Genomic DNA, 243,793 nt, shown 5'->3' on the forward strand with positions numbered 1-243,793 from the left:
AATGAGAACAATGCAACAAAGAGTAGCCCCCGCTCTCTGCAACTAGAGAAAGCCCATGTGCAGCAAAGACCCAACACAGCCAATAAATATAAATAAATACATTTATTTAAAAAAAAAAATCTGAGGTTCACTGAAGAAGAAAGCATAAGGAAACTTCACCTCTAGCCAAGTCACAGTTAAAATGCAATAGCTATGGATTATTGTTTAGATGTAAAGAATACAGCCGTGGTGCGCTTCAGATGAAATGTTAATCAGCTGTTAAGCTCCTTCATGGCACAGTACTTTGAACATTGTAAGTACTCAATACATATATGAATTGAGTTAAAACTGTATAGTCACTTGTTTTAATTTTTCTGGCCTGAAAACCCTTGCTGAGTCTATACAATTACTGCCAGTTAGAGAGAGGAAGATGCTGGTATAAAAGACTACTTTAGTATGGAAAGCTGGGAATTCCCTGGCGATCCAGTGATTAGGACTCAGTGCTTTCATTGCCACGGGCCTGAGTTCAATCCCTGGTTGGGGAACTAAGATCCCACAAACCATACGGTGTGGCCAAAAATAAAAAATAAATTAATGATAATATGGAAAGCAGTTTTACCATTTGTTAAAATTTGTTTATATTTTTGCTACTGTTACAAACCAAAAGATTTCATGTGAACTATCAGCACATTATTTTATAGGACTGACTGACTTGTATCCCTGTATCATACACTCAACTGCTACACGAAAGAGAAGAAAAAAAGGAAGAGGGCAGTAGAATGTTCCCAAATGTGACTGCCACCAGTGTCTGTGTCCCCAGGGTGAGCTGCAGCTGCCCCCCACATATCCAGGGTCTCCAAAACCAGCAGGGCACTAACCCACCTATGAATGCTGAAGGGTTTCCAGATGGATTCAGGGTTTCCAGATGGATTCAAGCTTTCCAGATATCCTGACATCAGCTGTGTCACTTGGACCTTCTTCATGTCTAAGATCAATGGAAACACCAACTAAAACAATTATATGAATTTTATATATCACATAACATAAAAGCGAAATGTTCTAAGATGAAAGGGAAAACAGATCATCACAAGTCTTCATTAGCAGAGAGAAAAAAATGAATTGAAATTCTGAGGGGGAAGTACACCTAAATTTGGAGAAAAAAGATGAAAAAAATTTTTGTTTTAAAATGAAAAAGGAAGGGATGGGGGGAAAAGATTACCTTTTATAAAGCCAGACTTAAGTTTTTCATCACCATCTAATTTATATCTCTCTCTGACATCACCACCTTGACAGAATTAAGGACTAAAGGTTTTCACAATTTTACTTGCCTTCAGCCTACATTGAAATCACAGTAGAGAGGAAAAGAAGCAGTGGATTCAGAACAGGAAGCCTTGTGCAGAACTCAAAGGAACTCAAGCAAAGAGAATGTAATTTCATAGTGAAATCAAAAACATTATTGATTTGCAAGCCTTTAACTATATGCAAAGAAAAGAAATTTTTTATAACAAAGATAAGATAGAATTTTTCTTTGTTTCTACCAGAAAGTACACCCAATCCACCCAGTTGCAATTTATTGACATTTTGCTAGGGTATAGATTAAATGATAATTTAGGGAAAAGGTAGCATCTACGTGATTTGCTATGCATCTAGATGTGTATTCCTGGATTTGGAGAATTCTTCAAGTTCTTATTCAGCATAGCTTATATCATAGGCTGGAAACTCATGGCCCTAACTTGCAGCACCCTCCTCATGAGAAGGGCAAATGTTGCTTTTACTATTCATTAAATGTTACTAATGTTAAGTAAAACTTCAAATGTTCATAATCTTTATTAATTACATTTTTATTGGGCATTAGACTCTGGGAACAATTGCAATTTAAGAGGAAAAGACATTGCCTACCTTTGTAGTTGGAAACAAATGTTTAAGATTAAAGTTCATGCAATTGTTCAATATCTAGAAGTTCAAAATGATCCACATCAAGTTAATTACATTTGGAGCATTTTTTTTTTTTAATTTAAGCTACACCGGGGTCTTAGTTGCCACATGCATGTCGGATCTAGTTCCCTGATCAGGGATCAAACCCAGGCCCCCTGCATTGAGAGTGCAGAGTCTTACTGACTGGATCACGAGAGAAGTCCTGTTTGAGGCATTTGCAAATTCGTTTCCCTTGTGTATGTCACACAAGGGATAGAGACTTTGAAAAGGGCAACTCTACTTTCAGCAAGTACGCTAGCCAAGACATACGTTTTAAGACATAAAATATTAATGAAGTATTTAGTGTATTTGACATGGACATATACTAGATTGGTTGATTTGTCTTTTTTGTTTTCCCTTGTCTATTTCCCATGTTCTTAAGTAGTGTGTAAATACATAGTCCATTTGCAGTGCTCTCTTACAATAGTAAGACAGTAATTGTCATGAGACTGCAATGAATTGTACCACCACCCCATGCTACCCATTTGCAATCTATAAAAGTGCACATTCCTAGAATGACTCTTGGCATTGTCAGCTCAATTCTGAATTGCTTGTCTAGGTGAGGTCTCTGAGAAGCCAGTGTGCCCCCTGAGAATGGTAGGTTATCATTTCAGTCACCAAGATTACAAGTTCATAAAGGAAATGAGACCACCAGGAGATTGACTTCAAGCAGACAGGAGAGGAAACTACTTTTTCCAGCCCTTATTCCCTGGGGTTTGAACTTTGAATTGCTTGTGAGTACTCCAAGAAGAGAAAGGTGACTTCTGTCATGTAGAGGCTCGCTTAGAGTATTCCTTCTTGGAACCCAAGCCGCATGGAGAAGCTGTGTGGAGAACAATCAAGGCCTTCAGTCAATAGCCCCAGCTGAGTTCCCAGCCAACAAACAGCAACGACTGCCCACCATAAAAGCGTGCCATGGTGGATATTCCAGCCGGGTCTAGCCTTCAGAAGACAGCAGCTCTGCCACACGGTGTAGAATTGCGCTGTTGGGTCCAATTAACCCACATAGAAATTGTAAGAGGTTATAAATACTTGTTGATTTAAGCCACTGAATTTTGGGCTTGTTTGTTACATAGCAATAGATAGAAAACTAAAATATCAGGTAAAACAGATTATTTAGCTTTGGATTACTCTCCCTAACCATGTTAACTTTTGTTGGTCCAAAGTATAAACTTTAAAAAATATCCAGCCTGGTCACAGCTATGCTATAATTTTAGAGTCCCCATAACTGGGCCTGTATGTTAAAGAAGGTGGTAGCAGTGGTACATGCCAGAGAGCCACAAGGTAAAGGGGTATTTCGTGTGATCACATTTGAGGTTATAAAGTTCACAAGAAATTTTCCAGGGAGATTTTCTCTTTGTTGCTAACTGAGAAGACTCATGTTTAATTTGATTAAAGAAAGTACCCATTTCCTGGGCGGAAGACCTAAATAGACATTTCTCCAAAGAAGACATACAGATAGCCAACAAACACATGAAACAATGCTCAACATCACTCATCCTCAGAGAAATGCAAGTCAAAGCCACAATGAGGTATCACCTCACACCAGTCAGGATGGCCATCATCAAAACATCTAGAAACAATAAGTGCTGGAGAGGGTGTGGAGACAAGGGAACTCTCCTGCACTGTTGGTGGGAATGTAAGTTGGTACAGCCACTATGGAAAACAGTTTGGAGGTTCCTTAAAAAACTACAAATAGAACTACCATATGATCCAGTAATCCCACTACTGGGCCTATACCCAGAGAAAACCATAATCCAAAAAGAAACATGTACCATAACGTTCATTGCAGCACTATTTACAATAGCCAAGACATGGAAGCAATCTAAATGCCCATCAACAAATGAATGGATAAAGAAGATGTGGCATATATATACAATGGAATATTTCTCAGCTATAAAAAGGGATGAGATGGAGCTATATATAATGAGGTGGATAGGCCTAGAGTCTGCCACACAGAGTGAAGTAAGCGAGAAAGAAAAAAACAAATATTGTATGCTAACTTATATGTACGGAATCTAAAAAAAAAAAATAGTACTGATGAACCCAGTGACAGGGCAAGAATAAGGATGCAGATGCAGAGAATGGACTGGAGGACACGGGGTTGGGGGTGCAGGGGGCGAAGGGGAAACTGGGGCGAAGTGAGAGAGTAGCACAGACATATAAATATTACCAACTGTAAAACAGCTAGTGGGAAGTTGCTGTATAACAAAGGGAGATCCACTTGATAATGGGTGATGCCTTAGAGGGCCAGGACAGGGAGGGTGGGGGGGAGTCGCGGGAGGGAGGGGATATGGGGATACATGTATAAATACAGCTGATTCACTTTGGTGTACCTCATAAGCTGGTACGAGAGTGTAAAGCAATTATATTCCAATAAAGAGCTAAAAAAAAAAAGTAGTTTGTATGTGCTGCTATATTTAAAATAGATAACCAGCAGGGACCTACTGTGTAGCACTGGGAACTCTGCTCATACTCTGTGATAACCCAAGTGGGAAAGGAATTTGAAAGGGAGTAGATACATGTATATGTATGGCTGTATCACTTTGCTGTGCACCTGAAACTAACACAACATTGTTAATCAACTATATTCCAATATAAAATAAAGATTAAAAAAATTTTTTAAGTAAAAAAAAGTACCCATTTCCTTACAGACACTCCACATTATTTTCTCTGCTGAGAAATGTTACAGCCACCATGGGTAACCATAACTATATTCAAAATACAGGAATAACATGTTCAATTCTGCTAACAATCAAAGAAATGTAAGTTAAAATAGTATTGAGATAACGTGTTTTACCTCTCATTGCAAATATTTATAGTACTCAATGTTGGCAAAGGAGAAATGTACATTCATTAATATTTACTGCAAATAAACATAAATATTTACTGCTCTTCCACTCTTAAGAATATATCCTAAGTATAACCAGGTAGCTCAGAGGCAGAGTTAAACTCATATTCATTTTAGTATTATTTATAATTTCAAAAACTTAGAACCAATTTTCATATCTAACACACACCAAAAAAAGAAGTTGGTTTGATAAACTATGGTTCTTCCATGCAGTGGGATTCTTTGAAGCCATTAAAAATGGCATTGGAGATAAATAGTTAATGGACATACAAAATTTTCATGATATCGTAAGTCAAGGGACTTTTTGAAACATGTACCACTGATGATGTGGTACCAAATAAGACCAAAAAATATTAGGAAATTCACTGATTAATTCAAATCATTCCAAACATATTTATTATTACTATATATTAAGCACTGCATTAGACATTTAGGTTAGAAAAGAAAAATCTAGTCCCCACTTTGAGAACTCATAGTCTAGTCATTGAGAAAGACATCACAATGCAGTATAGTAAGCCTATAAAAACCTAACAGAGAGACTATCAAGAAAAGACGATACTAGTGCTGAGTATTAAAGAGTAAATAAAACGAGCCAGATGAAAAAATCAGGGAAGGTAATTCCCTGATATGAAAAATTTCCAGAGGGTATGGAGAAAAGGGAACCCTCCTACACTGTTGCTAGAAATGTAAATTAGTCTGGCCACTGGAAAACAGTATGGAGGTTCCTTAAAACACTAAAAATAGAGTTAACCATATGAGCCAGCAATCCTACTCCTGGGCATATATCCAGAAAAGATAAAAACTGTCTTGCAAAAAGATGCATGCACCCCAATGTTCATAGCAGCACTATTTACAATAGCCAAGACATGGAAACAACCTAAATGTCCATCAACAGGTGAATGGATAAAGAAGATGTGTTACATGGGCTTCCCTGGTGGCACAGTGGTTAAGAATCTGCCTGCCAATGCAGAGGACACGGGTTTGAGCCGTGGTCCGGGAAGATCCCACATGCTGCGAGCAACCAAGATCTGGTACTCCACAACGAGAGTAACTACTGCAATGAGAAACCCATGCATCACAACAAGGAGTAGCCCCCACAAGCTGCAACTAGAGAAAGCCTGCTCGCAGCAACGAAAACCCAATGCAGCCCATAAATAAATAAATGAAAAATTATTTTAAGAAATACATATATTGAAAAGCACATCCTATCATCCCAATTTGGATCACACCCTCTTTACAGATACTCTTTTTTTTTTTTTTTTTATTGGCTTGTTGGGTCTTCATTGCTGCACACGGGCTTTCTCTAGCTGTGGCAAGTGGGGGCTACTCTTCATTGTGGTGTGCGGGCCCCTCACTGCAGTGGCTTCTCCTGTTGCAGTGCACAGGCTCTAGGTGCGGGGGCTTCAGTACTTGTGGCACATGGGCTCAATTGTTGTGGCTCGCAGGCGCTAGAGCGCAGACCCAGTAGTTGCGGCACATGGGCTTAGTGGCTCCACAGCATGTGGGACCTTCCTGGACCAGGGATCGAACCCATGTCCCCTGCATTTGCAGGCAGATTCTTAACCACTGCGCCACCAGGGAAGCCCCTTTATTTTTTTTAATAAATTTATTTATTTATTTATTGGCTGTGTTGGGTCTTTGTTGCTGTGTGCGGACCTTCTCTAGTTGTGAGAGGGTGCACGTTGTGGTGCACGGACTTCTCACTGCGGTGGCCTCTCTTGCTGCAGAGCACAGGCTCTAGGCACACAGGCTTCAGTAGCTGCGGCACAGGGGCTCAGTAGTTGTGGCCTGTGGGCTCTGGAGTGCAGGCTCACTAGTTGTGGCCCATGGGCTTAGTTGCTCCATGGCATGTGGGATCTTCCCAGAGCAAGGAGCAAACCTGAGCCCCCTGCATCAGCAGGCGGATTCTTAACCACTGTGCCACCAGGTAAGTCCCCAGATATTCTTTTTTTTTTTTTTTAATTTTATTCATTTATTTATTTATTGGCTGCATTGGGTCTTCATTGCTGCACACGGGCTTTCTCTAGTTGCCGTGAGCAGGGGCTACTCTTCATTGTGGTGCGTGGGCTCCTCATTGTGGTGGCTTCTCTCCTTGCAGAGCACAGGCTTTAGGTGAGTGGGCTTCAGTAGTTGCAGCACATGGGCTCAATAGTTGTGGCTCAGGGCTCTAGAGCGCAGGCTCAATAGTTGTGTTGCATGGGCTTAGTTGCTCTGCAGCATGTGGGATCTTCCTGGAGCAGGGATAGAACCCATGTCCCCTGCATTGGCAGGCAGATTCTTAACCAGTGCGCCACCTCGGAAGTCCCCCCAGATACTCTTTAAATATGAGGAACTAAGTGTGGGAAATTCTCATCCCATTAAGTTAAATAGTATTGGGATTGTTTAAAAAATCATTATAGTTTTTATTACCCTGCACAAAGAGGGAAGTGGAATTGAAACTATACTTACACAATAGGCTGCAGAAGGGAAAATGAACAGATTATGCTCCATTCCTGGCTTTATTATGAATGAAAATTATGTTAGCATAACCAAGACCCCATACGTAAATTATAATTGTTACATGAAAATGATGAGTGTGGGACAGCAGGCAGATTGTTAATGGGAAGTTGACTAAAAATGAAACTGCAGAGACAAAAGGGACCACAGTAGGCCAGGCTAAGAATTGGATTTTACCCTGAAGGCAACCTGCTGCCTTCAGAGGATTTCAAAATATAAAGTGATAGGATTTCACTAGCCTCTTAAGAAAATCGCTAGCAGCTACCCCATCCCAATACATATTTGGGTGGAATCATCCATTTTATAGTATTGATGGAATGCAGTGTTTATAATACTTTACAATAATTTGCATTTATAAAGGTGCACAATTGTGTGGAATAATGGGATGATTAACATATTCATTGTAGGAGGGTGCTTAGTTTTAGGCCATTTCCTCAAAATACTGAGAAACTGAAGATAAAGTAAAAATGTCTTATCCCCCATAGGTAGATGTCACACTGTCTTTAGTGAGGGGCTCTGAAGTTTATAAATATTTTTTAGCTATAGATCATCAGGAAAATGCAAATCGAAACTGCATTGAGATATCATCTCACACTTGTCAAAATGGGCTATCAAGAAGACAATAGATTACAAGTGCTGGCAATGGTGTGGAGGAAAGGGAATGCGTGCTGTTGGTGGGAATGTAATTCGTTCAGCCCCTATGGAAAACTGTATAGAGAGGCTCCTTAAAATATTAAAACTAGAACTAGCATATGATCCAGCAGTTCTACTTCTGAGTATGTATCCAAAGGAAATGAAAGCAGGATATTGAAAATATATCTGCACTCCCATATTTATAGCAGCATTATTCACAATGGCCAAGATACAGAAACAACCTAGGTGTCCATCAGTGGATGAATGGCTAAAGAAGATGTGGTCTACATACAGTGGAATATTAACCAACAGAAAGAAGGAAATCCTGCCATTTGTAATAATATGTATGGACCATAAGGGGATTATGCTAAGTGAGATAAATCAGAGAAAGACAAATACTATATGATATCATATCACTTATACGTGGAATTTAAAAAAAAAAAAAAAACCAAAACTCATAAAAACAGAGTAGAATGGTGATTACCAGAGGCTGGGTGGTGGGAGAATCTGGGAGATGCTGTTTGAGGGTACAGGCAACTGGTACAAAAATAAGTCCTGGAGATCTAATGAACAGCATAGTAATTACAGTCAACAATGCTGTATTATGAACTTTAAAACTGCTAAGAAAAAAGAACTTAATTGTTCCCACCACAAAAAAGAAATAATCCGAGGGAGGGTGGGGGGGGGGTTGAGGGAGGGAGGGAATATGGGGATATGTGTACAAAAACGGATGATTGGACTTGGTGTACCCCCAAAAAAATAATTTAAAAAAGAGAAATAATAATTATGTGATGTGATAAAAGTGTTAGTTAACACTAACAGTGGTAATCACATTGCAATATATAAATTACCAAATCAACACATTGTAAATCTTAAACTTACATGATGTTATATAGCAATTATATCTCAATTTAAAAAAAAAAATCATCCTAGAGAAGGGAATGCCTTGAGTCTACAAGGATAAAGAAGATAGTGTAACTTGAGAAAAGGAGGAAACGGTGTTCAAACCAAAATAGCAAAGTGTGTCAAGACCTATATATGAGAAACATCATAGGTTCCAGGCCCCATGGGACCACACAGGGGCGATGTCCAGTGAATAGTTTGCTCCTGGAGTTGGAGATAGAAATGTGACAACTTCCACCAAGATGAGAACGATCATCAGGAAGTGTGTGTAAAATGAAGACAAAAACAGCTACAGACTATGGGGGCTTGTGGTAGACAACAGAGTGTCCCATGAAAATGTTCACATCCTAATCCCCAGAACCATGTGGATATATTCATTCACATGGAAAAAGAACTTTACAGATAATTAAAGATCTTGAGATGGGAGATTATCCTGCATTAAATAGCTCGGCCCAATGTAATAACAAGGGTCCCTGTAAGTGAAAGAGAGAGGCAGAAAGGATAGTCAGTGAGAGATTTGAAGATGCTACACTGATGGTTTTGAAGATAGAAGAGGAGGCCACAGGCCAAGGAATTCAGGCAACCTCTAGAAGCTAGAAAAGGTAACAAAACAGATTTTCACCTGCAGTCCCTGGAAGGAATGCAACCCTGCCAATGTCTTGATTTTAGCCCAGTGAAACCAGTTTTGGAATTCTGACCTTAAAAAAGGAAAATACATTGCCACCTTTTTCATACATGCAATTAGCCTCAAATATAGAAAATGACATCGTGAAACCATAATTGCCTAATTCTGTGGGTCTTAATATTGGCCATTCTCTAGAATCACCTGGAACCTTTTATAAATCCCAATGCCCAGACCAATTAAATCAGAATCTTGAGTAGGACCCAGGCAACAATATTTTTTAAAGCTTCCCAGATAATTACAATGTAGGGCCTAGGTTTACAACCACTGAACAAGTTTTTATTTGATTTCATAATACCCCTTTGAGTATTACTGTTAACTAAAAATAACAAATAAGATTTTACTGTCACTTAGATTATTGGAAGCAACCTAGAATGTCCCTAAATCTAGACAATTTGGACAATATTTCTATTCCAAAAGCAACAGTCTTCTAACTCGGAAGGGAGAACAATCCAGAGTTCTGTGTAAAAAGAAACAAAATAACAGACAGTTGCTAGATTTCATGTTAAAGGCAAGACGGAAGTAGTGTCAAGTTCAAAATAGTTGATTTCTAAAGCAAAATGTAGTAAGAAATTAGTATTTAGGAAAATTCATTCAGTACTTCAATTTCCAGGACCTAAATGAGATTACTGAAAGTTTTGTGATCAACAACTACGGAAGAAATAACTGGGGAAAATTGTTTTATGTTGTAAAGTAAAATTAGAACGTCCTTATTCCTCTGCTAAATCCAATTTCTTTGAATGGGAAATTGTTAGTTTAACGTTTGTGTCTTTAAGCTTCAGAAAAACGAAATGTATTTTGCTTATGTCATTTTAACCAGTTGAGAAAAATCTCATACAGAAAGTAACACAAAGCAGTACTGAGCTAGTTCTAGTTCCATGAGTCATAGTCAAAGAAGCTTAAAAGGCCAGAAAAAAAAAAAAAACAACTATTGAATTGAAGTCCTGGAAAAATGAGGTAAGATGAACTTAAGCGGAAACAAGTATGGTAAGCCACCCCCAGATTATAATACACATTTATGTCAGCCTTCTGTTTTGTTCTTTACAGATGGATGAGAATTAAGAATAGAATATAATTTTCCTTTTTTTTAATTCTCCCTCAACCGTTGTTAACCAAGGTGGCAGAGTACAAAGTGAGCAGAACAACTGAGCAAATAAATTTTGTTGTTTTTTCCCTTGGGTTACAAAATATTTGACTGCTAAGAAACCAAAGTGAATTCACTTTTTTTTTTTTTTTTGGTACTATTCAACTAATTCTGAATTGTGATAATTCAGTCCAACTAGGTAAATTTTACCTTTTCAATAGGAAGAATGAAAGAAGACCAGAGCCACATCTTCTGAGTTATCAATAATTCCAAATCCAGAGATCATTAGTACAACTGGCTGTGTGTGAAGAATGTATGGTGGCCAAGAGTAAAAGCAAAGAGACCACTTAGGATAACACTTAAATAGCCTATGCAAGATGGAGGCAGAAAGGGGAAAGGAAAGGATTCAAGATATATTTTGAAAATAGAACCAACAGGATTTGCTGATGTACTGGATGTGTGTGGGCAAAGATGAGAAAAGGGAGCAATGAAAGATGGCTTCTACTTTTTGATGATATTGACTGAGGTGGGGGTGACGAGTTCGGCTGGGGGAAGACATGGCAGTGAAATCAAGCACTTGCTTCACTCACTGACATTGCTCCTGAAGACATTTTAATTTTTTTGTTTTCTTTTTACTCTGAGTAGATGGTGAAGAGGAGACCCAAGGTTAAGGCTCGGGCTCTTCGAAATGTAAAGGGAGGTGAGGAGAAGAGAAGGAACTGGCAAAAAGATTGAGAAAGGGGAGGCCTATGAGGTAGATGGAAAATAGTAGTGGCGGGCGGTCACGGAAGCCAAGGGAGAGAAGTGATTCAAGAAGGAGGAAAATGATCAGGGTATGATTGTGCTTATTCATGATCCAGGTTAATATGGTATCAGCTAACGGAAAATTATGAGACATATCTGTACTGGTGGCTGCACCTGTGAAAGAATGTGCATTTGTGTCACAGCTACATCCATATGTTCACTTCTTCCCACCCTTGCTCCCCACAAAATTTCATTATCTGTCACAAAACTGATGATGGTACATTTGTTATTCCCCTCACTATATTTCTCTCTTCTACTTTAAATAACACTGAAGGGTCTTACATACTTAAAAAAGTAATGCATTTGCAGAAAAGAGAAAAAAAAGAGAGAAAAAACAGAAAACAAAAGTAATGCATGCTAATTGAAGAAACTTTGGAAAATGTAGAAAATTTCAAAAAAAACACAAAAACTACACCTATAATTGCAACACCCATACATCTTTGACACTTGGTGTATATATGTAGTCCCATAAATAAACGGTTATTACAAACTTGAGATGGATGAAACTTACTGTTTGTAACCTGCTTTCTTTCACTTAGAAATATATCATTAACACTTTCTGTGTAGCTAATCTTTTAAACATGACCTTAAAAATAATTGTATATTATTACATTATTAACTAGACCATAGTTTAACCAATCTTCTATTGTTTAAATTCAAATTGTTTCCAGTGTTTTGCTATTACAAACATTGTAAAACTGTGCACTAGTTAAGAGCATAGGCTTTGACACTGAACACATCTGACTAAAAGTCTTCTCCCATGACTTATTGGCTGTGTGCTCTTGAGAAATTATTGAACAAATTATTTAGTTTCAGTTTCCTGATCTATAAAAGGACTATAATAGTAGTATCCATTGTAAGGATTACAGAAAAAGTACTTAGCATGGTACCCTACAAGTAATTACTGCTCAATAAATGTAAGTCACTATAACAACAATTAAAGCATATGTTGTTAAATGGCTGCATTTTTGATTTTTTGAAAAAAAAATTATAAACACTTTTCTGATCAATATAGCTATTTACTGTTCTGTTTACCAGCTAGTCTGATTGGCACTGGGGCCCTGTGTGTAACCTTTGATTCAGTCACAAATTTCATTAGTTTCTTGGACCAAAAGAGGTAACTCTTTTCTTTTCTTTTTTCTTTTTTTCGTTCTTTATTGACTGTTGTCTGAAGGCGACTGGCAGCACTGGCTAACTTAGTCATGCTGCTAATTTACCTCCAAAAGTTTATTTAGCACATCAACAAAAAGGTAACTCTTGACAACACGTTTTTCTTTCCGCACTCAGACCATTAGGAATCCGTAAAGCCAAACTATTTAATTGATTTTTTTGGGAAAATTCCAAATCACAAATCACATAAACAGTCTTAATCTGTTAAAATATATCAAAAAGAATCTAGGACTAAACACAACAAGCGGGTGCAAACCCCTGCTCTGCCCACCACCTAGTTCCTCTCCACTACTTTTTTGTACTGAGTGAAAGAAGAGAAGCCTGAGCAAAGTTCACCAGCACCGAGGAGGAATGGAGTTCCTGAATTCCGTTCTGCCTAAAACAACAGCCCCTTCATCCTACACCCGCCTCTGGCACTTCCCAAGCTGTTCACAGACTACAAGCTGCACCAGCTTTCCAACCGTAACAGATCCTTTTGCTCCTCTGTCAAGGAAGAGTTATTCTGACCTCCTTTGTAGTAAGCTGGGTTCTCACTCGCCTCTTGGTCTCTTTTTTTTAATCACTGAAAATTCTTCAGGGTTCCTAAATACGAAGTATTTGAATCAAAAAATTTGGATAGTTTTTTGGTTTTATTTTTGTTTGTTTGTTTCCTGGACAAAAGCAGGAGAAACCAGACACCTTTCCTATTCCACCTCCACCCTCTTGAAAAAAACTCTGTTTTGGATTGTGCGTTGTCTACTATGATCTCTTTCTGCTGAGTTCCTAGCATGCCAACTAGAAAAAGTACAGGTACTGTGTTTACACATAGCCTTCATTTCTGTTTATAAAATCTCTCTGTGGAGTTGCAAAGTTGGGTTGTGTTTTGTTTTGTTTTTTCCTTTTCATTTTTTTCATGGCTGCACCTGTCGATCCAACTCTAACCATCAGCCAATGAACACTAAGGTCTGAAGCCAGTTTCTGATGGGGGAAGTGGGAGGGGTACCCATCGAACTGGTTTGACTGCCTGAAGATGGCTGGTTACCCCAGTTTTAGCAAAAGATTGAACATACAAAATAACCTCGGTCTTTGGATTTGCCAATGAGGAAATTGAATTTGAGGGACGTGAACAACTACTAATACACTTTTTAAACCATTTTAGGACCACCACGTAGACAGAGCTCTAGAGAGGTGCATTCTTCTTACCAATGGCACAGACTCCATTGTACCCTCTTGGATTGAAACAGTTAGGTCCCCAAATACCTAACCAACTGCTGGGCCACTTTCACAGTGAAGAAAATGAGTCTCCTGGGTTAAATGAAAGGTACTGAATCTGGGGGCCCCTGAATCCACTCAGTATAAGTGCTGGCATTTAGCTTCCCGATTTAATAGACACCAAAAGAAGGAGTATACTTAAATAAATATTCTCATTCTAGTTCCCTAAAGAATTCATTTCAAATAATGAAGAAAAAAAGAGTTTAACTCTATTTGGGGCCCATTTTGTATATTCTTATGTAATTCCTCTGAGTCTCATTTTCTTCATCTGTAAAACAGGACTAATAATACCTACGAATAGAATTGTTCCAAGGATCAAATGAGGAAAGAATTACCACTAGATATAGTAATCACTTTTAAAAGAAAGTTGTTGTTTGTTGGGTTTTGGTTATTTTTTTGATTGCATGGGGTCTTCATTGCTGGGTGCGGGCTTTCTCTAGTTGTGGCGAGCAAGGGCTTCTCTTGTTGTGGAGCACAGGCTCTAGATGCTCAAGCTTCAGTAATTGCAGTACGCGGGCTTAGTAGCTGTGGAGCTCGGGCTCTACAGTGCAGGCCCAGTAGTTGTGGCACAGGGCTTAGTTGCTCCGCGGCATGTGAGATCTTCCCCAACCAGGTATTGAACCTGTGTCCCCAGCATTGGCAGGCAGATTCTTTTTTTTTTTTTTTATAATGTTTGTTTATTTTTATTTTTTAAGTATTTTTATTTATTTAGTTTTTGGCTGTGTTGGGTCTTCGTTGCTGCTCACGGGCTTTAGGTGAGCAGGGGCTACTCTTTGTTGTGGCTCACAGGCTTCTCAGTGTGGTGGCTTCTCTTGTTGCAGAGCATGGCATGTAGGCATGTGGACTTCAGTAATTGCCGTGCATGGGCTCAGTAGTTGTGGCTCACAGGCTCTAGAGCGCGGGCCCAGTAATTGTGGCACATGGGCTTAGTTGCTCTGCGGCATGTGGGATCTTCCCGGACCAGGGCTCGAACCTGTGTTCCCTTCATTGGCATGCAGATTCTTAACCACTGTGCCACGAGGGAAGTACAAAAAGAAAGTTTTAATATTTATAACCAATTTTATATTTATAAACCAATTTTTCTTTGAGAATCACACAAACTTTATAACAGTTTCTTTCTTAACCAATGGAGCATTGGTAATAAACACCCTCATCCTTGGAAAGATATGAACAATTCTTATCTTCAAGGTCACTTTTAATTGCCCCTCCTTTTCATAACCACAGAGTGCTGCTTGTGCTTCTTATCAACCTTACCTTTTTCTGCTTTGGGTTTTAATTACTCGCTTACCAATCTCTTTCCTCCACAAGACTGAACATCTTTGAGTCTTTTCCCCCTTACAACATCTGGCATGGTGTCTTGGATATAGTACATTTTCCATAAAAGCGTGTGTTGAAATGAAAGAAGTTGGACACAGAACCTGTGGTAGGACCTCACTGTTTCCCATCAACAGTCATATCCTGATTGGAGCCCTTTTTTTGTCCTGTGTCCATGGAAAATGGACCAGAGGAGGGAGTACAGATACCATCAGAATGAGTTGGAGAGGAAAGGGTTTCAAGAAAGAAGGAAGATTAAATTGTTAAATGCAGGTAGGTAGGGAAGGTTGAGGGCTGATCAAAGTCCATTCATTTTCCTGGTGATTAGGGGTAACCTTCAGTAGAACTAGAACTGCCTCAGTTAAGTGATAAGGAAAAGCCAGATTACTGTAGGCTTGAAAGTGAGCGGGTGGTGATAAATAGCTAGAAGATAGTATAGACCCTATATCTGTGACCTCCACAAGTCTATGCTCCAGCCAAGCCAGCTATATCACAGCTTCTTCTTTACACACAGTGATTTCCCATTCGCAGGATTTTGTTCTAGGTCTTCCCATACAACCTGAGTGTTCACTGTCAAGTACTCTGAAACTCAGAGGTCTTTTCTCAATTCCTCTGGCTTAATATGTTCTGTTTTGCCCTGAAGTCAGTAGCATGTAAGCTTTCTGATGGCATTTAACAAATTCAGCCTAGTATTAGTGTTAGGTAAATGTATCCCTCATTAGTCTGTAAGGGATAAACAGACTTTAACAAATACTAAAACTTCTTATCATATTAAGATACAACCTATTCATATTAGACAACGGGTATATATAATTATATATATATATATATACACACACACACACACACACACACACCCTAATGGGTATATATAATTGTCTGTATAGATCCAGACAAGGAATTTTAAGTCAGAAAAATTAAATCAAGAGATTTTAGAGTTTCAATTTAAACCAACAAACATGTACAGAATATCTTTTGTGTGCAAAACACTGTGCCCTCAAGGAGTTTAAGGTCCAATGCATTAGTCAGCAAACTTTTTTTTATAAATAGTAAGTAACTATCTTAGACCTTGCAGACCATATGGTCTCTGTCTCAACTATTCATCTCTGCTCCTGTAGTGAGAAAGCAACCATAGGTAATACCTAAACCAATGAGAGTGGCTATGTTCCAATAAAACTTTATTTATGAACTGTGAAATTTGGATTTCATATAATTTTCATATGTCATGATACATTATACTTCTTTCTTTTTTTTTTTTATGATCTAAAGATGTAAAAACCATTTTTAGCTTGTGGGCCATACAAAAACAGGTGGCAGACCAGATTTGGACTGTGGGCCATGGTTTGCTGACCCCTGATCCAATGAATGGATAAGCAGTTCACTCAGAAGGAATCCCAGGGACTTCCCTGGTGGCCCAGTAGTTAAGAATCCCCCTGCCAATGCAGGGGACACAGGTTTGATCCCTGGTCTAGGAAGATCCCACATGTCACTGAGCAACTAAGCCCGTGCACCACAACTACTGAGCCTGCATGCTGCAACTACTGAAGCCTGCGTGCCTAGAGCCCAGGCTCTGCAACAAGAGAAGCCACCACAATGAAAAGCCTGTGCACCGCAACGAAGAGCAGCCCCCACTCATCACAACTAGAGAAAGCCCACAGGCAGTAAAGAAGACCCAATGCAGCCAAATATAAACAACAAATAAACAAACAAACACTTTAAAAAAATACCTGTGTTAAAAAAAAAAAAGTAAAACCAAATCCTCCTAAAACCAAGTTCCTCTGCCTAGGTTAAGATTAACTTCTCTACCCAAAACATTATTCCCTTTCTTGTCCCACACCTGTTCCCCTCAGGATTGAAGAGTATGAAAGAAAAGGGGGGATTGAAACCAAGCAGGACCTTGCAGGGCCCTCCTGGGTACAAAAGCCCCTCCATGCCTCCCATTGTATTTACATATATTATATATGTAAATATATATATATATATATATATATATATATATATATATATATATATATAACCTGATGCATATCTTTGAGTTGTTCTGCAGGAGCTAAGGCCCCCACCCCGTGGAGGATGGTAACTACATGCTGAGACCAAAGACTGGTCAGAACCAGGAGGTTGATGATTGAGATTCCAGGAACACTACAGTGTTACCTCAAGAGCAACCAACTAGAAGAAAGTCAAGCAGCCTACAGCTCTAATCTCATATGTTGCCTTCATAAACTCGTTCCAGAAAACCACCATTTCCAGTCTTTTGAGCACAAGTCACCTATTCTTGCTTGGCCCTGCAATAAAACTTTCTCTGCTCCAAACCCCAATGTTTCAGTTTGTTTGGCCTCACTGTGCATCAGGCAGGCACACAGACTTGGGTTCAACAACAGAAGCACTTTGAAGTTCTATTCTTAATACCAAAATAATCTCTCATTTTGCTGCTGTTTTTGCAGGATTTGTGATTGACATGCTATAGAGGGTAGACTTTCATCCACTTATTCACCAAATATTTATTCAGTGCCTACCTCATTATAAGCACTGTGCCAGGAACTGAGGATAAAACTGTGCAGTGGTCAGAAAAGATGACTGTTCTTAAAAAAAAAAATCACTATTTTTCAACTAACTTGTAAAATGTTTCAAGAATTATCAAAGGCTGCTAAAACCTATGGGTGAAAGATTGTTGAAGAACTAAACATTCACATGTTCTCAAAATGTCATATTAACTATCGAGGGGCAAAGTATTTTTACAAGGAAGTAATCTGAAACACCCATCTTCACCAAGTGATTAAACTTAGTATCACCAACAATAGCATAGACTAAAATTAGGTGTCTCTTGGTCTGATGTAATAAGAAGTACATCGTCACATATGTTAATATTCACCAAAAATAGGTTGTAGAAGATTCTACAAGACAGACAAGGGACCTGGATTCTTTAAAAATATCAGTGTCATGGGACTTCCCTCGTGGTCCAGCAGTTGGGACTTCGCCTTGTGATGCAGGGAGTGCAGGTTTGTTAGATTTTAGGAAGAAAAAACCAAAACATAGAACAGAAGCAATGTTGTAACAAATTCAATAAAGACTTTAAAAATGGTGTACATTATTAAAAAAAATCTTTAAAAATATCAATGTCACGAAAGATAAGAAAGAAAACCAGGGTAGGGGGACACTTGTACATTTAAGTAGGCTTTAAAAGACTTAATCAGGGCTTCCTAGGTGGCACAGTGGTTAAGAATCCGCCTGCCAATAGAGGGGACACGGGTTTGATCCCTGCTCCAGGAAGATCCCACATGCTGCGGAGCAACTAAGCCCGTGTGGCACAACTATTGAGCCCACTTGCACAACTACTGAAGCCCACGTGCCGAGAGCCCATGCTCTGCAACAAGAGAAGCTACGGCAATGAGGAGCCTGCACACCACAACAAAGAGTAGCCCCCACTCACCACAACCAGAGAAAGCCCAAGTGCAGCAACAAAGACCCAACACAGCCAATAAAAAATAAGTAAATAAATGAATTTATTAAAAAAAAAAGACAATCAAATGCAATGGATGATTCTTGACTCGATCTTGGACAGGGAAAAAGTCATAAGAAACAATTGGGATATGATAAAGGCCATTTATGACAAACCCGCAGCCAACATCATTCTCAAGGGTGAAAAGCTGAAAGCCTTCCTACTAAATTCAGGAACAAGACATGGATATCCATTCTCCCTACTTCTATTTAACGTAGTATTGGCAGTCCTAGCACTCTGACAAGAAAATGAAATAAATTGTATCCGAATTGGAAGAGAAGAGATAAACCATCACTATTTGCAGATGACACGATATTTTATATAAAAACCTTAAAGTCTCCACCCCAAAACTATTAGAACTAATAAATGAATTAAGCAAGTTTGCAGATTAATATACAGAATTGTGTTGCGATTCTATACACTAATAATGAAGTATATAAATAGCTCACACAACTCAATATCAAAAAAAAACAATCAAAAAATGGGTAGAAGACTTGAATAGACATTTCTTCAAAAGACATACAGATGGCTAGTAGGCACATAAAAAGATGTTCAACACTGCTGATTATTAGAGAAATGCAGATCAAAAGAACAACAAGAAATCACTTCACACCTGTCAGAATGGCTATTATCAAAACGTCTACAAATAACAAATGTTGGAGAGGATATAAAGAAAAGTGAATCCTTGTACAACGTTGGTGGAAATATAAATTGGTGAAGCCACTATGGAAAACAATGTAAAGGCTCCTCAAAAAACTAAAAATAAAACTACCACATGATCCAGCAATTCCACTCCTGGGTATATATCCAAAGAAAACCAAAATACTAATATGGAAAGATACATGCAACCCAATATTCATAGCAGCACTATTTACAATAACCAAGACATGGAAGCAACCCAAGTGCCCATCAGCAGACAAATGGATAAAGAAGATGTGGTATATGTGTACAATGGAATATTACTCAGCCATAAAAAGGAATGAATGTCTGACATTTACAGCAACGTAGATGGACTTAGAGAATATCATGCTTAGTGAAATAAGTCAGACAGAGAAAGACAACTACTGTATCATATCACTTATATGTGGGACCTAAAAAATAATACATATGAATGTATATGCAAAACAGAAAGACTGGAAAACAAACTTGTGGTTAATAGGGATAGGGAGGTGGGGAGGGACAAAACAGGGGTATGAGATTAACAAACTACTATGTATAAAATATATAAGCAATAAGGATATACTGTATAGCGCAGGAAATTATAGCCATTATCTTATGATAATTATGATGAAGTGTAATCTGCAATATTGAATTGCTATGCTGTACACCTGAAACTAATATAATATTGTAAATCAACTATACTTTGATTTAAAAAAAACAATTGGGGAAAATTGAACATAGACTATATGTTAACAGTATTATAGCAATGTTAAATATTTTAGAATGATAATGGTATTGTTGTTATGCAGGAAAAATTTCTTGTTCTTAGGATATTCAAGTTGAATTACTAAGGTGTGAAGTATGATATCTGCAATTTTCAAATGGTTCAGAAAAATATAAACATACATATATAAAGAGAGAAGTAAAGCAAATGTGATAGAATGTTAACTGAGTATTGAGTGAAGGGTATATGGGTGTTCATTGCACTATTTTTTTAACTACCTTTTAGGTAGTTAAAAAATTCTTAACTTTTGAAATTTTTTGAATACAGAGAGCTAAAACAAACACACCAAAAACTCCTGTTCCATGAAATTTATATCCTAACAAATAAGTAATATACAACCATTTACAGATTGTAAGTAAATTCACTGAGGAAAATAAATAGAGTGACATGACAGAGTAGTGGGATATATGGGAGGTCTATTTTGGAGACTATGTTCAGAAAAAACTTCTCTGCAGAGGTATCATTTCAGTTGAGACCCTCAGGATGAGCCAGCTGTGTTAAATACCAGTAGAAAAAGGATTCCAGGATTCTAGGCTAAGGAAACATCAGTTGCAAAGGCAAATGTGTCATGAAATAAATTGGAGAGGTGTGGACAAGACCCACATTACACAAAGCTATAGGCCATTGTTAAGGGTTGAGATTTTATTTAAAAATCCAATGAGAGATGTCTGCACAACTTTATGAGTTGTACACTTCAAAAGTAAACTTTATGATATGTGAATTATATGAATTATATCCCCCCAAATTATGTAATTAAAATAAAAGTAAATTCAATGAGAATCCAGTGAAGGTTTTAAGTAGGAACATGGCATGACCTAATTTACCTTTAGAAAGTTCACTCTGGCTGACTACAGCTTTCTTAAGTCATATATCCTTACTGCCTTGTACTAAGGTTCCGAATGTGTCTGATTTCCCTAGTAACCTATAAATACTGGAGTCATGGGATTAGTGTCCAATTTATCTTTATACTCTTCAGTGTCAAGCCCAGCGTCTTGCTCATGTTTTATGTTCAGAAAATATTTGCTAAATGAAATGATTAGTAAAGGAAAAACCACATCTCAATGATAACCACCTATTCTTCACGTTTTCCATAATTTACACTTTTGGAATCAAGAAATCAGTGTCCAAAGATAGTCAATGTGGTTTATGATCAATTTCAAATATCATTGATATAAACACTCCAAGAGAGTTTCATCCAATCGTGGGATTGCTTGTAATACCTAATTTTATTTTTGAATATTTTGCCACATTTTTCAAATTTCCTACAAACGAAGTTGTAATACTTTTATAATCAGAACAAGTAACTCTTTTAAGCCCTTCTCTTCTAGACTATAAATAAAAGTGAATAAAAAAATTAAGATCATTAAAATACCAATTACACCTAATCCAAGAATGACTCTTGCCCAAATTTCAATCTCTGCAGGACTCTTCCTCAATCAGCTGAGACCACTCACTCGTTTGTTTATTCATCAATAAAATACTATCAGGCCAGGGTTGACAGTCACAGACTCCACAGGGGCCCATTCACATAAAGTACAGTGAAATGAACGTTGTGAGGTGTGTAACACTTGGGCACTAAGCAGGTACTGGTCCCGGCAGTTTGTAAGCCCTGGAGGTAAAAGAGTAACCAAAGCAGTTCTCACACTGTGTTATAATTATAAGTGTAGTTATCTGTCTCCCCCAATGCTATGTAAACCCTGTGAGGCCAGGAACCATGTAGACTTAGGTAAATCAGATTTCTGAAGGAGGTGATCACTATGGAGTTTACCAAGCAGAGAAGGGATGGAGTCAAGGACGAGGATTCCCATTAGAAAAAAACAAACAGTAAGTGGGAAGGCAGGAGAGGATTATGTTTAAGTTCTGTTTGGCTGGGAAAGAAAGGAGTAGTAAGGGGGTGGAGAGAGGCCCATCCTGGAGGGATTTATGAGTCACAAGAAAGAATTTAGACTTAATCCCAAAGGCCAGAAGAACAAATGAAGAGTTTTAAGGAAAGGAATGACTTTATTAGATTTGTGCCTTCTCAAACTGGACACTGGATTAGAAGCAGGATCTGAGTGAAGGCAGGGAAACTTGCTTAGAAGATATAGCCTAAATCCAGGGGTTCATTACCTGGGGTCTATAGTACATCGAAGTTGGATAGGAAAAAAAATACATCTTTATTTTTACTAATCATTTATTGAAATTCAGAAATTCCTTCAGTTATAAATGTGGGCAATAAACCACAGTACTATTAAATGTGTGACTTTGCAACCAGTAGAAATCAGGTATTTTCACAATACATTCCAGTTTCTGCAGACATCACAGACATTATTTATCCTCATTGCTACAGTGAAATTATAGTAGGTATTACACCCACTGCTAGAACTTATTATTAATGGATTAATACATATTTTGCACTTGTATTTTAAGTATGCTGATAACTGCACTGTAACTTCATAGTTTCCTACTTTATACATCTAAAAATATTACTCTTGAGAGGTGTTCATTGGCTTTACCAGATGGACAAAGTGAGCTGTGGCACAAAAAAAGGCTTAAAATCCCTGCTCAGCTCTAGTTCTACTGAAATACCTGTGACTCTAAAGCACCAGTCCTCTCCTTGACCTTGACCTACTTGCCCAATCTCTTCTGCTTTAAAAGCCGGTTCTTTCCTCCACCCTCAGACTAACTCCCTTCAGACCTCACTCAGGATTCCCTGCACCTACCCTACCTCCCCACTCAGGTGTCCTTTCTATACACGCTCAGGACAGCCTGTTTTCACCCCAAACGTAGCACTTACCACATGGACCCAGCATCCCACAATTTAACACTTGAGGTTTTAAATATCACAAGTGGCCACCAATCTCCAAGACATGCAGTGATTTGTCAGTCTGCTGAGGCATGAAATAGGATTGTTACAGTTGAGAAGGAGCGGCTGAGCCAGTGGGGAGCCTGACTGCCTAGGGTCCACATTGCTACATGATGTTATTTAATGTGCACAACAAAGCTCTAAGTGAAGTCATATTATCCCCTTTTTACAGATGAAGAGTTTGATGAAATCACCAATTAGAGTAGAATTAGAGGATCTGGAGATTTTCAAAGGTCTTTAGTCCTCTTTAGACTGTTGTTTCTGACTCAACATAAGGAACTGGGCTCCCTGAAGGCAAGGACTTTGTCTTTAATCTTGGTACCCACGGGGCACACACTGGGCCTGACAATAGTAGATGCTCAATAAATGGCTTCCTGATTCATGAAATTCCAAAGAATTCTGCCTTTCTTATGGAAAGGGAATTTCCTGGAGATCATGGCCTCCATCTTGATCCCTCTGAATCCCCAGCTTTTAGAAAAGTACCTGTCTCATAAAAATTAAAAGTATTTATTAACTGACTGTCTAATATGTGACATACATTTTATTTCATTGAGGGTTTGCTATAAATGTCTTTGAACATCAACATAAGGTACAATAATATAAATAAGACCAATTTTATTGATAATTAGTAATTCTTTTAAGTTTTCAACTTTTCTATTCTTTGGAATAACTTAAATATCACTCTCCTTGATTATCACAGGAAGTTTTTACTTATAAAATACTAGGACAGAAATCTGTATTTTGTTTTGGCTATTGATCATCAGTAGACACACGACTGGTACACACACAAGGAAGTGTACTTTTGTTGTTGTTATAAAATCAAAGTAATACTTCATTAAATGCGTTATTTTACACAATATGAACATTAATATAACTACAACTGTAAAAAAAACTTTTTATAACAAGGATGGACTGATTTTCAGATTTCCAAATCAGTCAACCTACATTTACACAGAATTGTCTTTGTGTGAAGCCCAAAAGGGAACTGCATTAAAATGAGTGTTTCTGTAGCCCCTTTATTTTTGCTGATCAATAGTATGTTAGAAAAGAGCAGGTTTGTTACCTAAGGTCAGTGACAGCAGAAGAGTCAAAGGTGTCAAGAATTCACCTGAAACAACTTTATGCATGGACATCAGCTAATTCCGGAGGAAGAGGAGTCTTAGGATGCTTGATCTCAAAGTGCTGCTTGAAGGTCTTAGCGTCTGGCGTTTGTGTCCTACATGCAGGGCAGGTAATATCAAGGCAGGTTTGGCACAGTCTTTTGGTCATGTCCTTGTTTCTCCTTTTGTCCAGCTTGCTTTTTGGCAATTTTCTGCTGAGACTGAATCTTCTGCTGTCTAAGAGCCATATCTTCCTGCTGTGGCATCCTCCCTGCCCCTACCCGCTTGCGCACCTGCACCTCTTTCGGTCATGCCAAGTGTACTTCTATATAATTATATTTGTCCTTAGGTTCAAATAAAGTAAAAATAATAATATTTAAATTATTAGTTTTTTCAGACATACTTCATCTTACAGAACAAAAAATAATTGAGGCAGAAAAAAATACAATGAGGGGAAACTATGTATATATATATATTTTTTGTTTGTTTGCTTGTTTGGTTTTGTTTTGTTTTTGGCTGTGTCAGGTCTTAGTGGTGGCACGAGGGCTCCAGGTGCATGGGCTCTGTAGTTGTGTTGCACACAGGCTCAGTAGCCCCAGGATCTTAGTCTCCTGACCAGGGATCAAAGCCAAGTCCCCTGCATTGGAAGGTGGATTCTTAACCACTGAACCACCAGGGAAGTCCCAGTCAGGGGAAACTCTTAATGAAAACTTTATTATATTAAACTGTAGCATTTATTTAGTCATAAGATTTGTTCTTGAGAGGGAAGAAATTTTATGCTAATATTAGGTCAAAGAATAAAAGGTACATGGTTTTCAATGTCTAGAATGTGTTAAGCATAAGAAGTGTCCTATCTCACAATGCTTCCTTCCTGAGGGATCCAGAAATAGACACATAAAATGCAAACGTGAAATGTACAAATTTCTACTTAGCTCCTTGCCCTTTTCTCTCATTAGCTTCAGCTGAACTGAGCTTGCTCAGTCACTAATAACCATGTGCCCCATGTATATTTAGAAGCCACCTTGCAGAGGCCTTTGTCTTTGTCTCTAAATGCAGAGTCTCAGTAAACATTTCAATTACTGTTTTCACATATCACAAAAGTCCCCAGTTTGTAAAATTAATCACTTTCACCTTTAAAAAAAGAATGAATTTTCATGTGGTGAGGGATGACAAAAACATTGGTACTATTTCTTTATATGTCATGAAATAAAAGTAAATTTACTAATGCTTGTTTAAACAATTTACATATACTATATGGATAAAATATAATAAAGGAAAAACGGTTTTCAGTTCGTCTTTGTGAGATTTGGGGGATATGTTGATAAATGGGAACATTTTACTGAATCCTAATATATGCTATGGCTATGCATAAGTGGTGTGACCAAAATCATCTCCCCATTAGTACTCTACCACACCTAAAACAGTCAAAAATGGGATTAGTCATTAAAGGTTTTCTTAGCATGTAAACCTTTTGACTGTAAGTCACTCTGTTAATTTGCTCTATGAATTCATTACTACTCACGTCATCTAGAGGAAACCATGGCCCTGAAAAAATGGTGCACATAGCTAATTTTTTTCGGGGTGGGGTGGGGTGGGCATGTGGGATCTTAGTTCCCCCACCAGGGGTTGAAACTGTGCCCCCTGCAGTGGAAGCAGGAAGCCCTAACCACTGGACCACCAGGGAATTCCCATAACAGCTGTTTTTTTTTTTTTTATAAATTTATTTATTTATTTTATTGGCTGTGTTGGGTCTTTTTTTGCTGTGCGCGGGCTTTCTTTTTAGTTGCGGTGAGTGGGGGCTACTCTTCATTGTGGTGCGCGGGCTCCTCATTGCTGTGGCTTCTCTTGTTGTGGAGCACGGGCTCTAGGCGCGTGGGCTTCAGTCGTTGCAGCACACGGGCTCGATAGTTGTGACTGACGGGCTCTAAAGCGTAGGCTTAATAGTTGTGGCGCTCGGGCTTAGTTGCTCCATGGCATGTGGGATCTTCCTGGAGCAGGGATCGAACTGTGTGCCCTGCAATGGCAGGCGGATTCTCAACTACTGCGTCACCTAGGAAGTCCCAACAGCTGATTTTTTAATGGAAAGAAAGTTCTGCTAGAGAAAAAGACCTGCCTCCTTAATTTCTCACCCCATTCTAAGCAATACTGTATTTCTCTTTATACCCTATTACTCAGTTATATATTTGTTCCTTTATGATCTCAAACTCTGGTAATAAAAAACCTTAAAATCTTAAAAAAAAAAGAAAAAAAAAAAGGACCCACCTCCTGATATATTAAAGTAGCTGGGAATGAATGCTTCACCATCTTTCTCTACAGGTAGGTTGGTATTTGTTGTTGTTGTTTGTTTGTTTTGGCTGCATCGGGTCTTAGTTGCTGTACACGGGATCTTTGTTGAGGCATGTGGGATCTTTCATTGCAGCCTGGGGACCTCTCTCTAGTTGTGAGAGAGGGCTTAGTTGCCCCGCAGCATGTGGGATTTTAGGTCCCTGACTAGGGATGGAACCCATATCCCCTGCATTGGAAGGCAGATTCTTCACCTCTACAGCTAATTTTGGACCACCAAGGAAGTCCCTCTACAGCTAATTTTGGTTCCAAGAAATAGCAACTTTGAGTTGGGAAAGAGGTAAAGAAATTTAGCAGTGTCAATCAAACCTCACACATATTTCTTGCTAAGTGGTGATTCTTTTTTTTTTTTAAGGGGTGATTCTAAAAGACAAATCCCAAAACTTCCCACCTATAGCACAAAAGAGGCAAAGATCTAAAGTAAAGTATAGTTTTATAAATAAAGAAAATATTTCCTAAATTCTGAGTTAGGGTAACAAATCAAAGGCATTTATTTCACTTTCCTTCCCAAATATCAACACAAGTAAAGAAGTACAGAAAAAACAGATTGCAGCATCAAAATTTTGGAAGCTGAAAACAAAATAGACCATTGGTAACTAACTTAGATCCAAGAAACCTGAATCCCAAAGCATCAGTAGGAAAACTGAAAACCAACACAATTTACTCTATAGGATCTTCAAAAAACATGGGAATTGGCAGCGATAAGAACTTCTGGAACTTGCAGTTAGGAAAACAAGGGTAAAAACTGTGTCACTTTCCCTTTTCTGCTGGGAAGCAATTGTTCTTCCTCAAGGCTGGTGATAGATCAGACATTTATTCTCTGAAGACAGTAAAACTTAAGGTCTCTAGACTATGAAAGTGCCTGGTGCAGTTGAGGGGATAGATCTTGTACCCCAACAGGTGGACTTGTCAACTTTATGCATATTGAATGCTTACTACAGAGACCCCCGTGTCTCTTCCCTCACTTAGTGCCCAGAATGCTAGCAACCAGGTACTCATCCACCTGGCAGGAGATTGGATGTCTCTTTCCAGGTAAGTCTAACCCAAGAGTTAAACTTGCCCATGAGGTCACCCTACAGTGAAGTGTAGTTGCTAAGCCCCACGTTCAGTACATCCAATGAGTTTTTTAGTCCCTCATGCTTAATCATGGGGTTATATAATCAAGGATTACTAGTCATCGAATCATCTAATGTGAAAGATACAGACAAATACAAAGACACAAAACAACAACAACAACAAAATCCACAATCTGGAGGAGTTAAAGAGTATTCAGAGAGAAGACTTTAAAAAGAAAAATAAATATCATTAATATCATTAAAGTTAATTTTTAAAAACTGCAGCATCCATGAAACGAGCAGGAGAATAAGAAAGAGTCCTTGGGAATTAAAAGCTTGATATAAGGAGAAACAAACAAACAAACAAACAAAACCCTTAAAAGTTGGGTTAGAAGATATAGTTGAAGAAAGCATCCCTGAAAGTAGAACAGAAAGTGAGAGAGAGAGAGATGGATGCAAAATAGGAGAAAAAAGATAATAAAACTAGAAATAAAGCAGAACAAAGAAAATCATCAAAATTTAAAAGAAAAATTATGAGAATGTAAGGACTTGCATTTCCAGATTTAAAAAACCCATGAAGTGGGCTTCCCTGGTGGCGCCAGTGGTTAGGAATCCGCCTGCCAATGCAGGGGACACGGGTTCGAGCCCTGCCTCAGGAAGATTCCACATGCCATGGAACAACTAAGCCTATGCACCACAACTACTAAGCCTGTGATCTAGAGACTGTGAGCCACAATTATTGAGCCCATGTGCCACAACTACGGAAGCCCATGAGCCTAGAGCCCGTGCTCTGCACCAAGAGAGACCACAGCAATGAGAAGCCCACGCACCACAACGAAGAGTAGTTGCCACTCAACTCAACTACAGAAAGCCCCTGTGCAGCAATGAAGACCCAATGCAGCCAATAAATAAATAAATAAATTTATTAAAAAAAAAAAAACCTACGAAGTGCCAAGGAAAATAGATGAAGATAGATTCATAACAAGTCACTTGTGACATTTCAGAACACCCAGATGAAGAAATGATTCCACTAGCTCTAAGGACAAAAAAGTAAGCAGGTTGATTACACACAAGGATAAAGAAAAGCAACAACTTTGGACTCCTCCACAGCAGCACTGGAAGCAAGAAGATAGGCTTTCAAGAAACAAGAGAAATATATTCAAACTCCTGTACAAAATGATTTCCAACCTAAAATCCTATCCTCAGAAATTATCAGTCAAGAATGAGGTTTGAACAAAGATATTTTCAGACTTTCAAGATCTCAATTTATTTCCCATTTATCTTTTCTTAAGATGTTATTGGGGGCTTCCCTGGTGGTGTAGTGGTTAAGAATCCTCCTGCCAATGCAGGGGACACGGGTTCGATCCCTGCTCCAGGAAGATCCCACATGCCGTGGGGCAACTAAGCCCATGCACCACAATTAATGAACCTGTGCTCTAGAGCCCACGAGCCACAACTACTGAGCCCATGTGCTGCAACTACTGAAGCTCCTGAGCCTAGAGCCCATGCTCTGAAACAAGAGAAGCCACTGCAATGAGAAACCTGCACACCACAATGAAGAGTAGCCCCTGCTTGCCACAACTAGAGAAAGCCCGCAAGCAGCAATGAAGACCCAATGCAGGCAAAAATAAAAAAATAAATAATAAATCTAAAAAAAAAAAAAGATGCTATTGGAAGATATGCTTCACCAATATGGGAGAATAAACCAAGAAAAAGGAAAACATAATACAGGGAATAAGAGACCCAACACAGGGAAGAGAGAATCTCCGGTGACAGCTGTGCCCCACACATGGGGGTAACCAGTTCAGGTAGGGCAGTATGACTCAAGAATCAGACCGAGTCAGCACTGTCATCATCAACATCCTCTGCCGTTATACTCTCTTTTAGCCTGAGGATACCTGTGTTTGAATGTCTCTTTCCTGTATTGATGACGGTCTACTCTCCTCTTCATCTGAGGACCATCATTCTACCCCAAAAGGACCAGTATCCGATCCACAACACATCCATGTCAGATGGGTGGAGTACATTAAGCTCTCTGTTTCCCAGGAGTTACTATAGATAAAGGAAGTGACTTACAAACCCTCAGAGGAACTGAAGCCAGACTATGACCCAGAGACTCTGTTCAGCATATTTTTTTCCTGACAGCCTTCAATAAGTGATGACAATATTGCCTTTTCCTTATACAACTAGGTCTGTGATTGCTACTCTGGTTTTCAAAAGTAAATGATATATTCTGTAGGGATAGATACACAAACAGTGGGGCTTTGGGGAAAGCAAATGAATGGCGGACACAAAATCAAAATGATAGTTGTCTCTGGGGAGAAAGAGGGAGATGTGATGTGGAGGGGCACACAGAGCACTGGTACTAGTGATGTTCTTTCTTCACCCAGGTAGTGGGTACACAAATTTATCATGATTATTTAAAACTATGCATATGTGAGATTTATACACTATTCCATATAAATGAAACAGGCATTTTAATAAAAATTATAATATTGAACTTCATTTTATTAAAAGGTGCTTCTATTTTATTACCAACTTTGATTTCAGATCTTTTTTTTTTAATTATTATTATTATTTTTTTGGCTGCACTGCATGGCCTGAGGGGATTGTAGTTGCCAGACCAGGGATTAAACCCATGGCCCCTGCAGTAGAAGCTCTGAGCCCTAAACACTAGAACGCCAGGGAATTCCTTTGATTTCATATCTCAATCAAATTCAAAGTGTTTATAAAACTTTATCTCTCCTGGTACAATTATCTATTTCAAATAAAAACATTTAGAAAAAAAACACCTCATCTCTCTTATACTCATGGAATATTCCATTCAAAAGGAAATCACATGAAATAATTTGCTGCTATGTAGAAAACAGAGAGCAATTTCCTTTCAAATAAGCATAATGGAATATGCTTTTGCACTGTGTGAATTTTCTTTGCCCCTGACTGGCAAAAGACCTGGCTATATTATAAACATAAAAAAGTAGGAATATTTTCTCAATGTTTATGATAACTCTACAAGCAGCTCTAATAAATATCAAATATATATTTTAGTAATAATATTTATTTAGGTAATTTATTTAAAGTATATTAAAAATCAGAAGATCTAATGTTATCACTAATTTAGCAATGTCAAGTACTATTCACCCTTCTTAAAACACTGAAGTATAAAGTTCTTTCAAAAACAAAACAAAACACTGAAGTATATACAGTATTCGGATATACTCATTAAATCAATGATGGCAATCTTAAGCTTACCTTTGGTTTAGAGGCTAGCTGATGAGATGTAGTGATATTTTGATGTCCATGTTTTGGATATTGGTTGATTTTATTTTCAATCTCTGAATCGTTGCTGAGGTCAGGTAAAGGAATTTTACACAGGTTCATAAAACACAAATATTTTTCTAGTTTGACTAAATACAAGCTATAGTTAAGAATATTTTCATTTTCCTCTGGACACATTGCCTTAGGCAAATATCTACTATTACCTATGCCCAGGGGTTGTCTAATTCATCCCTCATTAAAACTGCAATTTACCCTCTACCTGAAAATTGCTAATTGTATCTGCTTTTTCTAAAATGTACTACAATTGCAAGCAATTGTCAATCTTAAACTAAAAATAAGTCATCTGCTCTAGTTACCAATAGCCTAAGTACTTTCCATATAAAAGTTCTTACTATAAAAAGTGAGGTATTGCTAATTCACTAATAACACAAAATTTTATTTAGTACCTACTGTGGGCCAAGCACTGTACTAGGTACATTAGTACTAATACAACACTGTACTGGGTACAGCAGATAAAACAGACAAAAATCTCTGACCATTAGAGCTTACATTCTAATCGGGGGGGACTGATGTTAAGAAGTACATTATATGGCACGTAATAAGGTAAGAGGAAACGTAGAGGAAAATATAGCAGGCAAGGAATGTGTATGTCACGGCAACTGCAATTTTAAATTGCATGGTTAAGGAAGATGGCACTGAGAAAGTGGTGTTTGAGCAGAGTTATGTGATGAGGATGTGAGACCTGAGATTATCTGGGAGAAGAGCACTTTAGGCAGAGAGAACAGCAAGTACAAAGCCCTGAGATGGGAGAATGCCTGGTATGTTTGTGGAAAAACAAGGCCAGTGTGACTGGAGTGGAATGAGTGAAGATTGTTGTAGATGAGATCACAAAATAGGGGGCCAGATCACTGATGGCCTTGTAGGCCATTGTGAGGGGTGTGTTGGAAAGCCATCGGAGGGTAGATATGGTTGTTAAAAACATGAATGCCTTATTTTATTATAATCAACTAGATTACTAATGCAAAAAATTCATTACTTCATTTTTTGTTTTTATTTATTTATTTAAACTTTTTTCTTCCAGTTGTATTGATATAATTGACATATAGCACTTGTATAAGTTTAAGATGTACAACTTAATGATTTGACTTATTTGACATCATGAAATGATTATCACAGTAAATTTAATGAACATTCATCATCTGAAATAGATACAAAATTAAAGTAGAAAAACATTTTTTTCTTTGTGGTGAGAAGTTGGCATTTATTTTTAAACAGTTCCTCTGGGGAGTTCCCTGGTGATCTAGTGGTTAGGATTTGGTGCTTTCACTCCCTTGGCCCAGGTTCTTTCCCACAAGCCTGCTGCGCAGCCAAAATTAAAAAAAAAAAAAAAAAAAAAGTGCTTCTGGCTACAGAATTCAGAATAGGCTGATGGCAGGGCAAAAACCAAAGTACAAAGGCCAGTTAGAAGAATCCAGGCAAGAGATGATGATGGCTTTGACCAGGGTAGCAGCAGTGGAAATGGTAAGAAGTGGTCAGAGTCTGAATATATTTTGCAGCTGGAGCTGATAGGTTTTAGATGCAGAATATGAGAAAAGAGAGGAGTTGAGGATAATTCTAGAGTGAGCTATTGGAGGAATTCAGTTGCCATCACTGAGATGGGGAAGGCCACATTCTATCATGAATATGAGCCTCTGAGTTGATAAATGTAAATTTATTTCTAAAAAATGTTTCATTAGTTATCAAAGCATTTTATGGCGAGAGGTATAACTAAAAAAGCAACTTGAATTGAATGCGACTTTTTTATTCCTAAAGATTTGGTAAATGAAAAAACATTCACAATTGTTCTTTTAAAAAAGCACTTATATAATTGTTAAGTGCAACTTGCCATCTTTGCTCTAGTTGAGCTGCTTACGTCTTTGTTGTCTCATTGTGGGTGTTGAAGTGCTGGTGATACAAGCTGGTAATGTCTGTATAGCACTTTAATAGTAGGAATTATCTCTTAACCTATCTATCTTCTGATTTTTAATTATCTCTAGAGAAAATTATACGTAGAATTTTCACAATGATTACCCACTGTCCTACACTAGTAGCTCCAAAACTTGTTCATTATGATGTAAATAGGACGAGAATTATGTTCTCTCTACTTCACAGGGTCTGTTTCACAGTAGTGTCCATTTCCATTTCGACAGAAAATCCAAATCTAAAAATACATGCTCTTCTTTTCCGTTTTTATTTTTTGAAAAGTAAAATTCTTTGTTTTCAGAGGATCACTCATTTTGACAATGATTGCTGTGCCTGCATTTTATTCTAGTATTCTTTAATGGAAATGTTTATTTCTACAAAGTGAGTTTTGTTTTGCTTTTAAGATTCTAGAATTCTGCTTCCACTGTCATGGTAAATATTGGCTTGTTCTACATTCTTTTTAACCTTAAAATTAATATGGAACCACATGTTAGAGTTCATTGGAAGTAATCCAGTTCAATGTCTAATTAAGCAGGTACCCTGGCCATTTATTTTAACTGTTTCCAGTATCCGAGAGCCCACTACAACACACAGCAATCCACTGCAGTTTTGAAGAGCTCTAATTGCCAGAAAGTTGTTTTTCACAAGTAAAGTTGGCCTTCCTATATCCTCTATTCATAGATCCCTGGAATTACAAAAAGCACAACTGCCTTTGATGCAGACATCCAGAGCTATATTCTCAGGTCAGCCATTAACCAGCCATGTGAGGTTAGGTCAGAATCACAACCACTCTGAGCCTCATTACACCATCTGATCTATGAAATGAAGGGGTTGTACCTCTTCTAGCTATTAAGTTCCTTCCAGCAGCTCTTCCATAGGATCTTGTGATACCTAAGAGTAGCTACCAAATTCCTCCCTAAATTTACCTTTTTTCCCCACCCTAATGCCTTGAGTTCACGCCAAGATTCCTTACACGACATGGTTTCTAGCTCCTTCGCAATCCTCATTGCTCTTCCCTGGATACACTCCAGATTATCAGTGTGCTTAAAGGTAGCACCCAGAACTGAAGAAAATCAGTCATGTTCTAGATGTGGTCTGGGTACTGATTTCCATGTTACTAGTACTCCATAGTCCTTGTATTAGTTATCAATTCCTGCATAACCAGTTACCCCCAAATTTAACAGTTTTAAACAGCAAGAAATAGGACGTCCCTGGTGGTCCAGTGGTTAAGACTCTATGCTGCTAATGCAGGGGGCCCGGGCTCAATCCCTGGTTGGGGAACTAAGATCCCACATGCCGCTCATCTGGGCCAAAAGATATTTTTTTAATTAATTAACTTTATTTTTGGCTGCATCGTTTCTCAGGATCTTCATTGTGGCATACGGGATCCTCCACTGTGGTGCACGGGATCCTCCACTGTGGCGCATGGGCATGTGGGATCTTAGTTCCCCAAACAAGGATCGAACCCTCATCCCCTGCACTGGAAGGCAGATTCTTAACCACTGTACTACCAGAGAAATCCCCTAAAAGATTTATTTATTTAAAAAAGTAAATAAATAACAGCAAGAAACATTAACTCACAGTCCTATGGATCAGGAATTCATAAAGGGTTTAGCTAAGTGATTCTGGTTCAGTGTTTCACATGACGTTAAAGTCACTGACCAGGGCTGGAGTCATCTCAAGCCACAACTGGAGGAAAAAAGAAAAAGACTCAACTAAGGCTGAAGGATCTCTTTAAACTCACTCATGTGCTGTTGGCAGGCTTAACTTTCTCACAGGCTCCTGAAAAGAAAGCCTCAGTTCCTCATTACATCCTGTAGGTCTCTCCATAGAACTGGTTACATCATGATGCATCATGACAGTTTGCTCACTCCAGGGCAAGCAATTGTAGGGAAGGGAGAGAAAGAGAGAAAGAGAGAGAGGGAGGAAGCGAAAGAAAGAGAGAAAGAAGCCACAGTTTCTTTCCTATTTTTTTTAATTCAACAGACATTTATTGGTTATTTGAAATGTATTAGCCAATTCTCTACACAGGTGGGATATTGAATGAACAAAATTGACCAATTTCTTGCCCTTCTTAATTTTTTTAAGTTAATTAATTAATTAATTAATTGGCTGTGTTGGGTCTTCATTGCTGTGCATGGGCTTTCTCTAGTTGCGGTGAGTGGGGGCCACTCTTCATCTTGGTACATGGGCTTCTCATTGGAGTGGACTCTCTTTGTTGCGGAGCACAGGCTCTAGGTGCGTGGGCTTCAGTAGTTGTGGCACGTGGGCTCAATAATTGTGGCTCTCGGGCTCTAGAGCACAGGCTTAGCAGCTGTGGCGCATGGGCTTCGTTGCTCTGAGGCATGTGGGATCTCCCTGGCCCAGGGCTCGAACCCGTGTCCCCTGCATTGGCAGGTGGATTCTTAACCACTACGCCACCAGGGAAGCCCACCCTTCTTTATAATATAATCTCAGAGAGAATATTCCATCATTTCTGCCATATTTTATTTGTTAGAATTGAGTCACTAAGTCCAGCCCACAGGATTACACATAGACATTGAACATTAGGGGCAGGAGGTATTGGAGCTATCCTAGAGGCTGCCTACTTCACCTGTGACACCATCTTTCTACAAATTCAGCCTAAGCTTGCATCACGGGTTTGTGCCAATGGTTCATGCTGAGCTTCTGGTCAACTGAAACACAAAAATTTCCTGTTTGTTTGTTTGCTTTACAAAGCCTTTGATTTTGCACTTCATCCTTTGAACCTAAGGGCAGGAGTTATCTCTGACATTTAATTTGTCTCTAACACATATTTTTAAAAATTACTTCCTTTTTTAAAAATGTATTTATTTATTTATTTATTGGCTGTGTTGGGTCTTCATTCCTCCGCACGGGCTTTCTCTAGTTGTGGAAAGCGGGGGCTACTCTTTGATGCGGTGCGCAGGCCTCTCATTGCGGTGGCTTCTCTTGTTGCAGAGTACAGGCTCTAGGCACGTGGGCTTCAGTAGTTGTGGTATGTGGGCTCAACAGTTGTGGCTCGTGGGCTCTAGAGTGCGGGCTCAGTAGTTGTGGCACAGGGGCTTGGTTGCTCTGCGGCATGTGGGATCTTCCTGGGCCAGGGATCGAACCTGTGTCCCCTGTATTGGCAGGCACATTCTTAACCACTGTGCCACCAGGGAAGCCCCCCCAAATTACTTCCTATATATTATAATTTAAATCCCTAATAGAGAGGAGGGAGGCTGCTAAAACCCATTTTCCCAGATATCAAACATTCACTTTCAGTAACCCTTATGATGTCTCCTGAGGGTTAGGGGCTTTAAAGTAGTATTGTGAGTAAATGCAATATGTCATTAAGCCTCAGCGTTCTCTTATAAAAGTTGACAAACATTCTTTATTAAATTAATACAAGATAACTATAAACAAACTACTATATCTGTGTTGGTCTTTCCAGGCCTTTTCAATCTCTGAACACCCAAGCCTTGCAAGACCCAACACAGCCAATAAATAAATAAATTAATTAATTGTAAAAAAGGAAGTAATTTTTAAAAATATGTATTAGAGACAAATTAAATGTCAGAGATAATTCCTGCCCTTAAGTTCAAAGGATGAAGTGCAAAATCAATGGCTTTGTAAAGCAAACAAACAAACAGGAAATTTTTGTGTTTCAGTTGACCAGAAGCTCAGCATGAACCATTGGCACAAACCCATCATGCAAGCTTAGGCTGAATTTGTAGAAAGATGGTGTCACAGGTGAAGTAGGCAGCCTCTAGGATAGCTCCAATACCTCCTGCCCCTAATGTTCAAGTGTATTCTACTTTGTATTTCTAAAAAATTCCTTTTCCTTTTACAGAGAAAAGAGCACCTAAAAAAAAAAATGAATAAAATGACATCTCTCAGTGTTGTAGCTCTGCTGTACTAGTTTTGCAAAATATGAAATAAACATCTTTTGATGATGCTATTTTTAGTAGCATAGTACAGTTGTGTACTGTAAATTAAGGAAGTGCATTTCAAGTTAGGAATCACTGATCTGATTCACAAATCCCATTAAAGTAAAATCATACAGGTTTTTGATAAGTGGAGAAAAAGAGGTTTCAAATTTGTTTCTTTCCTTTCAAACAGGAAGAATCATTTTATTGAGAGTCAGAAGACCTGAACTCTGGACATGGTACTGCTCTATGGTATGACCTCACACCAGTCATCAGTTCCTATATCTTGGTTAGTGCTTTGTGAAAGGAAGGGGTTGGACCAAGATTTCTTTCAGATTTCAAAGTTTCTGATTCTATGAATTTCCTACTGTTCCCAGTCTCTTCTCTGATAATCTCAATTTAAAAGTGTAAGAAATTGTCGAGCAGGGCCGCATAGGCAGATTAAGTGTGCATCTGGAATCTGGTCTGTTGTTATACTTGGGAGTTTCCTTCCTTCCCTCCTTCCTTCCTTTTTCTTTCTTTCTTCCTTTTCTCTTCCTTTCTTTTTAGTTTTTATTTTATTTTATTTATTTACTCATTTTTCAGCCTCACCACGCATTATGCGGGATCTTACTTCCCCACCAGGGATTCAACCTGCACCCCCTGCAACTGGAAGTGCAATAGCTTAACCACTGGACCACCAGGGAAATTCCTAATTCGTCTTTTTTTAAGACAATTTTTTTAGGCAGTTTTAGGTTTACAATAAAATTGAGAGAAATATACAGAGATTTCCCATATACCCCTTACCCCCACACATGCATTTCCTCTCCTATTATCAGTATCACTCACTAGATGGTACATTTTTTACCATGAATGAACCTCCACTGACACATTATAATCACCTAAAGTCCATAGTTTACCTTAGGGTTCAATCTTGACTTTGAACATTCTATGAGTTTGGACAAAAGTTTAATTACATATCTATCATTATAATATCATACAGAGTATTTTCACTGCCCTAAAATCATTAATTTTTTAAAGAAAACAAATACTTTTTAAATTATAAAATGCAAAATCTTTACGATAGATTCAAATATTTCAGAAATGTATAATTTATCAAATAAAAGTCTACCATAACCACTCCTAGAAGAAATCTGTTTTTGCACAAACCTCTAGATTTTAAATGCACATTTTAACCCACATATTAATTCTAACCTAACCTAATGTTTAATGAGCACCTATTATGTACTCAGATTATATAAAACTCATATAAATATTAATTTAGAGGAATGCAATTGCATTTCATCCAATACATGCAATTCAAGCCACTTTCTTTTTTCACATAATGAGGAATCTTGGAATATTGCATGATTTTCTGTTGCCGCTTGAATGGATTACTGGGTTGTTTTCAATTTTCATCATTATGAATAAACTTTCAGTAACTATTCTGTGCTTATATCTTTGCACACTTGTAAAAATATTTCTCTAAAATAGATTCTTCGAAATGGAATTGCTGAATTAAAGGGTATACATATATTTAAAATTATAATCATAAAACAATTTTTCTGTTACATTAATGTACACTTCCTTAATTTTGTGTAAGGCTGAGCATCTTTTCTTTCTTTCTTTTTTTTCTATAGAGAACCCACAAAGCAAAGAAAAAAGAACTTTTGATCACACTAGAAGAAATGGAGCCATAAGTTTGGAATCTGTACTGAAACTACACATGCAATGAGGACAACATTCTGCTAATACATCTGATTTGCTGCTGCATTTGTCGACTGTTTTTCTAGTATTAACAATTATAAACAAAGCAGTGCAACTAGTATTTGGAACAATCCTTACAGTGTTACAGCGTCAGACACAAAATTTCACTTCTCCTCACACCACTGGTTCTCTTTGCGTACCTGGGCTTCCTCTTCTTCAGTAAAATCATTTTTGATATTGAATGTCTTTCAAATCTCCTCAGGAGTTTTCCCCTTGATCATATTGGCAACAGTCTTGCAGATAACATCAAGCAAACCTTTGATGTCTAAGTAGTTTGCAGCCAATGTAAGCTCGAAAAGTGTTCCTTGGTCAGCTTTCAGGATTTCTTGATCCCAAACAAGGGTGTCATCTGTTTGCTTTCCTTTGTTCTCATCATCCTCAGGAGGAGGAGGACCATCCTTGTGGTGGGTGCCCCACTGAGTGACCTTTTCTAATATTGCTGCATTAACATTTGGCAAGGGGACTGGACCATCATCTCCTTCATCATCCATTCCCAAATCTTCCAACATGGCCTTGATAGTCACAGATTGTTTTGCAATTTCAACATCAACTTTGAATATCTCCCCATCAGAACTCTGCAACTTCATTGAGGGCGTGGTGCTAGGTCTCAAGGAGATGACAGGCCGGAGGCTCTGAGCATCTTTTCATAAATTCATTTGTACTTCTTTCATGATTCATATCTATGGGATTCTCATCTGCACCTAATAAGGAATGGTGACAAATTTAATAAATGGAAAATTTAATTGGAACTTAAATTCCTAAAATGTCTCCCTTTTTACAAGTCCTACTTAAAAAAAGAGGCAGAGACTGCAGTCTCTGAATAACTTACACTTTGTTCCTTTTTGTTGTTGTTTTTTAATAAATTTATTTATTTACTTATTCATTGGCTGCACTGGGTCTTCATTGCTGCACGTGGGCTTTCTCTAGTTGGGGCGAGCAGGGGCTACTCTGTTGCGGTGCACGGGCTTCTCATTGTGGTGGCTTCTCTTGCTGTGGAGCACAGGCGGGCTTCAGTAGTTGTGGCATACAGGCTTATTTGCTCCTCGTTATGTGGACTCTTCCCTGACCAGGGATTGAACCCATGTCCCCTGCCTTGGCAGGCAGATTCTTAACCACTGCACCACCAGGGAAGTCCCTCACTTTGTTCCTTTTTTGAAATCTCTTTGACAGTTTGAAAATAAATTGGCTGAAGCAGATTAAATATGAGTGCTAATTTTGACTCCCCCCCAGTCAGTAGCAATAGAAAGGTTATTACTTTAATTGTACCCTTCACCTCCTCAAGGACATTTAGAGAGATCTCTAGAGGTAGTTAAGTTATTATTTCAATGCAGAGAGCAGCACTTCAAGAAAAACAAATGTGGTGTAAATCACGGGGAAAATATTTCAAAGTGTAAAATGTGAGTTTGGATATGATTCATCATCATTGATTATTCATATTTTTCTATATAAGTCTTACCTTGAGTCTGAATATATTTCTAGAATTAAAGTTTTGTTACAGTGACAGAACCTAAGTAGATGGAAAATTGAATTGCTTTTTTATTGAGATATAATTTACATATCATACAATTCAGTAATTTTTAGTATATTCAGAGTTATGCACCATCACCATTACCTAACTTGAGAACACTTTTATTGCCCCATAAAAAATCCCACATCCATTAGCAGTCACCATTCATTCCTCCTCTGTCTCTTCACAGTCCTTGGCAACCACTAATCTATTTTTCAACTCTATGACTTTACCTGTCCTGGAAATGCCATATAAATAGAATCACACAATTGGGGACTTTTGTGTCTGGTTTCTTTCACTTAACATAATGTTTTCAAGATTCATCCATGTGTAGCCTGTATCAATACTTCATTCATTTCACAACCTGTCTTAGACACATCGGGGTGCTATAACAAAATAGACTGGGTGGCTGAAACAATAGACACTTATTTCTCATAGCTCTGGAGAATGTGAAGTCCAAGATTAAGGTGCTAGAAGCTCTGGTTCTTGGTAAGGGCCATCTTCCTGGCTAGCAGTCAGCCACCTTTAGTGGAAAGAGGATGCTCTAGTGTCTCTTTGTTTTCTTGTAAGGGCACTAATCCCATCATGGGGCCTCCACTCTCATGACTTCATCTAAACCTGGTTACCTCCCAAAGGCCTCACTGCCTAATATCATCACATTAGGGGTGAGAGCTTCAACATATGAGTTTGGTGGGGCTGAGGGGGTGGGTACACAAATGTTCAGTGCATAACACGACTCAATAATATTCTATTGTATGGAAATACCACATTTTGTTTATCCATTTATTAGTTGACAGGCTTTTGGGTTGTTTCCACTTTTTGGCTATTATGAATAATGCTGCTATGAACACTTGTGTACAAGTTTTGTGTGGACACATGATTTCAGTTCTCTTGGGTATATACCTAGGCATGGAATTGCTAGCTCATATAATATCTCTATGTTTAACCATTTGAGGAATTTCCAATCTGATTTCTCAAGTGGCTGCACCATTTTACAATCATACCAGCAATATATTGTCTGTGATTTCTCCAAATCTTCACCAACACTTATTACTGTCTGTCTTTTTCATTATAACTATCCATCCTGGTGGGTGTGAATTGGTATTTCATTGTGGTTTTCATTTGTATTTCCCTAATGATTAATGATGTTGAGTGTTTTTTCATGTGCTCACTGGTCATCTGCATATCTTCTTTAGAGAAATGTCTATGTGAATTCTTTGCCCATTTTTAATTGGGTTATTTGTCTTTTTGTTATTGAATGTAAGAGCTCTTTATATATTCTGGATACAAATCCCTTATCTAATATGTGATTTACAGGTATTTTCTTACATTCTTTGGGTTGTCTTTTTATTTTCTTGATAGTGTCTTTTGAAGTATAAAATTTTTTAAATAAAAAGCAATGATAAATTGCTTTTTAGAAAAGCCTTTGGAGATCTGGATCCAGAATAATGTTTTTCTAACACATAATAAAAGTTTCATAGAATTATATAGCAGGTAGAAAAGTAATTCAGGGGTGTATTATAAGAAGGACAAGAGAACCTAATTGATAATTAATTAAAAGGAAAAATATTCTGATGGGTAGGAAATTAAACTTCACATTATTAATATACAAGAACAGAGACTTTGTAATATATTTTGACTTCTTTTCATATGTGTAAATGCACATAAAGCAGATTGCAAGGAGTTATTTTACAAACACAAGCCAGAGAAAAATCTGCGCTTACCCCTAAATCTACTAAATGGAACTGAAGCAAAACCAGGGTTGATTACTCACTTTAATGGGTTCATGTCTATAAATGACAAATGGCTATATTAAAGAAGTTATTAACTTTATATACTGAACTATCACTAACGATATTTTAATTAACAAAAGTTGCTCTTGAAATAAAGCTTTCTGGTTAATTTCTCTTCTCTCTTTGGAATCTTTGGTAGTTAAAAAAACTAAAATTCAATATATATGTGAAACTTTTACAACAGTTCATGCAGAGCATTCAAAGGTAACAGCTTATAAATTCTTAACTCAAGAAAAAAAATGGGCATAAGAAACTATGAACCACTACTGTAGTCACTACTGGTCTAAAACTTTTCCAATGTACTTTGGGCTATTCATTTCCTTTTTGTAAATACATTTTACCATGCTTTAAAGAAACATGAAGACACAGCAAGACACAGAAGGAATGGATAAAGAATTCAGGTAGGCAGTTGAGGTTTAAACAACAGGGGAGCTGGTGAAGGTAAAGTTGGAAGAAGTCTCTTTAACGTGCGTCAGTAACACAGGCAAGAAGAAAGAATATAAAGTCAGAAACCTAGTCAAGCAGTGTAGTCAAAAGAGTTCGGAACTTACGCAGAGCTTAAGTAACAGATACAGGCACAAACAGTACACAGCATCTTGATATCTGGGAACTTTTATATGCTTCCTGTTATGGAAAGAATTAAATTAAATGTGGCCTGGGTCTGCAATGGAGGTCAGTGGAGTACTTGGCTGAAGGGAAGAGTATAGCAGGTTTTGACATAAATTAATCCTGACAAGACATTGAGGGCTGGGTACCTGGAATAGTTTCTAAAAGTTTTAGAGTTTCTAAAAAATTTGAAGCTATGTACATTCTCTAAGTATGCTGGAAAATATGGGATGAGTTGAAGAAAGCATTTTACCAGCATTTGGGGAAAATCAGTGTTACCAAGTAGCACTAACATTCATTAGTACAGTTTGAATGATTTGTCTGTAAATAATTAATAAAACCCATTCACACTGTGAATAATACACAGACAATAAGGAAATTTATCATGGCATATAACAAGGAAGTTCAGAGGTAGGGCAAGGTTGATAGACACCATTGCATAACAATGTAGTGAAGGATCCAAAGCTCTTCCAACTTTTACTCTGTCATCCTTTAGACAGAGCTTCATCCTTCAGGTAACAGCTTCATCCTTGGGCAAGAGAAAGATGACAGCAAAAATTCTTGGTATCATAACCCAGACATGCCAACATCCAGAGAGAGAAGCCCACTCTTAGGAGTGAGGAAGTGTATCTAAGGACCCTGGCACAAGTGGTCACACGCCTAATTTGGAACCATTACTGACAACGGAATAGAATAACCATGATTGGTTTAGTCTGGTCATCTAGAATGGATTAAATGTCAGTCAACTATTTATACTAGGATTTTGCTTTTGTTGGGATTTCCTCAGTTTCCCCTTAAATTGTAAATTATTATAAGTATTGAGTGATATCACTCAAGAGCTACTACTTCATCTTTTTGCTCGTTTTGGTAAAGAACTCTTTTCTTCTCCTAAGCCATGAACTGTAACTGAGGTTCTACTGTCCTGTGATGACTTAGAAGGAAACAGATACCTGAGTACTTGGCTTGTAAACCAAATTTATAAAGTGATGAAAAATGTCTGGGAGAAGAATGAATTCACATTAACTATGGCATACGCATGTAGACAGTCTAATCACATGTACGTCAGTATGGTTGACGTTTAGAAATAATGGTACAAACACTTACTACTGACCTCAAGGGAGCAGGGGGTATGAGAGGGGACACTGTGACCTGTCTTAATCCCAGAAAGACAGGTAGTTACATCATACAATGACCCCTCTCTAGCATCACGATAAAGACTACCCGGACGAAGCAATCCGGGGGTGATCAGCAGCAATTTCAGGGACAGAGTCACAGTGTACCTGTCCATCAGCAGGCCTTGGTGAACTGTGCCACAGAGGCAGCAGGGGAGGGCCTCTACCTTTCGCTCCTAAAAGAAGTGAAGAGGTTAAAGAAGTTCAAGTCTCTCGCCAAAGATCACTATTTCCAGGCACCTAAATTCGTTAGCAGTTTTGTGTCTTCATTCCTAGCAGGCCAAAGGTATTGACAGAGCTGTCAGCTATTAAATAGTGCAAAATTCCTGAATGAAAGCACCCAAAAGAATTTTTTAAAGGGAGGTTATTTTTTTTTACATGTGTTAAAGGGGAAAATCTCTGAAATTCTCAGGTGAAAGAAAAATACAATGAAATGTAAGGACTCATTTTTTCCCCCTGATAACTCTAATTGATTTCATTAGATAAATTTTGATACTTACAGCAGTGGTATTCAAGCTTTTCTGATCATAATGCACAGTAAGAAACATATTTTACATGGTGATCCAGCACTCACACACCACTTTATATTTTCTACAACTGAAACAAAACTCATAAAACAAACTTCCTAAGTACATGCTGGTCCTATTCCATTTTATTTAAAAACAAGTGCTGATTGACACTCACTAAATTAATTCCATGACCTACTAATGGGTCTGACCTGCAGTTTGAAAAACATTGTTCTAAGGTAAATGGATAAGGAAGCCCTGGTTCCTTAATACAAATCACCTCTCTGCTCCTCCACAACAGGCAGTGGGTGGGGGGGGGGGAAGGAGACCATCGGTGGACAATGGTGAGAAGTGCTGGGCTGCTGAACCCCCAACTTCCATTCCCCCTTTTAGCCTGTAAGGTAGACAGAGCTCTTCTCTTAACTCTCTGTGGCCTAGTTAATTTAAATAAGATTTTACCAAAGGCTGAGGAATGACAGGAGGGAAGTGAATAAGAGTAACATTAGCCTGGGGGCTTCATAGATGGCGCAGTGGTTGAGAATCCGCCTGCCAATGCAGGGGACACGGGTTCGAGCCCTGCTCCAGGAAGATCCCACATGCCGCGGAGCAACTAAGCCCGTGCGCCACAACTATTGAGCCTGTGCTTTAGAGCCCATCAGCCACAACTATTGAGCCCATGTGCTGCAACTACTGAAGCCCACACACCTAGAGCCCGTGCTCCGCAACAAGAGAAGCCACGGCAATGAGGAGCCTGCGCACCACAACGAAGAGTAGCCCCCACTCACTGCAACTAAAAAGAGAGCCCACAGACAGCAAAAAAGACCCAACACAGCCAATAAAATAAATAAATAATTAATTAATTAAAAAAAAAAGAGTAACATTAGCCTGGAAGATCTTTTGTTAAGATAAGACTCACTCATATTCAGCTTTGGTGCCTACGCCTGGCTGCCTCCAAGCTGCAGAGGCCATTTTTTCTTTTCCTTTCAGGAAGGCCCTGGAAATGAATTCTCAAGAAAACAAAAGAGTTAACTCCCAACCAAATACCTCCAGTTGCCCCTCCTGGCCATCTAGCCTCTGGTTTCCTGTTTCAATTCCCATCTCTTCTCTGATACTTAGCACAGTAAAGGCCAGCTCCTTAGTGGAGGCCCTCACCCCCAACCTCAGGAGCATGACCTTGCCATGTGGCTTTATCCTTCTGGTACGATAATGCAACAGTTTTAACGTTCTTGGAAGAGGTGTACATAGTCTTTTTGTGAGTTCCCAAAGGACTGATTACAATAAATATGTTCAAACATCCAGAAAGCAGGTATGTTTACCCTAGCCCTTCTGAAAGAAGACTATGATAAGCTCAGGTGGAATAGACACATGATTAGAGCAGCAAAAAACCATGCTTCTCAATTTTAACTTTTCTTTCCCCCCCTTCCTGAGAGTACAGGCTTTGGAGTCAGGTGTGAAGTCCAGCTCACCGTACCTTGAAGGACAGGTTTCTTGTTCTCTCTGAATCCCAGTTCACTCATCCATAAAATGGACCTAAGTAGTACTCACTTCACTAGTTTGCAAGAAGGGATTAAGTGAGCTAATTAGGAAACATGTATGATTCAGTTAGTTAATGATCAGTACATGGTAGCTGCCTCTTATCTTAGGCCAGCTGGATATAGACTAAAAAAACAAATTTTGTAAACTCCTTGCTTAACAAAAGAAAATCTTAGGCTGCCTAGTATTTCCTGGTCTGATGTTTCTTTGGGGAAGCTCTAGACATGCCTGTATCTAGAAGGGTACTGCTATATATATTCTGGTCTGCTATCTCCTGCTATAACAGAAATCTGATTGTAGGTGCAGTGGATATGTGGAATCTAATAAAAGGGTTACAAATGAACTTATTTACAAAACAGAAGTAGAACCACGGATATAGAAAACAAACATGGTTACCAGGGAATAAGGGGGCGGGATGGGATAAATTGGGAGATTGGGACTGACATATACACACTCCTATATGTAAAACAGAGAACTAGTAAGAACCTGCTGTACAGCACAAGGAACCCTACCAATACTCTGTAATGGCCTATATGGGAAAAGCGTCTAAAAAAAAAAAGAGTGGATATATGTATATGTATAACAGATTCATTTTGCTGTACACCCGAAACTAACACAGCATTGTAAATCAACTACACTCCATAAAAATTAAAAAAAAAAGACAAAAGGGAAAATACAGGCTTTCATATGTTTCTTTTTCTTTAATATTTTTTTTTTAAATTTTTGTCTGCGTTGGGTCTTTGTTGCTGCACGCGGGCTTTGTCTAGTTGTGGCGAAGTGGGCTTCTCTTTGTTGCAGTGCATGGGCTTAGTGTGGTGGTATCTCTTGTTGAGGGGCACAGGCTCTAGGCTTCAATAGATGCAGCACACAGGCTCAGCAGTTGTGGCACATGGGCTTAGTTGGTCCGCAGCATGTGGGATCTTAGTACCCCGACCAGGTATCAAACCCATGTCCCCTGCATTGGCAGGTGGATTCTTAACCATTCTTTCCATTCCTACTATGCCCAATTTAGCGTCACAGGGGCTGAGACCACTACAAGAGGCCTTGTGCCTTCAGTCCATCTCCGTCCTATCAAATTTGTGATGCCAGATGGATTTCCTAAAGCAGAGTCTGACTGTGCCACTTCATTGCTGAATAAATGACCTCGGCTCCCCACAACCTACCAAAGGAAACCTGAACTGTATTATTTTGGTATTTGGCATACTATAATATATGAAGTAAAAGGCTCTAACTTGCTTTTGTCTTGTGAAATAAAACTCATATTCTATTTTATGCAAGAAAAGAAAAATTTAAGCATAAAAAGTTTTCTCTGCCCTTTGGCCTCTTCTCTCCCCTCTACTGTGATTGTGTATCTGCATCATGCATTGACTAAACCTCCCGCATCAGCAGAAATACCTGCTCAACCATAAAGAGCAACATTCTCCTAGCATCACTCCTTAAAAGATAACATTCCTTCTTGATCTTGTAAGGGACCACTCTTGACTTGCAGATCTGGATTGTGTAAGCTGTCAATAATACATCATTTAATTTATAGCCCTCTGCCTCTAAAAAATTTACGTAACTGTCATTTGATCTCTAATGGGTAGAACAGTTCTTGGAGCTTTCTGTGAAGCTGTTTCTGGGTTATAATCCTCAATTTGGCTCAAATAAAATTTTTCATTTCTTTCTTAGATCGACTGATCAATTTTCAGTTTTGTTTTAAACATTAAAAAATCCATTTTTGTTGTTGAAGTCACATTGCTTTTTTTATATTTGAAAAGTTTTATTTCTTAAACTGGATGGTAGGTATATGTGCTTTGTTTTTATTATTATTGTTGTGGTAAAATACACATAACCAAAAAATTTACCATTAGTGATGTTTAGTGTATTCACAATTTGTACAACCATCACCACTATCTAGTTCCTGAATATTTGCATCAACCTGAAAGGAAATCCTGTACCCATTAAACAGTTATTCCTTGTTTCCCTCTCCCCCCACCTCTTACCCTAGGGAACCATTAACCTGTTTTATGTCTTTAAGGATATCCCAACTCTGGTTATTTCAATAAATGGAATCATATAATATTTGACCTTTTGTGTCTCTATTGTTTCACTTAGGATAACATTCACAAGATTCCTCTATGTTGTGGCATGCACCATTTTTTTGGGGGGGGGGGCAGAAGAATGTTGTACTGTATGGATATACCATCTTTTGTTTATCCATTTATCTGTTGATGAACATGTGAGTTATTTCCACCTCCTGGCTATTGTGAACAGTGCTGCTATGAACATTTGTGAGCAGGTTTTTGTTTGTACACCTATTTTGATTCTCTATATACAAGATCATGTCATCTGTGAATATGGTTTTACTTATTTCCTTTCCAATCTGGATTTCTTTCATTTCTTTTTCATGCTTAATTCTCCTGCTAGAACCTCTAGCATAGTGTTGAGTAGAAGTAGCAAGAGTGGACATCCTTGTCTTATTTCTGATCTTAGGGGAAAATCATACAGTCTTTTACCATTAAGTATACTGTTGGCTGTAAGCTTTTCATAGCACTCTTATCAGGTTGAGGAACTTTCCTTCTATTACTAGTTTATTAAGTGTTTCTATCATGAAAAGGTGTTGGATTTTTGTCAATGCTTTTTCTCCTTGTATTGAGATGATCATGTGTTATTTGCTTTTTTTTATTGAAGTATAGTTGATTTACGTTTTGTTAATTTCTGCTGTACAGCAAAGTGATTCAGTTATACATACATATTCTTTTTCATATTCTTTTCCATTATGGTTTATCACAGGATATTGGATATAGTTCCCCACGCTATACAGTAGGACCTTGTTGTTTATCCACTCTATATATAATAGTTTGTATCTGTTAATCCCATACTCTCAGTCCATCCCTCTCCCACCTCTCCTCTCCCTTGGCAACCCACAAGTCTGTTCTCTATGCTGTGTCATTCTGTTTTATAGATGAGTTCATTTGTGTCATATTTTAGATTCCACATATAAGTGATATATGGTATTTGTCTTCCTCGTTCTGACTTACTTTGGTTAGTATGATAGTCTCTAGGTCCATCCATGTTGCTGCAAATGGCATTATTTCATTCTTTCTTATGGCTGAGCAATATTCCATTATACATAAATACCACATCTTCTTTATCCATTCATCTGTTGATGGACACTTAGGTTGTTTCCATGTCTTGGCTATTGTAAATAGTGCTGCCATGAACATTGGGGTGCATGTACCTTTTCAAATTAGAGATTTCGTCTTTTCTAGGTATATGCCCAGGAGTGGGATTGCTGGATCATATGGCAACTCAACTCTATTTTTAGTTTTTTAATGAACCTCCACACTGTTTTCCTTAGTGGCTGCCTCAATTTACATTCCCACCAACAATGTAGGAGGAGTCCCTTTTCTCTACACCCTCTACAGCATCTATTATTTGTAGACTTTTTGATCATGGCCACTCAGACTGGTGTGAGGTGATATCTCGTAGTTTTGATTTGCATTTCTTTAATAATTAGTGATGTTGAGCATCTTTTCATGTGCCTGTTGGCCATTTGTATGTCTTCTTTGGAGAAATGTCTATTTAGGTCTTCTGCCCATTTTTGATTGGGTTGTTTTTTGTTATTGAGTTGTATGAGCTGTTTGTATATTTTGGAAATTAAGCTGTTGCTGATGGCATCGTTTGTAAATATTTTCTCCCAGTCCATAGGTTGTCATTTTGTTTTGTTTTGTTTTTTTAATTTATCTTATTTTTTATTTTATTTTTCATTTTACTATTTTTTTTTTTTTTTTTTTGCTGCATTGGGTCTTTGTTGCTGCACACAGGCTCTTCGTTGCAGTGTGCGGGCTTCTTATTGTGGTGGCTTCTCTTGTTGCGGAGCATGGGCTCTAGATGCACAGGCTCAGTAGTTGTGGTGCATGGGCTTAGTTGCTTCTCGGCATGTGGTATCTTCCTAGACCAGGGATCAAACCAGTGTCCCCTGCATTGGCAAGTGGATTCTTAACCACTGCGCCACCAGGGAAGTCCTAGGTTTTTCCTTTTAATTGTGCTGATATGGTATTTTACATTTATTGATTTGGGGGAATAAACCAATCTCACATTCCTGAAATATATCCCATTTTGTCATGATGTATAATTCTTTATATGTTATTGAATTTGATTTGCTGGTATTTTGTTGAAGATTTTTGTATTCATATTCATAAGAGATACTGGGTTTTAGTTTTCTTTTTGTAATAGCTTTGTCTAGTTTTAATAATCAGGGTGATACTGGCCTCACAGGATGAACTAGGAAGTGTTCCCTCATCTTCTATCTTTTGTAAGAGTTTGTGTTGAATTGGTACTAAATCTTCTTTAAATGTTCAGTAGAATACATCAGGGAAGCCATCTGGGCCTTGGCTTTTCTTTGTGAGTAGACTTTTTATTACTAATTTAATATGTTTGTTTTGGGTCTAGTAAGATTGTCTGTTTCTTTTTTTCTTTTTTTTTTCCTTTTTTTTTGCCTGCGTTGGGTCTTTGTTGCTGTGTGCTGGCTTTCTCCAGTTCTGGTGAGCAGGGGCTACCCTTCCCCTGTGTGCAGGCTTCTCATTGCAGTGGCTTCTCTTATTTTGGGGCATGGGTTCTAGGTGCACAGGCTTCAGTAGTTGTGGTGCATGGGCTCAGTAGTTGTGGCTTGTGGCTCTAGAGCACAGGCATAGTAGTTGTGGCACACAGGCTTAGTTGCTCCGTGGTATATGGGATGTTCAGGACTAGGGCTTGAACTTGTGTCCCCTACACTGGCAGGTGGATTCTTTTTTTTTTTTTTAAAAGAACTTTTATTGAGATACAGTTGACATACAATAAACTGCATATATTAGCGTACAATTTAGTATTTTTTTTCTTATTAGTAATGTATATATGGCAATCCCAATCTCCCAATTCTTCCCCCCTCAACCCTCCCCACTTTCCCCACTTGGTGTCCATATGTTTGCTCTCTACATCTGTGTCTCTATTTCTGCCTTGCAAACTGGTTGATTTGTACCATTTTTCTATATCCTGCATATGTGTTAATATACAATATTTGTTTTTCTCTTTCTGACTCACTTCATTCTGTATGACAGTCTCTAGGTCCATCCATGTCTCTACAAATGTCTCAGTTTCATTCCTTTTTACAGCTAAGTAATATTCCATTGTAAATATGTACCACATCTTTTTTATCCATTCATCTGTTGATGGACATTTAGGTTGCTTCCATGTCCTGGCTATTGTAAATAGTGCTGCAATGAACATTGGAGTGCATGTGCCTTTTTGAATTATGGTGTTCTCTGGGTATATGCCCAATAGTGGGATTGCTGGGTCATATGGTAATTCCATTTTTAGTTTTTCAAGCAATCTCCATAGTGGCTGTATCAATTTACATTCCTACCAACAGTGCAAGAGCGTTCCCTTTTCTCCACACCCTCGCTAGCATTTACTGTTTGTAGATTTTCTGAGGATGCCCATTCTAACTGGTGTGAGGTGATACCTCATTGTAGTTTTGATTTGCATTTCTCTAATAATTAGTGATGTTGAGCAGCTTTTCATGTGCCTCTTGGCCATCCGTATATCTTCTTTGGAGAAATGCCTATTTAGGTCTTCTGCCCATTTTTTGACTGGGTTGTTTGTTTTTTGATATTGAGCTGGATAAACTGTTTATATATTTTGGAGATTAATCCTTTGTCTGTTGATTCATTTGCAAATATTTTCTCCCATTCTGAGGGTTGTCATTTTGTCTTGCTTATGCTGTGCAGAGCTTTGAAGTTTCATTAGGTCCCACTTATTTATTTTTGTTTTTATTTCCATTACTCTAGGGCATGGATCAAAAAAAATCTGCTGTGATTTATGTTGAAGAGTGTTCTTCCTATGTTTTCCTCTAGGAGTTTTATAGTGTCTGGCCTTACATTTAGGTCTTTTATCCATTTTGAGTTTATTTTTGTGTATGGTGTTAGGAGTGTTCTAATTTCATTCTTTTACATGTAGCTGTCCAGTTTTCCCAGCACCACTTACTGAGGAGGCTGCCTTTTCTCCATTGTATATCCTTGCCTCCTTTGTCACAGATTAGTTGACCATAGTTTATCTCTGGGCTTTCTATCCTGTTCCATTGATCTATATTTCTGTTTTTGTGCCAGTACCATACTGTCTTGATCACTGTAGCCTTGTAGTATAGCTTGAAGTCAGGAATCCTGATTCGGCAGGTGGATTCTTAACCACTGTGCCACCAGGGAAGTCTGTCTGTTTCTTTTTGAGTCAGTTTTGGTAGTTACTGTCTTTACAGGAATCTGTCCATTTCCTCTAACTTATCTAATTTATCTAATTTATTGGCTTACAATTGTTCATACAATTATTCCTTTACCATCCTTTTTATTTCTGTAAGGCCAGCAATTATATCCCCTATTTCAATTCTGATTCTAGCAAGTTGAGCCTTTAAAATTTTTTCTTTAAAATTTTTTTTCAGTCTAGCTAAAGATTTGTCAGTTTTGTTCCTCTTGTCAAAGGACTAGCTTTTTTTCCCCATTTGTTTTCTCTATTGTTTTTTATTCTCTATTTTATTAATTTCCTCCCAATCTTCATTATTTTTTTCCTTGCTTGCCTAAGATTTAATTTGTTCCTCCTTTTCCAGTGTGTTAAGGTAGAAGGTTAAGTTATTGATTAAAGATCTTTCTTCTTTTTTAATACCGGCATTTTCAGCTATAAACTGCCTTCTAAGTGCTGCTTTAGCTATATTCCATAAGTTTTGGCATGTTGCTGTTGTTTCATTTTCATTTTTCTGAAAATATTTTTTAATTTCCCTCTTGCTTTCTTCTTTGACCCTTTGGATATTTAGGAGTGTGTTTTTTAATATAAAAATACTTGTGTGTTTCCCCATATTCTTTCTTTTATTGATTTCTAATTTCATTCCTTTCTTTTGTGAAATAAAATTCCTATTTTTTGACAAGAAAAACTTAAACAAAATTTTCTCTGCCCTTTGGCCTCCTCTCTGCTTACACTGTGCATTGTGTATCTGCATTTTGCATCAACCAAACCTTTCCCATTGGCAGAAATTTCGACTCAAACATAAAGAGCAACATTCTCCTAAAATAACTCCTTAACGATAACATTCTTTCTTGATAAGAGGTCACAGTCAGATCTGGATTATATAAACTGTCAATAATACATCATTTGATGTACAGTCCTCTGTCACAAAAAATTTTTATACAACTGTGTCTTAACTTCTAATTAGCAGAACAGTTCTCAGAACTTTCTGGGATATTCTTCCCAAGTTATAATCCTCAAATTTTATTCGAATAAAATTTTCCATTTCTTTTCTTAGATCAACTGATTTTTGTTGACACTTTGAGAACATATTTTGTATTATTTTTATCCTCTTAAATGTACTGAGGCTTGTTTTGTGGCTTAGCATATGGTCTACCCTGGAGAACCTCCTATATGCATATTTGAGAAGACTGTGTATTCTGCTGTTGTTGGGTGGAGTGCTCTATAGATGTCTATTAGATCTAGTTGCTTTATAGAATCATTCAAGTCTTCTGTTTCTTTATTGGTCTTCTATCTAGTTGTTTTATCCATTTTTGAAAATGGAGTATAGAAGTCTCCAATTATTATTATAGAACTGTCTATTTTCCCCTTCATTTCTGTCAGTTTTTGCTTTATGTATTTTGATAATCTGTTGTTGCATGCATGTATGTTTACAATTATCTTAGCTTCCTGATATAGATTGATCCATCTATTATTATGAACTACCCTTTTTCATCTCTAATAACATTTTTTGTTAACAGACTTTAAGTCTATTTTGTCTTATATTAGTCACTCTAGTTTCTTTTGCTGTTTGCATTATATAACCTCTTCTATTCTTTTACTTTCTATTATTTGTATTTTTGAATATAAAGTGTGTCTCCTGCAGACAGTATATAGTTGAATGTTTTTAAAAAAATCTAGTCTGACAATGTCTGCCTTTTGACTGGATTGGTTAATCCATTCACACGTAATGTTACCGGACTGCACTTACATTTGTCATTTTTGTGTCCTATGTGTATCATGTGCTTTTTATTTCTCTATTTTTTAGTGCACACACAAAAGGAGTGTGTGTGTTTCAAGAGGGGTAACCTGAGTTGTTCCCTATCCAGTATATGTGGGGTTTTCAACCCAATATTGAATACAGTGCTATAGATATAGGTGATGAATACAGTAGTCTTGCCAAGTGGTTCTTAAAATGTAGAGCAAGACCAGCAGAGGCAACATCACCTCAGGAATTTCCTAGAGGAAAAAAAGTTAATCTCTGTAATCAGACTTGGGTTTGAATCCCAGCTCTACATTAATAGATGTATGATTTGGGGCAAGGCACTAAACCACTGAGTCTTGTTTCCTCATTTAATAATCCTATCTTACAGTGTTGTTATGAAGGCTGTAAGAGATTAAGTGAGATAAATAACTCTACTACCAGGTCAGGACACCTACAATGTTAATTTTCTTTCTCACTGCTATAACATAACAAAAGCTTCTACATGTTTTCTATGTATTTTCAGTATAACTACCAGCAGCTTAAATAACTTAAACCATTTCTCATTTTAGCAATTATTGAGGAGTAAAAATGCAGAAATAGGAATAGGAATAGAAAACATGAGGTTGTGCGGTAGGTTAGCAGAGAAAACGAGAAATTCAGCCTGTGCTCATCTTTCAAGATGCCCAGAAAAATTAGGTGGCAATTTAAATTCCACTTTGGATGCTGACGTACACTCAAGGTCTGAAATCATAGCAATTTTTAGAAAAATCACTGTTTCTCTGTATTTTTCTTAATACTTTTACTGAGAGCATGGCAATAATCCTGCAAAATAGATAGGGCAGGCATTACTATCTCCATTTTGCAGGGACCTAAAGCTCAGAGGGATTAAGTGCCTTGCCTGTGATTACAAGACTAGTTGGTAGGGAAGCTGGGATTGAAGCTACGTCAGTTAATTGCAAATTACATAGTTATCACAGATTTTGAGACGTCTCAAAATAAGGGACGTACTGAGAGGATAAAGGTCATACTATTGAATGAATAAATATCTGATTTACAAGTAAAAATCTTGTTACGATGAATGTCATTGTAGAAATCCTATTTAAGAGGATGTTCATGCTGTATGCAATACAGATTTCAGAAGCTGAGGGTAGGAAGTGTGTATCTGGATATTTATTCTGACCAAAAGTTTAAACAACATGCATAATGTTTCTTTTTTTGGCCATACCACAGGGCTTGTGAGAATCTTAGTTCCCCACCCAGGGATCTAACCTGGGCCCCTTGAAGTGAAAGCGCCAAGTCTTAACCACTGGACTGCCAGGTAATTCCCCACAACATGTATAATGTTTCTAAAGTCCTCATAATTTGCCTTACTATACATGGACTTTATGGTGGTACATATATTGCTGTTTTACTGTACCATTTGAAGGTGTCACTGAGTAAAATCTGTGTACAGGTTAGGTCATGTGTAAGTATACAGAACTACAATACTCAGTCTCCTCAGCATGCTAGACCATGAGATTCTTGAGGGCAGAGCCTCTGTTTTATATCCCCTGGTTTCATAGTATCTACCACTAATGAATGAATGAATACATAAATGTGTGAGTGAATGCATTTACTTTAAAATCATTCTCTGTTTACTTCCCTCTTGTCAAAAGCACCTTTCTCTTTTTCTGACCCATGGGGTCAGAAATAGACCTATTCTGTCCTGTTAGTCAAAAATATTTCCACCTAACCACCTCACACCGTTCAAAATGGTCATCATTAAAAAGTCTACAAATAACAAATGCTGGAGAGGGTGTAGAGAGAGAGAACCCTTCTACACTGTTGGTGGGAATGTAAGTTGGTGCAGCCACTACAGAAAACAATATGCAGGTTCCTCAAAAAGCTAAAAATAGGGTTGCCATAGGAGCCAGCAATACCACTCCTGGGCATATACCTGGACAAAACTATAATTCGAAAAAAATACATGCAACCCTATGTTCATAGCAGCACTATTCACAATAGCCAAGACATGGAAACAACATAAATGTCCATCAGCAGAGGAATGGATAAAGAAGATGTGGTACATATACACAATGGAATACTACTCAGCCATAAAAAGAATGAAATAATGCCATCTGCAGCAACATGAATGGACCTAGAGGTTATCATACTAAGCAAAGTCAGTCAGAGAAAGACAAATACAATATGATATCACTTATATATGGAATCTAAAATATGACACAAACAAAATTATCTAATAAAACAGAAACAGACTCACAGATGTAGAGAATAGACTTGTGGTTGCAGAAGGGGAGGAGGGGTGGGAGAGGAATGGATTGAGAGTATGGGATTAGCAGATGCAAACTCATATATAGAATGGATAAACAACAAGGTCCTACAGCACAGGGAACTATATTCAATATCCTGTGATAAACCATAATGGAAAAGAATACAAAAATGTAAATCAGAGTTCAATAAAATAAATTTAAAAACAAACAAAATATTTCTACTTAGGCCCAGACTAAATTCCTTTCAGAACTAAGATCCTTTCTTCCCTGTACCACTGGTTCATCTCTTACATGACAGCTCAAAATGACTCAGTCATTTGGACCCTATGTTGGAGTCCTCTGAACGGCTCACTTAAATCTGCTCACCAGCACTTTCATTATCCCCCTCAGTTCTTATGACCCAAGTTTCTGATCAAAATCAGCCCACTCAAGATTCCTTCTGGCGTTCCCTATTTCCAAGCTTTTTATTTCTGCAGCACCTTTCACGCACTCATTATAGTGCTCCACATTTTAATAATGAATGAGTAGCCAGTTAAGTGCAAAAAAAAAAAAAAAAAAGAAAAGAAAAGAAAGTCTACAGAATTGTTTGATTTTTTGGCTGTGCTTATTTTTTGAAAATAGTTTACAAGTAAGGCATTCTTCCTTTTTTGAAAAGTAATAGGATTTTTGGTGGGCATGTGACTACAGAGCTAAGGTCTACATTTCCCAGCCTCTCTTATAGCTAAGCACATCAAAGTGATATGAGCAGAGTGGATATACAGAACTTATAGATGGTGGGAATTCCCTGGCTGTCCAGTGGTTAGGACTCCGCGCTGTCACTGCCGAGGGCCCTGGGGTGGAACTAAGATCCTACAAGCCGCACAACATGGCCAAAAAACGAAGAACTTGTAGATGGCATTCTGCAAGGAAAGGAACAAGTCTTCCTCTTTGCTTTTCCCTCTTCCTGCTGGATTAAATGTTAACTTTTCATCTTGGGCTACATAGACAAGAGCAACACATCATGGATGGCAGAATAATAGGACGGATGAAAGCTTGAAATCTAAATCCCCAATATCACGGAGCCTAGGCATCAGCCCTGGCCTGTATATACTGGGACTGCCACATGAGTAACAAATAACTTCTGCCTTGTTTATGCCACTATTACTGAAGTCTTGTTACGGTTTCTGAATCAAGATTTGCTTAACACCCTGTGCAATCTAAGTGAGTGGCACTCCCAGGAGTTGTACAACACGACGGCCTTGAACTCAACTTCCAACTAACAGAGTAAGGTGAAGACAAATTCAGAAAGATTAAAAACTTTTCTGAAGTCAAACTATGTGACAAGGTGAGATAGAACCCAAACATACATGATACTAAATAGTGACAATACTAGATTCTATCCTAAATTTCCACTTTGTGATATGTTGTCCAGAAGAAAAGTTCCACTACTTATACTCTTATAGTATAAGGGAAGTCGTTTCAATTCCCACCTAAAACCAGCAGCACTGGCTGTATGGGTATGCAAAAAAAAAAAAAAAGTGAGTGTCCCTAGGATGTGTGCTGTTCTTAGTGACAGCAATGGTAATAAGGTACCCTGCTTGATTGTACTACTATACTTCTGTAATGACACTACTATCACTGTGTGCAGATGTAATCTCAATTTTTCTTTGCAGTTCTTTTGATTTGCTTCCTGGACAAGTTCCTTCTTGTCCCATCTGCCATCCACAGCAAACCACACAGGCAGAGTGAGGCAGGGGAAACGACTCCAATAAGGGCAACCCCTGACATTTAACAAGGTTGAGGATAGGGAGCTGTTGAGTGAGTGGACAGCTGAGAAAAAGCTACAGAGTACATCTGACATTTATTTTGGAGAGAGAGAGAAAAAGAGAGTTAACAGTTACTGAGTGTCTACTACAGGCTAATCCCTGTGCTAGGCTTCCAATGTATACTGTGTCATTTAAACTTGACAATAACCACTGGAGGTAGGTATTATTCCCACTTACCAGTGAGAAAACAAAGGCTATAATATAAAGTCACGTAGCAGGTGACAGAGCAATGACTTGAAACCAGGTCTGGCTTCAAAATCCATGTTCTTTCCACTATACCTTATGGCCTCTAAACTTTTTAAAGTCCTTTCAAAAACTTTGTTTTCTCATTTTCAGATACATCATCTCCCCTATATAACTCTAAAGAGCATCCTGGCACTTCCAGAAATTTTCCAGGCCTTTCATGTGTTCAGCATACAGCACTCAGGGAACCCAGCTGATCCTTTGTTGCAGTGCACCAAAATGTGCCAGTTGGCAACAAGATAAGGAACTTAAGCCAGAATGCAAATCACAGTACTACTTCCTCAGTAGACAAAGTTTTACTATGGAAAAAAACAGTCAAGTGAACTAAACAGTGTGTTCAGTGTCGTAACTGATTTCATTCTCTCAAAAGCTCCTTATCTCATTGCCAGCTGATCATAGTTTGTTGACCTATACTGTTCTGTCTCTGTGCTTTGGGAGAAAATAGAGTACACTTGCATAATCCCATCTGGAACACCTCTACAATGAGAATTCATGATATATACCATTTTCACTCTATAAACAGAAAACAGGAGAAAAGCTAAATTTCCAAAGAAAATGTGTAATCTGATATAAAGTAAAAATATTACTCAGGATTCATCCATTAACTGAGTCATTTCATTTATTCATTCGTTCAAGACTAGTATACAAAGAGAGATATTTAGGACAGTCTCCGCCTTCTTCCCAGAAGGGGATAGGGTAGGTAAGAACCAATTTAAAAAAAATCATTATAGTAAAATGTGATTATCCTTGATTCCTTTTTTTCTTCCCACATCAAGTCATCAGCAAATTCTTTTGGCTCTTATCTTCAAAATATAACCAGAATTTTCACTACATCCTTCCACCTAGGGCAAGCACACTTCACAAGTCCACAGGATGTCATTTGCATTTTATTTATTTATTTCTTTATTTAGCTACATCAGGTCTTAGTTGCAGCACATGAGCTCCAGAGTGCATGGCTCAGTAGTTGCAGCGCTCAGACTTAGTTGTCCCAGGGCATGTGGGATCTTAGTTCCCCGACCAGGGATGGAACCCATGTCACTCGACCACCAGAGAAGTCCTGTGATTTGCATTTCAGTCTCCATGAATACTGTCCTGTTTCCACAGCTCTCCACCCTCTGCACCTCCTCCTCTATCTCCCTAGACCGAGCTACCATCATCTCCTTTAACTTCTTGCTTCTACGCTTGCCCTACCACACTGTATTCCCCAGTCAGCTGCCAGGGGCACTCCACTGCTCAACAGCCTCCAATGGCTTCTCATCCCACACAGAAAAAACACAGTCCTTACTGTAGCCTGCAAGCCCCACCTTATCTGAGGTAGGTAACAGGGTCGTTCTCTAAAAATGACAGGGGATAGGCTGAGTTGGGGATAGGAACAGCATGGTAAGCAATTGGAATAGTTACATACTGAGAGGAACAGGAAGGGGAGCTGACAGGTAAAAGGACTGTCAGGGGCGCAAGACCCAAACGAGATGTGATACCACTAACTTCTAATACTTCCAGCCTGAAATGTGTAGTTTTTCTCTAACCACGCCACAGGGGTGAGAGTAGGGGTAAACGTAAAGGTAGAGAAAAATGCATGTTAGTTTTTGCTGCAAATTCTCCCAACACTTAATGACTTAACAAACGTTTATGATTTCTCAAGAGTCTGTGTCAGCTGGGTGGTTCTGTTCTGGGCCGGCTCAGTTGTATTAAATGGTCTAGGATGGCCTTTTTCAAATACCTGATGGTTGGTAGACTGGTCCTTCTGGAGAGACCTCAGCTGGGCCTTGTTACTTCTGCTTCAAATGACCTGTCCTTCTCCAGCAGGCTACCTCAGGCTTCATCACCTAGTGAGCTCAGGGTTCTAAAGAGTAGAAAGAGCAAGAATCTTTTAAGCCATTGCTCAAGTCATAGTGGCCAACGTCCCTTGTCTAAAGCAAGAAACACTATCAAGCCCAGAGTCAGTGTGAGAGGGAACAACACAAGGTCACAGATAAAGGGAGGAGTGAAAAAACTGGGGGAAATACTACCATAGAAGGTTAACTGCACATTGAACTAGGCTCAGGGTTTTCTGGGCAGGGTCAGAGAAGGTTAAGGCAGGAAGAAAGTACAGAGTTTCGGTGGAAAAGTATGTTGTTCACATGAACAACCATGGGCTGCAGCTGAGAAGAAAAGAAATGAGATCGGGGGTGTTTGCAGACCTGGAGAAAATGATGTTACCACAATTTTGGAACTCATTCCAACATGGGGCCGGGGGAGTGGCATTCCCACACCAACAAGCAATTCTTGGACAACAGATGGCTGTCCTACAATTTAACTCAATTCTCAGTTCGACAGGTTAAGGGCACAGTCTTATAAGACTGCCCACCCCCTTCAGATTTTAATTACAGCTATGCTTACTGGCTTTAAATCTATATTGAAGATGCCTGAAAGAACAAGGAACAACGAAGTGACATAAATTGAACACATGAAACCTATATGATGTTATAAAGCAATGTAACCTCAATAAAAAAAAAACTTTAAAAAAAGTGACAGAAACTGAAAAAGAACTAAATGGAACTTTTAGAAATAAAAAACATAGCAATCAAAATTCAAAACAATCACTGGATGGACTTAATAGATTAGTCACAGATGGAAAGAAAATTAATAAAATGATATTGACACCTTTCTAAGTTTGATGTATTGTGACATTTTTCTTTTTCATCTTATTCTATCTGAATTTTGAAATTCCTAGATGGTCGAGACCCAATAAACTGATTTCACACCTCCCATGCTATCTTTTATTCAACATAATTTAATTAAAACTGATGGACTGCACTACTTAATGTAACAGTGTAAAGGAAATAACACTTTTATTTTAAAAAAGCTTTCATTACAAGACAAAGTTGAGGACTGAAATTTGTACCTCTGACAAATCCCGTAGGTGCTGTTTCTAGATAAACTAGATGCAGAATAAACTAGATGCAGCTGACTTCATTAATGCCTCCCCTGTGGCCCTTTCACTCTTGGGCAGAAAGAGGAATCAGAGTAGGAAGAAAGTAAGTTCAGTTTTCATTCTGACTTGGGGGTCAATAATACTTTGCATTGAGAAATTTTTAAACTAGTGAAGTGTCACCTATGAAGTAAACTTAGTCAAGGTAACTGTAAGTATAGAATTTATACAGTGTATGAGACTCAATATTACATTTGGAAGGACTAATTGATTTCCACTGGTTACTAGTATTTACTAATTTGTGATGAGACAAGAAAATAAGGTCTAAAGAGTTTTTCATAAAGCTGATTTATTTATTTAAAAGGACTGACTTTTTAGAGGATATGTTCTTTATTTTTATTTTGGGGGTCAAAATGTAATTTTTAAATGAAATGAGGCTGATAGAAAATGGCAGTTGTTTTTGGTTTTCTTTCATAGATTGTTGAAATTTTTAAATTGCTGTCACGTTGATACCCAAAATCATTTTGAAAATCTAGACTGACCCGCAAAGTTCAAAAGACTGCGAATACCACCAATGTTGTCTACTATGATTTATTCATCCAACAAATATTATGAGGGCCCACTAAGTGTTAAGAAATGTGCACAAATAAGAAAATGATTGCACTGTGTGCTCTTCTGCTTACAGTGAGAAAGGGACACGTTTATCAGTAGTTACTAACAAGTAGTGTTTGGTCTTCTGGGAGCAGGTGTGAGGGAAAGCCTGTTTATCTGAGGAATCAACCTCTCCGTGAAAGAAGAAATGAACCCGAGCTGTCTTGAAAATGCACAGGTATTTGCCTGCTGAAGAGGGAAAAGAAATGAAGGCAAGAGAAAACTTAGTCTAAGGAATTTTAAATAGTTCTAGATGGCCACAGTTGGTGTATCCACTAAAGACTAAGATAAGGTGAGGATGAAAAGGGAGGTAACTCAAGATAAGAGGTTTTGTAGGCTCAGCTAAGGACTTCGATTTTTTTAAAAATAATTGTGATAAAAAACACAACACAAAATTTACCATTTTAACCATTTTAAAGAGTACAGTTCAGTAGTGTTAGGTATATTCACACTGTTGTGAAATAAGAACTGTGACTATCCTATAAGCAACTGAGATGAATGGAATGGAAAGATTTTAGGCTAGGATCGGAGATTTAGGAAGACTGTTTTAGACAGTGAGGGTCACAGGAGGTAAGGGATGTTAGGCTAGAAGGACTGGAAGGGATTAAAGGACTTAAAGGCTTGTGGGAGTGATGTGAGTCGGGTAGGTTTCTGGCTTGGTCTCAGGGTGTTTTGCCAGACGGGAAGTTAGAGAAGGGAACTCAACATACCACTGGCTGAGTACCAAGCGTGTACGGGCCAGCTTTCCAGGGACTGCACACTTGAAGCTAAAAGGCCACATCTAGCCAGGATGTATTTCGTTTTCCCCTGCAATTAAAAAAAAATTTTTTTTTCTTGAAATATCAAAGTATCTGGGAACACTGGAACCATAGTCCCTCAGAGAAACAATGAGCAGAACTCACCCCATTAAAAGAACGAAAAACCAAAACCAAAACCAAAAAACACTTTATTAACGTATAAGACACTTACAGAAAAGTACACAAGTAAGTGTTCAGCTTGACGGATATTCCAAAGCGAACGCACTCCACTAACCAGCACCCTTATCAACAGGCAGAACATTACCAATATCTCCGAAGTTACACTTATTTAATCCTAACAATCTTACGAGGTAGATGACACTACTGTTTCCATTTTCAACACGAGGAAACTGAAGCATAGACAGGTCACACGGCTAAATACTGAAACTACTTTATGAACCTAGACCTGCTGTCTGATCCTAAAGCCCACGCTCTTGAGAAGAAACAGGCTTGAAGGTGAGACGGTGAATTCACCTTCCAATGATGCTGCGTGGGCGTCCTCTACCACGGAAATCTACTTTCGGGCGTCAGAGTCACGGGAACAACATGTAAGCAGGAGCCCGCACCTAAAGCTGCCAACGCTAGCGTCTCCAGAGCGCGGTCACCCAGCGAGCGGCCCGGGGCGTGCTGCTTAGCCTCCCCACACATGGGGGCGCTGTCGCAGCCACAGTCAGAGGCCGGCCTCTCTCGGTTGTCGCGATATTCTTGAGCCTGGAAGAACGTAAGGCCGAAGGTCACGTAGACAGCGCGTCCCGCCCCGCACGCCTAAGTTCTCGCGCGAGTTTAACTTCCGCCCTTTTGGCTCTCTGAGCAGCACCATGGCGGTCGGCAAGAACAAGCGCCTTACGAAAGGCGGTAAAAAGGGAGCCAAGAAGAAAGTGTAAGTGACAGCTGTCGTGGCCTCCCGCTTTTGGAGGCCCCACTGGAGTCGGCGGGCGGTTTTTCAGTCGCGGTGTGGGCCGGATGGCGAGGATGCTACTTGGATTGCGCGGGTCGTGCCGGGTTGGTGAAGTCCGAACCGCGGCCTGGTGTTCCAGGTGCTGCTTTGCGGCGGACCCGCTGCTTTCCCCTAGACTTTCTGGGCCTAGTGCGCGCCTATTTTGAGGCGGATTGCTGCCGCGACTCGGGACTGGTGTGTTCGGTATTGTGGGTTCACGGGCCTCGTAAATTCCACGGGTAATGTTACTCTAAGAGCTGGAGTTGTGAGAGGCAATTTCCGTGTCCACCCAGGACCCCGCTCCCTTCTCCTGCTTGGGCCGGGTGGAATCTGGGAGCTAATAGCGTGAGGCCTTAAAGAGCACGAGTTACTATTACAAAATCACTATGTGTCTTCACGTACCAGTAAAGTGGAAGACTTGCGTATTGTTTGGAAGCAATGTTGCTGGTGTAGTGGAAGGACCGATGAGGGGCGGAGAGTGTGTACGTTTGTGGCATAATTTACTTACCAAAGTCTCAGGTTTGCACAGTGAAATAGACATGGTTGGAAGAGCTAGATTTTACATATGCGCCCGTCACCTGAGGGGAATAGTTTACACCAATGTCTACGTGTCAGTTATTCTTTAGAAGTAATTCTAATGAGGGAAGTTAAAAAAAAAATTATGTGATCTGCGATGAAACTTAAGTATGTTTTTAAATCCAGGGTTGACCCATTTTCCAAGAAAGATTGGTATGATGTGAAAGCACCAGCTATGTTCAATATAAGAAATATTGGGAAAACACTAGTCACGAGAACTCAAGGAACCAGTGAGTATCATATTCTTCGTTTGTGTTTTTCTTAAACTGAGACATTTATGTATCTTGGTCTGCTGTTGGTTCTGTGGTGGGATACATTAAGAAAATGTCAGTTTTTGGTTGCAGCTTGGCCTCTTTGGGGCTTATTTTTAGTACAACACTTGTCGAAGTGAGATGCTACTCTTAGAATTACCAGTAAAATGTACATGGATAGTTTTGTGCTTCTAATGAGCACTGTCAGTAAGTCATTGGTGTACACATGGATTTGGTTAACAAAAGTTAAGTTCTTCATAATTTACTATTACTTTTCTAAAGTTAATGTTTGAACATTAATGTAGCTGGCTTGACTTTGCTTATGTGGTTCCTGATGTTAACTGATTCTTGTTTTGTAGAAATTGCATCTGATGGCCTCAAGGGTCGTGTTTTTGAAGTGAGCCTTGCTGATCTGCAGAATGATGAAGTTGCGTTTAGAAAATTCAAGCTTATTACTGAGGATGTTCAGGGCAAAAACTGCTTGACTAATTTCCATGGCATGGATCTTACCCGTGACAAAATGTGCTCCATGGTCAAAAAATGGCAGGTGAGAACAAAAGTTCTCTGGAGTGCATGGTGCTGCACGACCAAAGATGTTATGATTTAATGTCAAGAAGGAGCGTGTTGTGCAACTGAGGTTTAGATTTCATTTTAGGTCCTTGATGTTTTCTTGCTGTTATTGTAGGCTCTGGGATTGGCATCAGCAGTGAGACTTTAAATTTAATTATTTATCTGTTTAAATTGAGTTCAAGATTTAATACTGGATTACTATCAAGGTATTTTTGCTGCATGAATTAGTGGCTGGTTGAAGAATGTCTAGGTACAGGTTTGCAGTTTTGGCTTTGCCTGTCCTCAGAATATCTTAGGACCTCAAAATCTAGTGAATTTTGTAGTGAAAGGATGAATTGGGCTAGTTTTGGTTAAGTACTGTGAATAGGAGTGGCAGAGCATCTGTTAGATATAAGTTTTGGCTCCTTTCCCAGTTATGTTCTCTTTGGAAGGTAACTTACAACTTGCTAAGCCTTGATTTCTTTATCTGTAAAATGTAGTTAAGAATATTAGCTCATGGAATTATGAGGATGAAATAAAAGATCCATGTAAACATGCTTAGTACAAAGCTTGACAGAGAAAGCATTTAGTACCAGTTAAATTAACTACAAGAAATAATGACATTGGTTCAGATGTGTCTGGCTAACCATCCAGTTTGGAGATGTTCTGTGTGTGGGAATGAATGATGACAAAATGTTTCGGTCCCAAATGATATAATGATTATTCCGTTACATTTATTTCTGACATTCCCCTAAGGTTTTATAGTTGCTTCCTGGAAATAATTTAAGGTCCTTTCACTATAATTGTATTATATTCGTTTTTTAAACTAAGGTATAAACTTCACAAAATGCGAAGAAGGCAATTCAGTTTTGTTGGTACCTTAGATAGTTTTTGTTTTTTGAATTTAGGTAGTGATAAGACTTATTATGGATTTTTAAAAATTATTTTAGCTGTGAAATTGAAGCCTCAGCATGGCTTTAGTTTGGAACATAAAGTATTTGTATTTAGTGTTACTACAGCATTTCAGCTACTCAGAACACTTTTAAAAAAGATGGAATAGGTTTAGATGTCAGTATTGTAGTCTCTTAGAACCTATTCTTCTCTTCATTGCAGAGTTAAAGAATTGATTGGGGGAGGAGCAGGTTGTTAAAGGCTGGCATGTGTCTGTAAAAGGCATGTATATGTAAAAGGGGGTGCTGTGGAGATAGTGATAATGAGGATAGAGAAGTTATCTAGTGGAGGGGGGAGACAGCTGAGAGGTCTCAGTACTTATTTAATTAGATATGGAGGATAGTAAGAATTTGGGGTAATTGTTGGTAAGTTCACAAAGGAGGTTAACTGTAAATTAAACTAGTCATTTGTATTATACTTAATATTGTACAATGAGTACTTGACCTTCCTTTTTTTAAAAAATTAGAATTTGAGGGATTAAACATTGATAACATTAAAACCTGGTATTGCTGACAGTTTCTTTGTTTCACTAGACCATGATTGAAGCTCACGTTGATGTCAAGACTACGGATGGTTATTTGCTTCGTCTGTTCTGTGTGGGTTTTACTAAAAAACGCAACAATCAGATTCGAAAGACCTCATATGCCCAGCACCAGCAGGTCCGCCAGATCCGCAAGAAGATGATGGAAATCATGACCCGAGAGGTGCAGACAAATGACTTGAAAGAGGTGGTCAATAAATTGTAAGTGGTTTTACCTCACAACACAACCCTCAGATGAGGAAAAGCATGAGACAAGGTGGGGTGAGACCTGTGGTTAAATTCTGTCCGTGAAACTATGTAGCTGCATCTCTTGGAATGAAAGCATGTTAAGTATTCAGTAAATGTTATTTGATGGCTTCTTAATCCTTGTTTTGGATGAAGCTCTCTGCCTGGCGGTTAGTGAGACTTGAAGCTCAGGACTTGCCTTTGCCTTAGAAAATACATTGACTAGATAAACCCTTCACAGTCAGTAACATATGGGAATAAATGATGACAAAATGTTTCGGTCCCAGATGATGTCCGATGATAAAACTTAACATTTTCTGATGTTCCCATGCAGTTGGCTAAGAGGGCTGTATGAAAAAGGCATAATAAGGCTTGGACTCAGAAGACTCCAGTGCTAATTTTGCTACTAGCTGTGTAATTACAGCTAGTAGTTATAGTACTAGCTGAAATTATAACCAGCTGTAAATTATACAACTGGTAAATATAACTAGCTGTATAATTCAGATCATTTAACCTTCACCTATGAAGGTGCAATAACAGAATGAGGATTATTGTAGATTACATGAGGTGTAGGTTTATTCTAATTTATCATTACTGGTTTGCAGGATTCCAGACAGCATTGGAAAAGACATAGAAAAGGCCTGCCAATCTATTTACCCGCTCCATGATGTCTTTGTTAGAAAAGTAAAAATGCTGAAGAAACCCAAGTTTGAATGTAAGTGAGAAATCACAGGATTCCTGAAAGAAAAAATTGTGTGGACAAATATATTGTTTGGAGTTTTGTTTTGTTTGAGGCCAGATGATGGCACTTTTTTTTCTGTCTTGCCTACGTAATATTGAAGATCATTGTTTCGAGATATGGTTTACTATAACAAATTTTTTTTTCCTTTTAGTGGGAAAACTCATGGAGCTACATGGTGAAGGTAGTAGTTCTGGAAAAGCTACTGGGGATGAGACAGGTGCTAAAGTTGAACGAGCTGATGGATATGAGCCACCAGTCCAAGAATCTGTTTAAAAATCAGACTTTTAATGGTGACAAATAAAAGATATTATTTGTTATATTTTATTTCTGATCATTCTTTTTAAATAACCGGACAATAATGAGATATTCTGATTTGATGGAATTGTGATGAATTTTTCTGACCTTTTGTGTGGATTTTATTCATTGCTCTGAGTTACTAAGTAGCTGAGAAAGGGTAATGATCTGTTTTAAGCTGGAATGGTCTGGAGGTCTGGACATGTTAGAGATGGTGAATGAAAGGAAATCCTTACTTTGCATGGCTTAAGTTTTTAAGGTGATTCTGAAATCATCTGGAAGGCTTGTTAAAACATTGCAGGGCCCTGCCCCCAGAGTTTCCAATAGCAGTTCTAGGGTCAGGTCTGAAAGTTTGCATTTTTAACAAATTTTCAGGTGATGCTAGTGGCCAGGGACCATACTTTGAGAACCACTGTGCTAGACTGATAGCATAGTGAAAGGGAAGAGCTCATTGGCATTTAGGTTTTCTGTTCTTTCGTTGTTGTTTTAAAAATCTAAATGCTGTCTTTTCTATAGCAGTAAATGCCGCACTGTATACCTTATTGATCAAGCTGAAGTTGGCTAGAGAAATAGAGAAATTGGTTATTGGTCTCATATTAAGTGGGCATTTAATACTGCCTGCTATCCAGTATTTCCTCCTAGTCACTCATCCATTCTGTTCAATACCTCTTCTCCTCCCAAACCTCCAACTTTCTCATTCTCAGTTCAGTTGATGACCTTGCTTCTTGAGAAAGGATGACAAGAGAACCTCATAAAATTTTATTTCCACCCTGCCATTTGTGGATGTGTTTTTCACTTTTTCTGCCTTCCCTCTTGTAACCGGGTGGATTGTGCTAGGACAAGCATCAGATTCCACCTTCTCTTGCCTGATCAAGTTCTTGACTCCATTAATTGTCACCTTCTTCCTTCTACCAGTCATGTCAGCATACAGACAAATCCTTTGCCTTTGGAGGTATCCCCCTACTCAAATCCCTATTAGCAAAGCTCAAAAGAGTTAACCATATTTCTTTTGATTTTACTTTTCTTGAATGCTGCAGTTGGGCTTTTCTACACACCATTCTAAGGAAGCTGTTGCTGTCAGAATTACCAGTTGTCATTGCTAAGTCCAGTGGTTCATTCTTGGCCTTCATTTTACTTGATCTCTATTAGTGTCACTTGACAGTTAATTTTTTCCTGTGTTTCTTAACTGCCTTCTGGAATTGCACTTCAGTTTTTCCTCCCACATTTCTGGCTACTCTCCCTTGCTAGTTTGTTTCAGACCTTAAGTGTTAGAGATCCGTAGGGCTTAGTCCCCGGACGTTTGCCAATGCTCTTTCTAGATATTCTTAACTCAATTTGTTGGTTTTAAGTAAACCCAGATCTTTACTAATATACCTTTCTTTGAACTCCAGATTTTTCTGTCCAACTTGACATCTTCATTGGATGTCAGGCATTTAACATGTCTAAATGGTATTCCTGAGCTCAGCAATTTTACCTACCCTCCTATTTTAGACTGATCCTTTATGGTCATCCTTGACCGTTCACAGTTCATTCAGAATATATCTGGAATCTAACCAGTTATTACTGCCTCCATTGCTGTCCGTTGGAGCAAGTCATCACCAATCTGGATTGTTAATGCCTTCCTGGCCTCCCTGTGTCATCGTGTCCCTGTCTGTCCCCCTGCCCACATACTTTGTGGAAGTTTATTTTAGATTGTCAGTTCATCCAGAAGTCTCATGTGATCTTACCTCTGACATGTTTCTTACTAGAGACACTTCCCTTACTCTTTACTTGCCTTACTCTTCTAGCCAGACTGTTGTGGACAAGCTAGGGACATTCTTACTGTAGGACTTTGGCACTTGTTTTTCCTGTACTTGGAATACTTTTCAGTTAGATGGCCACAGAGCTTGTTCCTTTACCTCATATGTCAGACCCTGCTGATTGGTTCATCCTATTAAAACCCCTGTCCTTCAGTCCTTATTTTCTGTTATTTTTTTCTGTAGTTTCACTTGTGGCTCCTAGAAAAATTCCATGTGGGTGGGGTTTTGTTTTTTGGTCCAGCTCACTGCTATACTCTCCAGTGCCTCAAAGTTCAATAAATTTTGAATAAAGGAATGAATGGCATTCCCATAGTGAAGAAGCAGTTATTTTCAGTAGAAAAGAGTTGTAGATTGGTTCTCAAGTGACAGGCTTCCTTTCCAGGGTGGACAGAAATTGGGTCTGTAGAACAGTCATTGAGGGTGGGGACCAGGAATTGAGTTACGTAAGTGGTGGTTTTCTTGATGCTGGATGGACATCATTCAGTGAGATGATATTGCTAGTCAAGCTCCAGTCTGCTACATCTCTCAATAGGGCTTGACGTGGTTCTCTTTCAGAAGGGTTTATTTGAAAACACTTGTGAAAAGAATGTTTAAATGTTAAAAAATGGCCTGTTTTGATGGTTGATTTAATCAAGTTATTTTCCCATAGTCCAACTTGAAGGTGGTTAACATCCATCTAATAAAAAATATTCTAATGGGTAATTCTAAGTTTTGCATTTAATATCTTTTTTCCCATTTAACATATACATAATATGTAGATACTAAGTATTAACAGGTTGGCCTTTCTCTACTTGATTCTACCTAGAACAACTTACCTTGGTCTTTCATAGGAAAACTTCTATAACTAGGGATACAAATTTTGAATCTTTGAAAATGAATTACTGAAGACTTCTAAGTCTTCATGACTGAAATAGGTAGCAAAACTAACACTTGATTTGAAATTGGCTTTTGCTTTAATGTGTACAGTTGAGCAGCACCACTGATTTGAAAGTGCCCATGTGAGAAGAAAAGACAGCTAGGGGGCGTATCCTAGATTATTTGGGTGAGCCTAATGTAATTATACAAGTTCTTAAATGTGGAAGTGTGAGGCAGAAGAGGAGGTTGGGGTAATGCAATGGGAGGACTGCCCAGTGTTGCTGGCTTTGAGCATGGAGACAGGGCCACGGGCCAAGGAAAGTGAGTGGCTTCTAAAAGCTGGAAAAGGCAAGGAAGTTCTCAGTGACGTGGACTGAGAATACCCATGATTATCCTACATTGCATGCATAAGTCTCAACACCACAACCAATATAATTAGAATAGTTTAAAATTTTTTTGGCATATGGCCCACTAAATTTTTATACTGCTGTGTTAACATTGCTTGAGCACATGGCGGGAACTTACATTCTCTCCGAGCCCTTGTGTAGTCTCAAGGCTACAAGTGTATGTTCTAAATGTCCACATCCAGTCCTTAAGTGATTGCTTCTAGTTTTTTTTGGTTGAAGCTGGTTCTCTGGTTGATTGCTCAGGAAGTTCATTTTCTGAGTTTTTATATGTTGAATACAGTTTGTTGCTTGCTTTATACCTGAAAGTCACTTTTATTGTATCTAAAATCCTCAGTTCACTCTGAGCATTTTAAGTATATACCACTCCTATTTTCTTGAAGCATTGCTAATGAAAGTCCAATGATAATCTAATTTTCTTTCCCTTACAAGTCACTTCCTGGTTTTGGCTAAAAGCCCAAAGAATTTTTTCTGTTTCTTTAAAATTGAATAATTTTATAAAATATGTCTTGGTAATTATTGGAGATACTGTGGCGTTTCTGTGAGTTTGGTACCAGACCACCTCAATAAAGTGAATATCACAACAGTGAGTCTCAGGAATTTTTTGGTTTCCCGGTGCATATGACTTGTGTTTACCCTATACTGTGGTCCATTAAGTGTGCAATAGCATTGTCTTAAAAAAATGTACATACCTTAATTTGAAAATACTTTATTGCTAGAAATGCTAACCATCATATGAATTCACTGAGTCATAAACATTTTGCTTGTAGAGGGTTTGAAATATTGCAGGAATTACCAAAATGTGACACAGACAGGAAATGAGCAAATGCTGTTGGAAAAATGGTGCTGGTAGAACTGCTTGATGTGAAGCATAGCAAAACTGAGGTATGTCTATACACTTTCTATATATAGTTTCAAAAAAAATTTTTCTAAATTATAGTTTTTAGCATTTACTCTGTTTCCTTGGCTTGTTTTTTTAACAGGACCTTTGCTTATAATCTTCTGGCAGCTGTTTTAGTTCCTAGCCATCCATGTGATAAACTCCTTGGGCTGTATTTCTGTGAGATGGGTTGGCTAATTACTGCTCATGGAATAAATCTGGCCAGTTTCTGTTTTTGAATGGTCTGCAGGCTAAGAATGGCCTTTCAATTTTTATATGGCTGAAAAAATTAAAATGTTTCACTACATGTGGAGATTATGTGAAATTCAGATTCCAGTTTCCACAAGTAAAGTTTTACTGGAACACAGCCACATTCATTCATCTTCATGTGTTGTCAGTTGCTGTTTTCTGCACTACAGTGGCAGAGTTGAGTAGTTGCAACAGACCATGTGTGGTACCCTCATCACTGCACTACACTTCAAATTGCAGTGACTTAGTTACAGCACCACATTTTGAGTGCCACACCTATCACCTTTGAAGAAAACATCTTCAAAGATGCAGTACATAAAATCTCCTCACAAATCAGCATTAACAGGTGAATCAATTTTTTGCATGTACAGATGAACCCTTATTTTAAAAAACAGCACTTCCAATAAATTAAAAGGTACAACCATCAAGTGTTCAAATTGTGAAGAAATAGTTGAAAACCTAGGCTTCAAGCTGCCAGGTGAATTGATTTTAATGATGGAGGATGACTTTGAGTCCTAAATAGGTGAAATGTTATACCCCACCCCAAAAGAAAGAGCTGTATTACAGAAAAAGATTTACTCAATAATCATCATAGTTTGACTTCATTAATAGGAATTTTGTATAGATTTGTTTCCTTCCTCAGTTTTGTCTCTGGGCCCTTTACAGAAAGAGCTTACTGGCGCATGCTGTAAATGAGGAAGTGAAGCATTCAAATTCCCTGGATAGGGTTTCAGCAAAACTCACGATGAAGAAAAATGAAGAAAATATGAGTATTCATTTTATGTGTTTTGAGGGCCTCTGGCCAGTCCAGTGTACTGTTATGCTTCCACTGCTAAACGTGAGGTTGTCTACCTGAAAGGAGCCCTGACTTCTTGTTGGATGCTTTGGGTATTGTCCTCAGTAAAAAAGGTCTGGAATGTGCCAGCCTCGGAAACTCTTGGAAAACTCATTACCTGAAGCATAGCTGCTGCCTCAAAGGGACCCTCACTTCACAGAGACCCTTAAATACCCAGACCTGAATCACTGGTGGCTCAGCTAAGTGAAAAGCTAATGCTATCTGCTGTGTTGCTGTGGTTGTCCAACCTCAGCACCAGCTGTGCAGAGCTAAAGTGAATGTGGTCACTGCTCAGTGGGCTGCCCTCAAGGCTGTTCTCATAGATCTGGTCATGAACAGTCACCTTTGCTGACTAGGGTTTTTGCCCATGGCAATACTTACCTGGCCTGCCACTTGAAAGACTCTTCAGGCAGATTAAAACACCCTTTCTAAGGGCTGTATGTTGTGGGAACAAACTGGCTGCTGATTGGACCAAGTTGGTCACTTGTGTAGATGCCTGTGGTAGAGGGCAGTTCTGTGATATGACCTAGTAGAGTCAAGATGCTGATCAGGCCTGCACCACCCAGACTGCTCTCTGACATGGCTACATGTCCACCATCATGGGCTGTGCACACAGTGAAGAATTCTTACTCATGCGTGGCAGACTTGTGACTCCTGCCAAAAGTCAGCCCATTTGAGGTAGCTGAGGCCATATCACAAAGACTGACTACTGATGGACTAACTACACCAGTCCTTTGGTCACCCTTTAGGGTGGCTGATGCCTCAGCACTGTTGACACATTTTTAGGTTACAATGTTGCTGTTCCAGTCGGATCCACTGACTTTGGCCACACAATTGCAGCTCTGATGTACCATATGTATAAATGTTCTTGGTTTTCCGGACCACTTGCAATCTAGCAATAGGGCACTTTTCGTCACAAAAGCCACCTGACAGAGTATTTGATGGCTATTTCACAGCTGCCTACCATCCACTGATATCTAGCACTGTTGAGTATTAAAAAGGTTTCTGACTCTACCACCCTCACCTCCTCCTGTTCTACATACCTGATTGGATAACAGAATATAGCAGTTCCCAAAAAAGGGTCATCTCATCTTGGCTGCCTCCTGGATGATAATCAGGACAGAAGGTCTAGGTGAAAGTAGTGATAACTGGAGAAAATATGAAATTATAGGTACAGATTTTGTGGCAGTGGAGGGAAGAAAACAACTTGGGTCCCAGGAGGGAGGGAAAGGGAACAGTTAATGCACTCTTTGACCCCTATATCGTCGTTTCTCAGCCTTGGGCCTTATCAGTATTTTAGGCTGGATAATTTGTAGTTTGTGAGAGACTGTCCTGTGCATGGTGGGATATTTAGCAGTATCGCTGGCCTCTACCCACTAGATGCCAGTAGCACCTTTCCCCAAGTTGTGACAAAAATGTTTTCAGACATTGCCAAATGTCCCCCATGGGACAAAATTTCTCCCAGTTGAGAACCACTATCCTTGATCCAAAACTGCTACCTGAATCAACAGGCAATTGCAGCTAACAGTCTACCTTGCTACCAGGTTTGTCATCTGTCCATGTGCTATGCAAACAGGAAAGTTCATGTAGACATGGTTGGTCCTGAACTTTTCTGCTGTGCCTGGTGCCATCAACAGCAGCTTCCAAATGCAAACATGTACAAATGTAGAAACTTTGAACAACACAATCTTGATTCAATCTGGCTGATCACATTTTTAAAGCGATTGAAATACAGTTGATATGCTCGTTTCAGGGGCATTACATAGTGATTTGACATTTGCGTATATTATGAAACGATCACCACAGTGTTACTAAACTATCTATCCCCCAAATTGTTACAATATTGACCATATTCTTTGTGTTGTATATTACGTCCTCATGGTTTATTTCCTTTATAGCTGGAGGTTTGTACCACTTAATCTCTTCACCTATTCTGCTATCCCCTCCCTGGCAACTACAGAGAACTAGTTTGTTCTTTGTATCTATGTCTTTGTTGTTTGTTTCTTAGATTCCACTTACAAGTGAGATCACACACATAATACCCTCTAGATCCATCCATGTTGTCACAAATAGCAAGATATTTTTGATGTCTGAGTAAAATTCCATTGTATATATATACACCACACCTTCTTTATCCATTCACCTATTGTAAAAATGCTACAGTGAACACAGGTGCATATATCTTTTCAAATTAGTAAATACCCAGAAGTGAAGTTGCTGAATTATATTGCAGTTCTATTTTCAATTTTTTGAGGGAACTTTATACTGTTTTTATAGTCGTGCACCAACTGACAATCCCACCAGCAGTGCATGAGGGTTTCCTTTTCTCCACATCCCTGATACTTATTTGTTTTCTTTTTGATGGTAGCCATTCTGACAGGTGTGAGGTGTGGTTTTGATATGCATTTCCCCAACAATTAGTGATGTTGAGCATTTTTTCATGTGTGTGTGGCCATCTGTATGTCTTCTTTAGAAAAATGTCTGTTCAAATCCTCTGCCCATTTAAAAGTTGGCTTTTTAAGAAATTAATGTTGATTTGTATGAGTTCAGTGTATATTTTGGATATTAACCCCTTATTGAATATATTATTTGCAAATATATTTTCCCATTCAGTAGGCTGCCTTTTCGTTTTGTTCATGGTTTCTTTTGCTCTGCAAAAGCTTTTTAGTTTGATGTTGTCCCATTTGTTTATTTTGGCCTTTGTTTCCCTTGCCTGAGAAGATAGATCCAAAAAAATATTGCTAAGACCAATGTCAAAGAACATACTGCCTATTTTTTCTTCTAAGAGGAGTTTTATGGTTTCGGGTCTTACATTTAGGTCTTTAATCCATTTTGAATTTATTTTTGAATATGGTGTGAGAAAGTAGTCCAGTTTGATTATTTGCATGTAGCTGTCCAATTTTCCTGACACTATTTATTGAAGAGGCTGTCTTTTCCCCATTGTATATTCTTGCCTCCTTTGTCATAGATTAATTGCCCATTTAAGTGTCAGTTTATTTCTGGGTTCTGTATTCTGTTCCACTGATCTATGTGTCTGTTTTTGTGCCAGCACCATACTCTTCTGATGACTGTAGCTTTGTAATTAGTTTGAAATCAGGGAGTGTGATACCTCCAGCTTTGTTCTTCTTTCTCTAGATTGCTTTGACTATTCAGGGTCTTCTGTGTTTCCATACAAATTTTAGAATTATTTGTTCTAGCTCTGTGAAAATTCCTTTGATATTTTGATAGGGATTACACTGAATCTGTATTGTCTTGGGTTGTATGGTCATTTTAACAGTATGAATTCTTCCAATCCATGAGCATGGTAAATCTCTCGCTTTGTTTGTGTTGTCATTTTCTTTCATCAGTGTCTTACAGTTTTCAGAGTACAAGTCTTTTACCTCTTTGGTTAGACTTATTCCTAGGTATGTTATTCTTTTGATGTAATTGTAAATGGGAGTTTTCTTAATTTCTTTTTCTGTAGTTCATTATTCATGTATAGAAATGCAACAGATTTCTGTATATTAATTTTGTATCCTGCAACTTTACTGAATTCATTTATTAGTTCTAACACATTTTTGGTTGCGACTTTATGAGTTTTCATATAGAACCATGTCATCTGCAAACAGGTTTACTTTTTCCTTTCTAACTTGGATTCATTTCTTTTTTTCTGTCTGATTGCTGTGGCTGGGATTTTCAATACTATGTTGAATAAAAGTGGTGAGAATGGCCATCCTTGTCTTGTTCCCGATCTAAGAGGAAATGCTTTCAGTTTTTCACCTTTGAGTATGATATTGGCTGTCAGTTTGTCATAGATGGCCTTTATTATGTTGAGGTACATTCCCTCTGTGCCCACTTTGTGGATAGTATTTATCATAAATGGATGTTGAGTTTTGTTAAAAGCTTTTCCTGAATCTATTGAGATTATCATGGTTTTTATTCTTCAATTTGTTAATGTGGTGTATCACATTCATTGATTTGTGGGATAAATCCCACTTGATTGTGATATATGACCCTTTTAATGTATTGTTAAATTTGGTTTGCTAATCTTTTGTTGAGGATTTTTGCATCTGTGATATTGCCCTGTAATTTTCCTTTTTTTGTTGTGTCTTTGGTTTTTGTATCCAGGTGATGCTGGCCTCATAGAATGAGTTTAGAACCATTCCTTCCTCTTCAGTTTTTTGGAATTGTTTGAGGTTAGGTGTTAACTCTACTTTAAAGGTTTGGTAGAATTAAGCTGTAAAGCCAACTGGTCCTGGACTTTTTTTGTTGGGAGTGTTTTGTTTTGTTTTAATTACTGATTCAATTTCATTACTGGTTATTGGTCTAGTCATATTTTCTGTTTTTTCCTGATTCATCCTTGGGAGCTTGTATGTTTCTAGGAATTTATCCATTTCTTCTAGGTTGTCCATTTTAGTGGCATGTAATTGTTTGTCGTAATAATGTCTTATGATCCTTTGTATTTCTGTTCTTTTCAAAGAATCAGAACTTAGTTTTATTGATTTTTTTTTTGTCTCTTTCATTTGTTTCCACTCTTACCTTGATGATTTTTTTCTTTCTATTAACTTTGGGTTTGTTGTTGTCTCCTCCTCCTCCTCCTCCTCCTCCCCCTCCCCCTCCCCCTCCTCCTCCTCGTACCTTTAGGTGTAAGGTTAGGTGGTTTATTTGAGATTTGTCTTGTTTCCTGTGGTAGGCCTGTGTTGCTATAAACATCTCTCTTAGAACTGCTTTTGCTGCATCCCATAGATTTTGGATTGTGTTTCCATTTTTATTTGTCTCCAGGTATTTTTTATTTCCTCTTCGATTTCTTCAGTAACCTATCAGTTGTTTAGTAGTGTCTAGTCTCCACGTGCTTGTGTTTTTTGCAGTTTTTTTTCTTGTAGTTGATTTCTAGTCTCATACCTTTGTGGGCAGAAAAGGTGATTGATATTATTTCAGTTTTCTTAAATGTATTGAGACTTGTTTTGTGGTCTGTCCTGGAGAATGTTCCATGTCACGTAAAGAGAATTCTTTTTTTGGATGACATGTTTTGTAGATATCTATTAATTCCATCTAGTCTTACATATCATTTAAGGTCAGTGTTTCCTTATTGATTTTCTGTCTGGCTGATCTGCCCATTGATGTAAGTGGGATATTAAACTTCCCCCACTATTATTGTATTACTGTCAATTTCTCCCTTTATATTTGTTAATATTTGCTTTATATACTTAGGTGCTCCTGTGTGCAATGCATATATATTTACAGTTAGCATATTTTCTTGTTGGATTGATCCCTTTATCATTATGTACCACGCTTCTTTGTCTTTTGTTGCAGTGTTTGTTTTGAAGTTTATTTTGTCTGATATAAGTATTGCTCCCCCAGCTTGCTTTTCCTTTTCACTTGCACATAATCTTTTTTTCATCCCCTCACTTTCAGTCTGTGTGTCTTTAGATATGAAGTGGGTCTCTTTTTTTTCTGGCTGCATCACGTGGTATGTGAGATCTTAGTTCCCTGACTAGGGATTGAACCTGTGCCCCCTACAGTGGAAGCCTGGAGTCTTAACCACTGGACTGCCAGAGAAGTCCAAAATAGACATTTTAATAAAACTTCTTTAACTGCATTTTATTAAAAGGTGCTTCTATTTTATAAGCAACTTTGATTTCAGATCTTTTTTTTTTAAATTTTTTTTTGGGGGGTGGGGTGGGGAGGCACACTGTGTGGCATGCAGGGATCTTAGTTCCGAACCAGGGATCAAAACTGTGCTGCTTACCGGGGAAGCGCAGAGCCCTAACCAGGGAAGTCCCTGAAATGAGTCTCTTGTAGGCAGCATATATATGTGTTTTTTCTGTTTTTAAAAAATCTAATCAGCCACTCTGCCTTTTGGTTGGAACATTTAATTCATTTACATTTAATGTAATTATTGATAGATGTGTACTTATTGCCATTCTGTTAATTGCTTTGGGTTTTTTTCTTTTAATTAATTTATTTACTTATTTATTTTATTGGCTGTGTTGGGTCTTTTTTGCTGTGCACGGGCTTTCTCAAGTTAAAGCAAGCACAGGCTACTCTTCGTTGTGGTGTGCAGGCTCCTCATTGCTGTGGCTTGTCTTGTTGTGGAGCACGGGCTCTATGTGCATGGTTTTCAGTAGTTGTGGCACATGGGCTCAATAGTTGTGGCTCACAGGCTCTAAAGCGCAGGCTCAATAGTTGTGGCGCACAGGCTTAGTTGTTCTGTGACATGTGGGATCTTCCTGGAGCAGGGATTGAACCCGTATCCCCTGCATTGGCAGGCGGATTCTTTTTTTTTTTTTTTTTATAAATTATTTATTTATTTATTGGCTGTGCTGGGTCTTCATTGCTGTGTGCAGGCTTTCTCTGTTTGCTGAGAGCAGGGGCTACTCTTCATTGTGGTGTGGGGGCTCCTCACTGTAGTGGCTTCTCTTGATGCAGAGCACGGGCTCTAGGCACGTGGGCTTCAGTAGTTGCAGCACGTGGGCTCAATGTTGTGGCTCACGGGCTCTAGAGCACAGGCTCAGTAGTTGTGGTGCGCGGCCTTAGTTGCTCCACAGCATGTGGGATCCTCCTGGAGCAGGGATCCAACCGTGTCCCCTGCATTGGCAGGCAGATTCTCAACCACTGCGCCACCTAGGAAGCCCCGGCAGGCGGATTCTTAACCACTGCGCCACCCAGGAAGCTCTTTGGGGTTGTTTTTGTAGTTCTTTTTGTTCCTTCTTTTGCTCTCATCCATTGTGATTTTATGACTGTATTTAGTTTTTTTGTTGTTTTTTAAATTTTATTTATTTATTATTTTTGGGGGGGTTGTATTTAGTTTTATGTTTGGATTCCTTTTTCTTTTGTGTATGTGTTTCTATTACAGGTTTTTGGTTTGTAGTTACCACAAGGCATGTGTGTGTGTGTGTGTTTCTGCATAAATTTATGATCTCTTAAGTTTTAACACATTCTAACCACCCAACATTTTTACTCCCCACCACATTTAATGTTTTTGATGTCATATTTCACATACTTTTGTTTTTTGTATCCCTAACTACTTATTGTGGATATAGATGATTTTTACTACTTTTGTCTTTAAATCTTTATACTAGCTTCATAAGTGGTTGATTTACTACCTTCACTGTTTTGCCTTTACTGATGAGATTTTTCCTTTTGTAATTTTCATTTTCTAGTTGTGGTCTTTTCTTTTCTACTTAGAGAAGTCCCTTTAACATTTCTTATAAAGCTGTTTTAGTTGTGCTGAACTCTTTTGGCTTTTGCTTGTCTGTGAAACTTTCTCCTTCAAATCTGAATGAGAACCTTGCTGGGGAGAGCATTCTTGCTTGTAGGTGTTTTCTTTTCGTCACTTTGAATATATCACGCCACTCCCTTCTGGCCTATGACTGTGATATTCCTCCTGTTTGTAGGTCATCAACCAGGGGTGTGGGTCCTGACCATACTGAGTCTCCACCCCTCACACCCATCTTGTTGGGTTCCTTCTTTATGTCTTTAGTTGTGGAAAATCTTTTCTGCTAGTCTTTAGGTTGTTTGCGTAGATAGTTGCTCTGGAAGTAGTTGTAATTTTGGTGTGTTTGCGGGAGGAGGCAAGTTCAGGCCATCTATTGCCTGATAGTAATAGTCCTCACTGCCAAATGCTAAAGAAGGAAAAAACTTACTTTCTGCAGCTGAGCACCATTTTGAGTAATTTGGGTCCTGGCTTTGTGGGGAATATCAGTGTGAGGGGTCTACTCAGCAGTTCTATTTGCGAATGTGTAGGCTCTCAGAGTATGAGAGGCCATCCAGTGCATCCAGCAGGAATAGCCTGACACACCTGCAGAGGGGCAGTCATCCCACTCGGTAGTCTTGTAGATGCACAGTGTCTTGATGCCCTGTTTTCTGTCGCTCTCTGACCTGGCCCCCGACTCCCTCCTTGCCGTGGACAACTAGGCTTTTTCATAGCCAACCAGGCCCCTCTGACCAGCAGAGATGCAGGCCTCTGCCTATTCCCCCACATTCATCTTCCCATAGTACTCTGTACATACAGAAATAATTGGATACTTTTTTCATCACCACGTTTATTTTTTAATAGCGTTGATGTTTTATATGTCTAAAGAGAAGACACTACTGTCTCCCTAGCATAATCTTAGGTGTAGTACTGCACTGAAGGGTTAGCCACATGTGCTATGGCTGTTTGGAATTAACAGCTCTGCTCTAAAGCTATTGGCCACTTGGGGGCCTGAGAAACAATGTGGTGGGCCTCAGTGATCCTCTGAGTCTGAACTCTATCTAATAAAAACCTGGATATGATTGGAGAGATAAATGTAGTTGTTTCTTTTAATTGTAAAGAAGAACTAAATGTGGGCCAATATTCAGGTATTAAGATTGTCAGTCAACTGCTGTTAAAAGAGGACAGACCACCAGCAGGTAATTCTCCTTTCTGAATAATGAATTTGAATCATTACTTTTCCTGAAAAAAGTTTCATTGTGTTATTGCCTAATTTGTATTTGAAGATAAATAATCCATGGTGTACAAACGTTTCCTTAAAAAAAATCCAGAATGTGCCCCAGACTCTGAAATGTAAATTTGTTAGTGTAAGTAGTAGAGTTGATCTATTAGACTCCAAAATACTAAAACAATGTTCTGTGCTAAATGTGTATGAAATCTCAGTTTAAGATTGCTCTGCTGTTGCCAAGAGCAGAGCCCTACAGACACCGATCTTTTCAAGATCTGATGTTCCAAGCATTCAAATATTTCCTATTAAACAGAAAAAGGAATCCCCATCAATGGATCAGTCCATGTTTGAGTGTCTAGGTAACATCAATATGAATCAACTACATAAAAACTGAGAAGCCAAGCATGAATCTTTTCTTCTTGAAAGAAAGAAATTCAAGGCTTTATTCTCTGCAACTCATTCTAATCATAAGTATTATATTTGAGAAGTTACAACTTTTTACAATAAATCAATTCTACTTGTTTAACTGTTAAAGAGAAATGTATTACTTTAGCACAAAAAACATAAAAAGTACTGAATCGGGAATCAGTAGAGCTAGGCTTTGCTTTAGCCTCTGCCATACTTTAGGCAAATCATTCATCCTCTGCAGGTTGAGCGCTGATCCTCAGACTTTTCTGTGGTTTAACAGGATGAGACTGCAATTAGGTGAAAGGCCCCTAGATGGTGGTGTTGTCCTGAGTTAGGCTTTGTATTCCAGCAACCACCTCCCTGCCCCACCCCGCCTATAATCACAGTGAAGTAAAAAGGAGTAGGTTAGAAAATTATTTCCTATTGAGTTCTGTTAAGGATTCATTTAATGGCATTCAAAATGGCACTGAGTTATGAATCATATGGTCCATGTACATTTGACATTAAAAGGAATAAATCATTAATGATTAAACCAAATATCCCCTTATGCAAGAATAAAGATGCAGATGTAGAGAACTGACTTGAGGACACAGGGTGGGGGGCAAAGGGGAAGCTGGGATGAAGTGAGAGAGTAGCACTGACATATATACACTACCAAATGTAAAACAGATAGCTAGTGGGAAGCTGCTGCATAACACAGGGAGATCAACTCGATGACTTAGAGGGCTGAGATGGGGGGGGGATGGCGGGAGGGAGGGGATATGGGGCTAGATGTATAAATATAGCTGATTCACTTTGTTATACAGCAAAACCTGGCACAACCGTGTAAAGCAATTACACTCCAATAAAGAGTTAAAAAAAAACCCCATCCCCTTATAATTAACCTATATCATCACTATTTCTCTAGGTATATTTCTCTAAGCGTAAGAAGCTGAACAAAAACTAAACAATTATTGAGTACTGATATATAACAAACCCTATAGAAAAATATATTTTTTTCAAATGCCACCTCTAACAAATTTTGATGAATGTACTGATTTTTTTCATTATAAATGTTTCAGACTGTATTAAAAACCTGTGATTTCCACAGATACAAATGACAGCCATATAAGCAAAGTCATCTTTTAAAGAAATTTGCTGTCTTTTAGTGTTCAAAGGAGAAGAATAATATATTAAATGACTTCTTTAGTTTTAACCCATCAAGGAAAAAGAATCTGGAGATTCCAGTTTGAGGAGGACTGGATGAACAATATTAGGTTTTCAACTAGAATTCCTGAAAGGAACAAGGATACATTTCTATTTCTTCACTATGAAATTCACTGAGTATAAAAATCATGTTCAATCAATATATAGAATAAGAAAGTCCCTATGAAAACCTACACCACACTACATTTTTACTTCTTGTCAGCTGAGTAGGTAATAAATGGCAAGCAAAAAATGTAGCATGATGGACTGGAAGACATAAAACTGCACATTTTGTTTCAATAAAAATTTTTCTCAATAAATTAAATAGGAGCATAAATATTGGAGCATATTGGATCCAAGATAGTATCACTATTATGTGAAGGTTATCCATCCATCCAGCCATCCAACCAATCAACCAACCAAAAAACCTCTACTGAGCCTGTATGGTGCAAAGGGCTGGAGATATAAAGATAAGATACCATCTCCATTCTCAAAAACCTCAGTCTAATATGTAAGAGAAAAGGACTTTGAAAAGTTCAATTCAGTTTATTATCGTGTCAAGTAGATTTACAACTATTGCACTTATCATTCTGCTGACAGAGGCCAAAATTTAAGAGGAATATTTTTCTCCAATAAAGCTAGGTTTTCATGAACTTCGATATAGGATGTTAAAATTACACAGGCAAAGAAATATACTTCATGTCCTATCCTAGACACTACCCCCCCACTTCTCACCTTCCTGCTGTTGTGCAAGCTTGCTGAAAATAGGAATTTGTTGGGCTAATGCTTTAAGCCGTCCATTTCTTATGAAATTATTCTTGAGTGAAATCTGACCAGTTTTCTTTACGCTGTCTTCCTTACCCAAAACATGTAGAAAAAACAGCTCCCATACTCCAAAATCGATTTTAAACATATACTGGGAAACGAACTTTAATCAAAGATAAAGTAAATATCTCCTCCCTTACAGAACCCCAAGTAGTATTCACATAATGGTTTTACCACCTACTGTCCAACTTTTTGGATAATGGAAACAATAACAAAAGCTAAAAAGTGGCCCAGCATAAGAAACTCTTCTCAAAAATAGAAGAAAGTTATGAACATTGTTGGGAAAGTGTTTTACATTTCTAATGAAATTCTATTCCATTGATCTGTTTGGAAGATTGTCTTTGACCTATTTGGCTTTAGCCCATAAACTGTAATTGATTCAATCTCTCAAAGAACCATTTTTATCTTAAGCCTGGAATGCATAACAACGGATAGCAGGAAAGTGGTTTTTTATTTACTTTGATAACTGTGCAGGGATGAGCTGGGAGGAAAAAAACCCAAAAGTATCAGGCTTCAGATTCTCAAATTATTTTTTGCTCTGATTATATTTGGAAGAATGAGCTGGGGGGTTGGCATTGTTTTCCATCTTAACAATTGCTCTGTATTCTGAGATATATGTGATTCATAATGTACCACTATAACAAGACACAGCTTTCATATATTACTGGGGTAACTCAAAGAAAATGAATTTTTCTTTGGGTACCAGTAATTGTCAAAAGAATGATTGCAGATTCAGAAAATGTGCTTTGTAATAATCCTGTTAACACAAAGTATACACAGAGGAAAGAAATAAGTACTGCAGGTATGTGGAAGAGTTAGTCGTATTAGCAAGGTATTTCAGGATGATTTTTTGTTCTTTTGACTACGATACATTAAATTTCAACCCCTTTCAAACACCAGGACAAAGGGGAAACACCTGGTACCACAGAAGCATTTAGGGACTGTGAGCTGATTCACCATGTGCTCACAAAGGCTCCCGCTAGTCAATGAACTACCCTCTCCTGAAGCAAGGCTTTGCTCTGGTAATAAGGATAATGTGCTCAAGCTGTTAGAGTTAATGTGAATATCAAAAATGAAATTTAGGTTACCAACCACGGCCTGATAGTTACAGCATGTAGAATAACAAATGCTCTCTTTTAAAACTAAAGTAAAAATGAAGAAGCATGGTTAATTTACTTGTGCTGATGAACACAGAGGTCCAAGTGCAACTTTTGCCTATAAGCGTCCTCATGTTGCCCTGTCACCAGACGCTGTCCCGGGGGAAGGGTCTGCCTGCCTTGCTAGTCCTGCTTGATGTCCTCCTTGGTAGAAACGTGCGCATGTGTTTCCATGCGCACGTTTCTACTGTGAATGAAAGCTAACTACAAGAGCTAGACGTTTTCTGCTTTCAGAAAATTCTAGTATACCATGTACAGCATAGATATTTCTTTCAGTTTAAAAAAATAGTGCAAAAACATATCTGATAGTCAAAGTGATAGTTCAAGTGAGTTCTTGTGCCAAGGAACACAGTCAAGCTTCACCTTTAGCTAACTTGTAAAAACTGAATGTAGGTTTTGGGAAATATTCCAGATTTTCCCATCAGTTCTCCACTCATCCAGTCATCATCTACAGATTCCAGCTCTGTTATTATGTCTCCAGCCTGTAAGAAGACAGGAATTGAAAATAATTATTAGCTTCTGTTGAGTATAAGCATGGTAAGCAGCTCACCTGGAGAGGCATGTGTAGCTCCTCTTTATAGAACTCATTTATCCTGACTTGCCAAGAGGATTAAATGATGTGCCACAAGGATGATCCAACCCTAATGATGCCATTCACTTGTACGCCTCTTTTCCTCAAAGCCCATCTCATTGCCATGGTCACCCTTGCTGCATTTTTATTTTCCTTGTTGTATTTTGTGCCCCCCCCAAATTCACCACTCTTAATCTAAAATTCTTCTTTAATAAATAAAAATACCAGCTATTGGGCTTCCCTGGTGGTGCAGTGGTTAAGAATCCACCTGCCAATGCGGGGGACACAGGTTCGAGCCCTGGTCTGGGAAGATCCCACATGCCGTGAAGCAACTACTGAGCCCACACGCCACAACTACTGAAGCCCGTGCACTCAGAGCCCATGCTCCACAACAAAAGAAGCCACCGCGATAAGAAGCCCGAGCGCAGCAATGAAGAGTAGCCCCCACGCACCACAGCTACGGAAAGTCCGAGCACAGTGATGAAGACCCACCTCAGCCAATAAATAAACAAACAAACAAAAACCCACCAGCATTCATACATATAAAAAATTTTTTCCATCTAATGATTATTTACTGAGCACCCACTATGTGTCAGACACTATTCTGGGCACTATGGATACAGCAAAGAGTAAAGGCCTTATTTCTAGAGCTGGGAGATGAACAACGAAGCCAGCAGAGAAGGACAGAAAGTGTGGGGCTGCCATCTCATTAGGGCAGCCAGGCAACACTTAAGCAAAGACATGGAGATGAGAGAGTGAGCCGTGTGTTTACTGCATGTCTTGTCCTTTCCTATGTACTTTATGGGATTTAGCTCATTTATTTTTATTTTTTAACAAATTAAGAATAGTGGAAATTAATTCATTTAAACAACATGGCAATCCTAGAAGTGGGTACTATTATTATCCCCCATTTTTATAGGTTTCCTTATTTTAAGGAAGAGGAAACTGAAGCTCAGATAGATTGTGACTTGCCCAGTGTCGCATGTCTAATTAGTGGTAGAGACAGGATTCAAATCTAGTGTGATCTGCTAACTATTAGGCATGAGGTCACCACGTTTTACAGCAGACCTTTTTACTTAGAAAGGTTTTTACTAAAATTGCCTTTTCTCAACATTACATTATTCTTCTGTGTAATGGAATTCTCCTCCACCATTTGGTTTACTCCACTCCTCCACGGCCTCAGGATCAAATCTGCATTCTTTCTTGTCTTCACTCTGACTCAGCATGTGATTTATCCTCATCAGGCTAGTCAAAGGTGCTGTGTGTCTTATTCGTGTGTGAATAATTCCTCAACAGATGAAGACATGACTTTTGAAATTACCTCCTGAAACTATTTTGTTCTTTATGGTTTCTAACCATTTCTTAGAATCTGGGTTCTAAGATTCTATGATGATCCAAGATGACCCTGGCTACTTTTAAGGATATCTTTATCAGGCTAAATGGACTTATTTGTAGCCCTAGGACATCGCCCTCTGGAAAAATGGTTTGATTTATGGCCTTTCTTAATGGAAAATGGAAAGGGAAAATGCTGACTATCCAATGCCATTAATTTACTTTACTCTGCTAAAATCTGTAAAAGTTCTGGCATTCAAAGTTTCTGTTATAAATAAGTTCTTTCCGGTTCCTAAATTATAACATAATCATTGACTAAAACTATTTTTCTTAGCTCTGGTCCATACATACATACCACATCAGTTTTCTGAGGGCTAGGACAATTTAAAAAAAGTTTTATTTACTAATATCCTGTGGATATTTAATAAAATACTAATGATCAACAACTCTGAAAGTGGTGCAGAATCCCTTAACTAAAAATTCTAGAACTGCCTTGCTTATAGTCAGGCATTTGTAAAATGAAGACAACCCGTTTTCTGGATAATACTGTGAATTCTGTTATACTGACATAACCTAAATGAAGGCCAAAATAATATGCAAAAAGTCAGAATCCAGAGTGTTCACTTGCACTAACATTTTATGTAAAGATAAAAGGAATTAATTTTGAGCCACTGACTCTCAAGATTGAAAAGGACTAGGGCAACTGTTTCCAAACATTTGGATTTTATGGACCAAGAAATTATATATAAAAAAAAGCAAGAAACTGATGTAGGGTTACCAATTATAATTTTGCATAAAAAATATATATCACTTACTAATAATATTTTATAATAGAAATGACCTTTTAATATGAAAAAGACAGAAGAAATTCTCAGAAGAAAGTAAAACTCCATCACAAACTAGAAAAGTTAGCAACCTTATACATTTTGGCATGCCTCCCTTTCTCCATGGCTCCCCTAAAGCCTGTACATACCCAATATCACTGTTTTTCCTCATTTTGTTGTAGACAGGTGAAAACCTTGTTTGGGTGCGCACTGTCTTAAGTCCCATCTTGTCCAACCATTCCTTGATACCTTAATTCCTTCTATGGCATCCCTGCCTCTCAGTGTCTCCAATGATGGAGAATTTCCCACTGTCTGACACAGGCTCTTCCGACAGCAATGACTTACTAAAGCCACCCTCCTTCCTGTGGCCCAATCCCAAAGTACTACCCTACATGCTTCCCTCTCGCCATGGTCCAACTGTAGACTGCGGGACCAGGATCATGGAAGTATTCTTTTTCCTTTAAAAAAGTAAAAGGCACTTCTTTGATGAAGTAAGATTAAGATTAGATTTTAGGCTTCTAGAAAAACCTCCACAAAGTAGCTTAACCTTTTGGGATCATTTCCCTGAAGTTTAGTCAGTGTCTTTGTGGACAAGACTCCAGTGTCTTATGAGGCACTGCTGCAGAGGCCAGCGGTAGCAGATGCTACCTGATTTCTCCAATGATTTCAAGACATGACAGTAGCAGGCTGAAAGGGCCATGCAGAGGATCATCTTTTATTTATTTACTTTTGGCCGTGTGGCATGTGGGATCTTAGTTCCCTGACCAGGGATGGAACCCATGCCTCCTACAGTGGAAGCTCGGAGTCTTAACCACTGGACCACCAGGGAAGTCTGAAGATCATCCTTTTCTAGGGCTACCAATGAAATCTTCAACATTAGTGAGATCGCATGTTATAACATCAAGGAATAAGGAATTTGGTAGGCGGTTGTAGGGCTATCAATATCAATTAGGCTTTCATTAAGTACCTAAATGCTTTGCTGATAATTTACATTTGCCCTATTCACTTTCTCTAATCTCATCCTTTAGGGTCTGAGATCTGTTCATTCTTGACTAATGATCAATATTCCACCCAAATGTTCCACCCTTCAATGGAAGACATTTCAAAATTTACAGCTGCTTAATGCAGTTACAAAAAAGATATACTGTACATTCTGACCTTGAACGAAAGCTCATCTTCATTCTCCCCATGGAAATCATACAAGGCTTTGGCTTTCCTCCCCTTCAGTGCTGAAGTAGCCATACTTTTTGCCTCAGCTGTGAAGACACCAAATATTCAAATATATAGAAAGACATTGGACTAAAACACAAGTCAAATATTTTAAGAAAACCCCTTGTCATTCCCAGCACATAATATTTTCAATTAATTTTGAATTTATTTAACTTGCAAAAAAGATGAAGGATGTTCTCTTAGAAGGAAAAAAATTATACAAAATAAATTAATATTTAGGAGACAAAATTAGCCATTATTAATTGAAGGCATTTTTAAATCTTTTTTTCCCATAACTTCAACAAATTATAGGAAGAAAGTTTGCATAACTTTATGAATCAACTTGCAAATGCAGGCAAACAACTTAAGTTGAGCACGGCCAAAGGGAAAAGGAATATGTACACTTTCAAAGGTCTCAGGCTCCCCTTAGAGGGTAAGAGCCTTCCTTGCAGCTGTCATGTACCTGGGCAGGGCCGCACGAAGACTGCGGGGAAGATGCCCTCCCTGCCGCGCAGTCTGCCCTTGTACCAGTCGGAGTCCACATGCTCCAGGATCAGGATCCGGTCTCCCCTCCTGAAGGATAAGTCGTCACTGGTCTCTGCTGTGAAGCTGTGAAGAGCTTCACACCATTCTCCAGAAAGACTGTTTTCCTGTTACAAATCAGAAGTTGGGTAAGAAATGTGAGATTTTATTTGAGATTAATTTCTACAAAGCTTAAAAAGTAGTGGGAAAAAAAGTTAAGGCGTCATAAGATTTCAAAGCCTGAAGGCCACTTTAAATCACTCAACACCTTACGGCACTACTGACTTTCAGAAATAAAAGTTTCCAACAACTTTTTTCTTAAAACAGAATTCTAAATGACAGGTGTGATAAAATCTGTGACTTTCTGCTTTTAAGGGATATACAATGCTTAAGCAAAATTTTTTTTCTAATTACCACCTATGACATTAGTTATATTAAAAAAATTAGATAAAAGCTTGCAATATTTGTATATAGTGTTTATGACACTTGGCAAACATTCTGGCACGGCATATAATTTTCAGTGAGGCTCTTCTTTACCTGAATTAGGAAGGATCTGAATGGGCAGTCTGTTAATTCCCAGGTCTCTACCTGGTTCAGAGGCTATCAGATTCCACAGCACAGGACTTCATTAGTTCACACTTTTAATTTTATGAGGCACAGTTAGCTCCAAGGCTGGCGGGATAACCACCCAGATATGGTGGGCTAGTGTGATGGAATGCTCCAACGAGAATGCTTTTACTGCAAACACATCAGGAGAAGGTTCTGCCCTGGGAAGAGGCATCTTGGCCAAGTCAGGATGGGAGCCCTATGTTCAAGAAGCTCAAGCAGGGAGGCGAGGATACCACTAAGAGCACAGGCTTGGAGCCAGACAGACCTGGCTTCCAGACCCAGCTCTGCCACCACCTAGCCGGCACTGGGCAAGAAGCTTCTTTACTTAGAGCCTCAGCTTCATGTTAGGGTTGCTTTGGGGATCAAATGAGGTAAATCATGTAGAATGCTGAGCACAGTGCCTGGCACATCTGCAAGCTCTCAACAACTTTTCTTTCAAAAGAAAAACAGAAAAATAAGCAAACAAAAAGCCCTAACTCTACCCTCTTGTTCCTGCACTTAAGTAACCAACCCTAAAGAACGGTACTTATCACTCCCAAGATACACAGACAACCATGTGAACACTTGCTTTTGGAGAACTGTAGTCCCTTTTTTTCCTGTATGACTTTATCAGTGGGGGGAGATGAAAGAATTGAGAGACATGCAGCTCAGTTTTGACAAACAATGACCCCATCAGGCTCACTCTTCTAAAATATGTCACAAAAAACAGTGGAAGTCACCCACATTGCAATTCAGTGTAAACACTTCTGAAGTCATGTTATAGTCTAAAAATTTTAATCCATTTTTTTCTCTCTCCCATTATAAAAATAATATAAATGTTCCTAAACATTTGGCAAGTTCAGAAATGTACAAAAAATGGGAAAAACACCCACCCACCTGTAATCTTACCACCTAAGGCCAACTGAGCATTAACCACTTCAACACATTTCCTTCCCGCCTTGTTGTGCTGTATATTCAATTTCTCTGTAATGCGTGTTTTGCTCGCATGACATTTACTTTACAAATCTAGTTTTTCATGGCCTCAGAACATTCTCCCGATAATGATCATATTTAGGTTATCTCCAGTTTTTTCTGGTTATAATAATACCACCATGACCATCTTTGTGACTAAAACCGTGTCTCATTTTTCATTCTTTTCTTAGGGTGGAAAATAAAAATAACGATAACAATAATCTGTACTCTCTTTTAACATTCACATACTTATAATTATTTATTTACTGTTGAGTCGTATTGAATCTTCATTAACTAGATACGTTAAATGGTATTGTATTGTCTCTTTACAAGACATTTTGATTACTATAAGGTTAAATACTTTTTAAATATCAGCCACTCTTTCATGAATATTCTAATAATATTCCTTTCCTTGTTTTTTTTTAATCAGGATTTGCATGTCTAATTCATTTGTGTGAGCTCTATATGCAACAGAGATATTAATCATCTATTTCAAATATTTGCTACAGGAATTTAAAAATGATGTATAACATTTTCTTTTGATAATTGTGGTTTTAATAGTCCTCCCAGTGATAAAACTTTGGCTTTCACTACACTCATCTATTCAAGCAGCCTACCTGAGAATCTGCACCAGAATCTTTTTTGGCCTTCGGTGGTACCTTTGCGCCTATGTTAAAAAAAAAAAAAAAAAAAAAGTTAAAACTTCAGATGTAAAGACCATATAGTGTTGGAGAAAAACCGCAGGAGGAGAGTGAAAAGCCTGGGATTTCAGATCAGTCCCTTCATGTACTGCCTACGTAACTCTGCCGGGCACTGCCCTCTCTGGATTTGTTTACCGTGAGCTGAAAGAGGATACATATTAGCTACACTCCATAGGCCATTTCTGTTTAAAAGTCAGTGATTTTTTTCTGCCATTTCTAATATGAAGCCACCACTAATTACGTAAAACACCCAAACCAGCCCTCTGAGAGGCACTGCCACAGCAACGACTATCACCATCTAAAAATCACTTTTCCTTCTACCTTAAAAAAATACAGCAATGTGGATGATGCAACTTAAGTATTAACCACTTATTTGGTTTATTTGAATTAGGATAGGACACAGTAAAAAACCAGATTCTCTATACTCACTTAAAACATTTGTACCAGACGTGGGATGATCCTCAATGAGTTCCACAAAGTTCAGGGGGAAGATCCCAGATCTGTCTCGGAGTTCTCCTCTCGCCCACTCATCGTTCACATACTCTTTAAGAATAATAATTTCTCCCTCTGAGAAACTTAATTCATCCTTCTGGTCTCCAATATACTCAAATCGAGCAACACATCTTGGGCCTCTGAAGAAAGAAGATCACATATGTGGGTTACGTTAGAGAGCACTAACTTTCAAAATGCCTTAAAACCTTCATTTAGTCTTTCAATACATATTTATTCTGTGCTTACTTAGGTATACTAGGCATAATTTAAAATTTTCTATGGAAAAGAATAAGCTATATTTCTAAGTGATAGTCTTTACTTTTTAGATATGAACCTATTCCCTCAGAAAGACTGAAGTCAAGGTCACAAGGACATGCAGAGTCCCAGATAAGCAGCTGGTGGTTGGTTTATGCTGCCATGCCTTTTGATCACCTTTTCTTCATGACAGAATCTCCCCAGTCTCTGTGTCTTTGCATCCTTGGGCCACAGTGATCCAGGGCCACGTCTGAACCCTCTCAGTCATAAATGCTCTCTGTTTAGGGGTGTTAACCCTGGGAATCTCAGAGCAGGACATCAAACTTCCGTGGCAGAAATGCAGCGGGCACCCGCGGGGCGGGGTAGATGCTCAATATATGCTGAATCAGTGAGTTGTGTTTATGGAGGAATGGCCTTCAAAACTAGAAGGTTCGAAGAAAACAGAAACTTGGCATATTATATAACATTTAATCTTTTATCTAAAACTGTTGTTTTAAAAATGATTTTTGTATTTCTTCTATCTGAGAGTTAGAACAATCCTTAAATGATCTGCAATTTTGACTGAAAACAAGATAAAAACAGAGATGAAACTGTGTTCCTGGAAGACATGATCGAATACCAAACCTTTGATTTGAGGCTTCAGAAAGGAAGTTTCAATAGCAATAACTAAGGAGACGCAATTGCCTGAAGAGAAAAGGCTGGTACTGACTCCAGTCGGAGTCTGATTTAAGTCACGTCAATGGATCAACGGCTATGAAAGCCCACTTTAAATTCAACCTGCTGACACGGTAAACACTGCTTAAAAAATAGGAGAAAAACGTGAACTAGAATTAAACTATTGTGGCATCAGAAGTTTTCTTATTTGTGATAACCTTTGCATTTATTTTCTAAAGTCCCCAGAGAGCGTATCTTCTTATGTCTGACCTATTCAAAGACAGGTTTACAGTCTTCAGCAGGTACTGCATTCTATTAATTTGCTCATTTAACGGGAATATAAAGTTGCACAGTGGCAATGTTTTAAATCACAAAGGAGTTACAATGATGCATAAAAGGGTACATAAATTCACGGAAAGGTCTTCAAACATAAAGAAGATGCCTCCAAATTAACTCTTCCATCTACCTTCTTCTAGCTCCTCTCAAAAACAAAACAGTACGAAACGCCTAGCAGTTTTTGTAGGGTTCATATTTCTGTTAGGTTTAAATATTTTCTATCGTTGCAGGAAGGGGGATCCTTTCCAGGGCCTGAGAGCGGGCTCTTGTGTAATGCTCAGAAATGAATTGTCTGAGGAGATACGTGTGCTGACAAAGGCAAGACTTTATTGGGAAGGGGCGCCCGGTGGAGAGCAGGAGGGTGAGGGACCCCAGGAGGACTGCTCTGCCACGTGGCTCACAGGCTCAGGTTTTATGCGAATGGGGTTAGTTTATGGGTTGTCTCTGGCCAGTCATCTTGCTTGGCCCATGTTTAGTCTGTCTTAGGGTCCTTCCTGGTGGCATGTGCATCTCTCAGCCAAGATGGATTCCAGCGGGAGGGATTCTGGGAGGTTGGCAGGACATATTACGGCCTGGGTGTCCTCCCTCCCTTTGGCCCCTCCTGAATTCTCCTGGTTAGTTTTCAGCAGCAGCACCAAGTTCCTTATCAGGACCTCCTGTCGCGAGGCAACTCGTGCAAGTGGTTATCATGGTGCCTGGCCAAGGGGGGCGGTTTCGGTCAACGGTTCCCTAGTACTAGGACAAAAATATTTGAACCTTCTAGAAATCTGTTGGTAGATAAACACCAGAAGGCCAACACCAAAATGCACTGGATGACGAAACCTCTGTGCTTGGGTGAGCCCAGGCTGTGGGAAGCACCAGGATGGACTGCCTGCGGTGGTCTATACGCTCTGTACGGATATGGAGAGCTGCTCCTAACAGCATGCTGCAATTTCACCAGAATTTTTAAACAAGTAGTTTTCCTCATAATTAAAAAGACATATTGAGAATCTGAATAATCATACATCTGAAGTGTTTAAGCTTATTAATTCTCTATGCTATAAATGCTCACATCCTTGTATTTTGTGCAAAAGAACACACGTAAAACTTACTTAACACAGTGAGATGCGACAGATTTCCTTTTCCCACTGCCTCCTGGAACATCAATCTAGTAAAGACAAAAATCAAGTCAACAACTGCAGTATTTCAGATTTTAATAAGATACATTTAAAGCTAAGTAATTAGCAAAATTCATGACTGAAGTTAATCAGTTTAGCTAGGTGTTAAACTGACAAAATGTACCACAGGGGCTACAAAGGTACAAAATCCAGAATGTGGGTTTTGAAAAAACGTGCAACTTGCGATGTAGCCTACCTTGAATAGCCAACCAATCCTCTTATTTGCTGGAAGAAGCACATCGATGTCGTTCTACCCCTGACTGAGTGTTCTCTATCCCATATCCCCCAAGGTGAAAACTGCAGGTGAGGAGGACTTAGGACAGAAACTAGGCATCGGGCACTACGTAGACACCTATTCAAAGTGTTGGTAGAATTCTGCAATACTTTCATGACCCTAAAATAAAATCTTTTAATCAAACTTGTGGATTCTCTCCATTTTCATAACTCTGGAACACTTTTTCCCCTTCAATGTGAGCTGGGAAGGGAGAGAGGACTTAGTACTCGGTGAGCATCTACTAAGAGGCGAGCACTTTATAGAATACCTCATTTAAAAGGCTCAGGAGACCTGAGTTGTGATGAAATATTTGACCATAAGGCACTAAGTCTGAAAACTACTTAAGGCTTTGAGGTTTACATTAAATAAATCAGCGCTCTTCTTGATAAATTTCAAAAGTTTGAAGTTTTAAAACAATTTTTTAAACTTGGCTTAGAAATAACACACCAATAATGTGGCAAATTCAGTGTGATTGATTTCAGTGTGGTAATTGTGCTTTTTAAAGTACTGCTATATTGGGCAGAAGAAAAATGAGGAAGAGTGCTAAAACTAACATTACTCTTAATATTAATTTAGAGAATGTGGGTTGGATTTCTCCAAAGAATCAGGGTATTTATATATTAGACAGTTTTTAAGGCCCACATTTCATAATTCAAGAGACTCAACCTCATTTATACTTGAAAAATTAAGCTTTTCTGTTATATTTGTTTGCTAAGTTTCTGATGTCATGGAAAATCATTTGCTTCCCCCACCCCCCACCATAAGCAGTTAATGCTCAACTATTTATGTGAGCTGTAATGATATTTTCCAGTATCAGTAATGCTCGAGCGGCATCTGATTTTATCCCCATGTTTCTCAGCCACCCGGGCTTAGCACTCAGGGCTCTACCATAGGGGTCTGCTTTCAGAAGTTAGGCTGTGAGGGTGTACAAAATTAGAACACTTTAATATAATGTTTCCCAGTCAGATTTGGAATTATTATGTGAAAAACCATTAATGGACAATTACCTCCAATGAAAAGTACTTAAAAAAAAAAAAGAAAAGTGCTTTAGTATTCTCAAATCTATTTTTTTTTTTTTTTTTGGGCACATGGACTTAGTTGCTCCATGGCATGTGGGATCTTCCTGGTGCAGGGATCGAACCCACGTCCCCCGCATTGGCAGGCAGATTCCTAACCACTGCACCACCTAGGAAGCCCCCAAATCTATTTTTTTTTAAAGGTGGAAGTAAGTGAGAATGGAAAGGGTGAAAGAAACCAATAATGAAATGTACTCCAAAGAAAAGGAGAAGTGGTAAGGAGAAGTGGTACCACAACCTCAGAGAACAAACACTTCTTCAGGACAATCCAGTATCATTTAATTCTTATTTGCTGAATGTTTCAAAGAATTAACATATACCCTCAACTGTTTATCAACCCTCCAAGAATAGCTGATTCACCAGTGGAGCTGTAGTAGTTTTTTACCTTAGGATTTCAGATAGCATTTAAGCATTAAGTTCTAATACTCCATAATATATTAATTTACCAGTATCTAGTTGAACAAACCTTTATTTCTGAATTTTTCACACACCAAATGAATTAATGGAAGATAGAGAACCAGAACCGAAGAATCTAGGCTTCTGGGTATTTTTTTTCCAAACTGCAAATTACATAAAATTCACTGAATATATGACCCATTTAAACAAGCACAACCAGGGCTTCCTAGGTGGCGCAGTGGTTAAGAATCTGCCTGCCAATGCAGGGCACACGGGTTTGATCCCTGTTCCAGGAAGATCCACATGCCATGGAGCAACTAAGCCTGTGTGCCACAACTATTGAGCCCATGTGCTGCAACTACTGAAGGCCACACACCTAGAGCCTGTGCTCCGCAACAAGAGAAGCCACGGCAATGAGAAGCCCGTGCACAACAACGAAGAGTAGCCCCCCACTCATCGCAACTAAAGAAAGTCCACGCACAGCCAATAAAATAAATAAATAAATAAATTTATAAACAAGCACAACCTACTTACAATCACTCTGACATAGCTGGCAGGAAATACACCAGTCTGGTTTCTACATTTCCCTCTGTACCAATCTGTATCTATTTTTTCCAGAAGATAAACAATTTCTCCTGAAGTGAGGTTCAAATCATCAGCTTGCTCTGTAACATAAAATTATAATTATGTATGATAAATTACCCTGCTTGCAGATCTGATTAAAGCAGAGCACAAAGTATTTAGTTCTGTCCACCGAGGCAGAATGTTCTACTGGTTCTGAGAACAAATTATACTAATCAAATTGACTTTAAAAATATATTCTTTTTTTCTGGGTATTGTTGTTATGAGCTTCCTCTTTTAAGATCAAATTAGATATATTTACCAGGCACTGATTGATAGGAAATGGTTAAAAAACACACACAAAACATTGTGCTGGCCAATGATTCTTCCTATGCCAATATAAACCCCCTGCTGAATACATATTTTAACAATGAAAAGAATTTTATAGACATGGTATAATATTCATATTATTCTCAACCATGCTTAAAAATCATTTCAATCTCAAAATATTAACTAAGGGAGTCCTATAGCTCTTTAGCAAATGAATGTACTCACACTGAAATAAAAATCAGTCTACCAAGTGGATAAAAAAAGGTTATAAATAAATCAGGAATTTATTTTACTTGTAGCCTTGGATGTAAAAGACACTTAGAAATTGATTACAGAAATTTATATTTTTTATTTTTATACTCATTTCATAAGTCATAGCTGAGCTATGTGTGTTGATTTTACAACTCTTAGGAGAAAAGAACTTCACTTACTAAATTCAAATGAATTTCACTACAATTGGTATTTGGTACCCCCTGTTTTGAAAGAGTTAAAAAGTATGCAACTGGTAGGCAATCTGCTATTTGTTCATTTGTAAGGGAAACACTCTCTCCTCCTCTCTCTCTCAGGGAGTTTCAAAGGCAAAGGTACGCAGCTAAGCTTTCTGGAATGCCTGGGTACAGTCAACCCTTCCTGAAGGCGGGGTGATGGATAAGATGACCTCTCCAGTCCAGGGCTCTGTTGGTACAGAAAATGAAGAAGGATGTCCTTGAGAGGTTAACCTGGGGAGGATGTCTCATCCTGGATCCGAAGGTTCTACCACTTTATGACTTATGTCCGTACCTGCCGGAAAATCATGAAGAACGACAGCATGAGGGGCACCACTGTCAACAGGCTTCTGAGCGTGGCTTGGATCCTTAGGGGGAAAACAGAGCAGTGAATGCAGGGTGCAGGATGGATGCTGGATTTATTATTTTTTATTATTTTATTATTTTTCCCCCTCATTAGGGTCCTCTTGACACAATTACATTATGTGTATAAGACGCAAACAAGGGAATCATTACCGAGTTGAAAGGCAAGTGTCCTTGCCAGAGGAGAACAGAAAGAACTCTCAACGATAATATCCCCCAGCATTTTTTAAACCGAGAGAGTAAAACAAAAGGAAATTACTTTTTTTTTTTTTTTAAAGCAGTACCTATTATATCTTGAAGTAGTGGTTTTTGACCTCTTTACTTTTCAGGGGTCGCTTTTTCCATAAACTGTGATCAGGACTAAACCTTAAGAACAGAGCCTTAAAAGTAGTTTCTCCATTAAGATGGGAAAAGAACGAAGTTCTACAATTTATGCTCTTGCCTTTTGCAATGGAAAGAGCTAACGACTTCCACAAAAGTCTAATTTATAAAAAGTAAAATCCATTTCATTTGCTACCACTTAACTGAATGCCTTCTCTAATTTGAAAGCCAACGCTACCTCCTATGCCTGGCCTGGATTTTCTATTTAATCTGAATGGTTTATTCACCCGTAATTCTAAGTAAATTAGCAAAGAGAATTCAATATTCTCTACCCATCTAACCACCTGCTTAGACTGGCCAGAGGAGGAGCTAAATCTGAAGACTGACCATTTCTTATTGACAAGCAGCTGTTCTTCTTAGTTTCTTTAGATGAAGAGACAGGGTTATCCACATCATCACCATCATCATATCTGACTGAAGGATATTATTTGAAATTATAACGTAAAATTCTTCAACACTGGCAAACCTTGAAGGCAATGTTTTGTGCCCCTTCCCCTCTCTTCCCTCCCTCAACGGCTCCTGTCACTCAGGGATCGCCCCTCCCCTGGCCGAGATGCTCTCCAGAGGTCGAGGTCCACTCTTTCCACTTCTGCCCTGCAGCACCTTTGCTTGACTTTTCTGAATTAACCAAAATGCACCTGCGGAGGCACCCTGCCTTCTCTCACATCAGCTGAGTGGTAATACAGGAACGACTAGCGGCAGCTCAGTGTATTAGTTTACCAAAGCAACGATGACATTTTCTTAGAGGCTGCTCAGTGCTTTTCCCGAAATAAATGGGCATGATGGGAATTCCTGGGATCATGGAAAGGAACTGTGAGATATTTAAGCCTGGAGGGGCTTTAAAAATTATTATTTACATTATTATATGTGTGTATGTGTGGTTTTCATTTTTTTCTGATTTACATCTGTGGAAAAAGGAATGACTGTTCAATAAATGGTGTTAAGCTAGATGGCTTTCCACCTGGAGAAAGTGAAGTCAGAGGCCACACAAAACACAAACAGGAACCTCCAGATGGACCAAGATCTAAACACAAGCCTGCGAGGGTAGAAGAGGTGGGACGGTAACCTGCGCCTCCCAGTGTCCCTTCTCTGCTTTCTGTGCATGGCTATCCTTGGCAACGCGGCTCATGGCCTTGGCCTGGCAGATGAAGGGCCAAAGGCACCGGTGAACAGGGTTGGCCACAGGGGTCAGTACAACTCAGACCACACCACTAGGGTGGGTATCTGCGAGGAAAATCCAATATATTTCAAAGCTCTTTCTAGTATGACTATAATGACTAATACTAATGAGTAATAAGACGAGTTAATATCGGGACTTCCCTGGTGGTCCAGGGGTTAGGACTCCGTGCTTCCACTGCAGGGGGCACAGGTTCGATCCCTGGTCGGGGAAACTAAGATCTCATATGTCGTGCAGTGTGGCCAAGAAAAAAGAAAAAAAAAAAAAAAAGAAAGCATTCACCCACTATGCACTACTCACTGTGTTAAACATCTTATAGGCATTAATTAGCTCATTTAAGTTTTAAAGCACCTTTGAGAAATAATTCATATACCATAAAATTCACCCATTTAAAGTTACCTACTTTCAGTATATTCACAGAATTGTGCAACCATCACCACAATCTAACTTTAGGACATTTTTGTCACTCCCTCAGGAAGCCTCCCACCCACCAGCAGTTGGGCTCTCCCTACTCACCCTGCCCCCAAGCCTGGGCAACCACTAATCTACCTTCTGGATTTACCTGTTCTGGAATCTTATAGAAGTGGAACCATAACGATAAATCAGTTCTATAATCAACTCTGTGAGGAATTATCATACCTATCTCACATATGTAAAAAATGAAGTTCAGAGAGGTCAAATCACTGCCTCAGGTGGTGGGAGGGAAACTGACCCCCCCCCCCCCCCCCCCCCCCCCCCCGCCTCCCTGCTCTGACAGCCCAACCGCAACTGATAATGGGTGGTGTCTTCTGTTGACTAAGGTAGGGGAGAGCATAACACATTTTTAGAAATATTTACCTCAAAACTAGGCTTTCAAGTAGGTTAAGTCTTATTTTTCTAAAAAAATGTCACGTTAGCCACGACCCAGAGCTAAGAGAGGCTCCACTTCAGTGTTACCACAGGCGACACCTTTGGCCACAGGCGGCCCCCTCTCCGCTCGTCCGTGGCACAAGCAGGAGTAAGATAACGTCTCAGGAGGACAAAACTGTGGACTTTTATAAAAGAACTACTTGTAATTTTTTCAGCTTCTGTTTTTCATCAAGGAAAGCTTTTTGACAGCACCACTCCCACGGTCACCCATCAGTGTGTTCTGAGAGAGGAAGAACAGCGGTGACAGATGGGGGATACTGCACCAAAACAGAGAGAGAACGAGTAACTTTCCCCGTGTGGACCAACGTCAGACATTTCAATATCCCAGCTGCAACCAGTGTGACACATATCTTCTCTGTTCTCTGAAATTCAAATTCTTAGTTTCTTAGCAAACCTCAAATAATAAACTGCCTCCTAAGAAGAAAGAATTGGACGAGATTATGAAAACTGGGATGAATGACAAACCAAAGGCTTCACTTGGTTTAAATGACTGATGGGTCTCATTTTTCATGTTTGCTACATTACCTAATAGACAGTGAACATTTAACTGGATACCTTTAGACGCTCTTTTAAAAATACAACTCTATAAATTGCCCAATGGCGTTTTTCTTGCTGAACAAATAAATGACCTTCAATAATTATTGAGTTCTCCCAGGCTCCACAAATCTGTTAGGCCTACATTGTGACTTCACGTTGTTGGAACATCTCATTTCATTGTTTTATGGGCTGTGATCAGAGAGACGAGGTTTATAGGAAGCTTAAATCTTAAAGGGAAGTGTTTTTTAATGTCACACTTAGCATTTATAGGGTCCCCTTTGAAATAATTATCATTCTGCCAGAAAACTAATCTCTAGTACTTTGGTAACCATGTTTACATTATTTCAAAAATAAACAGCTCTTACAGTTGAAAATTAATGACTGAGTGTCCTGGCTGCTGTAAGTCAGCACCATGCGAGGAAGGAAAAACACATGGCAGTCACTCTGCATCAAAGTGATTAGGATGGCAGTGGCAAGTCTCTTAGAAGTAATTTATTCTTAAAATGGAATAAAACACTACTGTAATTTTCACTCTGGTTAAAATAAACGTGCTAATAAAAACCCAAGGATGAGCTATAATTAATAGTTCTATGAAATGTGCCGCCGTGTGTGAGATGAGGGCGGTACAATATTAATTCCTCACGTTGGGCCTGCTTCTAAGATGTTCGTCGAGTGGGGCGATGATCTTCACGTGAGACAGGTGAACTCTGCCGGTGTCGGCTCCCTTCTGGCACTCCAAGTAATTACCTTCCGCCTGCTTCAGTATCACAAGGACGTCCCCACGCTGTAAGGTACGATATCACTCTCTGAAGCAATTATTATTTAATAAAACATTATTACTTTTTCCACATTTTAATCTTTGGAGCCTGAAGCGTTTAATAATGTGTAAAACAGTAACAGAGGCCAGTGATATTTTTTTTTTTTTACATTAGTCAGTAAGGAAAGAGCTCTACTTTACCTTACATGAAAGTTCTCCAGGGTTTTGCGGGATAATGTCTTCATTGGCTATTCCATGAGGCACAGACAGCTTAAACATAAACCAATAAAAGGATTATTCACAATCAGATAATCTCATCCTAAGCGGCTGATCACGTGGGGGTTTGGCATGTGCGCCTGCAGTGTAACCTCCGGCAGTTAAGCTCTTAGCTGGGCTTCCTCACGCTGGGGATCTAGTTGGCGGGGCTGCCACTTCTCAGGATACTCAGGGTCCTGGGAGGCGTGGTGCTGAGCCCACAGGACCTCGGCAGCTGAGGGTGGCCTAAGGTTCCCTCAACAACCATGACCAGGGGTCCTACTCTACAGGACAAGGTCCACCAAGTCCCCAGGGTGTCTGAAGGGTAAATACTCAGCACCTGCCCTCACAGCCTCTAGTTCAGGGGCGGCTGATAGGGGACTGGTGCCTCCCCTGTGGGGCTGGACTGGCTGCTTCCCTCTCCCTTCCGTCTCATCTGCTCCTGCAGATGCTCTGGTCCAAGCGTCTCCTTAAACCCATCCCACTGCCTGACCTCAGTCATTCCTGGTCCACTCAACCCTGTCTGATCTTAGCATGGCTTTTCCACTCCAGCCAGAAGACGCTGTTGCCTGTCTTGGTAAACTGTGGCGGATGGGTGCGGGTCAGAGGGCCTGTACGAGATAAAAGGCGTATCCAGGACACGTGATCACACAAGCTCACTTCCAGCAAGGAAGGCTGCACTCAGGAGCACAGGCGCAGAGTACGAGGGTGTGGCCCTGGGAGGCTGGGGGGTTGGCGCTGCTTCCCAGCACCTCTTGTCAGAGCACCAGGGGTCCCAGGTACCCAGGGTGCCTGGTTAGCAATGTAATGGTGGGGCAGCCACAGGAAAAATGAGGGATTTAAGGAATGATTTTGTAAAGAGACATACGACTCTAATATACTATCATTAGGAACTTATTAATTCCTTTGAGTTGTTCAGATGCGTTATTGACATCATACTGCTATGCTCAGGCCTATAAGCAAAATCTGACTCCCCTGAATGAGGCTCTTAACATGGAACAGCCAACGCAAGTCGAGACTTTATAATTCATAACACTATTTTCTTTCATTTTCTTTCTTTCGGCCGCACAGCGTGGCTTGTTGGATCTTAGTTCCCTGACCAGGGATGGAACCTGTGCCCCCAGCAGTGGAAGCGTGGAGTCCTAACCACTGGACCGCCAGGGAAGTCCCAGTATCACTATTTTCTTAGGATGGCTTAATGATAAAGAGCATGGGCTCAGAGCCAGTCAACCTGTGTTCGAATCTTATTTCTACCATTACTGGATTTGTGACCCTGGACAGGCTACTTAATCTGAGTCTTATTTTGTTTATCTGTATAATAGAGATAATAACAGTATCTATGCCACAGGGTTTGTATGAGGAATAAATGAGTTATTTAATATACGTGAAGTGCTTCATAAGTATTCAACACATCAGCTATTACTTTCATTTACTTATTATTTTTAAGTAACCTATCCCAAAGAATACCCCTGGGTTTTAGCAATTAAAATTTCATCAGCTTAAATGAATATGAATATATATGAATATCCTACCTCCTTCTCATCTGTCTATACCCTTCCCTTAGGAAGAGGGAAAAAAAAAATCTAAACTGCTTAAAATGAAAACAATTTCCAGCTCGATGGAAATGTAGAACAATATGAAATGAATACCTGCTGTTCTTGTTAAGAGCTACTGTTGTACAATTGTTTAAAAAGTGCCAACACTCCTGCTCTCCCTATCATTTTAATTTGTTCTAGATTTCATCAGGTTAACCTGACCAGAGTAGAGAGAGCACATCAACTCTGAAGACAAAGGCTTAAGGTCACAGGATGAGAAAAACATTCAAAGAGAACAAAATTAATATCTCAACGATCTCAATTATCAATGAAAACTTCTAACTGGTAACTATTAAGTGGATCATGATAATCAAGTTTACAGAAGTGGAAAATGAGGGAAACCCATCCATTTTAATAAGAACTTTCTTTTTACTTCACTTCAAATTTTACTCTGTGGGCAAAGTAGATATAAGATATAAACTATATCAAGATATGAATATAATATCTGTCAGAGATACTCCCATCAGTATAACCTACTGGGTCAGGATTTTCGAAGTTTCTGTTTGGTCAAGCCCGACAGCAGGTTGCAATCCTAGTCTGCACGGCTCCCTTTTCCTATATTTCTCCTAATAATGAAATCCTGGCAACTCCACATTTGTCGCATCATCTTTTCCTCAGGAATTAGGACCTTATACATACTTCAGGATGAACTTCTTGACCACAAACATTTTTAAAAGCTAAGTTTACCATGTATTTCCTGTAGAGAGGGTGTCCTGGTTTGGGGCGAGGGGGCAGCACCGGATCTTGATTTTTAAGGACTTGACTCTTGGCTTTTGAGAGTCCAGATGCCAAGTTACTTGGTTTTTTCTGAAGATCCATGTCAGAAGAAGACCGAGGAAAAGGCAGCTTTTTACTTGATGTTCTGGTTGCAAGAAGTCTGGGGGGAGGTGGTCTCTCAGGGGCCCCCTTGGGAGGAGGCTGTCGAGCTGGTATGACTTTTCCATTTACAGGTCTGAAAGTCAATGTGGTAGCTGTGAGTCAGTGTTTGATTGATAGTAGGTTTTGTCCTTTCTTACACCACCCCCGCCCCCCACCCCTCACAGCTTTCTGCTAGTGTAATGCCATTTACTGAAACATGCAGGGTATGCTATTTTTTAGCAAATGGCTGCTGCATTAAACATTATATTATTAGAAGAAATGCCATGATGTTCCAGCTTTCTCTTATCTTGCACTAGAGAGACATTAGTTCAAGACAAACAAGCATTTACTATTATGAGCTCTCTAGGCCCCATCTGCTCTTAAACACGCCATGACTGTTTCAGAAAACTAAGCACTTTCTACCAAAGTCTGAGATGAAAAGCTTCTAATAAGATATCAGGCATATGTGATGGGGTTCCTTTTCTAATCACCAAACTCCCCTAACATTCCTGTTATAGGAATCATTATTGAAACTCTAATTTAGATGAATATAAAGAAAGCTAGTTCTGAAAATGGGATAGGACAATTGTTACTTCGAAAGCCTTTCCTTAATCCCTATGAAAAAAATAATTTCCAACAGAGTGATGTCTTCTGATTACACCACAGTTTTTTGTCTAAATAGCTCTGGAAAACAAAAATAGCTCTGGAGCTCAGGAGGGCTGGCCACCTCTGAGCTCACGAGGCCTGTCTCCCTTTGGAAGTGCCAAAAACCAGGCTGGTTTCTGCTAACAGGGAGAGGGAGAGAGAGTGTGTGTATGTATGGGTGTGTGTGTGTGTATGTGTGTGTGCATTCCAGAAGTGGAGTTGTTTTAGGTTCAGAAAGGAGTCTTATTCATTTGAGGAAAAGCAATAGAGACCCATGTTTGTGCTCCGTGAGTTTTCGGATTGTGTTAAAAAAGGAGCAGAGATTGCTACAACCTGCTGTCAGAAGCAGACTGTGGCGAGTGGCCTGGGTGAATTTCTGAGTTTAATGCATCTCTAAGGGAAGATCTAAGACCAACACCACTCAGTTTTCATGACAGAGAAGAGAGTCCAGTCTCGGAGTCATTAGTTTTTCTCTGACTTTTTAGAAGTCTCCCCATGCTTACTCACCTTGGTGGCAACCTTGGGGGTCCTCGCACAGAACCTCCTGACTGACCAGCGTGGTTGGATTCCTGCCAGTGTCAGAGAATGCTTTTTAGTTAAGGTTCATCTGAAATGAGAGCTTGTCAAGAGGAATCGTGGACAACTTTTTGGCTGGATCCAAAAGTGGGAATGTAGCTGAGTTACAGGAGGGAGATCAGAAGTTTTTTAATCTTAAGAAGTATTAACTCATCCCTCATTCCCACCTACACGGTCGGGGTCACAATGCAAGTGACAATAGAGGGGAAGAGGGCGGGGTGGGGGTCTCCTGCTCTGGACCACAGCCCAACCAACTGCACTGTTACACACGCAGCATATACTGAGGAATTAAGGATGATGTTTAAGTCACGACAGGTTACACAGCACCAATGTCAGCAGACACTGTAGGGAACGTTTAAAAAACGTGGCATTTGTTTATCCCATGACAACAGTTAAGATACGCAGTGCTCCTGCGTTTAAACACACAGTAAGTGAGGTGGTGATGAGTTTGTTTTGCTTGGAACAGGCAGATCTCTCATACTGGATGGCTTCCACGTTGTGTGGTGGGTTTTGAACCGGAGGGAGGTGGAACACAGCAGAAGCTTAAGGGGTGGCCTTAAAGGAAGGCATGTGAGGAGGAACAGAAAAGCCCTGAGAAAGCAGACAGTTTGTACTACTATAGCAAAGGGGCTGGATGTGCTGAGGAGAGTTTGGCAGGAAAGAGCAAAGGAGGGTAGTGTGAAAAACGAAGGATGGGGAGAGTTGGAATGTCTTGGCCTGAAAGTGGATGAGAGAAGCTGGAAGTGTGGGGATCAACAGGAAGACTTTTCTAGAAGGAGTTCAAACTGTGCTAATTAAATAGGATTTCTGAACATGTTATGGTCCAGGGATTGGGAAATGAGTATAATACAATGAAAACATTTTCAGGTATTCTGCTGAATGAGAAGTTAAAGGATCTTAAAGCGAAGACCTGTTTTTTTAGGGAAAAGTCCTCACTAAATTCTTCTAATTCTGATTGAGTCTCTTTTTTTTCACCTTTCCTACTTTCTAAGCCCCTACCACTGACATCCAGGAAGTAATATTTTTCGAAGACCACCTGACGGGGAAAAATGCTAGCTCTTTAAAATTATACTACCTTTTTTCTGTAAAGGAGGTTTAATCATAGCTTGGAAATCTTTGTGCTAATCAGGCTGTTTTTCCCCTTCTCATCTTACAAATGAGTTAAAACTCACGTCTATGGTTTTTAATTCAAACTGAATATTTACAACTTTTCCTTAAATACCAAATGATTAATTGCTAATAACTGCGATCATTTGAATATGTTTCAATGTTTTATAATCCCATTTTAAAAAACAAATTAAGCTTGCCCTTAAAACTTGGTTTCACTAATGAGTTCAGTTAATGCAGTGAGGCAAGTCACCAGCTCACAAACTCTGCAATATCCCAGACTATCATTTATGCCTTATAAGTACACTGATGCCTACATGCTCCCTGACAAATACTGCTATGATACTTGAAAAACTCATTTATTTCTTTGGCCACCTTTAAAATTAAAACAAAGAGAAAAACACTCTAGCAGATAGGCAGGAACTTCCATAGTTTTTCTCAAAATTACAGTTGTTAGATACCTTAATAATTAAGGGCAGATTTAAAAAAAAAAAGATGTATAATTTGACATGGAAAGTTATAGATGATGTACTTTAATAAAGACATACCATATATGTATTTGGAATTTGGTACCAAGTCTCGTACCAAATACTAGCTGTAGTTTTCTGAGTGGTTTTATTTTATATGGGAAATCTTAAATATCTTTTTAATTTCTCAATTTTCTATAATGAGCAAAAATAAATTAGAAAAAAAGGCAGCATACTCAAATCCCCTGGAACTGTTAGGCACATTCCAAAAGGCACTGCTGCATCTGACACACATCAAATACTGAGTAGGCGCTTGGTTCCTGCAGGAGCCACTGTCTCCATGTTTGCTCAAGTCCAGGTTTGTGCTCAGCTTCTGCCAAGAGTCTCTGGAAGATTACTGCTTAGAGATTTCCTGCTCTTCAATATTCCATGCATGAATGGAGCTTCTCTGTACCTGCTTTTTGTAGTTTTTCTCTAGCTCTGACATCCCTGAACTTTGGCTTTTGATGTGTTTGGATAAGCATTTTAGTTCCTGGTGAAGCTGGTTTTTTTGCTTGCACTACCCTGCAGCTGCCATCTTTTTATTCACCTTCTTTGGGATGGTTTCTTATATTCTAATTTCAAAATAATTCTCTCTCTGGTTTTTTTGCTGTATTTTCAAAAGACAGATATTTCTTCCAAGACCGCATTCTTGTCTGTTGGAATCACTGAGCAGCCTCTGCAGATGTGCCTTCTCTTCTTTCTCCAGGAATTGGCACCATTTCTCACGTTCTGAATTCACTAGGCAGCTCCTGTGCTGCAGCTGTGACTCCCTCCACCTTCTGGGCAGCGTCCCCCGACTCTCCTCAAGCACCGGCTGGCAGCCGCCTTCGGGGAGGCTCCGGGAGCCTTGGGTTTCCACAGAAGTGGCTGCTCCTGCTGACAGGATGGCACCAGTGGCCTCTGACGTTCTTTACCCTGGAGTCCCTCATCGTTTAAGTGAAGAAAGTCAGATTTTGCAACTACAGTCATCTTGTCCTAAGATGGAAAGTTCCCAGGTACTCAAGGCAGGATACACAGTTGAGGGTCTCGGTCCTGTGCCTCATCAGAAGACACAACTGTCAAAGACCACGCCTCTCCTCATGGCTCATCACCCCGGTGAAGCGTTCTTTCTAGAGATCCCCTCCCACACCTGAAGCCCTTCTGGCCTCTGGTCTAAAATTCCCTCAGTGATTGTAATTCTCAAAACAAAAGGAATTTCTCAGACACAGATTTGACTTTCTGTAAATCTATGTGCGTGCCTTCAGCCAAATCATTTAACTTGTGGTCTGTTGCTCATCTATTCTTCCTTCAGACCCAGTGTGTCTATTATGATATGTGTTCATTACAGCACAGCACAGGGTGCTCTGACCGCCCCCCCCGCCCGCCACGCTTTGTAAACAGTGCAGGACAGGATTTCCCTCACATTGTTCATGCCAGATACAAACAGCTATGAATATGGTCCCTCTCCAGATGGTTTAGTTTATTCTAACTTCCTTTTCTCGTTTTTTCTAAAATGTTGGAGTTGCTTTGTGGGCCGCTTAGCACCGAATGGAATAATATCTAATATTTTAACAGGGCTTTATGGTTTACAAAGCCCATTACATGACTCAGTGAAGGCTATGTAAGCCTACTCGTCATCCTTTCTCTTTTTTACAACCCTTTAGAGTAGAAGCCAGTAACCTTCTCAAGTAACTTCTCCTCCATGGAAATCTGGGATTTTCCCATTCAACCATAGCATGGTAGGAGCCCTATCATCTTCTTTTGGATCTTCTTGGCCCAGTTTTAATAAAAATTTATTACCAAGTACGTTGAAATGCAAGTGATCACTAAATTTTCATTCAGCCTACAGGAAAATCTCATTAACTTGATACTGGCTAATTCAATTTAATGTCTCCTTCAAAGAAATTTCTCTTCACTAGATGATGAGATGGGTTTGCATGTATAATAAGCATAGTTAACACACAAATGTAAAACTATTATGAAATCTGAACTGAATATTTAGCTCAAAGACTTTAAGAACTGGTTTCTTTTGAAACAAACCTGAAAGATAACCCATCATATGAGAATTTCAAAAAGTATGGAGAAATGGTATTGAGGTTGAAATTAAAAAAAAAAACTTTTTACCACCATCTGTTAACAAGTACATGACAAACCACTATTTTTAATTAATTAATTAATTAATTAATTAATTAATTAATTAATTTCTGGCTGCATTGGGTCTTTGTTGCTGTGTGAAGGCTTTCTCTAGTTGCAGAGAGTGGGGCTACTCTTCATTGTGGTGCGTGCGGGGGCTTCTCAGTGCGGTGACTTTTCTTGCTGTGGAGCACAGGCTCTAGGCGTGCAGGCTTCAGTAGTTGTGGCTCACGGGCTCTAGAGCACAGGCTCAGTAGTTGTGGCGCACGGGCTTAGTTGCTCTGTAGCATGTGGGATCTTTCCGGCCCAGGGATGGAACCCATGTCCCCTGCACTGGCAGGCAGATTCTTTTTTTTTTATTATTTTTTGTTGTTGTTGTTTATTTTATTTTATTTTATTTTATTTTATTTTATTTTATTTTATTTTTTTTGGCAGGCAGATTCTTAACCACTGTGCCACCAGGGAAGTCCAAAGGACTATTTTTTAAATGTAAAAAATAATTCTCTCCTAAATTTCAGATGAACAAATACTTATGATAATTATCTTAAAATTATCTCACTAATTCGGTATTTTAAATAAAACCTGATAATTGAACTAAATCTGTTTTGACAAAAATTAAAGGTTTTTAGAGATTTTCAATAACTTCCTCATTATTAGTGCTATTTAAAAGACAATGCCATCATATTAGTATAGGGCAAATTATTTTATGATGAAGCACAATGAATTTGCCTATTTCTTTTATTCTTTAGGAATTTTAAAAATATTAAATAACTACATGGAGCTTAGAAATTGGTTTGTAATAAAGGTTTTATCTGACCAATAGCAAAATAATTTAGACATCAGCTGATTAGTTAAAATTAGTGCATGGCTTAGTCTTCAACCTAAGGTAACCTATAATGACCACTTACCAAGTTTCTAGTTCTGTCAGCATTACCGAGTTTTCCAGGTACTGTGCTGAAGGTGTTTCCAATAGGTTTTTCAATAGGGAGAGGAGGTGGGCTTTGTGGATCCTCCTCATGTAAACCTGGAAAAATAGCAGCAATTAATCAATAATTTCTAGTCTTTGGGGGTTTCAAAGGATGAAATGATTGCAGCTTGGTTCCTTATTACGAAATGGCTACTGTAAGAGACCCACACAAAGAATGGATAGCTAAGCAATGAAAAAGATCTGGCAAACCTCAGAAAACTGGTGGGTTAGTAGGTATCAGCTAATTTTACCAAATGTTTTATAGAGTGTAAATATAATACTAAATATTTAGTAAAAATAATACTAAATAATGACAATAGCAAGCCAACATTTGTTGAGAACCTTCTATGGGCCAGGCATTAAGATGAGGCACTTTATTCAAATATATTTCTCTAATCCACATCTATGCAAGTGCTAGATCTGTTGAGTCTACTAGCTAGTAGCCCCATGTGGCAATTTAAACTTAAATCTAAATAAGATTAAAATTTCAGTTGCACCAGTCACATTTCAAGCGCTCAGTAGCCATGTGTGGCTATTGGCTGTCGTACTGGACTGCACTATGCTAGATGACATCCTACCCGTTTTACAGATGAAGAAACTGAAGCTGAGAAGAAGATAAATGAGCTATACAGGTCTTAATGCTAGCAATAGTCAGATCATGGGTTTCAACCCAAAAGCCTGTGTCATTGTGATGAGGCATGCTGCTTCCTAACAGGGGGTGCAGCCAACCCTCCCCCATCCCAAGAATTAAATGTGTTTTCTAATTCATCAGCTCCAGATTAATGGGCTTAACTGCTCTCATTTTAACAAGCAATATCTTTATATCCAAACTACATCCTTAACCCAGAGATAGTGCACTCCCAACTTATTTAAAAGAGAAGAAAAACAAAGATGACCAGATTTAATTAGTGACAGGTAATTAAAATCTGTGTGCAAAACACTCGGAAAGAAGATGACTGTAACATACTAAAGAAGGCTGAAGCCACCTTTTACCGGTTTGGGCATTTAAAGGAGATGGGAATTCTTCTCATTCAAATGAACACTCTGCTTCCATTTCACATGAAAAACCTATAGCAAGAGGATGATGTGTCAGGTTCCTGTTTTATCCACAGACAGGAAAACACTCTCAAAAGGAGGAAAACACCCAGGCCAGCTACTAGGAAAACAATGATTTAGAGACAGGCGAGCGTTCTTAGTGAGAGGCAGGGCTGCTCTGGGAATTAAGACACACACAGGGAAGGGCCAACCCAGTCACCATCTTGAAGATTTCCTCTGTGCTGGTTTCCGTATTCTTACATGGAAATAATGAATCATTTAGGATATAATATTGTCGTGACAAACAGTTGAAGGGTACAAAGTAGTAAGAAGATGAAAGTAGAGAGGAGATAGCTTACTGGAAGGAAGGGACATAGTAATTATCCGCTGTGGGGATGTGGGGGAGGGGGAGATTTTCAATTTCCAATAATGTGGTCAGCGGAGTGCGCAATGAGAAAAGTGGCATTTGAGCACAGACCTGAAGGAACAATGAAGGGGGGAGTCATGCAGAGATCTGGGGAAAGGACACCCTAGTCAGAAAAAACAGGTCCCCAGGGGAAGAAGCTGACAGGTTCACAGCAAGGAGTTGTGCACCACAAAACTGTTCTTTTCTTTTCTTGTCCATTCCAAGCTCTTCAGCCACCAAAGGTCTTATGTTTTTTCCCCTCCACAGCATATAGGCATTGTTTAATAATCGTAATAATAAAATTCTGGGGAACTGGTTTTTGATATAAATAGAAAGAATTCTCCAGGAACTGGCACTCCAGTTCTCTCATATATAGCAGTACAGAACTCAGCTTTCTAATAGTTCCTGGAGCTTTGTTAGGATAATAAATAAAGGTGCTTCCTCAATATACCCTTCTCAGGATTTCAGGACTATTAATCCAATTTTTAAGTGTGTAGAGAAGAGTAAACACAGTGGACTTGACTTACAAGGTTGGCCCTTGCTGGCACCTAGGAACTTGGATTTGGGGAAGGTTCCCGCCATTTCCAGAACTGATAAAACAAAAGAATGTGGTTTATGCTGAACACCTGCTTTCCTTCTGGGAACCTGGAATTTTGGTACATGCCAAAATTCCTAGAGGTGCTCATCTGACCAGCCCCCAACAAAAACTCTGGGTATTAAGTCTCTCTAGGGAGCTTCTCTGACCGACATTTCACATCTGAGGGGAGTTAGGTACCTCCTGTGTGACCCCACTGGGAGAGGACTCCTAGAAGCTTGTGCCTAGTTTCCTCCAGACTTTGCCCCATGCACCCTTCTCCTTTGCTGATTTTGCTTCGCATACTTTTACTGGAATAAATCACACAACTATATGCCAAGTCCTCTGAGTCCTCCTAGCAAATCATTAAACATGTGGGTCTGGGGGACTCTGACATAACAGGAGAATACATTTAAAGGTAAATGCTGTATGACTTAAAGCCACATGAGCTTCGGGCAATATTTATTATCATTATATCTCAGGCAGGTTGTTAAAATCCCAAATACTTTTAACAAGGTAACAGCGAGCAGGCAGACAACCCAATGAGCTGTCCTGTCACTGATCTGTGGGCTATACAATGCTGTCAAAAGAAGCATACCACCAGCTCTTCAGTCTAACACTACCATATAACCTCCAAAGAAGTGAGAACCCACGAGCATTTGCTACCCTCGACTTTCTCTCCTCCTCATTCGTCACAGCAACTCCGTTCAGTCTTCTCACTGCTTGGCTGAGAGCCATCAGTTAATAAAACCATCAAGAGACTAAAACCAATATGATTCGTCTAGGTAGTATTGTACAGAGAAACCAAACCCTTAAACTAAAGTATGCCTGCAGTGTACCCTGGGATGCTGCAGTGAAGGACTGGGACACGTGCTCTGCTGCTGGCAGGAATGGAGTAGCAGAACCTCGTTAGACTAAGGCAAGGGTGCAACCAGGCTATGCAAAAGCACTGAAGGAAATGAAACGAAAGCAGAGGCTCACGGAGAAAGCTGTGTGATCACCCAGGAACTGCTCTGGAACCCACTGTGTGTGCATTTGCGGGCACATGTACTCACACACTTTTTCTAATCTCTAGGGTCTAAGGTAAATAGTTCAGGCCCTCTTGGCTTCTCTCGTATGGTAATATCAGATTTATTTGTGGTACTTATTAAAATTCATCCAAAATTTCATTTATTGTACCATTAAAAAAATCAAGTAAGGAAGTGTATCAAAATGTAGTGTAACAGTCATTAAAATAATATTTTTATACATTGTCATGTTTTTATAATTTTTGATTACTTCTCTTCAGACAATTCACACATAGCTGTATTTAGATTATGCCGATTGGAATACTATACTCCCGACAGACATATAAAACGTTTTTGCTACCGGTTTCAAGTACTTTCCTACCAGCAGTAACAGAGGATATTACAATTATTCTGAGTTTCAGCCTCCCTCCATTCTCTCTGCCTAAAGACAATGTTAAAGAGAAGTAAAACCCAAATTTATGGTACTAATTGTCTAAAGAATTGTGAAAAAACAACTTGCTTTTAAATGTTCTCAATTGAGACTTCCCTGGTGGTGCATTGTTTGGGACTCTGAGCTCCCAAGGCAGGGGGCCCTGGTTTGGTGCCCAGTCGGGGAGCTGGGTCCCCCCCATGGTGCAACTAAGAGTTTGTTCGCGTGCCACAACTAAGGAGCCCGTGTGCTGCAACTAAGGAGCCTGCCTACCACAAATGGGGAACCCATTTGCCACAACTAAGACCCAGTGACACCAAATAAATAAATAAATAAATATTAAAAAAGAGAGAGATAGAAAAATACTTTGAGTTATTGTCTTAAACAAATAAATAATGTTCTCAACTATGATAATAATAATAAACAGCCGATTACACATAATTTCAAAAGCAGACATTGATAAATTAGCATATATTTCTCCCAGGCTCTTGGAGAAGCAAATAAATGAGGCGGAGAAGTGCTTACATTTTCCTGGTTTGGCTGGAATTCGAATCACAGTGGGCTTCCTGGTGGGTGCTGGTTGAACTGCTCGTTCCTTTGTTGCTTCTGTTCTTGTGGGGAGCTGAAAGGGATCTAATGAAAAACACGGTGTATTTTGCATGTTTTAGTTAACACGGACTCAAACAAAAAACCTCATTCATAATTAAAGAGTCATATTTTTCATGCCCTAGGGAAAACTATTCATGGATAAACAAAATCTCAGTTTGCAGAGACAAAAACAAAGTCAGGGCTCATGAAAGGAAATAACTTGGAGCTCGGTAAATAATTCATATGGCTTTTCTTCCTCGCTGATGTGAGAGATTCAGGACAATCTTCAATTATGTAGCAGTTATCTTTCACTGCAGTGTAATCATTTCATAAGTGCCCGCCTGAAAATGAGGGGCAATTGAAACGAGGAGCCAATTCTCCCCCTATTGTGAAGCCTCTGGGATCCCCTCGGAAGGAAGGCCTCTCCGCCCCGCTCCTGGGCCTGCACTGGAAAACCTCCCCGCAGGGCTGGTCCCATCCCACCCGCCCGGGTCGGGGGGCCTCTGCAGCCTCGGATTGAGCAGTGAAGTAAAACTACATCTCACTAACATGAAAACGGAAAATGTCTTATCCTGGAAATACAATAAGACGTCTCCCGTTAAATGTTTAACTGGGGGGCAAGGATGTATGACTCAGCATTTCTCCAACCTAGCCCATTCATTGAAAGTGGACAGTGTGTGCTTAGGGAGGGTATTGTCAACAAAAGCATAGCCGCCAAACTTCTTTTTTTTTTTTTGGCCGTCCTGAACACGGCTTGTGGTATCTTAGTTCCCGACCAGGGATGCAACCCGGACCCTTGGCAGTGAAAGCGTGGAGCCCTAACCACTGGACCGTGAGGGAATTCCCCCACCAAACTTTTCTTTACTGAAAGAAATAGTCTTTTTTTTTTTTTTCTTTCATGTACATGGTCTTTTTAGTAGTTAGGGAAGATGACCATAAAATGTTTAAAAGGTGAAAAACCTAAAAATAAATAGATCAGCAAAAATAAAATCAAATGCCCTATAACGCACACTCTGTACAGCACACAGGGTCTCTCATGAGGCCGCTTTTGCCTTTATTCAACAAGAGGCAGAATGAATATACGCTGTATCCAGCACCTGTTCCCTGGATCTCGCCTGTGAGGAGATATTCCCTTGTAAACAATACGCTCCACGGCACCTATGAGGAACAGCACGCGCGTTCTGCCTGTTATGAGCCCCACAGTTCCATAAGCACCTTTCGCTGACCATCTCTTTTCAGGATACGTGAAGAGCTGAGCTAAAGATAAGTAGCCCTTTCAGCTCCCTGACACTTGAGCTCCCCTCTCATCCAGCTCTCAGGCAACCCCACTCTCAGACCTGCTACCAGAGCATCACCCACTCCCTAGTCACCTGCTCTCATGTGTCTGCCTACCACGTGTAGTAATGGTATGAGGTGGGAAGACAGGGCAGTAAACTACAATCCTATTTTAAGTTTATTATCCATCACCTAAGTAAGCCCCCCAGATGGCATGCTAAGTAAAATAACTATTATCAGGCTAGTTAGAAAAAAAAAAATTAGATGACCCCTCTATGGAAACCCATCTGTCAGCTCCTTAGTGAGGAGAGTCTTGCCTATGTCCAAAACCACAACTCATCGTCATCAAAACAGTATCAAACTTTCAAAAAATGCCCTTGTAATAATATCACTTTCTTCCATTGTAACCTATATTCCCAGAAAACAATCAAACAATGCTCCTTCTTTTAGGACTAACCAAATTCTTTAATTCCTTATTTTGTTATAGCATTATTTTTCATTTCAAAAGTAACATTTATTGTAAAAATGGGAAACATAAAGAAATACGTGATAGAAAATCTCCTGTAATCCCATCCCTCCAGTAATAATTATTATCTAAAATATGCGTATCTCAGGGAGATCAACTCGATGATGGGTGATGACTTAGAGGGCTGGGATAGGGAGGGTGGGAGGGGGTCGCGGGAGGGAGGGGATATGGGGCTATATGTATAAACACAGCTGATTCACTTTGTTGTACAGCAAAAACTGGCACAACAGTGTAAAGCAATTATATTCCAATGAAGAGCTTAGAAAAAAAAAAGAAAACACATGTATCTGTCTACAGACATTTTTTTCTATATCACGTGTTATTATGCAGGTATTCTGAAAGGCACAGACAGGATTATTTTATATCTCCTTCTTTGTAACTTACTCTTTCCCTTTTTTTCATTCAGTATTGACTGGGTGCCTGCTACACATCAAAGGCTATTCTAGGTGCCGGGAATACGTCAGTGAACAGAGCAAACAGCTCTGCCCTTGCGGTGCTTGCACTCCGGCAGGAGGCAGAGACAATAAACAACAAATATAATAGATAAGTGATTCCTGTGGGATATTAGCAGGTGAGATGTGCTCCTGAAAAAGGGAAACGTAGAGCAAGGGGGAGCTTCCGCTGTGGCCAGGAGGGAAGCAGGTTGCAGCTTGAAATGGGAGTGCAGGGCTCTGTGAGCCTGTTTCCAACAACTGGATTTTACATATTCGAACAAGTCTTCCAAGCTGAGTAATACACATCTGGTCTTTAGGAAACAGCAGTGCTGATGGATAAAAAGAGGTAGGTACGCCGGTATTAAAGCCCCTTACTGCAAGTATTACCTGAATCTAAACTCCCTGAATGTGTCATCTCTTCTGAGTGATGCTAGCTAAAACGAAAGAATCTGAAGACCCTGTGTAATCTTGGCATATATTTTATTCAAACACAGAAACATAATCTCCCTCCTTCCTGTTTATCTCTCTCTCCCCTGACGATACCTTTGCTCTGCCTCCTTGGTCCTCACTGGAAACCACCGACCTCCAAGGAGCGACCTTCCTTCACCCACTGCTGCAAAGACTCGACCATACCCCCTCCCCACAATGTGGTTGTAACAGCCCATCCTCTCAGGGCTCTGTTTCCTGCTGGGAAAAGGACCAAAATTCAAGAAAACGATTAAGGCTGATAGCTGTTCACTGTGCTCTTCTGCTCAAGTGGCATTTCTGCTTTTACAGCTGCTTGGGCCCCTATAATCTGTTGGTTATTAGGATAGGTTTTTTAGTTGGTGATTTTGGGTGGGTGGGTGGGTGGGTGTGGAGGGAGAAGAAAATCTTGAGTGTGGAATCACTTCGACTGTTTCCCAACTCATCTGTATTCTGGGCCAGGATACCACCTGCACTCGGTCTCGCTCACATTCCAGGAGTGAGAGCACGAACAAGGAGGGCAGAGGAGGAAACAGAAGCTACTCAGTGCCCTTGGAGGGCTGGGCACAGGGGCAACCCAAATGTGCTTGCTCTGGGAGGACCGGCCTCAGGGAGTCCCTCCCCGAATCCTGCAGATCTCAACTATCGCATTAAAGGGTCCAGTCATTTTTTAAAATCTGCTGGATTAAAGTTGAAGTTATTTAGCAAGATACAATTTTAAATACAAAGTACTCAAAGAGTCCTAGCTACCCAGTTTCTCTCTCTTTTTTGGCCTTTATTTTTATTATCATTAGCTGCTCTTTAATAATTGGCACTCAGATCACGTGTAATTATTCTACTATGTACGCCTCAAAAAAACAAGTCTCTCAACACAGTGAAGCAAGGAAGTCTTGATGTTCTAGCACTGCGGCTGTTTGGCAGGGGTGGGTCTGCTTAATGACCTCCCCCAGCTGTGCTCCCTGAGTCAGGGAGCTCGGCGTGTGCCTCTCTGTCTGCGCGCTGTCCTGGGCTGCCATCCAGGAGAGGCTCGCAGATAAGCTGGGAGGACAGACAGCATCACTTCAGTGAGAAGGTGGAGCCAGAGGCCTGTTTTTCATCTTGATGATAGTGTGCGAGCCTCTCTCCAGCCACACAGTATGTTTACTTTTCATGTCTTTTCATGAGGGGGTTATTTTCTTTTTCCCCCAATAGCAACATAAGTGAGCGACCTAGAAAGCAAGGATGGCACCTCACGTTTGGGAACTCCTGGCACTGTCAGGCAGGAACCTGGATCATGGGTACTGTTCAGATGTTTAAAGTTCATGGTCTTTAAGCCAGTAGTCCCACTTTTGGAAATTTATTTATAAAAGTACTTGTAAAAGTGAACATGTTTATGAGAGTGTTTACCGCAGCATTTTCTTGTAGTGGCAAAAAAAAAAAAAAATCCAAAAAATGAAAACAAAACAACCTGAATGTCCAACAACAGGGGAAACACTGACTCGACTCTGCTGGGCTCACACCGGGGAATATGAGGCAGGTATACAGAAACAAGGAATTAGACCTACTGACCTGGAGAGAAGTCCCGAAATCGCATTGCTAAATGAATAAAAGTAAGCTGCTGAATAATGGGTACAGTTAGATGAAAATTTCTGTAGAAAACAGGAAGAAGTACACATGTGTGTACATGTTTGGGAGCTTTGGTTTGGAAATGTCTGAAGGCACAGAAAGCTGTATACAGCACAGTCTGCCCTGGTTACTCTGGGGATCTGAATCAATTGGAGGGAGATTAATTTTTTTCCTTTACTAAATGTTTATATTGTTTGACTTGTTACAGCAAATGTATGTTACTTTGTAACTGAAAAAAATCAATAAAATAAATTCAATCACATGAAAAAAGTTACAAAATTAAGCTGAAATAACACCTCTGCCAAACAAACCAAAGCAAAAATCACTTAGAAATAAGAGGAAAAATATGAAAATACTTGTCCCTTTAGTTGCTTTTTCAAGACAATAATGGCTGTAAAATTTTCCGTAACGTAGCCAGAAAAATCAAAACTCTTTTTTTGGCTACTACTTCTCAGTGATTCTATTTAACAGGAAATAATGCAGATATGTATATTTGAGTCTGTGTAATTTAGACATATTTAGTTCATAATAATTAGCTTTTATTTGTAACCTTGAATAATATAATTGTTTAGAAAACTCATATTTTATTATTTCTAAAATCTGTACTCATCAGAGGCTGAGGATCAGTGCAGGAGGTAGCTCTTTCCCTGTGGCAAAGACAAGGGATATTTCTTCTAGTTGCTTTCATCCTAATTCTGCTTACGTTCATCTATTTGAAAACCAGCTTCCCCCATCCTCTCCAGTCCATGTAGTTCCCTCATCAGAGACCACTTTGGTTAGCATTTTTTACACATCTTCCAAAGACACAGCACATTTGCATGTAAGTATGTGTTTTAACGCCAACAGTAGCTAAAATACCATGAATACTATCTATACCTTGCATTTTTCACCTGATAATATCTTGGAGGTTGGTCCACAGTAGGGGATGATAGGGGGACTGCCTCTTTTGTACCTAGTGCATAATATTCCAGTGTGTGGACACACCAGAGTTTACTTAAGCAGTCCACTGAAGGTTACTTCCAACATTCCTTTTCTTTTTCTTTTGAACTTTTATTGAGATACAGTTAACATACAATAAACTGCATATATTTAGAGTGTACAATTTGGTATCCCAATCTCCCAATTCATTCCCCCACGCCTCCAACATTCCTTAATCTGGGCTCCAAGCTTAGGCCCTTGAAGCTCTGGAAATTGTACCTCCAGCTGTGCATACATGTGCAAGGGTTATTTTCAAGGGAGATGAAAATTCCTAGGCTGAGTTCTGTGATCCAGAAAGGGTTAAGAACCCCAGTGTCATAATTTTCTCTATCACAGACTGCTTGCTCTTGCTTCTATAGAAAAAACACAGCCATCTGCAAAAGCATCTCCTAATCAAATCTAAGGGAAGTCCACAGCACCTTTCCCTACTTTTATTTCCAGTGTTTACTCTGCCCTCCTTCCAGCCCCTCACACCAATGCCAATTATTACACAGCTGCTGCCAAACAAGCAGGCCCCTTTACACCTATATCCGCATGGTCTTCATCACCGGGTTGAGAAAAACATTGATGATAATGTAGTTTTCTGCCCATTACCTGTCTCTAATAATACGCTTGTCATCATAATTAGTTTCGCCATCCTTGGCTAGCTTTTCTGTCATGTCTTTCCCTCGAGTTCTGTTAATAGCAGAAATTGGCTGCTAAACTATTATTCTGGTCTGTGTAATGGGGCTGACAGCAGAAGCATTCTGCTTTTTTGACAACTGGGTATGATTTGTAAAGGTGTGAAGAGGAATTCTCAGCTCCATTACATTAACCTGGAAGGCATTCTACCCAAGAAATGAATCCAATATTAAATTGCCTGTTTTATGAGTTTCCCTTTAATAATGTTTCTAATCCTTACAATGTTTTCATAGCTTTGGTATTTTTCTGATCTCTATTTCCTGAGATTAATATGGCAACCTCATTTTGTGAAAACTACTTTATTGGATTTTCTTTATTTTTGAGGGAAAAGAAAAAGAAGGGAAGACATACTTGTGAGTTTCTCTCCTTCCTCCTGGGTTCCTCCCCCCGTTTCTGGCTGATGCCAGGACGATTAGGCAAGGTTTCACAGACAGACCGTAATCCTTTATTTACCAAGACAACACTATGATACACTGCCAAAAAGTCACACAGCCTTAAAGCATAGGCAACATGGTCAATAATATCGTAATAACTTTGTGTGATGGCAGATGGTGACTAGACTTACGGTAATCATTTTGAAATACCAAATCACAAGGCCGGGCACATGGAACTAACATAGTGTTGTAGGTCAATTATACTTCAATTAAAAAAATATGTAGTTCCTCTCACCCCCAAAGAGTCACAAAACCCCAGTCAGTAAACAAACAAAAATCCCTCTACGTCTTGGGGAATTCAGAGGTGATCTTAAAGGCCTCTGGAGGGCAATGAGCAAGGAAGCCACAATGTCCAATGTACACTCTAGAAAAACCCCTTAGGTAACCATAATATGCTGATGGGTTTGAGGCAGAAGCAGAGGCTCAATTAGGAGGCCACTGTAACAATCTGGGCCTAAAGATCAGAAAAGTGGGCCAGCAGCAGGAGGGATGGAAACAAGAGGAAGATTCAAGAACTATTCAGAAGGTAAAACCAGCAGGACTTGGCAACTAATTGGATGTGAAGGGCAAGAGACTACTTACTGAGCACATTCCATGTTTCAGACAACATATAGAGTTTTCCCGCACCATCATATTGAATACTTGCAATATCTCCACGAGGAGTATTATTATGTTTTACAGATGAGGAAACCGAGGCACTGCAGAGTTACGTAAACTGCCCAAGTCACATGGCAATTAAGTGGTAGACCCCAGCCTGCCTGACTCTAAGTCCAGACAACTAGCCACTGTGTGTGGCAGGTAGAAAGGCTCAAGGATGATAGATAGGATTCTTTAGGGAGGGCTGGTGTGTGACGGCGTCACTAGGACAGAGCAGAATACAGGAAGAGGAGCAGGTTTAAAAAGAAGACAGAGCGTTCAGTTCAGGATAACTCCACAGGTAAGAGCCATGGTTAAAGTCAGGTAGGGCAAGCAAATTACACCTTCTGCTAAAAGACTGTCTCGATAATTAAATGTTGTGCCATGAAGCAGTAGAAATCAAGAAACAGAAAAGGCTGAGTATGAAGCGTGACACTGTATCCATGTTGATGCAGACTGTTGACCTTCTTTTTTTGAAGATGACTGTAATTATCTGCTTGCTGACACAGGAGAAATTGTCAGCAATTACTAACCAAGTTGCCATTCACACAGAATCTCGCAGCTTCTACAATAGGTGGTATTACTTTGATGTGTACTCTTTCCACCCCTGAACAGCTTGCGGCTGTTGGGTCTACCCCTTCCTGTCCTACTCTGAACCCTGTTAACAACAAAAAGGTTTAAATAAGAAAACGGTATAACAAAAACTTGAAAAGTTTTTAATGTGTTGCCTGGTTTAAGGATTCGTGAAAATGTTGATTAGCAACATGACAGAGTGAAAGATAAACTCGACGTAGAATAAAAAGATGGAGTTTGAATCCTGCTCTGGAAAACCGAGTAAGTTACCCTTTGATCTCTCTCAGTCTCCTTTTCTTCATCTGCAAACTGAGGCCAACGATGCCTTGCAGAGGGTTACTGTGAGTATTAAATTAAATAATGTATGTCTGGGCATCTAGCAGAGGCTTTGGAACATGGAAGAAACTCAATATATCCTAATGTTTTTCTTCCCACTCCTTATGGACAAGAGGCTTGCAATAGCCAGTTCCAGTGTTGTATGCATGATACATATTTAATAAATACATAGTTGCTACCATTTAAAATATACCTGCGCTAAGCAGAATTTGGTTTTGAATCACAGAGCTTATATCATTTTGATGCATGTTAAACATTTAGAAGATGACAGCTAACCTTTTGAAAATACTATTAAGCTTCTATTTCATAAACTCTACCCAAATAAGTAAACAGCAGTAAAAGGAATCTCATCAATGACAAGTAGAGCAGCTTAGTTTGACAAATCAAAGATAAGCTTTACCGTCACACTCTCCATCTGAATAGTGCGAGGAAAGAAAACATCCTCTCTGCCTCGTGGGAAATTTAATTGTCCTGATCTTGGCAGGAAACTTACGACTGTTGTATTTTATTTACAGAACTTTGTGTTCCCAAGGGGAGGTGTTCTGTGAAGATTATGGAACGATATTTTGCAACATATGGCTGGGTTTACTGCTCCAGCCAGAGTCCTCCGCAGGGCTGGCCCCTCTCCCAGTACTCCTGCGGGGCTGGTGCCATTTGAGGAGCCCTCTTGGGGCGTGACTTCTCATCTCTGAGACGTTTCCCCTGCATCCTCCTAATGCTCAAATCTCCACCTGCCCGAGGAAGGAGCCAGCCTCTCACCCAGTTAAGCCCCTGGTCCCAGGCTGCTTATTCCTGGCTCCTATGAGAGTAATCAACACGTTTGTCTCCCTCTTTCTCCATCTCCATCTCCCCATCCCAGATTTTCCCTTTGCTCTCTGATTCCATCTCCCACCTGGCTCCTTGTTTCTTAATCTCACTGTAATTCTCGCTGTCTCTACACACACACACACACACACACACGCGGATGCACACACGCGCACATCCACACCTCAATAACTTCTGTGCCGGAAATGGAAACATCAAGGGCCATTCGAGATACCCTATGACGAGTTTAGATTCCCCTCCACTTCTGATTTTTACTCACCCAGAACTACCTCTGAATCAACAGAGTCTTCAACCAGCTTCCCCGACGGGGCGGGTAAAACATCATCATCAAAGCTGATGAGGTCGATGTCCCCAGGAGGCTTGCTCTGCAGAACCGGAACCGGGGGGCTGGCCGGGGGTCCTTCTCCCAGCGACCTGAACGCTTTGGCTTGAGATGCCACTGAGAGTCGGGGAGGCACAGTGACGGGTTTCAGCAAAGCCGCAGGGGAGGGGGGGGTTTCTGCGGAAACTGATTTCTTGGGCAGCAAAGGCCGAGGAGCAGGAGTCGGGGCTTTCTTCCCACTGTCGGGGCTCTCGGCCGCCGGCCCTCCCCCCAGGCTCTCAGGATTCGCGCTTCGTGTAAGGCCAGGGTTTGGTTTCTTTGGCAATTCGGGTTTGGTTACGGGGATGCTGCCTGCTTCTTGCCGTGGGGAGTGTGGGGCCAGGCCTTCCCTAGAGGCCCCCCGGAGTCTGTTTGCGGTCCAGGAGTCCCACTCTCCAGAGGCTCTGTTGGCCGCCGGTTTGGGAGCCACGGAGGGTTTCCCCGAGGAGACAGCAGGCCTCGGGGGGACTGTGCGGGGGGCAATTTCTGGCTTCTTGGGCAGTCCCAAGCTTTCTGTATTTGTCTGACCCTCCAGTGCTTTGATCCTGGAAACCACGGTGTTTGGGCTCCGTTCTGCGTTCATCACTGCCTGCCTGTCCGAGGGGCTGGTATCGTCCCACGGAGGCTGGGGCCGGCTCGGGGCTGCCTCCTCCGGTGCGGCCGCCGGGCTGCTTTTCTGGTGATTCTGCTCTTTAGTGTGAGGGTTTCTGGCCACGGGTCTGAGGTTGCTTTTTGATCTTGGTTTTGGCACTGGACATCTTGCAGCACTGGAGTTTTCTGGACAATTCTGTTCTTCAGAAATATCAAAGACTATTAAAGGGGCCTCGCTGGTCAGAGGATCGCTGGCTGAGGGTGCTCGGGGAGGCTGCAGAGGTTTCAGAGGCGCCTGCAGTGCTGACAAGACCAAAACGAACAGAAGCTGCAATGTTATAACTTAAAGGAGAAAAGATACACAGTTAAAAAATATACATGTAGAATATCAAGAGATTTTGGTTTCCTTCATTAGTAAAAAGTAGTTCTAAAATCAATGGGGGACTTCCCTTGCTGATGCAGTGGTTAAGAATCCGCCCGCTAATGCAGGGGACACAGGTTCCATCCCTGGTCCGGGAAGACCCCACATGCCGTGGAGCAACTAAGCCCCAAGCGCCACAACTACTGAGCCTCCGCTCTAGAGCCCACGAGTCACAACTGCTGAAGCCCACGCCTCTAGAGCCCATGCTCGGCACCAAGAGAAGCCACTGCCTGAGAAGACCATGCACCGCAATGAAGAGTAGCCCCCGCCTGCCGCAACTAGAGAAAGCCTGCGCGCAGCAACAAAGACCCAACGCAGCCAAAAATAAATAAATGAGTAAATAAATAAATAGATATTTACAAAAATAAAAATAAAAAAATAAAATCAATGGGGAGATGTTTACACTCAGCTCCCTGAAGGAGGGTTCTTCAAGTTACATTTATTCATATAAGAAATATTCATCACGTAATACTTAAGTATTAATTTATTTGGCCATGCTGAGCAGCATGCAGGATCTTGGTTCCCTGACCAGGGATCAAACCCGTGCTTCCACTGTAGTGGAACTGCAGAGTCTTAACCACTGGACTGCCAGGGAAGTCCCTGTGTAATATTCTAAAATATCATCATATTCTTGATTCTCAGTAGACTTCTCAATGAACCATTTCTCTCTTGTCAAAATTCCAAAAATTCTAGCTTTACTTTCCCAAAGTAACTTCCTCTCATCTGTTACCTTAATACAATGCTTCTTAAAAGTCTAACAGGACCACCACTGTCAGCATCCTGCCCAGTTTAAGTTGCTAAATATAACAGCTTTCTCAGTGGGAATAAAGGGCATTCGCAGTAATACCAACCATGAGTTAAAAGGATGATGCTTTTATGATGTGAACTAGGGTGAACCCAAGAGACTGGGGCAGCAGCTTGGGGGAACGATCTGTTATAATAATCACAGCAAACCCAAATAAAGCAAGCACACACTGATCACACTGACTGGGAGGCGAAACTCCATGCATTATGCACAAATTGCAAATTATTTTAAAGGCTGGAGCCTACTGATTCCTCCCCTAGAACGAGGTCAGAATGAGAGAAGACAAATGACTTGCATTACTTTGAGGCAGATGGCTGTCTATTTCTTCTGAACAGAAGTCCGTCTGAGTTGCCGAAGTAATAGTCTGCCTTGGAGTGGCAGCAGCATTATTGTTATTTGTAGTGTTAACTTGAACTTGGTTGATTTCTTTTATGACTTGTTCATAAGACGGTGGGAGCTGCAACAGGAAGAATGAAGATTTTAGACATCTATGGGCGAGAGCCAAGGCAGTCACTGTCTCACTGTTCTTATCTTTGAACTTCACTTAAAAATAAAATGCAATGAGATAATGCGATATTTACTCACCTCAGCAGGAACCAGCTCACGGGGCCTCCAAGGGCCTGCTGCAGAAGATGGGGAAAATGCCAGTCCTGGGGGTGGGGCTCCTGGAAACCACGAGGTCGGCCTCAGGGGCTCAGCTGCCACGATGGTGATCTCTGGGCGCCTAGCAGACAGAAGCTTCAGTGAGGTTTCACAGCTTGGGAACAAGCTATTGTCTATTTGCAAATGTTCAAAGGTTCATGAAAATAACTACCACCCCAGAAAGTGACATAAGAACTGCCACGGTCACAGAAATGATGTGTCTGGCCTGGGCTGTCTCTAACAGTACATCCAGGCAGGCTTCGAGGGAGCAGATGATAGCCATCCTCCACCATACTGGCCTCAGAGAGTTAGAGGTGTACCCTGAGCACACTTTACTCTGCCTTGGTTGGTTAGAATAAGGGCCAAGACCCGTACAACCTCTTCATCCCAGGGCTCTGCTATCCAGCCTATGGCACAAACATAGGTGTCTCCTAAGGTAGAAAAATGCACTGGGCGAATGGAAATGGTTAGTTTTCTGTTATCACAAAGTACATACTCTGAAATGATACTATGTAATTGGAAGCATAGCCTCTTCGCCCTCACTCCACCTCTCTCCCATTAGGGGTGATCTTTAAGTGTCTGGAATTTACACGCTCACTTCTAGACCCCGACACATGTCTGTGCTCCTGGTCAGTCTGTATATGTATCTGATGATCAATCTTCAGTGCTGAGAAGCCACAGTGATTTAGGTGTGGCTCCTTTCATCATATGCTTAACCTGATTCTATGGTCTCATGCTTAAATTTTACCTTCAACCTGATTTCCTAACAAATATCAATCGCGTGATTCTTAGCAAATCAATCAGCCTCTCTGAGCCTCACTTTTCTCATCTAACAAATAGGTATGATGATACCTGCTCTGCCTTTCTCTAGTAGTCTATGGAAAATAAAAATAAAAAGCACTGCCATTATAAAAACTGTACACGTACACATACGCTCATGCTAGCTTGGGAATCAGTAGAAACTGCCCATTGATTAAATTTGAATTGTATTACCTAAGAACCTCTACTTATAGCTTTTATTTATTTATTTTTATATTTAAAAAAGTTTTATTGAGATATGATTGACATACAATACACTGCATATATTTAAAGTGTACAATTTGATTTTTTTCCTTAAAAATTTAAATAAAAGAATTATTTATTAACACAAATAACTGAAATAACATATATTTTCAACATGAGAAAAATGATTAAACAAAGCATATGATCCCCTCACACACAAATATTATTTAAACACAAACAGTCATATATTAGAAGAAATTGCATTGACAAAGGGAAATATAATTATAAGATCTAATTATAGAGAAAAATGAGATTCTGAGATATACCTACAGAATCTAGTTACCTTTCTTCATAATCTGGAATACCATTTCAAGCTGTTAATTGATGCTGTCTTTATGCAGGAGAGTGAATAAGCTGTGTTTTATTCTTTATATTTTTATTAGTTTTCCAATATTTTCTGTAACAAGCATGTATTATACTCAGAGATAGAAAAATCGTTTCACAAATTGCATTTAGCCAGTCCCCTCTTGGACCTTATGCTAAGTGTGCCACAGTGAACTTTCACTTCCCCTTGCAGAATCCAAGTGAGTCATTCCAATTTTTATATAGCCTTTATCTAACTAGATAATGAGTTGTTAATTCATAAATGTTAACCACTATATACGCATTAACCCTTACGACAACCCTATGAGGTAAGTATGATTAACGCCATTTTAAAGGTGGGGATATAGAAGTTAAGAAAGGTTAAGGAGCTTGCCCAAGGTCACACGGTGAGCAAGAGAAGACAGCACTTGAACTTGCTTATGTTTGACTCTGAAGTCCTTGTTCTTCATTACTCTACACTATACTTAACGAAATTTGAAAGCAGGGACCATAACTCTATCTTTCTATTTATCCACCTGTCCACCCTTCCATCCATCCTACCATCTGTCTATTGGTCCTTCCTTCTATCTATCCAGTGACCTACTCCATTTTTATTCATTCAGCTATCCATCTAGCCTGCCTGACTCTTTCCCTTTCTTTTTTTTCCCTTTCTTTATCCTTCCTTTATTCAATTTTCTATCCTGTTATCAGTTCATTCATCCATGTGACATTTACTAAGTAGCTATGAGGCACAAAGCATTTTTTTGAAGTAGATACAACAACGCTTTCAATATAGCATTTGCTTAATAAACATTTTTAAATTGGCTTCAGTAAATAATTACTGTCAAAAGATTTTCAGGTTTGTACTGCTTCTTCTCTCAAGAGAAAGCTTCATCATTCACACTTACAGATTAATTCAGAAAACACATTGATGAGGCTGTGATACACTCCTTATGAGAAATATTTAACTTGCTAACTGATGACACACTTTTACTTCATAATTACCAGAATATATGTCCTTTATTATAAATATAACCATACCTCCTATCTCGATGGAGCTCACTCTGAATAGAACTCCGAGAAGCTATAAAAGAAAGAATACACTGATATAGTACAAAATTCGTACATTCAATAAAAGTTTAAATCTTTGTAGCATATACTATTGGAAAAAGTTAGCTTAGATTTGACATCAGATAGAATGTATGAATTTTAACAACCATAAGTAGAAAAGGAAATCAAAACAATCTTTTCATATGGCATAAAGTTAATTATAGTTATATATTTGAATTGTGGAAGAAAATATAGATTTCAAAAACTCCCCAAAGCACATTTTGTGATTCTGAAGAATAATTTGAAGAATGAACAGAGAAAAGAAGACAGCTATTGAATAGAAATTGCATGGTAAGAACATTATGATGACATGAAATAACAGCGGGCTGAAAAAATTTGAAATATCTATTCTAATCCACATGACTACATTTTTGTAATATTTGTTTGTAACTCAATTGTAAAGAGAGTGGAAGTGGTCAAATTTCCATCTATTTTCTAATTCTTCTGGAGTTTTACAAGCCTTAAGTTGTTTTATTACTTACATTGAGAGATAATAACAGATGCAAAAAGTGTTCAAATCACTTTTATAAATATGTTTATAGCAGATAGTATTATTGCACATGCAGCACTAATTTTTCCCTTAAACCTCAAACTGAAAACGCTAGATAGTTTAAATTTTTTCCAACTTTTATTTTGAAATTAAATTATGTCTTAATCAGATGATCTGGAAAATGTGTCACAAATGGGGTCACATATTACCCATATGTTTAACACAGACTAGTATTCCTATTTTATGGAGCACATTTAAAAGATACCTTTAAAAAAAACCTTCAAATACTATACTGTAAAAATTTGTGGACAAAGGGGAATTTGTTTCAGATATAAACTATTTCTACTTTCTTATGTCTCCAATACTTTACTTTTTCAATTCTTGTGATTTGAAAGGGTTGAAAGTATGAATCTTTTCTTTCTTCCTCCTGTTAACTTCTGGTTCTCTCTGAACAAGGAGACTGCCCAGGCTGGGAGGGCAGGGGTGTAGACAGGAGGTGGGGATAAAGTTTAGTCTGGGGTTGGAGCTGTGACAGCAGAACCTATGTGGGGTTAGCAAAACAAACCTAACGTCTGAAACCATAACCCTTGGATCTCGAGTTGTAGGATGTTCCATACTCATATTATCAACAGGTATGACCAACTGGTACATTTCTACCAAGAGTTCAACCAAGTTGATGTGCATTTTCTCTACTGGAATAAAAAAGGACAGAGAGGCCAAAGCTCTGCGTGGCAGGTCTGATTTGTAAGAATGGTTTCATTAAGTCAGAGGCTCACTGAGTGTGCTACAATCACATCACCACCATCACTAAAGCCAGAATCTGTAGACACAGCACTTTTAAAAGACATTATGCTATTTATCACCACAAACGTACCTCTTCCACGGGGCATTTTTGCTGTGTACTATTCATGAGTGCTAAGGGAGAAAAAGAAGGGGTTACAGAAGAGGAAAGGGAGAAAAAAGAGTGAACCCAGCTGCCTAAGCTCTAAAAGGAATTCAGCAGCAAAACTGTCTTGCTCTGCCACTGTTTCTCCCCACTCTGCACTTTGATGGAAAGGAAAAGTTTATTGAACCACAGTTTCAGAGAGTAAAGAAATATGCTGCAGGCAAAGATATGTCTGTACAGACCAGGATATCCACACACATAACAACAGTTAAAAAAAAAAATCTTCCTACAGTTTTTAGTAACAGCGCAAAAAAAAATCTAAAAATCATTTGCAAAATCAATTTGCTACTTCAACAGGGCTCAATTTTAGAGTATGAATACTACTGAAAAGGTAATTCAGTAGTCAATTTACAGCTTTCAGATCAGCAGCCTTCCACCCGATTCTGCCCCCCTGGTTAGCAGAGGGGTATTCCCGCTGCATATAGCAGGGTGAGGGGAGAGACGGTCTCCCAACCTTACTTACAGACCTCCTCCACATCCCGGGAGAATCACTGCTCTCCCCTCTCCTGCTTGATTTTTTTTTCTCACATTCATTCATCTTTGAAATCTCTTTTCTCTCTTGATCTTTACAGACAGGCACTTTTTGTCAGTGTCGAACAAGTTCCGTAGCTAGACACACTTTAGATTTCCATGGCAGGTTTTCAAGTAATGTCTCACATTCCTCCTGCTAATTTCTCAACTATCTGCTTAATCTCATTCTCACTTTCCCAGATTAAACAGATTTGGTGCGGTTGTTGCCGGGAGATTCAAATTTGCCACCCGGGCCCATACAGAGCAACACGTTCCTTTTAACCCCTGCCGCAAGCTGCCAGCCTTCCATGCATTTAGATTAAGGCCACAGAATAAAGGCAGGATTTTCGGCAAAAGTTATATCAGAATTATTTTCAGACTTTTCTAGTTCATATGGCTAAATTCTAAGTACAAAGCAAATTCATACTCAGTGGTTTATAAACGACTGAGATCTGGATTTGCATTATTAGCATTAATAAAGAATTCTCCTAAGCTTCCACAGGATCATAAGCCTGGAGAGACCCTTAATGATCATCCTACTCCAGCCTTAACAGATGAGGAGACTGAGATCGGGGAAGGGCTGAGAGCAGTTTGCTTCTTGAAGCAGTTAAACCCTTTGTGGAACCAGGAGAGCTGGATGCTAAACTCTAAATAATTCAAAATGATCAATTAAATGACAGTCAGAAGAGATAAACACCCAGAAGGATTGTTATATTACAAGCATCCTTGCTATAGTGCTACCTTACCAATGAAAACCACAATAATAAAAATAACTCACTAACTGCATTTGCTTGGGACAGAGTATAAACTAGAGGCATTTGACCTGATAACAGGGGCATACGTGGAGTGGAAAGCTCAAAATGGCCTTGGAGTCAGGAAGTCTAGGTTCACATCTCAGATCTGCCTTGTGAGCCCATTTAATCTCCGAGACTCAGTGTCCCTACCACCTACAAGATGGGGTTAACACTTACCACGCACAGCATTATTTTATAATGTAAGTGAACATTTCCTGACTCACAGTAAGCAATGAACATTAGCGAAGTCTGTGAATTTCAAAGAATAATTTTCTCTTAAAAAGTTAATGAAAGGAAAAGCATGAACGTCCAGATATATCCACTTAGAACACTTTCAAGATCTTTGCCCAAAACATTTAGGGCTCAGAATAATGAACACAAAAAGAAGGATTTCAAGGCTTGACTGGATCCAGAATCATTAAGAAAGAATTTAAAATACAATCGGTTAAGGAATATTGCTTTAAAAATGTGATAAAGGCTTTCTCCTTGCCCAAGAGACATGACTGAGTCTGGGATAGGAAAGCAAACATTTTCACGGGTTGGGTAAGGCAAAATTTGCTTACAACGTTTGCTTATAGAATGGGCAGAAAGGGAGACTGGAGAGGGGATGACAAAAACTCTTCCCTCCGTATTTACCTGGCAGCACCTGAGGCTCTGTTTGGCCTTCTTGCCTAAACATCAGGAATAAATACATCCAACATGTATTTCTTTAGTGTATACAAAGTGAGTATACACTATATATATATAAGAATTATACATATATAATTATTATTAATTTTTAAAGACACCTCCAAGCCGGTGTCTTCCCTGTTTCCTCTCCTCCCTCCCTCCTCGCTCCTAGGGCCCTGCTTCACCACTTCCTCTCCTCTCCTGCTCCAGTCTGGTCTCCCCACTGCTTCCTGCCCCCACGGCCTACGAACATCTCCAGGCTTCCTCATCCTAAACAGTCAATAAACGCGCCCAGGTCTCCTCTCCGCTTGACCCACCGCCCTCCTTCTCCTGCTTTCCACCACATTTCGTGAAAGAGCAGCCTGCCCAGCTGCCCCAGCTTCACGTGCTGCAGTCATTGTGGAAATGAAGCATGGCTTCCAGCTTCAATGTTCTCCTGAACCTGCCCGCTCCAAGGTCACCGCTGAGCTCCTGAGCGCCACACGCAGAGACCTAGTCTCCGCTCCTGCCACCCCACCTGCAGCAGCATTAAGAGCTACGCGTGGTTCACGCATCCTTTTGGTAAACCTCTCCCCCCTGGACCTCTAACACACAGCTGTCTCCTAGTTTTCCTATTACTGGGATCATCCTTTTTCAGCCTTTTTTGGCCCACTCCTCCTTAGCTGCCTCTCCTAAGCCTTGCAGGGCACCAAGCCCTCTGGGTAAGCAAGAGCCCTGCTGGAGGATCTACGGGAAATCAGGAACGGATTACAATCCCCAACAAATCCCCTCTGAAATCCAAGCAGGAGGAAAGGTAAGAAGCCAGAGAACAAAGGCAGGAGCCCGCAGGCAGACAGGACTCTCTGGCCCTATGGAAACTTAAAGGCACGGCCTGATCTCAGATACCAAGGCTTCCCAAGATTCTGTCTTTTGTCACCTTCTCTGTTCTCTTATTTTTTGTTTTGTTTTGTTTTCACCTTCTCTGTTCTCAACATTATCTCCTTAAATACTGAGCTACTCCCAGAGTCTTGCCTATAACCGTAATTACCCCAAATTATATCTTCAGCAAGAAATTCTTGTCTAAATTCCAAATGCTACTTTTCTTTTAAAATTCCCTTCCTGCCCCATCTCCCCTTCTTTCCCCAAGGGCTCTAAGGCATATAAAGTTATCATGATCCTGCCCATCTCCTCTTCTTTCCCCAAGGGCTCTAAGGCATAAAAAGTTATCATGAATTTTTCATTTTCACATGTGAATTCCCATCAATATCCACTGTGGCATTCCCACACCTTTATAATTCACCTCCACCAACACAAAATTAAATGTGGGGAAGCGTGGAATTTCTGTGTCGCCGCCTGACAAATCTTTCACTGCGATGGCTCAGATCCATGCTTTTCACACCTGTGGATATCCTACATTCATATTAAATATTATAAATTATGTTTCCAAAAATGGGATACATTCTTCACAGGGTGGTGACCACAGCTCAAATAATGCAAAGAACATTTAATATCCCTTTCTTATCTCTTATTTTTTTAATAACAGGTAATCCATGTGCTATTTGGAAAAGGGACATTTGCAGAGCCTTTTATTAAAAGTATGTTGCACTCCTGTACCGAGAGCACATTTTAAAGCTTTAACAGGAAGTAAAGTCAGAAAGTATGAACGCACCATTTTAGAGAGAATTCTGCTGTGGCACTTCTAGCATGTATGTGGAAGTATGAGCTGATCTCCATGAGCATTTATAGAGTTAAATAAAAATACTGTGGAAGTAAATCAGTGAAAAAGGACAGGATTTGACATTTTTGAAACCCATCAGATGCCTCTACCTATAGAAAATGCTTACATACAATTTATGTTAGATCATTAAAACTGACTAGATGATAGTTTGGGGTTTTTTTTTTAAACAACTTAGTTCTCTAAGAGAACAATATTGTTCTGAGGAACTGGCCTATCAATAAATGAAAGTTGAAAATAACGTTGACAACCTAGCTGCTTGTCTGAAATGGTTTATTACTCGTTAGGAGAAGCTACTCTTGTTAGATTCTTTGTAAGAGTCATCAAATACAGTCACTTGCTGGAAATCTAAATCATCATTTTAAATTATTGCAGAGGAAAATACAGAGCAGGAAAAAACAAACTTACATCTTTTGATTGCTGCTCTAATGGATGACAAGGGTCCTTGGCTAGAAAAAGAAAGAAATGTTATTACACAGTCATTAACCCTTTTAAAGAAGAATCACTTATAATGCCAGGTCATTTCTGGGACTCAAATGGCTCTAAGCAGCAAGTTTGATACCTTAGCTACTGGTTTCTCCTATTTACAAAACACAAATTAAAAAACTTTAAAAATTGCCTTTGAGGGACTTTCCTGCAGGCCCAGCAGTTAAGAATCTGTGCTTCCACTGCAGGGGGCATGGGTTCGATCCCTGGTAAGGGAACTAAGATCCCACATGCTGTGCGGTATGGCCAAGAAAAAAAAATATTGCCTTTGCTATTTAAGATGCTTTATGGGAATTGAGGCTGGTGAGGTGTCTACAGTGTAAATAAAATTTTGCCTTAAAATTGCTTCCACCGCTATCTACATATTGAGACTTCTAGTGAAATTCTGGATACCCCTTGAAGTCAAGTAGCAATTACATGGTACCCCAAAGAATTTTGACCCCCATATCTCTTTTGTGTTTGACGTCGGAATTCCTGTCTTCTCATATCAGATCAAAATAGATCATTTTTATAGTCAATTTGACCTAAGGACCAACAGCATTTCTTCCTAAGATTAGAATTAAAAATATCACGACTCAAAAGTAAAGGCCTTCTGCTTGCTTTGAGTTTTGTTGAATAGCTGGTTGGTGCTGGTTGCCCCTGACAATGTGACCTTGGGCGGGTCACAGAGGCCTTCTGAGCCTCAGCTCACTCACTGGCCAAAACCCTCCAGCTGCAAAGGTTAATGCACTAGTTTGTAAGCTTGCTCATTTGTTTCTTGTCTTTATTCAAACCAGCTGGGTTAACTGTCTTCGGAATCATTTAGAAAAAATATACAACCATGAAATTTTAATGATGCGATTTAGGAAAAAAAAAACTTGTTTATAAAATTGTTTCAGAATGCTTTTTTAAAAATTTATACTTATTTCTGAACTTGTGCTCTTTTAAAGTTTATGCTTGTGGTAACCTGTAGAAATCCTCTTGGTGTTTCTTAGGTAGATAAGAGAACACTTCAGGAAGATACAATGATTTATTAGTTCATTTTATGGGAGGGATACTTTAAGAAATGCTATTCTCCCAGAGAAGGAAAAAAAAAAAAGCTCCTGGAGATCTCCAATATCATGAAGCTAGGACCTTAATATAAAAATATAAGTATTTTCAGCAATACAAATTTTTTTTTAAAAAAAGATTCTTGAAGACTTTCTGTAAACAACTCCTTGAAAAATAATTAGTATAAGGTAATATAGAAGAGGTAATAGCACTAAAATGCAAGTAGGTTAACTGAAGTTTTCAGAAGAAAGTTCTTGGTGCAAAAGTGGAGAGACTGCATGTTAATATTATGTTGACTCAGGTACAGTAATTAAAAGGATTAGAATCAACAATTCTCAAGACATGCAGCATCGTGTTTAGGCTAGATCTAAAAACCAACCAAACCAACCAACCAACCAACCAACCAACCAACCAATATCTTATGTCTAAAACAGCATTTTCCAAACTCCACAATTTAAAGTTCTCCTTTAGAGGTTGACTGGTTTTGTAGAAGGGAGAATGAAAAAGAAGGCATGTGGTCAAATACGTCTGTGGGAAGCTGTTTCGGGAGATGCTGGAGTAGCCTCCAGGCTGTGCGGTGCATACAATTTCTGTATGTCAAATGTAGCTGTAGATGCAAAATCTGTGTTTTGAAGATGCCTCTTTATCTCCATCTTTCTGCAGAGCCCAGCCTGCAGGTGAAGGTATCACTCCATAGTCTTAGGAGAAGACCTCATGGGAATCCTCCCACAGCACGAGCTAAGGCTCAGGTCCCAGCTGTGAACATCCCAGCAGGATGGCCACCATGGGACAGCAGATGTGGCCACGTGACCCCTGACCAGAGGAGGGGACAGCAGAGCCTGTTCTGGATCCAACCGCCCATATTCACTTTCAGCACCTCTGCCTGCCAGCTGGTGTGACTTTGTGCAAATTAAATTCCTTAGCTTCTCCAAGGCCCCCTGTTTCCTCACGTTCAGAAGCAAAGGTAACTCAATTCCCTCTTGAGGTCATCGTGAAGAGTAAGAGAGAGAACCCTTTAAAGCATCTGACACAGTGCCTGGAACCGAGTGCGTGTTCAGTGAACACAAGCCGCTGTGAGCACGATTCATGTTTGTTCATAATCTTTAGGGCCATCACAAAACATCTGACAACACACACAACCCTTGACAGGCTCTTACTTTGGGGTCTGACAGCCTACAGATAGTAGGCCTAACAGTTTATGTTTTTAAGAGATTTTTTTCCTCGAGGTTTACTTTGCTCTCCTCTGGTTTCGCAGGACTGCAAAAGCGCATCTTCACTCTATTCTAATTTTATAAGCCTATGTCCGGGCCCCTGGCAGGGCTGACCCAGATCTTTTGCCTTCTGCTCTTCAAGCACTGCTGCCCAATGAACAGGAGCCCTTGTTCTCCGTGCGGCAGATAAACCCAGTCTAGCATATGAGACTCATAGAACCTTCCAGGAGGGAAATAAAGGGTTGGGGAAATGGCTTTTGGATCCTGAGGAGGAGAACTAAAAGTTGGGGTCAAGACAGAATTGTCTCAGGTCTGACTGCTGATGGTGATGGGTCTTTCCCTAGGACTCTGGGGTCCCCAGCTATTCAGGGTCCCCTTCTCTCCTTTCTTCCCACCTTCCCCCAACAGCTCTGCTCAGGCTGTGCTGTGGGATTACTCTCTCCCACTGCTTTTGCACAGAATCCTGCTTCATTGTTAAGAAAGTGTCTTTAAGAAAGAAAATTGCATTTTTAAAAAGTTTCTCAACATGATGAAACGAGGTTTCAGCGATGGAGATGATGAGAACAGCTCATTAGTAAGCATGCCTGACACACGATCCATTTTCAAAATGAGGAAGAAACTGAGGCTTAGAGTTTAGGGCTGCAGTCACAGCTGGAAGTGGCAGAGCTAGATGTAAATTCACTACTGCCTGATTATAGACCAAAAGTCTATAATTCAGGCTTGGGTAGATGGGTAAAAATTTCTGGATGTTCCATAAAGTTTAATATGTAGGCAAACCACCCCTAGGCACAAAACTGGCCCCCCAAATTTCACATTGGAGTTTCATCCAGACTCTGCAGATGCAGGAAAGAACAAAATAAAAATTGCGAGGTATGACACTGTAACGTTGTCAAACAACAAACACAATGGTCATTCTTAGTCTCATCTAAGAAAATCCAACCTCTTTTTATTTTGGATCATGTTTTGTTTATCATAATAAAACAGATTAAAAAATACTTACACAACTTTCAAAGCAACACCTTGTTCCCAAGTCTAAATTCATTCCCCACCCTCTCTCTCTGGTAAGGAAAAAACTGCACAAATCCAGGGGTTGCCGGATTTGGTTTGTTTGGTGAACAAATCAGAACTATGCCTGCAAGTGCCCATCGTCATCATCATATACGTTTTTGGAGTTCCTTCTAACGGGCAGAGGCAACAGAGTAGATTTTTTAAAATGCATTCTCTATAAAAATCCTCAATAAGGGCCATGGGCATATCATTTCAGTACCACTCCATAAAGCCAATAGTTCCTTGTTAAGCTAACATGATCTAGAGGTGCAGCCCTCTAGTCAAGCTGATAAAGCTGCCAGTGAATTTAAACTTTATCCCCTTGCAGCATCTTCTCCAAAGGCTCTCCACATTTGATTCCGCTGAGGAACAACGGATTCACCTCCACCTCCCAGCAGAAAGGTTTAACCAGATCGGTGCGATCTTTGCAGGCTGGAAGAGGTATTCTGTCTCATCCTTTCTCTCTTACATCCAACACATAGTACATGTATATGTACCAGAAACCAGAAATGCCTTGAAAGCACGGACTCTGACCTTGGGAGAAAGACACATACCACAACTGCTTTTCTATGAACAGGGTACAGGGGTAGGCATGAGGTGTTATGCATGCAGAGAAGGTACACATCACTTGATCTCGGGGTCTGAGGAAAGGCTTCTAACGTATGACATGTGTCTCGACTGAGACCTGAAGAATGTGTAGGAGGGAAGGTTCTGATGAGAGCGTGTCAGGTGGCATGTGCCAATGATCAGGAGTGAAGAGAGGTGAGCATGGTTTGAACCTCACATATGAAGAAGCCACGGTCAGAGAGAAGAAGGGATTGGAGCCCAAACGCCACGCCAGAGGATGTGGGAACATGCTGTAGAGGGCTGTGTTGATGTCAGCAGTGACCACCGAGGTCAAACACTAAAAATCCATGGGTCAGGGATGTGACAGCAAAGTGTTTCAAAAGCAAGTAGGCATCTGTCTCCTTAGAGCAAGCGCTGCTGACTGCAGCTGCTCTGTGTACACCTGCCATGATGTTTATGGCATGCCTGACTTTTTGAGAGGCCTTACGAGTAACACCTGGAGGGCTGGTATTGTATGTCTTGAATTGTGGGGAGAGTCACATTTTTAGGAACTAAATATATGGATGAGAGGATTGACACACTAATATTTTAAAAGATAAATCATGAGTAGATGTAGGAAAAAGAAGATAAAGGTGAGAAAGAGGGGGCTTCTGGAAGTGCCAGAAAGGCACTGGAGACATCTCAGGTGTCTGATTCAAAAAAGCGTGTCTTCATGCTAAGTACTTGGCATTTTGTCACAAACTGGGGACACCAGTGTTGGTAATAACCTCTTCTCTCAAGAAGTATGCAGTCTTATCGACAAGATAAACAGGTAAAAGATATAAACAGAATATGGAAAAAAATGTTACACAAGGTATTCTGGGAGCTCAGTAGAGGGTGTCTAAACTTAGCCCTGGGAGATGTGAGGAAAACACAGAGCTGACGCTTGAATAGAACTAGTACAGATTTTCTCCCCTCTCGTCCTATGGACATTTTTGTTAAGGGGGTAGGGGTGGGGCTTGTCGTTTGTGTTATAGGAGGATTAGCAGCATCTCTGGCCCATACTAGATGCCAAAAGCACACTCCCTCTACCCCTATACAGTTGTGACACCCCAAAATGTCTCTAGACATTGCCAAATGTCCCATGGGGGAAAATCGCCTTCAGTTGAACCACTAAGCCAACGGCAACGAAACAGAGTAACAGTATTTATACGGGTGCGAAAGAAGTTGGCTTTGCCACTTCTGGTTGCCAAGTTGCTGGCGGCAGCCGTGGGAGCCAGTGGGTTGGGGGTAGAGGGCTTGATGTGAGGGAACAGGACAAAGGCAGTGATGAGAAGAGAGGAAAGAAGTAAAAGAGATTTCTAGCACCAAGAACAGTTTTAGAAAAGTGGTACTATGGCTGTAACAGGTGAAAAAATTAGTCTTTCTAAGAAGGAACATAAGACATCCATCATTCTATGAAAATAACCTTTTGAAGTCAGGTGTTTATAAACCAAGGATTACGTGCACTGCTTTTTTATGATACTAATTTCAGGACTACAATAAACCTTGACTTGCTGCACTGCAGAAAAAAATGCATTACATATACAGTACTTTAATAAACAACCAGAGCCTTGGGCCAAGCCTGATTTGCTTCTCAAAACAGAAAGCAGTAGTGTTATAAAATAACAAAAATGCCTGTGCTTTCAACTTTTGTGTGCATCAAACTTTTACCATCCTATACTGCCTGCTAGATTAAGACAATATCATGTAATGGGAGAAGAAAGTACGAGTTAGTAAATAATATTTTACCACTGAGACAAATATAAAGCTATGATGCTATTCTAAAAGTGTCTAAGTCAATATCATCATCACAATATGTAGAGTCAGATCTGATAAACTGTGGGGAATGGAAAAAACATAACAATAAGTGTAGTTACCTGAAGCTAATGAAAACAAAACTCTGATTAAGCTTCCACAAAGTTTGGGTGTGGCAAGGGTAGTGAATTCCTTCCTCAGAATTAGAAAATAAAGAGTAGTAAAGAAAAAATAATTGAGATCCAGATAGAATCGCTTTTGCTAAAGTTAAAAACTATAACAAAACTACAAAATTTTACTTCTGTTAATACTCTGAAAGCTTTATGCAAAAAGTTATATATATGAGTCCTGGGTTCACTAACTTTTTCATCACGTTGAGAGCTCAACTATAATCACTGAGATCTATAATATAACATCAAGTTACATCAGGTATTTTTCTATTTAATCTTTTTCAAAGACAAGAAAATCATATGTGCAACCTTTATTTACACATTTGGTTTCAGGACAGATACAGTTAATACATATTTAAGTGAGTTTCACTTACACACTCTACCTATTATAACACTCGTAAGGGAGCTTAAAGAGGACAGAGGACAGGCAGAGAGAAGGCCAACAGGACACATGATGTACCTTCAGCGCATCATGACCGTGGTGGGAACAGGACAGAATCTGGAGCCAACCAGAGACCTGCTTCCTTATTCGTGTGAGCTCAGCCTGTTTACTTACTTGCTGGGATTGTTTCTTACCTGTAATATGTGGATACTAACGGCCGTCTTTTGGCTTGTTACTAAGACTGAATGGAAAAAGACGACATAAAATATATAGCACAGTGCTTGGCACATATTAGAGTCTCAAAAAATGTTAGTTCTATTTCCTACCCTGTTTTCCAACTCACAAATTTCTGGAGTCCATAATGACATATGGCTGAAATTTTCGGAGCTATCCTGCCAACACCAGTTGAGTTGCCCCGTAGTTATCATAACCCTATGTTTCAAATTCAAATAATTGACCATTCGCATTTCAGTTGCAATTATTATTCACAACTTAACAACCGTTCTGAGTCTCACAATGCATGCTTCTCATGTACCTAATCTCCTGTGAAGCTGAAGCAATATAACAAAGCCAAGAGAACCAAGCAGACCCACCAGGCTTTTGTGAGCACTGTATTTTCCCCATTGAGAACACAGATCTCTGTTCCTTTAGGTCATCCTTCCCATGATGTCTTTCACAACATTGTCATGGTGATCAGTAGTTCTGCAGAGTTTCATAGTTCTTTAGCTCTATTAAAAGTGAAATCCCACAAAAGTGTACAAAGATCCTGGAAGAGGCTTTCAACTCTATTAATAACTAAGTACAGTTAAAATTAGAATATGTTGCCCTGTCCTTTCCAGCGCTTTGTTTTTCCCTTTTTTCCATACACGCATGTCTTGACTTCCTAATTAGACTGCAAACTCAAGGAGAGAGACAACAGTCTTCCACTTGTTTTTATAGTACAGCTCAGGGGCTTCCTAGGTGGCGCAGTGGTTAAGAATCCGCCTGCCAATGCAGAGGTCACGGGTTCGATCCTAGCTCCAGGAAGATCCCACATGCCACGGAGCAACTAAAGCCCGTGTGCCAAAAAAAAAAAAAAAAAAAAAATATAGTACAGCTCAGTGGAACTGAGGCAGGAGGTAGATGGCCCCTGCTCCAGGGAAAGCAATTTGAATTCATTCCCTGTGGACCGATACTCCAAGAAGAGAATAGCAGGACAATAGGGAGAGGAGATAGACGATAATAGACCACATGTTTCTCGTTCTTGAAATCAAGGAGACCTCCCCCACTACACAAGCAGAAAAGCTGCCTGGAGGTCAGAAAGGCTGCCTGGAGGTCAAAGAGGGAGGGGACGCCACCCCACAGTAAGTGATGCTACTACCCACAGGCCTCTTTGGTGGAACCCACCTTGGCTGAGAGATGCGTGTGCGCACATGGGAGGATCCTGAGATACACCAAATACAGACTCTGGACCAGGCAGATCAAAATGATTGGCCAAAGGAAACCCGGAAGAAATGCCCCACAAAAGTGATTCAAACTACCACGAGTGTGCGACTCTGTCTCTGAGTCCACACGTGTGTCTACCCACAAGTACTGTACTCTTTTTTTCTCCTAATAAACACTTTACTTGTTTCAATACTCTCCGTCTTTGTGGGAATTCTTTTCTGCAAGGCCAAAGGGCCAGGGCCGTGTCACTGACCACTGTCCTAGGGGCTAGGATTTGGTGCTCTCACTGCCGCGACTCGATCTCAGTCTCTGTCCGGGATCCGAAGCCCTGCTTTAAGCCGCTGCAAGCTGAGGCCATCTGAGACCGGAATCACATGCTCAGTGAGCTAAGGTGAACTCAATCCTACTCACAGAGAAGAACACGTGTAACTTGAATAGCACAGGTGATCCCACCTACAATCTACTTAAAAAGCAAACCCCAGAAATAATTTCGCTGCTGGCTTTGTTTTGTTGGTTTCAGTTGCCAGTTGTATGCACATCTTGCCAAAAGTGTCTGGGTCTGATGTTTAAAAAAAGGTATTTTTCCTACAAAATGTCACCTTGATGAGTACCTGGTGCTCAATGAAGAACAGAACTCTCTCCCAATAGTAGATAGAAAACCGGCCAGGTTCACCGTATTAAGAGATGGCATCCAACATGGCACCTAACTTGGCAATAAATACTGTACTTTAAGTATCAATTAATGGAATTTCAGGGGTAATTCTGCCTATTCACAGTTTTTCATCGTACACTGTCTTTAGAGCCCGTCCCTTTACAAGTGAAGCCTCTGGTAATTCCTAACCAGTAAGCAGCGCAACTTCACTGCTGTGCTGCTAAACATCAAACCACGTCCTATACACAACCGCTTACAGTGACGCTAATCAGATGCAACCGCGGGTTGTGTTACAGGATGCAGGGCATGTACAACTTGCTGTGAGACGAGGTACAGGCGGCACAACGTCAAGTCAGCACCTAAGAAAGGTGGCGTTTACTCTAACATGTGAGAACAGGATCTTCAAATGTCAACACAAAAAGGTTGAAAACTATGGGTCTGATGTCTAACTGTGTTCAATAAACACCTGCTGAGTGAACCAACGAAATAATAACCAGAATAAGTATTTTCTGGGTTGACATCTTTCCTCAACAGTCAACCTGAAGTGATTTATAGAATGAGCTTACATAGAAAACCTAGAAAGACCAAAAGGGCTAAAATTTACCGCTCTCTCTGCTGGATACACAGCAATAAAGGAGGATTAAATTTTATGATTAGAAGTTATTTGTTGGTAGAGGGCATGAAAAGGATCACGTGCTTCTAAGGGGATGTCCATCACGTATACGCCAGGACAAGGCAGGGATAATAAAATGTCAAACAAGTATGTGGCTGTTTCAGTTTGAAGCACCCAAAACGTCCAGAGCCTGATTTTTCAAACTTTGGTCTTATGAGCTGATGATGTCTGTATTCTCGGCCAAAAGACATCCCCAGTTATAAAGAGGAAATTTTAGTTTTCAACCAAGAACTTTAATGCTTATTTTATTCCAGGTTAAGGTCTATGACTAGGACATGGTCCTAGTAAGACACTCATGGTCTAGAGAGGAGCCTGTGGACAGAGGCTCACAATTTTTGTGTATTTCTGCTTTTCTTAAAATTAGGTCTTTCATGTACTTGGTATCTTGTATTAGAGGTATTCTGTAGTATTATTTCCTCTACTAGTCTATAAACTCCTTCTCAGGCAATGTACATATTAGAATGATGAGGCATATAAACCATACATTAAAAAAAATAATTATGGCAGATTTCAAAAAATTAAGACAACTTTTAAAGTACTTTTGGCATGTTCAAATTCCACACCATAAAATATTTTAGATCATAAGTAAAGAACAAGTCTCCTAAAGACATGACTCATGTAATTCCACCCTATTTAACAATGACTTTTAAATAATTTAAAGAGAATTTCTTTAAAAAAGAAAGAAAGAGAGAGAGAGAGAAAGAAAGAAAAAGAAAGAAAGAAAGAAAGAAAGAAAGAAAGAAAGAAAGAAAGAAAGAAAGAAAGAAAGAAAGAAAAAGAAAATCCACACCCTTTCCTAGTATCTGTCATCCTACAGCAGAACTTCTACTGGAAATGGCTGCCACATCTCTTTGGACGCTGCCTTATGGATGTTTAGGGAAAAGCTGGGATAAACTCCTGCAACAGACAGGAGACTGGCAGGGAACTCCACCTGGCAAGAGAAATCAGGACACAGGAACCTTGGTGGAAATCCACAGTCATTTGGTCACACTACAGAAGGAACAATTAAAGGCAGATGTTTCCTATGTAATGTCCTACATAATAAGTAGTCCTAATGCCTACATAATAAGATGCAAACACCAAGTGAAAGCCCTCTGCTCAAGAATGAAAAAAATATTCAGGGAGAAAAGAGAAGGAGGAAAAGTATCTCATAATAGATCAATTTATCACCTATCTAGAAAAATCTGCTTTTTGGTATCAGTTTGTTTTTTTATGACAGTTCTCATCAGAACATATAGTCTATTTTTCTCTTCTCTTGGTCCTATTATGCGAAAGGATGGAAGAGGGTGTGATGTAGAAATAGGTAACGACTCTTTCTACACTGCTGCTGTAAACTCAGAGGCGTACCTGGTAACACTTTTTGATATCAGTTATGGAGACGAGCTCTTTTCTAACATTTCTGGTTACGGCTTTTAGTTATCATTTCCCTTCCTTAGTGCATGAACAAATCTAACACTTAAAAAATAACCTGGGGTTAACTCTAGTCCTTTGGAGACACTGAAAAAAATTCAAAGGAATACATATGTAGATAAGTAAGTGAGGGTATCTGATTAATAGATTATTTGAATTTTAGGTCATATAAAGGATACTCTCAGAGTTAAAGTGAGGGGATTACTTTCTGGTGTAGGTATAATTAGTATAGACCAATATTTTTGGCCTTCGTCTTGACATCATTCCTAACTCACTCTGAATAATTCAGGATTGAAACCTAGGAGAGAGGATCGCGTAGCATAGGTGCCCGGCATCTCCTGATGATGGGGATGCTCAAAATCAGCACCAGAACTCAAAAGCTCCAGAAGCAGCTGACATTTGGCGCTGGGCTAGCAACAAAATATATTCCAAACAAAGGGGTGTGTGCAGGCACGTGAATATATGGGAAGATGCCGTAACCTCAGCTTGTGGTAGTTTTCAAATGAGACCACATTCATCTCAATTAGCCAGAGTAATAGTCTCTTGTAAAAAATGAAAGCTTACTATTCATAAAGCATATGAAAAACCAGTGGGTTTAGTAGAAGGCAGCAGGGAAAGAAAAAAGGTGAGAAACAAGATTTCGTACTTCTCCATTCTTTATGCGATGAAAATAAAACTGCTGTAAAGGATGATATTTTGCCATTTTTCATTGCAAAAACAAATACACATTTTAAGCACCTGACACTGATCAAAATATTAAGTGATACTTCCAATAAGATAAAAAAGTAGGTCAGTTTGAAACCCTGACTTTAAAATTTTACAAAGATGTTACTTCTAAATTGTTGGCTTTGTTTTTTATTTGAAAGAGTAAGGCAGATATTTTTTAAAAGCTAGGTTTAAATGCTATTAATAAAAATGCATAAATTATTTGTTATAAGACACTACAAGATTTTTCTAGACCAATAATTTTTTTAAAATCTCTTTTAAATGTGGATGTTGTAGCCACCCATTTCTTAGCTTTGTAATCTCGTGATCAAAGGTTTTAGGTTGGCTAAATTCTTTCTTTACCGTTTTAGAGTTTCCTACAGCATTACATTTCTATCTTTTCACCAAATCTCAGTGATGTCTAAGCAAGAATAAAATAGGCTTAATCAACAGTGTAGGAAATAATAATGAAACAATAAACATACAAAACAGAAAAACCTAATCAATTTAACCTCACACATTAAAGGCCTAAAAAGGCTTTTATTTTGCTAATAAAAACAAACACATTAAAAAAATCATTTAACCAAGTATTTCAAAAACCGGCAGTTCTTAAAGTTTCTGTTAAAGCTTGAAACTTTGACTAAGAATGTAAAAGAGAACATGGAGACAGCTGAGCTCATTCTAATGACGTGGATTTGCTCTCCTCTAGGAATTGAAAGAGCCCTTCAACAGCGGGTAGGTTGGGGGGGGGAGTCAAGGAAGGGAGGGAAGATGGGGATATGTGTATAAAAAAACGGATGATTGAACCTGGTGTACCCCCCCAAAAAACAAATAAATAAAAAAAAAAAAAAAAAAAAAGACAGCGGGTAGGCACGAAAACTTTTACTGCAAATATTTAACATTTTCTGCATTACATAAGGAGTGCAAGCAGCGCACCTACCAGCTAATATCTAGTGTTTGCAAACCCACTGGAAATCTTTTCCACTGGAAAACAAGAACATAGTTTGGCAAAGGACTTTAAAGGCATTTAAAGTGATGGCTATCAAGAGTTATATAAAGTTACCTGATAGGTATAGTAAATTGCTAGATTAGGGAGCCCACAGAAAGACAGGTTTTAGGATACACGTCAGATATTTGAAGATAACTTCATTTAAAGGTAGGACTATTGATGGAGACTGTAGACACAACTGCCCCCAAATCAGCAGTTCCATTTTTTTTTCTTTTCTTCTTTCAAGATTTTTTTGATGTGGACCATTTTTAAAGTCGTATTGAACTTGTTACAATGTTGCTTCTGTTTTATGTTTTGGTTTTTTGGCTGCGGGGCATGTGGGATCTTAGCTCCCCAACCAGGGATCGAACCTGCACTCCCTGCATTGGGAGGCGAAGTCTTAACCACCGGACCACCAGGGAAGTCCCAGCAGTTCTGTCCTTACAGGACATCTTAAAAGATTCACTGAGAGTAAATCTGCCTGCAACGAGCCATCAGAAAACAGCAGAAAGGAGGGAAGCAAGAAGATGCACAAGAGAACACAGGAGAGAATGGCAGGGGTGGGGCCAGCTATGCTGTGGATGAGCGAAACGCCAAGGCTCTCAAGGGAAGGACTCTGCCTGAGGAACGAGGCAACCCCCACCGGTACCACCCTGTGACATAACCCGCCTGCTACTCCGGAGATTTCTGCTGCCTCCTCCCCGTTCACTCGCTCCTCTTCCCTCCCACACTGGAGAGGACACGCGTTGTACTCAGCCATTCTCACCGAGCCTACAGGTGACTGGTTGTACCCACAGTGAAGTGGCCTAAAGTGCAGTCTGTGGCACAGTAACAGTGTGACCAGCACAGCATTTACTTCTATAAGGTAGATAAACGGATTCCCAAACTGAATATTCAGTGTGATCCCAATCTTACTTTTAAAATCTTACCTAAAAACCCCATATATATATACACATATTAAATATATACTCACATTACATATACCCATATATAATTTATATGTTTATATTTTGTATTTATACAAGAAAAGTGAGAACATAGCTGGAGACCGCTCATACTGGCTCATGAAAGCTGACAATTAAATTTGCAGAAATTTTGCAGGCCAGTTTTTTTAAACATAGCCATTATTAAAAATTATATAAACTTGTTTAAATTATATAAACTTACAATGAATTAAATCACATAAAAAAGGTAATAAATACTCAAAGCTTATCATTTCCTAATTATTTTACTACAGTTTACTATTATCTATGCTCTTGAGATGATGTATGCCTATTGCTTCTGGATGGTGGAAATACTATATAACGATGCGCTACTGTGCAACTTTTCCCAGTTCACCATCAGTGGCACCATGCAGGCCAAGGTGGGAGTTTTTACAGCACAAAAACTGGCAAACCAGTGTTGATTTTATCCTTCTACTGATTGTCTAGACTTAAGAAGGTGGGAGACAGTGTTAATGCAGATTCAACATAAAACACGCTGTGTTTATACCTGTTACATGAGGCATATCCCCCAAAACTGAGGAAATATTTTTCCAGTATTTGGAAACTATTATCTGAATCAGGAGAGAAGATGCTCAGGTCATTGACAAAATGGGTAAAAATTCTAACCTATGTTTTGGTTGTTTCACTTTCGTCTTACTCGTTACTATAAACAAAAGTATCAACCAACATTCATGCTGGAATTACACTTCGCTGGTTGCTAAACATGTACCAGCACACCACTGCATAGGATTTGTTATCTACCTATATCTCTGTATTTTCCAAGTTTTATATAATGAATATTATTACTTTTGTAATTGTTATTAAAAAAAAGATTTGTTACGGCAAAAAACAAAAAAAGCAATCGGTTCATATCAAATTCATGACTTTTTAAAAATTAAAATTACATGCAAACCATCAGGTACTCAATCACTGTATGGCAACAGCAGGCTAAGGTCAAACCTAAATGCCATTATGGGGTGAAAATCCCCCAAAATCCTAGTATGAAGGGCGGCAAGCACACAACTGCAAAACAGCTTCCAAAAAGAAAACGACCCAAGTATTTTACAAACCCCTACTGCTCCAGCGTAAAATTAAAAAAAAAAAGGAGTTAATAGTCAGGTTAAATGAATATAAACATCTAGAAATTAAAAATCATTAACGTAACCATTATTTCTTTAGTGTATTCTATGTTCCAGAGATTCTCCTCGGTGCTGGGGACAAGCATAAAAATGATGAGCCCTCACATTCAAAGAGCATATAGTTATTTAAGTAGAAAAGACGGAAAAGTAAACAGGCAAGCTCTTTTGCTTTTTTTTAACTAGGCAATTTTAATACATATTAGGCAAGGTGGGGCAACTTAAGGATATCTGGAATCTTTAAAAAATAATATCACAAATATAAAACAAATCATGAATGTCAATTCAAATGAAATACAATTGAAAGAGAGGGTGAAGTACAATCAAACTTTAAAAAATAATGAAATAGATTCCAAGTGGCTAGACTGGGCAGGTATGAAGAGTAACGTTTACCTCCCTGCAGCAGCCAAAGCCAGAGCCACTCCCCAAACTCCCAGCGAGTCCAGGGCTTGCGTTTCTATTTTATTTTTTAATATTTATTTATTTGGTTGCACTGGGTCTTAGTTGCGGCAGGCAGTCTCCTTCATTGTGGCATACAGGCTCCTTAGTTGAGGCATGCGAACTCTTAGTTGTGGCATGCATGTGGGATCTAGTTCCCTGATCGAACCCGGGCCCCCTGCATTGGGAGCGCAGAGTCTTAACCCCTGTGCCACCAGGGAAGTCCCCAGGGCTGGCATTTCTAGATCAGGCTTTGCACAACAATCCAGTCCTAACTCAAACTTCTAATGGTACTCAAGATCATTCCACTCACCTGCCACCAATGCCTACGTCACCTTAAGAATGCCTATAACATATGCCAATTGTTTCTTGGGCCGTGACCCTTCCTGTTACAAGAATCCCTAACAACAGAAATCAACTGAAATGAATGTGTGGATGGACAGATGGATGGACAGGTAGGTGGGTGGACAGACAGGCAGACGGATGGGTAGATAGACTTGTTTTTTCTTAACTATGTTACTTTCAAAAAAAAGAAAATATATTACTTAGTAATTCCCCCTAACTGTACGTCCCTCCTATTTAGGTAGCACATATCATTCCTATTTTATTGATGGAGTGGTGAAGAGAGGAAAGCCCCCCAAACACCTGAAGGTGGTGTGATAATGTTGCACATTTTGTTTCCAAACACTCTGGTAAAACTGGGGCCCCCGTTTTCCTAGGAGAGATGTACTGTAGTTTCAGTCTGAGTTGAACCCAGTCAGATGATATTTAGGATTCTTCCTGGGATTTCAAGAAAACAAGAAAGAAGGAGATGGAGACAAAGGAGGAAAGAAACATAACTACTGACGGTGGCGTTAGAATCTAAGACATATTTCCAAGCTCTACTCCTAATCCTACCTCATGCCCACAAGCCACAACCCTGATGGCAAGGGTCTAAGAAAGACGGCGTGAGTTTCCTGGTGCAGAAACAGCAAAGGTTCCCTCTTCGCTGCCACCAGCACCTTTAACAAGAGTTAGGTGATGTGGGACTATCTCGGTTGTGGGGCAGCAGGGCTACTGGAAGATTTGAGCAGCCTGAGAAAACAGCAGTGTGTGAAGCTATCCAACACACAAATACAAATCACAAAGAGTTTTTCTACCTTTATTTACTTTTGCAAGTAGCCTCAAAAAGGAGTACATTTCTTGAGATCCTCAGATTTCTAGTTGTTTCTAGTTCACTTGAAAGTATCTCCTCTCAAGTCAGGAAATACTAACTGATCATTGGTCATGTACCAAACCTGGAGATACAAAGAGGAACAACTGCCTTCAGGTGAGGAACGCGACTTATACAATGATGAACTATAATACTAGGTGATGTGCTCTAGATAGAAGTACGCCCAAAGTAATTAGGAAGCGGTCTTTAGTTGGTCAGTTTGTTTGTTTCTTATTTTTAAAGAACTTTTATTGAGATATAATTGACATACAATAAACTGCATATATTTAAAGTGTACAAGTGGATTTTTTTTCTTATTAGTAATGTATACATGGCAATCCCAATCTCCTAATTCATCCCACCCCACCCTCTCCTTTCCCACTTTGGTGTCCATGTTTGTTCTCTACATCTGTGTCTCTATTTCTGCCTTGCAAACTGGCTGACCTGTACCATTTTTCTATATTCTTCATATATGCATTAATATATGCTATTTGTTTTTCTCTTTCTCACTTATTTCACTCTGTATGACAGTCTCTATGTCCATCTATGTCTCAACAAATGTCTCAATTTCGTTCCTTTTTACGGCTGAGTAATATTCCATTGTATATATGTATCACACACATCTTCTTTATCCATTCATCTGTTGATGGACATTTAGGTTTCTTCCATGTCCTGGCTACTGTAAATAGTGCTGCAATGAACATTGGGGTGCATGTGTCCCTTTGAATTACAGTTTTCTCTGGATATATGCCCAGTAGTGGGATTGCTGGGTCATATGGTAACTCTATTTTTAGTTTTTCAAGGAACCTCCATACTGTTTTCCATAGTTTCTGTATCAATTTACATTCCCACCAACAGTGCAAGAGGGTTCCCTTTTCTCCACACCCTCTCCAGCATTTATTGTTTGTAGATTTTCTGAGGATGCCCATTCTAACCAGTGTGAGGTTATACCTCGTTGTATTTTGATTTGCATTTCTCTAATAATTAGTGATGTTGAGAAGCTTTTCATGTGCCTCTTGGCCATTCGTATGTCTTCTTTGGAGAAATGCCTATTTAGGTCTTCTGCCCATTTTCTGATTGGATTGTTTGTTTGTTTTGATATTGAGCTACATGAACTGTTTATATATTTTGGAGATTAATCCTTTGTCTGTTGATTCATTTGCAAATATTTTCTCCCATTCTGAGGGTGTCTTTTCATCTTGCTTATAGTTTCCTTTGCTATGCAAAAGCTTTTGTTTCACTAGGTCCCACTTGTTTGTTTTTATTTCCATTACTCTAGGAGGTGGGTAGTTTGTTTCTTTTTGTCCCTATGATATCAAAATGTTTTAGATAGTAACTTTAGGCCCCAGTTTTAAATTTTAACACAAAGACTGTACTTCTATTCCCTTTTAACTCTAACATTTCCTTAGTAATGTTTGTTTTCAAACTAGGACTTTGTGTAAGAATAGTGACCTTTCTCTTACTGAAGTAATTCAGCCTTGATCATTTTATCTTAGATTATCTGGTGAAGTAGAATAAAAGCTGCTCACTATGCTAATACGGAATTGCTGTAACTTATTTTGTCACAGTAATTTTATATGTATTTGGGGGTTAGGGGAAGGCCTTTTTAAAAAATAAACTTTAAAATTTTGTAAATAGTTTTAGATTTACAGAAAAGTTGTCAAGATTAGTAGTTTCCACGTACCCACACCCAGTTCCCCCTCCCCGCTGTTCACATCCTACATTAATGTGTTACATTTATCGCCATGATGTATGTGTTTTTAAACACTGATTATGCAAACTCCGCTTTTCCATGTTTTATTTGTAAGAGACTATAGGAGGTACTAGAAAAGATCCCCTACAGAAATTAGTGGAACGTCAAAACCCAAGTATTTTTTTCTCAGGGTGAGGTCACGTCCAAAATGAGGAATGAGGCGAAGCAGGCCCAGTCGCGGGGATCACCACTTTGACTAGCGCCGCTAGAGAGAGCATGTGGGGTGCTGCTTTACAAAGAGAAGCACTGGTGAAAGGAAGACAGAAGGCCTGCTAGCCTTAACAAGAGTCTAAGGTAAATAGGGAGGGGCAAAATTTCTGTAGACGAACTTTTAGGGTTCCAGTTCCTCAGATTTAGTATAAACTACCTCAATGCCCTGCAAAGTGCCACACACAGTTATTTGCTGCATATAAGGGAATCCCACATTCAAATACATCATCATACAGAATCTCTTTGGTATCAAATTTGCATTCTTCAGTGTTTCATGGAGATTTTTTTTGTCATGATCTTCCCCAACATGAGGCCTACCCTAAACGCAAGCTGTGGTTGGGCCTCAGGCTTAAGCAGAACAAATCTATGGGAGATCTGAAGACTATATTCTCATCAACCACTATTATAAAATAATAAAGGGTTAATACTTTATTTAAACACTGAGATCAAGTCTCTACTCTATGCAATAAGGGCCAAACAGAAGAGGGGTGAAAGTCTCACCCTTGTACATAAAGCACCTGATGGCATTAAGGCTCTACGTGAATTCCTGGAGACGCAGTGCATGTAGGGCTCAGGACCATGGATCCTGATGGTTGTCGGACACAGAGAGTCAACTGTGAGAAGAGTTCAGAGGTCTGAGGTCCAGTTACAGCCATGCCACTACTCAGCATGACGGCATCACTTAATGCAGTTTCCTCATCTATCAGATACTATAATTCGATTGGATGATCTCTATTCTACCCTCTACTCTAAATGTTTCTAAAATATGAAACAACTCTAAGATCCCAATTTAAATTCCACTTAATAAAAATCAATTACTTAATCCAACTGGAATGAAGGATGTTGGACTTGATAACTAATCCATTCCAATGGTAATAATAGTTAACCTTAGTGAGCACTGCTCTAATGCCTTACTTTTTTTAAAATAAATTTATTTATTTATTTATTTATTATTTTATTGGCTGTGTTGAGTCTTTTTTGCTGTGCGCGGGCTTTCTTTTTAGTTGCGGTGAGTGGGGGCTACTCTTCGTTGCAGTGCGCGGGCTCCTCATTGCCGTGGCTTCTCTTGTTGCGGAGCACGGGCTCTAGGCACGTGGGCTTCAGTAGTTGTGGCACATGGGCTCACTAGTTGTGGCTCACGGGCTCTAGAGCGCAGGCTCAATAGCTGTGGCGCACGGGTTTAGTTGCTCCGCGGCATGTGGGATCTTCCTGGAACAGGGATAGAACCCGTGTCCCCTGCATTGGCAGGCGGATTCTCAACCACTGCACCACCTAGGAAGCCTCCTCTAATGCCTTACATTTTTAACTCAATCCCCCCATCTACCCTTAGAGGAAGGTACTATTGTTATCCCAGTTTTATAGATGAGTTTACGTGATTTAAATGTCCAAAACCTCACAGCTTGTAAATGATGAAGCCAAGATTTGAACTTTGATGGTCTGCTTCCAGAGCCTGAGTTCTTAGCTGCTGTACATCACTGCCTCACCTATAGCCGAACATTGAGAGGAAAACACCAAAAAAACCCCCACTTAAATAAGTGAGAATTGGGAATTAATTACCAAGGACCTTTGAGAACGTGTCATCTTTCATTGACTTTCCATGGCTGGAAGATTTAAATCAGAGGAAGGGGGAAGGTGTCTTGAAGAGTATTAGAAAATGACTTAAGACTTTTCATTACTTCTGGGATTTATTCATAACATATAACATGTCAAGGAGTATATGCAAATAAATGCTTGAAAATTCATGGGTCTGGCTGTATTTTGTGTTTTAGCAGATTCCACATTAAGAGGGGTGTTTGTTTTGGGGTTGGTTTTTTTTTTTTTTCTCCTCTTATTGGTGGAAGAAGACAAAACAATATAGCCTTCTATTAGTCACCAAGGCATAGATCTGCTGTCAGTGTTCATAAGACAAGCAATACATTTTCCTCTTCACGCAATATACTGTATGGCAGGGATTTGGCTTGTACATAAATATTTTAAAATACTATTCTGCTCTGTTCTTTCAGTATACTCATGGTACCCTAACCGATGTGGAAATCAATCCTAGAAGCAAGGCTCTAGTCTGGGATAGTCCTAAAGCCAATGTAAGTACGTGATTTTCATTTCTAAAGCACAATATTGTTGATATTCCTTTCAATGTTATTACATTATCTTCTGAGGCTAAAAGCAACTGAAACCCTTTAAACTTGAAATAAATAAAAGGGATTTTAATTACGAGCATACAAAGGTATCTCAGGAATTCCCACAAACAGGAAGTACAGCTGAACTTTATGCAGCACTAAAAATAAGACAGTACACAGCTCTCGTCTTCTGAGACCACACCATCCCTACTTCTCTCTTTAAATCTCCTGCTACAGCTGGACTCTTTCTGCTTGTTCATCAGCATACCTGGACAGTGTTCATCAGTATATATGCCCCAACCAACCCCAAATCTAAATAGTTTTCAAAAGAAAATTCTGAAGAGTGCAGTTCAGCTTATAAGGACTTTTTCTAAGAGCGTCTCTTTGGAATCTGTAACCAAAGAGAAAGTACTGGGCAAGAGATGGCGATAAACTTTAAGGCCTGCTTGTCATTCCTTGATAGCATCCCTGGACTGCCTACACAAGGCAGTGTGCCAGAGACAATTTTATCTCTAGGAAACAGGTTTACAATTGATGGGATGTTTGTATTTTAGACATGATGTTACTCTGAAGCATTCAGACAATTGGTACTTTCCTTCTATTCTTTTATTTTCTTAATTACCAAAGGGTACTGATTCTCAATCCTCCTTTCCAAAAGGAGAGAGAGTCACACACACAAAGTCCTTCTTTGGCAGGCCTGCCTTATTTTTGCTGCATTTAGAAGTGTTGTGCAAGGGTGGGCAGGCTCACTCTGCATCTCCTGAGAGCTGCTCTACAACTGGAACCAGATAGAAAGTGACAAAAACTTATCACGGGGCAGAACTGAATGCTCTGATCTGGTGACCAGAGGAGCCCCTCATCAAAAACAAAGTCCTCAACTCTGAAGTTACATTTTTGGGACCAGGCCTGATTTCTGGTTTCAGGAATGGTCTCATGACAGTACGGAGCTTCCTTAAAAAACTAAAAAGAGCTACTGTATGATCCAGCAATCCCACTCCAGGGCATATATCTGGTAAAGATGAAAACTAATTCAAAAAGATACATGCACCTCAATGTTCATAGCAGCATTATTTACAACGGCCAAGATATGGAAGCAACCCAAGTGCCCATCAACAGATGACTGGCTTAAGACGATGTGGTATGTATATACACAATGGAATATTACTAGGCTACAAAAAGAACGGAATATTGCATTTATAGCAACATGGATGGATCCTAGAGAATATTGTACTAAATGAAGTCAGACAAAGAAAGACAAGTATCGTATGATATCACTTATATGTGGAATCTAACAAATAATACAAGTGAATCTACATACAAAGCAGAAATAGACTTACAGACAAAAAAAAACAAACTTATGGTTATCAAAGGGGGAGGGGAGGAGAAGAGAGGTAAACCAGGAGCATAGGATTAACAGGTACACAGCACTAGACGTAAGAGATAGGCAACAAGTATTTGCTGTATAGCACAGGGAACTATAGTCAATACCCTATAATAACCTACAATGGAGAATAATCTGAAAAAAATACATATATATAACTGAATCACTTTGCTGCACACCTGAAATTAACACAATATTGTAAATCAACTGTACTTCAATTTAAAAAAAAGAAAAAAGGAAGGGTTTTATATGTGAAACAAGACTGAATTTTGACCAACAGCAGTTCTCTGTTAATGAGACAGCTGGTGACTGAATGACTGTTTAGCAATTCTGTCCACACTAAGATTCTTCCAGGAATTAGGTAGTACACTCTTATGGTTTATAGTCCTATTCGATACATTTGAAGAAAGTGACACCGTGCTCTGCTGGTAAGGGAAAGCATTTTTAAATAAAAAATTAAAGTCCAGTTGTACAAGGATATTTATTAATTGGGGTAAAATCATAACCTAAGGGCAGATTGAGATCCACAAAGATGTATACAAGGCTCACTCAACTAAAGATTATTTAATATAGATTTTTTGTAGGACTGTGTAAATAACTGCTTCTAAATTATACTGCAGAAAAGTAAAGAACTGATATAAAATATAACCCAAAGGAAAGAGAGAAAAGAATGAGTATGAAAAAATTTAAGGGCCAGGATTTCCATGTGCTCCCTGGACTGCTGAGAAGTGGGTGGCCACACATGCCAGTCTTGAGAAAAAGCAGCAAATACAGGACCAGCTGCTGTTCCAAAGTTAACTGCCTGCTCATAGTTTAAGTTGAAAGAACTTCGGGGAAGCCCCCGCACTAAGCACTATGGCAGTGGTAGGCCAGCTGATAAAAGTTTTCAATTACCCAACTGATAAACCACATAAACCCTTCATTTCATTCCCATCACCCTAGGGGGACATGCTAAGTCACATCTGTTAAAGCCACAATAAAAGATATATATTCTCTGTAGAATACATAAAATGTTAATAATCCTTTCACATCTCTCATCGCCAAAGGATTTTTTCCCACAAAACCTGGTTACACTTGAATTTTTCACCTCGCTTACAGCATTACAGATGCTACAGCAAAAGTAATGTTTCTCTTATAGGTTAGAAAACATAATGCCAGAAAGTAATTACACACAAGCTATAGTTTATAGAGGTACAGGAATCAAAACATATGGGTAGGGAGATGCTACAGAATGACAGTAGTTAAACTAAGCCCAGCAGAGCATAACATTTTAATAGGCATATTTAGAAGGGAGGAAAGCAAAAACATGTTAAATCTTTTGCTTTTATCTAATCTATTTAAACCATTATGTGATCATGGTAAAGTGTCAAAATAAAATCCAAAACATCTTTATAAGACCAGCGATAGGGCACCAACACAGAAAACCAAGACCCTTTCAAATTCTTAACAATAAAGTGGTTGCTATGAGTTTTGACATCATCAGCTATTAACTCTGAGTGTGCTGAACTATGTGCTATAAATATTCTTCATGTTGAGTTCACGTCTCTCTCTGGGTGGGTGACATTTCAGGCCACATTAGGGGGATGTGGGTTGGAACAGACCCTACTGAACCTGCACTGGGACCAAACCACCATGAAGCCAACTGAGGTTTGGGAGGAAAATAGAAATGTAGGGCATACAAAATTTCAAAATTTAAGTGTGAATGAGAATAGGAGTTCAACAGAAACTTGAGAAAAACATTTATCTTGGAAGAAGCAATAGAGGTTTTCTCACACATGTGTACACAAAGATATGAACATAAAGATGTTTACTGCAGCACCATTTCTGTTATGTTATCAATAAGTAATCCAAATGTTACCAGTAAAACACTGGTTAAATAAATAATAAGTACGCTAGAAAATTCTATGTAGCAGTTTAAAAAAAATAATGAATGTAAAATAGATAGCCAGTGGGAAGTTGCTGTATAACAAAGGGAGTCCAACTCGAGGATGGAAGATGCCTTAGAGGACTGGGACGGGGAGGGTGGGGGGGACTCGAGGGAGGGTGGGGGGGAGTTGAGGGAGGGAGGGAATATGGGGAGATGTGTATAAAAACAGATGATTGAACTTGGTGTATCCCCCCAAAAATAATAAATAAATTAAAATGCAAAAAAAAAAAATTACCTGGGAAAAAAAAAATAAATAAATAATGAAGTGGAAAATGGCATGATAAAACTTTCTAAAATACAAGTGAAAAGGCAAGTTGGCATAAATATATATATATGTATGTATACACACACATACATATACACTACATACACATATATCCTCATTTATTCAAAATATTATTTGAATATATACTATGTACGTGCATAGAAAACAGACTAGGATAGCCTCCTTTAATAACAGCTGCTTGTGGAATAAAGACAGACACCACATATTTCTGCACTACTAAAAAATGTCTTCACGTGTCACTTATTTAACTCTTGGGTAACAAAATGAGATGAAAATCCACAGAGCAATAAACAGTGCTTCGAGTTGCAGGAACTACAGGAGTAGACCATGAGTAGAAATGAAATGGGAAAAAAGAAAAAAAAAGAAATGAAATGGGAACAGTGTTTGATTATACTTTTTCCTGAACATTCTTGATGACTTCCTCCGTTTTATTTTCCTTTTTCAGAAATAATCAAAGAAAATGTCACTCAATTTTACGCTCATGTCCTTGTGAAAGCATCATTATTGGTGCCAAAGAATTCAAGAAGTCTTCCTGAAGGCTTTTAAAACTAATTATGAAGTTTTTTCAGGATTCAAAAAAAGTGTAGATAAGCAAAGCCCCAAACTTAGCTGAAGAAATAAAGCAGTTTACTTACGCTTGAAGCTCCCTGGGTACCCTTGCCTGACCTGTTCCCTTAATCATCGATATCCTAAATTCACTGTTTATCACTTCTACATGCATCTTTTTATTTTTACTTTAAAAGTACACATTCATATAAAAATACATACACATATATACGCAGACATAAAAAATATACAGTGAAGAACACACTGTTTGTGTTTCACTTGTGATAAAGGGAGTCTGCAAACTTTTTTTGTACCTGGAGTCAGCAAACTTCTTCTATAAGGGGTCAGCGGCTTTGAGGGCCACGTAGTTTCTGCTGTTATCGTGAAAGCAGCCACAGACAATATGCAGACAAATGGGCTTGGCTGAGTTCCCATAAAACTATTTACAGAAACAGGTGGCAGGCCAGATTTGGCCCATTTGCTGACCTCTGCTTTATATACATGGTATCATACTGAACCTATCTTTCTTCTACAAACTTGCTTTTTTTTTTTTTAATTGAAGTATAGTTGATTTACAATGTTTTGCCAATCTCTGCTGTACAACAAAGTGACTTAGTTTTACACATATACAGATTCTTTTTTAAAGTATTGTTTTCCATTATGGTTTATCCCAGGAGATTGGATATAGTTCCCTACTTGCTTTTTATCATCCAAAATTGTGTTTCTGAGATTTATCTATGTCATACATAGCTGCAGTTCCCTCAGTCCAAAGAGTGCTACTCTCAACATTCCTGTACATAGTTCCTTTGTTTGGCACAGGTGAAAGAATTTCTCTAGAGTGTATAACACCTCCTGGGTTGTATGGTATGGGCATTTCTAGCTTTACCAGATACCCGCTCAATTACTCTCTAAATATGATGTACCAAATTAGCCTCCTACATACTTGTTATTGTCAATCTTTGAGATTTCTGCACCACTTCAATGGAAGTGAAATGGTATCTCATTGTCACATGGAACACATCTTCTTAGTAGTAGCAAGGTAAAGAATAGTTTCAAACATTAGTTGGCTCCTCAGGTTTCAACTTTTCTGAGTTCCCTGCCCCTATTTTACTGAGTTGTTTGTCTTTTTCTTTCTGATGCATAGTTTTTTCTTTATGGTGGAAACACTAACCATTGTTGCCTAAATGCACTGCAGTCATGACTTGTCTTTTCACATTCTTTTGCTGTCTTCACGTACATAAGTTTAAAATTTTCACAAATTTGTCAATCTTTTTCTTTGTGGTTTGTACTTGTTTAAGAACTCATTCCCTACTCTAAAGTCATAAAGATATCCTTATATATTTCTCCAAAATGTCTGTTTTACTTTTTTAGTTTTTATGTCTTTAGATTCTACCCTACATGATAAAATAAAGCAAATTCCATCTAGATTTTTAAATACGGGAAATCAATTGTTCCTGCACCACTTGTCGGCAGGCCCTCTTTCCCCACGGACCTGTATAAGAGCTCCATCACGGCAGGTGACACAGAACCATGCGTACCCACTTGTGTCTTTGCTGGACTCTCTGTCCTTTTCCCTTGATCTGTTTCTCTGCTGACAAAACACTGTCTTAATTGCTTGTAAGAGTCTACCTCCTGGTCTTGATCTTCAAAGTTGCCTTGGTTATTTGGTTATTCCTGTTCTTTCCTATAAATTTTAGAATCACTTTGTCTAATTTTTAAAAAAATTTGTGATTTTTACTGAAATTCCAGGGAACTTTATGAACCAGTATCAAAGGGGATTATGACAGGCTTTAGGAAGACTGAGATTCAAAGGATAATTTTTGAGAAATAGGGATTAAGGATTCTCTGTTTTACTGCCTTTTTTTTTTCGGCTATCAATTATTTCCTTGTAGTAGGTAAAACATTTAAGACAAAGTAGCTGGTTTTTCAGCCCCCGTAAGTCATTGGGATCTATTATTCAGAGCTGGTGGGGTGGGAAAAAGAGTTCCTACGTTTCCGTTGCTGGCACTGATTGCCACAGGGCTTAACTTTATCATCTTCAGCTCCTACTTCCCTCTCAATTCGTTTCCCAAACTGCCATTCCATTGTACTTTTTTCGTGATGTTATTAATAGCTGTATCTGGGAAAGGAAGTAACAATTTCAAAGAAATTTTTAAAATCCTTTATAGTAAGTCCCTCACTTGGAGTTTTATAATGCACTTCAGTATATCAAAGACTCTCAGTAAAGAAATATGTTTAATTTTGTCGTAACTCACCATTTCCAAACTTTTTACATGCACTAATTATTTACTTCTTGAATACTAATTAATATTCTACAAAGATTGTTCCATGGGGCATCAGTTTGGGAAATGGTATATTCAAACTCATCAGGAAAAGACAAGAAGAATTCAGATATTTCTGACTTCCACAAAATAAACTAATCAAAAATCACCCAGCAAGCCTCTCAAAAAATGCTTAAGTGATGCTTTTTAACTTGGGATCTTAGTGTTGACCTATACCTAAGAAAACTTCTCCTTTGACTTGACAACAGTTCTGCTTTCTTTCTTATTTCAGCACCAAAATAAAAGAACAGGCAGCTGTCCCAGATCTGTTCACCTCTCACTGTGAAAGCTATAGGGGTGTTTGGCCTTAAAAAAACACAAACCAAAGAAATGCATGTCTCTTATCCTTGCTGGGCATTGAGCCCATGTTCTTGCTGCCAAGTGGCCTGAGGAGAACCAAAAAACATACCCAAATTAAGTGACTTTTATTTATATTTTCTCCTTTCTTCTCTGTTGATGCAGTGGTTATTAATCTGCTTGCTGCACTGCTGGACTGGTGGGATGGCCCTGCTCAGCTAAAGACGGCAGGGGAAGAACAGATCATTGCCAGTCTCAGAGAGACAGCAATGGCCTTTCCTGGAAAACACTTCTCCTCTCTTATAGGGCATTACTCCTTGCTGCTGTAGTAACAAACATTCAATAACAGACATGCGCGAGCTTTTCAGAGTCAGGTTCTTCCCAGTCTGCAAGGGAAAAACACGGGCATTCCCTTTCTCTCTTTGAATTGCATTTGATATTTATTCGACATTCATTTATTAAGTGCTTACTGGGCACCAGGCACTACTCTAATTGCTAGGGTTACCAAGACCAGTAGCACAGCCCTTGAGAACCTGAAAGTGTAAATTAGAGGTTGAAGACAGAGTACCACAAGCATTGCCTGCAGTAGAACTAGGGAGACTCGGATCCTGACGTGAGAGATTGGGAATGTAAATCCCAAACAATGGGCGCTCTGTGCTCTGTGAAGCTGGAGACTTTTTCTTGTTTTCTGTTGTATCCTGAGCCTGGATTAGGGTCTCTCAACAAATATTTATCGGCTATTGAATGAGCAAGGGCTGGTGTCATCTAGAATCATGATTCAGCCATGCATAAATCTTTTCTATTTTATCCCAGCACGAGCTTGTCCAGCTTTTCCTTGACAGCGTCCCCCACAGAATGGCCCATTCCATCCTTGACCTCTGCTACGTCTGGAAATCCTTCCTCGCATTGTGCAGAAATCCACCCCTCAAGGTTCCACCCACAGATGCATATTCTACCCTCTGCGATGCCACAGAACACACAGAACTGTTCCCTCCACTGCTACGTTTTATGTTGAAAATGTCAAGTCTACAGAAAAGTTGTGAAGGTACAATGAACACCCATATATACTTTTCATCTATTCACCAATCATTAATATTTTCCCATATTTACTTTGTTTTATCTCTTGCTGTTTTTTTTATTTTCATGAATTATTTCAGAGTACACCGCAAACGTAAGCCAGCATAACCTCTAATACCTCTGCATACATCTGCTAAGAATGACATTCTTTCACATGACAGCTTTCCTATTATACACCTAAAAAAGTAACATTAATAAAATATTATCTAAAATAAAATTCATATTTAAATTTTCTTAATTATCCCCAAAGTGTTTTTTAAATTTTTATTTTTATTATTATTATTTTTTCTTGGCCACGCTGTATGGCTTGTGGGATCTTAATTCCCTGACCAGGGATTGAACCTAGGCCCTTAGCAGTGAAAGCATGGAGTCCTAACCACTGGACTGCCAGGGTAGTCCCCAAAGTGTTTTGTTTTTTTCTTAATCTCAATGTTAAAATTCCAGATTAAAAATTTTTTTTTAATCTAGAATATTTTTCTAGCCTTTTTGTATTTTCCATGACATTACCCTTTTTTTGCCAGGAATATTAGTACATAAGTGATATCTATCTGCACTGCTAAAGCATCAGCTGGAGTCACAAACTGTCAGGTTGTCTCACTAGTGGTGAGATAGATATATATAAAAGTTGATCACTTGCTCAAGAATGTGATCACCAGATCTCTTCATTGAAAAAGGTACCTTTTCCCCTTTATAATTAAAAACTTAAATATCATTTTAAGGCAGTGTGAATATCTGCTCCTCCAACAATTTTTTTTTACCCAGGTTTTAGGAGCCACTGGTGATCCTTGCCTGGATCAACTATTACACTGAGGATTATAAAATGATGATTTTCTGATTCTATTTCTTCTTCTACACGGATTTTAAAAAATCCAATGTGTTAGAATCCATTAGCTTTTAAAATTTTTTTGCTACCCAAATTGTCCCAGATTTGGCCAGTGGGAGCCTCTTGAAGCTGCTTCCTAGGCCTTTTTGATATGACCCCATCAGTTGAGCATTTCCTACCTTTCTGTCCCTAGGGGTCCAGGCTCATCTGTATTTTCCCCTTCCCAGGACCGGGAATTAGCCATTCCTCTGAGAATCCCTGGTTCCTCTCAGGGGGGAATAGCACTTCTAAGGAACAATGTTACTAGTCTCTTTTACAGCCCTCCAGGTGTTTGAAGCCAGTTATTTCTGTCCTATACCCCTCCCCACACTTCCAAACTGAGGCTAACTTCACCCAATTCCTTAAATACGTCTTCCTGTGACTCAGCTTTGATTCCTACCCGGCTCTTCTCTTTCATATTCCCTGTCCCAACTCAGCTGCTGTCTTCTATCCCAGTGGTTCCCAACCTGGCTCTACATCATAATCACCGGGGGACTTCTTTAATAATACAGATTCTCAGGATCCACTCGCTCCACACTTACTGAATGAGAATCTCTGGAGTAGATCATACAACTCTGTTTTTGTTTTCTTAAGTTCCCCAAGGAATATCAACATAGCCAGCCCATTACATACTTCAATTTTTCAAGGCCTTGTGGACCCAGAATTGGATACAATATCAAAAGAGCTATCACTTTTCTTATATTGGACACTGTAGTTCTTTCACCATAATTAAATCAATGCTGACATTTTTGGGGAGGTGGAGGTAATGACATGAAATTTTTGACTCATGATTGATTAATTAATTAATTAATTAATATGTTGTTGTTGGCCAGAATAATGAATTTATGAAGTACTAAATCCTCAAGATTTTTGCAAACATATTGTTAAGTCACATCTCCCCTATCTCCCCATGCTGCATTGATCTTTCAGCCCTAGGTGTAAGGATTTACATTTGTTACAGTTAAAACACATATTGCTTAATTCAGTCAAATCTTTCAGGATGTCAAGGGTCTTATGGATCCTGATTTTATCATCCTAAGTATTTTTTACTCTTCCAACTTTATGTCACTCACAGTCAAGCACACTGTCAAAGTCCTCTTACATTGTCTTCTACTATTTTTTAAGTATTAAAAAATTAATCTTAAACACTTTTCTGTGATTGTGGTTATATTTATATAACTGTATGTTTCTGTCAAAACTCATAGAATCATACACCAAAAAGAGTGAATTTTAATGTATGTGAATTATACCTGAAAAAAAAATCAGCCTTATATCCCAAATACTCAGCTACAGTTTTCTCCCAGATTAGGTCTCACTAACTTATTCTGATTGACAGTCTCTGAAAAATGTATTGCTATTCTAATCAATGGAGTTTTCACAGATTTTGTATTTTTATTCATCTGAGGTCAATGCATTCTAGAGTTTGATACCCTGAAAAAGCATCAGGATTTGTCTACCAGGCCAGTCAACCCGAAGAATGCATTATTACCATTTTATCAGTTCCCACGATATAAAATGCAAAGAAAAAGTGATGGAGTGTGGAATAAGGTGAAAACAGAAGTTACAACCCTTCACAGAACTGGGTTAAAAAATCCAATACAGGCCTGTCATTCTTGCCTAGGAGTGGAAGTTAGACAATTTTTCACGTATAAGTTTGACAAAGATTTTTAACAATACTCTTCAGTGCTGGTGAAGGTCTTGTGAGACACACTCTCCGACAGTGTGAGTGAGAGGCTGAAGTGACAGAACCTTCCTGGCCATTTGAAACTATCTAACAAGAACCTGAAGAATTCAACTGGAATACATGTATCCCAATAAAAATCTAGAAAGAATTACATCAATTTTTTAGCAGTAGCCAGCCATTTCTAGCTGTTGGAAGACATGCTGTTTTGTGTTTTTAAATGCGATCTTAAAAAATAATTTAAAAATTTCTACAACAAGCCCATGTTAGTTTTATAATTAGGAAAAAAAGCAGCACACATTTATAAAAATACCAGTTAAAGAAAGGGGAAGAAAATAAACCACAAAAGCAAAAAAATAGGGATAAAATAATTTTTTGTAAAGATATACCTGTCACTGATAGGAATTCTCAAGATAAAATATGTCTTCCAGGCAGTTAATAAGTTGATAAAGAACTTTGGTTCAGAGAATGAACAGTATTTCCCTTGTGAAGCTTGAGTGCCACAGAGGATTCAAATATACAATATTTCTAAAAGGGATACTTGCAGTCCCTCCAAACAATATTTTCCAAACGAGAAGCTTTATACAGAGTTAGTAAATGCTATAACTTCATACCTTGAAGAACGATGCTCTGGTTTATTTCGTTCGCTTCGATCTGTAAAGAAAGAAGACAGTTACATTTTCAAACGCTCTTTAGAAGTCCCGGAAAAGAAGTTCTTGAATAGCAGCTGCCATGCCTTTAGACTTCACAAAGGGCTGTTCAAAGGTTGCTGTGTCCTCCCCGGTATAAGGCGCTCCTCCAGAGCTGGGAGGATCCGTCTGACAGAGGAGGTATGAAGGATACAACGAAGGACGGGCATATAAAGTTTTTACCGTTTGTTAAAATCATCTACTTAGAAAGTGTATCAATACATGTATTATTTCATTTTCAAAGATCTTTGCTGTCTTAAACACTTTACTAAAACCAAAACAAATTTAGCTAAGGCAAGAAAGTAAGGAAACTGAAAAGCCACAAATTACTCAGCTCCAAAAAATCATTCCATGAATCATGGTTGGCAAAAGCTTCTAACAGGATGGGGAGGGGAAAAAAAGGAGCAGTCAGCTACATCTGCAAATACACTGAGACCAGTACAGTCTCTCTTTAACTCTCTATCACCCAGAGCTTTTCAGAAGTTGGATTTCCATATTTCACAGATAATTAGGTCTCACATGCTATAGAGCAGTGGTTTTCAGCCAGTGTTGACTTTGCTCCGCCTCCCCAAGGGGACATCTGGCAATGACTGGAGACAGTTTTTGGTTGTCACAGCTGGGGAGGAAGGAGCTACTGGCATCTTGGTGAGTAGAGACCAGGAAGGCCACTAACCACCCTACAAAGCCCCCTACAACAAAGAATAATCTCACCCAAAATATCAACAGTGCTGAAGTTGAGAAACCTGCCACAGGGCAAGAGACAAGAGCCTGGCTCCTTGAAGTTTTTAAAAGTGCCTGTTTGTACTGTTCCTAAATGCTCTTAATCAGCCTGAAGACTATTATATATGAGAGAAAGAACCATGAAACCCGCAGGTTGTCCTTTTTTACTCTAAGTGATGCTTTTTTCTTTAGTACATGCTTAAAAATAAATAAATGACGCAAAAAGCTAGTGTTGTGAAAAAACTAACAACAGAAAGCAATGGGTAAGCCACAATAAACTCCTATACAATGACTTTTTAAAATCCTATGCAATGTTAGCAAAATATAGTTTTCTGAAGTATCTTCTGAATTAACACTAACATGATACAATTTAATGGCAAAACGAAGATGAGACAGGAATTCTCTTTCTTCCCCCTTAATTTTACTGCTGATGGAGCCGCATAAAGATAATGAAAACATTCTCTAAAACTTCTAGAGAGAATTATCGAAGAAAAGGAATCAGATTTACACAGTTAAATATAAATTCTTTCTGAATGGGTTCATGATAAAAAAGAAATGTCTTTGGAAACCAAGGAGTTAGCACACAGGAAGACACTGTTCCCTAAAACACTAACAAGTAGGAAAAGTCACAATAAAACATGTTTGTTTAGATATAATGCTCTCCCAAACGCACAAGCTTCATGTGCTTCTGGTTCCAATTTCTCTACGCAGTGACTTAGCGTTACTGCTGCTTTTAAAACTTTTGTTTTAATTTAACTCGGTTTACCCCTCCCTGAAATAAAAATATGGTTTTTCACTTGTTGAATACTAAAAACTGAGAGTCAGGAACACAGCGCATATTTTAACCATTTTTTCTATCGTTCCTCTTCCGTCTTTAGCCTGTTAGTTTTGCTAACAAAAGTAACCTATGATGTCTCAAGGTAAAGCTAGAAACTAGAGGTAGATCAGCCATCCTCAAAACAAAGCAACGACTCTTACCTGTGGCTAAGGTTGAGCTAAAAGTCTGCCCGTGATAGCCTCTGCTGTGGCTGTGGTCCTAGTTTCATACAGTGTACTTAGGCATGTAAGAGCGAATTCCCCTACACACCTTCCTAGTCACACAACACACAGGAGGAGGGGAGAAACAGAGTCACGATGCATGTAAACAAGACTCAGCATCCAAGGGCTTCCCTCCAGGGCCTGTTCTGATTGGCAGATGCGGTAGGATCAGTCTGCACAGCTGGAATGTGGCCATTCAGGAAGCGAATGGCTCACAGTTCTCCTTCGTTCCTGGTTAAAACAGGAAATGCTACAGTCATTTTAAGACTTTCTGCTCTAAGAAAATACAAATGCCTCCCCACTGTACTTCCCTATGGAGAAGTAATTAAAATTCGAGAGAATAATTTGATAATCTATTGGAGGACATTTTCAACAATTCCTTCCAAATTCTCTCTTAGTGTTACATGTGTTACATTTCTATGTAAATATGCATACACAGTGTTTATCACGTGTTGCTCCTAAGACCCATATCTTTGATAATTTGAGGGTAAAGGTAAATTATCCATTACTCACAATATTCCCCATCCCTTAGCTCTTGGCAATGGAAAACAAATTAAAATACATGTTCTTGGCTTGATCTTTTTTCTTAAACTATACAAATAATTGGACTTCACATTTTGCCATAAGCCATCTTTTAGCTTGAAAACATACAAATATGTAGCGTGTGTATGTTGTGTACTTCTGTGTCTACACATATTTTTACATATTTATTTTAAGCCAAGTAATTTTCATGATAGCTGAGGATATTGTGCAATTGTCAAGAAATACATTAGTGGTAACGTTGAATTTCTGGCAAAATAATAAGTGGTTATTTTGATCCAAAAGCTATGACTGAACAAAACAAAGCACTGGGGGCAGATTCGGGATCCGGATCTTGCCAACAATAATAAAACATTTGGATTAAGATCCCCTTAAGAGGAGTCCAACTCGAGGATGGAAGATGCCTTAGAGGACTGGGGCAGGGAGGGTGGGGGGGACTCGAGGGGGGGGGAGTCAAGGAAGGGAGGGAATACGGGGATATGTGTATAAAAACAGATGATTGAACTTGGTGTACCCCCCCCAAAAATAAATTAAAAAAAAAAAAGAATTTTGAGACACAGCAGAAACTAACACAGCACTGTAAATCAACTCTACTCCAATAAAAAGTAAAAAAAAAAAAAAAAAGATCCCCTTAAGAAAGATGAGAACAGATCTATAGCAAACGTGGAAATTTCATCTTCACTATGTACAGCGCTTTAAGCGTATGGTTTCTATTTACTTCAAATCAAATACTCTTTGGCACATTCCCTTCAATTTTTTTCAGCGTTCCTAATTTTTAAATAATTATACTTGTTTAGAAGTCACACAAATAACTTCCTTGGCATTTCCACAAAGAAAAGAGTTATTAAAAATAAGAACGCCCTCACTCTAAAATTTAGTTGCCAAATGGTACACATGTGTGTGGATGATGCTCTAACTCCGGGTAGAGTGTGATGATCTTTAGGTCACTCACGGATCAGCAGTACACTCTCAGTGTGAAGCTCAGCATGGCTGGATGCTGGGTGAAAGTGTGTTGGTTTCCTAGGCCTATGTCACACACACACACCCCTGCACCAGACAGACAGAGACAGAGAGAGGGGGAGAGAGAGTGACCCTGCGTTCCCTGCCCCCACTCATCCACATCTCCTGGTTAATAATGGAAGACGACCCTGCAAGAAGAACAAAGGCAGAAAGCAGGCAGCACTGGTGCAAAGGGTGTTGAAGGCTGTATGTGTGTAAGTGCTGTGGGGAACATGTAAAGGAGGCAGTGGGCACATTGAGGGGACCAAAAATCTGGAGAGCTTCCATGAGTCTGTGTGAGAACTCCAGGTTATCCAAATTTTTCCTGCCATGATGACTCCTGGTTCTAAGTAACCTGGACATACATGATTCCAATGTTTATATACTTAGGTGGTACACCACCATTGTAGAAACAGGCCCTTATTCTGGCAGGGACAGCTTTTGGGGAATGGCTAGACAGAGTCTACTGATGCTAATTATTCAGGGTGATTCTGATCTAATAAAATGACAGACACTTTGAAATGAAGATAACAAAAATGCAAATGTCACCTTTTGCTTTGATTGAAACTAAGAATGACCAACTCAGAATTTATTAGAATCTACTGAAAGACCTTCAGGCTTTGAGGATTTGGCTTTGATCACTTAACTGGAGAGAAAAATCAAACCCAACTAGGTAGGGACTTACACTACTTACTCAAGTCGGCAACAAAAGGTCCTAAAGCCTTCTTTGAAATTAGTGGGAAGACAGTCCACGGGAATGAAAATACACAGACACACACTCACCATAGAGTAGGATCTGTCTTGTACCTCATCCTGGAGTACTAATATCTCTCTTCAAAATGACTATTATCTGTGAAGGGATTCTGTATCAGACCCCTAGGCATGACCGACATACTCCAGCTTGGAAGTGTATATGAATAGTTTGTGCTATTTTAAAAGATGATCAATGCCAGTCAGTGTTAACTGAAAGATCTACACATTCTTTGCACCTACAATATCATCACCTCTTTACCTACAATATTATCACCTCTTTACTTGCAATAAGCAGAATAAATAAAACAATGAATCCCTCCATTAGAAGACAGGAGATATTCAGGGTTCAGAAATCTTACTTTAATGACCCTTTAAAAAATAGCAAAACTGGTTCTATTCAAATAGAATGTAGATGGAATTTTACATATCCGAGATCAGCGCTTCAGAGGCTTTCCTAAAGTCTTTAAATGGCTCTTATATGTAGGCTGAGAAAATGGCAACTATGTCTACTTGAAAAGAATCCAGCATTCGTTCTAGAAATTACTGACACCAGCTAATACCTATTCAGCTTCTTGTTCTAATTCCATTTCACCACCCTTGTTCAGGTGTGTTTCCAGACTGATTTTTAGCCACTTTTGAGATTTCCACAGTGACTAGTATATTGCTCTTTTAAATGGTAGGGTTTCGAAGGGGGAAGGGAGGGGGTGGGTGGGATGAATTGGGAGATTGGGATTGACACATATACACTATTGATACTATGTATAAAATAGACAACTAAGGAGAACCTACTGCAGAGCTGCCCCCAACTCTACTCAGTGCTCTGTGGTGACCTAAATGAGAAGGAAATCCAGAAAAGAGGGGATGTATGTATATATATAGTGGATTCACTTGGCTGTACAGTATAAACTAACACGATATTGTAAAGCAACTATACTCCAATTTAAAAAAAAGTAGGTTTTCAATATATATACACCTGTTGTTGTTGAACTTAAGTAAGAAAGTTACTACCGTCCTGGTCCAGGGAATCAAAGACAACGTCTGTGAGTGACCACTGCACAAGAGAAGGGACGCCTGTTTACAGGCACGCGGCCCACGCCTCTGTAGGTAAGTGGAAACGTCTGGTCCACAGCGCTGCCAATACTGACACCTTTCATTAATTCTAATTATAAAGCGCCTCACCTCATCCAAAGGCAGCAGGCTAATCACAGGGAGGGAGAAATTAGAGAGGGAAGGGGAGTTTTTTCCACACAGGAGTTATGTTTCAACGAAGAAGCAGACTGTCTCTGGAATCTGTCTTCTTCCCCAGCCCACTGCCTTTCCCTGCCTTCTAGGCTCTGATCAGCACTTGTCTGGATGGTTGTGTCTTGACCGAATTTTCTGGTTCCTGTCTCTTCCCCTCCAATTCAGCTCTACTGCTGGCCAGACAAACCCATGCCTCAGAAAAACTGCACATCACTACATGCCCCAGAGAGGATTCCACGAGTTAACGACAGTGACATCCTTAGAACCCTGCCTGTGCACAGTGATAAATCTCAGCTGCCATCTGGTGATAAACGTCCAGCTATTAACTAGGTGGAGTGACTAGTACTGCACGGTCGTGATTACACAAGTTACTTAACCATTCGAAACCTCAGTTTTCTCATCTACAAAATGGGGAAGAATACTATCTTTTTTTTCTTTTCTTTTTTAAATAAACTTATGTATGTATGTACATACTTATAGGCTACTTTGGGTCTTCATTGCTGCGCATGGGCTTTCTGTAGTTGGGGAGAGTGGGGGCTACTCTTCGTTGAGGTGCGTGGGCTTCTCATTGCGGTGGCTTCTCTTGCTGTGGAGCACGGGCTCTAGGCTCGTTGGCTTCAGTAGTTGCAGCGCATGGGCTCAGTAGTTGTGGCTGGAGGGCTCTAGAGCACAGGCTCAGTAGCTGTGGCACACGGGCTTAGTTGCTCCACGGCATGTGGGATCTTCCTGGACCAGGGATTGAACACATATCCCCTGCGTTGGCAGGCAGATTCTCAGCCCCTGCACCACCAGGGAAGTCCCAGAAGAATACTATCTTTATAGAGTTTTTGTGAGGATAAATGAATTAAAGGGTATAAAGAGCTTAGCACCGTACCCGGAACATAAGTTTTATAAGTCGAATTCTAAGACTATTATTTTATTTACTTATCTTTTTTTGGTGTGCTGCACAGTTTTCAGGGTCTCAGTTCCCCTGCTAGGGATTGAACCCAAGCCACAGCCCAGACTCCTAACCACTAGGCACCAGGGAACTCCCCTGTCATGGCTATTATCTTTCATGCCTGGCTCAAGAACCACCTTTTTCATGAAACCGTCCCTGACTCTTCTTTCCCTTCAGCATCCTTGTATTAGTTTCCTATCGCTGCTGTAACAAATTACCTCAAACTTTGTGGCTTAAAACAACAAAGATGTATTATCTTACAGTTCTAGGGGTAAGAGATCAAAATGGGTCTTACTAGGCTAAAATCGAGGTGTGTGCATGGTTATATTCCTTCTGGAGCTTCTAGGGGAGAATCAGTTTCCTGGTCTTTTCCAACTTCTCAAGGTCACCCGCATTCCCTGGCTCGTGGCCCCCTTCCTCCAACAATGTAGCATCTTTAAATCTCTGCCTCTGACCTCTTCCTCTGCCTCCCTCTTCCACTGTGGAGAAGCCTTATTATTGATTACACTGGGCCTGCAGGGATAATCCATAACAAGGTTACATCAAGATCAGTTGATGAGGAACCTTAATTCTTCTTTGCCATGGAATATAACATGTTCCCAGGCTCCAGGGATTGGGACATGACATCTTCGAGGGGAGAGCATTATGCCGCCTACCACATCCTATCTGAACTCTCGTACTATCTATACCATTCACTTGACATTTAGCAATATTGAATAATCCTGTATTATTATTTAGTTTTAGGTATGTGTCTACCCCCTTTTTCCTACCAGTGTGTCTGATGAAGCCAGGACTCTGTCTTAGACTCTGCTTCACAGACTGTCCTCTGTAAATGTTTGTTGATAATGGTAATATCCAATGCCCTCCCAAGCCCTTTCCTTTCCTGCCCTGCATCCTTTAGGCTGTGGTTGGTTCATTGAAATATCCGATATTGCTGAAAAATGTGTCTTTCTAAGAATTCCCATACATTTTTACTTTTTATAAACACCCTAGTGATTTAAGAGTCACTTCTGCCCTAAAATGATCCACATTTGATCTATTCTTCTGTCTCAAAGTAGCTCTCACCAAACCAAACTACACATAAGAGGAAAAAAAAAACTACACAGTACATTTGAACTGGGAGAAGGATCAGCTATTTTGATAACAGGCTGCGACTTTTTAAAAATAATTCTTCCTTAAAATGGTTCAGCTGAATCATTTTGATTGTTGAGTGCAACTCACTATTGAAACAGGCTTGTTATGATTTGAGTTTTTTATGTTAGTTTCAGAGATGAAAAATCAGAGTCACCACCCACACTGCCCATTTGGTAGAGGCTTTAGGAAGATGGGTATTTCATCAGTGCCACTCAGGTCCTGGAGGCAAAGTGATGAGGGGAGCAGATGGAAGAAGACCTCGCAACACGGTGTGCTCAACCTTCCCTGCTGCTCCCACCTCAAGCTCCCTAGTGAGTCTCTTAATAATTACTTTCATAACTCTTCCTGTTACAAAATCTCACTTTTTCAGCAAGTGAAACTTGTGATTTAAGAAAGGATACAAAGACCTTTTAGTGAAATATAAATCTCTATTTCCCCAACTGCCAAATTAAAAAATATTAGACCCATATTCAAAATATTAGGCCACTCGTAACGGTTTTTCTAAAGGAGGCATGAATTTTACCTGGAATAAGATATACTACAAGAAAGGTAACCTGAGAAAGTGACCCAATAACAGGGGTTGCTTTCAGTGTTTCCCAAATTATAAAAACCTCTGGGGTAGTCACAAGGCATATTAGTATCTTAAAGGCTCTAAGAAATACTACAATTTAAAATTTTGTTCAACTTTGACTAGCATTTCCCAAACAAATTTGAAGATGAAACACTTCGTACAAAATCAGACTTGATGCCTGGTGCCCTGGCATGAAGAATGTTATCTCGTTATCACCATTGACTGTCCTGGGAACCCAAAGTCCCTTTACAGAGCTAGTATTTGCATCTCCATGTCCAGCACCACGCCTGACATGTAGGTGGCACTTCTCTAATGAACTGAACTCCAGCTGGTGTAGGGCCAGGCATGGTACCCAAACACAAAAAGGAGTAGGAGGTAACGATGAATAAATCTCCCAACCTGATTTTTGAAGATTGTATTAAATGTGTCCTTTCTTTAATCCCATCACTTATTTATCTTTGATTTTGCATTGTTTGGGTTGATCTGTGCATTTTAGAATTACAGGTTCCACAAAAAAGATTTGTGCATGTAGTGCTCCCAGGTCTCTATTACTGGGTCATACCCATAATGGGAAACCAGTTGCTATTGACAACCTAGACAGAGGTGAAGAGCAGGAACTCTAGGTCAGACAGGCCTTGTTTTGAGTTCTTGCTCCACCATTTGTTCATTGCCTGAATGACCTCAGCAAGGTAGCCAGCCTTTGTAAGCCTCAGCATCCACATGTGAAAGGGGAATACGTCACAGTAGTACTCACCGCATCAGCTGAACAAGGATTACATGAAGAGATACACATAAAGGATAGTACGGTGGCAGACCCTGATAAATTCTCAGTAAATGTTTACTATTATGATGATGAGGGCTACAGAATATTCATAGAGTTCATAATATTGTGGGTAGAATTATCCAAAAGCTTACTCGTCCTTTGTCCAATATGGATTTTGAAATTCTGTAGGATTTTTTTCTTGCTTATTACTGGTCAAGAGCACAGCAATGTACAAACAAATAATTTCCAAAATCTTCCTTCATCCAACGGCTCCAGCCTCTTTCCCTTCCCCTTCTTCTGAACCAAGGGCTACTATGAAAAATTAATACACATGATTTTCACTTTGTTTTCATTTTCCCATTGCAGCCTCTGACGGAATGGATACATAAGCCCCGAAAGTAAGCAGCAGAAGGGAGAGAGGGAACTAAAAGGCAGACACAGTTAGTTCCTTCAGGATGAGAAACTGTGCCAACCAGGGGTCACCACGCCTCCCATTCCCTGAAGTCTTTTCCCATTCCGAGTTCATCCTGAAGGTGTTAAGCCCTCACAGTCATTTCCTGAGAGTCAAGAATTCTATCACAAATTTCCTAAGTAGGATGAATGAGTGATAGAAAGAAAGAAACCAGGTAGGTTAAACACAGATATTTTATCTATTTATGAAATTACTGAAATCTACCTCTATATTTTAGGATAGTAAAAATGTCTTTTACAAGAATCCAGAAAACAAAGATAAAATGTGTTATTTGAGGTGTCAAAGGATAGGTTACATCTCTAAGCACAGGTTGCCTTTTTAGCTCTTAGGGTAAAGATAAAGATGATATTTTTTTTCCCTTAAAGGGCAAAAAAGGTCCATTCTTACTGCTCCTTTTCCTTTAGTTCAGGATGAATTTGCAGATGTTGCAACAAGATTTTACCTTTGTAGAACTGACTCTGCAAAGTGAGCAAATATCAGAAACCACTGTAACCAAGAGACTCCTTGATGTGGGGAAGCAGGAAACAAAGGGAGGATCACATTATTCCAAATACCAGGCACCTCGCAAACCTTTCCTACACGATTGAGTTTTCTGATCTGAGTCTTCAAACAGATTTTTATCCACAGTGGGGCAGTCTTGGCCTCTAATCTGGAATGATGAAAAAAATTTTTTTTCTTTTAATCAAGAAAAGGTAAGGTCACATCCAGGCCTTGCCATGTTACCTTACCAACGGGTAGAGAATATATTCTCTGTACAACAACACACGGCTTCTTGCAAGCGTGAGCCCACCTGGCTCCTTCCTCTCCACTCCATTAATAAATTGCCACCCACACAGGCCCCTTCAAAGGCTACCAGAACACGAACAAGGAGCGTGCCCAGTGGCCTCCTGCTGCTCTTCAGCTGTAAGGCTCCGTTCTGACTCTTCACAGTTCTCAACACACAGGACCTCTGGGTGAGAGGTGGCCCGGGAGGCATCTGCCATCTCTGCTTTGAAGACTTATTTGTTTCCCATGGGCAGAAATGGTGCTTTCCCTTCCACCCCTGCAATGCACACAGTGCCCTGCACCTGCTGGCACCGATCACACTTTGACTCATGTTCTAACTCTCTTTATCTACGTCTTCATGCTTCCAGGACCACGGTCGGTTCCTCTAAGACAAGGCCTTATGTGCCCTGTAATGCCTGCCAGAGACCCTTACACACAGCAGGGAAACCTAAGTACCCGTCACTGAGCATACTGGTAGGAAACCTCTCCAACACCTTTGCAACGTGGATAGCCTTTGTGTTATTAGTGGGGGTTTTTTTGGAGGGGATCCTGTTATTAATTCATAGAGCAGAGAGACTGTGCATTACCATGAAGGCTTCAAATAATTTTGATTTGGAATGAACGCATTCTGAAGTGCTACTTCGAAGCTGCAGAATTAGTAACAACATATTCACGTCATGAAAAATGCACGGTTTAAGTTGGGGGCGATGCAATCATCCCAAAGTCGTACAGCAAGCTGCACGGGGCTCACCTCTGTGGCCCCAGGACACAGAAAACGGTGGAGATCCATTCGAGAACTGGCTATCGGCGTGCCAACACCACCACCGCCACCAGCCATTATTCACCCAGAGTTGACTATCTTAGAGGCGTTCTTGACAGACTCTCGTTTCATCGTCACGGAAGTCCCATGATGCAAGTCTTTTCCATGTTACTGGTGAGAAAACAGAGTCTCAGAGAAGCTAGTTAAGTAATAAGGGAGTATGAATTTTCAACCTGGATCTGAAGGATCCCAAGGTCCCTGCTCTTCCCACTCCAGGAGAAGGCTGGCGGTCCCACTCGCTCGATGAACTACAGGGTAAACGTACAGAAATGCTGTTCACCGCACGCCACACTCACATTTCAGCATCACATGGTATATTGTTTATAGACTGAATGCAGGGCCTCAAATGCCTTCTAACTGTTTCTGAGGTTTTCTTCAGCTCCACAAAACATACAAACACCCTCTTATAAATTCCTCAGAATACAGAAGATTTTGACTTGGGCGTCTTAGAGCAAGTCTGAGCTGGGCAAATAGTTTCAGTTCACTACCTAGTGCTCTCAATAATCTTATGCTACTAACCAGAAACGTATGGGTTCAACAGAGTATGGACACAGGTACGTGATGGCAGAGAGGGTTCACTTAAAAATTAACAGATGGTGAGACAAGCTTGAATTCTGTTGGAATCCTGTTTGTCGTTAATTCTTGTACCCTCAGAGTGAAATTTTTAAAAAAGAATAAAGTGACCTGAGAGAATTATTATGTTTTTATAGGATACCCATCTGGATGTTGCTGATTTTCTTTTCCAATACAATTAGCCATCTTTTTTATCGCAGTGCAAAGCCCACGCTTAACGACAGCTAAAACACACAAACATTGGGGGACGAGGAGGAAGAACTACACGATATACTAGCCACATACCAGAAATTGGCTCTGGGGCAGCTGGTGTGTCACTTATGCACACCAGACTTTCAGATACCTCGGGTCTGCCTGTCATCACCACACTACCCCACACCCAGACTCACCGGTCTGCATCATTCATGGATTAATGCATGCACCACAGGCAGTTAAATACTAGGTCTGAAAAACAGACCGATCATTTGGTCAGGGGGCAAATCCAGCAACATAGGGATGAAATACAGGACCTATTCTACATTGTCAGAAACCAAAGTAAGGTGTTGTGTGCTTTCTTCCCACAGACCTGTAGATGAAACACCAGCAGGTGCAGGTGAGTGAGATGGATCTTAGCCACTTTCTGGTTTGGTTTGTTTGGGCAGAGAGTTCTCAGATCTACTCAGCTCTGGGGCCAGACAAAAAAGAATCAAAGACAATGCTGACTGTCTTGGAGAATAAGAGGAATACAGTTGGAACACAACAAAATCTGCTTTCAACCAACTCACAATCTGTGTTGAGATGTAAGAACAAACAATTTCTAAAGCATAACATGAGTACAAAAAAGTATGTAAGAACCTTAACATTCTTGATTGACATATCAATGAGAACTGTGAGAATCCGCAAAGTCCTCAACAAAAATATCTGCACAAATCCCCAGACCTCTCTCAAATAACAATTTCATCAAAATCCATGTATTTCCTGTGTGTATCTTTGTAGCATGAGTTAACTGCATTTTCATCTTTTACTACAGTTTTATCAATCACTTGCAGCAGGAATAAAAAAGTTCCTGCATCAGCTGACATGCAAATTATTTGGACTTACAGGGTTGCTAGTGAATAAGCAAATGGTGAATTTCAAAAATAAATAAAGGCCCGGAGCTACCGAAATACAGAATTATAAGAGGTTTAGTTGTCACTAAGAAATCTCCAAAGGCTTCCCAGAGTAGACAGCATTTGATTTGAGCATCACTTTATTTTTATTTTTTAAAACAGTATTCATTCATTCATTCATCTGACTGCCCACTCACGACTTGTGGGATCTTAGTTCCCTGACTGGGGATCGAACCTGGGCCCACGGCAGTGAAAGCACAGAGTCCTAACCACTGGACCACCAGGGAGTTCCCTGAACATCACTTTAGGTTGGCAAAATTTGAGAAGTAAAAAGGGATGAAGGGCATCTAAGTTTAGGAGAATCACATGTACAAAAGTGTGGAGGTGCAAAGAACTGAAAGTGTTGAGTAATCCAGTTGTAGGGAGACCTCAAGGTGTGAGGAAAATATATTGGGAGATAATATTACAGAATTAATTCAGGATCACTTGGAGCAATTCATGAATGTCATGCCTTAGCATCCGTACGTCTCTGCAGGCAATGGAGGGAAGCTAACCTGGTGGTATGGATGGGTAGAGGGGTGGAGAATGGAAGCAGAGAGACAATGAACAACAGTATAAACCAGGATTGAAAGCTGACATCAGGAAAGAGTAAGAAGAAATGAAAGTGGGAGGGTTGAGTGGATATGGCCAGGATTAGGAATGGATGATACGTGCTGCGGGAGGAAGTGGGAGTGATGACATGGTACACGGCATCTGCTACCAGTAAGGGAGGTGAGGAACAAAGCACGATAAGGAAGCAAGACGAGAGAACAGCCAGGGAGATTTTATGTTTAGGACATATTAAGTTTGAGGCTTCTACGTGAAAAATCACATGGAAATGTTCACTTGACCCATTCGAGATGGCTGAATAAGTAGTTACATCCACCTCCCCTCCCTCTAAATGTCAAATGACAATAAAATAGAATTTTAAAAATTGAAAGGAACCATAACAAACAAACAAACCAAGAATGAGACTCATCAATGGATCAGAGATCCTGAGAAATCAGGGCCCAAGACATCAGAGGTTAAAAAAAAAAAAAAAAAAAGACATCAGAGGTTAAAGAGGAATTCTCCTTAGGGAGCTCCTTCTGCATCAAAGAATAAAAAGTAGGCCCTGAAGCAACCAAAAAGACAGTTAATTAAAGAGTTGCATTCAGATGACCAGATCCAGCTACTTAGCCATGTGCAGCCCCCTCTACAGCCAGTGACACCTAGTAGCCAGTCAAGGCTTCCCTCTCGAGCTAAAGGCAGAAAACTGCTCCACCTCCCAGGCAGGTGATCTGCCTGGGAAGACTCCCTGTGGGGGACCTGGGGCTTGAGAGAGAAGAAGACTAGAGTTTAAAGTAATTTACTACGTATGGTAACATCAGACCCAGAAATTAAGAGATGGAGAAGAAAGACAGGTCCTAGAGGTAAAATACAGTCAACGGCTCCATCTCCAGATCCAGCTAACCTCTTACTTATTTTGCTAACTTGGCAGGGGGAGCGGTCCTGAGCGTGCCTTCCTCCTCCCACTGCTATACCCGTTGACACAGGCAGTTACATCATCCAGAAGAAAGCATTTCTGGAGAAACAAACCCACTACCTATACCAGTCAATTTAGTCTTTTATTCATAAACATGTACCTACAACCAATGATAAGCAAACAACTAAGGAAAATCAATAATATAAAGTAGAAAGACCAAATGTACGATCATTTCTGGATCAAAAATTTTAGGGAATAAAAGGAAACATTTAAGATATTCTAATTGGTATCCTCATACATGAACAAGTATATTACATCTATAAAAGAAGAGGATTCCGCCATGAAAAAGGAGCAACCAGAGAATAAGAAACAGTTCTGGGAAATTAAATATGATTGTGAATATAAAAGATTAAATTGAGAGGCTAAACACCAGAACAGACACAGCTGAAAAATGAATTTATAATCTGAAAAATAACTTGACAGAATTTTTAAAAACACAAAGAGGTGAAGATTAAAAACTAACAGCAGTGGAGACTAGATTTAGGAGGCACACATCATTCCTAAAATTAGCATTTCAGGAGAAAAGAATAGAGAGGCTAAAAGGGACAAAGTGCTCAAAAAATGACAGATGAAAAGTTATTAAACGAGAAATAATCTATCCTGAGAACTTAGTACATAAACGTCCAGAAGGAGATTTATTTTAGGAACACGCTCTGAAATTCTGTTCGGAGAAAATCTCTCAAGAAGGATGGACAAAGGAAAGGCAGAAAGAAAGGGTTGTTACGGCTTTGTTGCCTCTGCTATATCTATAGAGAGGGCTTGCTAGAGGAGAGCTCATAAGCCCAAGAGAACTGCTGGAAACAGAAAACTGCAAATCAGGAGAAGAGGAAATAGAGGTCACGGAAACAACTACAAAAAAGTCTAGGGAAGTTCTGTGCACTAGGTATTCAACAAGGAGAAGACTCTGCAATATGAGGCTTAACTTCTCCATCACTCTCAGCATTGACCAGATATTATTGTACCAAAGCATCAAATCATATGGTTTTCATATATTCAACTTTAAGAAGTGGCTAAGAATCCACAATATACCATTCGATACCCATGAGGATGGCTATAATTGAAAAGGCAGATAATAATGTGTGGAAAGGGATGTGGAGAAAACGGAACCCTCATGCACTGCTGGTGTGAATGTAAAATGGTGCAGCTTCTTTGAAAACAGCCCAAAGTTACCATATGATTCAGCAATTCCACTCATAGATATATACCCAGGAGAAATGAAAACATACATCCACACAAAAACTTGTTCAGAAATTTTTATAATACCATTATTCATAATAGTCAAAATGTGGAAACAATCCCCAAATCCATCAACTGGTGAATGGATAAGTAAAATGTGATACAGTCGTACAATGTAATATTATTTGGCAATAAAAAGGAACAAAGCATTGACATACGCTACACATGGATGAACCTTGATAACACTATGTTAAGTAAAAGAAGCTGGTCACAAAGAGACCACATATTCAATGATTTCATTTTATGTGGAATGTTCAGAATAGGCAATCTACAGAAAGACAGATAGAAAGTAAATTTGTGGTTTCCTAGGGCTGGGAAGGATGAGGGGTGAGGGTGAAAGGGTTCAGGGTTTTTTCTCAGGGTGATGAAGTGCATCAAAGTTGATGATGGAGACGGCTGCACAACTCTGTGAACATACGAAAAGCTATTGTATTGTATACTTTAAATAGGTGCATAATATGATGTGAATTATATCTAATAAAGCTGTCACCCAAAAGAAGTTGCTAAAAATAACAGCCCTGATTAAATGAGTGCATGCCTGAGATTTTTATTTTAATGTTTATGGAAGATTAAGACTACATGAGTTAGAACTCTGAATACTCAATTTTTAAAAGTTCAGATTTCCAATTTGAAATATTGTAGAAGTGGATTTCTGGTTCTTTAAGAAAAATATTTGTGAAGTTCACATACTGGCCTGCCCAACCAGGTCTATGCCAAACTGGAGAGAATTGGTAATAATCTGAGCTGCGCTTATTGACTTCCATTCCGTGTGCCATGTGCATCAACTGTGACTCTCACAGCCCTGCAATTATTCGCATTTGAAAATGTGGAAACTTGCCCAGGGCCACAGGACCAGCAAAGGGCAGAAGTAGGACTGGAACTCAGCTTGGTCTGACTCCAATCTCACGCTCAAGATGGCTTTTCACAACAGCACATTCCTGATCTATCTTTTAAAATAAATAGTGAAAGAAACGAAAAACATTACATTTCTATTAACAAGTTGGAATTTTGCTTGCAAAAAGAAAAAACACTGCAATGGAATAGAAAGGGGAAGGTGTATCTAGAAGGATAGGTTTTATATGACTTTAAACGGTTCTTTATACCCTTGGGTGACAGTTGATTGGGAAATTAATGACAATATTCTAAGACATAAAGCCTCTGGTATGAGGGCTTCGATAATAAAAGGGGTTACATTTAACTAGGGCCAACAAGATTCTTAATCTCTAAATATGATAAATGGGAAATAAAAAAGATAAATGATCTTTCAATAAAGAGCTGTAAGAAAGTCTCCCAGACATAGAATTGGCATTGATAGTAGTATAACTAATTAAGTTGGAGGAATCAGGAGGGAAAAAAGAATAAGCTGAAGAAATTTCCAATAATAACTCCAGGTGAAAGACACACTGATAATTCCATAGGCATAATTCTGACTACTAGACAAATTGTAAAAGGATTTAGAGAGAACAAAATATCTCCAAACTTTTCGTCCTTTTTTTCCAGAAACAAACGCTTGTTTACAGGAAAGACCTCTCACTGGTTCTCTCTCCTCAAACTTTATGATGCTAATCAACTAAGAGCAAATACAGCCACAATCAAGAATTTGTATACTCCCTTAGAAATCTGTCCAAATATTTATAAGAAAAATCACTTAAGTTGAGAATACTCTGTTAAGAACAATTAAAAAATACGATACATAGCAAATAAAAAATGTAAGCCTTTACACTATAAAAGGGAAAAAGACATATATATACTACCAACTGTAAAATAGATAGCCAGTGGGAAGTTGCTGTATAACAAAGGGAGTTCAACTCGAGGATGGATGATGCCTTAGAGGACTGGGATGGGGAGGGTGGGGGGGAGTCGAGGGAGGGAGGGAATACAGGGATATGTGTATAAATACAGATGATTGAACTTGGTGTACCTCAAAATAAATAAATAAATAAAATAAGAAAAAAAATACATTGTAAAAGGGAAAAAGAAATGTCTCTTGCTTTCTGTTTCTCTCCATAAATACCGCTAAGAGGTGGGAGTCAAACTGTATAAGGGGTAAGTTAAGTGATTTCCATCTCTGGTAAGGATGTCACTGACAACATGAAACTCTTAAGTGTTTTAGGCGTTCATACCATGTTGCCTACTGGCAGACGATTAACACATGGTAATCAATATTGTTGTTATTTTGAAAGACCAAGATAAAGTATGAGATATTCGATCTATACCCTGTGTTTCCAAAGCCATTTCCTAAGTCAACGCATCACAACTGTTGGAGAAAAACTGAATATTCAAAAACTCTTAATTTCTTACTCCCTTCCTGAGTATTAAGCGAAACTGTCATTCTTTGATATAAGCTTAGGGAAGATTGAGTAATGTGGCTGGAGAATCACTGCTAAAAGGGAGCAAACCATAAAAAGAGAGATTTTCAAATCCTTAGAAGAACAAGGACTGAACAGGGAATATGTCTCCAAATATGCCCTCTTCAAACAGTGAAAAACTCAATGGATTTTCAAGACTCACTGTGGAATTTAACTTCCAAAGTGTCACATAAGTTTCTTCAAGGCATTTCCAGGTGCTGATTGGTAGGGAGGCTAAGTGATTTTTGTGGGTTAGTGAAATAGATACTGGCCCCTTTAATTTAATAATAAGGAAACAAAAGCTGATTTAACCTTTAAGGGTCTATAGTAAATGAGAATGGACATCTTACTGTAAAGCCACAGACTCTTTTCACATCTTGGAAAAAAGAAAATGCTTAAGGATTTTTTTGAGTTCAAAGATACCCTAATACATGATTCTGGGGGAACTATACCTTTAGATTTTAGAGAAATTGTTCAAACCCTTAACAGGGTATGTGGGAAAGCTCAACATCCAGTTAACCTAAGGAAAACAGAATTTGCAAGTAGGTTTAGAAAGGAGGATGCTAATACATGATTCTAAATTGCTTCTTTCTACAACTGAGGATCACAGAAATGACTTTTTTCTCAGAATTATCTCTTTAAAAAAAACCAGTGAGGGGCTGGGGGGTGAAACAGGCCAAGGGGGTGAAGAGGTACAAGCTTCCAGTTATAAAATAATTAAGTCATGGGGATGTAATGTACAGCATAGAACATACAGTCAGTAATATTGTGATAACTTTGTATGGTGACAGATGCTTACTGGACTTGTAGTGATCAATTTGTAATGTATATAAATCCTGAATCACTATGTTGTACACCGGAAACTAACATGATTTGTACGTCAACTATACTTCAATTTAAAAAGTTAAAAGGAAATAACAAAAAAGGAGATTAAAACTGAGATATAAACATAACTCCAAGGCTTATTTTTTTTTCTTAATTTCATGCTTTTTTTTTATAAATTTATTTATTTATTGGCTGCGTTGGGTCTTTGTTGCTGCACACGGGCTTTCTCTAGTTGCTGCGAGTGGGGGCTACTCTTCATTGTGGTGCGCAGGCTCCTCATTGTAGTGGTTTCTCTTCTTGTGGAGCACGGGCTCTAGGCGCATGGGCTTCAATAGTTGTGGCACATGGGCTCAGTAGTTGCGGCTCATGGGCTCTAGAGCAAAGGCTCAATAGTTGTGGCACATGGGCTTAGTTGCTCCATGGCATGTGGAATCTTCCCAGGGCAGGGCTCGAACCCGTGTCCCCTGTATTGGCAGGCGGATTCTTTACCACTGCGCCACCTAGGAAGTCCAAGGCTTATTTTTAAAAGACCTAATTATACCATGTTATAGTCAGAGACCATAAGATACATATGTCGAGTGAAACGTACATTCTGGAAGAGCCTGAGATGTCAGTGCACATCAGAACAGTCTCCTAGTTGTGCCAACCAATCTAAAATAATTAATCTGTACAGAGAACATGTTTCCAATATTCGATTGAAATGTTAACCACGTGTCAATGGGTGTGGCTGTCTCTAAAACACAGCCATAGTAACCATGACAGGTGAACAGGAGCAATCTCTATTACATAGAATTCAAATATATACAAGAATAATTAAACTGCTAAGGAATTTTATCACTGCTGATTCTCCTGACCTAAACTCTTAAAAAGAATATATTAATTCGTTCAAGTCTTGAGTAATTAGTGAAATAAGACTCAGTTCCCTGTTAATTTATTTTCCAGGGAAAAATTAAGGGGAGCATCACTATTTGGCAAGATTTCAAATGAAGGTTCTACTACAGGAAAAAGGACTTCTCCCCTTGCAGTGTCAAGTCTGCAGGAGAACAAATCCAGGACAGAGATGGGTTCTCTTCACCCTCCCAGCTTTTAGTGGTGACTGCACTCAGGGCTCTGCTAAATGTTCCTAGGACAGACATACCCGATCCCTGTAAATGATCATAAAAGTTATTTGCATTGGCCCAATGCGGGCTTTTGAGTCTTTCTCTGAGACCTGACCCATTCTCAGTTCCCAAAGAGTTTAGAGATTGGGATGAAGTTACCTGGAGAAGGAACATTGCAGAGAAGGACTGGACGGATGCAAGACTTTATAACTGTGTTGGAGGCAAAATAAATAGAATAAAGCTGAAAATAGAAAGTTTTTCCTTGGTGGCAACTATTTTGGTAGATCATTTTTTAACTAATGTTTTTAGGAAAATTTCTCCATCAGATTAAGTAGCTAAAGCAAAGCTACAAAAGGCAAATACCTTAACATCATGTAAAATTTGAGTATGAAAATGAAAACTCCACTCCATCTGGAGCAGCACTGACATTTCTATTTTTCAGGGTTTCCGGTGTTTTGGGACAATGTTAGAGTCAAGGTTGTGTTGTATGCTCTCAATAAATGAAGGATATAAAATGATCATATTCTGTTTGGGGCTTAGCAAATTACCTCAGATTTTCTTTGCAATGATGATGGGAGTCATGCAAATATAGACACTCTTATCACCATTGGTAGGAAGGGGTATGATCTTTCTGGAAAGCAATATGGGCCTTTAAGAAGTTTATGGCTTTTTCCATAAAAAATGAAATAATGCCATTTGCAGCAACATGGATGGACCTGGAGATTATCATACTAAATGAAGTAAGTCAGAAAGAGAAAGAAAAATACCATATGATATCACTTACATGCGGAATCTAAAATATAACACAAATGAACCTATCTATGAAACAGAAACAGAATCAAGGACATAGAGAACAGACTGGTGGTTGCCAAGGGGGAGGGGAGATGGGGGAGGGATGGATTGAGAGTATGGGATTAGTAGGTGTAACCTTTTATGCGTAGAATGGATGAACCACAAGGTCCTACTGAATAGCACAGGGAACTTTATTCAGTATCCTGGGATAAACCGTAAGGGAAAAGAATATGAAAAAAAGAACGTATATATGTATACAACAGAGTCACTTTGCTGTACAGCAGAAATTAACACATTATAAATCAACTATACTTCAATAATTTTTTTTTTAAGTTTATGGCTTTTTCTCCAGAAAGGAGTAGAAAAGTGAGGGAAATTTCCATATGAAGATACTTATTGTGCCACTCTTTATAACAGCAAATCCAAGCGATCAACGATAGAGGAATGACAAAAATTCTCACACATTCATAATTTTTTATAAACTATGCAGTTATTAATATCCAACATTTTTTGGGTGTCAGGCACTTACCTAAGTGCTTTACTCACTCAGCCTTCACAAGAACCCTATGAAGTAAGTACTCTTATCTACTGGCCCCACTTTAATGATGAGAAAGGAAAGAAGTTGAGCTACTTTGTTGAGGTCACGGAGCTAGGTCCTAGTACTGGGATTGCAAGCCAGTCCAGCTCCAGAGCCCAAACTACCCAGCACTATACTACACTGCTGTTTCTTGCGTTACTTTTCAAACGTTATACTGAATTCTATTTTATAATTTTTCTTCCAAGGATTTTTGTTTCAATATTCACAGCAAAACTGATCTCTGGTTTTCTTTTAGGAGAAATATCTCTTCCCTGTTTCAATATCAACGTTCTTTTCCCTTCATAAAAAGGAATATGGAAACTTCATTTTCCATCTTCTGAAACAGTTTAAAATCATATTGGGATGATTTGTTTCTTAAGGTGTGACAGATTTGCCTTGTAAACTTGAAGGAAAGGGAAGGGAGGATAGATCTTTAACAATTTTCACTATTTCATCAATAATAAAATTTCTTTCAGATTTTCTGTCTTCTGGGGTCGGCTATGGTCACACACTTTCCATTTTGTTAAGAAAATTAATGGCTTTATTGAAGCATAATTTACATGCCATAAAATTTACCTGTTTGAAGTGTACAATTCAATGATTTTTAGTAAATTTACAGAATTGTACAATCATTATCACAATCTTTTCAGACATTCCCATCACCCTAAAAAGATCCCTTCTGCCCATTTAGAGTCAATCCCTGCTGTGATCTCCTGCCCTTCCATTTTGTATTACTAGTACAAGTCTATAACCTTAATGTTTATGAATAGGTGCATCTATTTAAAAAAAAATTTATTTATTTGTTTATTTATTTATTTATTTATTCATTGGCTGCATTGGGTCTTTCTTGCTGCATGCAAAATTTCTCTAGCTGCGGCAAGCAGGGGCTGCTCTTCGTTGCAGTACGTGGACTTCTCACTGTGACGGCTTCTCTTGTTGCGGAGCACAGGCTCTAGGCGCACGGGCTTTAGTAGTTGTGGCACGTGGGCTCAATAGTTGTGGCTCACAGGCCCTAGAGCACAGGTTCAGTAGTTGTGGCACACGGGCTTAGTTGCTCCGCGGCATGTGGGATCTTCCCAGACCAGGGATGGAACCCGTGTCCCCTGCCTTGGCAGGTGGATTCTTAACCACTGCGCCACCAGGGAAGTCTCCATCTATTCTACATGGATTAAATAAAACAGTAGAGTCAAATCTTGAGTCAAATTGCATATAATGTGAGTATATTATATTAAAAAGTTCTCTCCTTTAGAGAAAACAATGTGGTGCTGTACACAAGCGGTATAATTTTCTCATTGCTCATTAAAGTACCTGGTATTCATTGAAAAAAGGCAGTATGATTGTTCTCATTTTCTATCTTCAGTACGGAAACTTCCAGAAACACTTGTTTTTTTTTTTTTTTTTTTTTTTTTATTATTATTTTATTTTATTTTTTTGGGGGGTACACCAGGTTCAATCAACTGTTTTTATACACATATCCCCATATTCCCTCCCTTCCTTGACACCCCCCCTCGATTCCCCCCCACCCTCCCTGCCCCAGTCCTCTAAGGCATCTTCCATCCTCGAGTTGGACTCCCTTTGTTAGACAACAACTTCCCACTGACTATTTTACAGTTGGTAGTATATATATGTCTGTACTACTCTCCCGCTTCTTCTCAGTTTCCCCTTCACCCCCCGCCCCCTCCCATACCTCGAGTTCTCCAGTCCATTCCCTGTATCTGCTTCCCTGTTCTTGTCACTGAGTTCATCAGTACCATTTTTAGATTCCGTATATGTGAGTTAGCATACAATATTTGTCTTTCTCTTTCTGACTTACTTCACTCTGTATGACAGATTGTAGTTCTATCCACCTCATTACATATAGCTCCATCTCATCCCTTTTTATAGCTGAGTAATATTCCATTGTATATATATGCCACATCTTCTGTATCCATTCATTTGTTGATGGGCATTTAGGTTGCTTCCATGTCCTGGCTATTGTAAAGAGTGCTGCAATAAACATTATGGTACAAGTTTCTTTTGGGATTATGGTTTTCTTTGGGTATATGCCCAGGAGTGGGATGACTGGATCATATGGTAGTTCTATTTGTAGTTTTTGAAGGAACCTCCAAATTGTTTTCCATAGTGGCTGTACCAACTTACAGTCCCACCAACAGTGCAGGAGAGTTCCCTTTTCTCCACACCCTCTCCAACATTTGTTGTTTCCAGACTTTGTGATGATGGCCATTCTGATTGGTGTGAGGTGATACCTCATTGTGGCTTTGACTTGCATTTCTCTGATGATGAGTGATGTTGAGCATCTTTTCATGTGTTTGTTGGCCATCTGTATGTCTTCTTTGGAGAAATGTCTATTTAGGTCTTCTGCCCATTTGTGGATTGGGTTATTTGCTTTTTTGGTATGAAGCTGCATGAGCTGCTTGTATATTTTGGAGGTTAATCCTTTGTCCGTTGTTTCATAGGCAATTATTTTTTCCCATTCTGAGGGTTGCCTTTTAGTCTTGTTTATGGTTTCTTTTGCTGTGCAAAAGCTTTTAAGTTTCATGAGGTCCCATTCGTTTATTCTTGATTTTATTTCCATGATTCTAGGAGGTGGGTCAAAAAGGATGCTGCTTTGATGTATGTCAAAGAGTGTTCTGCCTATGTTTTCCTCTAGGAGTTTGATAGTGGAAACACTTGTTCTTAATAGCCCCATGGGCAGCCAGCGATAGGAAGCAAATACTAAAATATGATCTCCCTGCCTCCAGACACATCAGCGACTGCCACTCTCCTTTATTTCACATTAACCATATTCTCTAACGATAAGATATTTGAAATAATTTTCATTTTCTTAATTTCTTTTTTTCCCCCTAATAAGACCCTAATTATTTCTAAAACGACAAAGTGTTTTGCCCATAATGTTCGGGAATTTAGGACTGAGAATTAAGCCCAGCTGACTAGAAGTCCAGCCAATACAGTTTGTTAGCACTAAATGGAAATTTATTTAATTAGGAAGCATTAGTGTCATTTGATTTCTGATCCCCGCTTAAAGTTCTCCCCATACAATAGGGAACATTAAGTAAAAGCTTAAACTTAATTTAACAAGAAAATATTTTTACATGTTCAAACACGCATAATCCAGGCAGGAGCATATTTAGATTCAAGATTAGCAAAACTTCTTTGAGCATCAAGAATTTCTTCCAACAATAAAGGTCAACAGAAAATAGACTCTTGGAGAAGTGGAAAGAGCACTGACTTTGGAACCATAAACATGGGCTGAAATCTGTCTTCTTCCTCTTCCCTGTTTCCCTCCCTCCTCCCTGCCTGGCAGCCCCCCGAGGAAAACAAAACAAAACAAAACAAAACAAAACAAAACAAAACAAAACAAAACTTCAGTGGAAACATACTCCCAAGATTTTCTTGAAGTGAATTTATACCAATTTAAATTTTTTTAATTCAGGAACTAAAGTAACTAAATTAAGTTGCTTCCCTGTCAACTTAATATCCTTGTTGGCCATCTGTTACTTTTTTATCATCTTCTCCTCAAAGACATAAAGTGAGCCTCAATGGCATTTAAGTGCATATTACAAGATTGTTTTGAGTTTTAAACAGATGTGTACTTACATGAAAGCCAGACTATAAAGCACTTAAGGTTCTGTAATTATTGTGCTGACAAGCATGGATTCACAATAAAGGCATCTAAAACACACACATATTCAGTCTTCACATACCTTTTGTCCTAGGTACACACGCCATCGTACCCATAGAAGTCACAATATTTAAATATATTTTCTTAGTTAAATAAAAGGGAAAGAATTATACTTGGCTCTTCTGGTTTCATGCCTAAAACTTGTTTTCAAATGTTTCTCTGAAAAAAAATATTAGAAACTAACAAGTCATCAATAAGAAACATGACTTTTTACTAGAAGTTCATAAATATAAGATTCTATATAGAATAAGCATGGAAAATGAAAAAGCAGTGTAAAATCTATACTATTACATATCAAATATGTACTGTTATAGGTCTCTCCTCCTATAAAAGGTCAAAGTTTAAAGATCTGAAAACCTGATTAGTGACACAAAATTTCTTTTCCAATTTAGTCACCAGAAACTCAGAAATAAATTCAGATAAAATCTGAAATCAATTCCTCGTAAGGGTTTACCAGAGGACTTGAAATCTTTGCAAACTTGTTTAAAAAATAGATTCGGAAACATTTTCAGAAACAGAAGAAATCAGGTCTGCCGTTTCACTTCAATGACTCTATTACTCCCCAGCCCTGCCTCTGCCGCTTTCCTCTTGAACTAAGGTATTAGTTAAGGGCCTCTCTGTTTTAGCTATGTCTTAGAATTTGGAGAAGCATTAATATTCCATCCTCTGCGCAAGGAATAAGCATAAAATACCTTCCTATTTTTCTTATTTCCCAACTTCAGCATTAATATTCCATTCTCAACACAAGGAATAAGCATAAAATACCTTCCTATTTTTCTTATTTCCCAACTTCAGTTATTCCCCCCAGTTATTACAGTACTGTTTGGTTAAAATGTTTTTCTCCTAATGGTCTTATCAGATTGGCTGAAATGGAGGGGGTTGGGAGATAAATAACCAGTATGAATGAGGAGACGGGAAAAGAGGTGCCTTCAATCACGATACATTGGGGCCATCTTTTTGGAGGATAATTTGGCAATAGAGGTTGGACTTTTTTTTCCCCCTACCGGTAACTTCGGTGAGGCCTGGGCTAACACTTGCTTCTTGGGCCTAAAGGTCAAAGAGGAGGGGCATCACAGTGGCTGGCTCATGCACTGTTGGATGTTTTACAGCCAAGTGCAGGCCAAGGCTCCAGCCTCCTCCACAAAGGAGGGGTTCCTCCTCAGTCGGCTTCCAGAGGCAGGATGGAGGCCGTGCGCTGGCCCCACCTCGCGTGCTGACCCGACTTTCTCAAATCTGTCTCGGAAACAGATTGTGACAGATGGTAAAACATACTGTCTTTCTTTTAGTAATTCCATGTCAGGGCAATTCATGTCACAGCAATTGTGCAAGTACACAAGAAGAGTGATAATATATATATACATTTAGTGTCATTTATAACAGCAAAAACTAAGAAAACCCAGTCCAATCAACACGGGCAGGATTTTGGGGGGGGGCATGATTTTAAAGTTATGCTAATTCTACACTGTGTACTGCTATGCAGCTATTCTAAAGAAAAGTAATCAGGTTGGTATATATGGACAAGGAAGTAGGAAAAGTCTGTGTAGGAAAAATTAAGTTGCATATACAAGACTTTCACTTTTTTCTGTGATGTAAATATACATCTACATAGATATGTGTATACAGACCCCATGCAAATCTATATGTATAGACAGAGAAAGAGGGAAGGACAGGGAGAGAGATCTGGGATGATGCTCAAAAACAACACGAGGGATTTCCCTGGTGGCCCAGTGGTTAAGAATCTACCTGCCAATGCAGGGGACACGGGTTCGATCCCTGGTCTGGGAAGATCCCACATGCCACGGAGCAACCAAGCCTGTGCGCCACAACTGCTGAGCCTGTGCTCTAGAGCCCGCATGCTGCAATTACTGAAGTCCGAGAGCCTAGAGCCCGTGTTCTGCGAGAAGAGAAGCCACGGCCATGAGGAGCCTGTGCATCACAATGAAGAATACACCCACTCTCCACAACTAGAGAAAGCCTGCACGTAGCAATGATGACCCAATGTAGCCAGAAATAAAACAAATAAATAAAATAAATAAATCTTAAAAAAAACAACACATGGGTTTCTAGAAGTAGAGAAATGAGAAGGAAACTATTTTATTTCATACATCTTTCTACTGTTTAAAATTTCAATAAAGGAAAAGGAAAAAACCAATCATGTATTATACTCAGCATGCAGAAGAGGGAGCCAGCCTGTTAATATTTCAATAATAACTATTAACTCTAGATTTCTTCCCATCTGCCTGCCAGGAGAGAAGGGGCGTTCTACTCTGGTCATATGCACAATAGCCCTAACGCTGTCTCCCACGACGGTTTTGTGAACCGAACAGAAAACTGTAGCTGAAAAAAAGAGCAGTTTGGTTAGATTCATCACCAGCTAAAGATCGGTCAACAAAGCCTGCCGACGGGTGGATGCATTCCAGCAAGTTTCACTTGAACACACAACTATGCCAATTTCACTCCAAATGCAAGTGGCTACATTCTGTGCCCAGCAGTCACACCACTATTTCTCTGGTCCATTCATCTCTCACACTCAGTTCCCTCCTCCTTCTTAGGTCCTCAGCACGTCCCTTCCCCTCCTCAGCAGATGATGTCTTTCCCAGTTCACCGAGGAAGTGAAAACTGTCAGCAGACAATTTCTACCACACACCTCCCACCAGTCAGCATCGCTGCCCACATGCTTGCCTGTGCTCTTGTAGGAGAGACAGGTGCTCTAGTCTAAGCCTCCTCACCCCCAACGCGTGAGTTAGGCTTAGTTCCCTCCTGTCTGTCAAGAACACCCCTTCAGCAATTCTCCCATTTTCTCTCCCGCATCATCAATTTCTCCCTCTTTCCTGGATAATTCCATTAGCACACAAACATGATGTAATTTCCCTCGTCTTAAAACAAGAACTAAAAGCTCTGCACCACCCAGGCTCTTCTGCCAGCTGTGTCTCTCCTTCTGTTAATAGCAGAACTGCTCTTAAAAATCACCATACCTGCTGTTTCCAATCACTCTCCTCTTTCTCTTGCATCCATTTCACGAAACCAAATCCAGTGGTCAGTCCTTTGTTGTTTGCCGCACTGGCGGTCAATCACTTCTTCCTCCTTGAAACACTTTCTCTACTTGGCTTCCAGAATACTTCTGTCAGTTCTCTGCCTTCCTCTCTGCTTTCCTCTCTACCTCTTATTGGTTCCTGCTTATCTCATCTAAGTTTTGGTGTGATCAGTCCTTAAAACTCAGAGGGTTTTTTTAATGCTCACTCCCTAGGTGACCTGATCTCATCTCTTGGCTTTAAATACTATGACACGCTGACAACACCCTAATCTGGCCCTTCGGTTTGTGGCAATCTTCTGATTCCAGATTCATATATTCAACTGCCTAGTGGACATCTCCAGTTGGACATCTGTCAAGCATCTTAACATGCCTATCAATGAACTTCTCGTCTGCCCCTCAACAACCTGCTCCTCCTACAGTCTGCCCCATCTCAGTAAATGGACAGTCTACACTGCTGGTGGTTCAGGCCAAAAACCTTGGTGTCGTTATTGACCGCTGCCCACAACCAATCCATCAGCAGGTCCCACTGGCTCTGCCTTCAAAACGCAACCAGAATCTGCCACTTCTTACCGCTTCTGCTTGCATGGCCCTGGTCCAAAGCCACCATCGCCACCTGCCCAAATTACCGCAATAGTTTTCTGACTGGTCTCCCTGTTTCTACCCCTGACCATTCTCAACCAAGTAGCCAATGGGGTCCATTTAAAACTTTAAGTCAGGTCAGAACCTGGCCATTCTTAGAATAGAAACCAAAGGCTTCACAGTAGCCTATGAGGGCCCACACGGTCTGGCCCCATTCCCTGTCTGACCTCATTTCCTATCACTGGAGCCCCTTGTCCACTCTGCTGCAGCTTCAGTGTTTCTCAAATGACCCAAACACACCCCTGCTCAGGGACCTTGTAAGCTAGGCTGTGCTTCAAGCCCTTTCACCCAGATAACCCCTGGCTCACTGCCTCTTTCCTCAGCTTCCTGCTCGGAAATCTCTCAGCAATGCCTTCCCTGATTGCTCTATTTAAAAGTGATGCCTACCTCAGCATCCCTATCCTGTGTTACTTTTCTCCAAAGAACTTGTCACGATCTGACCTAAAATTAGAATACAAACTCCATGATGACAGGGGTTTTTCTGTGTTGCCACCCCTCTATTCTAGAACAGTACCTGGCAAGGGCACTGAAAACATGACTGCTAAATAAATGAATGCTGTCTCCTGGACCTGAGAGGCTGCTGTAGCACGGAGGCAGATTTCCAGACAGCGAATCAGAGGATCTAGATTTAAATCTGATTACTACACTAAGAAACATAAGCCGCTCCCAGGTTTGCTAGTCAACAGTATGATACAACGTGTTACATCATTTAGCCTCCAAGGTGCTCAGTTTCCTCATTTATAAAACAGAAATGAAAACATGCGTCCCTCACGGAGTCACTGTGTGGATGAAAATGGTATGCAAATGTAAAATACGGTCAAGCTTCTGTCATTGATCATGTTAAACTGTTTAGAATCAATGTAACATTTACAGACACTAGCTGATTCTTTTCGTAAACCAAAAACCAAAAACACCAGGAATTTCAACAAAGATTTTACACCGTCCTTCCCTCTCTAGAATTTTTAACTGTCTACACCAGGGGTCCTCAACCACTGACCTGGGGCGTGCTAGGAACCGGGCCACACAGCAGGAGGTGAGCTGCGGGGCTGACGGGGGAACAGAGCTTCATCTGCAGCTCCACGTGCCTGCTATTACCACCTGAACCATCCCCCCCACCCCACCCGGCCCCGTCCATGGAAAAACTGCCTTCCACCAAACCGGTCCCTGGTGCCAAAAAGTTTGGGGACCGCTGGTCTACACTATTAATGATACACGTTGGTATCTTAATACTAGTATCTAACGTCTGGTCTCATGGCTATACTTATTTTTGTTTTCTATTTTGAGACCTTATCTGTTCTCTTTTACATAGGGAAAGAAGAGGCCTAATATCTTGAGGTCTTTAGTCCTTATATTTGGCTCTGGAATTGTCCTTCCTACGGCCAACAACCAGGCAAAGCTGAGGTGGGCTCTCATAGAGGTAGCAATACAGACATGGTCCTCAGGAAATACAATGTCAATAAAACGCCAAGACAGTCCGTCCAAAGGGCATCTAGAGAATGGGGACCCCACCAAAGCACAGCTGGAAGGAGTGGTGTCTTCAAGAGGCATCTTCTCTAAATTCTTTTATTTCAAGTTACATAACAAGACATATCAATCCTTCTTTTACGTTCGTTGAGTTCTTCACAGAAATGACTTAATCGTGATTCAAAATGATGGCATCAGCATTTAGTGAAAGATAATATAAAAAAAAGTTTCTCAATCACCGATAAAACCACTTACTGTATTATGTTAATGAAGATGCTTTTAACAATATTATAACAAACACTGAAAGGGGGAAAAAGTGACCTCCTGACGAGAGTATGGTTCCTATTATCAGATGGCGTGAGCTATGTATTTCGTCTTTTTTTTTTTCCCTCACCGTGATCTCTTGAAAGCTTCAGGTTAAATGAATTCTTGATGTCAATAATTATAATAACCCCATTCTTAATATCTGCAAGTATTATCCCCTCTTATTTCCACAGGCCTTCTAATTCTCTTCATTTCTGTGGCAGCATGATGCCCTCCTGTGCCAAGCAACAGGCAGGGAACATTAGAGTCTCAGGAACTGCTTCATCATTGCCATGTGTTTTTTTTAAAATAAATTTATTTATTTTATTTATTAGCTGCATTGGGTCTTCATTGCTGCACGCGGGCTTTCTCTAGTTGCTGCGAGCGGGGGCTACTCTTCATTGTGGTACACGGGCTCCTCATTGCTGTGACTTCTGTTGTTGTGGAACACAGGCCCTAGGCACATGGGCTTCAACAGTTACGGCACGTGGCTCAATAGTTGTGGCTCATGCGCTCTAGAGCACAGGCTCGATAGTTGTGGCTCATGGACTTAGTTGCTCCGTGGCATATGGAATCTTCCCAGAGCACGGCTCGAACCCGTGTCCCATGCATTGGCAGGCGGATTCTTAACCACTGCACCACCTAGGAAGTCCCATCATTGCCATGTTTTTAAAAACAGCAACAACATTTGCTCAGCACTTAGGTTATGTGTCTTGACTAAGTTTAAAAGTTCTCAAAGCCAGTCTGTGGCGGAGCCAAGAAACAGGCTCAACAGCCTGGGCCAGCACCCAGTGCTCTGTCCTTGGTAATGAATGCCCCTCCTTTTGTAATGAACAGGGTACCAACAGTAAGTCAAAACTTCCAGACTTCCTTCCTTACTCTGCCTCTCTCGGACTAGACTGTCAGCTCCTGGGAGGCAAGGACGCCCATGATCCATGCCCCTTTATAGGTCCCGCTCCTTGTACACAATAAAGATCCAATAAATATTCCCTGACTAAGGAAGACAAGGAACCAACCACAACAGGGAGAGATTGAAGCAGAAAAGGGAAAGTGAGAAAACAGAACATATTGGTCAGATAACGGACGGGCTTATTTCCTCTTTTTTATCTTCTCTTGTCAGTCCTGCAGCCATTCTTGAGGCCAAAGACTGGGGGCAGGTCTCTGCATGGCCCTTCCTGACCCAAGTTCACGGATCTGCCCCAGACTGGTCATCATCTTTGGGTGGGGGGAGGGGAGCGGATAGATAGGAGCAAGTAGAGCAGGTCCCTGAGATGTGGCAGATGGGACAGGGAGAGCCTGGGAGCCTGGCCTCCGCCCACACCGGTCCCTCTGTGCACTGAGCTGGCTGTGCTCCTTCCATCACCACCCGCCCCACCCCACCGCCGCTCTTCCCACCGCCCCTCCTCCACCCACAGGCGGGAACCCCAGCGCCCTGCTCTGCCCGGACAGCAGGGGGCGCCCCGGGCCCCCGCTCCTCCCCCTGGGGCCTGCGGCTGCACCCTTCAGGATCTGGCCGGGCCAGGGTGAGGACCAGAGCAGAGGAGCGGGGGGACCCGAGGGTCCACCTAGGAGGAGAAGCCGGTCCCGCCCCTGTTCCCCGGCCGCTCCCAGCTGGCCTGGCCCCGGGAGCCTGCGTCCGGAGAGAGGACGTGCCGACCCCGAGGACAGAGGCATGGGCGCTGCGGGCTGCGCCTTCCTGCTGGCCCTCCTGCTGGGGATCTCAGGTGGACCCTCGGGGTGGGCAGAGTCCCGGGCGGGGGCTGCGCAGGGCCTGGCGCGTGGGCCGCCCTCAGCAACAAGAGGCCATCCCGGGGGCCCCCCACGGTCCCCTTTTCTCTCCGTAGGCACAGATGAGGAGGAACCAGAGGATCTCGTGAAGTCCAGTAAGGCGCCCCAGACTGGGCCAGCATGCGGGGCCGGGGTGGGGTGGCGGGATGGGGGGGTGGGAGGGCCGAGGGAAGGGAACGGGGGCCGGAGTGGGGTGGGGGGTGGGGTGAGGTGGGGGGATGGGGGGGATGGGGGGGCCCAGGGAAGGGAACGGGGGCCGAGGAGGAGGGAGCAGAGGACACCAGTGCCGGGAGGGGTGGGGACGGGGCAGGATCCCGGGGCAGGTCTCCCAGGCCTTTCCCCTCTTTGTCAGCCGTCTGTGGGTGGCCTGCGGTCCTATCTGGCATTGCCTCAGGCATGGAGGCCAACGTGGGGCACTGGCCCTGGCAGGTCAGCATCTGCCAGGGCTTGTTGCACGTCTGTGCGGCCGCCCTCATCTCAAAGCGGTGGGTGTTGACGGTGGCAGGCTGCCTCCGGTGAGTGCGGGCCTTGCTTCGGGGGAGACTCATCAGGGATGCAGGTGAATGGAGTTCCGAGGCTGAGGTCCGAGGTCAGAGAGGAATTTGTCTCGCACTGCCCATTGTGGCATCTGTGCCTGAGAAGTGGGTCCGAATGTCTCCTGCCCTAGCTCTCAGTTCAGTACAAGTACTCTTAGACTTCAGGTATCTTCACATTTGACAATCATCTTCACTGAAATGAGTACCTAAAAAAAGTTACACCCCCCCCCCCCATCTAATTCTCTACCCAAGGAGACATTCCCTAGGGAGAGCCACTCCCTCCACAGCCTGCCCACAACCTCATACCACTCTGGATGCCCAGTTCTGAGTCCTCTCCACTCTCCCTAGGTGGCCTCATCTCTCCCCATGGTTTAAAATGTCATAGATTTGTTGATAACATCCACATTGACATCACCAGCTACGAACTCTAGTTCTGATGCATTTCCGTTCAGATAGCTCACTGGTATCTCAAAGATGATGTGATCAAAGGAGAACTACAATTTTACCACCACCGATATCCCCAAACCTTTTCTCTCCGTTTCTTCCCATCTCATTCAACAACACAGCCAGCTGCTCAAGCCAGAAACAGGAAGCCTCACTTTCCCTCCCCCTTCATATTCGCTGCACATGCCAGTTCTTCAGTTTTATCTCCACAAAATACTTTGACTCTAGCACAGCTGTCCCAGACCCTGACATAGCGTAATAGGGTTTGCTACCTTCACACACCCAACAGAGTGATTCTTTTAAAAGTCAGAGGCAGGATCATGTCATTCCTTCCTTCAAATCCTCCAGTTGCTGCTCAGGCACCTAGAATAAAATCTGTAAGCCATGAATTGCCAGGTGTCTGCTCATTTCCCCAACATCATCCCATTCTACTCCAGGTTTATTTCAGTTCCTAGAAACTACCAAGCTCTTTCTCACCCGCAGTGCCTTTGTATATGCTACGCCTGCTGGAATGCTCTTCCTTATAGCTCTTCTCATGGCTGGCTCCTACCTTGTGGGACCCAGTTGAAAAGTTACCTCTTCAACGAGACCTGCCCTGATCACCAATTCATAGGGTCTTCCCCCATCGTTTACTCTGTACCTTAAAAACCCTGTTTGTTTTCTTCATAAAATTTATCACAATTTAAAATTTTATACTTGTGTGTTGTCTCTCTCTCTCCCTCCCTCTCTCTCTCACACACACACACAAATACACACACACACACAATCCTTGAGACCAAAAGGCATGTGAGGGCCTGATCACGTCTAAGTCTCATTTATATTTTCAGGAGATGCTCGACACTTATTGAAGGAACAAATGCTTGGGAAAAGCTAGATGAAAAATACAACCTCCAGAACTATGGGCTCTGCTGTGACACTCCTCGACAGAGTCACAAGAAACCCACAGTACCTGTTCTGCTCCTCTTCTTCTCAGGTCTGAGGACACCAGAAAATAAGAGGTATTGGTGGGGTCACTTCAGGTCTCTGGTCACCAAGACTCCAAAACAACGACCATCCCCGTGTCCAGGATCATCCCCTACCCCGACTTCCAGGGGAACGCACCCAGCACCATCGCCGTGGCAGAACTGGCCCACCTGGTTCCCTTTGGCCCTGTTGTCCTGCCCATCTGCCTCCCGTCATCAGCTGTCCAGCTGAAGAACTCAACCTCCTGCTGGGTGACTGGATGGGGCAATTCTGGGATATCCCGATGTGAGGATAAGTAGACTTTCTGAGCTCTGTTTCCTCCACTGACATTCCCTCCCCCTACTCTCTATCCCACCCCTGGCACCAGGTATGGTGTGCCCTCGCTCTCCGGCAATTAATCCGAGGCACCGCAGACTTCAGTTCTCCTCAACCCTCAGCTTCCCTCTGCCTCCTTCATACTTCGGCTGCTGTAATCGCTTTGCTTATTTACATCTGCTTTCGTTCTTGTTTCACAATACTACTAAGACCTTAAAAGTGAAACGGACAGGGCAATGAGCTTAGAGAGAGGAGAGTTCTCAGTTCTCCTTTGGCACCTGGGTGGAGGGTGTGCGGGTAGGCAGGCAGGGGGAAGCAGACACGAAGGTGGATCCTGAAAAGTGAGGACTGCTCAGCAGGTCCCGAGTCAGACTAGGAGAGCTGGGCTTCACGTACCAATCAGTCTTGATTCTCCTCAGTATATCAGATCCACCTTCTTATGTTCTACGGAATATAAAAATATATTCCAAAGCCAAACAGCTTAATCTTACATCTTTCATCATTTTAATTTTTCCCAAATCAAAAGATTTTTCTGTGGGATCTGAGCAGGAGCAGCTGTCTTCAGTCTTGTTCAGACCCAGGGAACTCAACCTTTAGACCATTTGCCAACCCAGAAATCAGAGTGCTGCCCGTTATAGGGGCAGAAACTTGAAATCAGAGCTATCCCTGAAAATCAAAGACATGAAAGCTGTATCCATAGAGAAAGTTGCTTCCTAATTTTTTAAGACAACTTGGCCTCTTTTTGATCTTACAGTTATGAAACCATCTTATACACTGAAGGAGCTAAAAGTGCCCCTCACTCATCTCCAGACATGCAATAACTACTCTCAGAAAGAAAGCTTGTTGTGTGGAGTCGAGCCTGTCAGTGAAGCCATGATCTGCTCCAGGCTCCCGGTGGGGCAGACGGATCAGTGTATAGTAAGAATCCATCCTACAGGCGCCTTTCAGGACCCTTTCCTTCCCCAGTGTGCTTCCTCCATGTCTCGTAGCTTCAGGGTCCCTGGGCGAACCCAGGAGTGTCTGGATGGGTCCTAACTCCACCGCTCTTGGCTAAACTACTGAAGTCTCTCCCTTTGCCCTGTGCACGGCCCAGCCATCTTTCCTCTCTCCCCAGGGCAGTAGAGGGGATCCCCTGACGTGTACAGTGGAGGATTTCTGGGTCCTGGCAGGAGTGGTGAGCTGGGAATCAAACTGCACTGGAAAGGATGAGCCTGGAGTATTTACAAACATCAGCTTCTACAAGTCTTGGATTGAGAAGTCAGCCATCTCGCATGCTGGCCTTTCTGCTACCCCCAGGCCAGACTTCTCCCAGCCCTTTCCTGTTGTACTTCTGCCTCTCCTTTTCCCAGGGCTACCCTAGTTGGCCGAGGTCAGTATGGCCAGGGTGACGTGGCAATTAGAATGAGGGAGAGGAGAAAAAAAAAAAAGAGAGAAAGGGAAAATTCTAGAAGTGGAGCCCAATCTGCTTGTTGCCTTGTCTCCTGCAGGTCAACCTGGAAAGCAAGGTCCCTGGCGTGAATAAAGTTTGGTTGATTCTAACTATTATTTCTCACATTCTTTTTTTTTTTTTTTTTGGATGAAACTGGAGTCAAGGCCTAGGGAAATACAGAAGCACAGAACTTTAGGGCTGAAAGGGATCTGGAAATCACCCAACCAATTCCTCACATTCTGAAGAAGAAGCTAGGGTCCAGAGAGGTTAACTAGTGTGCCCTTGACTGAATCCAAGATGAAAACCATCCAGTCTGGGACTAGACTGGGTTCTGAAGAAAAAGCAAGGACTCAGAAGATTAGAAGGTTTCAGTTGAAGCATACCAGGCAAGAGGGCCCTATGGCAGTGTATTGGCTATCTATTGCTGTATAACAAATTACCCCAAAACATCACAGCTGAAGACAACAAAAATTTACTATCTCTCAGTGTCTGTGGGTCAGTAATCCAAGAAGGCTTAGCCAGGTAGTTCCGGCTCAGGGTCTTTCAAGAGGCTGCTGCTGTAAACTGGAGTCACCTCCAAGCTCAACTAGAAAGGACCTGCTTCAAGCTCACTCACATGGGCCTCTCTGCAGGGCTGCCTCAGGGCAGCTGGCTTCACCCAGAGTGAGTGATCCAAGATACAGTGAGAGAGAACACCCCACATGGAAGGTACAGTCTCTCTATAACTAGATTAACCTCAGAACCAACGTCTCATTGCTTCTGCTGTAGTCTGTTCTTCGGAAGTGAGTTGACAAGGCAAGACTCACTGAGGACATCTCAAAGGCTGTCCTAGAAGTGCAACAGGGGAAGAGTCTGGATTAAGGACCAGGGAGGCGAAAACTGACCCTGTGTAGTGGTTACAAATTAAGCAGAGGCGTGGGGAGGGGGGTTAAACTGGGGGAGAACGCCTTCTGGGTCTCCTGTTCACCCCACCCACTGAGAGCACTTCATGGCTGTGCTCAGAGGTCACTGGGGTTAGGGAAGGTGTTTATTAGAGAGATTTCCAACTTGCAATATGCTATGACCTGAGGGGGGTCTAAGGACATGTCTCATATAAGAAATGTATGGCTGCTTTATCCCCATCCTTTTCCTGGACCTGTGGTACACAAAGAGTAGTGAAGAACGTGGCATCTGTTGCTGGCCAGCACTGAGTTAATTTATCGATTTCATAAGATACTGATTAAAGTAATACAGGAAGCTCTGTATTACTCGACAAATAATAGTGAAAAATTGTGGCAAGGCGGTGGAATGAACAGCAGCCAAGTGAACACCCCTTGCTCAAATTTCATTACATACTAATAAAATCACTGTTTGAAAAGTAAAATTTTCATTAATAACTGCAAAGATAAGGTAATTACATAAAAATATGGAAATTAAATCTGGGCCGTTAAAAAGCTTTCCATTCATACAAAGAAAAATAAGAACTTTGAAAAAAAATTAATTCCCCCAATGCAAAAATTATACAAAATATAAGCAGGATTTAAAGACTGATTACAATTTATTCTCAAAGGAACACTGTTCATGTTAATAAAATCTCCACAGAATTTTTTTAGATGACAGCACTACAGAACTGCGAGCAAGGCATAACTGAGACTGCGAAAATGCTTCGGGCAAAAGAAAAGATAAACCCATTAAACGTGAGATGCTAAACGAGTAAAAACGATAAAAGAATGTGGGTGAAGAGGATGGATTTAAATACTAAAGCCAAGAAATCCAAAAAAGAGATAAAATCAGGTTTTAGAATCATAAAATAAAATAGTTGGAAGGTACAAGTTATTTGATACGACTCTCAGCTCAAGGGATACGTTTGCTTGTTTCACAGACCCGGTGGATGATCTTACACTTCTCAATACCGTAGCACTGGAAAACTAGATTAACTAACTAACTAACTAACTAACTAACTAACTGACTTTTGGTAATGCGGGAGTGGGAACTATTTTCACTACATAGCACAGTCCCACCACTTGCCCACCGGAATCTTCTAAAACTGAAACTTAACAAGTAAAATATACACATCATGGGTGAGATGGAAGGAGATCATTTTCTGTAGGAAGGATGCCCCAAATTTCTGTAAGTACATGTCTTATGTGTTCTAGGAATAAGCTACACTTGGAGATTTGGGTAAAATCTCAAAGCAGCATACCAGGAACGAGATCATACTGGAGAAAGCTTAAGTGTAATCAACAGTACTCGGCACTAAATTGAAGAAAAACACCATCAGGAAGGGGAATGGTCAGTGTGGAATCTAAGAAAGCAACGGCCAGATAACTCTGTGTTCATCAGACCCTAGGCTGTAAAGGGAGAGAGACTCTGCGTCTGATGAATATAAGCGTTGTATTTATTTAGAAAAACATGCTCTGTTATGGACAAGCGCTCTCTCACCCAGTTTTTGTAAAGAAGGGATATTTCCTCCTAGGGAGTGAGATACGTGTGGACATTTGCCACTTCTACTCTTTCTGATCCGAAGACTCTTCAAACCGCCACCCACTTACTAACTTGGTTTCCCTACTCAATATCGAGAAAGGGTGCCCAGGTTGGGAAAAATGAAGATTCCAAATGATAAAAATGAATAGTCCTCATTGCAAATCAACATTCTGGTTCATACACAAGTCTCTTAAGTTTTACTGACTCAGTGTCTTGAATTTGATCTCTTCTCGGTGCTCTGACAAGAATTTCAGAAGCTAAAAATCTAAGGATCCAGAGCCTAGACTGAAGTGGCTTGAGCCAAATCATGCTGCCTGTCGAAGTGGATTCTCTGGGGGGGGGGGGGGGGTCATGACATCTTTATCTCACCTCTAATTATGTCAGGAACTTGTATTTACTTTATGCCTTCTCTGTATCAGTTACTAGGTTGGCCACTTTAAAAATTATCTTATTTCTCCCTCCTAACCACTCAAGAAAGTATTATTTATTCTAATGTTACAAATGAAAACACACACACAACAACTGAGGATCAGAGAGGTTAAGTAACTTGCCTAAGATCACACAGCTAGTATTTGATTAAACAGATTTATCCAGGACTGTCCGACTAAAAGGATTTGTTTTGGCTCTTTCCACTCTACCAAATTACCTCTATTCACTGTTAACGAATGCTCTATTAAAGATCTTCTTTGTATAATGCCAAAATAACATCTGCCCTTTGGTTCTAGGCGTCTGTACCTCCTATTACACTCCAGTCTCCATCTGTAATTATTGGAGTGCCCACAGCTTTACTTCTGGATAAGAACAACCTTGAGAAGAGAAACCGCTGTACCAGTCCTCTTCTTGATCTTCTAACAGCATCTATCATAGTGTCTTGCAAACACAAAGTCTCAAATCTTATTTCCTAAATAAAAAAGTGAAAGCAATAGACTATGGAAAGCTAGCTGTCAAAACGGAAAAGAATTCATTTAGTATGAGTACAAGTGAATAAACATGAAAACATTTTATTTTAGTGATCAAAGGAATAGGACCAACTCTTGCCAAGGGAGACTAGTTATAGAGCAGTAGGACCTGGGGCAGATAGGATGGCGCCCAGAGCACGATCAGTCCCCGTGCAGGTGGGTGCAGGTGAGGGAAACTACAGACTGGCCGATGAGGCAAAGATGGGGAAGAGGAAGAAGGCTGTCGCTAAAAGGTTGTCCAGGCCTTGGCCCTGACACAATGGATGCCAAGTATATGGACAAGTTCCAGGACATACTGATTAGTGAAACTAAAGCTGGACTAAGTATTTATTGTCCAAGTTCAAGAACTAAGACCAAACTGGATCTTTTAATAGAGGGCGTAGGTGTCTGTTGCTGCAAGGCTAGGGCCTGTTACACATGTGTTAGAGAAATCAATTATTCTTTTTTTAAAAATTTTTTTTATTGCGGTTAAAGTCACGTAATATAAAACATACTGTTTTGACCCTATTTAACTGTACAGTTCGGAGGTACTAAGTCCATTCACATTGCTGTGCAGCTCTCACCATCATCCACCGCCCGAATTTTTCACCTTCCCAAACTGAAACTCTGTCCCCATGAAGCACCCGCTCCCCATTCCCCTCCCCCACCCCACCCCACTCGCCGGCCCCTGGCATCCACCCCTGTACTTCCTGACTATGAATTTGACTATTCTAGGTACCTCGTATAAGTGGAATCCAACAGTAAGAAATCAATTATTCTTTAGGACAATTTTATAAAGAGTTTTACTCATTTCCCAATATAATACATTGATCTGATGGACTGAATTAGAAAAGAGACAATGGAATCCATTTGCCCTTCCTGGAACTACAGAAAAAAAGCTACAAAACTTGGGGACTTCCTTGGTAGTCCAGTGGTTATGGCTTTGCGCTTCCACTGCAGGGGGTGCGGGTTCAATCCCTGGCACGTGGGGAACTAAGATCCTGCATGTCATGTGGTGTGGCCAAAAAATAAATAAAAAGCTACAAAACTTGCGAACCTGCTGTTTCCCTGTTTTATTCTCAGGGTGCTCAAGAGAAGATTGCATCCTGAAGTGGCACCCGTACTCTACAGCCGTGGTTCTCCACCAAGGGTGATTCTGCTCCCCTTCTCCCCCCCAGCTTGGGACACCTGGCCATGTCTGAAGACATTTTTGGTTGTCACCACTAGGGGTGGGTGGTACTCCTGGCATCTAGCGGGTTGAGGCCAGAGTTGCTGCGTAACATCTCCCACAAAGTACAGGGCAGCCCCCCCACCAGAAAGAATCATCTGGCCCCAAACATCCATAGTGCCAAGGCTGAGAGATCCTGGTCTACAGGCACCATTCACCTCAACCTAAGCCATCACCAAGATGATCTGTTTGCCCAGTTTTAAGTTAGGGATATTAGTTCAACAAAAACAATAATAAAAACAATGGCTACTGTTTATTTTTCTTGTGCTTAAGTAGCCCAAACTCAAGGCAAGAACTTGCCCCCATCTCATTTAATTCCTACCAAAATCTTGCAGGGTATTATTATTCCCATTTTGCTGAGATGAAAAGGTTGTAACTAGGCAACAGCCACATGGCAAGCAATAAAGCTCTTACCAACACCATCACACGGCCACTTCCCAGAGCCACAGTTATCGTTAATGATAACAGAGTAATGATCTGGGAACAGAGACTCTAGAACCTAAAGACAGGGCATGATAAGAGAGGCAGAAAGCGGCTGTAAGAGCTGTCTTCAGAAAAGTCTCTAGAGTGGACATCAAGCACCTACTCTCTTGCTTCCAACTCCTTTGGTACCTCCTTATCTTAGAAGCAGCAAGGGAACATTAAAATGGCAGACCCAACACGTTTCCTGATGGCGAAACCAAAAATCAAGTATTTGCAGAGTGATAATAGAGGCAATAGACAAACATAAATAAATACAGACAAACAGATAAGCAATTCATAATGCAGTGTTACATCTGCAAAGAAACTTTGAGATCATCAGCTGATTCCAGTGCCTTCATGGTAAAATGGGAAAACAGAGGCCTTAGGGGAAAGGTGACTTGCCTAAGGTCATGCAGTCTTCCCCATAAAAATGACAGCATAACACTGTGGGCTGAAAACCAAAGGAGATTTCTCCAACATGATTAAAGGGTTTAGCTTAGATTTAGAAAGGACTCATAGGTTCCAACTCTCTCTTTAAAAATGGACATTTTCTTTTTAACCTAACTCAATATCATTACTACACCTATCAAGGTTAATAATAATTCCTTCATGCCATCTAATACCCAGTTAATTATCAAATTTCCTTGATTGTATCAAAATGTCTTCTTAGAGCTGATTTGCTAAATCAGGATCCCAACAGGGGCCACACAGACTTATGAGTCTTAAGTTTCTTTTCACCTAGAGGAGTTTCCCTCCCTTTGTACCCTCATACCATTGACTTATTATAGGAACCAGGTTAGTTGTTTTATAAAATGTCCCACATTCTGGATGTGACTGTTAACTTCCTTGTCTCGTAATTTAACTTACTCCCGCATCCCTTGTATTTGCTGTAAGTGGAAGAAGTAGCTTTAGAGATTCAGGTTTCACTTTTTTGACAAGAAAGCTTCATTGGCTATTCCTTCACATTACGTCACACCAGAAGGCTCACGTCTGCCTTATCCCACTTTTCATGATATTAAGATTGAACAGAGGGTTCAAACAGGAACAGCCTGAGCTGTTTCACCTAAAACTTTCAACTGCTGATAATCACCCCTTGAATCAATTATCTCATAAGGAGCTGTAGGTATTGCTTTCAAATTCGATCACTTTGACCAGTAAGAGTTTATTAGCTGAAATTCTTCCCTCATCAATTAAGCCCACTTTGTCACCCTGAACTACAGTTTGGACAGGAAAAGCAAGACAGCTATTTAATTCTTTCCTTTCACTTCCAGTTTGAATAGTAAGGAGCTTGTGTCTTAGTTACTGCCAAAAAAGTTTATTTTCAACTAAATTGGAACCAAAAATATATTTTTATAAAACATTTAAACAAAAGGGAAAAGAGATCCTGTCAATGACCCAATTAATATGTAAAGAGTATTCAGTGACTGCAGACTTGTCCAGTGATATAAGAAAGTCCAACGGTCTAGTATGACTACAGGACCCTCGGAAGGAAAGGAGTGTCTCGTCAAATTTTTATTCCTTTGATAAATCAACCCAAATTCTTATTCAGAGCTTTAGTATCTTTGCAAAAAGACGATCTTTACTCCAAACATCGCTTGAAGGCAAATCTCAAATTGAGGTCTGACTTTTTTAAAAGCTATACTTAAGTGAGTTGACTAAATAGTTAAAGTTGCCTGTGAATAAATTAATTGGAAAATCAATTGTGATATGAATAAGGAATCTTTTCTTTGATTAAATGAACAAGACAAAATCACAGGTTGCAATATTAATTTCAGAAAAAAATTAAGGTGAAAAGTACTGAGAGAGTCAAGATATAATGATTAAAAAGCATGAGTGATAGACACATAACCAGAATGAATGTATAAACCACATACACACACACACACACACACACACACACACACACACACACACAAATAGGATGCTAAAACAAAAACCGTTAAAAATGCATGGAGGAGAACTTCCTAGGTGGTGCAGTGGGTAAGAATCCGCCTGCCAATGCAGGGGACACGGGTTCGATCCCTGCCCCAGGAAGATACCACATGCCGCGAAGCAACTAAGCCCGTGCGCCACAACTATTGAGCCTGCACTCTAGAGCCCGTGAGCCACAACTATTGAGCCCATGCATCACAACTACTGAAGCCCACGCACCTAGAGCCAATGCTCTGCAACAAGAGAGGCCACCACAATGAGACGCCCGCACTCTACAACGAAGAGTTGCCCCACTCGCCGCAACTAGAGAAAGCCCGTGTGCAGCAACGAAGACCCAACATAGCCAATAAAATTAATTAATTAATTAATTTTAAAAAATGCATGGAGGAGATAAATGTAATAGTCGGAGATTTTCACCTCCACCAAGCAGTTACAAATAAAGACAACTAGAGCTGAAAAACACAGTGGTGGCCATCAGTAAAACAAGTAGATGGAAAATTAATTTTTTTCAAGTGTTCACTTCTAAGATTTGAAAAAATGTATTGAAAGAGATAAACATCTTATTGTATTGAGATACAGCAAACGTGGCACTTCCCCACCACAACAGCCCCCGCGGCTTAGCTGGCCACATTCCTGCATCTTCATCGTGCACAAGGCCGCTTACTGGGAAGACACAGCCATGTCAGTCCACAGCCATGAACCTAACTAAGGCCTGGTAAGAAAAGATCATCTGTTCAAATTCTTGGGAATTTGAACTGAAAATAAGGGAACCCTTGGGTAGTTTACAGTGGGACAGAATGAAAAGACAAGGAAAGTGGCTGGGCCATCCTGACGGCAGGAGACCAGAGTGAGGGTCCCGGACTGCTGCTCTGAGCTCTTGCGCCCTCGTGGCTCCAGAGCCCCCGCCAGCTCCGGCCTCCCACTCGGTCTCCGGTCTGTCCTCGGGTAGCTCCAGATGTCCTTGCTACTCTGATCTCCTTTCTGTTCCTCAGATACCCGTATTACTTTGCTAAGGCCGCCATAACAAAGCAGCACAGATGGGGGCCTCAAACAACAGAAATGTGTTTTCTCACAGGTCTAGAGGTGAGAAGTCTGAGATTAAGCCGTCAGCAGAGAGACGTCATGGAAAGATCTGTTCCAGGCTTCCTCGGCGTGTAGATGGCCATCTCTGTATGTATCTGTATCCAGATTTCCTCTTCTCGTAAGGACATCAGCCGTATACTGGATGAAGGCCTCCCCTAACGATCTCATTTTACCTTAATGACCTCTTTAGAGACACGATCTCTGAGCATGGTCACATTCTAAGGTACTGGGGGTTAGGGCTGCAACACACAAACTTGGGGGGGTGGGAGACGTGTTTTAGCCCATAACAATATCTTTAAAATAATCTCTCTCTGTTTAAGCTAGTTTAAGCGAGTCTCTGTCGCTTGTGACTGAATGACACCAAAACAGCTATATTTTCTGGTCTTATTTTTTAAAATTATTCATGTGTTTCTTTCAAACTTCCCCAAATTTTAAGCTACAAGAGAGTAATAACATGCTTTAACACTTCACCGAATTCTGCCTCCACAGACCTAGTACCCTACAAACGATGGGTACGGAAAACACAAAAGGCAGAGAATTCTGTAACAGATGCTATGATGCAGGACCCAGATCCCTCTTCAGGACTGAAGCGTTCACTTTCCTAGCAACCAGGAGTGTTGGCTGCTGACAGTTCAAAGCCAAGTCCAATCTCAAGAACTGCCACCAGAGCCACCGCAGCCAAGGTAATGGCCCCTCCCCTGGAGGCAACCTGCGCCCAGCCATTGAGAAGTCCAAGGACCCAGCCTTCTAGTCTCAGCTCAGGGCATCTCTGAAGGGCCGCCCCAGCTCCAGAGCAACCTGGAGCTTGGCTGAGGACTCGGTTGCAAATGTACTGTATCAACTCTCCCTCTGCCCAATCCTGCTTCCATCCCGCCTCGAGGTGTTGATTCTAGGACCACTCCCCAAGAAACTTCGTGCACACTAATCTCTGTCTTAGACATTTACCAGAAAATCTGACTTGCGGAACATTCCGTGGCTAACACTGTAAATAAGATGAAGACAAGAAAATTTAGAAAAAAATAGCCAGGTACTGGGTTAATGTCTTCTTTTTCATCGCTAGCTTTCGAAGACTCCTGCCCATCTTCTGTTTCCTTGTTAGAGACAGGGTTCCGTTCCTTTCCGTGCCCTCCAACCTGCCCGGGGCAGGCTGCTACTGTACCCACCCCTTCCCACCTCCCCTCCTCCGCCCTGGAGGCAGAAGCCCCAGGCACGCTGCTCTCCCTGGACAGCAGGGGGCACCTCGGGCCCCAGCTCCTCCCCCTGGTGCCTGCAGCTGCGCTTCTCAAGCCTGGTCTCTTCAGCGCCGGGCCAGGGTGAGGACCAAAGGAGACGAGGGGAGGAAACCGAGGGTCCGCCTAGGAGGAGAAGCCGGTCCCGCCCCTGTTCCCCGGCTGCTCCCAGCTGGCCTGGCCCCCGGGAGCCTGAGTCCAGAAAGCAGGACGTGCCGACCCTGAGGACAGAGACATGGGCCCTGCGGGCTGTGTCTTCCTGCTGCCCCTTCTGCTGGGTGAGCCCCTGAGGTTGGGGTGGGGTGGGGTGGGGTGGTGGGTGGAGAGGAGGAGGCAGAGGTTTTTCCGCTCAGTAAGTTACCATATAGAGTAATAGGACACTTCACCCACGGGATGTGACTTGTGAGTGGTGTGCCCTGCTGAAGTCCTGAGGGGACCCTCTGTGCCAGGCCCCAAGCGGTCCAAAGCTCTTGGATGTAGCAGTAAAACGAAGATCCCTGCCCTCAGGGGGCTTGTAGTCAAGGCAGATATATCCAATATGTAAATTACAAGGCAGGTTAGAAAGGAATAACTGTGGCCGGAAAGGGGCGGCTAAAGTACAGGGACAAGAGGCATTGTCATTTTAAATGGGGTGGTCAAGGCATGTTTCACTAAGAAAAAGCTGTTTGAGGAAAGACTTGAAGGAGATGACTGATTTAGCTAAGAGGATTGAGAAAAAGAGCATCTCAGGCAGAGGGAACTGGAAGTACAAACGCAGTTCCATGATTTCAGGAACGAGCTTGTTCATTTATTTTTCCGGCCCGTGGTGATTTAAAAGCCGGATAGGCTGAGAATAGCAAAGAGATAACAGGTAGCAAAAAAGAAAGATACACAAATACTGCAAAATGCTAGTTCAGTTCAAGAAAACATGACAAAAGTAAATAACTTATAAACCTCAAAATCACCTGAAGGCATTAATGTATTTACAACCTCACATGCTTGATATTCCTGATGGCAGCCATGAATTTATGCTGCTGAAGAAGTCAGGTAAGGATGTAATTATCAAGGTTCCCACTAATGGGTATTTATAAAAGTTTGGCCTTTAACACCAATCTGAGAAACTTAAGTAAACAGAAAGCCTCTCTATTCAGTGAATCTGGATATAAGATGTGTTGTTATATATTAATGATATGGTGTATTTGTTTTAGGGTCTTGCCTACCCTTTTCTTTTCAGAGGAAATCTCTGCAGTCAGGTGAGTGGTCTCCACTTGAGCCCAAGACTACTGGGGTTAGCACTGGAACAGGATGGAGTGTGGAGGCCAGGGAGGACTCAGGTGCTAGGAACGGATGGGAGTTTGGAGATAAGACGGGGATCAGAAGAACAGGACCGCCAGAGCTCCACCCTTCTCTCTCTCCTCTTTCTCTAGTGTGCGGACGACCTGTACACTCAAGCCGTGTTATGGGTGGCGAGGCTGCCGCTGCCGGGCACTGGCCTTGGCAGGTCAGCCTGCACTTAGGCACGTCCCACATCTGTGGGGGTTCCCTCATCAGTGACAGGTGGATACTGACAGCAGCACACTGCCTACACCTGTGAGTTCTAGCTGGTGGCTGTGACAGAGAGGTTCTCAATAAATATCTGGAAGAGCCCATGAATGAACCAACAGACTAAAGAAAGTGCCAAGATGAACAGGCAGAAGGAAACCTAGGTCATCCTGGACTAGGGACAGGGCATAGATGTAGAAAAAAAAAAATGATGAAAACAGTCACTATGTTAGAAACGTTTTTTACTTTTCACCAAAAATCACTTCCTCAACACCAGTCAGGGAATTTTGTCTTCAGCTATTGTGGGTCACAAACACAATCTTTCAGAGAAGCAAGGTACCAGGTGGTGAGGAGCTGCAGAGAGAGGTCCACGTGAAACTTATGTCTCCGGCCAACAGCTAGTGAAGATGGGACAGAGCCTCTTGAGTCGAGCCTTGAGATGACACTGCAGCCCTGCTTGTGTACAGCTTGGTCAGAGACACCCAGATTCCTGACCCACAGAGCGGTGAACTGTTTGTTCGCTGTTCTAAGCCTCTAAGCTTTGTGGTAACTTATGCCACAAGAGATGACATATATACAGAAATCAAAACGACAGGACTTTTTGAAAACAAACGCAAAGCTCAAAGAAAATAGTGTAATAACTTCAAAATGCTGAGAGAATTCCAAGCCACAATTCTGCTCACGTTTACAAACTATCAATCAAGTGTGGGACAGAAATAAGACATTTTCAACTACACAAAGCAGCAAAAATATTCCCTCTCATGCACATTTTCTCAGGAAGCCAGAGGAGAATGTGCTTCACCAAAAGAAAGGGAGGAAAACATGGGATCCAGAAAAAAATAGAATACGACACGGAAAAAAAACCCTCTAGAGAATCATAAAGAAAAGTATCAAGACTGGAGTTAGAGGACAGAGGGCTTAAAAAAAAAAAAAAGGATAGTATCGAGAGAAAGTCTAACATATCAATATATAGAGAGGTTTACACTTCTGACAGACAGTTTGGGGAACAAATGATGAGCTAATGATAGGTACATAGAAAACTAAAAGAACAAAGAAGTGATTCCACATTATTAACTCCAGGAGAAGCAAAAGTTTTACAAGAAATCTCATTACAGTACCCAAGATGTGAATAATGTTTCATAGTCACAAGAAGATACATACTAAATGCTGATCTAACAAAGAGTTATACTAGATTAGGAGGAAAGTGAAAAGGAAGCAGGGGGTTGGCAGTACATGGTGGTTCAACCCCCCACCTTCTACAGTAGGAATGCAATATTCTAAAACGGAAAGAAAAAAATTAATGGCGATATACAGGGTTTCTTGAAAACACTAGGGAAAATGCTAAAAGAAAGAGCTAAGAGTTGAAAGTGACTGCCTTTGGATAGCACGAATTGAGGGCCGTAGGCAGAGAATTTCTGTTATTTACTTATTTTGTAAATCTGATCAAACTACTTGACATTTTAAATTACATGTATTTAGATAGACAGACAGACACATGAACTTTGGTGGTTATGTTTTACTTTAATTTTTTATTTAGAAATAAAGGTCTAGTGCTCAGAAATCAAAAGTGAAAATAAAACAATGACTATTAAGCATATAGGTGATGGCTGAAACTATGGAGATAGTAGAGGTGAGTAAGAGAACCAGGGAAAAAATACAGGACAAAACTCTGGCCATAAGCGTATAAAAGGAGACCACAGAAACAGCAGACAGCAAAAGAGTGATCAGGGAGGGAGGGAAGGAGAAAAGGAGACTAACCAAACCAACCTATGCCAAGTTGGAAGCCGCCTGGTTATTTCCAAGTCTGTGACCCTCCTTTCTTGCCTAACTTAGTGCTACACGTAGGCAGCTGGTTCTGACCCCGCTGCAGCACAGAAGCATGCTCCACTTTTATTCTCTTTCTCTTCCCCTTAGACACCGGATTCCTTTCTTATACACTGTATGGCTGGGATCAATTGATATAGGCCATTCAAATACAGGTGTGAAGCACCATGTGTTCCAAATTGTCATCCATCCCAAATACGACGACATCACTGCAGACATTGCCTTGTTGAGGCTGTTCTCTAAAGTGACCTTCAGTTCTTCCATCCTGCCCATTTGCTTGTCCAATGTCAAAAAGCAGTTGACAATTCCAGACTCTTGCTGGGTGACTGGATGGGGAAAACTGGAAGAGGAAGGTGAGAATGGGTAGAGAAAGGGACTGTTTTATACATCACACCTTATTGTACCCACTCCAGGATATTCATATTCTAGGCATTTCATTACTATGGGAAATATTTTCAACAAAACCAGATCAACCTATGGACACTATCTAAAAGTCTTCAAGGGCTTCCTAGGTGGCGCAGTGGTTGGGAATCCACCTGCCAGTGCAGAGGTCATGGGTTCGATCCCAGCTCCTGGAGGATCCCACATGCCGCCGAGCAACTAAGCCCGTGTGCCAAAAAAAAAAAAGTCTTCAAATAAAATCTTTGTTTATTTATATGTTTATTTACTCTTATATCCTAGCTCTAGCAGCAAGAACAGACATTAACAATTTAATTAATTAATTTATTCATTTATTAATACTAACAATTTAAACACACAATTACCCTTCTGAAACAGAGGTTAACAAAGCTGATTTAAAGTTTGGAAAGAGGCTAGTGCTTTTTTAATCTGTTTTTAAAGTGTTGTGCCAATGCTTTCCCAAGATGGAGTAAAGACAAGACAGGAAATGATCTGGGAGCAGAAAAATGAGAAAGGAAAAAGTTTTAGAACACTGTCAAATACTCACATCTTTACTTAATCAAAACGTATCAGAATTTCTCTTTATTTAGAACATTAGGAATGCCCCCAAGTGGCACATTAGAAAAACCCCAAATAGAATATCAAATTATCCGTTTTTTTTTTTTAGATTAACTGTACCAAAAAAAACACCCCCCCTTCCATTAGCCAACATGATGGTAAAGTGACTGTTATTCTACTTTCGGATCCCACTCAGAGATGTTGCATATCATGACTGCATGTTGTCCCGTACCTCTCCAGGTCGCTTTTCCTTTCATTCCTATTTATCTCTACAGATTCTGATTTCCCTACCACCCTCCAGGAAGCAGAAATACCCATCATTGAACGCCAGTACTGCGAAAAAGTCTACAACCCGACGGGTTACCTATTGCCAGAAACAGAATGGGTCATTCAGGAAGGCATGATTTGTGCTGGTGATCTTGAGAAAAGAAAGGATACTTGCCAGGTTAGGATTTGCTCTTGAAATTTTTTTAAAAGTTTAACATGAGATCTTAATTTGGATCCCAGTTTGCTCCTCTGTAAACAACAGTGAATTGGGAATCAGGAGACAAGTGTTCTGACAATAATTCTTGTGTTAACCTAGATAAGTCACTTAACCTTTATCTATTAATTTAAATCTCTTCAACTATTGATCTAGAGTAATACTAACCACTGGTGTGTGGGTCTCATATGTTTTTATATATCTATTAAGAGGTTGACATAGAATTGCCAACTTTTTAATTTTTTCAAGTAAGAAACATTTCATTGTACACTTAAAAGATGTCATTCCATTGTCTCCTGCTCATAACTGTCTGATGAAAACCCAGCAATCATTTGTGTCTTCCTCCATTGGGTGTGATGTGTGGCTTTGCTCTGGCTGCTTCCAATATATTTTCCTTCATATTTGATTGTTAGAAGTTTGAATGTCATGTGCTAGATATGATTTTCTTTGTCTTTGCCCTATTTGGGATTCACTAAATTGTTTTTTTAATCTATTTTTTTACCTTTCATCAAAACTTGGGAAATTTTCATTCATGATTTCTTCAACTATTATTCTGACTCATTTCTCTTTTCCTCTTCTGGTTAAAACAGGAAATTTATAAGTTACAACTTTTGATATTTTCATACAAGTCCATGATTACTCTATATTTTTTTACCTTTTTCTGTTTTTCAAGTTGGATACTTTAAATTAATCTATATTCAAAATCATTGCTTCTTTCTCCTGCCATGTACATTTTACTGTTAAGTTCCTCTAGTGAAATTTTTATTTCAGATATTTTATTTTTTAGTTCCAGAATGACCATTTGGGTTTTACTTCCTCCCTCCCTCCCCCTCTCTCTCACATACACACATTTTTCTATATCTCTGCCAAAATTCCCTATCTATATATTCATTATTTATAAATCAAACAACAGTGAGACAACTTCACACCCACAAGGATGGCTGTAATCAAGACAGATAATAACAAGAGTTGGCAAGGAATGTGGAAAAATTAGAATCTTCATACAACCTAGTGAGAATGTAAAATGGTGTAGCCACTTCGGAAAACCTCAAAAGGTTAAGTATAGACTTACCATATACTTAGGAATGGAATTCCTGGATCATAACATCCAAGAGAAATGAAAACCTATATCCATATAAAAACATGTACATGAATATTCATTGCAGCATTATTCATAATAGCCAAAAAGTGAAAGCAACCCAAATGTCCATCAACTGATGACTAGAAAGATAAAATGTGGTATGTCAACATAATGGAATATTATTCAGCCATAAAAAGGAATGGAAGACTTACACATGCTATAGGTATAACATGGATGAAACTTGAAAAGAGTACGCTAAGTGAAAGAGGTCAGACATAAAAGGTCATATATTATATGGTTTCATTTATACAAAATGTCCATGATATGCAAATCCTCAGAGGCAGAAAGCAGACAACTGGTTGGCCTAGGGCTGGAAGGAATGGGAGGAAATGAGGGTGACTGCTAAAGGGTACAGGTTTTTTTTTTAGGAGGTGACAAAAATTGGTTGTGGTGATGGTTAACACTGTGAATATAATAAAATTGAACTTTAGATGGGTGAATTGTATGTATGTGAATTATATCTCAATAAAGCTGTTACCAAAAAAACCAGCAAGACAGACATACCACCAACTACCATCACCACCATTTTATATAAGAAAGGATTATTTTAATACTAAAAAAGGCAACAAGAACCTAAGAATAGAAAAGTAAGGACAGTTCATTCAACTGAATGAATTTAACTTTAGTGAAAAATTCATCATATTTCTTTTTAATCACAGATGAGTATTTTGAAACTTCTGATGTATTTAGCTAAGGTCTCCACCAATTTCAGATTCTGTGATTCTAAATTTCCATGTCTCCCTCAAGGCAGTGGGAAGTCCGGCCCCCTCTGGAGTTTTATAGCTCCACAGGTTCCATCAACCCATTCGAAGGAACCTCCACCCCTCATGACCACTCTCCTCTTCCTGGCCCTTCTCTGTGCTTATGACCTTTCTCTCTTCCTTAGGGTGATTCTGGAGGGCCTCTGTCATGTCACATTGATGGTATATGGATCCAGATAGGACTGTCAAGCTGGGGAATAGGATGTGGTGATTCTTTTCCTGGAGTCTACACCAATGTGACCTACTACCAAAAATGGATTATGTCCGTTATCTCAAGAGCTGAGGTCTTGGGTGCCAACAATTTGGACTTATCTGACTTCTTGTTCCCTGCTGTACTGCCTTCTCTGGCTCTCCTGGGATCCTCCTGCGCCTTTGGGCCTAACATTTTACCAGGGGAATAGGCAGTGTAGCTGAAGCTGCTGGCCAAGTACAAGGCTAGGAAGGAATGCATGGAGAATAAGCCCTAGGGGCAGAGAACTCACAAGGAGAGTTGCTGGGAATTCTGGATGACTTCATTAAAATAATTAGAAATGATTTTGGTTTTGAGGTTCTTGATTCTGGAAGTAGGTTTCACTGGCTGGAATGTGAACAGCTGAGAAGTAAGAAAGAATGCCACTTTTGGGACTTCCCTGGTGGTCCAGTGGTTAAGAATCCATCTTCCAATGCAGGGGATGCAGGTTTGATCCCTGGCTGGGGAAGGAAGATCCCACATCCCACATGCCGCAGGGGAACCGAGCCTGCGCGGCGCCACTACTGAGCCTGCGCGGCGCCACTAAGACCCGAGGCAGCCAAAAAAACATAAATAAACGAATGCCACTTTTGTGCATGGCATTCTCTGTCCCTGACTAGGCCTCTTGCAAGGCAGGAAGGATGCCTTCTATAAGTAGGTATTTACAGACACAAATGAAATGGCGACATAAGCAGGCAACAAAGAAAGTATCTGTAAAGGCAAATGGGAATGTCCTCAAGAAAGTACTTTAAGGGTTCACTTCGTGCCCATGGGGTGAATTATGAGTGTCTTACCTGGTCTACATTCCTCTACTTCCTCTACTACCTTATGCTTCCCCTCTGTAACAAGGCATCAAATAAGAAATCCATGTATGTAGTTCAGCTCTGAATATTTCTGAAACTTTTACTTTTTGAAATACCTATGTGACTACCACCAAAAATGGATTAATGCAATAATCCCAAGAGCTGAGATTTTGGGTTTCAATAATCTGGACCTTTCCAGGTTAATGTTACTTCTATAATTAAGTACTTTAAATGTTTATAAGGAAAAGATGACTTTCCTTGCTTCACTCGCATGCTTTCTTTTTGTTAAACAATCACGACTTCCTTTTCTGCCTGGGCTTCCAGCAGCTCAGAGCTGTTTTATCCTCGATTGCAGTCATCAGCTTTATCCTGTACTATCTGATCTAATTCTACTCACACTCCTTTTTATTTCAATCATCCTCCATTTCTTATTTGAATGAATTTAGGTTTTGTTGCCTGTGTGTCGTTTACGGTAAGTCAGCTTTCAAAAACAATGCTTTGGATAAATAGATACATTTAATAGGAAGTGAGGGTGGGTTTGGAAAGTTAAAGTTCTTGCTAACCCTGAACCTCACCTCTCCTCTAGGCTGCCACTAGAGCCTCCCAACCATCATTCCCACGTCCTTCCCATCACTCACACCTATGCTCAAGTGCATTTGCTCTCCACAGAATTCAGACTCGTGTTTTAAAAATAAAGATTTTAAAAATGCTTTTCTCCCCCTTTTCCCTGTTTACTGCATTTCAAAGGTATCCCATTGCTCAAAGAATAAGGACCAAAGTCCTTAACAGGACCTATAGAGCCCTGCTGGATCTGACCCCAGGCTGCCTCTTCGGCCTCATTTGGTCTCGCCCGACCTGCTCTCTTTTCTCTCACTTCCTCAAAGAAGCTGTTCCCAGCTCTCCTGACAAGAACAAATCCCCCCAATAGACAGTCTCGCACCACGGTGTTCTCCTTGATAAGACTCAACACAGGTGTAACTTGACATTCATTTGTGTAATTGTCTAATTAATGTATGTCTGTCTTACCGAAATGCAATGAGGTCCATGAGAGGAAGGATTTTTGTTTTTGCCAACCACTATATTCCAGTTTCAATAAGTATTTGCTGAATGAATGAATGAATGAGAAATAAATACACAATCTCTTTTGTCTCCCCAACTAAGGACCTTTTGTTTACTGAGGTAGCCCAGAACCTGGCACAAGGTCTTACACAAAGTAGGTTTTCAAATACTGGTTAAATAAGAGGATGAAGGAAAGAATGTTTTGGCCCTATTCTCTTTTTTTACCTCTCTGCAACTATAACACACAAAGGAACAAAGAGTACACAAAGCAGGTAAACTGAAATGTTTCTCAGAAACAGTAATTCAAGCTAAGCAAGCTCTGGAAAGATATAGAGGGCAAAGCAAAATGGCAGCCAAGAGAAAAGAACACGAGCGAGAAAGGAGGGGCAAGAAAGGAAAATGGGGAGGAAGGACAGACTAAAATCAAGACCTGGAGAAGAGCAAACAGGAAGAGAAAACACACAAACGTATGCGCCAGACCGACACAGCAAGCAGACATCCGAAAGGTCAAGAAAGCCAAAACACGGCTTCCTGCCATTCTTCCGGACCCTCAGGAAGCAACTGTTCCACAGCATGGGAATCCGACAATATTTTTCTCATGAACCAAGCGTTGAAACATAAACCTTTTAGAGAGACCAGGCCATTCAAGTGGGAAGAACGGGATAACTAGAGAAGACCACATGACCTCACTGTCCTGACCACTACTGGTTGGACTTACTGGAGATGAGTTAGGGGGTAGCTGGGCAGGTGGCCTAGAATCCAATAGATGCACTAAACACTGGACAACCCAACAGAGCCCTTCTCATGGGAAGTCTGAACATTGGCCCTATAGGGTATCAGCGTGCAATCAACAATATTAAGTGCCCACCATGTTCCAGGCACATTCTAGGTACTGAGGAACTGCAGCACATACAACACACCAAGCCTGCCTTCAAGGAATTTACATCCCACTGGGGGAGAGAGACAATAAATGCAAAATACAGTCTCCCCTCAGTAGCCACTGGGGTTTGTTCCAGGACCTCCATGGATACCAAAATCTGCAGATGCTTAAGTTCCTTTTAGAAAATGGCATCGTAAGCTGACGTGCCAAATCTGTGGCTTCCACGTTCGTGGATTCAAACAATCCCACAGGATGCAAAAATTCTGGTTACCGAGGGCCAACTGTAAATGTTCATTATAATGTCAAGTACAAGAAAGTCTGATAAAGGAAAATAACACAGAAACAGCAGATGAGGTATCAGGGTGGGGGTTTCCACTTTAGGTAGGGTGGTCGGGAAGTTTCTCTAAGGAGGTGACATTTACAGAGGCCCGCATGAAGGAGGGAAGCAAACCAAATACCTGGGAAAGAACATTCCAGGTAGACAGAACAGCAAATACAAAGGTTCTGAGGTGGGAGGATGCTGTGTGTGTGTGTGTGTGAGTTAGAACAGAGGTCACTGCTGAGTGGAGGCAGACAGGGCTGGGAATTGAGAGCAGGGGGGAGGCAGCGCCCTGGAAGCCGCAGTAAGGACCCTGAATCGCATTCTCAGTGAGATGGCAAGCACTGAGGGCTGAGAGCGGGGGAATGAAAGGGTAGAAGAACAGAAGATCCCACACCACCGCTCGTGGGAGTTTGCAGAGGCCATGAGGGAGCTAGGATGGTAGACAGGGTAAGCTGGATGGTAGCAGAATTAAACAAGAAGCAGACAGAATGGGATATCAACACCAGTAAGCAAACAAGCAAGACACCAGAGGACCACGGCACCCCAACATCAGTGAGGAAAGTTCGATTCCATGAGGCTGCAGGCTCTTTCTTGTCTTCCCTGTTCCCTACCCACAACACTCTCATGATAAGGTCCCGTGAACCAAGGTGAAGAAAAGTACAAGCCCAAGTTTTTTACCTTCTACTTTATACTTCATCACTAAGCTACCTACCTCACTTCCTATTTGCTTTCTCCCTTCCTACCCAGAGCCATATCCTTCTCATTCCTTCCTCCTATTTCCACCTCAAGGTCTTATTTAATTTGTCCTCTACACCTGGAATACCCTTCTCTTGTACACTCAACCCAATCACACCTCCTTGATTAGAAAAGGAGGCAGTGAATATCTGAAAAACACACTGAAAGGACCCTAGGAGATGGTTTTAAAAACTAACAGGGAATGGGGTGATGTATATGGTATGTGAATTATATCTCAATAAAGCTAATTTAAAAAAAAAATGAGCAGGGAAGTTTTTTTTCCTGCTTAAACAGAAAACAACTAGCCTGTGGTGTATTTAGGGCTTTCTAAAAATCTTCTAAATAATTCTTGTGATTGTATTTCAAGAAAAAAAGCTCAAACTAACCACAAACATTTTCTGTTTCCATTGCTAAAACACAAAATATAAAGCTTAATCCAATATATGAGTATAGCACCTAGTAACACATTACTAGAGGACAAAAGAATCAATAAACGTTTGTGTTCACAAAACTAGAATGTCACAATTACTGGTAATAAATTTAGTCCATACCACCACTGACCAAATGAGGAGAAAATTAATAGGAACATCTTTATGCCTTATTTTGGAGGGGGGCTCAACAGCCTTTCTGCCTTAAAAATCTATTTTAATTTCCAGCTTTATTCCTTGGAATGTCTGCTTTCACATGCTCCAATTTTTCATTTTCTTGTCTTGAGGAATTTTAATTAGGGTTGGATTTGCTAAGGTCACATTTAACAAAGAAAGCTATACACTAAGGCTGCTGAAAATCCAACCAGAATTTTTTTTCCCTAAAAGTGATGAAATATAGTTACTTCCAGAAGTCCTATTCATATAACAAATAGATTATTTCAAGTAATCATCCATTTTTTTCTTTATTTCACTAAATTGTGAAGTCACCCCCAACATGTAGGATTATTATAGAAAAAGGATTCAGAATAATAAAACGTGGAAGTTATATTTTTATAGTATTTCAACAATGGGTATTTTATCTTTTTAGATGCTTGGCTTCATTCTGAAGCTATAATTATTCTCTGCACCAAATTCGACTGTGTACAGTTTATTTACATACTAGAAATCAGTTGCCTGAGAATTTTGCTAAACATGTTCCTTCTTTAAGGGGAAGCTGAGACGAAGCGAGAGAGTAGCACAGACATATATATACTACCAACTGTAAAATAGATAGCCAGTGGGAAGTTGTTGTATAACAAAGGGTGTTCAACTCGAGGATGGACGATGCCTTAGAGGACTGGGAGGGGGAGGATGGGGGGGACTTGAGGGATGGTGGAGGGGGAGTCGAGGGAGGGAGGGAATACGGGGATATGTGTATAAAAACAGATGATTGAACTTGGTGTACCCCCCCAAAAAAAAATAATAAATAAAAAATTAAAAAAATAATAATAATAAAATAAATAAATAAATAAAAACAGATGATTGAACTTGGTGTACCCCCCCAAAAAATAATAAAAAATAACATTAAATTAAATTAAATTTTAAAAAAAGGAAAAAAAAAGGAGCAGAAGGGAAGAAGTCATTCAAGATAACCAGAGATTAGATTAACTTTATTCCTTACAATCAATAATTAAGAGGAAATGTTCACTGTTATAAGAATAAAAAAAATATTGAAATCGTTAATGCGGAAATTCTAATTGCTTTCCAGGATAATTATCCTCAACCAACCCCAAATCTCTTCACAGCGTGTAAGCCCTCACTTCCCTTCTCCATGCGGTTGGAATAAAGTAACCGAGGTCTAGTCCTGTGGCTCTCTGTGCCACTCTTATGACACCTAGCCCACACTGCCTTGTACCATAACTAGCTATGATAATTAGCACCCAGGAGTAAAAAGAACAGGATAGGATCAGGGCCTAAGGCTCCAAAATGCTAAAGGCATCCTGATTTTCGTGGAAATTAGTGAGAAGTGGACAGAGTCTAGACACAGTTGGGTAGTAGGACTGAGATAACGTTTTTATTGGATTTGGATGTGATTCAATGGACCAGATGTAGGTGGTGGGAGTGAGGGTGGTAACTGGGATAGGAGGATGGGAAAGGCAAAGATCTGAAAAGAGAAATCAAGAATGACTGCTAGGTTACTGGTCTGAGAATGACCATACTATTACATGGAGGAAGGCTGGGGGAGGAACAGCTTGCTGGGCTATCAAATGCAGTGACAGGCTGAAGAATGGCCCCCAAGGATGTCCCTGTCTAATCCGCAGACCTGTGGATATGTTACATTACTTGGTAAAAGCAACTCTGCACATACGATTAAGTGAAGTATTTTGAGATGTGGAGATTATCCTGGATTATCTAGGTGGGCCTAATATAATCACAAATCTTTTTTTTTTTTGGGGGGGGTACACCAGGTTCAATCATCTGTTTTTATACACATATCCCCGTATTCCCTCCCTTCCTTGACTAATCACAAATCTTTTTAAAGAGGAATGCAGGAGAGTCAGAGTCAGAGATGTTTATGAGACTATGAGGAAGGATGGAAGCAGAAGAAAGAAAGGAACAAAGGTGCTATGCTGCTGGCTTTGCGGTTGGAGCAAGGTGCCACAAGCCAGAGAGTGCAGCTGGCCTACAGAAGTTTAGAAAGGCAAACACGGGACTTCCCTGGTGGCACAGTGGTTAAGAATTCACCTCCCAATGCAGGGGACATGGGTTCAATCCCTGGTCCAGGAGGATCCCACATGTCACGGAGCAACAAAGCCCATGAGTCACAACTATCAAGGCTGTGCTCTAGAGCCCCTGTGCTGCAACCAGTGAGCCCACATGCTCCAACTACTGAAGTCCACACGCCTAGAGCCCATGCTCCGCAACAAGAGAGCCACCACAATGAGAAGCCTGTGCACTGCAATAAAGACCTAACACAGCCAATATAAATAAATAATTTTTTTTAAAAAAAGGCAAACATAATTCTCCCCTAGACCTAGAGATAAAATGCAGCCCTACCAACACTTTGATTTTAGACCAGTGAAACTGATTTCAGACTTCTGACCTCCAGAACTGTACGACAATATATTCATGCTGTTTGAAGCCACTAAACTTGTAATTTGTTACAGCAGCAATGGGAAACTAATACATACATGTTAGATTTGAGACGTCTATTAGATATACAAGTAGAGATGCTGAGTAGGCAGTAAGAAGCTCAGAGAGGGCAGGACTAGAGAAATAAAATCAGAAGAATCTGTTTGAATTATGGACCCCCTTTCCCACATTACTCTAACCCCACACCCCAAAAAGCACTCATGCACAAACACATTTTTTCATGAAATTTCAAGATGTTCAACAATTTCTATATTTGTGGAACCTCTAGAAAGATGTAAGTAATCACAAAGTAGCCTGTTCTAACCCTGATAAGATTGCTCCCTCCCTAAGAAGGAAACCAAGTAACTCTTCATCAAAAAAAAAAAAAAAAAAAACTTAAAAAAAAAAGTTTTTTCCCAAATCTGCTTATTAAAAAAAAAGTTACAGAAATATCGAACATAAAGTTCAAATCCCCAAGTACCCACGGTGCTCATCAGTATCACCCTTAACATGGTCTCCTCTTGCTTAAAGGTGTGCTCAGTATACCTGTTTTTTTTAACCTTGCCTTTTTTGTTCTTTAATTAAGCTTGCTTTTTAAAATTAGCTTACGATAACAGAAAGGTGTGGTTACAACAGCTGCAAAGCTTCAGAGTTGAGGCTTTTGATTTCTTCTATTAAAAATTCCATATAACTAGGCTAGATAAAAAGAAAGGACAGCAGTCGGTTGATCAAAGAAATTTTGTGTCAATGAATTTTTGGCCTGAAAAATTAAAATCACTAGAGCATCTTCAAAGGCAAGTATTTGGATTTCTCCTATCCCCCTACGAGTTCAATGAAGCTATTTTTATTTCTGAAACAGAGAGCTAACTTGAAAGGCCTAGAGGAGACAGTATTTTTTAAAAATGCATTTGTTTCACGTTTTTTTTTTTTTTGTCCAGAAGCTGCTGAGTTGGTATCATAAGGAAAATTATGTTAGCTCACTTAAAGAGGGTCAATAAATGACTAGTTCCAAAATGGGCACATTTTAAACTTCTAAAAGCAGATCTTATTGGCAGTAAAACAAAACCACTGTCAACAGACCTTTCTTTGGAGCCCATCTGGCTTAGCCAAGCCCGCCCAAGAAGGAGCAATCCACTAGCATGAGGACAGGACCATCCTGCTGTGGGACATTACTCAATACTGCACAAAGTCAGCTTTGCACAGAACTTTTTATCAAGTGTTTTGAGTCTCCACAAGTGAAAAACATCTACCAAATACTATGGGACTTCATGAAATATGCTCTAGAAAAATCTTTCCAGAAGAAAGATTATATTCTTCCAGTCATGAACGTAAGCTAACAGGACTTGACCTGGGAATTCCCAGAAAAAAAAAAAAAAAAGGAAAAAAAGGTTCAAGGCCATGCTAAGAAATTTGAGCTTTATGGGAAGGGTAAAGTAAGACATTGAAAGGTTTTAATGTAGAGGAATAACACGATCAGTTTGTATTTTAGAAAAATCACTTTGGTGCTTGTGTAGAGAATGGATTACAGAGAAGCAAGTCAGGAGGGAGAAAGGCTAGTTGGTTTTCAGGCTGCCGCGACAGTGACAGATGCCTGGCCCAGGATGGTAGCAATGAGGATGGAGGAAAGAGGGCTGAGTCAAGGGCTAGGTAAGGGATGTAGTCAATAGATTCTGGTAACTGACTGGGTAGATATAAGTAATCATGGGGAGGGAGGAAGTTAAGAACTTCACCCAGGTTTCTGGCTTGGGCAGAGTTGTGTCATTCAGTGAGATATGGAACCCTGGAGAGATAGCTTAGGGGTGAGAATTATAAGACATCAAGAGTCCATAAAAAAGAAATCCAAACAGATATTACATTCTTATAATGAGCATTTATTAGAATACATTCCAAAAGCTCAATGGACCAATTTCTAGTTACTTGTTAGTTGCAGAGAGTTCATGAAAAACGTAACACACAAAGAATTCTGAAACCAAGTTTCTGCCATTAGTTTCGGTCTGCTCACACTAGCAAATCTTTAAGGAGGCTGTGGTAGATGGCATTGTTCCCAGTGTTTCACAGCTCTCCCTGCAGAAGGATGAGCTACCCACTCGAGGTACCAGGTGATTTGCAGGGCCTCCCACAGAAGGATTATACCTCCCTGCACCGCTGACACCCAGCTGGCCAAAGAAATGTGAGTAGAAGTAATATATGCCACTTCTGAGCAGAAGTTTTACAAGCTGGCATATGGTTTGCCCATTGCTTCTTTTCTCAGTTAGGAATTGCTCCTCCAGCCAGGATCCCAGAATGAAGAAGACAAGTGAGGCTGAATATACCTGTCATAAGATACTGAGCTTTGGAGGTTGTTTGTAACCACAGCATTCACAAAATAGCCAGATGTATGATGGCTATAGGTGTCTAACAAATAACAACATAGGATTTGTATTTCCCCTCCTCCAGCTGAATTTTCCTGGTGATCTGCTAAGAAGCAATCTGATGAGAAAAAAGCAATAGTTGGCCCTAGTATCCGAAAACTGAAACAAAGAATGTTTAACTTGAAAGAAAAGTTGATAGTCTGGAGTCGCAAATTTTTTCTGTTAAGGGATAAACAGTAAATATTTGAGGCTCACAAGCCACAGACTCTGTTGCAACTACTCAACTCTGCAGATACAGCACAAAAGCAGCCACAGACAATATATAAAAGAATAAGCATGGCTGTGTTCCAATAAAACTTTATTTACAAAAACAGGCAGTGAGCCGGATTTGGTCCACAGGGCTATGGTTTCCAGATCCCTGGTCTAAATCCTTCATATCGTCAATGAGGAATCTGAGACCTAGAAAGATTAAATCAAGGACATACAGCTGGCTGGTGGCAAGTTGAGCATTACCCTGCAGGTCTCCTGAATCTATTGCTTTAGAACAGGTTCTGTTGGGTCACAACTTGGAGATGAAACACAGCAAAAAACACAGCAGAGAACTCTAAGGGTAGGTTCTGATTATGTTAAACAGCTTTCGAGAGTGTGGTTATAAATGAGGATTTGCTTTTCAAGTGATTATGGCTTTCACAAAAACAAGTGAATGACATAAGATGGAATAGGTGAACGAATGATAAATTAGCCAGTGTTTGGAAAATGATCTTCCCAGGAAATGCAATTATATACTTCCTTCCTACTACCATTTTCTCCAGCGCTTATCAATCATTTCTTTTATCAACAGGACAGCATTTGCTACGATCACTGCAGGAACTCATCTTAAGGCAAAGCAGGTTTTAACAAAATACCGCAAAATGAGCAACAAATATACTAGACCAGCCGGCAATTATTTCACATGGTATTTGAAATTTATTTTCCTTTCTTCTAATTTCCAAATTAAAATTCATTGCAGGAAACTCAATACAGAAGTATATAAAGTGACACACTCCACACCCTCCTCAATTCTACTCCCCAGTGCTAACACATGACTGATTTATATCAGAAGAGTGCAATAAAGTTACCTCCTCTGAGTCATTCTTTTAAAAACAAAGAGGAATATAGGTTCCCTAGGCAGATATCCCTTGGAAATCAGGTTTTAAAAAGCAACAGACAAGTTAGGGGCTGTCTGTGGCCTGGAATTGAGAAAAGCTAACTGCCTATTCAGGGTTTAAAATGAAGGGTCTTGACCCCAGCACTGTAACCGGAAGAGTGGGGCTCCTCAAATACCCTGATAATGCTACTGCAGGATGTGCAAACACTTCAGAAATGAGTAAGACTATCCATACCTTCTCTTTTAGTATTTTCATTGGGAACACTTGGGCCAATCTGTTCATAAAAAGACTGACATTCTTAATCAGTTTCTTTTTTAATCCACGCTCCAGTGACATCAGTGACAATGGCAGAGTAAAGAACTTCAAAATTCTGTCCTCCATAAAAGCAATTAAAAACTGTCAGAAACTGGCAGAATCAACCTTTTTTTGAATTTTGAAAACTAACCAAAAGCTTGCAGCAACCACTTGATGCACTTAAGGACAGTGAAACACAATCAAGAAAAACAAGCTAGGTTCTGGCTTGAGGAGCGAGCTTTGTGGCATTTTAACTTACCCTGGTCGCATCTCCCACTCTCCAGCTCAGTGGAAGCCTTGAACATAATACCCTGCCTTCCTGGTACCAGTACCAGTGTCAGAGGGAGCAGAAAAGACCTCATTCACAAAGAATTGTAATAATTTGCTCTGACTTCTGGTGGTACCCTGGAAGACCAGCACAAAAGGCTTGCCTTTATCTTGCCTAACACAAAACTCTCCAAGAGCTAAAAAGTGGCTAGCTTGAGAAAGCTTATTGAAATCATTTACGGGCAAATAAATATATCTGTTGCTGCTGCATGAGGCAATGGATAATAGTTGTGGCAAACAAGAGACTAATCAAAGAAGTTGGGAGGAAAGGCTGGAGAATGAGATGCTTTGGGGGAAAAAGGGTTGTGAAAAGCTCCCACATATTCCTGGGAATCTAGAAGTCCACATGCATTCCCAGTGCACGCTCAGAAAGGATCTGAGAGGGCCCTAAACTCTCATCTCTGTCTGACCTACCGGCACTGCACAAGCAGAAAGTGAAGGCTAAGGTGAGCTGTACACTGCTTGGCTGAGTGGTGAAGGTGCCCTGTGATACACAGAGCACCCCCCTGCAAAGACTGGGAGTTTTTTTGTTTTTCATTTTTTTGGTTCTAGGCATTTAAGAAAAACTCTCTCCAATCACTCACTGACCACTAAGCTAACAAAACTGAGGCTTCAGTGCCACACACCACACAGAAATTACACACTTTACAAAATTAGTTTAGAAAAATCACTAGACAAGCAACAACAATCATAATTAGTAGCAATAACAAACCCTGGGGAGGAAGAAGACTCTGATTACAGAGTTGCTACATTGTAATATTCAAAATGTCCAGTTTTCAACCAAAAATTATGAGGCACACAATGAAACAAGAAAGTAATGGCCCATGCAAAGAAAAAAAAGAAAAAGCAATCAATATAAACAGTTCCTGTGGAAGCCCAGACATTGGAGTTACTAAACAAACACTTTATTTTTTTTTACTTTCTGTTTATTTTATTTTACTTTATTTTTTTAAGCTCTTTATTGGAATATAATTGCTTTACACTGTTGTGCCAGTTTTTGCTGTAGACAAAGACTTTAAAGCAGCTATCTCCAATATGTTCAAAGAGCTAAAGACACTGTTAAGAGAATGAAAAAATAAACTGCAGACTAGGAGAAATATTTTCACATCTCATATCCAACAAAAAATCTGAATGCAAAATACATAAAGAATGCTTTAAAATTCCATAATATGAAAACAAGCAACACGATTTTAAAATGTGCCAAGATTTGAACATTCTTCACCAAAGATGACATCATGGATAGCAATTAACCACATGAAAGGATGCTCAACATCATTATCCATTAAGGAAACGCACATTAAAGCCACCACAAGATATCACCACATGCCTATCAGAAAGGGTAAAACAGAAACAAAAGCAAATGAGAAAAACCTGATAATACCAACTGCTGATGAGGACGTGGAGCAACCAGAACTCTCATCCACTGCTGATGATAATGCAAAGTGGTACAGCACCACTCTGGAAAAGTTTGGCAGTTTCTTATAAAACTAAGCATACACTTACATATGGCCCATCAAACCAATATGTAAGTACTTAAACTAGAGAAATAAAAACTTGTGTTTATGCAAAAACCTGTGTTTATGTTTACAGCAGCTTATTCGTAAACACCAAAAACTGAAAATTACCTAAATGTCCTTCATCAGGTAAATGGATAAACTGTGGTACATTCATACAATGGAATACTACTCAGCAGCAAAAGAGAACAAAGTATTGACATAGGTAACAGCATTAATCAATTAACAACAGTGTGCTGGGTGAAATGACTCCATTCATATTATATTCTGGAAAAGGCAAAACTACAAAGACATAGAACAGATCAGGGGTTAAAGGATGTAGGGAAGATTTGACTACAAGGGGCAGCACAGGAATTTCGAGATGACCATGAAGGTGGTTACATGAATCTATATGTGTATTAAAGCTCACAGAGGGCTTCCTAGGTGGCGCAGTGGTTAAGAATCCGCCTGCCAATGCAGGGGACAGGGCTCGATCTCTGCTCCAGGAAGATCCCACATGCCGCGGAGCAACTAAGCCCGTGCACCACAACTATTGAGCCTGCACTTTAGAGCCTGTGAGCCACAACTATTGAGCCCATGTGCTGCAACTACTGAAGCCCATGCACCTAGAGCCCGTGCTCCACAACAAGAGAAGCCACAGCAATGCGGAGCCCACGCACCACAACGAAGAGTAGCCCCCACTCACTGCAACTAAAGAAAGCCCACACACAGCAAAAAAAGACCCAACACGGCCAATAAAATAAATAAATAAATAAATTTATAAAAGAAAAAGCTCACAGAACCACGTACCCAAAAGAAGTCAACTTTACTAAATGTAAATTAAAGATTAAAGGAGAAAAAGACTTCAGGGGTTCAAATCCCAGCTCTACTTCTCTTTGCCTCATTGTTCTTATCTTAAAAACAACCTGACTTTGTGTTGTTGGAGGATTACATGTGTTCCTGGCACACGTTAAGCACTACACTGGTGGCTGATCAATAAACTGTTTTGTTCAGACATGCTAAAAAGTTCATACTTAAAAAAAACCTACTACAAGAGTAAGAAATCTAGTTTTCAATGAAAAGAGCAAAGAATGAAAGAATATTGGGATTAAAACCCCTAATTCTTCACCACCTTTATTAAACAATCATTGGAAACCTATGAGGTGATCAGTACCAAATTACATTCTTCAAGGATTCTGTAAACCTCAGCCCGCTCCATCCTTCCTTGGAAACAATCCTTAACATCCACCCCCTCCCATCCTGCACAGACGTGGGGCTTGCAGCTTTCTAAGAGGCAGCAGCTGCTGCAAGTAACGGCGACTCCCATCTTGCCAGTGTCTCCCTCTTTACCTGAAAAGTAGCCTCCTTTCCTCGGCCAACTGTCCAAATCCACACTTGACCTTTCAGAGCCGAAGCGACGGGGACCCAAGAGGGCAGCGCTCGTGGGCGCCGAGGGGCCGCCCGCCTCCCAGGGCAGCCACCGCCGGGCGAAGCGACCCTGGAGGCAGGCGGTTAGGCAGGACTCCGAGCGCTGGACCTGACATCCGTTTGCTGCCCCTCCGCCCAAAGCCTGGCGCCAGCCGTACTGATAACACCAAATGCAAACGTCTAATGCTCATCATTGCTAAATAGGCAACGAGAAAGTTCCTGCTGTCAGAGCATATTGTTTCGGTGAGCCACGGGCAGGGTAGAAATTCACTCTCCATTGCTGCCTACACAAGGATTCGGGTTAGAATAAAACGTAATCAAACGAACAATAAAGACAACATTGCATCATAAAAAAAAATTCTATTCTATTTGACAGAGAGCCAATTACTGGTATACGTGCCAGGCACCCGTCTGTGTTATAAGGCTATAACAATGGACAATATAAATCTTCCTACGTGAAACTCATTACTGAAAGAGTGTCAGGCGTGGAATCGGCCAATTTTACCTTCCCTCCATTCTAAGAAACCTCAGAACAACCCCCAGGCCCAAAGTCCCATCTGACAGAAGCAGCTGCAGGTGATTCTCAAACTCTCCTTTGCAGGTGGCCAGGTGGGTACCACAAGACCCTACCATCCTCCTCCGGGAGCAGGGACCAGGGATGGGTCTGAAAAGGTAGCTATCTACATGTTGTCATTAGCCTCTGAGAGCAACCAGCAGGCGAACCGTACCCCAAAGGGGCACTCAGTGCAGGCAGGGGCTGGCCAACCTATGTAAGAGCCTCTTTCTTGGGGAGGCTGACTATAAGAAAAATAAGACAGAGCCAATCATCGGTAAACTGAGTCACCAAAATGGTGGTGTCAGTAACATAAGGAATAACAGTCTTCCCAACTTACAAAGAAAGGTTCTCCAGGGTAACTATTTGCCATCAGTTTCCTAGAGCTACTCTTATTTCCAAATGACTTCCGGGGCTACTTCCTGTGTCTTCCAAATCACTGGTGTATCCTTATAATAAGCCTCCCATCAGCTGAGGTGAGCAGAACAGGCCTCTTTCTTTCAACTGAAAAAACATAACTACCACATACATTGCTTTCCAGTTACTTCAATGATAGGTCCTTACATCATTGTTTTGTGGAGTCTTCTTAGGCTATGGATAATAGAGGGACTGAAAAAAATCCATGTATAAAATGCATGGTGGATTCCATTTATTTATTCTCTTTTACTAAAAGGCATCACAACATAAATTACTTACAATGGAGAAACACTACAGTTCTAATTACAAGAAAGCACACTGAAACCACAGAACATCACATTTTTTAATAGGACACTAATCCAGTGAGTCTCACCTCACACAGAACTCCCCAAATCCAGCTCTTCAGCAACTATTCCAAAAGTAATTAATCAGGAAAATCTGAGGGTGGGGTTATAAGTATGCATCTTTTTAAAAATTCCGCAGTTAATTCTGATGTCCAGCCAGCAACAAGAACCCCGGCACTGAGGTAGAGGTAGGTGATTGAAGACCTTGTAACTCAAAGTGTGGTCCAGGGACCAGTAGCAGCAGCATCACCTGGAACTTGTTAGAAATGCAACGTCTCAGGCTCCACCCCCAAACCTACTGAATCAAGATCTGCATCTTTGCAAGATCTCCAGGTGATGTGTAGGCATATTAAAGTTTAAGAAGCACTGTTTCAAGGTCTCATTGGTACAAAAATGTGAGAAATCCCACACCATGTTTTAAAGTTGAATACCTCAAGAAGAAAGGAGAAACAGAAATAGAGCAGCATAAAAGATAAAATGTTTGTGATACTAGGCATTTTGCATTATTAAGCATCTAATTTAGAGTGATATTCAAATACAAGTCTGCACATTTTAAAACTCTAAATACCACTCCTTATTCCACATGAATTTCACTTACAAACCACACCTTCCACTGGCAAGAGTTATACCTCAACTGAGTAACACAAATCTACCTTATAATCTCCAGATAGCTTGTTATCTACACGGAGCTAGTGTGTATTGAGGGGGAGTCCTTGTGAGGAAATAAAGAAGCAAGGGGGGGGGAGTGGTGACAAGACAAGAAAGGATCATGTACATGGGTGGCCCCAGTTTTTTGTGAACATCTCTGTACTAGTTTCAAAGGACTCTTTGGAAATGGCAATATTTATTGCCAGAAAAATGAATTCTCCACACGTTGTGCAAACGTTTTCTTCTGTGCCCCTTGTTCTTGGCCGGCTTTCAGAGGAAAAGCATGTAGCTTTCTTCCAGTATAGCGATTCCTTGATTAATATATCTTCAGAAAACAACGTGCCGGTACACTGAAGGCAGCTGTATCGGAAACAAACTCTGAATCTTAAGCAGCAGCCCTGGCACGTGTTATAGACTCATCAGTGGTGTCACTGTGAATCTGCTTGTATGCATCAGAGGAGGGACAAAATCACCTCCCACCACAGCACCTATCTGTTCCCTGAGAAGTATTCACACCTGGCACTTGGCCAAACAACAAAATCAGGAAACCGTTTTCAGATTCTACAGGTTTTCTTTTCAATACCCTTAAACATGCCCAAGGATGACCATGACCCTCTTCAAGAAATGCACAACACACATGAGAACTTGACGTTTATAAGCATGTTTCCCATAGTAAACTTGTAGAGTAGTTAGAGAATGAATAATTCCCATTCAAAAGATGCAAAAAAGGAGGGGCCTCTAAGTTATTTGTCCAAGGTCACATAATAGTAAAGTACAAAATAGCAACAAGTACCTTGGTATCCTAAGGTAGCCTCATGTTAACAAAAATAGCCTAGTGGTAAGGAGAGGAAAACAAGATCAAGTCAGAATTTTTATCAGTTGGGAATTGCATTCAGCTGCTAGTTATAAAGACCTAAGATAACAGTGGCTTTACTAAGACAGAGTTTATTTTCTCTCAAAGAAAGGAGGAGGCAGGAAATCAAAAGCTCACACGATGACTCTATTACCATTGGGAACTGAGATTCCACCCATTTTTCGGCTCCACCATCCTCAGCACGTGGCTTCCATCCTTCAGATAACCTCATGGCCCAGGATGGCTGCTGTGAGCTACACACCCTTGCTCCTGGTAGGAGGGAGACGGTGATAAGGGCAAAAGGATATTCCATGCCATCGAGTCCCCTTTAAAGAATTTTCCTAGAAACCCCAGTCAACAGCCTTTACTTGCCACTCATCAGCAGGCCGGGTGAAGCAGTCTCATAGGTGGCTGCACGGCCACAGGCAGTAACGTAGGGTTCCACTGACTCAGGAAAACCAGAACGAATACTGGGTAGGCAGCTAGGAGTCTGCACAGAATCCTATTCCGTCACTTTCTAGTTACGTGACCTCGCGTAGGTTATGTACCCCCTCTAGCTTAACACCCCCTCCAGTCTCTCACCTGCAAAGATGAAGGAAATCATCACACCTATCTCATAAGTTTGGTATGAGGACTAAGTGAGAAAAACACTGTAAAACAATCAGACCTGGGACCCACCGCAAAAGAAATAACTCACTATTATTGTTTGACTATCCTAGTCCAGTGCTTTTCCACATTCCTCTCATACTCGATCTTCCTCTCCATTTCCCAAATTGGAAAGGAATTCATATTAGTGCTTTGTACCTGTTGATACCCCTGTGTGAATGAGTTTTAGTCACAGGTCATCTCAGGCTGGATATGCATTTCATGCCTTTCCTTTCTAATGATGAAAGTGTGTGCCAGACATCAGCACACGTGGGATACTCTGGACAGAACTAGGGTGGAGGAATTGAGCTCACGTTCCCCAAAAGGCAGAGTCTAAACACAATCCCAGTGTAGATGTTTGGAGAGCCTGAAGAAACTATGGTGAGGATAAAAAAGAATGGTATCTCCTGTGCACAAGAATTCTAAAAAATGTATGTAGATATTCTACTCCAAGGAGGTGGAGCAGAATGCCTTACTCCCTAAGTGTGGGCTTTGCACAGTGACTTCCTTTACTTTCTACAGCATGGAGCGGAGGCGGGGTAGAGAAACCTGATGAATACTCCCTCAGCTAGGAGATTAAGGTCAATATCAATAGTTATCAATGATGTCAATATTATACCCTGAATACGTGGTTAAAATGGTACTTTACCTCCCAAACACCCAAAATTTCAGTCTAAACATGAGAAAAACATCAGACAAATCCCCAAAGAGTGACATTCTACAAAATATCTGACCAGCACTCCTCAGCACGGTCAAGGCCATCAAGAACAAGAAAAATCTGAGAAACCCTCACAGCCGAGAGGAGCCTGAGGGGACACGTAACGTGGATGGGATCCTGCAAAAACAGGAAGAAATTAGGTAAAAACCAAGGAGATGCTAATAATGGGGGAATCTGCATGTGGGGTAGATGGGAACTCACTGTACTATCTTCACAATTTTTCTGTAAATCTAAAACTATTATAAAAAACAAAGTTTATTTAAAAAGAAAATAAAACAACGGTTTACTGCCTGTACACCCCGCCGTCGCCATGCACCTACCCCCACCCAAAGGCAAGCTCAGAGCCCCTAAAGGTGAGGCCTGCAGCTGCTCAGGGGCAGGAATGGATGTTCAGCCTTCACACAAACAAGGGGGCCAGGCCTCCTTCCTCCCCAGCCTTAACCCTGCTCTACGCTCTGAAGCTACTAGACATATATTTTCATCTCATACTTAATGGATAACATTTTCATCATACCTATGTTCAGCATTATAAATTCCCCCAGAATATACACAGAGAATTATATATTCCCCCAGAACACAGCCCATATCTTCCACTGACACAGTGGAGCATCTTCCCTTTATCAGTGGAGTATCTTCCCTTTATCAGTGGAGTGCCTACCTTGAAAGGCTGGTCCCTGCGGCACAACTTAAGCTAATGTGACTCCCCCTCTCCCGTGAAGCATGTCCTGAGCTTGGCACCTTTGGCTTTCACCTCATCAACATAGCATTTCACAAGGAGCCCAGAAAACCACCCCACTCCAGATCTGACCCCTCACATTGGCAAGCTTCTGTAAACCGAGTCAGAAGTTATTTTCCTTCTCACCCCCTAGAATCATAAAATGTAAAGTTGGAAGCCTTATCCTTTCAATTAATAAGGCAAAAACTAAGGCCCAGAATGATGCTGTAAATTGCTGGAGGATAAAGCTAACTGACCACCATCCAGGCATTCTGAGGATTACACTCCAAGTACCAGAGCTGCCCCCAGGATGTACTATGCCAATGAAGTTATAGAAGCACGGGATGAATAGTGGCAAAGTTAAAAAAAAAAAAAAAAAAGAATGAAGGGATACACCCTGGTTAAAAATAGGATGTAGAGTCATCAACTTACCTTTGATTTGTTGAAATCTCTTTGAACACAAACGCTCATGTCACAAGAATGAACTTTTCATTTGTGATGAGGAGGAAAAGTAAACATCAATGACAAGCCAGTTAAAACAGTTCGTATGGTGCAAGGAATGTCAAATGAAGAACTAGTCTCCGTCTTTGGGGGTCTTGTAAGACTCACGTATTTCAAAAAGATGTATAAACTCCAAAGCAAAGCAACTACATTTGATTAGAAACGGTGAAGATGCAGTTTTATCTCCTTTTTCTCTGCCAACCTGAAACCCCGTAACTATTCCCAAATGGAGAAAAATGTAGACTCAACGAAGTGAGTCTACATTTTAACAATAAAAATACACATAAATAAACGCTAATAACTTTATAGGAGGTATTTACTACATGCCTAGCCATGTTCTAAAGGTATTACATATACTAATTCACGTAATCTTTAAACCCTATGCAATAGGGTTTATTAGTATTCCCACTTTACAAATAAAGACTGGATGCACAGAGAGGTTAGGTAACTTGCACAAGGTCACACAGTAAGATGTCAGCCGAGAAATGAACCAAGACTGCCTGGTTCTCTTATGCTAAACTCCATTTGCTAGTCACCATGGACTACTTTATATTCTTATTTATTTTTTCTAAAGTATATTAGTCTTACCTTCCCTACTGTATTTTCTACACCATTTTGTGTTCATTTTTTGACAGGATAACTAGACAGGTCTTCTAAAAGAATTAGGTGACTGCACGATTTCTAAACAACATGTACATACATCCATAGTTTCTGTGGGACTTAAAATAACCTCCTCAAAATAAATTAGACAACTTTGGAATTCTAATAACAAAAACTATAAGATGGTGGCCCAGAAGCATTAATGCAGTTTTCAAAACTATACAACTTCTTAGAGGCACAAACTCTGGGCCTGGCATGATATATGAATCAAATCAAAGAAACAATAGTTTATGACTTGAAACATGCAATAGAGGTAACTGAGGTGCAGCTATACCTGGCTGTGTTCTTTTAGATTAAGTCTTTTAACACTTCTGAGTCTCAATTTACTCATTTTTAAAATGGGAATAATAAAAATGTACCCTCTTCCCTCTCAGGTTGTTGAAACAATCAAGTTCCATTAGGCTGTGAAAGCCCCTCCAAAGCAGAAAAGCACCAGGTAAATGCAATAAAGTATTTCTAAACTATAACAAGCAACATGCAGGTATAAACGTATAGAGCATTAAAATCAATCGACTTTTATTAGCAGCCAGTGGAATAGCTTGGAAAAACATGGATTTTCAGGTCAAACAGACCTGGATTCACGTCCCCATCCTGCCATTTACTAGCTGAGGGATCTTGGGCAAGTCACTTAAATATTTCTGAGCTTCAATCTTTTTTTTTTTTTAATTTATTTATTTAAAAATTTTTTTTTTTTGGCTGCGCCAAGTCTTAGTTGTGGCATGTGGGATCTTCGTTGCAGCATGTTTAGTTGTGGCATGCAGGCCTCTTAGTTGAGGTATACACGTGGGATCTAGTTTCCTGACCAGAGATCGAACCCGGTCCCCCTGCATTGGGAGCGTAGAGTCTTACCCACTTCAGCTATAAAATGGAGAAAATAATACCTCCCTCACAGGGGCTAATGTAAAAAGCACCTGGTTCATAGAGAACACAAACAATTTTATTCTGTGATCTCATACTGACAATATTAGTTACTTTACTCAAAACACATTGGAGAAGTTATATCTGTTCTTCCAGTGTTTACCATAAACACATCAACATACACAAAGAGTAAATTTATTTATTATTTATTAAACCCTATTTAATACCTACCATGCCTTCCTGATTAGGGAGGACCTAGAATTTTGTATTCCCTGCCCTCTGGAGAAACAACAAAAAAATACTATAGGTCGGTCAGAGGTTCTCAGACCCATTTGAGAGTCTGATGAAAGCTATGGCACCTCTCCCCAAAGAACGGTACAAAACTCTACAATACAGAGACAATACAGAAGACACAGGAGAATATCTTCATGACCTTGGGGTAGGGAAAGCATTCTTAACCAAGGGGGACAGTGAGGAGAGGAGGGACACTAACTATAAAGAAAAAGATTCATAAGTACACCTACGTTAAAGTGACGAATTTCCACATCAAAAGAAACCATAAACAAACATTTTTAAAATAAACCACTGGGTGGAAACAGATTTCGTAACACATGCAGCCAACAGAAGTTGAGATTCCTTGGCAAGTAAAGAACTCCAACAAATCAATAAAAAATGATAAGCAAAAAGTGTAATATATGAATACAAAGTAAAGAAACTACAGCTGCACTTAACAATATGGATAAATTTTACAAACCTAATATGGAGTGAAAAAAGAATGACACTAAAGAATATAGGACCACCCATATGAAGTCATAAAATAACTAAATAAATAATACTTAGTAAGGTAAAACTAAATAATATTGACTGAGAGATATACCATGTTCTTGGATTGGAAAAATCAACATTGTGAAAATGACTATACTACCCAAAGCAATTTAAAGATTCAATGCAATCCCTATCAAATTACCAATGGCATTTTTTACAGAACTAGAACAAAAAATCCTAAAATTTGTATGGAGACACAAAAGACCCTGAATAGCCAAAGCAATCTTGAGGGAAAAAAACTGAGCTGGAGGAATCAGACTCCCTGACTTCAGACTATACTACAAAGCTAAGTAATCAAGACAATATGGTACTGGCACAAAAACAGAAATATGGATTAATGGAGCAAGATAGAAAGCCCAGAGAGAAACTATGGTCAACTAATCTATGACAAAGGAGCCAAGGATATACAGTGAAGAAAAGACAGCCTCTTCAATAAGTGGTGCTGGGAAAACTGGACAGCTACATGTAAAAGAATGAAATTAGAACACTCCCTAACACCATACACAAAAATAAACTCCAAATGGATTAAAGACCTGAATGTAAGGCCAGATTCCATAAAACTCCTAGAGGAAAACATAGCAAGAACAAGATCTTTTTTGATCTACCTCCTCAAGTAATGGAAATAAAAACAAAAATAAACAGGTGGGACCTAATGAAACAAAAGCTTTTGCACAGCAAAGGAAACTATAAACAAGACGAAAAGACAACCCTCAGAATGGGAGAAAATACCTGCAAATGAATCAACAGACAAAGGATTAATCTCCAAAATATATAAACAGTTCATGCAGCTCAATATCAAAAAAAACAAACAACCCAATCAAAAAAATGGACAGAAGACCTAAATAGGCATTTCTCCAAAGAAGACATACAAATGGCCAAGAGCATATGAAAAGCTGCTCAATATCACTGTTAGAGAAACGCAAATCAAAATACAATGAAGTAACACCTCGCACCGGTTAGAATGGGCATCATCAGAAAATCTACAAACAACAAATACTGGAGGGTGTGGAGAAAAGGGAACCCTCTTGCATTGTTGGTGGGAATGTAAATTGATACAGAAACTATGGAAAACAGTATGGAGGTTCCTTGAAAAACTAAAAATAGAGTTACCATATGACCCAGCAATCCCACTACTGGGCATATACTCTGAGAAAACCATAATTCAAAAAGACATGCACTGCAGTTCACTGCAGCACTATTTACAATAGCCAGGTCATGGAAGCAACATAAATGTCTATCAACAGATGAATGGATAAAGAAGATGTCATACATATATACAATGGAATATTACTCAGCCATAAAAAGGAACGAAATTGGGACATCTGTAGAGACATGGATGGACACAGAGACTGTCATACAGAGTGAAGTGAGTCAGAAAAACAAATATCGTATATTAACACATATATGCGGAACATAGAAAAATGGTACAAGTCAACTGGTTTGCAAGGCAGAAATAGAGACCCCGATGTAGAGAACAAGCATATGGACACCAAAGGGGTAAAGTGGGGGGATGGGGGGGTGGGGGTGATGAATTGGGAGATTGGGATTGCCATATATGAATTATTAAGAAAAAAAATCAACTTGTACACTAAATATATGTAGTTTATTGCATGTCAATTATACCTCAATAAAAGTCCTTTAAAAAATAATATTGACTAAGCATGCACATGTATGTGCATATGTGTACAGGTAAAACTGCACAGAAAAGCAAGGAAAAAAAAATGGTTCCCTCTAGGGGAAGGAAGAGGCTTGCTTCCTTCCTGACTGGAAAAGAGCAGAGTTTGCTTGGGGGAAATGATAACATTCTATGATAACATTCTATTTCTCAACTTGGGCACAAGTTACAAGAGTTTTACTTTATGATTTACAAGTTTTATATATTCTGAATATACAAAAATAAAATAAAATATACAAAATAAACAAACAAAACGCATTTCCACAGCCACACCTAAATATAGGAGCGAAGAGAAGGAGTGAAGAGAAGGAGTTCACAGCCTCCCTCAAGTCCGTAAACCCTAAGTTTATGGTGTCAAGCTCTATGAGATCAAAGAAAAATGGAAAATCTTTAGATTGTGAGGTGGTGGAGCAAGGTGGGAGCGGATGAAAAGAGGAAAGAGGAAAGATTAGAAGGATGTTAAAAAGAAGAAACATGAAGCCTCTGGGTCAGCTCCTACTCTCTTACTTGGCGAGAGAACATCCCGCACAAACATAACTAACAAATGCCCAAGCTTGGTAAGGAATGCGATGGAGTCTGAAGAACACACGGGAACTAACGAGGGGAAAGAGGAGCAAAGCTTGCAAAGAAATGTAAACTATTAAATGATGGGTCTCAAAACAAAGAAGCCCGATAATTGCCAGTTTCAGTTTAACCCTCTGCCTACTCCATCATATCTCTGCCCCCCACCCCTTCAGGGGGACAGGGTATACTAACTGGTTAGAACCTGCAAACGCCAATTTCTGAGTGAAAAAGTATACTATCTCACTTCTCAGCAAAATGTTATCACGGAACTTAGAAAAGCTTCTGGTAGCCTTGGGAAATTAAGGAACTGAGAAAAACAAGTTACAAAATGCCATTTCCACCAGCCTTGGAATACATACACATATTGCAACTAAATGATAAACATCTCTCTGGATCCTATCTAGTCTGACCTAGGGTACCGCTCTTCACAGTAGGTGCAGCTTTTTTGCTGAAGGTTAAGAGGAGTCCCAAGTATGTTTAAATCAGTAAATCAGCGGAGGAACATCTTTGTAAACTCTTTTCATTGTATTCTTGCAAGAATTATTTACTCACATCCACCAGGTACCCATTATTTCATTAGGTCTGGGTTTATACTGAACAAAACCATCAATTATCTTCGAGACGGACGGTGGTCGTGTGGTTAGTCAAACGCCTTATTTTGATGGAATGAGTAATGGGCAAAAGGAATTACTGTTAAGGCTCCAAGATCTTACCAAGAGCATCCAATTGACTAGTTCTTCATGTTCCACTCAAACTCTTTCCTTTCATCCCATTTTCTAACCTCCATTTGTTCCCCCACAGACCCATTATCTTCTTCTAATGCTTCAACTTTCTCTTAGGTTAAGCGTGCCACACAGAAAAGCTCCTCTATGGCTGGGTGGAATGTCCACTCTATTCCACTTTCTAAAAGGGCGTTAATGAATGTTCACATCGGAATCTTTCTCACAGCCTATCTCCCTCTTGTTGTCACCTCCCTAGGTTTGTTTTCAGATAACTGGCTTATCCAGTTGGAACCGAAGACCAAAGAATCTCCTCTCTATTATGTTGAAGTGAAAAGCTGCCCCGCGAAGAGGTAAGGGGTGTGGATTTACACGTCTTCACTCTTCCACTTATTTGCCGAACTGTTGATCCGGGCCGCCTTTGTGCACCCCCAAAACGCAAGTTATAGGCCCAGAAATGATTCTCAGTCCAAACGAGTCGCCTTTTGGAATGCTATATTCTGGACTAGGGGGTGGGGAATGGGGGTCATCAAGTAACTCTAAAGCAAGTCCTATGGAAAACAGGTGAACTCGGGCGGCTGGGGGGTTGGGAGAACAGTCACAGGTCCGAAGTTCAAGAGGCACCGAAACCCAACTGGACTATTAGCGCGTGGTTCGACCCGGTTGCGACAGCGCAAGCAAACCTATCGGGAGGGGGCATTCTCCAGCGGTCTCTGACTCATCCAGAGATAAGCAAGCACCCGGGCCACAAGTTCCAAGCCAGCAGCTCCTGGATTTAGTTTGCACGGAAAATCTGTAGTTTCGGCTCCAGGGCCACCGGCAGGTAGAGACAGATTTGAATTTCCTCGGGCCCGGCCCCAAGTGAGGATGGAGATGGAAAAGCCACTGTCCCTCCGGCTCGCCTCCGAGAGCGAAAGGGGCCGGTGCCCTCCCGGCGGGCAAGGGAGCCGCCAGCGTCCGGGGCAGGACCTGCGCGGCGCCGGGACGCCCAGCCCCGGGTCCCCGGCCCCCCATCCCCCGGTCGCCCCGCGCGCTGCCCGCGCCCCCTCACCTGCGGCCGAGTGGCCCGAGAGCGCACGGCCCCGGGCGCGGCGCGGGCCCCCGAGCTCGCGGCGCTCGCGCAGCTCTTCGTCCTCGTCCTCCCGCCGCCGGCCCTCAGCCATGGGCGAGCCGCGGGCCCCGCGCGCCGACCGCCAGCACCGGGCGTCCAGCGCCAGCAGCCTCCGGGCCTGGGAGGCGGCCCCGGGAGGAGGAGGCGGCGGCGGCGGAAGCGGCCACCTCCGCGGCTCCACCTGCAGCCCGGAGGGGAGCGGCCGGGCGCGGGCCGGGCAGGTTTCCCCGCCTCCTCGCGCGCCCCGGCGGCGCCTTCTCCCGGCTCCGGCTCTCGCACCCGCTTCCCCCTTCCTCTCTCCCCGCCCCGCGGAGCTGGAGCCGGGAGCGGGCGGGCGGGCGGGCTCTGGCCGGGCCTCGCCTCCTCGGGGAGGGCTTCCCGGCCGCAGAGGCCGCCCCGCCGCCGCACACGCCGCAGCCACCCGCTCCACCAAAACAAACGTGCACAAAATAAATAAACGGGATGGGAAGGGGGGAGAGAGGAGGCGGCCTGGCCTCTTCCTGCCCTTTCACAATATTCCGGTGTTAACAGGAAACCTATTTGTTTGACACTGAAACAAAAGGAGGAGGAGGAACCTGCCTGCAGCCGGACTTGGAGAGATGGGGCAGCGGGAGTATCTGAACTTGGCAACAAACTTGGCTTGGAGTTTGGTGGCGTCTCTGCGTGGCACGCTTTTTTCTTTCCACTCTTTTCACCCTTTTAAATCGAGGCTTTGGGCAGAGCACAGAGAAGCCGCATTGTATGATACTGTATGGTAGATGCATGTCATTACAGGTCAGTCCAGTCCCGTAGAATGTACAACAGGGAGTGTGAACCCTAACGTAAACTATAGACTTGGGGTGATGATGAGCTGTCAGTGTAACTTCAGTTGTAACAAACGTACCACTCTGGGTGGTGGTGGGGGGGGGGGTGTTAATAATGGGGGCGGCTGTGCGTGTTTGGGGACGGGGATAGGGAAAATCTCAATCTTCAGCTCAGTTTTGCTGTGAACCGGAAACTGCTCCAAAATATAAAGTCTAATTAAAAAAAATTTTTTTTAATGGAGACTCGCTGTATTCTAGTTAATTTAGGATTAGGAAATTGCCACAATCCCTAGAAGAAGATGTATTTAAGAGCGCAATACCTGATTATTTGCAGAGAGGCAATTTGGTGAAGGGACAGAGCAGTGGCTCTGGAGTCAGAAACTGTCAATTGAAGCACTTCACTAAAGGTGAAAAGAACGGAGTAGAAAGGTTACTGTGTATATCTGTATAGTACGCATCGCAGGTTCATACTTGCATGTACACACTCCCACACAGAGGGGCAGATTCCGAAATCTCAAAAAAAGATATCCAAGCAGCAGGAAGAGACATTGCCTGGACATGCCTGCGTAGGACACTCCAGGGTTGGAATGAACAGGCCTTTATCTTCAGCCTCTTGCTCTATTTTTGAAAGTTCTGAGGACTCCTGATGTTCTACTTGTGAGAAAAAGAGAGTGAGAAAGGGGTCACTGAAAATAGAATCGCCCACCATCCTTGAGCCCGCTTTGCCTTTTTAATAGTGGTTGTTGCTGCCAGAAAAAGATCTTTCTGCTTTTAGGCAGGTAAGAACCACAATTGATTATGTGAAATTGAGGTCAAATTCACAAGTGAAACTTTATTACTGCGTAAGCAGTTAAGTAAGTAGACACATGGACAACTTGAAGTTAAACTAGAAAGAAAAAAAGGTTCTAGACCTCAGGGTTGTTTTCAGTGTTTGGTCAGTTTGAGTGGAAGCATGTTTGACAGTTACCTTACTTAGAAGATGAGAAGTCATTTGGAAGCCCCTGTGCTGACTACAGCACAACTTCACAAAGTTGTTGGGGTCAGTCTCTGCGATTCAGATTCTTAGTTTGAAAAGGGATGAAAGTGTTCTGGATGTCCCATCCAATCAGAGCTTTAGGGACACCAGCCCTTTTTTAGAAGTGTAGGCTCAAACCCACTTTCCATTCAACAAACATTTATGTAACTATTGTATGACAAATATTGCACCAAGTGCTGAAGGAGATTCAAGAGAAGGAAAGAAATATTTACTTTGGGGCCCTGTGGTAGGTGCTTTTCGCATATGGTAGGTGTTTCCTCA

At 40.2% G+C, this 243,793-nt stretch overlaps 4 protein-coding genes, 2 non-coding genes and 1 pseudogene across 12 annotated transcripts; 4 read left to right on the plus strand and 3 right to left on the minus strand.

Annotated features, from left to right (window-relative positions):
• Positions 1–24,048: 24,048 nt before the first annotated feature.
• LOC130847842 (zinc finger protein 706-like) lies at positions 24,049–24,277 on the minus strand (annotated as a pseudogene).
• Positions 24,278–36,599: 12,322 nt separating this feature from the next.
• LOC130849167 (S-phase kinase-associated protein 1-like) lies at positions 36,600–62,723 on the minus strand. Of its 3 annotated transcripts, none has more exons than XM_057727839.1 (4): positions 62,587–62,723; positions 62,026–62,122; positions 59,474–59,596; positions 36,600–39,023 (listed from the first exon to the last, which is right to left on the minus strand). In XM_057727839.1, exon 4 carries the CDS (start codon positions 38,907–38,909, stop codon positions 38,511–38,513), a length of 399 nt encoding a protein of 132 aa, XP_057583822.1. In that variant the 5' UTR covers positions 38,910–39,023; positions 59,474–59,596; positions 62,026–62,122; positions 62,587–62,723; the 3' UTR covers positions 36,600–38,510. The 3 variants fall into 3 exon arrangements, 1 of the variants encoding a protein (XP_057583822.1); XR_009052694.1 differs by lacking the exon at positions 36,600–39,023 and adding an exon at positions 43,459–43,576; XR_009052695.1 differs by lacking the exons at positions 36,600–39,023; positions 62,587–62,723 and adding exons at positions 43,459–43,576; positions 62,285–62,387.
• A 148-nt stretch (positions 62,724–62,871) lies between these two features.
• Positions 62,872–67,208, plus strand: RPS3A (ribosomal protein S3A). Its single transcript, XM_057726776.1, has 6 exons — positions 62,872–62,992; positions 63,752–63,855; positions 64,236–64,423; positions 65,910–66,118; positions 66,748–66,857; positions 67,036–67,208. Exons 1-6 carry the CDS (start codon positions 62,931–62,933, stop codon positions 67,155–67,157), a joined length of 795 nt encoding a protein of 264 aa, XP_057582759.1. The 5' UTR covers positions 62,872–62,930; the 3' UTR covers positions 67,158–67,208.
• Positions 65,103–65,173, plus strand: LOC130850596 (small nucleolar RNA SNORD73). The gene has a single exon (XR_009052959.1). It is a non-coding gene; the product is annotated as a small nucleolar RNA SNORD73 (small nucleolar RNA).
• Positions 66,399–66,467, plus strand: LOC130850597 (small nucleolar RNA SNORD73). Its single transcript, XR_009052960.1, has one exon. It is a non-coding gene; the product is annotated as a small nucleolar RNA SNORD73 (small nucleolar RNA).
• A 15,513-nt stretch (positions 67,209–82,721) lies between the features above and the next one.
• SH3D19 (SH3 domain containing 19) lies at positions 82,722–241,987 on the minus strand. 5 transcript variants are annotated; one of them, XM_057726011.1, is made up of 23 exons: positions 241,634–241,772; positions 166,002–166,292; positions 164,229–164,268; positions 133,295–133,335; positions 129,128–129,168; positions 127,695–127,737; positions 125,232–125,370; positions 124,947–125,103; positions 122,728–123,723; positions 113,638–113,745; positions 109,602–109,717; positions 104,897–104,958; positions 103,574–103,838; positions 101,238–101,306; positions 100,923–101,063; positions 97,208–97,280; positions 96,071–96,201; positions 93,725–93,780; positions 91,326–91,528; positions 90,813–90,862; positions 88,577–88,763; positions 88,063–88,160; positions 82,722–84,659 (listed from the first exon to the last, which is right to left on the minus strand). In XM_057726011.1, exons 5-23 carry the CDS (start codon positions 129,141–129,143, stop codon positions 84,543–84,545), a joined length of 3,027 nt encoding a protein of 1,008 aa, XP_057581994.1. In that variant the 5' UTR covers positions 129,144–129,168; positions 133,295–133,335; positions 164,229–164,268; positions 166,002–166,292; positions 241,634–241,772; the 3' UTR covers positions 82,722–84,542. The 5 variants fall into 5 exon arrangements, with proteins under 5 accessions (XP_057581994.1, XP_057581992.1, XP_057581995.1 ...); XM_057726009.1 differs by lacking the exons at positions 129,128–129,168; positions 166,002–166,292 and having other exon boundaries at positions 241,634–241,987; XM_057726012.1 differs by lacking the exons at positions 103,574–103,838; positions 104,897–104,958; positions 129,128–129,168; positions 166,002–166,292 and having other exon boundaries at positions 241,634–241,987.
• PRSS48 (serine protease 48) lies at positions 209,328–216,178 on the plus strand. Its single transcript, XM_057726015.1, has 6 exons — positions 209,328–209,370; positions 209,934–209,942; positions 210,499–210,661; positions 212,528–212,790; positions 213,670–213,839; positions 215,903–216,178. Exons 1-6 carry the CDS (start codon positions 209,328–209,330, stop codon positions 216,176–216,178), a joined length of 924 nt encoding a protein of 307 aa, XP_057581998.1.
• Positions 241,988–243,793: the final 1,806 nt, after the last annotated feature.

This window comes from Hippopotamus amphibius, chromosome 3, assembly GCF_030028045.1.
Source record: "Hippopotamus amphibius kiboko isolate mHipAmp2 chromosome 3, mHipAmp2.hap2, whole genome shotgun sequence".
Classification (NCBI taxonomy): domain Eukaryota; kingdom Metazoa; phylum Chordata; class Mammalia; order Artiodactyla; family Hippopotamidae; genus Hippopotamus; species Hippopotamus amphibius.

Bases quoted from the DNA above. Each gene is read 5' to 3' on its own strand.
- LOC130849167 (XM_057727839.1), bottom strand. From the start codon at position 38,909: ATGAAGTTGCAGAGTTCTGATGGGGAGATATTCAAAGTTGATGTTGAA.
- RPS3A (XM_057726776.1), top strand. From the start codon at position 62,931: ATGGCGGTCGGCAAGAACAAGCGCCTTACGAAAGGCGGTAAAAAGGGA. The intron at 62,993-63,751 runs GTAAGTGACAGC...TTTTAAATCCAG, and splicing joins AAGGGAGCCAAGAAGAAAGT to GGTTGACCCATTTTCCAAGA. The intron at 63,856-64,235 runs GTGAGTATCATA...CTTGTTTTGTAG, and splicing joins CACGAGAACTCAAGGAACCA to AAATTGCATCTGATGGCCTC.
- PRSS48 (XM_057726015.1), top strand. From the start codon at position 209,328: ATGGGCCCTGCGGGCTGTGTCTTCCTGCTGCCCCTTCTGCTGG. The intron at 210,662-212,527 runs GTGAGTTCTAGC...TCTTCCCCTTAG, and splicing joins GCAGCACACTGCCTACACCT to ACACCGGATTCCTTTCTTAT. The intron at 213,840-215,902 runs GTTAGGATTTGC...TCTCTTCCTTAG, and splicing joins AAAGAAAGGATACTTGCCAG to GGTGATTCTGGAGGGCCTCT.
- SH3D19 (XM_057726009.1), bottom strand. From the start codon at position 241,745: ATGGCTGAGGGCCGGCGGCGGGAGGACGAGGACGAAGAGCTGCGCGAG. The intron at 125,104-125,231 runs GTGAGTAAATAT...TTCCTGTTGCAG, and splicing joins GTGAGCTGGTTCCTGCTGAG to CTCCCACCGTCTTATGAACA. The intron at 101,307-103,573 runs GTAAACTTAGCT...TTTATGTTTAAG, and splicing joins CTCTCTACAGGAAATACATG to CTGTCTGTGCCTCATGGAAT.